The sequence below is a fragment of the Bufo bufo genome, chromosome 5 (genome assembly GCF_905171765.1).
Source record: "Bufo bufo chromosome 5, aBufBuf1.1, whole genome shotgun sequence".
NCBI classification, from domain to species: Eukaryota; Metazoa; Chordata; class Amphibia; order Anura; family Bufonidae; genus Bufo; species Bufo bufo.
Genome location: NC_053393.1, coordinates 497627866 through 497916223, shown reverse-complemented (window position 1 = coordinate 497916223; position 288358 = coordinate 497627866). Strand labels below are relative to the sequence as shown.

At 44.1% G+C, this 288358-nt stretch overlaps 3 protein-coding genes across 3 annotated transcripts; all 3 read right to left on the bottom strand.

The window, feature by feature from the left end:
* Nucleotides 1-29184: 29184 nt before the first annotated feature.
* On the bottom strand, nucleotides 29185-37155 carry GJD4 (gap junction protein delta 4). The gene is made up of 2 exons (XM_040431894.1): nucleotides 37092-37155; nucleotides 29185-30230 (listed from the first exon to the last, which is right to left on the bottom strand). Exons 1-2 carry the CDS (start codon nucleotides 37153-37155, stop codon nucleotides 29185-29187), a joined length of 1110 nt encoding a protein of 369 aa, XP_040287828.1.
* A 37913-nt stretch (nucleotides 37156-75068) lies between these two features.
* LOC121002763 lies at nucleotides 75069-80362 on the bottom strand. The gene is made up of 2 exons (XM_040434297.1): nucleotides 78355-80362; nucleotides 75069-75247 (listed from the first exon to the last, which is right to left on the bottom strand). Exon 1 carries the CDS (start codon nucleotides 79584-79586, stop codon nucleotides 78384-78386), a length of 1203 nt encoding a protein of 400 aa, XP_040290231.1. The 5' UTR covers nucleotides 79587-80362; the 3' UTR covers nucleotides 75069-75247; nucleotides 78355-78383.
* Nucleotides 80363-131815: 51453 nt separating this feature from the next.
* CCNY (cyclin Y) lies at nucleotides 131816-280923 on the bottom strand. Its single transcript, XM_040434296.1, has 10 exons — nucleotides 280668-280923; nucleotides 172017-172091; nucleotides 171293-171327; nucleotides 157212-157312; nucleotides 152487-152522; nucleotides 145406-145463; nucleotides 144702-144821; nucleotides 140335-140501; nucleotides 135793-135955; nucleotides 131816-133798 (listed from the first exon to the last, which is right to left on the bottom strand). The coding sequence occupies exons 1-10, from the start codon at nucleotides 280819-280821 to the stop codon at nucleotides 133682-133684; spliced, it is 1026 nt and encodes a 341-aa protein (XP_040290230.1). The 5' UTR covers nucleotides 280822-280923; the 3' UTR covers nucleotides 131816-133681.
* Nucleotides 280924-288358: the final 7435 nt, after the last annotated feature.

Here is a 288358-nt window from a genome sequence, read left to right as displayed (position 1 = left end):
ACAGATCCCCCCATAACAGTGCGGCATCCACAGATCCCCCATAACAGTGCGTCATCCACAGATCCCCCCCCATAACAGTGCGGCATCCACAGATCCCCCCATAACAGTGCGGCATCCACAGATCCCCCCATAACAGTGCAGCATCCACAGACCACCATTAGTTCAAAACCTACCAAAAGCACACCTTTTGGTTCAAAATATATTTTTCCTATTTTCCTCCTCAAAAACCCAGGTGTGTCTTATAAAGCAAAAAATACGGTATATCACTGAGTGGTGGTCATTGGGCTGGGCTCCAGTCCAACTGGTGAGCATCCTCTATTCTATTGTTAATTATTTTGAATTTCAAAATATGAAATTCGCTAATCCCTAGTTATAACCATGTTATAAAGGAAAACAATGACGGAATCCATAACGGTGATGTGAACCCGCCCTAAGGTGTATGGCCATCTTTTGAGTAGGAGTTAATCTGCAGGGGAAGGGAGCTGACAGCTATCAGTTCACATCACATTCAGGGTGTAACAATTACCTAGTGCGGGGGTTGGAAACCTTTTTTGTACGAAGTGGCGGAAAAAAAATCTAAGCTGAAGAGCTCAGTGTGCCATGCCATACAAGTCATATAACACATGTGACATAAACCAGGTATTTACCAGCAGCATCCCAAAATTCTCAACAACACTGCCTGACTTGACAATCTTAACCCCTTCCCTTCTTTAAAGATGGCGCCCGCTCCTGAGCTATACAGCAGACACCCGTTCATGTCCGCAATCAGCGATAATGCTGGTCGCAGACATTTAACACTTTAGATGCCGTGGTGAATCCTGAGCGTGTGCAAACCTGGAAGCTTGAGCTTCCGGGTATGCTCCAGCTTCTTCCGGCCGCGATCGGAGGAGCCGAAGCTTGTATGCATCAGCCCCTGTCATCGAAAATGACAGGAGGCTGCTGCATAGTGTTTCCTATGGAGTCTGTAGCAGTGCTCCATAGGAAACTAGTACATTTCTCATAGACTCCAATGCTAATGCAAGGATGCCAATTAGAGATGAGCGAATTTCATGTTATGAAATTTGTTCACGCTTTGTTTGGTGGTAAAAGCAGAATTGCGTTCTGGATTCCGTTACCACCTATCATAATGCAATTCTATGACGGAATGCATAACAGCATGCCTTTAGAGGCATTCCGTTATTCATTCCGTCATAATAGAAGTCTATGGCCTGCATAACGGATCCGTCCCGTTTCTGCTATGCAGGTGAGGACTCCACTGCATAACGAAGACCGGACGGATCTGTTTTGCAGCCCATAGACTTCTATTATGATGGAATGAATAACGGAATGTCTCTAAAGGCATGCCGTTATGCATTTCATTATAGAATTGCATTATGATACGTGGTAACGGAATCCAGAACGCAATTCTTCTTTTACCACCAAACGAAGCGTGAACAAATTTCAAAATATGAAATCCGCTCATCTCTAATGCTAATGATTGCTTGTTATAGTTCCCTATGGGAACTATAAAAAAGTGTAAAAAAAAAAAAAAGTTTTTCATTTTTTTTTTTAAATATAAACATTCAAATCACCCCCTTTCTTCAAAATAAAAATAAAAAAAAGGTAAAAGAATTTAAAAAATAAACATAATGTGTATTGTAATGGCGAAATGGTATCATGAAAACACCCATACTATAAAAGTATAAAAATATCTTCAAAATTGCTGAGTCGCCATTTTTGGATGCTTTATTTCCCACAAAAAATTTAATAAAAAGTGATCAAAAGTCGTACACACCCCAGAATGGTATCAATGAAAAGTACAGCTCGCCCTGCAAAAAGTGGATGCTCACACAGCTTTGCACACATAACTACAAAAATGATATAGGGGTCAGAATATGGCGACAAAAAAATTGAACAGATTTTTTCCAAGGTTTTTATTATTCTATCAGTATCAAAACACAAGAAAAATTATACATATAAGGTATTGCCAGATTTCTACTGACCTGAAGAATCAAAGTAACTGGTCAGTTTCATCGCACATCGAACATCATAAATAAAACAACCTGTAAAACTGGGGCGGAATAGCTTTTTTTTCCAATTCTACCCTATTTATTTCCTGCTTCCCACTACATCACATGCAGTATTAAATTGGGACATTGGAAAGTACAACTTGTCCCGCAAAAAACAAGCCCTCATACAGCTATATGAATGAAAAAATAAAAAAGTTATGGCTCTAGGAAGGCAGAGAGCGCAAAAGCAAAATGCAAAAACAAAAAAAACTCCTGGGTAGAAAAGTTTAAAGAAACATAGAATGTGTCTGTGTCGGCAGATAAGAACCATTTGGCCCATCTAGTCTGCCCAATATACTGAATACTATGGATAGCCCCCGGCCCTATCTTATATGAAGGATGGCCTTATACCTATCCCATGCATGCTTAAACTCCTTCACTGTATTTGCAGCTACCACTTCTGCAGGAAGGCTATTACATGCATCCACTACTCTTTCAGTAAAGTAATACTTCCTTATATTACTTTTAAACCTTTGCCCCTCTAATTTAAAACTATGACCTCTTGTAGCAGTTTTTCTTCTTTTAAATATTCTTTCCTCTTTTACTTTGTTGATTCCCTTTTTAGAAAAATTGCCTTCTGGCAAATATATGGACAAAGCATGTCACTGCTCATCTGAATCTGCCTAAGGGACCAATATATGGGGAACCCCCCACCAACCATACACTTACTGACAGTGGGGGAGAGAAACCCTCACTCATTTTAACCGACTGAGGGCTGCCCTCCCTGACCACTGTCTGCCATACACTGACACCCCGTATACTGGTCACCCCCACAATAATAGTAATAAGTGCTCACCCCCATGCAGCAATCACATCCAGATCCCCTCCCCCCCACACACAGAGTAATCACATTTATACTCACTATCCCCACCACACACCCAAAAGTAGTCAGAGTGCTTATTCCCCATCCCCCCAGCAATCATTTTCAGGCTCATCACTCCCCTCGATTCCCCCCAAAATAGTCAGGAAGCTGGTTTCCCAGCATAACCAGCCCCTAATCCCCCCCAGCAATCACGTTCAGGCTCAATATCACTGAAAAGTCTTGGCGTCATTTGGTGACATCTGGCGTGTCGGCAGAATGCAATCTGCTTGCCACCTCTGGCACACGTGCCACAGGTTGCCGACCCCTGACCTAATGCATACATATATATATGTATATATAAATATACACTTGCATATGTCATCCATTGCGGTATACATTTTCTGCTCCATTATAGGATATTTTTGAGCTTTAGAGCACCGTGTGTATGGCCAACCTTAGTTCCAATGCATTGTGTCACTGGGGTTCTGCTAAACATCCAACATGAGCAATATCTGTATACCGTTTCTATGCTGTTCACATGAACTTCCTCTGGATTCTCATTTCTACCCATATTCCAAAATAAACAAAAAAAATGAAAAAGAAAGAAAAATACATGTGATACATACAGTGTAGTATAGTGTAATATAAAATATACAGTATATATATATATATATATAGTCGAAATATGAGTGTGTTAATTCCAATCAAGCATATTACTAAAAGTGTAACTTGAACGAATGGGGGGAACTTTTCTTGGATCCATAATTGGCCACAATGTAAAATCTGAAAGGCCCTTTATCTAATTAGGAGTGTGTCAATCAACCCCTCAGCCTTTCATCCCGCAGCACATGTATATTCAGCAGTTTTCTATTTTGTTTTATGATGTCAGTTCCCAATTTACCAGGGGGCCGAGATACACACAAGACACACACGTGAACGGGGTGTAAATCAGCACATCAAACACATTCTCTGCTATAAAAGAAGAGGGAGAGACGTTCTCATTAATGGCATTAGCTGAATGGACGTTAGAAGGATGTGAGGTCTGGATCACACTGCGCAGGGAGGAATAGTGCAGGCGCAGTGGTGAGGCTTGGGGTTGAAGAACTCTGATCCAAAGTTCAGTATACAGGTGTATCCCAATAAATTAAAATATCATCAGAAAGTTAATCTACAGTATTTCAGTACTTCCAGATCCGTTCCGGTCCGGATCTCAGAAAATTAGAATATTGTGAAAAAGTTAAATATTTTAGACACATGGTGTCTCACTCAGATGATCAACACGAAACACCTGCAAAAGCTTCCTAAACCTGTAAAGGGTCCCTCAGTCTGGTTCAGTAGGCTACACAATCATGGAGAAGACTGCTGACGAAGACACCCTCCACAAGGAACATAAGCCACAAAAGTCAAAGAAGCTGACTGTTCACAGAGTGCTAAATCCATGCATATTAATGGAGAGTTGAGTGGAAGGAAAAAATGTGGTAGAAAAAGGTGCAACAAGGATAACTGCAACCTTCAAAGGATTGCAAGAAAAGTCCATTCTAGAATTTGGAGGAGATTAACAAGGAATGAACTGTGGCTGGAGTAAGTGCTTCAAGAGCCACCACACACAGACATATCCAGGACATGGGTGTAGCTGGCCAGCTAAGACCTGTCCTAGGTTGCTAGTATAGCTTATATGTGTATACAGCTAAACCTGCCAAAAGCCTTAATACAGTTTCTATGTTTATGTGTTAAAGACAAAAGCAGAGTTATTTACTGTGACATCATGTTTTGGATGTCATATTACTGTTATATTTTGTGTTCACAGAAGCAGAAAAAGATAATATGCCTTTAAGATTCATTTTGTAATGTAAGGTAAACTCAGTGACACAGCAGAAACAACAGAAAGCACAGTGTTAATCTGTTGTTACTGGGCAGAAGTCTAGACCAATCACAGCCAACTTCTCATATAGCAAGAGTTTTCACCAATCACAGACAGCCTGTCTGGGAATTCCCCCAGTTCCTGCTGCTAGAAATATTATCCACCAGAGACAGGAGCTGAAGAGACATTCACTCGACTGAGAGCTGAGTTTTATGGGAACAAGAGGCCAATATAGGTATTTAAAACAAGTTATATAATGTTCATATTGTTAGTATTGTGTTTAGAACTGTATACTGAACTAGATATATATGTGTTTACTTACAGTTCCACCAATTGCAAATTTGCAACCATACAATTGCAAATACAAATTGCAAGCATACAAACTGCAAACTGCTCATACCAGATCATAAGCAATTGCATACTGCAAATTGCAAACCAAGTTGAGCAAGCAGAACTATTAGTTATACCTCAGATATACCTCTCAGAGAGATCATAAAGTGCTTAAATAACTTAAAGTGAGAGTACAGATACTTAAAAGAGAAATATACCCACCATTTTGTGTTGAATGACAAGATTAAACAGTTGAACCACCATCTTAATCATACTGCCATTTTGTGATATCTTTTCGTGTTATGTACACAGACTATCTGCTGTGGAGGTGGCAGTGTTATATGAAGAAAAGTTGAAGTTAATAAAGAAGTTATTGCAAGCATTTGGTGTGCTCTTTAAACCTACTGTTTCCATAGAACGGCGCTAGAGGAATTACAGAGTAATAGACAGTCTGGTTAGACTAAAAGTCAGAGAAACCAATATTCTTCTAATGCCACAGTGCAAAAGGCACTTCAAAGTGCTGCTCCTGCCACAATGGGCTACAACTGTCTCATTCCTTGTGTCAAGCCACTCATGACCCAGAGACAATGTCTGAAGCATCTTACCTGGGCTAAGGAGAAAAAGGACTGGACTGTGGCTCAGTGGTCCAAAGCCCTGTTTTTAAGATGTAAGTAAAGTTTGCATTTCATTTTGAAATCAAGTTCCCAGAGTCTGGAGGAAGAGTGGAGTAGTGCACAATCTAGTTTGCTTGAGGTCCAGTGTGAAGTTTCCACAGTCAGTGATGGTTTGGGGAGCCATGCCATTTGCTGGTGTTGGTCCACAGTGTTATATCAAGTCCAAAGTCAGCCCAGCCGTCTACTAGGAAATTTTACAGCGCTTCATGCTTCCCTCTGCTGACAAGCTTTATAGAGATGCTGATTTCATTTTCCAGCAAGCCCACACTGCCAAAAGTACTAATACCTGGTTTAATCAGTATCACTGTGCTTGATTGGCCAGCAAACTCGCCTGACCTAAACTCAATAGAGAATCAAGAGGAAGATGAGAGACATCAGACCCAACAATACAGACGAGCTGAAGGCCGCTATCAAAGCAACCTAAGCTTCCATAACACCTCAGCAGTGCCACAGGCTGATCGCCTCCATGCCACGCTGCATTGATTCAGTAATTCATGCAAAAATAGCCCTGACCAAGTATTGAGTGCATATACTGTACGTACTTTATAGTAGGCTGAAATTTCTCTATTAAAAAATAATTTTTTTTAATGGTCTTATATAATATTCTAATTTTCTGAGATACTGATTTTTGGGTTTTCGTTAGCTGTAAGCCATAATCATCAACATTAAAAGAAATAAAAGCATGAAATAGACCATTCTGTGTGTAATGAATCTTTAGAATATGTGAGTTTCAGTTTTGGAATTGAATTACTGAAATTAATTAACTTTCCAATGATATTCTAATTTATTGAGATGCACCTTTATATACAGGTAGATGGGGCCAGGTACAACTGCAGTCCTTCCCCCTTACACCTGCACCACTGGATTCACCATTAAGCTTCATCACAATTGCCAACCAGAATTTTTATTTTCTCTGGACAACTTATCCTAAAATCATGGACAGCCAACATTCTTTTACGGACAAATTGGAAAACCATAATGAATGATAAAGATTATAACTAATACATGTCTATAGCTCAATATTCTGGTAGGAACTGATTACCAGTATTTACTGTGAGCTGTAAAATGATGATAAATATAAAATAATGTCGCACTCGAATGGGGTGGGGATCCAAATAGAGGTGCTCCCACTAACAGACAACACCCGATCTGAAAAAGTGAGATAAATAAAAATGGAAGTGGGGCACTCTCTTAAGTAAAGGGATCTTTATTACACAATGTATACAATAAAATGACAATGTAAAATAGGTTTAGGGTACAATAATATAATAGCAGCAAATAAAAGAAAAGTAGCAGCCCTGCGAAGTGTTAAAATATATTAAATCACAATCGACATAAATATGGATCCCAATTAATACAATAAAAATATTATAAATATATTCAGATTTCCAGATAATATTCGATAAATATTCGGTATAGATTATAATCAAAATAAATTATCATAAAATCTTAGCTTGCACTGATAGTCATTTAGCATATTGTATCAAAATATTAGGGGAATAAATAGTTAAATGGAAAAAGGTTCCTGACTAAGACCAGTCTCTTGTGTACCTCAATCGATAATTGAGCAGAGTCTTTCCTATTATAGATAGTTTATAAATGGTAAGTCAGTAAGCCTGCAACATTTTATCGATACACGTATGTGTGATATCCAGGTTCCAAGCGGTGTGGCTTTCAATAGTTCAAGTAATAGCGTAATAGCTATTGAAGCATACAGCGGCGTCCCGCTGTGTTTGAGAGAAAAGCGATCGCTTGTGTGGAATCTATGCAACCTTACCCGGAGGTCTTTAGACTGGACGGTGAGTCCTCGACTCGGTACGGTCAGCTTGTGAGGTCCCGGTCTCAAGGGCTGTTACTTCGGATTTGAATTGTAGCGCCAATCAGGTTGTGTTATTCCACGTGGTCTTTGGCGTCTCCGATAACGTGGTTAGTTGGCTTTTACGATTCCTTCTTCTTGTAACAATGTCCAGACCTTACCGGAGTTGCAATGTCCTTACTGTCCTTAGGGGGGATTCACACCAGACGCGTTTCGGGGATTTAGAGCATTGACCCCTTCCTCAGTGGTCAATGCTCTGAGGAACCACTGAGGAAGGGGTCAATGCTCTAAATCCCCGAAACGCGTCTGGTGTGAATACCCCCTAAGGACAGTAAGGACATTGCAACTCTGGTAAGGTCTGGACATTGTTACAAGAAGAAGGAATCGTAAAAGTCGTATCATTGGTGGCGCAGTGCGCCCGCCCCTCTTTCCCCATTGGTGGCAGCAGCACAGGGGAAGGGAGAGACTGCTTCCTTTTCTCCCTGTGCTGCTGAGGGAACATGAGCGCGCTGACAGCAGCGCGCTCATGTTCAGAGATACTAGACTGCGCAGAAGCGTACCCCAGTATCGCAAAAATGGAAATCCCGGTATCGTATCGATTGGGTATTGAAATTTCGATACCCACAACAACCCTAATTTGTGTCCGTTATGTATGGACCCATACTTTCATTGTTTTTGTTATTCTGCTGCTATGGAAAAGCAGAAATCATTACGCAAATGTGAACGAAATTTATGAAACCCAGAGGGAGATTTATCAAACTGGTGTAAAGTATAACTGACAACCAATCAGATTCCTCCTTTCATTTTCCAAAGGAGCACTGGTCAACTAAGTGTAACACCCCAGAGTTGTGTTACTACACTCCTCTACCCTGCTACTATCTTCTAAGCGCCTCTTATAATGTCATCTGATATCATTTACATTATATCCTCCAACAAAATGTACATATAAAACTATGTTAAATGTAATGGTTCATGTAATTATCCTGGTTACCAGCGGGTGGCAGCATCATTGGCAGAGATAGTCTTAATGTTATGGCACTTCAGAGTGGAACATTCCTGTTCTATTCTATCCTATCTATTCTATCCTTCTGAAGAGAGGTGGGCGAGTCCTTCTTCCTGCAGCAAGGTTTTGAATGGTACACCCTCCTTAGGGAAGAAAGTAGGGGCACGTCTCCACAAGAGACGTGGCCATTAGTGTTGATCACGAATATTAGAATTGCAAATTTTTATCTCGAATATCGGCACTTCGAGAATTTGCTAATATTTTGAATATAGTGATATATATTCGTAATTTCGAATATTCGAGATTTTTTTAAAATCAGTACACATGATCCCTCCCTGCTTCTAGCTTGTGGGCCAATGAGAAGGCTGCAATATCTTTAACTTTAGGAGTAGTGTTGATTGTGAATTTTCATAATGCAAATTTTTTAATTGCCGATTTCCGCAATCAAGAAAATAATGACTGGAGATAACGAATTCTCGAATTTGCAAATATATGGCTAATATTTTCCCAAATATTCGCGAAATATCACGAATTCGAATATTGCCCCTGCCGCTTATCACTAGTGGCCATATACCCAGTCTGAGCACCTTCAGCTCTGCTGGATGAAGAGAGCAGAAGCTACAGACAAACTCCAGAGTTCCAGGAAGAAAGCATCCCCTGAGAACCCATCTGTGAGATAAGTCCAGAGTCCTAGGAGAAGCCTATTCCTCCTCATCTAGTCTGTCCCCACACAGCAGAAGTTACAGATAAGTGCAGAAGCTAACCCTGCCACAGTTACAGAGATACCAAGCAGACGTTTATCTTACAAGCTCCACATTTAAAGCAGAAGTACTCATTCCTGCCAATCATTGCCAAAACCTGCTGGGACCAAGAGACCAAAGCTGTATACTGTTTGGATGCAAGTTATTTCAAGTAAAGCAACGTTTGAACTTCATCTAAAGGTTTGGACATCATTTATTTTGCAAAATTCCTCTATTACTCCTACTATCACTACACTTAAATTTATTGCAAATGAGCCAGGAGGGAGGACGTACCCAGGTAGGAGACACCATTGACACAATTATCACCACCCTGCAGAGACATTAAAGGCCATCACACCACTCTGGCATTCCTAATCTGGGACGTGCGTTAGAACACCTTGGAAGGGCCCTGGGATAGTACCCTGCGCACGCTAAAATTGGCGTCATGACAAATACAGAATATTATCCACCCGTACCTGGCCACAGCATAAGCCAGTTCTACTTTACACCAGTTTTGATAAATCTCCACCCAAGTGTATTTCAGGTCTGAATGAAGCTGGAAACCAGTTATTTCTACAGACTCATATTGATCTAGCCCATAGACTATTTAACTGCAGTTCAGGATGCATAGAAATCTAGGTGACAACCCAGTGTTGCAGTTTTATTGGTAGCCATGTTGGTTGTCATTGAGTTTGTCACTTGATACCTCCTTTTCAAACTATTTTCATAGACATGTAGCTGATTAAAACGCTGTTTTTCTTTTGTTGCTCCAAGGCTCCATTCCTGAGTTATGATACTTTTTCTTAATATGCAAATTAGGCCTTTGGTGTAATGAAGGTGTCATCATTGCTCTTGTTGCACTGAAGCTCCGCTCCTTTCTGTGGCCAGCCCCTCCCTGGCTGCTTTGATTGAGAGGGCCAGGCAGTGGCAAAGTAGCAAGGAAGGGACTAACCACAGAAAAGACTGGAGCATGGGTGCAACAAGAGCAATCATAACGCCCTCATTGCACCAAAGGCCTAATTTGCATATTAAGAAAATGTATCATAACTCAGGAACGGAGCCTCTGATCACCAAAACAAAAATAGCGTTTTATCAGGTGAACTACAGCTACGTGTCTATGCTAACAGCTGGATAGGGAGGTCGCCGGTGACAGGTTCCCTTTAAATACAAAGAAATGGCCTAACAGAGTCTTGTAACACTGCATAGTGGCCAACTATCGAGAATTTACAGGGACTGCCCTTGATTTTAAGAGACAGTCCTGGCAAATTCGGGCTGTCCTTGGCCAAAAATGGTTGGGGCCAGCAATAACCTCATCCATAAGTGGGCATTTCCGGGCAGCCGAGTTTCTGATGTCCGAATTTTACCAACCTAAGTGTTGGTAAGTATGCACTGGGGCCCTGGGTTTGAATCTGACCATGGCAACATTTGCATGTAGTTGCATGAGGTCTGGCCTACCAGATACTCAGAGGATCATCTGATGTGCCCAGGCTCTAATACCATAATGGGCCCCAAAGTATCCAGGAGGAAAAATAAAAAATTCTTTAGTTCAAAACCTTTTAAACGTCATTGAAGACCTAGAGGTTGGGCCTCAAGAATAATTTACTTTGGTGGGGCCCAGGCAACCCTGTCCGACACTGATTTCTATTGGCTTACTAAGAAATTGGTTCTTATGGTTAGAAGAAGTAAATTGCTTATGAGCAGCTGAATGGAGGAGGGGGTGGAAGGGCCTGTGCCTCCGGTGCAGCGGTAGGGGGAGAGAGGCGACACCATTATGGCTTGCATATTAGATACGGGGCTATGCTAGCAAAATAAGTAATTGTCCCAAGGAAGGAAAGCCTAACTACGACTCTGTTATGCTGTTACTGAGGACAAGGAATCAGGTTTGTCAGAGGCCGTGCAAGCAACACTTATTGTAGCAGCGTATGTTTGATCATGTTACCAGTAAAGAGCAGGAAGCCCCAGGATCCATATGTTGTGTTTTGACACTCTAGACACGACTGTCCTTTTACATTTGTAAACTGTACACTTCTATTGTACTCCTGCTCTGTCAGATATCACCGCTGCTGACACACTCTGGCTCAGATTAATATATAGAAACTTGCACTACACAAGCTATTTATATATATATACTCTCACAAAAGTTAGTATACCCTCACATTTTTGTAAATATTTTATGATATCTTTTCATGGGACAACACTGAAGATCTGACACTTTGATACAATGTAAAGTAGTCAGTGTACGGCTTGTGTAAATTTGGTGCGCCCTCAAAATAACTCAGCAGACAGCCATTAATGTCTAAACTGCTGGCAACAAAAGTGAGTACACCCCTAAGTGCCCAATTAGCCATTTTCCCTCCCCGGTGTTATGTGACTCGTTAGTGTTACAAGGTCTCAGGTGTGAATGGGGAGCAGGTGTGTTAAATTCCAGTGGCAACCTGTGAACCTCTAGTGAACTCCATTCCATGAGTTAAGGAAGTGCTGGAAAATAATGGTGGCCACACAAAATATTGACACTTTGCGCACAATTTGGGCATTTTCACTTAGGGGTGTACTCTTTTGTTGACTGCGGTTTAGCCACTTGCCATCTGGGCCATTTGCCCCCTTCCTGACCAGGCCAAATTTAGCAAAACTGACATATCTCACTTTATGTGGTAATAACTTTGGAACGCCTTTATTTATCCAAGTCATTCAGAGATTGTTTTCTCGTGACACATTGTACTTCATGATAGTCATAAATTTGAGTCAAAATATTTCACCTTTATTTATGAAAAAATCCCAAATTTACCCAAAAATTTGAAAAATTCGCAATTTTCTAAATTTCAATTTCTCTGCTTTTAAAACAGAAAGTGATACCTCATAAAATATATATTATTTAACATTCCCCATATGTCTACTTTATGTTGGCATCATTTTGGAAATGTCATTTTATTTTTTTAGGACGTTAGAAGGCTTAGAAGTTTAGAAGCAATTCTTCAAATTTTTAAGAAAATTGCCAAAACCCACTTTTTAAGGACCAGTTCAGGTCTGAAGTCACTTTGTGGGGCCTACATAGTGGATACCCCCATAAATGACCCCATTGTAGAAACTACACCCCTCAAGGTATTCAAAACCGATTTTACAAACTTTGTTAACCCTTTAGGCGTTCCACAAGAATTAAAGGAAAATGGAGATCAAATTTTTAAATTTCACTTTTTTGGCAGATTTTCCATTTTAATCAATTTTTTTCTTTAACACATCGATGGTTAACAGCCAAACAAAACTCAATATTTATTACCGAGATTCTGCGGTTTACAGAAACACCCCACATGTGGTCATAAAGTGCTGTATGGGCCCACGGCAGGGCGCAGAAGAAAAGGAACTCCACATGGTTTTTAGATGCCATGTCCCATTTGAAGCCCCCTGATGCACCCTTACAGTAGAAACTCCCAAGAAGTGACCCCATTTTGGAAACTAGGGGATAAGGTGCCAGTTTTATTAGTACTATTTTTGGGTACATATGATTTTTTGATCATTCATTATAACACTTTATGGGGCAAGGTGACCAAAAAATTGGTTGTTTTAGCACAGTTTCTATTTATTTATTTTTACAGCGTTCACCTGAGGGGTTCAGTCAAGTGACATTTTTATAGAGCAGATTGTTATGGACGTGGTAATACCCAATATGTATACTTTTTCTCATTTATTAAAGTTTTACACAATAATAGCATTTTTTAAACAAAAAAATTATGTTTTAATGTGTCCATGTTCTGAGAGCTATAGTTTTTTTATTTTTTGAGAGATTTTCTTATGTAGGGGCTCATTTTTTGCGGGATGAGGTGACGGTTTTATTGGTACTATTTTGTGGGACATACGCGTTTTTGATCACTTAGTGTTGCACCTTTTGTGATGCAAGGTGACAAAAATTGCTTGTTTTGACACCGTTTTTTTTAAAAAAAATTTACGGTGTTCACCCGAGGGGTTAGGTCATGTGATATTTTTATAGAGCTGGTTTTTACGGACGCGGAAATACCTAATATGTTTACTTTTTTTTATTTGTTTCACTTTAACACAATAATAGCATTTTTGAAACCAAAAAAATGATGTTTTAGTGTCTCCATGTTCTAAGAGCTATAGTTTTTTTATTTTTTGAGAGATTTTCTTATGTAGGGGCTCATTTTTTGCGGGATGAGGTGTCGGTTCTATTGGTACTATTTTGTGGGACATATGCGTTTTTGATCACTTGGTGTTGCACCTTTTGTGATGCAAGGTGACAAAAATTGCTTGTTTTGACACAGTTTTTTTTTTTTTTTTTTTTACGGTGTTCACCCGAGGGGTTAGGTCATGTGATATTTTTATAGAGCTGGTTTTTACGGACACGGCAATACCTAATATGTATACTTTTTTTTATTTTTTCTATTTTTAACTTTTTTTTTTCATTCCTTACTTGGGGACTTTTTTCTTTTACATGTGAAACTTTTTTTTATTTTTTTATTTTCAACCTTTTATTTTTATTTTTTTTATTTTACACTTTTCGTCCCCCATAAGGTCATACAAGACCTCTGGGGGACATTTGCTTCACTTTTCTTTTTTTTTTTTTCACTGTTGATTTCTCCTGTAACTGGGGCTGGCATAGTAGCCCCAGTTACAGGACAAATGCACCCCTAGAGAGGCTGTACAGCAGCAATCCAGCGCTGTACAGCCTCAGAGCAGGGCTGATCGAGGTCTCTGAAAGACCTCACACAGCCCCTGCACTCTCCGGTCACAGCGGTCACATGACCGCCGGGCCGGAACAGGAAGCGCACAGCGCTTCCTGCTCTGCAGACACAGCGCTCGGTGAGCGCTGTGTCTGCAGCGATCGTGAAGGCAGGGACACCTGGGCACTGTCCCTGCCTTGTCTTAGGGTTGCCCTGCTGTCACTGACAGCGGGCAACCTGATCAGCAGCTGCACGATTAGCGTGCAGCTGCACTTTCTGAAAAGACATTCTGGAACGTCCGTTCAGAAATAGACGTCCACCCATAGGACGTTTATATCCTATGGGCGGACGTAAAGCGGTTAGGGCTCTTTCACACCTGCGTTATTGTCTTCCGGCATAAAGTTCCGTCGTCGGGGCTCTATGCCGGAAGAATCCTGATCAGGATTATCCTAATGCATTCTGAATGGAGAGAAATCCGTTCAGGATGCATCAGGATGTCTTCAGTTCCGGTACGGAACGTTTGTTGGCCGGAGAAAATACTGCAGCATGCTGCGCTTTTTGCTCCGGCCAAAAATCCGGAACACTTGCCGCAAGGCCGGATCCAGAATTAATGCCCATTGGAAGGCATTGATCCGGATCCGGCCTTAAGCTAAACGTCGTTTCGGCGCATTGCCGGAGCCGACATTTAGCTTTTTCAGAGTGGTTACCATGGCTGCCGGGACGCTAAAGTCCTGACAGCCATGGTAAGTGTAGTGGGGAGCGGGGGAGCAGTGTACTTACCGTCCGTGCGGCTCCCCGGGCGCTCCAGAGTGACGTCAGGGCGCCCCAAGCGCATGGATCACGTGATCGCATGGATCACGTCATCCATGCGCATAAGGGGGCTCTGACGTCATTCTGGAGCGCTCCGGGAGCCGCACGGACTAAGTATACCGCTCCCCACTACTACTATGGCAACCAGGACTTTAATAGCGTCCTGGGTGCCATAGTAACACTGAAAGCATTTGGAAGACGGCTCCGTCTTCAAATGCTTTCAGTACACTTGCGTTTTTCCGGATCCGGCAGGCACCTCCGGCAACGGAAGTGCATGCCGGATCCCAACAACGCAAGTGTGAAAGAGGCCTTAGACATTAATAACTGTGTGTTGAGTTCTTTTGACACCAAATTTACACTGTTATACAAGCCGTACACTGACTACTTTACATTGTAGCAAAGTGTCAGATCTTCAGTGTTGTCCCATGAAAAGATATAATAAAATATTTACTAAAATGTGAGGGGTGTACTCACTTTTGTGAAATACTGTATATATATATTTATATATATACAGTCCTGATCAAAAGTTTAAGACCACTTGAAAAATGGCAAAAAATCATATTTAGCATGGCTGGATCTTAACAAGGTTCCAAGTAGAGCTTCGTCATGCAACAAGAAGAAATGGGAGTGAGACAAAACATTTTTTGAGCATTCAATTTAATGAAAACAACGAATAAACTGAAACAGGCTGTTTTTCAGCTGATCAAAAGTTTAGGACCACACCTCCAAAAAAACTAAACCCCCCCAAAACAGAAATACAATTTCCAAACATGAACTTAGTAATGAGTAGCTCCGCCGTTATTGTTTATCACTTCAAAAATTCATTTCGGCATGCTTGATGCAAGCGTTTCCGTGAGGTGAGTGGGAACATTTCTCCAAGTGGTGAAGACGGCCGCACGAAGGCCATCTACTGTCTGGAACTGTTGTCCATTTTTGTAAACTTCCCTTGCCATCCATCCCCAAAGGTTCTCAATTGGATTTAGATCAGGGGAACATGCAGGATGGGCCAAAAGAGTGATGTTATTCTCCTGGAAGAAATTCCAAATGACTGTCTTACTGCGTCCCACCTCAGCAGCGATGGCGCGCTGTGAGAGACCCTGCTTATGCAGTTCAACAACCCGACCACGTTCAAAAAGGGAGAGTTTTTTTGCCTTTACCATCACAACGAGTGACTACCTGACAGAGAATGACAATGAATCCACATCTTTGCACAGATTTGGCCTTTTAAAGGCATGTGGTCCTAAAATTTGGATCAGCTGAAAAACAGCCTGTTTCAGTTTAATCGTTATTTTCAATTAATTGAATGCTCAAAAAATGTTTTGTCTCACTCTCATTCCTTCTTGTTGCATGTTGAAGCTATACTTGGAACCTTGTTAAGAACCAACAATGTAAAATATGATTTTTTTGCCATTTTTCAAGTGGTCTTAAACTTTTGATCAGGACTGTATATACACTGTATGTATACTTTATTAAGTACTGTATTTTTCACCCCATAAGATGCATTCCCCCCCCAAAAGTGGGGGGAAAATGCCCCTGCGTCTTATGGGGCGAATACTAATGAGCGCTTCCATTATGGAATCGCTCATTAGAACCGGAGAACCAGAAACCGGTGAAGGCTCTGTACTCACCGCTTCCTGGTCCTCGGCTGTCGGCTGTGCACTGGCTGCGCACAGCGTGAGGGCGCTCTATAACCTCAATCTCTGTGCGCGCCGGTTCACAGTACTGCCGGCGGCATGATGAAGAGGATCGCGCTGGAAGAGAGGAGTGGTGGTGTCCGGGAGCAGGAGAGGTAAGTGCTTTTTTATTTTATTCAACATGAGGCTGATGAGGGCTAATATACCATTGCTGGGGGCAGGTGAGAGGCAATGGGGGCTGATATAAGGCTGCTGGGGGCTGGTGAGAGGCAATGGGGGTTGATATAAGGCTGCTGGGGGCTGGTGAGAGGCGTATGGGGGGCTGATATGAGGCATATGGGGGCTGATGAGAGGCATGGGGCTCTTATCTGAGGTCTGATTTGGGGTCTGATCTGAGGTCTTAACATTAGGGGTTTTATTGGGGCTGTCAGCTGAGCTCTGATTAACATTGGGGGTCTGATTGGTGGTCTGACCAGAGGTGTAATGAAAATTTATTTTTTTTCTTATTGTCTTCCTCTAAAACCTAGGTGCGTCTTATCGGCCGGTGCATCTTATAGGGTGAAAAATACGGTATATACAGGTGGATCTCAATAAATTAGAATATCAAAAAATTAATTTAATAATTCCACACAGTGATCTATTTCAAGTGTTTATTTCTTTTAAAGTTGATGATTATGGCTTACAGCTAATGAAAACCCAAAAGTCAGTATGTCAAAAAATTTGAATATTATATAAGACCAATTAAAATAATGATTTTAACCCTTTCATGACCAAGGGTCATTGATGCCCCAGTGTCCAGGTCAAAATTAACAAATCTGACATATGTCACTTTATGTGGTAATAGCTTTGGAACACTTTTACTTATCCACGCCATTCTGAGATTGTTTTGTCGTGACACATTGTACTTCATGATAGTCATATATTTGAGTCAATATATTTCACCTTTATTTATGAAAAAATCCCAAATTTACCAAAAATGTTGAAAAATTCACAATTTTCAAAATTTCAATTTCTCTGCTTCTAAAACAGAAAATGATACCTAATAAAATATTTATTAGTTAACATTCCCCATATGTCTACTTTATGTTGGCCTCATTTTAGAAATGTCATTTTATTTTTTTAGGACGTTAGAAGGCTTGGAAGTTTAGAAGCAATTCTTACAATTTTTAAGAAAATTTCCAAAACCCACTTTTTAAGGACCAGTTCAGGTCTGAAGTCCCTTTGTGGGGCTTACATAGTGGAAACCCCCATAAATGACCCCATTATAGAAACTACACCCCTCAAGTTACTCAAAACTGATTTTACAAACTTTGTTAACCCTTTAGGCGTTCCACAAGAATTAAAGGAAAATGGAGATGAAATTTAAAAATTTCACTTTTTTGGCAGATTTTCCATTTTATATATTTTTTTTCTTTAACACATTGAGGGTTAACAGCCAAACAAAACTCAATATTTATTACCCTGATTCCGCGGTTTACAGAAACACCCCACATGTGGTCGTAAACTGCTGTACGGGCACACGGCAGGGCGCAGAAGGAAAGGAATGCCGTACGGTTTTTGGAAGGTAGATTGTGCTGGATTGGTTTTCTGAACGCCATATGTTTTTTATTTTTCTGCCGATCGTCTTGTGCAGGGGCTCGTTTTTTGCAGAAAGTGTTGAGGTTTTTATTGGTACCATTTTTGGGTACATAGGATTTTTTGATCATTCATTATTACACTTTATGGGGCAAGGTGACCCAAAAATTGGCTGTTTTGGAACAGTTTTCATTTCTTTATTTTTACAGCGTTCATCTGAGGAGTTAGGTCATGTGATAGTTTTATAGAGAAGATCGTTACGGACGTGGCAATACCTAATATGTATACTTTTTCTTATTTATTTAAGTTTTACACAATAATAGCATTTCTGAAACCCAAAAAATTATGTTTTAGTGTCTCTATAGTCTGAGAGCCATAGCTTTTTTATTTTTTGAGCGATTGTCTTAAATAGGGTATAATTTTTTTGCGGGACGAGGTGACGGTTTGATTGGTACTATTTTGGGGGTCATAAGCCTTTTTGATTGCTTGCTGTTGCATTTTTTGTGATGTAAGGTGACAAAAATAGCTTTTTTGGCACTGTTTTTTTTATTTTATTTTTATGGTGTTTATCGGACGGGGTCCATCATGTGATATATTTTTAGAGACGGTCGTTACGGACGCGGTGACACCTAATATGTGTATTTTATTTTATTTTTTTATTTTTTTATAGGAAAAGGCAATGTCTTTTTTTATTTACATTTTTATTTATTTATTGATTTTATTTTTACTTTTATTATTTTCACTTTTTTATCCGTTCCCTCTTGGATCTTGAAGATCCAGTGGGGCTGATAGTTGTACTATACTTTGCAATGCTCTTGCATTGCAAAGTATAATACTTCCAGATTGCCTGTAGGTGGCAGCACTGGACGCCTTTGCCATGGCAACCATCGGGTGCTGCAGTCACAGCGCTGCAGTCCCTCTGTTAACCCCATGGATGCCGCAACCGCAGCATCTATGGGGTTACAGGAGAGTGTCAGCATAGAGCTGACACTCTCTGCTGATGGCGGCGGCTCAGGAATGGAGCCGCCGCCATCACACACAGAATGGGGAATCGGGGGCAGCGCTGGAAGGGATGGGGGGTACGGGTACAGACTACAATGGGGCAGCCGCAGGAGGGGCGGCTAGAAAATTAATGCAGGGGGCGGATCGCATGCCAGGAAGGAGATAGATGAGCAGGAAGGAGATCGGCACAGATCGGCGGGGCACAGATCGGGGGGGGGGAGGCACAGAGGGGCACCATGTGCTTAGAGCGGCACAGATCGGGGGGGGTGGGCATGAGGAACACTATCGGCTTTCAGGCTCTGATCTGCAGAGCACAGATCAGCGCCTGAAACGGGCATTTTAACACTGCCGCGATCCGATTGGTTAGTCTGCACAGACTAACCAATCGGATCGATTGCCGGCAAGGGGCCACTCTGATTGGCCCCTTGCTGGCATTACTAGACTGTATGCTGTCCGTGACAGCAGCAGGACAGGGGCAGAAGCTTTAATCCAAGCGCTTTGCAGCGCTTGGATTAAAGAGCTGGCTTGACGTCTATACACGTGATAGCTGCACGGGGTATGTGCAGCTATCACGTATATATACAGATTGCGGTCATGAAGAGGTTAATAAAGAAATGTTGGCCTACTGAAATGTACAGGTAAAACTCGAAAAATTAGAATATCGTGCAAAAGTTCATTTATTTCAGTAATGCAAATTAAAAGGAATTGCATTAATGCAGCTTAAAATTAGAATTTTGTGAAAAGGTTCAATATTCTAGGCTCAAAGTATCACACTCTGGTAAGCTAATTAATCCATACCCCCTGAGCAAAGGGGACCTCAAAATTGTAAGTTAAATGGGGTGGCTCACTGCTGGTTGCGGATGGTACGGTGCTACAAACTAAAATTGAGGACACCCTGCCTCAATCACTAGAATAGGTAAATAGAATGTGGTGTAAGCGAGCACTAACACTATGGCATTAATTTAATATATTTATTTTTTATAGATATAGCCTCCAATATCTCATAAATTGCAATAACACATATAAAATACAATAGCACATAAAATATAATACCATAAAAAAATTCCTAAAAATTGGTCGACCCTGAGTATACAAAAGACCACAATATGAGTAGATGACAATAGCAGCAATAGATGTTTCAATAGCAACGTACGATTATAACCTCAGTTCCTTCAAATGGTGATCTATGAACTAGTGGCATAAAAATAGTGCTAGGAGTGCAATCAATTATATAGGAATTCCCTCTTTTAAACTTGTTTAACCAAAACTTTGTGCAGTAAGTGACTTTGTGTCCAAAAAAAAATGTCCTGTAGTGAAATTAACACTTCAAAAATATATAATAGTGTTTCAAAAAAGAGAAAAAAATTGGTGTCAAGGCGAGACACCTGATAGTTAACTGCACGTTGATAAATGCTGAAATATTTGTATTTCCTTCTATGTAATATAAGCGGCAACTGCTAACAGACATAGAAGGAAATACAAATATTTCAGCATTTATCAACGTGCAGTTAACTATCAGGTGTCTCACCTTGACACCAATTTTTTTCTCTTTTTTGAAACACTATTATATATTTTTGAAGTGTTAATTTCACTGCAGGACATTTTTTTTGGACACAAAGTCACTTACTGCACAAAGTTTTGTGACTTTGGGGTTTCATAAGCGGTAAGCCATAATCATCCAAATTATAACAAATACCGTATTTTTCGCCCTATAAGACGCACTCCCCCCCCCCCCCCAAAAGTGTGGGAAAAATAGCAGTGCGTCTTATGGGGCGAATGCTGCATTTTGCCGAACTGTCAATGATACGGCGCGCCACGATGCCGCGCGGCGGGTGTATCAGCTGAGAGGGAGGAGGGGCTGGGGGCCGGCATCTCTTTTTATAAAGACAGCGGGGCCCGTGCAGTGACTCCTCCCGGCCTGCCTCCTCCCTCCTCTCTGCTACCGAGCGCTTGTTGTAAGTAATACAGGCGCTGATTACTATTAACAATGCCACAATTATAGATAAGATTACGGTATATACAGTGAGCGGGGCCCGTGTAGTAGAATACAGTCACTGCACGGGCCACGCTGTCATTATAAAAAGAGATGCGACCCCCACCCCCTGTATTGGGGGTCATTCACACTACAGGGACACTGTTATGGAGGTGATCTGTGGATGACACATATATGTGTCATCCACAGATCCCCCCCATAACAGTGTCATCCACAGATCCCCATAACAGTGTCATCCAGAGACCCCAATAAGAGCCATCCAGAGATCCCCATAACAGTGTCACCCACAGATCCCCCATAACAGTGTCACCCACAGATCCCCATAACAGTGTCACCCACAGATCCCCATAACAGTGTCACCCACAGATCCCCCATAACAGTGTCACCCACAGATCCCCCATAACAGTGTCACCCACAGATCACCCATAACAGTGTCACCCACAGATCCCCCATAACAGTGTCACCCACAGATCCCCCATAACAGTGTCACCCACAGATCCCCCATAACAGTGTCACCCACAGATTCCCCATAACAGTGTCACCCACAGACCACCATTAGTTCAAAACCCACCAAAAGCACACCTTTTTGTTCAAAAATTTTTTTTTCTTATTTTCGTCCTCAAAAACCTAGGTGCGTCTTATGGGTAGGTGCATCTTATAGGGCGAAAAATACGGTAAAGGCTTGAAATATCTCGCTTTGCATGTAATGAGTCTATCTCATATGTTAGTTTCACCTATTAAGTTGCATTACTGAAATAAATTAACTTTGCATTCAAATTTTTCAAGTTTCACATGTATGTCTAGTATATGCACTCAATACTTGGTTAGGGCTCCTTTTGCATGAATTACTATGGCGTGGCATGGAGGCAATCATCCTGTGGCACTGCTGAGGTGTCTCACCTTGACACCAATTTTTTTCTCTTTTTTGAAACACTATTATATATTTTTGAAGTGTTAATTTCACTGCAGGACATTTTTTTTGGACACAAAGTCACTTACTGCACAAAGTTTTGTGACTTTGGGGTTTCATAAGCGGTAAGCCATAATCATCCAAATTATAACAAATACCGTATTTTTCGCCCTATAAGACGCACTCCCCCCCCCCCCCAAAAGTGTGGGAAAAATAGCAGTGCGTCTTATGGGGCGAATGCTGCATTTTGCCGAACTGTCAATGATACGGCGCGCCACGATGCCGCGCGGCGGGTGTATCAGCTGAGAGGGAGGAGGGGCTGGGGGCCGGCATCTCTTTTTATAAAGACAGCGGGGCCCGTGCAGTGACTCCTCCCGGCCTGCCTCCTCCCTCCTCTCTGCTACCGAGCGCTTGTTGTAAGTAATACAGGCGCTGATTACTATTAACAATGCCACAATTATAGATAAGATTACGGTATATACAGTGAGCGGGGCCCGTGTAGTAGAATACAGTCACTGCACGGGCCACGCTGTCATTATAAAAAGAGATGCGACCCCCACCCCCTGTATTGGGGGTCATTCACACTACAGGGACACTGTTATGGAGGTGATCTGTGGATGACACATATATGTGTCATCCACAGATCCCCCCCATAACAGTGTCATCCACAGATCCCCATAACAGTGTCATCCAGAGACCCCAATAAGAGCCATCCAGAGATCCCCATAACAGTGTCACCCACAGATCCCCCATAACAGTGTCACCCACAGATCCCCCATAACAGTGTCACCCACAGATCCCCATAACAGTGTCACCCACAGATCCCCCATAACAGTGTCACCCACAGATCCCCCATAACAGTGTCACCCACAGATCACCCATAACAGTGTCACCCACAGATCCCCCATAACAGTGTCACCCACAGATCCCCCATAACAGTGTCACCCACAGATCCCCCATAACAGTGTCACCCACAGATTCCCCATAACAGTGTCACCCACAGACCACCATTAGTTCAAAACCCACCAAAAGCACACCTTTTTGTTCAAAATTTTTTTTTTCTTATTTTCGTCCTCAAAAACCTAGGTGCGTCTTATGGGTAGGTGCATCTTATAGGGCGAAAAATACGGTAAAGGCTTGAAATATCTCGCTTTGCATGTAATGAGTCTATCTCATATGTTAGTTTCACCTATTAAGTTGCATTACTGAAATAAATTAACTTTGCATTCAAATTTTTCAAGTTTCACATGTATGTCTAGTATATGCACTCAATACTTGGTTAGGGCTCCTTTTGCATGAATTACTATGGCGTGGCATGGAGGCAATCATCCTGTGGCACTGCTGAGGTGTTATAGAAGCTCAGGTTCCTTTGATAGCTGCCTTTAGCTCGTCTGCATTGTTGGGTCTGGTGTCTCGTCATCTTCCTCTTGACAATACCCTACAGATTCGCTATGGGGTTTAGGTCCAGCGAGTTTGCTGGCCAATCAAGCACAGTAATACCATAGTTATTAAACCAGGTATTGGTACTTTTGGCAGTGTGGGCAGGTGCCAAAAATATGAAATCAGCATCTCCATAAAGCTTGTCAGCAAAGGGAAGCATGAAGTGCTGTAAAATGTCCTGATAGACGGCTGCACTGACTTTAAATTTGATATAACACAGTGGACCAACACCAGCAGATGACATGGCTCCCCAAACCATCACCGACTGTGGAAACTTCACACTGGAACTCAGTCCATTCCTTTTTCTCCTTAGCCCAGGTAAGATGCTTCTGACGTTGTCTCTGGGTCATGATTGGCTTGACACAAGGAATGTGACAGTTGTAGCCCATGTCCCGGATACATCTGTGTGTGGTGGCTCTTGAAGCACTGACTCCAGCCGCAGTCCAGTCCTTGTGAATGGCCTTTTCTTGCAATCCTTTCAAGGTTCCAGTTATCCCTGTTGCTTGTGCACCTTTTTCTACCACATCTTTCCCTTCCACTCAACTTTCCATTAATTTGCTTGGATATAACACTCTGTGAACAGCCAGCTTCTTTGACTTTTGTGGCTTATGTTTCTTGTGGAGGGTGTCAATGACTGTCAAGTCAGAAGTCTTCCTCATGATTGTGTAGCCTACTGAACCAGCATGAGGGACCATTTACAGGCTTAGGAACCTTTGAAGGGGTTTTGTGTTGATTAGCTGATTAAAATGTGACGCCATGAGTCCACAACATTGAAATTTTTCACTAGTTTTTCAATATTTAAATTTTCAAACTTTTTATTTTTGTTACATTTTATTACATCGTTGCTACAGTTTGTCTTTTTGGTCTAGTGGGGGTCTCTGTGTAATGTGCAGGAGGTCAGGCATCCATATAATATGGTGTTAGTCCTTCCTCTGTTGCACTCAGCAGGGTCTCGTCCGTTACCATTGGGCGAATTGAGCATTTCAGGCAGCGATCTGTATTGAGCTTTACACGCTGCTCTGTTTGATGATCTTGTTTCTATGGTGATGGCGGTCATGTGTCTTTTTTGATCACATGATCTCTCACTTCACTTACCAGTCTTTGTTGTTCGTGGCGTTTCCATGGAGTGAGGATCATGTGACCTATTATGGATCACATGATCGCTCTCTCCACTTTTGGTTTCCTGACATGCGCAGTCGCTTTACCGGGACGCCAAGCCACATCTGTGATTCCATGCTGGGCAGGTACAGTTCCGATTTCCTTTCACCAATCCAAGTATGTTTTTAATTAACACAGATAATTCGTAACATTTGTATGTCATTTATTAATTATAAAGCACTATAGCTTATTAATGATTATAGGCACATTTTATGGATTTATATTGCACACATGATCCATGTATTGATTGTTTACATTATTGTTTATATTTGACTATGAATTTCATCATTTTTGATAGAATATTTTGGACATATTTGCACAATGATTGTTAATTATCCTATTTATTTAATTATTCATGTTAATGGTATTTATATTCGCATTTTGCACCATTGTATTGTCATTGCATGAAAAAGGTTCAGTAGAGAGGACCGAAATGTCGCATCTGGTGTAATAAACACACTATTAATTTTTGGAAGTGCCATGGAATTTCTTATTTTTATATTGATCTGGATGTTGTATCGCTTCCGTAGCCACTGGCACTCCGTTTTCTGCCGTCTGCAGTGCTGCCCAGCATATTGATTTTTGTATAGATAGATAGATAGATAGTAGCACCAAATTCAGACTCTCACAGACAGGAGATTTTCTTTCTTCCATGGCAAATAGTAAGTGATGCTTTACATTACACATGTACTTATAAGTTAGTGATAATACTCCAGTGATACGCCTGGTGGTCTAGAGTGGTTTAGTCGTTAAAACCTATTATATATGTTGGTCTACAATGAATGGGTTAATAATGATACCGATTATTCATGGTGAGTGAAGGCAGTTATGGGTTAATTTCTAATATCTGGAGGTCTATTGTAGTTTAGATGATCTAGGATGGTGAATGGGTTAATAGTGATTCAACTCTGATTTCAAGATAAATCAGCTTAGAAAATCATTCAGCGGAGGTGAGAGAAGGGATGGTGAACCGGCTGCTAAACGCGTTCTCTGATAGATTTATCACAGAACAGCTTTCTGCAGCTCCTATGAATGTGAAACCTAGAAGCTGCAGAAGCCAAACCAGTACAAAATTGTTAGCCCAAAATACATGCAAATTAGTAATAAAAAAAAAAGGTGCTCTTAAGTTATCCATAGCCTTTAAGCTATGATACCAAAATAATAAAAAAACAGAGAAATAATTATAGACAGACACAGAAACCCTATAATATATAATACTTTTATTATGGCCCACAACACAGACTAAGCTAGTAATTAAGTACACATATTAAAGGGGTTGTCCCATTACAACACAGGACAAGGGATGTGTATGAGTGGCAGGGGTCTGATCGCTGGGGCCAAAAATGCTGCCTATTTTCCCTCATTTGAATGAAGCCCCTGAGACACATGGCTGGCTGATCCATTTAGCTCTATAAAGGTGCTGGATATAAAGTCAAGCATCTCTGGCAGTCCCATAGAGCTGAATGGAGTTGTGGACAGACATGCTTTCCACTGCTCCATTCAAATGGGGGAACATGGCCCCAATTATTTTAACTGATGAGATCCCCAACAGTCGGACCCCCACCAATCAGACACTTATCTCCTATCCTGTGAATAGATGATTAGTTGTTATAATGGAATAACCCTATTAAGTAGTCTATGAACTATGAAATAATGAAAGTCACTTCCTTCAAATGCTCAATAAAATTTCTTCTCCCACAAAGATAACAAGCTGCGATTCCATTCTCTGCTGCAAAATCTTTACGATAAAATATTTTTTTAAAAAAATCAACTATGCATAAAAAATTACCGTATACTGTTCAGATAAATCCAACATAGACAAAACCATAACCAGCTCTAGGTGTATGTGGGTCCTTGGATGTGAAGAGTCACAGTGAGACCCTTATGGGGCGTGGGGCGTGTATTTAGATTTTTTCCTATAGGCTTCTCTATAAAATTAGGATTTCAATAACAGCAAAAAATGTTTAAAGAGGGTGTCCAGGCTTTTGATATTGATGGCTCAAGATGGACCCCGGGCAACCTGATATTGATGGCCTGACATCTCGCATCCAGCCAATCAGTTGTTTTGCTATAGCTGTGGCCAGGAGTGGACTGGCCATAGACCCTACAGGAACATTTCTCTGTAGGCCAATACCCAGGGGGGTGTCCAAGCCCTCCTCACTGCTACTGGCTGGGCACATAATGCTCTCAGGGATAGCTAACGCTGGGAGCATCAGGTACTTATATACCTGGCCGGTGGCTACAGATGCCCTCCTGAATTCAATTTTATGGCTGTAATGTATGGCTATGGCTCGAAGTATATAAACCTTGTAACCGGGCGTGGGAACCCTTGGCTCCCAGCATTGCTGTTTAATCTCATAGGCCACTATACGATGCAGTCTAAAGATGGTGCAGGGACACAGGCATCTCAGGCTGCAGGCTGGAATGGTACTTGGTACGGGACTTGGGTAATTTATTTTTTTCTTTCCCTGGCCAGTTGGGGAGCAAAATACTGGGGCATTATAGGGGTCATTACTAGGGGAGGTCCAAGCAGTATGTTTTAGGTAAGAGAACAATTAGAGGAGGAGAGAACATGGCAGCTATTGATAGCCACCACAGGAGAACAGTTTCTGGGGTAGTACAGTATATTGTGCTGCTCTGTGGTATTTGGTTCTGGCTTGGGGGGAATTTTGTGCTGCAAATGGTATCCCTACTTGTGTTGGTCCTGCCATCTGTCACTCTGGACCGCCTATAGCATGGAACTACTTTTAGTTTTTTTCCAAGGCCACTTTAAATTCTCAGTCTTCCCCTGGCTCTGGTACTGGAAGAAGAAAGTGCACAGTTCTGTCCATTGTGCAGGGGATGGAGCTGGTAACTGCATTCACTTTATTAGCAGCAGCGCTGCAATAACCAGCTCCATCTACTGCACCATGAAGACAGTTGTGTAGTTATGTGTTCATATATGCTCACACGAACCAGTACTGGCCAATCCAAGACCAGGGCTGGACAAATGGTTTGGGCTACCATATGAACAGTGTGCACTAGATAGTCTGAGAATCAGCACAGCCATCTTAGATGACAGATGAGCCCGGGTATTTGTGGATCTGCAATTAAAAAGATGAAAAGGAGACTATTTGTTCTCCAGTGAATTTTTTTCTGCAACCGGAGGGTTCCTTTAAGCAAAAGCAGCCTTTTTTTTCTAAGCATAGACATCGCCTTGCAATAAACAGAGGCGTCCTCCCAGGTCAAAGGGATTGTCTGGGTTCAGAACTGAACCCGGACATATCCCCTTTTTACCCCAGGCAGTCCCCCTGATATGAGCATCGGAGCATCTGTTTATATTTTTTACACTGCTCGGCAGAGGCTTCTGCCTAGCAGTGTTGCCGATGATGTTACCAGCACTAACGGGCGGGCTTTAGCGCTGCCCTGATCTGTTTTACACGCCACTGGATCTAATGTTTTTCATAGTTTTTATTGTGCGATTCAACGCAGGGCAAGGGAGAGCATCGGCGCATGAAAAGCTCCGATACTCATATCAGAGGGGCTGCCTGGGTGAAAAAGGAGATATGTCCGGGTTCAGCTCTGAACCCGGACAAACCCTTTAAAGAGGACCTTTCACTAGAATAAAAAATGTAAACTAAGCATACAGACATGGAGAGCGGCGCCCAGGGATCTCCCTGCACTTACTATTATCCCTGGGCGCCGCTCCGTTCTCCCAATATAGGCTCCGGTATCTTCATATGTTCGGCTCCACCCAGTTGAGCCTGCCGGCGTCTCTTTCTCCCATGCTGTAGCGCTCGCCAATCGCAGCGCTCGGCTCATAGCCTGAGAGGTTTTTTTTTCTCTCAGGCTATGAGCTGAGCGCTGCGATTGGCCAGCGCTACAGCATGGGAGAAGGAGACGCCGGCAGGCTCAACTGGGTGGAGCCTAACATATGAAGATACCGGAGGCTATACCGGGAGAACGGAGCGGCGCCCAGGGATAATAGTAAGTGCAGGGAGATCCCTGGGCGCCGCTTTCCATGTCTGTATGCTTAGTTTAGATTTTTTATTCTAGTGAAAGGTCCTCTTTAACTAAGATTTGTGTGTTGGCCGACTATGCAGGCCGTAAAAACATAATTAACAATGGTGCAGGTGGCAGTGGACCCCTCCTCCACTTCCTGCAGTGGGCTCTCGCATTTGACTGACCTTGATAGGTACTGATGGCCCTTAACATTGCAATAAGGCAACATGGATATATTGGTTTCCGTGCACCTGCTCCTCTAGAAATTATATAGTTGTTTTGTTTAGGGGTGAGAAATGAAACATATAAAAATGCACCAAAATGGCATAGTGTGAACAAGGCCTAAAAGATAAATACTAGAAAACTGACTGTATTTTGGACTCAAAGACCGGCTCCCTGCCAGAACAGCCTCCGGAGATGTCTGGATCCGTCATTGCCGGAGGCTGCCTAAAGGCCAGCCGACCCCGTTAACTATAACTGAACAGCGGTTTTAGTCCAGCCGATTCTCAGCATATTTGCCAGGTTGCAGCCGGATAGTTAATGGGGCCGGCGGGCATTCAGGCAGCTTCCGGCAACGCCCTGCTTGAACAGCCTACCGGAGATGTCTAGAGCTAATGTGAAACTAGTTATTATCTAATACTGTAAGTGAGATAAAACTCAGCTGCAGATCAAAGTAGAGAATTTACAATGAGCAACAGCAAATAATCCTATTTCTCATATTATATATGGATACATTAGACCCACTCTGATTTTTTGTTTTTTGATCCAGAGTTTTTGTCCATTTGTGATCCATCCGCCAGACTGTGATTACTGCAATTTACTTTCTTAGCCCTTGCTTGCCTTTGGGTGAGCAGATGATGTTCATTTCCAAATGTATTGCTTCCAGTTGATACCACGTTCACTTGCCAGGAGCAGGTCTTATTACTGTTTGCATTCATATTAGACTTTCCCACGTCTTGACGAGAGCTTTCAGTCTGAAATGAAGCGGTTTCCCCTTCTAATGAAGGCAAGGAATGGGAGTCACCTTTGACTTGTTCGCATGCTTTTTCAAGGTTGTGGGAAGGGCAGTTGGGGTAGATGACCATCTGGTCTGAAGTCACAGCTAGCTTTGTGTGTGGAGGAGTTTCTGAACAGCAACCACCTTTTAGAGAATCGTTTTCGAGGAGCAGTAGCTGCTTTTTAATTTTCTCTGAATAGCTTCTTCTATGAAAGATACAAATCAGATCAACAAAACTCAAAATCAGAGAAACAATGCCAGTACCCCAAATGAAAATCATCATAAGGGACTTTTCAGTTGGTCTTGAGATATAGCAATCAACATTATTGGTGCATGGTTCCTGAGAACAGCTGAATCTACTTGGAACTAAGATGCCAAAAAGAAAGTATTGACCAACGCCAAACCCAAGTTCCAATAAAATTTTTAACACTATGTGGACAAGATAAGCTTGTGAGAAATCAAGTATTTCCATTTGTAAACCCACTCCATGATAGGTGGAAGAGTTACTTTTTCGACAGTTGTCATTTGATGTTGCCATATATGTCATCACCTTATGGAAGACATGGACGCTGAATAAAGCATAGGGTAAGAAGACCGTGACAGTCTGAATAAGCCAATATCTCATGTTGGACATGGGAGAGAAAATATCATAGCAGACATTGGAACAACCGGGCTGTAATGTGTTGCAGATGAATCGCTCTTGTTCATCTTGGTAGAGTGGGTATCCAGCAAGAACAACCATCACCATCCTTAGAAGGATCATCAGTGTTAACCAGATTTTGCCTAAAACACAAAAAAATCTGACAATGTCATTTAAATTTCTTGTGCTAAATGCTAAAGATAGGTCACCTGAAAAACTGCTGGGACAGCACAGGCAACATGAAATGGTACAGCAGAAGTGCAAAGACAACCCCTTTATTTCAGGATTTCCCACCTGATGCTCTTTAGGCCCTTGAAGTCATCGTCAACAGCTGCCTCTCTCAGTGTGCCATGGTTGCATTACATTTTGCTTTACTGGAAATTTTTATCTCTTGACTAGAGTTGAGCGAAATTCTCTAAAATTCGATTTGGCTGCTTCATCGAATTTTACAAAAAAATCCACTTCATGATGAATAAGTTCGTCATGAAGCTGTCACTGTAGGGAGTGGAGGGAAAATCCCCCCCGAACACTGATAGGATGCGGGAGTAGAAACTAGGCCTGGATGCCGGGATAAGGGAGCAGGTCACCTCCTATTGCAACCCTGAACCTAGTCCTGACTCCTATTCGTATGTGCGGATCCAGATGGTAGGAGGGCTCATACACAGGAACCTCGGACCCTGAGTCGTCCTAATGATCCCTGAAATTAAGCTCAGGAACTAGAGATGACCTGTTCCTCCACAACATGGACGAACAGGAGTCTCCACAGGCCTAGCAGCAAAGATAGGTAAAGAGAGTGAACAGCAACTGGATCGGGAGGTAAGAACTCAGTGATACAACAACACACCGAAACAACAAGCACTTACCTGCCGCAGCAACAGGGTGGAACACCAACAGCAATAGCTACCTGGACCCCATGCGGACAGGATGCATGGCGGCACCAGGCAGAGCTGCTCACTGACTTGTAGTTCCCCCTCCGGGGAACCCAGAAACTCTCTCACCGAAGGCACAGACAGACACGGGAAATGTCTAGAAACCATGCTGGACTACAAACACCAAACAGACCAGACATGGAACACCCAACTAGACATAACAACACACCCTGAACATAAACCACTCTAAACAAAACAACAAATGAGGATGGGTAAAGAACATAGAAACAAGGGGAAGAAATAGAAGAGTCATTGATGTCTAACTAGGTGGCCCTCATACAGGACAGATGGAATATTATTATTTATTATTAAAGCGCCATTCATTCCATAGCGCTGTACATATGAAAAGGGGTATACATACATAATACAGACAACTGCACTAAGCATAAACAAGACGAGTTACAAACTGGTACAGAAGGAGAGAGGGCCCTGCCCGTGAGGGCTTACAATCTACATGGTATGGGATAAGGACACAGTAGGTGAGGGTGAAGCTGGTCATGGCGGTATACAGGTAAACTCGAAAAATTTGAATATTGTGCAAAGTTCATTTATTTCAGTAATGCAACATTAAAGGTGAAACTAATATATGAGATAGACTCATTACATGCAAAGCGAGATATTTCAAGCCTTTATTTGTTATAATTTTGATGATTATGGCTTACAGCTTATGAAACCCCAAAGTCACAATTTTGAGGTACCCTTTGCTCAGGGGGTATGGATTAATTAGCTGACTAGAGTGTGACACTTTGAACCTAGAATATTGAACCTTTTCACAAAATTAAAATTTTAAGCTGCATTAATGCAATTCCTTTTAATTTGCATAACTGAAATAAATGGACTTTTGCACGATATTCTAATTTTTCAAGTTTCACCTGTAGAGGCAGCAGGGTCACTGATTGTAGACTTGTCTGAAGAGGTGGGTTTTTAGGTTTCTTTTGAAGGATTCCACCGTCGGTGAGAGTCTGATATGCTGGGGTAGATATGTTGGGATAAATAGGTCCGTTGGGGGGGTTGAGCAAGATGGGGGAAAGATGATGAATTCTGTTTTATCCATGTTAAGCTTTAGAAAGTGAGAGGAGGGAGGATATGCAAGATAGGCATTGTGGGATTCTGGATAGTAAGTTGGTGATGTCTGGACCAGAGAGGTAGATTTGTGCGTTATCAGCATAATAGTGATACTGAAAGCCATGGGACTCTTTGAGATATCCCAGGCCAAAAGTGTAAATAGAGAAGAGCAGGGGGTCCTAGGACAGAGCCTTGCGGGACACCAACAGAGAGGGAATGAGACAAGGAGGTGGTGTGAGAGTGGGAAACGCTAAACGTCCGGTCTGTGAGGTATGATGTGGGCCAGGTCAGTGATGCCAAGAGATGAGAGAGTTTGCAACAGAAGGAAGTGGTCGACAGTGTCAAAGGCAGAGAACAGGTCAAGGAGAAGGAGGAAGCGTAATGTTTTTTTGGTTTTGGCTGTTATTAGGTCATTGGTGACTTTGGTAAGGGCAGTCTCAGTCGAGTGGTGGGGTCGGAAACCAGATTGTAGGGGGTCAAAGAGGGAGCAGGAGGAGAGGTGAGAGGACAGTTCCAAATGGACATGTTGTTCAAGTAGCTTTGAGGCATAAGGAAGAAGTGATATGGGGCGATAACTGGACAAAGAAGATGGGTCAAGTGAAGACTTTTTTGAGGATGGTGTAATATAGCATGTTTAAAAGCAGAGGGGAAGACACCAGAGATTAGTGATAGGTTGAAGAGATGAGTTAGGGTGGGATAAACACTGTGGTGAGGTTAGGGATGGGGTGAGATGGATTGGGTCAAGTGCACAGGTGGTGAGATGTGATCTGGAGAGTAGAGTGGAGAGTTTTTCTTCTGTAATGGTGGAGCAGCGGGTTTCAGGAGAACAGGACTGAGCAGTTGTGTAGAGGGTCTGTGGGGACTGTGCACTGAAGCTTTCTCTGATGTTGATTATCTTTTGTTTAAAGTATGCGGCAAAGTCCTCGGCCGAGGTGACAGGAGAGGGTGGGGGCGCTGGGGGACGGAGAGAAGAAGGGAGTTAAAGGTGTTAAAAGTTGTTTAGGGCTGTGGGCCAGTGAAGATATGAGAGATGAGAAGTAGGCCTGTTTTGCATCAGCAAGTGAGGATTTGAATATGAGGAGGGATTGCTTGTATGCGGTTTATTGATCTTTAGAATGGGATTTCTTCCATCGCCGCCTCAGCAGCCCCTGGAAGCTTGTCTGAGTTTTTGTGGTCAGGTTTGTGTGCCAGGGTTGTCTGTTGATTTTTGGGGTTTTGTTGTATGTGAGGGGGCAACAGTGTCCAGAGCTGTACTTATTGTGTACAGATAGGCGCAAAGCTCCATCACCAACCAAGGCAGGAATACCACTGATCTCACGCTCACAGCACCAGAATAAGTAAAGCCCATGAGGCCACACCGGGGAACACACCAGGATCCACACCTTAACCCCACACACACCAGACTGGGAAGGAACAAAGATAAAGGGAGCAGTGCACAAACATGCATAACACGTTGCCCCTGGCAACTGCATGCACGGCAGACGTTGTCACGGCACAAACCACAACAACCGAGGACACCGCCGTGACAGAAGCGCATTTCTTTGTAAGTAGTGGGTGCAAAGATAGGGAGCAGCAATTGTGCCGCTCCCGGTCATTGTACCCCTCTGATGCCGCGTTCATACATGATCGTGACATCTGATATATAGCCATTGATCGGCCCCATACAGTGGAGGTGATTTCTTCATGTAAATGCAACTCTCACATCCTCTGACTAGCAATCAATTATCAGGAAGGAACAGTTCCTTCCCAATCATTGCCTGCGCAATTAGTGCATGTAACTGTACCATAACATATGGCAGCAGAACCAAAAAAAAACAGGGTTTGTTTGAAGTCTGTAACAATGGAAACCGAATCCTATGATCAAATCGACCAAGGACAACATCTGCGAGGAGTTTGTATGTTCTCCCGTATTTGTGTGGGTTCTCGGTTTCCTCCCCAGACTCTAAAGACTTACTGATAGGGACCTTAGATTGTGAGCCCCATTGGGAACAGCGTGATGCTAATGTCTGTAAAGTGCTATGGAAATATTTCAGCGCTATATAAGTGCATCAAATAAATAAATCCTAAATAAATCTATATAGGGGCTGTATAAAAAGTGGACTTTTTAGAACCAAGACTATTAGCTTCATCATTTGTTTTTGATGGATTGGGCAATAAAAAAATTGATTTAAAAAATAAACATAGATTTTCCCTCATAATAGCAGATATAGATGAGACAGACCTCCACATAGAGTGGGATGCAAGTATGCCAGAGCAGTCATACTAAAATCAGTAGTTTAAAGGGAACCTCTCAAATTGTACACACACCATGTTATAGAGCAGGAGGAGCAGAGGAGCTGAGCAGATTGATATATGGTTTTGAAGGGAAACATTTGGTCAAACTTGTAATTTATTCATTTAAAACCTTGCCCTTTCTATGCTTAGGGTGTAGGAGTCCAGTACGTGGTCTTACTCAGTGATTGACAGCTATATTTATAACCATGCTCATGTAAATGACTTAAAGGTGTTATCCTACAAACCAAGCTGCAAACAAAAATCTCTAGGTCTTAATATAAATCATATTTCTTATGCTAAGGATGCCAAAATGCAGATCAAAAACAAATTCCTCATTTTCAGACAAGTAAATCACTCCTCCTCTAGCCATTTCTGTCCTGTGGGCAACCAACAGCACCGCACAAGGTGACTCTTCTTCAGTTCTTCTTACAGGAGTGCATTAGGATCATTATAGCATTGAAGTTACAGTGACGGTCTGTGGCTGCCAGTGTCTTGCTCACCTGTCCCAGGTTTCTGCTTTCCAGTGGAGTGGACCTTCCTCCTCCTCTCCCCTTCCCACAGCACTTGCTCTGTCCCTTCACACAGGCTGGGTCCTGCATGCCAGCTTGGTCACTCTTCCTGTGCTCGTAAGGTGTATGCTCTTGCTCCCTTTAGCTCTTAAAGGAGCAGCTGGCGTGCACCCTAATATGGTCCAGCCTATGTCTAGCTACCTTGTGTACTTAAGGCACCTTTCCATGTTGGAGGGTGCCTGAGCAATAGGTTCCATAGCTTGCTAAGTTCTTTTGAAGGTGTGTTGTCTCTGTTTTCAACCTCTGCCTGTTTCCTGATTCTGGCCCTACGTTGCTGGGCCTGGGCTGTGCCTGACCTCTTTATTGACCCTCCTCTGCCTGCCCTGACCTCAGACCACTTACGTTTAAGCATGTACTCTATCCTGACCTCAGTCTGTCCCGGTCTGTCCCTACAGTTTTTCCTGACCCCTCGGTGCTCCACCCTGGTGTCTGTGACCCCAGTGGGTCAGTTGTCAATCCAACAGAGACTACCTGAGGAGGAAACAGCCTGGTGGTTCCCCTGCAGTGAAGTCCAGATACCTGTACAGGGGTTAAAGGGTGAATACCAAGGGGCTGCCAGGATAATTTCCAAAGTCAAATCTGTTGGTAGACATAGTGGTTCTATACCCACTGCCGTAACAGCCACCTATAGAAGCTGGAGCTTTGTTATGCTGTCAGAGTTCCAGATGACAGATGCCAACATCGCCAAAGGAGGATCTTCCCTACTTGTAAAGGAGAAGAATGAAACAGCTCTTTTCCTTGACAAGCAGAGAAGAACCATAGCATGAAAGGCCTGCATCTAAGCATGCATGTCCACCGCCAATAAATGAAGAAGGTGGATGTACATATCTTGTTAAAGCAGAAACAGTAGAGGGCATTATCTCTGACACCAACATAAGTTCTTTTAGCCCCAAAAAAGGTGCTTTTTTTAAAATCATTGTATAATGCTAACCTACTTATTTTTAAAAGTTTTTTTTAGTTTGTAGCAATACTTTTCTTAGTATAATCCGTTTAATAGGATGGAATCGAGATGGGCCCATAGACTTTCTATTGAATCAGTCTCCCTTACACTGCAACGAGGAGAGAGAACAATATACAAGCACTTCTCTATCCTGTGGTGATCAATGGGAGTCTGCCTGATCGCACGTCCCTGTGACGTCCACCATCCATTTGGATATCTTCTCTATCAACTTTCGATGTTCTTTTCTGAGCCTACCATGTTGATCACGGTTATCGGCGAATCAGGGTTCCACACCGGAGAGGGAGCGTGAAAAAGAGAGACCACATCCAAGGGAAGATTACTTTTTTCAAATTTAAAATTAGAGAGCGAAAATATGGAACAAAGTATTAAAGCGTAAAAGTGGGACAAATTTTATTCCCTGTCAACTATGTAGAGCAGGGGTTTCTATCCGGCAAAATTTGAAAAATGTCACCTGACAATGTAACAGACGATTTTTTTAAATGTATGTTACTGTCACCTATGTAGAGGTGCCCCAGTGACGTCCACCATCCATTTCGATATCTTCTCTATCAACTTTCAAAAGTTTTATGAAAACTCAAGGTTATAAATACTAGTATGCAATTTATTTCACAGCACATAGATTATATTGTATATTACTAATTTACAGAATATTCTAAATATTGCAAATAAAGATTCTAAAAGGATTTCTAGCAAGCAAGGTAGATGTGTGATATGCAAAATATATGTAAAAATATATCTAATTTCAGAATCCTGTAATTTTATTTACGCAACAAGTTTTAGCATAATTAATATTAGGAATTTGATCATACATGTAGGAATGGTAACAGTAGTAACCACTATCAACAGTGAATATTGAAATATTATAGTTTTTAAAAAACACTATAAAAACAATAATCATTATAGATAGATATATAGATAGATAGATACATTACATAGGTAATCTAATAATTACCCATAGGTAGATTTACAACAAATGTTATGTTTTTCTAATAATATTGAATTTCATAAAAATTTTAGTTTGAATTTGAATTTGTTTTTGTAAAATATGACTTGAAATATTCAATATAAATGGTTTAAACTATGTTTTACTAGAGACAAGTAATTATTCGTCAGTATTACGCCTGTTATTATTTAGTGACATCAAAGGCATCTGTTCAAATTCTTAGATTGATATTCATAACTTGCATTTTTTTTTTAAATACTCACCAATTACAGTAACATTGTAGTTGAATGTAATGATCAAATATCCCATTGAGTCAAAATATTCCATTGTTGATCAGGCTCCCCCACCTTCTACCGATGAATCAAAATTATTCTAAAGTATTGTTAATGTATAAAAAGTTTTTGGGAAAAAAAACGTGCTTTCAGACTCCAAGACAGGCAGACATCACTTGAGCAGCTTCTGTCCTTGCTCCTCTTACCTCTGTGGTCAGTCTAGTCTGACAAATGCTGCAGGACAAAAGACAACCAGAGTCATCCCAGTCATTGTGGCTATTCTTACCACCCAAGAGCATTCCAGTATGTGAAAATTGCTGAAATATTTGTCGGAAAAAGAGATCACAACATGGAATGACACACGTCTATAAATTCCCATGGGATACATATCAGACACTGTTGAAAGAGTCTTACTCTTTATGACAGTCACACTTCCCATTATTTGTGCTTATGTATATGGCAATTTTTGAATTTAACCACTTAAAATCGCCAGACACTGTGAAAATATAGCTTATATTTTGCAATAGTCAGATGTCATTCAAGTGATGTATTTAGTTTTTAGTTTTTTTTTGCAATTTGTATAGAACACTGGCTATTTTTTTAATTATTACTGTTAAAGTATGCAAACATAATAAATGAAAATTCTGTTTTACCAATGTTTCTACTTTTTATTTTGAATATATAAGGATATGGTCACATGATGCAGTATTATCATGTCTTTTTTTTAGACTGTACTGTGTGAATAAACACCAAAGCATTGCTGCAGTACTGTATATGATAAGATGTAGCTATTTTATAACCTCTAGGAATTTCCTTATTTGTTAAACATTATTAATATATGACTATTTTATTTATGCTTTTACTTTTTTATGTTTTACTGGTTTTTATACTTCTATTTTTGTTACCATATTTATTAACACTTTAACTTTTTTTTTTTTTACTAAATATATATACACACAATACAGTACAGTTTTCCCTGTGACAGGAGCTGCTTTAGCTGCACCAGTCATAGGAGAAAAGTGTCCCAGTAAAGTGAGATTTCTCATACGCTCTGTTCACATTTGCATTGGAGGCTCTCTTTGGAGCTTATATTGAAAATTCTGTCCGATTTTACAGGAATAATAGTGCTACATGTGCAGCAACCCGGAGAGGAGGCAAGGGCAATGGGAGTGGTAATTGTGCCCCTGAAGTATTCACAGTTCACGGTGGCAATGAAGGGCGCATCCTTTCTTCCTTCGGGGCACACCCTGATATTGGGGCTCCTGCCTAAAGATAGTTAGGTTGCCCTTGCAGGTGAACAGTTGGCAGGGTGCAAGGGAGGAGGGCAGATACAGTGGTCAGAGGACGGTAACAAGGCCCATTGGCTGTAATGAATAAAATCTTTCTTTACTGGACCAATGATAGGAGTAGTAGTAGTACAAAGAGAAGCAGAAGGTAAAAATCCAGAGCATATCACAGTGTGTCTTTCTCCCAATAGCAGTGTATAGCAGCATCAATGATTAAGGCAGTAGTACTCCCTGTCTCATTCTGTCTAAAGGATACTTTGCAGTCTCTCCAAAAATAAACACAGGCACTAAGGGGCACATTTATTAAGCTCTGCGTTTTAGACGCCGGTCTTAATAAACACCCTGCACTGGCGGTGGATCCGCCAAAGTTAATTTCAGTCCGCAATGCACGGGCACGTACCGTGGGCTAGCTGCATGCGGATCACGGACCCATTCACTTGAATGGGTCCGTTATCCGTCCGTTCCGCAAAGATAGAGCAAGCTGTATCTTTTTGCTGTGCGGAGGCACGGAACGGAACCCCAGGAAGCACTCCGTAGTGCTTCCGTGGGGTTCCGTTCCGCACTGCATCTCCGGATTTGCAGACCCATTCAAGTGAATGGGTCCGCATCCGTGATGCGGAATGCACACAGCCGTTGCCTCATGCGTTGCGGGCCACAATACGGCAACGGTCGTGTGAACGAGCCCTAAGATTGATTGCAGTCATCTGAAATGATCCTTACTCTAGTGCAGAGCACCAAAATAGTGTATAAACCCATGGTGTCCTATTGCTGTGTATGTTGATGCCATCGGGTATTATCACGATTACAATTATATATATATATGTATACATTTTTCTGTCTAGAAGAGTGTTATGCTCTGTATAAAAAAGCAGCAGAGCGCAATATTTTCATCTATAGTCTCCTGACATTTTTAGCTGTGGTTACATTCTACTAATAGACAAGAATGCACTTCCATCCTTTCTTGCTGTTTAACACCATGCACCTGTTTTAGACATTTTAAACCTAATCTGCAAAGAATGTGTCACATTTACTTAGCTTCATCAGGACTAAGCGTCAGTTCACATTCCTGAAGTATCAGGATCCTGCAAGAATTATATATAAAAACAAGCAAAAATAATATAGAAATGCATGTGAGAGAAATAGACACAACATACATCTGGTTGAGCTTGCTCTAATCAGATGGGCTTAACACTGGAGCAGATTTGTGCATGTGACGTAAACTGAACGGAAAAAATTGGTTGTACATGTTTTACATGTAGAGTTAATCACAGATGTCATCCTAGGTGAAATCCATGGTGAAAATCTATGACATAAATTGACATGCTGTGGGTAGAAAGTCCACTGTGGTTGTCAATTTCCGACTGCATTCTTTCCCACAGCGTGTGGAAGAGGTTAGGTAAAGGAAACCTGTCACATAGAACTTGGTGTCTGAGCTTAAGGGCTCATGCCCACGGACATAACGGCTCCGTGCCTGTGCTGCAGTCCGCAATTCATGGGCACTGGCCGTATGCACTCCTGGTGCAGCCTTGACTTGAATGGGTCCGCAATCTGCAAAATATGACGTGTGTTATCTTTTGCGAGGCGGAGGCACGGACCCAAAATCCCAATCCATGGCTCGATACCGCTAAAAAATAGGAGATGTCTTATCTTCAGTGTGCATGAGCCCTAAGGCCGCACATTATAGAATGGGAAGAGCTGAGCAGATTGATGTATACATTTTTGGGAAATGATTTGGGATAACCTGTTTTTAATTCATTTAAATTCCTGCTCATTCTGGGCTTTAAGTCAAGGAGGAGGTCCTATCAGTTAATAACAGCTATGTCTGTATACACAGTCATAGAGGGAAGGCTGTCAATCACTGATAGGACCTCTTCCTAATAGAGAGAAGGTTGTCAATTACTGATAGAACCTCCTCCTCATAGAGGGAAGGCTGTCAAGCACTGATAGGACCTTAGCCTTATAGAGGGAAGGCTGTCAATCAATGATAGGACCTCCGCCTCATAGAGGGAAGGCTGACAATCACTGATAGGATCTCCTCCTCATAGAGGGAAGGCTGTCACTCACTGATAGGACCTCCTCCTCATAGAGGGAAGGCTGTCAAGCACTGATAGGACCTTAGCCTTATAGAGGGAAGGCTGTCAATCAATGATAGGACCTCCTCCTCATAGAGGGAAGGATGACAATCACTGATAGGATCTCCTCCTCATAGAGGGAAGGCTGTCACTCACTGATAGGAACTCCTCCTCATAGAGGGAAGGCTGTCAATCACTGATAGGACCTCCTCATAGAGAGAAGGCTGTCAATCACTGATAGGACCACCTCCTCATAGAGGGAAGGCTGTCAATCACTGATAGGACCTCTTCATAGAGAGAAGGCTGTCAATCACTGATAGGACCACCTCCTCATAGAGGGAAGGCTGTCAATCACTGATAGGACCTCCTCCTCATAGAGAGAAGGCTGTCAATCACTGATAGGACCACCTCCTCATAGAGGGAAGGCTGTCAATCACTGATAGGACCTCCTCCTCATAGAGGGAAGGCTGTCAATCACTGATAGGACCTCCTCATAGAGGGAAGGCTGTCAATCACTGATAGAACCGTCTCCTCATAGAGGGAAGACTGTCAATCACTGATAGGACCTCCTCCTAATAGAGGGAAGGCTGTCACTCACTGATAGGACCTCCTCCTCATAGAGGGAAGGCTGTCAATCACTGATAGAACCGTCTCCTTATAGAGGGAAGGCAGTCAGTCACTGATAGGATCTCCTCCTCGTAGACTAAAGGCTGTCAGTCACTGATAGGACCTCCTCCTCATATAGGGAAGGCTGTCAATCACTGATAGGACCTCCTCCTGTCACTGCCGGCCCTGTGAAAGATCTGGGGAGATCAGCTAGACTTTCTGCATGTGAGTTGTTGTGGGCGGGATCCCACCTCTCCACAGGTTTGGCTCGTTTGCTGGTTAGAGGCTCTATTTCAGTCTGCCTCTGACTTCTCACTATGCGGGTGATATTTCCTTCTGGAGTTCCTGCTGGTTGTTTGTGGATCCCTTGTGCCTTACTATTCCCAAGCTAAGTTCCACATTTGCTCTGTGTTGTTTGTGTCAATTAGTAATGTAAAAATCAGAGGTTTGAGCAGCTCTCACCTGCCAGGGATTCCACTGGTATAGCACGGACCAGCTCCTTCACCCGAAATAGGAGAAATATAAGTATGAAGAAAATAAATTGGTTGGTCCAGCTTGTATTCGTGGTAATCCAAAGGCTTTATTCAATATTCAATAAAATCCAGGTACAGGAATGCAGGTCTACATGTTTCGGGCACAATACAATCTTAGCCCTTACTCATGCTTTTGTGTCAATTAGGTCTCAGGGAGACGATGGCCCCTTCACTGTGGAAGGTACCGGCAGTCTCATTCCCCGTTCCCTAATCTAGGGTTTGCTACAGTATTAGCAGGGTCTAGGAACGAGTGTATGTGTTTGTCCACCATCAGGGCTTGCACATACTGTCAGAAGTCAGGGAGAGACTCAGGGATTGCTAGGAGGTAATCATTTCTCCCTCACTAGCTTCTAGGCCTAGAATGTTATCCTATGCTGTCTGTTTATCTGGTGTACCTGTTATCCACATTACCCCGTGACATTATCAACCACCAACACAGTCATTATTTTCCTTGCTGTGTGCAGATATGGATACTGTTGATGCACTGGTGGTTCGCATGCAGGGATTATCTTTGGAGGTAGCTGACCTCTGTGAATCTGTTGCTCAGTTTCAGAATTCTCTGGCGTCTGGTTCAGTCAGTGGGAACCAGGTTAGCCTTGAACCTAAAGTTGCCCTCCCAGATAGGTTTTCTGGAGGGAGTGATAATTTTGTTCGGTTCAGAGAATCTTGCAAACTGTATTTTCGTCTGCGTCCGTTCTCTTCGGGGAACGAAAATCAAAGAGTGGGGATTATTATGTCTCTGCTAAAAGGTGATGCTCAGTCATGGGCTTTTTCTCTACCGATCGGCTCTCAATCCCTCCGATCGGTGGATGAATTTTTCAGTGCCCTGGGCCTGATTTATGATGATCCAGATCGGGTTTCTTTGGCTGAATCTAAGCTGCGTAGTTTGAGTCAGGGAGAACGTTCTGCAGAGTCATACTGCTCTGAATTTAGGAGATGGGCGACTGATTCGGAGTGGAATAACCCAGCACTCCGCAGTCAATTCTGTCAAGGGTTGTCTGTTAGACTAAAAGATGCCCTGGCATTCCACGAAAACCCTGATTCGTGGGGAGCCGGTTATGTCCCTGGCCGTTCGGATTCATAGACGCCTGAGAGAGAGGTGCAAGGGTTCCCTCACTCAGGATGCGTTATCATATGGAGAGACTGCCTCTTCTGTCCCTAGGGGTTCAGAGACATGAGAGTTTGTGTCAGGTGATGAACCTATGCAATTGGGACAGATCTCTTCTTGCCCTGATAATAGAAAACTAAGGCCCTGAGAAGACTTTGTTTCTTTTGTGGTAAAGAAGGACATTTTGTTAACCACTTCACATCTGACCATTTGCCCCTTTCCTGACCCTTTAGGTCAGGCATCCTCAAACTGCGGCCCTCCAGCTGTTGCAAAACTACAACTCCCAGCATGCCCGAACAGCCTACAGGTATCAGCCTACAGCAGGGCATTGTGGGAGTTGTAGTTTTACAACAGCTGGAGGGCTGCAGTTTGAGGATGCCTGCTTTAGGTGTTCCACAAGAATTAAAGGAAAATGGAGATCAAATTTTTAAATTTAAATTTTTGGGCAGATTTTCCATTTTAATCAATTTTTTTCTTTAACACATCGAGGGTTAACAGCCAAACAAAACTCAATATTTATTACCCTGATTCTGCGGTTTACAGTAACACCGCACATGTGGTCGTAAACTGATGTAAGGGCGCACGGCAGGGCACAGAAGAAAAGGAGCGCCATATGGTTTTTGGAAGGCAGATTTTGCTGAACTGGTTTCAGATGCCATGTCCCATTTGAATCCCCCTGATGCACCCTTACAGTAGAAACTCTCAAAAAGTGACCCCATTTTGGAAACTAGGGGATAAGGTGCCAGTTTTATTGGTACTATTTTGGGGTACATATGATTTTTAATAGCGCTATATTATGTTTTTTGTGAGGCAAGGTAACCAAAAAATGGCTGTCTTGGCACTCTTTTTATATTTTACAACATTCATCTGTAAGGGTAGATCATGCGCTATTTTGTATAGAGCAGGTTGTTACGGACTCAATGATATTAAATATGTCTACTTTCTTTGTTTGTTTGTTTCAGTTTTACATAATAAAGCATTTTTGAAAAAATTTATGTTTTTGTGTCTCCATTTTCTGAACGCCATATTTTTTTATTTTTCTGCCAGTCGTCTTGTGCAGGGGCTCATTTGTTGCAGGAAGAGTTGACGTTTTTATTGGTACTATTTTTGGGTAGAGATGGCCCGAACTATCCGACGGCGAACAGTTCCCGGCGAACATAGCTTGTTCGCGTTCGCCTCTGCCGGGCGAACACATGCGATGTTCGGTCCGCCCCCTATACATCATCATTGAGCAAACTTTGACCCTGTACCTCACAGTCAGCAGACACATTCCAGCCAATCAGCAGCATACCCTCCCTCCCAGACCCTCCCACCTCCTGCACAGCATCCATTTTAGATTCATTCTGAAGCTGCAGTCTTAGTGAGAGGAGGGAGACTGTAACTGCTGCTGATTTAATTGGGAAATCGATAGCTAGGCTAGTGAATTCAGTGTCCACTCCAGTCCTGAAAGACTCATCTGATCTCTGCTGTAAGGACAGCGTCCTGACAGCACCCCAAAAAGCCCTTTTTAGGGCTGCAACATTAGTCTGCTTTTTTTTTTTCCTTTATATACATATTGCAGTTGCCTGGCCTGCCTGTGTGTGAGGAGCTGCAGGCCCACAGACTGTAGTGTGCCCACTGCCAGTGCTCACCCCTGTCATTCCGTGTGGCACAGGACTTTGCTTAAAAAAAGGCACTTAATTTTTACACTTTAATCTAAGGTTAGTTGCCTGCCAGTGTGTGTCAGGCTGACTTCCACTGACTGTAGTGTGCCCACTGCCAGTGCCCACCACTCATACCGGCTGGCACAGGACTTTGCATAAAAAAGGCATTTAATTTTTACACTTTAGTGTAATTTCAGCTGCTTGCCTGCTGCTAGTGTGTGTCAGGCCGACTTCAACTGACTGTAGTGTGCCCACTGCCAGTGCCCACCCCTGTCATCCCGTGTGGCACAGGACTTTGCTTAAAAAAAAGGCACTTCATTTTTACACTTTAATCTAAGGTTAGTTGCCTGCCAGTGTGTGTCAGGCCGACTTCAACTGACTGTAGTGTGCCCACTGCCAGTGCCCACCCCTGTCATCCCGAGTGGCACAGGACTTTGCTTAAAAAATAGGCACTTAATTTTTACACTTTAATCTAAGGTTAGTTGCCTGCCAGTGTGTGTCAGGCTGACTTCCACTGACTGTAGTGTGCCCACTGCCAGTGCCCACCACTCATACCGGCTGGCACAGGACTTTGCTTAAAAAAAAGGCACTTCATTTTTACACTTTAATCTAAGGTTAGTTGCCTGCCAGTGTGTGTCAGGCCGACTTCAACTGACTGTAGTGTGCCCACTGCCAGTGCCCACCCCTGTCATCCCGAGTGGCACAGGACTTTGCTTAAAAAATAGGCACTTAATTTTTACACTTTAATCTAAGGTTAGTTGCCTGCCAGTGTGTGTCAGGCTGACTTCCACAGACTGTAGTGTGCCCACTGCCAGTGCCCACCACTCATACCGGCTGGCACAGGACTTTGCTTAAAAAAGGCATTTAATTTTTACACTTTAATGTAATTTCAGCTGCTTGCCTGCTGCTAGTGTGTGTCAGGCAGACTTCAACTGACTGTAGTGTGCCCACTGCCAGTGCCCACCCCTGTCATACCGAGTGGCACAGGACTTTGCTTAAAAAATAGGCACTTAATTTTTACACTTTAATCTAAGGTTAGTTGCCTGCCAGTGTGTGTCAGGCTGACTTCCACTGACTGTAGTGTGCCCACTGCCAGTGCCCACCACTCATACCGGCTGGCACAGGACTTTGCTTAAAAAAAAGGCACTTCATTTTTACACTTTAATCTAAGGTTAGTTGCCTGCCAGTGTGTGTCAGGCCGACTTCAACTGACTGTAGTGTGCCCACTGCCAGTGCCCACCCCTGTCATCCCGAGTGGCACAGGACTTTGCTTAAAAAATAGGCACTTAATTTTTACACTTTAATCTAAGGTTAGTTGCCTGCCAGTGTGTGTCAGGCTGACTTCCACTGACTGTAGTGTGCCCACTGCCAGTGCCCACCACTCATACCGGCTGGCACAGGACTTTGCTTAAAAAAGGCATTTAATTTTTACACTTTAATGTAATTTCAGCTGCTTGCCTGCTGCTAGTGTGTGTCAGGCCGACTTCAACTGACTGTAGTGTGCCCACTGCCAGTGCCCACCCCTGTCATACCGAGTGGCACAGGACTTTGCTTAAAAAATAGGCACTTAATTTTTACACTTTAATCTAAGGTTAGTTGCCTGCCAGTGTGTGTCAGGCTGACTTCCACTGACTGTAGTGTGCCCACTGCCAGTGCCCACCACTCATACCGGCTGGCACAGGACTTTGCTTAAAAAAGGCATTTAATTTTTACACTTTAATGTAATTTCAGCTGCTTGCCTGCTGCTAGTGTGTGTCAGGCCGACTTCAACTGACTGTAGTGTGCCCACTGCCAGTGCCCACCCCTGTCATCCCGAGTGGCACAGGACTTTGCTTAAAAAATAGGCACTTAATTTTTACACTTTAATCTAAGGTTAGTTGCCTGCCAGTGTGTGTCAGGCTGACTTCCACTGACTGTAGTGTGCCCACTGCCAGTGCCCACCACTCATACCGGCTGGCACAGGACTTTGCTTAAAAAAGGCATTTAATTTTTACACTTTAATGTAATTTCAGCTGCTTGCCTGCTGCTAGTGTGTGTCAGGCCGACTTCAACTGACTGTAGTGTGCCCACTGCCAGTGCCCACCCCTGTCATACCGAGTGGCACAGGACTTTGCTTAAAAAATAGGCACTTAATTTTTACACTTTAATCTAAGGTTAGTTGCCTGCCAGTGTGTGTCAGGCTGACTTCCACTGACTGTAGTGTGCCCACTGCCAGTGCCCACCACTCATACCGGCTGGCACAGGACTTTGCTTAAAAAAGGCATTTAATTTTTACACTTTAATGTAATTTCAGCTGCTTGCCTGCTGCTAGTGTGTGTCAGGCCGACTTCAACTGACTGTAGTGTGCCCACTGCCAGTGCCCACCCCTGTCATACCGAGTGGCACAGGACTTTGCTTAAAAAATAGGCACTTAATTTTTACACTTTAATCTAAGGTTAGTTGCCTGCCAGTGTGTGTCAGGCTGACTTCCACTGACTGTAGTGTGCCCACTGCCAGTGCCCACCACTCATACCGGCTGGCACAGGACTTTGCATAAAAAAGGCATTTAATTTTTACACTTTAGTGTAATTTCAGCTGCTTGCCTGCTGCTAGTGTGTGTCAGGCCGACTTCAACTGACTGTAGTGTGCCCACTGCCAGTGCCAACCACTGATACCGGGTGGCACAGTAGCTTGCCGATAAATAAGGCATTTAATTTTTAGACAGTAGTCTAAATTCAGTTGCTTGCCTGCTGCCAGTGTGTGTCAGGCCCGCTTCCACTGACTGTAGTGTGCCCACTGCCAGTGCCAACCACTGATACCGGGTGGCACAGTAGCTTGCCGATAAATAAGGCATTTAATTTTTAGACAGTAGTCTAAATTCAGTTGCTTGCCTGCTGCCAGTGTGTGTCAGGCCCTCTTCCACTGACTGTAGTGTGCCCACTGCCAGTGCCAACCACTCATACCGGGTGGCACAGTAGCTTGCCGATAAATAAGGCATTTAATTTTTACACTTTAGTGTAATTTCAGTTGCTTGCCTGCTGCCAGTGTGTGTCAGGCCCGCTTCTACTGACTGTAGTGTGCCCACTGCCAGTGCCAACCACTGATACCATCTCCCCGTTCGAAAAATCTATTCAATAAATGGCACCCAGATTGGGGACGTTAGAGGGATTAAACTGATGAGAATAGTACTACAGAAAATACCACTCATATCGGGTGTGACAGTAAATTGCACGGCGCAGACGCAGTCACCGTGGATAAAAACAAAGGGGAGGGAGCCAGCGTTTTTTTAACCATCTCCCCGTTCGAAAAATCAATTCAATTGACCTTTCGGGGACCCTTGGTGTTGTACGTGGCTGGGTGGAGGAAGAAACCTTCAATGACATCACCGGGACGTGGCTAGCTTGGTATCCAACCTTGTGCAAATGGGGAGTTTGCGGTTGTGCAAATGAACTGTTTGCGGTGCATTAAAAGGGGAGTTTGGTCTGTCAATGTCTGTGATGCGGGCGTAACCCTTACACTACCTGATCGATACAACATCATACCTGATCGTATACACACACTGGATGTTTTAAAGCACGTTATTCCAAACAATTTAGGAATGTTAGTTGATTTATGCCCTTTATGGATTAAAACCCGACTCTGCGTCCACTACGTAATTTTCCATGGGAGTTTTGCCATAGATCCCCCTCCGGCATGCCACAGTCCAGGTGTTAGACCCCTTGAAACAACTTTCTCATCACTATTGTGGCCAGAAAGAGTCCCTGTGGGTTTTAAAATTCGCCTGTCTATTGAAGTCTATGGCGGTTCGCCCGGTTCGCCAGTTCGCGAACATTTGCGGAAGTTCTCGTTCGCTGTTCGCGAACTGAAAATTTTATGTTCGCGACATCACTATTTTTGGGTACATATGATTTTTTGATGATTCATTATAACACTTTATGGGGCAAGCAGGCACACTCATAAATGGGATTAATAATGGTAGTTTTATTTAAAATACTAGTTTAAAAATAAGGTAGGGATTTTTATAGCATAGGTGAGTGAGTGGGGGAATCTGGACACTTGTGATAGGTGCCAGATAAGGGCTGGCTGGTACCAGTTTTTTAGGATGGATCCGTGTGGGAAAATTAGTGGTGTCTAGTCCGTTAGGATAAATAGTATATAGAGTGGGGGAAAAAAGGTGATAAAAAAAGGTGATAAAAAATGTTAGGACATAGAAATAAGGAATAAAAATCTGTGAAAAATAATAATATACTTTTCCAGGATGAAAAAAGTTGTGAAAGTCAATAAGATGTACTACTGGTGCTATTGACCATGTGTTGGATCTTTTTTGGTGGGCTTCTATGGATATATTATCCTATCCCAGCAGTTGGTGATCAGTCTATGTCCCTTTATAAATAGATAGATGTATAGGTTGCGATAAAAAGAAGTTGTCAAGTCTTGTAAAATATAATCATACACAGTATGGTCCCTTGTCGGACTTTAGCTTATATAAGGTAGCGCTAAAAGAAAAAATGGATGAAAAAAGCACGATCCTGTATAGTATACAACTTATGCTTATGGAGGAAAGAAACAACAACCTGTGGGGGAATTGGTGTTCTGGACCTCGGTACGGCGTCCCGTACTGTCTTGGGTTCAGAGATCACTTACCCACCACGCGGTGATGTCTTCCGTCGGTGTTCCAACCAGATGTTGCTTGCAGCTCTGTTCTCCGGCTGTCGGCGTCCCACGTGGTATCCAAGCGCGCGCGTCTGTTGTTAGGTGTGCACGTGATCTAGTGTTGGTCACGTGATCGGGATCTGCCGGGCCCGTTTGAGAGTGAAAATGATGTTAGGGGAGCGCTTCTACTTCCAGGTCCCTCTTTGTATGTTGCTATTGCTTTATTGGCAATAATCCTCCGTACTCCTTAAACGTGTTTCGGGACTTCACTTGGTCTCTTCATCAGTAAGTGGAGGACTTGCGGCGTCTGCCTGGAATTTATAGGCTGACCCATTATGAGTTAATCAATCAATTTAGGGTGCAGCCCATCATTTGGGGTTGATTAGAAAGTGGGTTGGTCTTTGGCTGATTGAAGCAAATGTTTCATTATAGAACGTCAAAATCTGACAATGTGGAACCAGGAGTAAGATCCAGTGAGGAAAAATACAATTGGTGTTGGGGGTAGAACTTGGAAATGGAGATTAAATATGAATAAAATGTTAAGGGGTGAAGTTTGAAATTGGGGACAGACTGTGGACAGTCTTGGGGTGTGATTGTATAGAGTGTGTGGTTGAATATAGAGACTGGATGGAGATGTAGCTTGTATATATCTATGGAGTGGATGGACTGAGAGATTTGGTCTATTATGAATGTATGTATGTATCTATGTTTCTGTATACACATATGTATAGCGAATGGTGATGTGTCTGGGTGGGTCCATGAGTCTCGACTTTCATCTATACACCGTAAAACTCTTATTAAATTGGGGATGATGGGCATTGTGTTTGTTAGACTTCCAGGGTCTTGTAAATGTCCCATTTCTTTTGTGGGCCACAATACATAATTAATTGGTGATGTTTAGACATTCTATATATTATCCTTATTTTGGGGCTTGGTGTTGTGGATTTTGTTTCATGTAATGTGGGGTCTGGTGTTGATGGACTAGGATGTAACTATCTCATATTAGAAAGGAGGTATGGACTCACAGATGGCCCCACGTCCGTGTGGCATTACTGATTACCAACACTGGTCCGTAGAATAATAGAACCAGCGTTGATTGGGCAGTGACCAACAGCCTGTGGGGCAAATCGTGATGTCAAATTTAGGTAGTGGGGAACCTGTGTAGGGGTGGCTGGTATGTCTATAGGGTCCACTTAGTGAGATAGTAGAGAATCTGTATGAAGTGGCTGGTGTATCTGTAGAGTCATGGTGTATTGTGTAGAGTATGGTATGTGGAGGATCCAGTGATGGGTATTGTGATGTATCACACTGTGGAGTATCGAAGAATTGGAAAGGCTAGCAGCCCTGGGTCTGTGTGGGTTCGGTCGAATGTTAGTGTTAATCCTGGTCTGTAGAGTAGAGGATCCAGCGATAATTAGGCAATGGCTACCAGAGTGTAAGGCCTGGCTGGAATATGAAATTAATGTTGCTATACCTTATGTAATGGTTATTTTAGATGGTCTTATGTGGGGGACTGGTGGTGTATGTTGTTCTTATATGTTGTACCCGTGGACAATGATTGTGACTATTAATTCCCAATCTGATAATGGGGTGGTTGGGGGTATCTAGGTGACTCTGGTCGTCCATATTGCTATAGTGTGTACATGTGGTCGGCCAGGCCGAGTGTGATGTTTCAGAGGAAGCCGAAGATCTCCATCTCGGCGTTTAATCCGTTTGGTACAATTGAGTCAAATTCAAAAATTATTCTGGATTCTAGTCTAGACATTCTATGGATATGATTGCCGCCCCTCCAATCTTTTGTTACCTTTTCTAATGCTGTATATTTTAGTCCTGTGGGGTCTTTGTTGTGTGCAAGTTTGAAATGGTTTGATAATGTGTGTGTTTCAAGTCCCTTTTTTATATTTGAAATGTGTTCGGATATCCTTTTTTTCAGAGTTCTTTTTGTACGGCCTGTGTAAATCTTTTGGCATGGACATTCCAGGGCATATATAACATTGGTTGAACTACACGTTATAAATTCTTTAATCTCCTGTTTGTGTGAATTTCTCTTAGATATGACGTGTGTGGTTTTTTTAGTGAATGATGTTGTCCGGCAGTTGTTGCATTTCCCACACCTATAGAAGCCTGTCAGGTCCATCCATTTTTGAATTGTTGGGTTTTTCTTTGAAGTCTGTTTAATAGAAGGGACTACTTTCAGGCCTAGATTTGGGGCTTTCGTAAATGTTATTTGTGGGGTAGTTGGGATGGTGGGTCCTATGGTTTTGTCTTGTTTGATGTGGTGCCAGTGGTTGTTAATGATTTGTTTTATTTTCTTGTATTGTGAGTTGTATGGAAGGATGATTCTAAAGGAGGTGTCTTTTTGTGGGGTTTTTTCATTGTTTTTGGTGAAGAAATCTTGTCTGTCCATATGTCGAACTTGATTTAGTGATGGGTCGATGAGTGGGGTTGGGTAGTTTTTGTCTATGAATTGTTTTCTCACTTTTTATGCTTCTTCTTCAAATTGTATGTCTAGTGTGCAGTTTCTTTTTACTCTCCGGAATTGTCCTTGTGGTATGTTGGTCAGCCAGGAAGGTAAGTGGCAACTGTCGAATTGTATGAAACTATTTTTGGCTGTTGGTTTTTGATATGTTGTGCAGATAAATTTGTCTTTGTCTATGGATATTTGTAGATCTAGAAATTCTATTTTAGATGTGCTGACGATGGGTGTGAATTTTAGGTTGTATTCATTAGAATTTATCTGTTTCAAGAAGGAGTGCAATTGTTGTTTACTACCTCGCCACACAAACAGAATGTCGTCTATGTAGCGTTGCCCTAGGACCAGGTCCGCCCCCAGTCTCGGCGCGACGGTTTCTTGTTCCCACTGCACCATAAATAGGTTGGCGTAGCTGGGGGCGAACCTGGTACCCATGGCAGTGCCCTGGACTTGCAGGTAAAAGTCTGAGTTCCAGTTGAAGTAGTTATGGTTTAGTATGAAGTGGATCCCTTCTGTTATGAAGTCAATCCGTTCTATGGGGAGTTTGTCTTCCTGGGTCAATTGTTTGTGTATGGCATCTATACCTTGTGAGTGATTGATGCTTGTGTATAGGGACTGTACGTCTAAGGTACCGATATACCAGTGAGGGTCGAATTTTTAATTTTCTATTGGATTGATTATTTGGGTTGTGTCTTTGACATAGGAATTGATGTTTTTAACTCTTGGCTGTAATAATGTATCGATGTATTGGGATAGGTTGCTGGTGAGTGATCCAATTCCTGATATGATGGGTCGGCCTGGTGGGTTTTCCTTGTCTTTGTGGATTTTAGGTAGACAGTATAGTACTGGTATTCTTTTTTGTGTGTTTAGAATGTATTTGTATTCTGTCTCAGACAAGATTTTTTTATCTAGGCCTTTATTACAAAATTGGGTTAGTTCTGAATGATATTGTTCTGTGGGGTCACTTTTTAATTTTTTGTATGTGTTGGTGTCTGACAGTTGTTTCTTACACTCTAGGTTGTATTTAGTGGTGTCCTGAATTACTATTGCCCCTCCCTTGTCTGCTGGATGTATTGTTATATCTTTCTCTCTTTGTAGCTGTTTTATGGCTTCGTTTTCTTTCTTAGACAAATTATTTTTGGTTTTTGATTGTTCTTTCAGTTTGCGTATGTCTTTTTCCACGCATTGTTTAAATGCTGCTAATTCTTTTCCTATTTCCTGTCTTTGATATTTTTTCAAATGATTTTTTAATGTTGTGTGTTCGTATGTGTCGTTGTTCACGATTTCTTTCGTTACGGGATTTTTGATGTAGTATTTTTTAAGGCATAGTTTGCGGAAAAATTTTTCCACGCCTATATATGTGTCGAATTTGTTTAGTCGATTGGTGGCCGCAAATTTTAATCCTTTATTCAGCAAATTCTGTTGGGTTATATTGAGGGTGGCTTGGCTTATGTTGATAATCGTATCTTCAGTATTGAGTGGATTCATCTGTTGTGTTTTGTTCTTGTTTCTCCCTCCTCTACGTATCTTTGTCTTTCTCCGTATTTTCTCATTTGTTGTGTCTGGTAGTTGTCCCTCATCGGTTGTCCCTGATAATTGTCTCTTGTTTGGTGTTGTGTTCTTTGGTTGGTGTGGTTTGTACTGATAGTATGGCCTGTATCCTTGGTTTTGTGGTTGTTGTCTGTGTCTTAGGTTGTATTTGTGGCTCTGTGGTGTAGCCTGTAGTGGGGAGTGTAGTGGAGAGTGTGATGATCTGTGTCGCGTGTGTGGTTTGTGGTGTGGAGGGGTTTTGTCTAAAAAATTGTTGTGTTCTTCCAGTATTTCGAATCTATTGTTGGTCCGTATGGAGAATTTGGTTTGTTTTTTAGAGGAGGTGTCTGGAGTGTTTACCTCTCTATCTCTATGGTGATCTGGGTCTCTGTCTATATGACTGTTTGTCTGTTTCTCCTTATAGTCCCTTTTTTGGGAAGGATATATGTTGTTTTTAAGTTTCCTGATTTTTTTTCTCCATAATGTCTTGTTCTATTCTGTCAAGGTTTTTACACAGTCTCTGCTGCCAAATGTTATAATCATCATTTTTGGGGAGATTTTCTATTTTGATTTTAATTTTGTCAATTTGTGTGGTGACTCTTTCAAGTATTATAGATCTTCTTTTTAGAATTAGGCGTATAAGCAATATTGATTGTTCATATAATAATGTGTTCCATTCTTTATTGAATTCTGTATCCCATAAGTCTTGGGCAGGGGTTTTTATCAATTGTAACCCCTTTGGGACTTTTTTGTGTTCAATATATTGTTTTAATGATTTGATCTCCCAACGTTGTTTTAGTTGTTTAATTAATAGGGTCTCTGCTTCTTTAAATAGGTCTGCCATGTTGGTTTCTTGTGGTTCTATATTGATGTTCTCAAATGTAAATGCTTCTACTCTTATGCGTTTGTTTTCAACATGATCCCAAATATCCATTTTCTTGGGCAGTGAGCTAGTCGCCTTCTTGGTGATTGGGATATTTGAAAAGAGAGAGAGCGATAAGGCGGCTCAACTGTTCAATAGAATGGCTGAGGTGCTGAACTGCTGGTTTGACTCACCCAGTCAAAGAAAGAGAGTTTAAAATAAGGAGATAGCAGGCACACTCATAAATGGGATTAATAATGGTAGTTTTATTTAAAATACTAGTTTAAAAATAAGGTAGGGATTTTTATAGCATAGGTGAGTGAGTGGGGGAATCTGGACACTTGTGGTGGGTGCCAGATAAGGGGTGGCTGGTACCAGTTTTTTAGGATGGATCCGTGTGGGAAAATTAGTGGTGTCTAGTCCGTTAGGATAAATGGTATATAGAGTGGTGGAAAAAAGGTGATAAAAAATGTTAGGACATAGAAATAAGGAATAAAAATCTGTGAAAAATAATAATATACTTTTCCAGGATGAAAAAAGTTGTAAAAGTCAATAAGATGTACTACTGGTGCTATTGACCATGTGTTGGATCTTTTTTGGTGGGCTTCTATGGATATATTATCCTATCCCAGCAGTTGGTGATCAGTCTATGTCCCTTTATAAATAGATAGATGTATAGGTTGCGATAAAAAGAAGTTGTCAAGTCTTGTAAAATATAATCATACACAGTATGGTCCCTTGTGGGACTTTAGCTTATATAAGGTAGCGCTAAAAGAAAAAATGGATGAAAAAAGCACGATCCTGTATAGTATACAATGTGAAGCTTATGCTTATGGAGGAAAGAAACAACAACCTGTGGGGGAATTGGTGTTCTGGACCTCGGTACGGCGTCCCGTACTGTCTTGGGTTCAGAGATCACTTACCCACCACGCGGTGATGTCTTCCGTCGGTGTTCCAACCAGATGTTGCTTGCAGCTCTGTTCTCCGGCTGTCGGCGTCCCACGTGGTATCCAAGCGCGCGCGTCTGTTGTTAGGTGTGCACGTGATCTAGTGTTGGTCACGTGATCGGGATCTGCCGGGCCCGTTTGAGAGTGAAAATGATGTTAGGGGAGCGCTTCTACTTCCAGGTCCCTCTTTGTATGTTGCTATTGCTCTATTGGCAATAATCCTGGTTTGACTGCTGGTGAGTCAAACCAGCAGTTCAGCACCTCAGCCATTCTATTGAACAGTTGAGCCGCCTTATCTCTCTCACTTTATGGGGCAAGGTGACCAAAAAATTGGTTGTCTTAGCACAGTTTTTATTTATTTATTTTTACAGCGTTCACCTAAGGGGTTAGGTAATGTGACATTTTTATAGAGCAGATCGTTACGGACGTGGCGATACCTAATATGTTTACTTTTTTTATTTATTTCATTTTAACACAGTAATAGCATTTTTTAAACAAAAAAATTATGTTTTAATGTGTCCATGTTCTGAGAGCTATGTTTTGTTTTTTTTGCGATTTTCTTATGTGGGGGCTAATTTTTTGCGGGATGAGGTGACGGTTTTATTGGTACCATTTTGTGGGACATACGTTTTTTTGATCACTTGGTGTTGCACTTTTTGTGATGTACGATAACAAAAATTGCTTTTTTTTTAAAGACAGTTTTTATTTTATTTTTTATGGAGTTTATCTGACACGGTGGATAAGGTGATATATTTATAGAGTCAACCGTCACGGACGCGGCAATACCAAATATGTCTATTTTATTTTATTTTTTTCTATTTTTACATTTTTTTTTAAATTTCTTACTTGGGGAATTTTTTTTTTACATGTTAAACATTCTTTTTTATTTTAACAGTTTTTTTTTTAGTTTTTTATTTTACACTTTGCGTCCCCCATAAGGTCATACAAGACCTCTGGGGGACATTTAACTTCACTTTTTTTTTCCACTATTGATTTCTCCTGTAACTGAGGCTGACATAGTAGCCCCAGTTACAGGGGAAATACACCCCCCAGAGAGGCTGTACAGCACTATACTGTGGTTGTACAGCCTCAGTGCAGGGCTGATCGAGGTCTGTGAAAGACCCGACAGCTCCTGCACTCTTCTGACCCCGTATAGCGCTTCCTGATCTGTATACACAGAGCTTGGTGAGCGCTGTGTACACAGCGATCTAGAAGGCAGGGACACCTGGGAACTGTCCCTGCCTTCTCTCAGGGTTGCCCTGCTTTCACTGATAGCGGGCAACCCCCTCTGCAGCTGCACGATTAGCGTGCAGCTGCGATCTCTGAATAGACGTTCAGAGATAGAGATCCACCTCCCGGACGTTTATAGTCAACGTGCGGATGGGAGGTGGTTAATGTATGTCCTTATATTAAACCTCAGGGTGAAAAAGGGGTTGTAACTAAGGGGTTTAGCTCTCTTACTTTTGGCAGTGTGGGTGGAGAACCAGAGAAGGTATTTTTGTTGTTTGCCTGTAGTACCCGATTTCTCCTGCCTGCCATGGTGGCACTAGACTCAGAAAATATTGATTTGGAAGAATTTATTGACAGTGGGGCAGGGGTGAACCTTGTGGATTATCAGTTCGTTCAGAATCATGGTTTTAAAACTAGCACATTAAGCAAGGTGATATCTGTGTTTGCTATTGATTCCGCCCCCCTATCACAAAGTATCTGACTCATATGGTGCACAATATTCATTTGAGGGTGGGCGATTCCCATTTTGAGTCCATTTCTTGTTTTGTTCTGAAGGGTCTGCCTGCTTCCCTAGTGCTGGGTTTACCATGGTTGACCAGACGTAATCCTACCATAGATTGGCAAACAAGACAGATCAGTAATTGGAGTGATTTCTGTATTGACAACTGTCTTGGCGCGTCACTTTCTGGTGTATACACTAAGGTGTTACCCCCCTTTCTTTCTGATTTTGCTGACGTATTCTCTGAGGGTGGAGATCAGGTGTCCAGTCAACCTGATTCCCGGAGCTAAATTGCCAAAGTCTCGGCTATATAATTTTTCTCAACCAGAAAGAGTAGCTATGCGAGAGTATATTGCCGAGAATTTGACAAAAGGACATACAAGACCTTCATAGTTACTGGTGGCCGCAGGCTTCTTTTTCGTAAAAAAAATAAATAAATAAATAGGACCCTTAGACCATGTTTAGACTTTCATGAGCTCAATCTTATCACTGTCCGTGATCCATTCCCTTGATTCCGGACTTGTTTGATCAGATTGTCGGAGCCAAGGTGTTCTCCAAGTTGGATTTAAGAGGGGCTTATAATCTGATAAGAATCAGGGAAAGGGACAAATGGAAGACGGCATTTAATACACCTGAGGGTCACTTCGAGAACTTGGTAATGCCTTTTAGGTTGACAAATGCTCCGGCGGTCTTTCAGCACTTTATTAATGACATTTTTCATCACTTGGTGGGGAGGTTTGTTGTTATAAACCTCGATGACATACTAATTTACTCGCCCGGTACGGAGACTCATCAGGATCATTTAAGACAAGTATTATTGATCCTCCGGGAGAATAAGTTATATGCCAAGTTGGAAAAATGTGTGTTTTCAGTCCAGGAGCTGCAGTTCCTGGGTTACCTGCTTTCTTTCTCAGGTTTTTATATGGATCCAGAAAAGGTCCGTGCGGTATTGGACTGGGATCAACCTGAGAATCAGAAAGCGCTGATGCGGCTTTTGGGGTTTACCAATTACTACAGAAAATGTATCCTGAATTATTTTACTGTTGTTAAACCTTTGACCGAGAAAGGTGTTGATTTCTCAGTCTGGTCTGATGAGACATTGCATGCCTTTTCTACTATAAAGAAGTGTTTCGCTGCCGCTCCCATTCTGGTGCAACCCGAAGTGTCTCAACCTTTCATTGTGGAGGTAGATGCATACGAAGTGGGAGTCAGAGCAGTTTTGTTGCAGGGTCCCTCTCCTGGCAAATGGCACCCTTGTGCTTTCTTTTCTATAAAACTCTCTTCTGCTGAAAGAAATTATGATGTTGGTAATAGGGAGTTTGCTGGCCATTAAATTGGCTTTTGAAGAGTGGCACCATTGGTTGGAAGGAGCGATCCATCCCATTACTGTAATTACTTATCATAAGAATCTGGCTTACCTGCAATCGGCAAAGCGTCTTAATCCAAGGCAGGCCAGATGGTCATTGTTTTTACCAGATTTAATTTTGTGGTCACTTATCGCCCTGGGGTCAAAAACGTCAAGGCGGATGCTTTGTCGCGTAGCTTCCCAGGGGGGGGGGGATTCGGAGGATCCTGCTCCGATTTTGGCTGATGGGGTGGTGGTGTCAGCTCTGCATCCTGAACTTGAGGCTGAGGGGGTGGATGCTCAAGGTGAGGCACCTGATTCCTGTCCCCCAGGGAGGTTATTTGTTCCTTCTGGGAGTAGATCCACGGTGGATCTTATTTCCCGATTTCCCGGAGATTCTGGTGGCCAGGGTTACATAAAAGTGTGGAGGGCTATGTGGCAGCTTGTGAGACCTGTGCACGTGCCAAGGTGACTCATACTTGGCCTTCATGATCTTTTTTTCCTTTGTCCATCCCTTCCCGTCCTTGAACGCATTTGTCCATGGACTTCATCACTGATCTTCCTAGTTCTTCTGGGAAGATGGTGATTTTGGTGGTGGTGGATCGTTTCAGTAATTCCCTCTGATGTGGTGTCGGATAGGGGGACGCAATTTGTTTCCAGGTTCTGGAGGGCATTCTGTTCTGGTCTGGGAGTTCAGTTGTCCTTCTATTCGGCTTTCCATCCAGATTCGAACGGACAAACTGAACGCACTAACCAGAACCTGGAGACTTATTTGAGGTGTTTTGTCTCAGAGAATCAGGAGGAGTGGTCTTCATTTTTGTCTTTGGCCGAGTTTGCTTTAAATAACCATAGACACGAGTCCACTGACAATTTTTTGGTGCATATGGGTTTCACCCTCAGTTTGGTACTTTTTCGGGGACTGAGTCCTCTGGTATACCTGAACAGGAAAGATTCTCTTCCTCATTGTCATCTATCTGGCGGAAGATTCAAACCAATTTGAAAAAAATGGGCGAAAGATATAAACGTATTGCTGACAAGAAACCTATGTCTGGTCCGGACCTGTGTGTGGGTGATTTGGTGTGGTTGTCCACTAAGAACATTAGGTTGAAGATACCATCCTGGATTTATTGGTCCTTACAAAGTCTCTGCCATTGCTAAGCCTGTTGCATTTGTAGTGTCCCACTAGGTAAAGGTGGGCACTACACAAGGGTCAATTGAGCCATGTTGTTCTCCACCTCCTGTGGAACAGTGGCATTGTATTTTACATTATATTTTAATGTATATTGCTATGTTTTATGTGCATTTTCCCTGCTTTATCTGTGTATCAGGCCTGTTAGGGTGCAGTTCCTCCTCCTAGACAGTAGAGGGAGCTAGGGAACCCCTAATATATATATTCAGGTCCTGTTCAGGGAAAGGTGTAGAGAGTCAGTTCAGAGTGGGCACTTTAGCCAGACAGAATCTGAAGGCCAGGTTCTGACATGCAGCTAGACAGTCCAGGCTTCTAGTTGCCCCACCAGGAGAGGGCGTCACGGCCTATGGTGTGCGCTATGACACTGTTGCTACACTTGCAGTTGCCCGCGGCAACGTGTTGCTGTGTGCGCATTTGGTGGCAGTGTCTTGGCCTTCTGGGTGATTGCTGTGACATGGTTGCCACGCATGTTGTTGCCTGCGGCAACGTGTAGCTTTCCTATGCTTGTGTGCGCACTTCCCCTTTAAGTGGCTTCCTCCCCTTGTCTGGTGTTGGAAGGGTTAACTCCCTTCCTAGTGTTTTAACACTGGGTTTATGTGGGTGTGGGTGTTGCTGCTTGGGCTATTTAGCCTCTGCTGGATGCCTGAAGCTGGGGGGTGCTCCAGCTATGGTGTATGCTGGAGTTATCCTCCTGGTCTTCATATGCCATCTGTCCAGTGAGGGCCACCCTTGTGGTCATAGAAGATAGATGTTTTTATGGTGTCTCACGTTTATTGCAGCTATGAGTGTCCTGGGTCCCTGTGTGGTTCGTGGTGTGTGCTGTGTCCTTTAATGTTGGCATGGACACTAGCACTTGTGCATGGGTTCCAGTCAGTGTGTCTGTGGCAGGTAAGTGTGTCACTGGTTTCACTTACCTGCCATCTCCATATGCTGTATGTGTTCCCCTCTCCTTGCAGCTTGGCCAGTGGAGACTCCTGTTCGTTCGTGTTGTGGAGGAACAGGTCGTCTTACCCTGCTCCTAGTCCAGGGATTTCCTGAGGGTTAGTAGGGCCCTGAGGTTCCGGAGTATGAGCCCTCCTACCATCTGGGTTGGCTCATACGGTTAGGAGTCAGGGTCAGAATTAGGGACGCATTAGGAGGTGACCTGCTCCCTGATCCCAGCATCCTGGCCTAGCAGCTACCCGTTATCCCTTTGATACCGCACGGTGGGGGGTTTCCCCCACTCTCCGCCGTGACAGAGGGTTTTGCCTCCTGAGAGGAGATAAGTTCCCATAACAGAGCAGAGCCAGTATTCCAGCCAGAGAAGAGAGCTGGAGGTCAGAAGGAATTAATTGAAAGCAAGGACATATACCTGAGGAAGTTTCCCTAACCAAGGATAAAGCCAACAATAGGGCATACGGGCCTTGGGATAAAGACAGACAGGATTTCTGAGGAAAAGTGCAGCCTGATCTGTAAGTGTGTTAACCCTCTGAGTATCTTGCAAGAACATTGTGCCTGCCATTTGTATAAGCCTGCTTGTGACTGCTGCTGACATATGGAACTGAACAAAAGACTGTAAATAGTTGATTGTTTCCAGTAAAAGGAAGTTTTGGTTCACCACAACATCGTGTTCCGTCAATTATTCCTATTATAAATAGGTGTGCCAGCGTTACCGGCACTGGCTTCACAAACTTAAAGGGATCTTGCCACCGGCACCTTAAACCTGCAACATCCAGGGCACCTCACCTACCGCCTGGCCTGGTCCCTATATACAGAGAGTGCCCCAGAGGACTTCTGTGCCAGCCTCTCCATCACTGCTGTATGCCTGCCCAGGGTCTTTCTATAAACTGTGAGTAACCAAGAGCAACCGTCGTTTGCCTATTAACCGTGACCCCATCGCAATACCCTGCAGGGCTGCGTACTGCACATTTCATCTCGAACTTCCGCAGACTTGGAAGATCCATAACGTGTTCCACAGGTCGTTGTTGAAAAACCATGTCGAACCTGCTGAACCATCTATCTCTCTTGCCTCCTCTTCCTGTCTTGGTGGATGGTAATCTGGAGTTTTAAATCTCCAGAATAATTAACTCACGTGTAGTGTTGAGCGAACTTCTGTTTTAAGTTCGGCATCTAAAGTTCGGCTTCCAGTTAGCGGAGAATCCAGATATGGATTCCGAATTCCGTTGTGGTCCGTGGTAGCGGAATCAATAATGGCCGATTATTGATTCCGCTACCACGGACCACAACGGAATTCGGAATCCATATCAGGATTCTCCGCTAACCGGAAGCCGAACTTTAGACGCCGAACTTAAAACAGAAGTTCGCTCAACACTACTCATGTGTTCTTCGGGGGTCCCCTCAGTACCTCGTACATTGGAAGGGTTACGGTCCAGAGGAAAGAACGTGGGTTCCAGTGACTGATGTCAGTGCCAGTCACCTTCTTGAGGCCTTTCACAGGGCCCAACTGGATAAGGTCGGGCCTGGGTGCCCGGAGGTCACCCGTAGAAGGGGGGGGGGTACTGTCACTGCCAGCCCTGTGATAGATCTGAGGAGATCAGATAGACTCACATGCTGTAAGTCTAAGGTTTTAGGTGTTTCCTTTCAGTTTGTTGTTGTGGGCGGGATCCAACCTCTCCACGGATTCGGCTCGTTTGCTGGTTATAGGCTTTATTTCAGTCTGCCTCTGACTTCTCACCATGCGGTTGATATTCCCTTCTGGAGTTCCTGCTGGTTGTTTGTGGATCCCTTGTGCCTCACTCTTTCCAAGCTAAGTTCCACTTTTTCTCTGTGTTGTTTGTGTCAGTCTAGGTCTCAGGGAGACGATGGCCCCTTCACTGTGGAAGGTACCGGCAGTCTCATTCCCCGTTCCCTAATCTAGGGTTTGCTACAGTAATAGCAGGGTCTAGGTACGAGTGTATGTGTTTGTCCACCATCAGAGCTTGCACATACTGTCAAGAGTCAGGGAGAGACTCAGGGATTGCTAGGAGGTAACCATCTCTCCCTCACTAGCTTCTAGGCCTAGACGGTTATCCTATGCTGTCTATCTTTCTGGTGTACCTGCTATCCACATTACCCCGTGACACCTAGAGGGAAGGCTATCAATCACCGATAGGACCTCATCCTCATAGAGTGAAGGCTGTCAATCACTGATAGGACTGCCTCCTCAGAGGGAAGGCTGTCAATCACTGATAGGATGGCCTCCTCAGAGGGAAGGCTGTCAATCACTGATAGGACCTCCTCCTCATAGAGGGAAGGCTGTCAATCACTGATAGGACTGCCTCCTCAGAGGGAAGGCTGTCAATCACTGATAGGACTGCCTCCTCATAGAGGGAAGGCTGTCAATCACTGATAGGACCGCCTCCTCATAGAGGGAAGGCTGTCAATCACTGATAGGACCTCCTCCTCATAGAGGGAAGGCTGTCAATCACTGATAGGACCTCCTCCTCATAGGGAAAGCTGTCAATCACTTATAGGACCTCTTCCTCATAGAGCGAAGGCTGTCAATCACTGATAGGACCTCCTCCTCATAGAGGGAAGGCTGTGAATCACTGATAGGATCTCCTCCTCATAGATGGAAGGCTGTCAATCACTGATCGGACTATGACTTTACAGTGTTTATTATTAGGGATTAGCGAATCGACTTTGGACGAAACATCCGAAGTCGATTCGCATAAAACTTCGTTTCAATACTGTACGGAGTGAGCGCTCCGTACAGTATTAGAATGTATTGGCTCCGATGAGCCGAAGTTATTGCTTCACGAAGTCTCGTGAGACTTTGCGCAATAACTTCATAAATTAATTTGTACTGTAAAAAACCCTTTCCTGAACTCGGCTTCAGTTCCATCTTGGAACCGAACCCGAGTTTGGGAAATGTTTTTTTACAGTATAAATCAATTTCTGAAGTTATTATGCGAAGACTCGCAAGACTGCGCGAAGCAATAGCTTCGAATCATCGAAGCCAATACAGTATTGAAATGAAGTTTTCTGCGAATCGACTTCGGATGTTTCATCCGAAGTCGATTCGCTCATCCCTATTTATTATCCATGTACTGTAACATCACTGTGTATTTCGTCGGTGCACTCTCACTGTTATTTCACTTTGATCATTATCCATATGTTATTATATCATTATATTTATTGATCACTGTGTAGAGATATTACTGGGTTCATCATCTGTGTACTATGATGTCACTGTTTATTCTCCCTGTATTATGACATCACTGTGTTCATTATCCCTATGGTGTTATTACCCAAGTTCTGTGGCATCACTGTTTATTATCTCTGTACTATGACATGCCTGTGTTTATTATCTGTTTTGTGACACCACTGTGCTTGCTATCCCTGTACTGTGACTTCACCAGATTTATTATCCCTATGGTGTTATTACCCAGGTTCTGTGACATCACTGTTTAGTATCCCTGTTCTGTGACATCACTGTGCTTATTGTCCTGTGGTGAGATATCATTGTGTGAATTACCATTGTTCTATGACACAAGTGTAATGGTGGATTTATACCACACAATTGTCCGGCAGAATTTCAGGAACGAACATTACTACAAACGTTCCTGATAATCCGTGCTTGTAAATGTGCTGCAGACCACCCGATGTATAATAAAAACACTTGTTTATCAGATTAAATGATCTTTCATGCACTAAATTAAGGTTACTTTCACACTAGCATTTTTGCTGGTTCCAACAGGGTTCAGCAAAAACGCTTCCGTTACTGATAATACAACCATCTGCATCCGTTATAAACGGATCTGGTTGTATAATCGTTAATCTCTTAGGGACATATGACATACCGGTACATCATGATGTCCTGGTACTTAAGGACACATGACGTATTGGTTCGCCATGTGTATTTACGATCACCGCCGCGATGCGGGCAGTGATCGGAACAGAGTGCCTGCTGAAAACATTCAGTAAGCACTCTGTCACAATGCTGAGGGGGTCCTGTGACGCAAAAACATAGAACATGTCCTATTATTGTCCGCATTACGGACAAGGATAGTACTGTTCATTTGGGGGCCAAATGATCCGTTCCGCAAACTACGGAATGCACATGGATGTCATCTGTATTTTTTGCGGATCCGTTTTTTTGCAGACCGTAAAATACATACGGTCGTGTGCATGAGTCCTAAGGCTGAGGCTACACAGCAATCTTGGCCAAGGACTGCACTGCAACCAATGAACTGAATGAGCTTGCAGTTCTGCAGTGTTTTTCTTTTGATTTTGGAGTCGAAGTCCCGGCAGCTTGCAAATCGCACTAGAACCCCATTCAGTTCAATGGCTGCAGTGCTACACAGTGATCCTTGATCGTGCAAAGGGTGATAGGCATAAGATTGCCGTGTAGCCCCAACCTTAGGGTGTATGAGCCCTGAGAGTTAGGCCTCATTGCGGCCCGCATACGGCAGGTCCGCAATACACGGGCACTGGCCCGTGTGCAATCCGCATCACGGATTCACTTGAATGGGTCCGCAATCACGAAGATGCGGAACAGAAGCACGCATTGGAACCCCACGGAAGCGCAACGGACTGCTTCAGTGGTATTTCTGTCTGCTTCCTCACCGCAAAAAAATAGAACTTGTTTGATTTTTTGGCGGTGCGGACAGATAACGGACCCATTCAAGTTGAATGGGTCTCTATGTGTCCCGGCTGCTGCACAGACATTACTCGTGCACGGAACGGATGCACAACGTTTGTTTGCAAGAGGCCTTATGCAGACATTTTACTGCTGCGCTGATTTCTCATAATTGTGAACAATTTAGTAGCAGCACTGCAGCAGCGAGAGGTGCCAGCAATGACACACGTTCTATTTATGTCCCTGCCGTGTAACTGGTTCTTGCCTCTCCTACCTGTTTATCTGTGATTGGCATGCACATCTCTCCTTTTGTGTTAGCCATCAGTGGCTGCTATGTCCCTGCCCTGCCGTACTACGTTCACATTGTCCCTGGCCCAGCTCACCCCTCATTCTTCCATTCCCTTTTCAGATTCTCCTGAGGCATATAAACATGACATCCAGACAGGTCTATAACCAGAAACTAAATCCCTTTGATCGTTGTACCGCTTCCCGTGCTAATTTTGACACCATGATCAGCATTCGGTACGCTTGCGGAGGCGGAGAGTCCTCCCTTCATGCACTCATACGGGCAGCATTTGTGAACGACTACTTTGCAGTATAAAAAAAGGAACAGAATAAAAGTGACAATTCATTATAAACCCAATAGACATGAGAATGGGGAAAATAACACAGGAGAACATAAATAAACATAATAAAATGAACATAATGTAACAAACAAAGTAACAAAATAATCTATATAGAAGACTTTCTCCAGTGAGGCAGAAGAGCTCCGTCCTACCACTGATGATGGTGCCAGTTTTGGTGTCAAGCTTGCTTATGTACCTTTTAATGGATATATATTTATATCATAGATTTATCTTTGTATTGCTCTAGAGCAGGGATCAGCTACCTCCGGCACTCCCGCTGTTCTGGAACTACATTTCCCAGAATGCTTCCTTGACTTCTATGGGAGTTGCAAGAACAGCTGAGCAAGTGTACATGCTGGGAGTTGTAGTTTCAAAGCAGCAGGAGTGCCAGAAGTTGCTGACCCCTGCTCTAGTGCATCTAAACATAAAAACAAGCCTTGAAAACCTTTTATATGTTGATATATACAGCAGTTATGCAGATCTGGTTAGAGCCCGAGTGCTGGTGCTGAGCTCGGGGATATTTAATATAATAGTGTTTGCACTTGCACTAGGGCATTCCATTATAGGTTCCGTTGATAACGGAACATAACGACAGGACTTTGTTTTCCGTCCTGCATAATGGAAACCAGACGGATCCGTTCTGCTTGCCTATAGACTTCTATTATGACGGATCAAAACGGAATGCCTTTTAAAGGCTGCCGTTTGGCATTCCGTCTGGGAATTCCGTTATAAACAGAACCTATAACGGAATGCCCTAACCCAAGTGCGAACGCGCCCTAAATCTTGTCTGGCGGTGTGTAGGACACGTCATGTAGAATTTCTCTAGCTCCTTACAATAAAATACTGCAAGGAAATGTTCGAAAAGTGGGTCAGACTATGCTGCCTGTTTAAGGGGAATCTCTCACGAGTGAGTGCAGTCCGGAAAAAAATGCTCTATATGACGGCTGCATTTATTGGACCGATGGCAGCGCTAAACTCTATTGGTGCCAATGTGCATCACTTTTTAGACAGATTCTAGGCGCAGACACATAAGTACCATAAATCCGGGTCAATTTATTTTTGACTGCATTTCTGTGGATGGCAAAGGATTGACATCATTATCTGATTGTATTCCCTAGATTACATGTAGAACCATTACTTATTTTCGCCTCGCTTCTATTTGAACAGCAGGGTTTTATGGATCTAAGTTGTGAAATTCCTTGGGGCTCAGAACTGGGATATTATTAACTTATAGGGAACACACTTGTTCAGGAGTTAAGCAGGAGGCAGACGTTGGGCCCCGGACAGGAATCGTGTCCCACAGACTATTGATTTATTAACGTCATTTAGGCAAATCCAAGTGCACAGAGGCCATACTATACAGTTAAGTTAGCGTAGATAGTTTCTAGGGTGCGAATAGATACACTGTGGATTTTCCGCAGCAGAGTTGCATGCAGAAAATTCGTAGAATATTGGTAGCAGCAAAGTATATAAAACTTTAAAAAAATCTCATCCACACACTGCAAAACATCTCCACAACTGAATCTGGATGTAACTTTAAAAGGTTGTGTACACCTTAAGAGGCAATTTAAAAAAAAAATATTGCATGTTTGTCATTTTTGGCTAAAAATATTTTTTTTCAATTGGCCTTTATTAAAAATATTGAGTTGTTCTTTCCTACATATGTGTAGGAAACGGACGGAGCAGCTACCGGGCCTCATCTGAAAGAGCGATCTGGGACTAATCACAGGAGTGGGGATTGCACGGGAAGAGGAGGTTGGTGGTGGGGGGCCCCATGCAGATTTTGCTGCTGTGGAATTCTAGTAGATGCAATGTGAATCATGAGCGTAGCTTTAGGGGACAAAGGGGAGGCAGCTGCTACGGGCCCAGAACTCAGAAGTGGACCGCCCAGGAGGACAGAGATTTTATTGTTGAGCACACCCTCAACAGTATTATATAATGATATTATATACAGTGACAGTATATACTGTAACATGACATACAGTATATATGTGTAGGAAACGGACGGAGCAGCTACCGGGCCTCATCTGAGAGAGCGATCTGGACTAATCACAGGAGTGGGGATTGCATGGGAAGAGGAGGTTGGTGGTGGGGGGCCCCATTCAAAAATGTGTCACTTTTAGTTACGCCACCGATGTGAATCTTCTACAAACGAAAATCTGCAGAGTATACTTCCCATCTGGAGATACACCTACAATTCTACATTACAGTGCTAACGGCCACTACATGTACATTCATGTGGTGTCTCTATACAGCACACTATTCTATTAAGTTATTATTTTAAGTTATTAATTCAGTTTATTTTAGGATATTAATTTATTAATTATATTATTCCGATATAGCAACCGCTATGGTTGCTATATCGGAATAATATAATTAATAAATTAATGGCTATGGGGCCCTACGCCACTGGGGGCCCGTCCGACCGCATTCCGTTTTTTTATTTTTTATTAACACACACAGAAACTACACAAAAGGCAGCCAGGAGGTGGCGTAACTACCGGGGAAGCAGCTGCTTCGGGGTCCGACAGTTTATTTTCAAGTTAGTTAAATATCGATTTCTTAATGTTCAGGGCCCCTTCACAGCAGCGGTCTTAATGTTCAGGCCCCCTCGCTAATGTGATCTAAGCTTACTGTATTCTAAAGTCTCCTGATGTGTCTGGGATTCGAACCCACAATCTTCAATGTATCAGTGTATCAGAGGCAAAGCATTTAACCTCACAGCCATAAAGGAGGCATTGCAACTGATTGAAAATATATGAGACTTCTACTGTTATAGCTGGCTAAGTGTACATCTATACACATGACAGCTGCCCCAACACACCCAGCACTGCTATATCTCTATATGACAGCTGTCCCAGCACACTCAGCTCTGCTATATGTCTATATATGAGCAGCTGTCATGTGTATAGATGTACACTTAGCCAGCTATAACAGTAGAAGTCCCTTTTTTTTTTTTTTTTTTTTTTTTTTCAGACAGCAGCAAGGCATCTCTTATGGTCTTGTGGTTAGATGCTTTGCCTCTGATACAGAAGGTCGTGGGTTCGAATCCCACCAGAAACCTTTTCTGAAATACAAGCACTGACTCCATATATGGACATACAGGGCGGGACACAGGAAGAGGCTGCATCGCATCGCTGACATGGAGGTAAGTAGAAGTGTTTATTTTATTTTTTTTAATACCCGACTGTTACTGCCATGGGGGTAGCGGAGGGGCACTTGATACTGGCACCTGGGGGGGGGGGGGGGGAAGAGGCACCTGATACTATGGATGGCACTGTTTAGGGGAGGGGGATCTGTGGATGGCACTATTTAGGGGAGGGGGATCTGTGGATGGCACTATTTAGGGGAGGGGGATCTGTGGATGCCACTATTTAGGGGAGGGGGATCTGTGGATGGCACTATTTAGGGAAGGGGGATCTGTGGATGGCACTATTTAGGGGAGGGGGATCTGTGGATGGCACTGTTTAGGGGAGAGGGATCTGTGGATGGCACTATTTAGGGGAGGGGGATCTGTGGATGGCACTATTTAAGGGAGAGGGATCTGTGGATGGCACTATTTAGGGGAGGGGGATCTGTGGATGGCACTATTTAGGGGAGGGGGATCTGTGGATGGCACTATTTAGGGGAGGGGGATCTGTGGATGGCACTATTTAGGGGAGGGGGATCTGTGGATGGCACTATTTAGGGGAGGGGGATCTGTGGATGGCACTATTTAGGGGAGGGGGATCTGTGGATGGCACTATTTAGGGGAGGGGGATCTGTGGATGGCACTATTTAGGGGAGGGGGATCTGTGGATGGCACTATTTAGGGAAGGGGGATCTGTGGATGGCACTATTTAGGGGAGGGGGATCTGTGGATGGCACTGTTTAGGGGAGAGGGATCTGTGGATGGCACTATTTAGGGGAGGGGGATCTGTGGATGGCACTATTTAAGGGAGGGGGATCTGTGGATGGCACTATTTAGGGGAGAGGGATCTGTGGATGGCACTATTTAGGGGAGGGGGATCTGTGGATGGCACTATTTAGGGGAGGGGGATCTGTGGATGGCACTATTTAGGGGAGGGGGATCTGTGGATGGCACTATTTAGGGGAGGGGGATCTGTTGATGGCACTACACTGCGTGCAGAATTATTAGGCAAATGAGTATTTTGACCACATCATCCTCTTTATGCATGTTGTCTTACTCCAAGCTGTATAGGCTCGAAAGCCTACTACCAATTAAGCATATTAGGTGATGTGCATCTCTGTAATGAGAAGGGGTGTGGTCTAATGACATCAACACCCTATATTAGGTGTGCATAATTATTAGGCAACTTCCTTTCCTTTGGCAAAATGGGTCAAAAGAAGGACTTGACAGGCTCAGAAAAGTCAAAAATAGTGAGATATCTTGCAGAGGGATGCAGCACTCTTAAAATTGCAAAGCTTCTGAAGCGTGATCATCGAACAATCAAGCGTTTCATTCAAAATAGTCAACAGGGTCACAAGAAGCGTGTGGAAAAACCAAGGCGCAAAATAACTGCCCATGAACTGAGAAAGGCAAGCGTGCAGCTGCCAAGATGCCACTTGCCACCAGTTTGGCCATATTTCAGAGCTACAACATCACTGGAGTGCCCAAAAGCACAAGGTGTGCAATACTCAGAGACATGGCCAAGGTAAGAAAGGCTGAAAGACGACCACCACTGAACAAGACACACAAGCTGAAACGTCAAGACTGGGCCAAGAAATATCTCAAGACTGATTTTTCTAAGGTTTTATGGACTGATGAAATGAGAGTGAGTCTTGATGGGCCAGATGGATGGGCCCGTGGCTGGATTGGTAAAGGGCAGAGAGCTCCAGCCCGACTCAGACGCCAGCAAGGTGGAGGTGGAGTACTGGTTTGGGCTGGTATCATCAAAGATGAGCTTGTGGGGCCTTTTCGGGTTGAGAATGGAGTCAAGCTCAACTCCCAGTCCTACTGCCAGTTTCTGGAAGACACCTTCTTCAAGCAGTGGTACAGGAAGAAGTCTGCATCCTTCAAGAAAAACATGATTTTCATGCAGGACAATGCTCCATCACACGTGTCCAAGTACTCCACAGCGTGGCTGGCAAAAAAGGGTATAAAAGAAGAAAATCTAATGACACGGCCTCCTTGTTCACCTGATCTGAACCCCATTGAGAACCTGTGGTCCATCATCAAATGTGAGATTTACAAGGAGGGAAAACAGTACACCTCTCTGAACAGTGTCTGGGAGGCTGTGGTTGCTGCTGCACGTAATGTTGATGGTGAACAGATCAAAACACTGACAGAATCCATGGATGGCAGGCTTTTGAGTGTCCTTGCAAAGAAAGGTGGCTATATTGGTCACTGATTTGTTTTTGTTTTGTTTTTGAATGTCAGAAATGTATATTTGTGAATGTTGAGATGTTATATTGGTTTCACTGGTAAAAATAAATAATTGAAATGGGTATATATTTGTTTTTTGTTAAGTTGCCTAATAATTATGCACAGTAATAGTCACCTGCACACACAGATATCCCCCTAAAATATCTAAAACTAGAAACAAACTAAAAACTACTTCCAAAAATATTCAGCTTTGATATTAATGAGTTTTTTGGGTTCATTGAGAACATGGTTGTTGTTCAATAATAAAATTAATCCTCAAAAATACAACTTGCCTAATAATTCTGCACTCCCTGTATTTAGGGGAGGGGGATCTGTGGATGGCACTATTTAGGGGAGGGGGATCTGTTGATGGCACTATTTAGGGGAGGGGGATCTGTGGATGGCACTGTTTAGGGGAGGGGGATCTGTGGATGGCACAGGGGGGGGGGCCCATAATTTTTTTTTGCTATGGGGCCCATGCATTTCTAGCTACGCCCCTGGATAGAGTTATCCCTCCTTACAAGCATTGCTTATAGGAGAGAATGAGGGAGATTTATCAAAACTGGTGTAAAGAAGAAATGACTTAGTTGCCCATAGCAACCAATCAGATTCCACCTTTCATTTTCCTAGAGAGCTGAGAAAAATGAAAGGTAGAATCTGATTGGTTGCTATGGGCAACTAAGCCAGTTTTCCTTTAAACCAGTTTCCCCCAATATCTCTGTAGCATAGTATCTGATGGCACAGTTTTTCTGTATGAAATTGGAGGCATGCAAGGATAAACTGGTGCCCATAGATATTCTGTGGGTGCCATAGTACGCCTCTGTATGACTCGGAACCTGCACGCTGCAAACACCCCTGTGCATGAGACCTAAAGGCTGTATCACACTGGCCAATGGTCAGCCAAATAATCATTCACTGACCTGTTACATCCGCGCTTGGCAGCTGAAGGCATCTGTGTTGGTCCCATGTTCATATGTGCCCGCATTGCTGAGAAAAATGATGTTGTCATATATGCAAATGAGCCTCTAGGAGCAACGGGGGCGTTACATTGCAGAGAGAACTGAGCCCGTTGCTCCTAGAGGCTCATTTGCATATATTATAATAAAAAAAATTCCCAGCAATGCAGACACATATGAACATGGGACCAACACAGATGCCTTCAACTGGCAAGTGCACATGTAACAGGTCAGCCAGTGTCATAGGTACAAATCTGCTGATAGATGCCCTTTAACCACTCGCCATCACGGTAACGCCGATAGGCGTCCGGACGGCAGCGCTCTCAGGTCTCAGTGACGCCTATTGGCGTCATCTCGTGAGACCTGAGGTTTCCTGTGAACGCGCGCTCACAGGATTGCGCAGTATTCAAGTTTAACTACAGCCTGCCAGCGCTGATCATTGGCTGGCAGGCTGAAGATTTTTAAAAGAACCAAATAGGTATATCAGACGCTATTTTGTAAATAGCGTCTGATATACCTGCTACCTGCTCCTCTGGTGGTCCCTTTTGCTTGGATCGACCACCAGAGGACACAGGCAGCTCTGTAAGTAGCACTAAGCACAACACACACATTGCACCACCCCTGTCACTTATTAACCCCTTATTATCCCATGATCACCCCATATAGACTCCCTGATCACCCCCCTGTAAGGGTCCCTTATCACCGCCAGTTACTTAGCTACTTGTTAGGTAGTTAGCGCCCAGCCCACCGCACCGCAGTCACTGATTAGTCGCTGATTAGGAGAGAGGCTTTATCGGAGAATATAACTTTGCCCCAGTCCTCAGCAGTCCATTCACCATACTTTTTGCAGAAGATCAATCTGTCCCTGTTGTTTTTTTTTTTGAGAGAAGTGGCTTCTTTGCTGCCCTTCTTGACACCAGGCCATCTTCCAAAAGTTTTCGCCTCACTGTGCGTGCAGATGCGCTCACACCTGCATGCTGCCATTTCTGAGCAAGCTCTGCACTGGTGGCACTCCGATCCCGCAGCTGAATCCTCTTTAGGAGACGATCCTGGCGCTTGCTGGACTTTCTTGGACGCCCTGAAGCCTTCTTAACAAGAATTGAACCTCTTTCCTTGAAGTTCTTGATGATTCTATAAATTGTTGATTGAGGCGCAATCTTAGTAGCCACAATATCCTTGCCTGTGAAGCCATTTTTATGCAATGCAATGATGGCTGCACGCGTTTCTTTGCAGGTCACCATGGTTAACAATGGAAGAACAATAATTTCAAGCATCACCCTCCTTTTAACATGTCAAGTCTGCCATTTTAACCCAATCAGCCTGACCTAATGATCTCCAGCCTTGTGCTCGTCAACATTCTCACCTGAGTTAACAAGACGATTACTGAAATGATCTCAGCAGGTCCTTTAATGACAGCAATAAAATGCACTGGAAAGTTTTTTTGGGGATTAAGTTAATTTTCATGGCAAAGAAGGACTATGCAATTCATCTGATCACTCTAAATAACATTCTGGAGTATATGCAAATTGCTATTATAAAAACTTAAGCAGCAACTTTTCCAATTTCCAATATTTATGTAATTCTCAAAACTTTTGGCCACGACTGTATATCAGTACATTAGGGTCACCTTAGGCTCTACAAAAAACGCAGTGTTCGCCCGATCAGGCCTGATCTTGTGCCCACACTTGCGTTCAGTCTGCCCCACCGCAGTGATAGAATTTATTTTTTTCTGATCACTGCAAAAACACAGTAGAATCGCTGCGGGCGCTATAAAGATCACTTTTGAGCTTTTTGGATCTTTATTAGCGATCGCAGCTTTACTTCGCAAGCACTCCTTTTTACTAGGCAGGTGTGCTCTTTTTCCTGGGTAGTCTCAGAGGAATACCCCCTAAATTTAGTTAGCCCAAAATTTCAAAAAAGGGGCATTTTTACGCATTTGAATTCCAAACTACTTCTCACGCCTTAGGCCCCCTAAAATGCCAGGGCAGTATAAATACCCCACAAGTGACCCCATTTTGGAAAGAAGACACCCCAAGGTATTCCGGGAGGGGCATGGCGAGTTCAAAATGGGGTCACTTGTGGGGTATTTATACTGGCCTTGCATTTTAGGGGCCCTAAAGCGTGAGAAGTAGTTTGGAATCCAAATGCGTAAAAATGCCCTGTGAAATCCTAAAGGTACTCATTGGAATTTGGGCCCCTTTGTGCACCTAGGCTGCAAAAAAGTGTAACACATGTGGTATCGCCGTACTCAGAAGAAGTAGGGCAATGTGTTTTGGGGTGTACTTTTACATATACCCATACTGTGTGAGAAATATCTCTGTAAATGACAACTTTTTAAATTTTTATACAAAGTTGTCAATTTACAGAGATATTTCTCTCACCCAGCATGGGTATATGTAAAAATACACCCCAAAACACATTGCCCTACTTCTTCTGAGTACAGCGATACCACATGTGTGACACTTTTGCAGCCTAGGTGCGTAAAGGGGCCAAAAGTCCAATGAGTACCTTTAAGCTTTACAGGGTTGCTCACAATTTAGCCCCGCCCAAAATGCCAGAACAGTAAACACACCCCACAAATGACCCCATTTCGGAAAGTACACACCCCAAGGTATTCACTGAGGGGCATAGTGAGTCCGTGGGAGATTACATTTTTTTTTGCCAGAAGTTAGCAGAAATGGAAACTTTATTATTATTATTTTTTCCTCAGAAAGTGTCATTTTCCGCTAACTTGTGAAAAAAATTAAATCATACATGAACTCACCATGCCCCTCCACGAATACTTTGGGGTGTCTTCTTTCTAAAATGGGGTCATTTGGGGGGTATTTATACTATCCTGGCATTCTAGCACCTCAAGAAACATGACAGGTGCTCAGAAAGTCAGAGCTGCTTCAAAATGCGGAAATTCACATTTTTTTTACCATAGTTTGTAAACGCTATAACTTTTGCGCAAACCAATAAATATACACTTATTGGATTTTTTTTTATCAAAGACATGTAGCACAATAAATTCTGACACAAACTTGTATAGAAATGTAATTATATTTGAACAATTTTACCAGAAAAAGTTAAAAATAAACTTTTTTTGAGAAAATTGCATGTTTTTAAATTAATATCAGAAAAATGAAAAATCTCAGCAGCAATCAAATACCACCAAAAGAAAGCTGTATTTGTAAGAAGAAAAGGAGGTAAAATTCATTTGGGTGCCAAGTTGCATGACCGAGCAATAAACCGTTAAAGTTGTGAAGTGCCGATTTGTAAAAAAGGGCCTCGTCACTAGGGGGGTATAAACCTGTGGTCCTAAAGTGGTTGCAAATTTCATGATTTTCCTATTTTATGACGTAAAGTCATGATTTTATTAAAGACACGGAGGCGAGTATTGCATCAACTCTCTTTACTGATCTACCATAGCAGCAAAGAAAAAAAACTGATATTACATAGAGAAAAAACCATGGTAACCAACTCCTCCCCACTATCCCAGTATATATAGGCTCAGTCCTCTGGGATCCTCCTCTTTCTTTGCGAAGACCACCGGAACGAACGTAACTCCCAACCGCCAACTGTGACCTGGAACCGGAACTCCTGACAGCTGAGATCTTCAACGGAAGATGGTAACTTGAACTAACGACCAGGCAAAACTCCCCTGGAACCTTGAGCACGATCTGCACCACGAAAGCCGCTCAACCTGCGAACAAAAAAAAGGGGGACCAAATAACATGTGATCAAAAAACACAATTCCTGCAATTCACAAAGAATGCAAACCAATGAGCAAATGAATAAATCTTATAAGAAAAATGTGCAAAAGACCCCCATATAAAAACCCCAGCAGCGGGAGGGAAAGAAAAAGGGGGGGCAATACTCGCCTCCATGTCTTTAAAAAAATCATGACTTTACGTCATAAAATAGGAAAATCGTGAAATTTTATGACAAGACACGGAGGCTCCTATTGCAAGTTTAAAGCTGAGAAACCACCGACGCAAAAGCATGAGATGGTGGCCTGAAATAGAACTCACGAAAAGTGGACACCCTAGACCAGTCAGCTAACTTCATGACATCCTCCAGGCGAGCACCAGACGGTCATAGAGGTAGCTGCCGCACCGCGGACTGAATGTGCAGTGAAGATACTCGTATCAATAGCTGCCAGGGAAAGGATCCACTTCACCCAGCGTGAAAGTCACGCTGGTGACTGGAGCGAAAGGTCTGCGAAAAGAGATGAACAGATGAGGGAACTGTACCGAACGAAAGGCGGAGGTGCGGGACTCGTATTCTTGTAGGCAAGCAACTGGGCACAGCTGAAGGGAAAGAGGGAAAGCAGGATACGCCACCGAACGGATATTGGTCTTGGTCCGTCTGGAGATATTAAACTGGACACCCTCCGGTGTAAACGACCTGGCATCATGATCCAGGGCGCGCACGACTGAGACCCTTTTACAGGAAATCAAACAAAGCAAAGTGACCAGCTTAGCAGACAATTGGCGTAGGGATAACAGTGAGTTCAACGGCCAGTCCGAGAAGAATCTCAAAACCACCGAAACGTCCCAAGTGGTGGAAAACCGTGGTCTGGGAGGCCGGGAAAGGCGAGACCCCTTGAGCAAGCGCCGGACCAGGGGATGTTGTCCCGCAGGACAGCCCTCGAAACCCTTATGTCTGGACGAGATCGCTGACCTATACACATTTATGGTGCGATAAGCCTTACCCTCGTCATACAAAGAAGACAAAAAGGAAAGAATTGCACCTACAGGTGCCTGAAAGGGATCCAAATCGCGTGAGCCGCACCAGCGAGACCAAGAGTCCCAGGCGGATCTATAAGCCCGTCTTGTGCCTGGACCCCACGCGCTTCAGAGTAAGAACGTAGTTGTGTCCGAAACTCCTGAGACGTCCCAGGAACTCCCGAGACCCTGCAAGCGAGGAGACGTAACGAACCTGTCTGAAGAAGGGGGTGAGATTCCCCCAGGGGCCCCTGGAGGAGAGACAGGTGATCCGGAAGGAGGAGGGGATAATCGACCAGCAGATCCAGTAACTGCGGGAACCAGGGCTGGGCATTCCAAAAAGGGATGATCAGGATTAGTTCCGCCATATGACGCTGAACCTGCAAGAGTACCCGTGGAATGAGGGAGAAAGGCGGGAACGCATACAACAGAGCATCCCCCCAGTGCTGGAGAAAAGCGTCTACTGCTTCCGCCAACGGGTCCGGCCGCCAGCTGAAAAACCTTGGCAGCTGGGTGTTCAGGCGGATCGCAAACAGGTCTATAGAGGGGGAACCCCAGAGAGATGATAAAGCAAGGAAAACCTGCTCGTCTAGCTTCTAGTCGCTGGAATCTTACATAGAACGTGAGTTCCAGTCCGCCATGGTATTGTGCAGGCCAGGAAGATGTTCCACCACTACCATGATGCCTCGGGCTAGGCAAAACTCCCAAAAATCCTTTGCAAGGTGAGTAAGGACTGAAGAGCGTGTTCCCCCCCATGCCGTTGACGTATCGGACCGCGGATACATTGTCCATCCGCAATCTGATACAAGACCTGATGGTGCTATTGGCGAAACTGCGAATCGCAAATGACCCTGCCAGCAATTCTAAGCCATTGATATGGAGGCGTGTCTCCTCCGGGGACCAAGGTCCCCCCGTGGACACCCCGTCGCAGTGTGCACCCCAACCGTGCAAACTGGCGTCTGACTCGATAAGGTCTGGCTGAGGACCAAAAATCGCCTTGCCGTTCCATACCGTGAGGTTCTGGATCCACCATTGTAGCTCGTCCCGTGTCTCTTTGTCCAGAACAATGGTGTCGGCATAGGAGGACCCCGCCCGAAGGTGAGCAATCTTCAGGCGTTGTAAAGCCCGATAGTGAAGAGGGGCCGGGAAGAAAGCCTGAATGGAAGCTGCTAGGAGTCCGATAATCCGAGCTAGATGGCGAAGGGAGAGATGAGGACGTACTAAGGTATGCCGCAGCTCTTTGCAGATAGCGTGAATCTTGGTCAAAGGAAGGTGGAGGGTCTGGGAGACGGAGTCCAACCTGAATCCTAGAAACTCTATCAAAGTGGAGGGGCTGAGGCAGGATTTCTCCTGGTTGATAATGAAACCCAGGCTTGAGATAAGGTTGGTGGACATGCGAAGGTGATGTAACAGGAGCTGAGGGGTCTGTGCCATAATGAGGATATCGTCCAAGTATATAATCATGCGGACCCCCCTGCTGCGTAGCCATGCAACCACTGGCTTCATTAACTTGGTGAAGCACCAAGGGGCGGAGGAGAGACCGAACGGCAGGCAGGTGAAACGCCAGATCTGGCAGTTCCAATAGAAACGGAGAAGGTCTCTGGAAGCTAGGGCTACGGGGACTGTCAGGTAAGCGTCCTTGAGATCTAGCTTGACCATCCAATCCCCAGGGATGAGCATATCTCTTAGTAGATGGATGCCCTCCATCTTGAAATGACGGTATTGTACTAGGGAATTGAGAGCTCTCAAGTTGATCACCGGGCGCCTCTGGCCACCATTCTTTTGTACCAAAAACATAGTGCTGATGACCCCCCTCGGAATGCGTGGGAGCACGTTCTATTGCACCTTTCTGGAACAGCTCCAGAAGTTCTGAGTGAAGCTGGTGTTGGGAAGAAGTGGGATGTGGTGGAGGTGGGGCAGGGAGTAGTCCCGGGTGGGCGACTAGGTCTATTACAAAACCCTTGACGGTGTTTAGAATCCATGGGTCGGAAGAGATCTCTGACCAGACATGGAAAAAATACTGGAGTCTGCCCCCGACACACTCTACTAAAGAATGAGGAGGAGAAAACCGGGCTGGAATTACCCATTGGTCGTCTGGAGCTGGGGCTACCCCTAAAGCCTCTGGATCGGCCGGGAGCGCCTCTCGAAGGAAAAAAGGAGGGCTGGTGTCTGATCCTGTAGGGACGATCTGTATGTGTAGGAGCCTCTTCCCGTACCTCGGGAATGGGAGTAGGAACGGCCGGACAGTCGGCCCCTGGAACTGCCGGCCCTATTAGAGAAACGGTTATTGAAAACCCTCTTCATTGAGGACTGCGCTTTGTCTAGCGCTGTAAAGGCGCCCACATATCTGCCTAGCTCCTTAATGAAAGGTTCACCGAAGAGCAGGCCCTGGGCCTCTTTGCCCGCCTCAGACAGTGCCAGGTTGGACAATTTTGGCTCCACCTTCATTAGAATCGCCTTGCGCCTTTCTATGGCTAGGGAGGTGTTAACATTTCCCGTAATGCAGATGGCTCTTTGAATCCATCCACCCAGCTCTACAGGGTCAACCAGCTTGCCCTCAGCTTTAGCGGTCTCTGCCAAGTCGAATATTTTCGCCAATGGACCAGTGATGTCCAACAGTTTATCTTGTACCGCCTTTAGAGCCGAATCTAGCCCTTTCTTAGGATTGAAACCTGTCTTGGCTAGAAATTGGACCATCTTTGGATCGACAGAGGGCGTTTCACAAATCTTATGGGGTATAATGGGACGAGGACATTCAGCGCGTAATTTGTTGCGCGACTCTCTGGAGAGGGGAGTGCGTATTTTGGCCTCTAAGTATTGGGCCACCAGAGTGGCGGGCAGCCATTCCGCGGAACGAGGGTGGTGGAGTTCGTCCGGGTTAAACAGAGGCTCCCCCAACGAATCTATCAACAGGTCATCTGGCTGTCTCTCTGAAGGGGTGGGTGTGGGTCTAGTGGCTAAGGGAATCTGTCCCGACCCAGAAGGATCAAGCGCCACATCTGCCAATTCATCCACTGAGTCGCCCAAGGACTCTTCATGTGCCTCCTCTATAGACTCTCCCTCAGAGTCATTCACGGGCTCAGGCAACATCCTGGCCGTCTTCCACGCACGCGATTTTTCCGCCTGGCGTGGGCAGGCTCTTTTACGCGGTATATCCACGTGCTCAAGTGATGGAGCTAAGCCATCTGTCAAGTTTGTTCTGGAGGTAGGTGGCAGTGTACTCTGCGCTAAAGCCGGTGCTTGATATGAGGGACCTGGGAGAGCGCCAAGCGCCTGGGAGATGGACTGGGAAATAGCAGGAGTCATGGAACCCATAGCCGATATGATGGCATTGGAGATGGACTGCTGCAGCAGAGTGGCATGGTCCTCAGGAGGTGGAATAACTACTACTCTGTAACAACAGGAGTAGGATTGTCCTGAGTAGGGACCGCAGGAGTGCTAGTAACAGACATCTTGAGAAGAGGAGGAGGGAGTATATCACCCCACACCACCAAAACACAGAGTGCTGAATCTGAGGAAGGAAAAGAAAAAAAAACACAAAGTAAGGGGAGGGAGCCCTAGTAATCTGCTCTAAAAACGCCAAGGTAGGAGGAAGAAAAACTCACCGGAAAGCAGAAATGGACGAACAGGCGCAGATGCAGCCGAGCGCAGGGACAGGCAGTGTGAACGGAGGTGCCCGGCAGAAATGGCGGCGAGAATCCCGCGAGATGACGGGGGAGGAGCCGACAAAGCGCGCGAACACACGCGATGTCAGCGAAGTTGTAGGAGGGAAACTAAGATGGCGCCTGAATTCCCGCCTATCGCGAGATCTCGGGCGGAATACAGAAAGGATGGCGTGAGATACCTGAGACAGTACAGGATAACGTACAAGATAGGGGTGAAAAACCCGGTAAAGGGGGGAGAGCGGGACACCTCTAAGAAGGCAAAAAATAAATGAGGGTAAAGAAAAAACTGAAAAAAGAGAAGGATAAACCAGGGGTGGACAAAAAAAACCCAGCCCAAACTGAGTCTAGGAGCCTACACCAAACACAGCAAATAAACTGTCCCAAAAAGGGGCAAGTAAAAAGAAACTGACACAGTACCAAGATACAATAAAAGCGTAACAAAGGAGAAAGTACTTATCTGCCATGGTAGCAGCAAAGAAAGAGGAGGGTCCCAGAGGACTGAGCCTATATATACTGGGATAGTGGGGAGGAGTTGGTTATCATGGTTTTTTCTCTATGTAATATCAGTTTTTTTCTTTGCTGCTATGGTAGATCAGTAAAGAGAGTTGATGCAATACTCGCCTCCGTGTCTTGTCATAAAATCAATGTTTGCCAGCAGCACATCGTGCTGCGTAATCTACCAGGGATTGGATCGCTGCATGTAATAGCAGCAGTCTCCTCCACTACGAGCAGACGATTGCCGGAATGGAACGCTTCCTTCCCGACAATCGCCTGCAAAGTCTTTTCAAGGGAACCTGTCATCAACTTTATGCTGACCGTTCTGAGGGCAGCATAAAGTAGTGACAGATGCTCTGATGTCAGCGGTGTGTCACTCATCAGCTAAAAGTAAGTGGTTGCTGAGAACCAGCATCATAATCATTGCAGCTCAGGCCTTGAAAAGAGTGAAATCTACCAGAGAAGAGTCATGGTTAGGGCTCATGCACACGAACGTGACGTTTTTTGCGGTCCGCAAATTGCGGATCCGCAAAAAACGGATGCGGCCTGTGTGCCTTCCGCAATTTGCGGAACGGAACAGGAGGCCCATTATAGAGATGCCTATTCTTGTAAGACAAGAATAGGACATGTCTCATAATTTTTGCAGGGTCACGGAACGGAACAACGGATGCGGACAGCACACAGCGTGCTGTCCGCATCTTTTGCGGACCCATTGAAATTAATGGTTCCGAATACAGACCGTATACGGAATCAAAATACGGTCTGTATACGGAATGCAAAATACTGTAGTGTGCATGAGCCCTTATTCATAAGTTCCTGCACTCTCACCCATCTGCTGCTGATTGGCAGTTGTCTCCTAGATACCCTGTTTCCCCGAAAATAAGACAGTGTCTTATATTAATTTTTGCTCCAAAAGATGCGCTAGGTCTTATTTTCAGGGGATGTCTTATTTTTCCATGAAGAAAAATACGGTACACATTTATTGTTGAAAAAAAAAAAGGAAATCAGGGTGGGGAGGGGGATCACTTAAAATGGCACAGGGTGATCAGAGAGGGGATCAAAATGACACAGGGGTATCAGGGTGGGGAGGGGGATCACTTAAAATGACACAGGGGGATCAGAAGGGGGAATCAAAATGGTACAGGAGAATCAGAGGGGGGGGATTACTATAGCATTTTAGTACCCCCTTCTGATCCTCCTGTGTCATTTTGATTCCCCCTTCTGATCCCCCTGCGTCATTTTAAATGATCCCCCTCCCCACCCTGAGTCATTTTAATTACCGTTTTTAGTCTCCCCCCCCCCCATCTTCACCAGACATCCCCCACCTTCCATCAGATATTCCCCCCCCCCCCCCCCCCTGTCACCCCGTCCCCTGTGTGTCCGTGCCAGCCAAGTTGTGAGACTCCATCAGGGCCGAGTGAGCAGCGGGCGGAAGAAGGCGGCAGCTTGTCCTGGCGGCGGCTGCGGCCAATCAGTGAGCTCCTTACATTCTGGGGTGGCTTGCTTTATAATCGGGGAGGCATTATGTCCGGCCGATGCTTTATAATCGGGGAGTCATTATGTTCGGCGGATGCTTTATAATCGGGGAGGCATTACGGTATGTTCGGCCGATGCTTTATAATCGGGGAGGCCTTATTTTCGGGGGGATGCCTTATATTACAGCGATAGGCAAAACTAGAGGTAGGTCTTATTTTCGGGGGATCTCTTATTTTCGGGGAAACACGGTAGAAACGTTTTCTATTGTGCCATATTGTGTCAGTGAAAACGGATCCGTCCCCATTGACTTACAAGCAGCGTTTTGGTGTCCATCTCCAGAGCGGAATGGAGGCGGAACGGAGGCAAACTGAGGCATTCTGAACGGATCCTTTTCCTTTCAGAATGCATTGGGGCAAAACTGATCCGTTTTGGACCGCTTGTGAGAGCCCTGAACGGATCTCACAAACGGAAACCAAAACGCCAGTGTGAAAGTAGCCTTACATATAAATGACAGAGCGCTGAAATCAACTCACCTGTCTCTACTTTATGCTGCCGTTAGTATGGGCAGCATAAAGTTGATGACAGGTTCCCTGTAATGTAAGGCTACTTTCACACTTGCGGCAGGACGGATCGCATGTCCGACTTTTTAGTCCAGCGGCTTTTTGCCGTGCACCGCCAGAGCTCCGCCCCCATTATAGTCAATGTGGACGGAGCGGCGGCACGGCGAAATAGCGGAAGGACGGATCCGACATGGTGAACAGCCTGTTGGATCCGTCCTGCCGCAAGTGTGAAAGTAGCCTTATACAGCCCTAACTCTGCACATAGACAGGGAGACTTACAAGGGGAATAATTGGCATCAACGTGTAGGGTCACATCATTGCAAACTTCTACGTCTGAGTGATCATCAAAAGTGCTCATAATGAGTGAGCTGGCAAAGCACTATCATCTGCCAGACAACATCTGACCAGGCTGCGGTGCCATACCAGGCAAAATGTGTTCATACTGACACTTTACAACATTTTATCCGATTCTTCTTGGCTGCTCATATTCCATATCTACCCGGAAAGCAGAGATAAAAGGACATCACTTAAATAACGCACTTAAGTCATCTAGCGCCTCAAGAGCTAAACATAAGCAGTAACGTAAAACTTACTGTTGACAACATCATTTTGCGAGTGCCATAATACAGAGCAATCCCAGTGCTGTACTCAGTCCAGGATACTAATATATGTCAAATAGCGCCTAAAAAAATCCAAAATGTAACTCTTCAAAGTGAAGTCTTATTTACATTAGGCAGGATTATCTATGGATACCCAGAAACCATCAAAAAGTAGATACAGTCAGGTCCATAAATATTGGGACATCGACACAATTCTAACATTTTTGGCTCTATACGCCACCACAAAGGATTTGAAATGAAACGAACAAAATGTGCTTTAAAGGGAACCTGTCACCGGGATTTTGTGTATAGAGCTGAGGACATGGGTTGCTAGATGGCCGCTAGCACATCTGCAATACCCAGTCCCCATAGCTCGGTGTGCTTTTATTGTGTAAAAAAAACTATTTGATATATATGCAAATTAACCTGAGATGAGTCGGGGACAGGACTTATCTCAGGTTAATTTGCATATGTCTCAAATTGGTTTTTTTACACAATAAAAGCACACAGAGCTATGGGGACTGGGTATTGCGGATGTGCTAGCGGCCATCTAGCAACCCATGTCCTCAGCTCTATACACAAAATTCCGGTGACAGGTTCTCTTTACCTGCAGACTGTCAGCTTTAATTTGAGGGCATTTACATCCAAATCAGGTGAACAGTGCAGGAATTACAAACAGTTTGCAAATCTGCCTCCCACTTGTTACGGGACCAAAAGTAATGGGACAATTGGCTTCTCAGCTGTTCCATGGCCAGGTGTGTGCTATTCCCTCATTATCCCAATTACAATGAGCAGATAAAAGGTCCAGAGTTCATTTCCAGTGTGCTATTTGCATTTGGAATCTGTTGCTGTCAACTTTCAAGATGAGATCCAAAGAGCTGTCACTATCAGTGAAGCAAGCCATCATTAGGCTGAAAAAACAAAACAAACCCATCAGAGAGATATCAAAAACATTAGGCGTGGCCAAAACAACTGTTTGGAACATTCTTAAAAAGAAGGAACGCACCGCTGAGCTCAGCAACACCAAAAACAGGAGACCAGATTAGAGTTTGCCAAACGACATCTAAAAAAGCCTTCACAGTTCTGGAACAACATACTATGGACAGCTGAGACCAAGAACAACTTGTACCAGAGTGATGGGAAGAGAAGAGTATGGAGAAGGAAAGGAACTGCTCCTGATCCCAAGCATACCACCTCATCAGTGAAGCATGGTGGTGGTAGTGTCATGGCGTGGGCATGTATGGCTGCCAATGGAACTGGTTATCTTGTATTTATTGATGACGTGACTGTTGACAAAAGCAGCAGGATGAATTCTGAAGTGTTTCGGGCCATATTATCTGCTCATATTCAGCCAAATGCTTCAGAACTCATTGGACGGCGCTTCACAGTGCAGATGGACAATGACCCAAAGCATACTGCAAAAGCAACCAAAGTGTTTTTTAAGGGAAAGAAGAGGAATGTTATGCAATGGCCAAGTCAATCACCTGACCTGAATCCGATTGAGCATGAATTTCACTTGCTGAAGACCAAACTGAAGGGAAAATGCCCCAAGACCAAGCAGGAACTGAAGACAGTTGCAGCAGAGGCCTGGCAGAGCAGCACCAGGGATGAAACCCAGCGTCTGGTGAGGTCTATGCGTTCCAGACTTCAGGCTATAATTGACTGCAAAGGATTTGCAACCAAGTATTAAAAAGTTAATGTTTGATTTATGATTATTATTCTGTCCCATTACTTTTGGTCCCTTAACAAGTGGGAGGCACATATTCAAACTGTTGTAATTCCTACACCGTTCACCTGATTTGGATGTAAATACCCTCAAATTAAAGCTGACAGTCTGCAGTTAAAGCACATCTTGTTCGTTTCATTTCAAATGGTGTATAGAGCCAAAAATGATAGCATTGTGTCGATGTCCCAATATTTATGGACCTGACTGTATAAGAGGTTATCCAACCCCTAATGCGCCCCAAAATGCCGGACCCCTCATTCTGGTTATACTTAGCCCGCTCCCTTGTACCCGTGCCGCTCCTGATCTCCGCATGGGTCTTCTGTATTTCCCCTTCGCGCGGATCAAAACATCCAGTGATGGGGAGAAGCATCCAGTAGCAGGCCACGCCCGGAATGAGCCTCCCTAGTGCCACCCACAATGCTCCTCCCCGTCGCGGCCTGCTATTAGCTGATCGACCCGTCGTCGGATGTTTTGATCCGCACGATGGGGAGATGCAGCAGCGGCCATGCGGGCATCAGAAGCGACCCCTTTAACCCCCAGAGGACCCTTGCCGTACATGTACGGTGCTGGTGGACGTACATGTACGGCGGGGTGATCGGGCGAGTACAGGAGCTGTGCCCGCCCGATCAGCGGCACGTACCCGGCAGTCACTGACAGCTGGGCCACTGCTGCATACGCTGGCATTGGTGAAAACACAGATGCCGGCGTATTAATCCCTTGTATGCCACGGTCAAACCTGACCGCGGCATGCAGAGGGTTTGCGGAGGGTACGGGTGCCCTCCGCATCTCCATCTGGTCCCCGCGCTGCAGTGGCGGGGACCCGATGGCAGAGAAGGCAAGCCCGATGCCTTCCATAAGCATCGAGGGTTGCCTTCTATGAAAGCCTGTGAGATCCAGCCGTTAGGCTGCGTCTCACAGGCAGGCTGTCAGCATAAAAGCTGACATGCAATGCATTACAATACAGGATGTATTGTAATGCATTGCAGAGAGGATCAGACCCCAGAAGTTAAAGTCCCAGAGTGGGACAAAAAAAAAAAGTAAAAAAGTGTTTTTAATAATAAAAAAAAATTAAGTAAAAAAAAAAATTACCAAAATAGAACAGAAAATTGTAAAAAAAAAAAAAAAAGAAAACCGGACATATTGGGTATTGCCTTGTCCGTAACGACTAGCTCTATTAAATTATCACATGATCCACCCCCTCACCTGAACACCGTAGAAAAAATAAAATAACAACTGTGCTAAAACAATCATTTTTTTGTCACCTTACATCACAAAAAGTGCAACACCAAGCGATCAAAAAGGCGTATGCCCCCAAAATAGTACCAGTCACCTCATCCTGCAAAAAATGAGCCCCTATATAAAACAATCCTACCTAAGACAATCGCCCAAAAAATAAAAACTATGGCTCTCAGAATATGGAGACACTAAAACAGGATTTTTTTTGTTTCAAGTGGCGATACCTAATATGTATACTTTTTTATTTATTTAAGTTTTACGCAATAAAGCGTAAAACTTAAATAAATAAAAAAGTATACATATTAGGTATCGCCACTTCCATAACGACCTGCTGTATAAAAATATTACATGATCTAACCCCTCAGATGAACACCGTAAAAAAAAATACAAACTGTGTAAAAAAGCCATTTTTTGTCACCTTACATCACAAAGTGTAATGCTAAGCGATCAAAAAGTCATATGCACCCCAAAATCATACCAGTCATCTCATCCTGCAAAAAATGAGACCCTACCTAAGACAATCGCCCAAAAAAAAAATCTATGGCTTTCAGAATATGGAGACACAAAAAAAAAATTTTTTTTTCAAAAATGCTTTATTATATAAAGCTGAAATAAACAACCCAAAAAAGTAGTCATATTTGGTATTGTCGCATGTGTAACAACTTTCTCAATAAAAAATAGCACATTATCTAACCGGTCAGATGAACATTGTAAAAAACTAAAAATAAAAACGGTGCCAAAACAGCTACACTGCGTGCAGAATTATTAGGCAAATGAGTATTTTGACCACATCATCCTCTTTATGCATGTTGTCTTACTCCAGGCTGTATAGGCTTGAAAGCCTACTACCAATTAAGCATATTAGGTGATGTGCATCTCTGTAATGAGAAGGGGTGTGGTCTAATGATATCAACACCCTCTATTAGGTGTGCATAATTATTAGGCAACTTCCTTTCCTTTGGCAAAATGGGTCAAAAGAAGGACTTGACAGGCTCAGAAAAGTCAAAAATAGTGAGATATCTTGCAGAGGGATGCAGCACTCTTAAAAGTGCAAAGCTTCTGAAGCGTGATCATCGAACAATCAAGCGTTTCATTCAAAATAGTCAACAGGGTCGCAAGAAGCGTGTGGAAAAACCAAGGCGCAAAATAACTGCCCATGAACTGAGAAAAGTTAAGCGTGCAGCTGCCAAGATGCCACTTGCCACCAGTTTGGCCATATTTCAGAGCTGCAACATCACTGGAGTGCCCAAAAGCACAAGGTGTGCAATACTCAGACATGGCCAAGGTAAGAAAGGCTAAAAGACGACCACCACTGAACAAGACACACAAGCTGAAACGTCAAGACTGGGCCAAGAAATATCTCAAGACTGATTTTTCTAAGGTTTTATGGACTGATGAAATGAGAGTGAGTCTTGATGGGCCAGTGGCTGGATTGGTAAAGGGCAGAGAGCTCCAGTCCGACTCAGACGCCAGCAAGGTGGAGGTGGAGTACTGGTTTGGGCTGGTATCATCAAAGATGAGCTTGTGGGGCCTTTTCGGGTTGAGGATGGAGTCAAGCTCAACTCCCAGTCCTACTGCCAGTTTCTGGAAGACACCTTCTTCAAGCAGTGGTACAGGAAGAAGTCTGCATCCTTCAAGAAAAACATGATTTTCATGCAGGACAATGCTCCATCACACGCGTCCAAGTACTCCACAGCGTGGATGGCAAGAAAGGGTATAAAAGAAGAAAATCCAATGACATGGCCTCCTTGTTCACCTGATCTGAACCCCATTGAGAACCTGTGGTCCATCATCAAATGTGAGATTTACAAGGAGGGAAAACAGTACACCTCTCTGAACAGTGTCTGGGAGGCTGTGGTTGCTGCTGCACGCAATGTTGATGGTGAACAGATCAAAACACTGACAGAATCCATGGATGGCAGGCTTTTGAGTGTCCTTGCAAAGAAAGGTGGCTATATTGGTCACTGATTTGTTTTTGTTTTATTTTTGAATGTCAGAAATGTATATTTGTGAATGTTGAGATGTTATATTGGTTTCACTGGTAAAAATAAATAATTGAAATGGGTATATATTTGTTTTTTGTTAAGTTGCCTAATAATTATGCACAGTAATAGTCACCTGCACACACAGATATCCCCCTAAAATAGCTAAAACTAATAACAAACTAAAAACTACTTCCAAAAATATTCAGCTTTGATATTAATGAGTTTTTTGGGTTCATTGAGAACATGGTTGTTGTTCAATAATAAAATTAATCCTCAAAAATACAACTTGCCTAATAATTCTGCACTCCCTGTATTTTCTGTTACCTTGCCTCACAAAAAGTGTAATATACAGCAACCAAAAATCATATGTACCCTCAAAAAGTACCAACAAAACTGCCACCTTATGCCGTAGTTTCCAAAGCGTGGTCACTTTTTTGGAGTTTCTACTCTAGGGGTGCATCAGGGGGTGTGACATGGCAACTTTAAATTATCCCAGTGAAATCTGCCCTCCAAAAACCACATGGTGCTCCTTTCCTTCTGCACCCTGCTGTGCGCCCGTACAGCAGTTTTACGATCACAAATGGGGTGTTTCTGTAAACTACAGATTCAGGGTAATAAATATTAGGTTTTGTTTGGCTGTTAACCCTTGCTTTTGTTAGCGGAAAAAAATTGATTAAAATGGAAAATCTACCAAAAAAGTGAACTTTTGAAATTTCATCTACATTTTCCTTTAATTCTTGTGGAACACCTAAAGGGTTAACAAAGTTTGTAATTCAGCTTTGACTACCTTGAGGGGTGTCGTTTACAAAATGGGGTAACTTTTTTGGTGGTTTCTATTATGTAAGCCCCACAAAGTGACTTCAGACCTGAACTGGTCCTTAAAAAGTGGGTTTTGGAAATTTTCTGAAAATTTCAAGATTTGCCTCTAAACTTCTAAGCCTTCTAACGTCCTAAAAAATAAAAATGCATTCACAAAATGATCCAAACATAAAATAGACATATGGGAAACGTAAAGTAATAACTATTATATGAGGTATCACTATCTGTTTTAAAAGCAGAGAAATTGAAATTTGGAAAGCGAATTCTTCAATTTTTTTTGTAAATCTGGTATTTTTTTTTATAAAAATGAAAAATATTGACTGAAATTTACCACCATCATGAAGTACAATGTGTCACGAGAAAACAGTTTCAGAATGGCTTGGATAAGTAAAAGCTTTCCAAAGTTATTACCACATAAAGTGACACCACAATTCTAAAAAAATGGCCTGGTCCTAAGGTGAAAAATGGCAGGCTCCTGAAGGGGTTAATATCAATTCACGGATCTTCTTATGTGTCCTGTGAGTACAACTTGACAGTTAATTTAAGGGGATTTCTGGGAGTTCAATATTGATGTCATATCCAATCAGTGGGGGTCTGACACCTGGGACCTCCGCCGATCAGCTGTTTGAAGAGGCGACGGCACTCCGGTGAGCGAGGTGGCCTCCTCACAGCATACCAAACACAATGCCGTACATTGTATAGCGACTATGCTTGGGATTGCATTCCAAGTCCATTCACTTGAATGATACTGAGCTGCAAATAGGCCATGTGACTAATAAGCTTGACGTCATGGGCCTAAGAATTGCTTATTGGTGGGGGGGTTTGGGAGTTGGACCCCCACCAATCAGATATTCATGACCTGAGCTGAGGATGGGCTGTCAATATCGATCTCCTGGAAAACCCCTTTAATGTTCTCTATGGAGTCTAGCCTATAGTGGCCATATGCATTAGATCAGGGCTGGCCAACCTGCGGCTCTCCAGCTGTTGCAAAACTACAACTCCCAGCATGCCTAGACTGCTTACAGCTATCAGCCTACAGCAGGGCATGGTGGGAATTGTAGTTTTACAACAGCTGGAGAGCCGCAGGTTGGCCAGCCCTGCATTGGATGAATGCCAGCAGTTCTCCTACCTGTTAGTTTGATATTGGGGTAGTTGCTGGGCAACTGCCTGTCACCTGAGCCATCAATGAGGTCACATGACGGCTAATGGAAGTCACTGACTCATTTAAAGAGACCTACTTGATTGGTTGGCACTCCTGATTTATATAAGAACAACCAATCGCAGCACAGCGCTCATTTTTCAAGAGCAGACTATGAAATGAAAGCTGGTCTGTGATTGGTTGTTATGTGCATAATAAATGCCACTTGCTGAAGTGACAAAACCCATTTAAGTCATTGCAGTCTAAGGGAGGCAAAATCAGATGATCCCATGTTAAAGTCAAAGTTTAATATAAGTTAAAGATATTAAAAAAAAAACTATAAGGCTAAATGCACACGATCAGGATTGCGAGCGGATTTGCGTGCGAAAATCCGCACTGTAGGTCATGTACATTTTATTCTATGAGAATTTGAAATTCTCAGTGCACACGATGCAGATTTTTTCCGCGCTGATTTTGACCTGCGGTGCGGATTTTAAAATCCGCAGCATGTCAATTTATTTTATTTTTCCCGACTGGATTTTCTTCATTCACTTAGTAAAATCCGCATGCGGAAAATCTGCACGCAAATCCGCACGGATTGACCGCACAGATTTGCCTGCTAACACCTGTGGATTTCAGTGCGGATGCTCCGCACATGAATCCTGAACGTGTGCATGTACCCTAAAGATATAAAAAATACACCCCCAATCCCCATGTTAAAAATAAAACATCATTAGCATCGCCACATCCCCAAAAAAATTGTCTCAACTATTAAAATATAAATGTACTTCTCCCATTCAGTGAATGACATAACTAAAAATCTAAATGGTGATTTGCCTTTTTTTTTTTGTCGCTTCACCTCCCTAACAAAATTGAATAAAAAAATGATCCAAAGTCTTAGGCTACTTTCACACTCACGTTTTGTGCGGATGCGTCATGGACGGATCTGTTCAGATAATACAACCGTCTGCATCCGTTCAGAACGGATCCGTTTATATTATCTTTAACATAGCCAAGAGGGATCTGTCTTGAACACCATTCAAAGTCAATGGAGGACTGAATCGTTTTCTATTGTGCCGGATTGTGTCAGTGAAAACGGATCCGTCCCCATTGACTTGCATTGTGTGTCAGGACGGATCCGTTTGGCTCAGTTTCATCAGACGGACAGCAAAACGCTGCAAGCAGCCTCCGGAGCGGAATGGAGACTGAACGGATGCATTCTGAGCGGATCCTTTTCCATTCAGAATGCATTAGAATGCAAACTGATCCGTTTTGGACCGCTGGGGAGAGCCCTGGACGGATCTCACAAACGGAAAGCCAAAACGCGAGTGTGAAAGTAGACTTAGAAATGCGAAATGGTATCGATAAAAACCACAGATTGCCCTGCAAAAAATAGGCCCCCACACAGCTCTATAGATAAACATGAAAAAATTATATTTGTCAAAATTCATTTTGTCAACGTTTTTTATTTTTTTTAAATATTAAAACGTAAGAAAAACTAAATAGCCCTACTGACCCGGAGAATGACGTTAACGGGTCAGTTTTGCTGCATAAGGAATGCCTTAAAAATTAAACCCAGAAAACTATGGCAGAATTGCAGGGTTTTAGTTTGGAATTTTTTGTCCAGCTTCATCATGTGCAATATTAAATGGTGTTATGAGAAAGTACAGTGTGGTCCATGAAAAAGTAGCCCGCCTCCAATATCACCATATCAAACTGCCTAATAGTAAATCTTAGTTGTCCATAGAAACCAATCACAGCTCAGCTTTCAGTTGTTAAAGGCCTCTGAAAAAAATGAAAGCTGAGCTCTGATTGGTTGCTATGGACAACTAAGATTTACTATTAGGCAGTTTGATATGGTGATATTGGAGGCGGGCTACTTTTTCATGGGCCACACTGTATAAGCTTCATACGGCTGTGTGAATGGGAAAAAAAAAAAAAAAGTTATAAATCTAGGAATAATGGAAGTAAGAAAAATTTTAAAAAAAGGAAAAGGCTGCGGGTTTAATAGCCCGTACACATGACAGCAAACTCAGCTGAGCTTGTCAGTTTTGGCTGAAAAACCAGACGTTGAGGCCTCATGCACACGACCGTTGTGTGCACCCGCGGCCGTTGTTCCGTTTTCCGTTTTTTTTTGCGGACCCATTGACTTTTAATGGATCCGTGGAAAAATCGGAAAATGCACCGTTTGGCTTCCGCGTCCGTGATCCGTTTTTCCAGTCCGTGAAAAAAATAAGACCTGTCCTATTTTTTTCACGGACAACGGTTCACGGACCCATTCAAGTCAATGGGTCCGTGAAAAATCACGGATGCACACAAGATAGTCATCCGCGTCCGTGATCCATGTCCGTTTTTCCTATCATTTTCAATGCAAACTCGACTTTTTTTCACTTTTTATGTCCGTGGATCCTCCAAAAATCAAGGAAGACCCACGGAAGAAAAAACGGTCACGGATCACGGAACAATGGAAAAAAAATGGTCGTGTGCATGAGGCCTGAAGAAAAGGACTGAAGAAGTCCCTATGAGAGGAGCCTGTTTGAATGGCAGCTATTTAAGATCTATGGCCACCTTTACTTTTTGGTGGAGTTGGATTTTTTTCTTGACCCTGGCTGTCATACGGTTCCCCCAAGAACACTTGTAGGAGGTTATTATACTGCTGGACTCACTTGGGAAGATTTATCACACTGGTGTGAAGTAGAACTGGCTTAGTTGCCCATAGTAACCAATCAGATTCCACCTTTAATTTTTCACAGCTCCTTTGGAAAATTAAAGGTGGTATCTGATTGGTTGCTATGGGCAACTAGGCCAGTTCTACTTCACACCAGTTTTGATGAATCTCCCCCACTGCTCTTACACAGGACATTACACCATGGAGTGTCATCTGTGTGATAAATTCAGCTCGCTAGTTGTAAGGGTTAACAGAGTGATTTGGCCCACCTAACGAATAAGGTCTTGGACCCCTTAGGACTCATCCATGATGGTGCACAAGGTTAGAGCCATAAGACAACACACTGTATTACCTCTTTTGCTATCTTTAGTGAAATAACTACATGAATGGTGAAATGCATCCGTTATCCAGTTATATTGTGCTAAAAGTCGTTTATTCTATTTTAACACAAGTGTGAACATGCCTAATGCCAAGAGCTCATGCACACCACTGCTGGGGCAAAACCCAGGGCCGGCTCCAGGTTCATGTGGGCCCTTGGGCGATAAAGTCTCAGTGGGCCCCCTTACACAGTGATAACTCTCTGAGTACAGATAATATTGTAGATATCACCTGCAGTCCTATGTAACAGCACAGATAACACAGTTGCAGCGTACTCAAGTTAGGTTTAGAAATGTTCCTGGGTGTTGTAGTGCAATAGACACTAACCTGAGACGGCTGATTCTCTGCAAGGGCAGGTGATGATAAGTAATGTTCGTGACGCCAGTGCCAATTAAACGGTGGCACGCCGTTTGCTGATAGCAGGAATAACTGAGGAACCACGTGATGTTAAAACAGAATTCAAACTTTAGTAGTCATCATATAGGGACATTGACGGAAGCGCAGTTCCTTTGAAGACAGTTGATTTTCAATACAACTGATGCAGGCAATATATATATATATATAGCAAGGTGACTTTAGAGTGTTAAACACAGGACTTGCAGTACAGGCAGCTTGCACTCTATTCCTGACTGATCCTGGAACATAGAAACTCTTCTCCAAGGTCCAATGCCCTAGCTCTGGCGTATATCCTTGGTTTTATCTCTATCAAGTACCTCCTCTGTTGTCTTGAGTACCTCTTGCTTTTCTTGACTTGCCTCTGTCTCTCTCTCAGTTTCCTCAGGCTCTAGAAACTTCTGAACTCCCTCAGTGTCCTCAGGCTGATTAGCTGTGGTGTTCCTGCTTCTGCATATATAAATTCAGGAGGGGAACCTTTTCCTTGGATCTGGAACCCGGTTACAGGGACTGCATTACCCTCTCCTGGTCCACAGGCTTCAGGCCTGGACTTGACTCTGACATAGCCTAATCTCTGGTTAGACTAGACTACAGACTTCAGACTCCAACTACAACTAACTTTCCTTTCCCTGACTGGGCCTTATATAAACTAGGGCTCCCTAGCTCCCTCTAGTGACTAAGAGCTGGAATGACACCCCTAGCAGGCCTGTACATGCACATTTTACAGCAACAGGGACATACATAGCATTACATTACATTACATTTTATAAAGATGACTTATACCAACTTCCCTATAAATAAGGGGGACGACAGCACACAAGTGACCCTTCTGTAGTGACGGGCATTACAGTCCCCGTACACTACATACCCCACTGCTTTAAGCTGAGTACGGCCTCGTACTCCATCAGGGCCCGCCCAACTGGAATTTCTACCTGAAACAGAAAAAGAGACATGCAGGCATACATATATGTAATTCATCTGCATTTACATTCATATCAGGTCCAATTGGCAAAGGTGAAGGGTGGTGACAAGGGGCGTCGTTCTCTTCTCTCAGGATAGTGAATGGAACTGGGGCGCTGACCTGGCACAGCGTGACATTAATACCAGGATAGTCCATATGTGCAAATTGTCCTTAATAGAACAGCAAGAAACGGTAAAACAGTATAAAAGTTCTTGGAGGCTCAAAGAACAAATATGAGTCCGTACCCAGGTTACTTTCCTATAAATTACAGAGGCTCTCATGCGGTGGAGTCCATCTCTGGGCACATTTCCTTTAAAAAAGAGTAAGAATCTCAGAGGCTCAGGTTCTTTTGAGTCTATCTCCGGGCACGGTTCCTTAGTATCAAGTTGCACAATATAAAACAAGTGCTGTAATACCCCTGATCAACCTGAAAAGGGGGTTAAGGGTAAAAAAGGTGCAACAAAGGAACAGGCACAACTTGGCGTGGGATAGCAAAACCAGGCAGGAGGTCCTGGAAACAAACTTGGCTTCGTTGACTTTAATACTTCAGTGGTTAACACCTACCACTGAGCCGTGGATAAACTGGCAGCAGCAACAAACGACCAGGAAACATAGGACTCCTGTCCTGGAAGGGTTAAGCTTTCAACATCATCTTTTCTTAGCAAAATAAATCAAAGGCCTAGCAGGCTGATTCACAGTGGCATGTCATAATCACCTGGCTCTGCTGGCAAATACGGCCTGTAGTAGTCCTCTACAGGGGGATGTGCCCACATCACAGTGTTAGGGGGCAGCTGCAAAGTGAAGGGACCCCTAATAGGTATTGGCCCCATAGGCCCAGGGGCAAACACTCTTGTGGACCGTACCGGTCCCGGCACAATGATTGTGGGTTGTGCTGCATTGGGTACCGCCGCCGCAAGCGGTCCGGTGGGCTCTGTGCAGCAATTCACAGGAATAGTGGATCTTCTTTGGGGCCTGGACGGAGCAGCGTTAGCAGACGGTGGTTTACGGGTGGTGACAGGCACCCTTACCTCGTCTCCTTTAGGCGGCGTCTGGATCCTGGCGGTGGCAATCTTGCGCAGCTCCCGCAACTTCTCCTCCAGCCAGACGATCTGGTCACCGATGCTTTCCGTGTCTGAATCGCTGTCCTCTGCTGGCGCCGCCGGCGCAGGTACAGTACACGATGCGTCGGACGCGGCCGCTGCAGGCTCCGGTGGCGCATCTGGTCTCAGACCTTTACGGATATTCTCCAGGGTAACGCAGAGTCCTTTTAAATTTTCCAGGTCTTGGATGGTCTTCTCCCGACGAGGCAGCTCGGGGGAAGGATAGGGGCTCACCCATTTTTCCAACACGGTTGGCTGCCAGAAGACGTTAGGCCCAATGAAGGAGCTCCGCTCCTGGAAGGCGTGGTGGGCCTGTTCTGGAGAGCGTTCAGGTTCCCGCTCGCAGCCAGGGTAGTCTTCTTCTGCCTCCCAGTCCTCAGGTTCTCGCTTGGGAGGGGTCACAGCAGTCGCATATGGGCCTCTCAGGCTCTCGGCAGGGGTGAACTCCACCTCCTCTCCCTCGCGGAGGCTATGTTGGTACGAAGGGAGGTAGTCTCTCTTAACAGATCTCCTGTTGACGTATAAGTCTCTGCCAGTTAGGTAGTCTTGTATGAACCCGTAGCCACGGGTTTTGTCAAAGGACACCACCAACCCCTTTCTCCTTTCCAGGTGGGGTTGGGTACTGGTGTGTCGTTCATGGATAGTCTTGGTCAGTTCCTCATAATATATTTTAGTCTTTGTATTCCGCTTGATAGCGGCCTCCCGGATCTCTGCCATTAGTGAGGACCACTTGAAAGAGGGCTGAAAGAAGTCTCTCCAAGAGCCATAGCAGGGCTCTGGTTCTTTCTCCCGTGGCGGGCAGGCGGGTTTCTCCGGTCCCGGAGAGTAGGCCGGTGGAGCCTCCTCAGGCTCTACACCAACATCATCCATTTTCGGTATTTCAGGCGCGGACGTGGCAGCAAAGCAGTGCTCACTCTCCAACATGCTCGATCCTTCTCTGGAGAGCGACAGGGTGGTGCCAATAAGATCAGCCAGATCCTCCCATTGCACTGGGAGGCCGCCCCCCAGGTATTCCAGTATGGGGAAGGCGGAGTCCATGCTGGCAGACATGCAAATGTCCAGATAAGCAGTGGCGCCTGACCTTGAACCTTTTCCCGCTTTTTCATCAAAAAGGCGCCAACTTTTCCCGCATTTTCGGGATGAAGATGACGCAGCAGTAAATTCAGCAAGCCCAGCGGCCATCTTTAGCAAAATCCGCTGTCTATTCACTGACCGCAAGCAGGATGATAAAAAGTCCATAAAACCACACTCCGGTGTGGCGATTTCTTTCCTCTTGATAGCGCAACACTGCACAGCGCTTTTTGGAGGTTTTAGGCACACTTTGGGTATGTTTTTCAGTCCACAAAGTCCACTTTAATAAAACAGGCAATTTGTCACTTTGGTCACAGGGCAACTGTATAAGGCACAAAGTTCACGCTTCTTGCACTATAAAGCGTGCGTATCCTGTTCGTGACGCCAAAAGAGAGGTGCAGCGTACTCAAGTTAGGTTTAGAAATGTTCCTGGGTGTTGTAGTGCAATAGACACTAACCTGAGACGGCTGACTCTCTGCAAGGGCAGGTGATGATGAGAAATGTTCGTGACGCCAGTACCAATTAAAACGGTGGCACGCCGTTTGCTGATAGCAGGAATAACTGAGGAACCACGTGATGTTAAAACAGATTTCAAACTTTAGTAGTCATCATTTAGGGACATTGACGGAAGCGCAGTTCCTTTGAAGACAGTTGATTTTCAATACAGTTGATGCAGGCAATATATATATATATATATATAGCAAGGTGACTTTAGAGTGTTAAACACAGGACTTGCAGTACAGGCAGCTTGCACTCTATTCCTGACTGATCCTGGAACATAGAAACTCTTCTCCAAGGTCCAATGCCCTAGCTCTGGCGTATATCCTTGGTTTTATCTCTATCAAGTACCTCCTCTGTTGTCTTGAGTACCTCTTGCTTTTCTTGACTTGCCTCTGTCTCTCTCTCAGTTTCCTCAGGCTCTAGAAACTTCTGAACTCCCTCAGTGTCCTCAGGCTGATTAGCTGTGGTGTTCCTGCTTCTGCATATATAAATTCAGGAGGGGAACCTTTTCCTTGGATCTGGAACCCGGTTACAGGGACTGCATTACCCTCTCCTGGTCCACAGGCTTCAGGCCTGGACTTGACTCTGACATAGCCTAATCTCTGGTTAGACTAGACTACAGACTTCAGACTCCAACTACAACTAACTTTCCTTTCCCTGACTGGGCCTTATATAAACTAGGGCTCCCTAGCTCCCTCTAGTGACTAAGAGCTGGAATGACACCCCTAGCAGGCCTGTACATGCACATTTTACAGCAACAGGGACATACATAGCATTACATTACATTACATTTTATAAAGATGACTTATACCAACTTCCCTATAAATAAGGGGGACGACAGCACACAAGTGACCCTTCTGTAGTGACGGGCATTACAGTCCCCGTACACTACACAGTCATGGCTATCTGAGTACAGAAAAGGCAGTAGTGTTACCTGTAGTCCTATGTAAAACCACAGATAACACTAGTGTAGATTATGTGGTAGTGTTACCTACGTCCTTAGTGTGCCTCCCTATGTCTCTCCCAGGGACTCCATGCTGGCAGCGCTGCCTCCTCCTTTTCTTCTTGCCCCGCACAGAACGTCCTGATGCAGCTGCGTCAAGAGAAAGGAACACTGTGGGCATGGTGATGGTGACAGACACACACACAGGGAGAGAGACACACACACACACACACACACACACTGAGGGAGAGAGACAGGCACACAGAGGGAGAGAGACGCGCACACAGAGGGAGAGACACACGCACACTGAGGGAGAGACACACGCACACTGAGGGAGAGACACACGCACACTGAGGGAGAGACACGCACACTGAGGGAGAGACACACGCACACTGAGGGAGAGACACACGCACACTGAGGGAGAGACACACGCACACTGAGGGAGAGACACACGCACACTGAGGGAGAGACACACACACACTGAGGGAGAGACACACGCACACAGGGACAGGCACGCACACAGGGACAGGCACGCACACAGGGACAGGCACGCACACAGGGACAGGCACGCACACAGGGACAGGCACGCACACAGGGACAGACACGCACACAGGGACAGACACAGACACGCACACAGGGACAGACAGACACGCACACAGGGACAGACACACACACACACAGGGACAGACACACACACACAGGGACAGACACACACACACACACACACACAGGGACAGATGGACAGACACAGGGACGGACGGACACAGGGACGGACGGACACACAGACATACATATGGACAGACACCTGTGCAATCGTCAACCAACTTCTATCTAATGTGTGGCCACCAGGGACAGACACGCACACAGGGACAGACACGCACACAGGGACAGACACGCACACAGGGACAGACACAGACACGCACACAGGGACAGACACAGACACGCACACAGGGACAGACACACACACACAGGGACGGACGGACACAGGGACGGACACACAGACATACATATGGACAGACACCTGTGCAATCGTCAACCAACTTCTATCTAATGTGTGGCCACCTTTAGGGGACATTAAAAGGGAATTCCACCTTTAGTTATGCTCCAACCTTTTGTTGACTTCTAATAGGACTCCCACTGATTCCCAGTACTGAGGGGACATTGACTGGGGTTTAAAAGGGAATTATCAACATGTACCAGAAGGTGGTCTAAACTGTAACCCATTAGGCACTGGCTAGACTGTGGGATGGAGTCTAAGCAATGCCTTAGGCCTCATGCACACTGCCGTTATGCATCCGTTCCGTGCATTGGAGACTGCAATTTGTGGTCCCCAATGCACGGGCAATATCAGTGTGGCGGCCGGGACGGATCGGGACCCATTCAACTTCAATGGGTCCGTGATCCGTCCGCACCGCAAAAAATAGAACGCAGAGGCACGGCCAGAAACACCAAGGAAGCATTCCATAGTGCTTCCGTGGGGTTCCGATCCATGCTTTTATTCCGCATCTCTGCGATTGCGGACCCACACCGGCCATGTGCATGAGGCCGCCTTAAAACATAAACTCCTATAAGAAAATAATAATCAATAATACACTTTATTGGCAAAAATTAATAAGAGGAAAATCTCCTCTTATACATTTTTGCCAATAAATTGTATAATTGATTTCATGCGTTCTGGTTCTTATAGGAGTTTATTGTATTTTACAGGCATGTGTGCTTATTGAGCTGAGCAAGTTGCAATACATGGTAATTGTCCTCTATTGGCTTGGCTTGCTCCTTTATTTTGGTGTTTTACACATATAGCCCCACATTACTGTGTAGACTGTAGTTCACCTGACCTGAATTCTAATAGAACAACTCCATACTGCTGCTCCAGCCTCCAGGTTTCCTCTTGGGCTCCGCTCGGCTATCGGCTATGATGTCCTGAATCTTCTTCTGCAGGCTGCAGCTGCGCCTGCTGATCAGCTCCGCCCCCTGTGTCCTCCGAGACGAGTCCTGGCTGTAAGGCTGAGAGTCTGTGCGCTGCCTGTTGTGCCCAACTGTATTCAGGCGCGTACGGGCACAGAAGCTCAGCCTGGAGAGACCACGAGAGGGCAGCAAGCAGCAGCGCTGCACAAGTCAGTATGTAAAAAATTTTAAAGGAGCCGCGCAGCGGAAACGAGTGGGCCCCCTAACTTACAGTGGGCCCCGGGTATGCCGGGTTCTGACACCAGCCCTAGCAAAACCCCCTACTTCTTTGATTGTCGGGGTCCCAATTGATGTGGATGTATGAGTGCTCGGAGAACTGACACAGGCACCAGTAGCACCTGAATCAGGTTCTCTGCTTTATTACACACAAGCATACATCTTTATAACACTACAGATGAACATAGACAAGGCAGGCACATCGCCAAGGGGGTGGAAATCGAAACTAGTGATTTGATTAGTTATTCTTATTAGGCAATACTTCCGCACCCTACTAACAGAATTTTTAATAGTTAAAAACTTTTACAGCATTTTATCTTAACCACCTTCCGTCCGCCCATAGACTAAAAACGTCCGGGAGGTGGTTCTATATCTCTGAATGGACGTTCCTGAATGACAGCAGGGCAACCCTTAGAGAAGGCAGGCACTGTGTACACAGTGCAGGAAGCGCTATGGGCTTCCTGTTCCGGCCCGGCGGTCATGTGATCGCCGGGGCCGGGAGAGTGCAGGAGCTGTGAGGTCTTTCACAGACCTCGATCAGCCCTGCACTGAGGCTGTACAGCCTCTCTGGGGGGTGTATTTCTCCTGTAACTGGGGCTACTATTTCAGCCCCAATTACAGGAGAAATCAACAGTGAAAAAAAAAAAGTAAAGTTAAATGTCCCCCAGAGGTCTTGTATGACCTTATGGGGGACGAAAAGTGTAAAAAAAAAAAAAAAAAAAAAAAAGGTTTAAAAAAATTTCCCAAGTAAAGAATTAAAAAAAATAATTTAAAAATAGAAAAAATTAAATAAAATAGACATATTGGGTATTACCGCGTCCGTGACGGTCGCCTCTATAAATATATTACATGATCGACCCAGTCCAATAAACACCATAAAAAATTGTGTCAAGAAAAGCCATTTTTGTCACCTTACATCACAAAAAGTGCAACACCAAGTGATCAAAAAGGCATATGTCCCACAAAATGGTACCAATAAAACCGTCACCTCATCCCGCAAAAAATTTGCCCGTACATAAGAAAATCTCCTAAAAAAAAAATAAAAAATATAGCTCTCAGAACATGGAGACACTAAAACATCATTTTTTTTTGTTTCAAAAATGTTATTATTGTGTTAAAGTGAAATAAATAAAAAAAAAAGTATACATATTAGGTATCACCGCATCCGTAACAACCAGCTCTATAAAAATATCACATGACCTAACCTCTCGGGTGAACACCGTAAAAAAAAAATATATAAAAACTGTCAAAAAAAGCCATTTTTGTCACCTTACATCACAAAAAGTGCAACACCAAGTGATCAAAAAATAAATAAAACAGTCACCTCATCCCGGAAAAAATGAGCCCTACATAAGAAAATCGCTCAAAAAATAAAAAAAAACTATAGCTCTCAGAACATGGACACATTAAAACAATTTTTTTGTTTCAAAAATGCTATTATTGTGTAAAACTTAAATAAATAGGAAAAAGTATACATATTAGGTATCGCCACATCCGCAACGATCTTCTCTATAAAAATGTCACTTGACTGAACCCCTCAGGTGAACGCTGTAAAAATAAATAAATACTGTGCTAAAACAACCAATTTTTTGGTCACCTTGCCCCATAAAGTGTTATAATGAATGATCAAAAAATCATATGTACCCAAAAATAGTACCAATAAAACTGGCACCTTATCCCCTAGTTTTCAAAATGGGGTCACTTCTTGGGAGTTTCTACTGTAAGGGTGCATCAGGGGGGCTTCAAATGGGACATGGCATCTAAAAACCATGTGGATCTCCTTTTCTTCTGCGCCCTGCCGTGTGCCCATACAGCAGTTTATGACCACATGTGGGGTGTTTCTGTAAACCGCAGAATCTGGGTAATAAATATTGAGTTTTGTTTTGCTGTTAACCATCGATGTGTTAAAGAAAAAATTGGATTAAAATGGAAAATCTGCCAAAAAAGGGAAATTTAAAAATTTAATCTCCATTTTCCTTTAATTCTTGTGGAACTCCTAAAGGGTTAACAACGTTTGTAAAATTGGTTTTAAGTAACTTGAGGGGTGTAGTTTCTACAATGGGGTCATTTATGGGGGTATCCACTATGTAGGCCATAGCTGGGTATGGTAGACAAATTTTGTCCTTGTTTCTCCAGATTCCATGTTTATCAAGTTTGGCCCCTTATTTTGCCCAAAGTTCTTTTTCCTCAGGAGGCGCTTGTTTAAGCATTCTTTGAAATGTACTTACTGAAATGTCCTCAGGTCTCAAGGCTGGCGTCAGCATTTAGTGGCTGGAGTGCAGCTTGTTTGGCTGCCTTGTCTGCTCAATCATTGCCTTTTGCTCCCACCGTGGTACATCTTGTATGAGCCTTTACCTTAATAATAGCGACCTCTTTTGGTAATAACAGAGAGTTCATAAGTTCAAGTACAGAGTCTTTATTTTTCATTGGCTGGCCTGCTGATGTTAGAAAGTCTCTAGCCTGCTATATGGGTCCATAGTAATGTGCAATACCAAAAGCATACCTTAAGTCCGTGTAGATGTTCACCTTCTTCCTCTTGGCCAATTTACACGCCTCAGTGAGTGCCTTCAGCTCCGCCTCTTGCGCTGACATTTAAGGTGGCAGTGGTTCAGCTATCCCTACCTCATGCTGTATGACCACTGCATATCCAGTGTGGAACTGGCCGTCCTCTCGCATGAACCTGCTTACATCTACAAAATACTCAAAATCAGGGTTATCAAGGGGGTTCTCATGTACATGATTAAATCCTCACGTTTCTTGTTGCATTAATTGTACACAGTCATGGGGATCATATTCCATCATGCCATTTCAGAGGCTGCCTGTACCTTATATGCCCCCTTCCCTCATTTCTGAATCTGTGATTGCTAACAAAGTAGCAGGATTCAGAGTAGTACATCTTTTGAAAGAAATGTTAGCGGCATGAGAGGTGCACCCTGGAGTCTGAGTTGCCTAGCCATAGAAATATGCTTAGGTTGAACCTGTGTTAATATGCCCTGTATGTCATGAGGTGTTTGTACAATCACCGGGTAGTCTAACACAATTTCAGAAGCTTTTTCTATCGTTGCTTGCACTGCCGCAACTGCCCTGACACAGATCTAATCCAGCTGAAAAGTTCACCACTGGCCGTCACCATGTTTTTGAGTCAGTACAGCCGTGCTGTGACCTTGCATTTCTAAACACAACAGGTCATATTTTGGAATGCCCAAGGCCGGGGCCGAGGTTATACACAGTTTTAATGTGTGAAAATTATTCACTGCTTCTTCTGTGAGGTGAAAGCAGTCAGATGACAGACAATCATAAAGTGGCTGCATTAACATGGAGGCATGCCTGATCCAGGGGCGACAGTATAACACCAGCCCCAAACCACCCTTTGGCTTTGTGCTCCTTTGGGCACTTGTATCCTTTCAACAGCCTCCTTTCTTTCTGTGGTAAGATGGCGATCTCCGTGGGAGAGACAGTCTCCCAAAAATACAACTTTATTTGTACAAAACTGCACCTTCTGTTTTGGAGGCCTTACATCCGTTCTGATGCAAAAAGACCAGGAAGGATATAGTTGCCTCGGAGCAAGTCTCATGGTCTTCAGCACACAGGAGAAAATCATCCACGTATTGTAACAAGACCACTGAGCCTGGCGGTACCCAGGTTGTAAGGACAGATTGCAGAGCCTGTGTATATATGGTCGGGGAGTTTTGTGCACCTTGAGGTAAGACGGTCCAGGTATACTGGTTACCCTTAAATGTAAAGGCAAACAGATACTGACCGTTTAGGTGCAGTGGGACACTAAAGAAGTATTCAGGGCCGGCGCTTCCATTAAGGCAAGGGGGGCAATTGCCCCCAGACCCCCGAGTCCTTAGGGGCCCCACCGCGCCGGCCCGCAACTAACTATATTTTCGTGGGGGCAGCGGCGGACAGTCACACGGAGATGAGCGCTTCCATTGTGGAAGCGCTCATCTCCATAGTCATCTGTATCGCCGTCCTCAGGACAGCGATACATATGGCTGTGCAGCAGGGCAGGGGAGGGAGAGGTGTGTCCCTTCCCCTTCCTCTGATAGGCTACCGGCCTAGTGCCTGCAGCCTATCAGAGGCTGGTGCAGGCGGCGCGATGACGTCATCGCGCCGCCTAAACCGTACAGCGCGGGACACAGGCCGGAAGAGGCCTGCATCGCATTGCTGACATGGAGGTAAATAGTTTTTTGTGTGTAAAAATTGTGTACAATACTGGTGGCTACTGGCACATGATGGGGGGCTCTGGCTACTGGCACATGTTGATGGGGGGGGCTCAGGCTACTGGCACATGATGGGGGGCCTATGGCTACTGGAACATGATAGGGGGGGCTCTGGCTACTGGCACATGATAGGCGGGGCTCTGGCTACTGACACATTATATAGGGGGGCTCTGGCTACTGACATGATATAGGGGGGCTCTGGCTACTGGCACATGATGGGGGCCTCTGGCTACTGGCACATGATGGGGGGGCCTCTGGCTACTGGCACATGATAGGGGGGGGTCCTCTGGCTACTGGCACATGATATGGGGGCTCTTGTTACTGACATGATGGTGGGGGGGCTCTTATTACTGGAACATGATTGGGGGGAATCTATGAGGGCACATTTTACTGGCACATTATTGGGGGACATCTATGGTGGCACTTATTACTGGCACTTATTACTGGCACATTATTGGTGGGCACTATAGGGGCATCTAATGAGGCCACAAAGAATGTTTTTTTATATGGGGGCTCTGTATAGGGGCATTTTATACTGGGACACATTATGGTGGGTACTATGGGGAAGGGGGGAGAGGAGTACTATGGGGTCATCTACGGGGGCACTGAGAAGGGGTATTTTATACTTACAAATTATGGGGGACACTGAGGGCATCTACTGGAGCACTATATATGGGTGATTTTATTTTACTGGTACATTATGGGGGGCACTAGGAGGGAGGGGGGAGAGGAGCACTCTGGGGGCACTATATAGGGGTATTTTATACTGGCACATTATGGGGGCACTATGGGGACATTAGCTCAACTGGGGGCATTACAAGGGGGTATTTTTTGCACTGTCACATTATAAGGAGAATAATTTCTACTGGGGAAGGGGGATTATGGTGGGCTTTATTACTCCCCTATGGTATAAGTCCCCTAGTAGCAGCACCAGCCTCTCCCTGCTCTGCTATCCCTCTTCCCATTCTCCAAATCCTTATTAAGAAATCTTTCTCATTAGGACAAAACACAACATCAGCTCCACTGAGCCCCCCAGCCAAAGTGTTGAAGTGGTGTCCGAGATCCCCAAGGGTCAAGCCAAGTAACTAAGTTTTCATATGAAATATATGTTTATGTTATACACATATAGCATACACCGTGCCTCACAATATACAGTTTCTTCTGTAAAAGTCATCAAGTGTCATGGGGGGGGGGGGCCTTATTGTTTTTCGCCCCAGGGCCCCATTTCACCTAGAACCAGCCCTGGAAGGATTTGCCAAATCTATTACTGTAAAACACGTAGCAGTGGATGGAACTTGTGACAACAAGGTATGAGGATTCGGCACTATTGGAGTATGTAATACTGTAACTTTGTTGACTTCTCTAAGATCGTGAACCATCCTGTATCTGACAGGCTGTCCCTTAACTGGTTTCGTCTTTATTGGGAACAACGGGGTATTAGTGGGAGATACTGTTTTTATCAATACACCGGCCTGGAGGAAAGCATCAATTTGACTGGCCACTGATCTCTCCTGGGCATGACTGAGGGGGTACTGCTTTACTTGAGGGGGCCGACATCCTAACACAGGGAATCTTCCAATGTCTGTTTTAGATGTTGCCCACAAATCCTTTGGTATCACCTCAAGAACAGCCTGTTTTACAAGAGTTCATTCTGACGGTTCAGTCTCAGGCAGAGCCAGTGTCGCTATTAAGGGACATAGTACTTCTTCTGTCGTCCCAAAATCTATACGGGTAGTGCCATCAGGGTCAAAGTGCATGTGGGCTCCCAGTGCTTGCAAAACATCAGTCCCTAAAAGAGGTTCTGGCAGGCTTTCTTCAACTAACAATTGGGTAACAACTGTATTGTCTTTTATCTTTAGTTTAACTAGCTTAGATTTACAAACAAAAACTGTTTCTCCTGTAAATCCCGCAGCTGATACATGCAAAGGGGTTAACTGATGTGGCCGCAAGAAACTCTGGTCTGTTACTGTTTTGGCTGCCCCGGTGTCAACCAGAAATGGTACTGCCTTTCTGTTGCCTATGGATACGGGTACATGAAGTTAAGGGCCCTTTTCTTCAGTTTTTACGAGCAGTACCTGCACGGAGTTGCCAATTTCCTAGCAGGGGGTGAAAATGGCAGTGGAGGTCTGTTTATCTCCACGGTCAGTATCATTGGGCGCTTCCCGTTGCCGGCGCCAGGTTTCCCACAGTTATAACCTCTGAAATCTCTACGGGGTCTTTGTTCCTGTTCCTGATTGATATATTTGACTGTAGCCCCTGAATTCTTTTTCATGTCCAGTTCTAAACCATTTGCAACAGCAATTAATTGCAATAGCGGAGTAACCCACCATTCAGGTTTACAAGCTTTTAACTTGGCTTGCAGAGCAGGTTCTCAAGCCTTCGATAAATGCTGATGTCAACAATTTCTCACCCCATGTCAGTCCAAATGGTCCGCAGTTCAGCTGCATACGTCTCTACTGTCTCTTGAGGTCCCTGAACTACGTCTTTTAGACTTCTGGAACTATCATCTACTTTTCCCCTTGCCCATTCCTTGAAATCTCTGACAAACTCTGCTCCTGGTGGTAGAGTCTTCTCCCAGTTCTCTAGAGACAGATTGTCAAAAGCTCTCCTCCTATGTTCAGTCAGGAAAGGGTCCACAACCTGATACTGTAATTCCTCTAGTTTCAGCAACATCAAATACTTCAGGTCAGCCCAGGTGGCTCTGTATGTCGCCTGAATCTGTTGTGACATCCTGTCAGTGGGCATTGGTCTCATCAGGGGGTCTGGGAGTCTAGTCAACACTCGTAATTGGTCTTTAGGGTGATATTCTGTCACAGTAACGTAATCATACTGTCCTGATGGTCCTGGTGTTTCGGGAGCCATACGGGCGGATGGGTCCGTGTAGGATTGTAGTCTTAGCAATACAGGATAAATGTCTGCCTGTTTCTGGGGTCGACGTGCCCCAAAAACCCTACAAGTGTCAATCCAGTCTGGATTCTGATTTCCACAGACGTTATACGTCCATCCCTCTGGTCCACTCCTGGACTCTCTAGTAGGGGCACTGGCCAGGGGGTATGGAGGTGGCGCATCTCCAGTTTTCTCACATTTCTGTTTCTGAGTATACAACAATCTACCTCGTAGAACTTCTCCTCTCCATCCCTCAGTTTTAACCTCACAAGCTACCTTTATCCATCTATCAACTACTTCTTCAAATCCATGATCCTTTATCCAACCACAATGAGTCCTTCTGAATCTTTCCTAGACTTCTAGGTTAGGCTACTTTCACACTTGCACGTTTTTTTTGCGGATCCGTCATGGATCTGCAAAAACGGTTCCGTTACAATAATACAACTGCATGCATCTGTCATGAATGGATCTGGTTGTATTCTCTTTAAAGGATAACTGTCACACTTAGACCCTAATTTCAATTTTCATATATGTAGTTACTAATAACATGATATTCCAGAATCAGTTACTATTAGACTGACTTACCCCATATTTAATAAGATTCAGCCCTTAGCAACCAGTCTGCATAAAACTGCAATTTCACTATTCAGTTAAGATGGCCGCCACTGCCCTCACCCTGAGGCTAATCCCACCTGCCCTCACTAGCCAGTAACAATTGCCCCCCAAAAGTGTCAGTAACCAGAGCCCTCCCCCCTAAAGGGTTAATCTGCTGCAGCACAAAGGGGTCCTCTTACCACATGTTGCTTTCATTTATACACTGAGCAGATGGCAGATCTCCCTTCCCTGGTATGCACTGATTTAACTCTGCCTTCTCCAGCTCTGCTGAGTGAGGGAGCGTCTGCCAAGCGCAGGGACAGGGAGAAGTGCACACAGCCAGGGCACTGTTATCAGCTGCTGGGGAGGACCTGGCTTTAATCATTTACTTACAGTCCCTGGCTGTCAGTAATCTGACCTTGAACGGAGCCTGCTTCTACGTCCTCCGTCCTTCAACAGATAGACGGAGGACCATGCCTAGCAACCCTATTTTAAGCACAGGTAAAAGTAGGCAGTACAGGGGACAAAAATGTGGAATTAAGGGGTAATTGAATACACAGTGAAAAGTTGAAATAGGGTCACTAAGGAGATATTAATAACCACAATCCAATACTCCAAAAAAATTATAATACGACAGTTACACTTTTAAATAGTCAAGACGTCTTGAACACCATTGAAAGTCAATGGGGGATGGATCAGTTTTCTATTGTGCCAGATTGTGTCAGAGGAAACGGATCCGTCCCCATTGACTTACATTGTCTGCAGGACCGATACGTTTGGCTCCGCTTTGTCAGGCAGCGTTTTGGTGTCGGCCTCCGGAGCGGAATGGTGACTGAATGGAGCGAAACTGATGCATTCTGAGCGTTAGGGCAAAACTGATTAGTTTTGGACCGCTTGTGAGATCCCAAGACGGATCTTACAAACGGAAAGCCAAAATGCGAGTGTGAAAGTAGCCTTAAGATTCCCATACTTCATCCCTGCCTTCTCCAACGCTCTGTCCACATTCTTCAGACCCTCTTTACCCCACTTTCCTCCACTAATGTTTTGGCTGTCTTTTAACTTTCGGGTATACTGAAATTATTCCCCATTGCTCTTCAACTATAGAAAGTAAGAAAATGCAGACGCCTATTTCCTAAGAGCGTCCTCACTATATTCACCTAGTGTACTCTGTTTCTGAGATTTATTATACAAATGTCTACAAACCAGACATCGGAGGACTTTGATTTCCCTTTCTAAAATGTTCTGCAATTTTCCAAACACAGTAAAGAACAAACAAGACGTATAGCGTGACTCCTAAAGTCAGACCAAAAACATCACAATCAAAGTTACTAATCATCAGAAACTAAACCCAACCATCATAGGTATTTTCAACTTTCAAGGTTCTTTATCAATATGGATTCGACTGTAAAAGGACTACGTTCCTTCAACAATCCCTCGAACCAGACAACTGGTCAGGGAGGCACAGATATAATGTAAGATAAAGTCTCTTACCTTTCATCGCTGTCTTCTATATCTGTCCGTCCCGGTCCGGACTATCCAAGTTGTCGGAAGATTGATAAAGGGCCTTTAGTCGAGCCCCGCGTTGGGTGCCAAGTTTTGTTGGGGCAAAACCCCCTACTTCTATGATTGTCGGGGTCCTAATTGATGTGGATGTACGAGCTCTCTGAGAACTGACACAGACACCAGTAGCACCTGAATCAGGTTCTCTGCTTTATTACACACAAGCATACATCTTTAGAACACTACAGATAAACAGACAAGGCAGGCACACCGCCAAGGGGATGGAAATCAAAACTAGTGATTTCATTAGTTAGTTATTCATATAAGGCAACACTTCCGCACCATACTAACAGAATTTTTAATGGTTTAATACTTCTACAGCATCTTATCTTAAGGTTAGCATTCTTTAGCAGCACATCCCGAAACACAGAAAGAACATAACTTTCTTCCACATCAAACTCTGATATGGGAGCGGCTACCTTGGCCTTGTAGCTAGAACATTTGGTCTATACACAGAAAATATCACGTTCTCACAGCTGGCTGAGTAATTTTCAACATATGCACAAGATGGAGGAAATACTTATACAAAATGGATTCTCATCCCTCACAACCACCATTGTTTTTTTTCTGCATTTTTTGCGGGTCAGATGCGGGCCCATTTACTTTAATGGGGCTGTCCTTATCTGTATGTCCATTCTGTGGCCCCGCAAAAAATAGAATAAGTCCTATTTGTCCCTTTTGCAGACAAGGGCAGGCAATGTTACAATGGATCTGCAAAAAAAGTATTTAAACACGGACGTCACCCGTTTTTTTTTGCGGAATCCATTTTTTATGGACCGCAAAATACATACGGTCCAGTGCATGACCCCTAAAAGTGCACATGGTCCATTCACAGTCCAATGTTTCAGCTTGTTCCAGTGACTGGGTAAGAGGACTTTACAGGTGGGAAGAGAACACTTCTAAATGTGGGGACATGTCGGAAAATCTCTGTAGGCTGCTTCGCCGAATTTCACACAGAAATTCGCTTTGTGACAAATTACTTCGTCACGAAGCGCATTTCTTTGTAAGTAGCAGGCGCAATGACAGGGAACGGCGATTGCGCCGCCCACATCATTAAACCCCTCAGATGCTGCGTTCATCGCTGATTGTGGTATCGGAGATTAAAAATGAGGGCTTTCAGGGGTTAATCCGTTTAAAAAAATAATAATAATACTCACCTCCATTTGAGCTCGAAGAGGCCGCCATGGCCATCCTGATTGAAGATCCTGCATGAAATCTGGTGCGATGTGTGAGGACATCATCATGCTGTCACAGATTAAGGGAAAACACCAAATACACACCACAACGAATAGACAACAACCTAAGCCTCAAAAGCTAAGGAAGAGGGATGGTGACCTCCTAGTAATCCCTTGGCCTTTTCCTAACTCCTGCCAGTATGAGCAGATCCTGATGGTCGAAATACTCCTACACCGGATACCTAAAGCCCTGCTAAAACCGACAAGTCCTAGGATAGGTAGCAGGGGATGAGACAGTTGGTTCCTTCCAGAATGAAGGAACCTGCGACTCCCTGAGGCCTAGAAACAACACACACCAGATAATAAGAAACAGCGAAGGCAACAGATGAATACTTAGCTTAGATATGTATGGAGAAGCAGGAGATCCAAGACAAACCAGCACTAGCAACTCCAAGCAGAAATTATCAACCGCATGGTCAGCAGGGGCGGATTAAGTGCATGATAGGCCCGGGGCTGTCTAATCAACTTGGGCGCCCCCCCCCCCCTTTTTTGTATGAAGAGGATGCAGTGCTTCGTGAGCGCCACAGTCTCTTCTTAGGCCATATGACATCTTCAGACAAAAAAAAAAAAAACCAAATTGGGTCCTAAACTGAAAAATTTGGTCGCCAAATTTAAAATACATATAATTATAATAAAAAAGACATGGAGGAGAATACAGCACCACATACCTCTTACATCCAGTGATATCTCCTGTCATGTAGACCTTCTCTTTCCTCTTCTCCTCCATTTGACCCAGACCACCATGGCAAATTCTTTCAGCCGCATCTCGTCTCTACAGTTTGTAGCACAGACACGTTAGATTTCTCAATTCCTCCTCATCCTGGTGTCCCCACAGTGTCATCCTGCTGCCACTCCCAATACTGTGCCCGTTGTGCCCCCCAATGTCCAAGGAACTATACTGCTGAAAAAATAGTGACCCTAATAGACATAATTGGAGTCATTTATCAAACTGGTATAAAGTAGAACTGGATTTCCAAAAGAGCTGTCAAATATGAAAGGTGGAATCTGATTGGTTGCTATGGGCAACTAAGCCAGTTCTACACCAGTTTGATAAATTACCCCAAATGTCCCTATAGTGTCCACAGCAATTATAATGTCCCCTAGAGACCCCCAGTAATAATAACACCCTATATTGTGCTCCAGGTAATATTCTCTGTATAGTGTCCCCAAAAATAATAGAATTGCCCCTACAGTGCCTTCCCAATAGCAACACCCCCATATAGTAATTTCCACCACACTGCCCCCGCATAGTAATTCCCCCATTGTAATTTGCCCCCACACACCCCCAAACTGCCCCCATATAGTAGTTTGCACCCACACAGTAATTTGCCCCACACTGCCCCTACATAGTAATTTCCCCCACATAGTAATTTGCCCCCACATAGTAATGTGCCCCCACACTGCCCCATATAGTAATTTGCCCCCACATAGTAGTCCGGCTCCCATAATAATTTGCCCCCACATAGTAGTCCTCCCATAAAAATTTAGCCCCACACAGCCCCACATTCCCCCTCCCATGTACTCGAGGTCCCTTCCCTAATATGTCCTCCTCTGTGTCTCGTCCCCCACATGTCCCCCAAGGTAGGCACATGAAATAAAAAAATTAAAATTGGAAAAAAAAATGAAAAGCTAAATACTTACCGTCCAGGGCCAGGCACTTGATCGCAGACGAAGGCGGGATGAGGCAGGCACACGTCAATGTGCTGTGTCCCGGCACAGGCGCGTGATGATGTCATCACGCACGCCTGCGCCGGGATTTCGCTACCGCATAGGCCTCAGGCCTACTAGGCCTGAAGCCTATGGCGGTGATAGGCGACGGGACAGGGAGCTATGCGCAGGGCCGGACTGGGGATAAAAACCAGCCCTGGAAAAAGTTGCATACCAGCCCCACAGCATTGTGTCCTTATTTACTTGTTTATAATAGGAGAAAGCATTCATTTTAAAACACGTGTGTAAACACGAATATGAATTTTGCCCCACAATAGCTCTTTTGTAGAACCCCCATTGTTTATATTATCACAGTAGACCAGCTTTTCCCAAACAGGATGCGATAACGATATGCTATGCGATATTTTAAGGGAATTGTGGTAGAGGTCTATTTGCAGTGTTATGGGGGATCTGTGGATGGTGCTGTTATGGGGGAATCTGTGGATGACACTGTTATCGAGGGGATCTGTGGATGACACTGTTATGGAGGGGATCTGTGGATGGCACTGTTATGGAGGGGATCTATGGATGACACTGTTATGGAGGGGATCTATGGATGACACTGTTATGGAGGGGATCTGTGGATGGCACTGTTATGGAGGGGATCTATGGATGGCACTGTTATGGAGGGGATCTATGGATGGCACTGTTATCGAGGGGATCTGTGGATGACACTGTTATGGAGGGGATCTGTGGATGACACTGTTATGGAGGGCATCTGTGGATGGCACTGTTATGGGGGACCTATGGATGATGCACTGTTATAGGGGATGTGTGCTATGACACATAGGGCCATGAGGGGGGCCTGCATAAGATGCTATATGTGTGAATGACACACATATAGCATCTTATGCTGGCCCCTCTCATGGCCCTATGTGTCACAGCATTACTTTATTAATGTCCCCTCATGTGTCCTAAACCACACACATAACTGTCTTTGTATGCAAAGTCTTTCTTTACTGCTGAAACAATCGCTCTCCTACTGATAAAATCACCAGCCTCTGTACTCAGCCTCCTACCTGACACACAGCCCTGAACAGCCGGATGACAGCTCTGCACAAGCAACAGCTAGAAGGCTAAAGGACCTTCCGTGATGTCATGTCCATGTGATCAGTCACATGTGTGGGAGGAGTCAGGCTCCGGGCAATGTCTGTGCTGGAGCCTGCTGTTGGGGGCGGGGCCGGGGGATGGGCTCCTCTCTCTGTCAGTCACTCTATGTAATATACTGCACCAGCCAAGGAGCCTCCTCGCTGCCGGCACGGCAGGCAGTATGTGGGCGTTCGGGTCGGCGCTGGGCCCGGGGCTGCCGACCCGAACGTCCCTATTGTAATCCGCCACTGATGGTCAGCAGTGTGAGGCGGATCTAAATAGAGCCTCATCACTGATAACGAGCGGCACCTGAGGAGAGGTGAGATCCTGCCAAACAACAGCATATATAGAGGAAAACAGAGAGACCTGTCAGATAGCCTCACGTGCAGCAAGTCTATCCGATCTTCTCACCTCTCTCACAGGAGGGACCATGACAGTACCAACCCTTCTACGGGTGGCCTCCGGACACCCAGGACCGACTATCAGGATGTGTCCTATGAAAGGCCCTCATAAGGCAACTGGCATTCACGTCGGTCACAGGAATCCACATTCTTTCCTCTGGACCTTAACCCTTCACTATCCTGGCAATCTGAAACTCAAGATTACCATCCACCATGACAGAAGGTGGTGGCAGGGAGTACGATTCAGCAGGTTTAACATATCTTTTCAGCAATTACTTGTGAAACACGATATGAATCTTTAAAGCCTGCGGAAGCTCAAGACGAAAAGCAACCGGATTAATAATGGCAGAAATCTTGTATGGCCCAATAAACCTTGACCCCAACTTCCAAGAGGGTACCTTTAACTTAATGTTTCTTGGGGACAGTCACACAGAATCACCCACTCTCAGGTCCAGACCACTCACACATCTCTTGTCAGCCATACGTTTATACTTTTTGCCCATTTTATCTAAATTGTTTTGAATCTTCTGCCAAATAGATGACAACGAAGAAGAGAATCTTTCCTCTTCAGGTATACCAGACGTCTCAGTACCAGAAAATGTGCCAAAGTGTGGATGGAACCCATATGCATAAAAAAATAGCGACTTATCAGTGGACTCCTGTCTACGGTTATTTATGGCAAACTCGGCCAACGACAAAAATGAAGACCACTCCTCTTGATTCTCAGAGACAAAACATCTCAAATAAGTCTCCAGATTCTTGTTAGCGCGCTCAGTCTGCCTGTTCGACTGAGGATGAAAGGCCGAATTGGACCCCCAGACAAGTACAGAATGCCTTCCAGTATCTGGAAACAAATTGAGTCCCTCTATCAGACACCACATCAGAGGGAATGCCGTGTAGTTTGACAATGTTATCGACAAACACTTGAGCGAGAGTTTTAGCATTAGGTAAACCTGATAATGGTATAAAGTGCGCCATCTTTCTGAAGCGGTCAACAACCACCAGAATCACAGTTTTCCCAGAAGAATTAGGCAAATCTGTGATAAAGTCCATGGACAAATACGTCCAGGGTTGGGATGGGATAGACAAGGAAAGTAGAGATCCTGAAGGCCGAGTATGAGCCATCTTAGCATGCGCACAAGTCTCACAAGCTGCCACATAGCCCTCAACACATTTACGTAACCCTGGCCACCAGAATCTTCGAGAAATTAGATCCATAGTGGATCTGCTCCCAGGGTGTTCCGTAAGAACAGTATCTTGATGTTCCTTAAACACCTTGTGTCGTAGTTCCGAAGGGACAAACAACTTCCCTGGAGGACTGAATCGGGTGTCTCTCCCTGGGCCACCAACACCTCGGCCTCAAGTTCAGGATAAAGGGCGGATACAACCACCCCATCAACCAATATTGGAGCAGGATCCTCCGAATCACCCCCCGGGAAAGCTACGCGACAAGGCATCCGCCTTGATGTTTTTAATCCCAGGACGATAAGTGACAATGAAATTAAATCTAGTAAAAAACAACAACCATCTGTCCTGCCTTGGGTTCTGATGTTTAGCCGACTGCAGGTAGGCCAGATTTTTGTGATCAGTAATTACAGTGACGGGATAAAATCGCTCCTTCCAACCAATGACGCCACTCTTCAAAAAGCCAATTTAATGGCCAACAACTCTATTACTTACATCATCATTTCTTTCGGCAGAAGAGAGTTTTTGAGAGAAAAAAGCACAAGGGCACCATTTGCTAGGAGAAGAACCCTGTGACAAGACTGCTCCAACCTCCAAAACCCTACCTCTGATGCGTCAACTTCCACAATAAATGGTTGTGATTTGTGACACATCTGATTGCACCAGAAAAGAAGCAGACGCAAAACATTCCTTTATTGCTGAAAAAGCATGCAATGCTTCTTCAGACCAGACTGAGAAATCCGCACCTTTCTTAGTCATATCAGTTATGGTTTAACAACAGTTGAGCAATTCAAGATAAATTTACGGTAGTAGTTGGTGAACCCCAAAAATCGCATGAGTGCCTTCAGATCTTCAGGTCGATCCCAGTCCAACACAGCACAGACTTTTTCCGGATCCATACGAAAACCGGGAGAGGAGAGTAGGTACCCCAGGAACTGCACTTCAGGGACGGCAAATACACATTTCTCCATTTTGGCATACAATTTATTCTCTCTTAGGATCTGTAAGACCTGTCTCACGTGATCCTTATGCGTTTCCATATCAGGGGAATAGATTAAAATATCATCCAGATAAACCACCACAAACCTGCCCACCAGATGATGAAAGATGTCATTGATGAAGTGTTGAAAAACCGCAGGAGCATTGGACAAACCAAAAGGCACGACCAGATTCTCGAAATGACCCTCAGGAGTATTAAAGTCCATTTTACATTTGTCCCCTTCCTTGACTCTTACCAGATTATATGCCCCCCTCAAATCCAATTTAGAGAAAACCTTGGCGCCGACAATCTGATTGAATAAATATGGGATCAAAGGAAGGGGATAGGGATCACGGATAGTAATGCGATTAAGCTCACGGAAGTCCAAACATGGCCTAAGAGTTCCATCCTTTTTTTTTAACAAAGAAGAACCCAGCCGCCATTGGTTATTTGGATGGTCTAATATGACCTTTAGCCAAATTCTCGGTGATACTCTGGCATGGCTACTCTTCCGGGTTCAGAAAGATTATACAAATCGAGACTTTGGCAATCTAGCTCCGGGAATAAGGTTGACGGGGCAATAATAGTCCTGATGAGAAGGCAACCACCCTTCTCCACCCAGAATACATCAGAAAAATCCGAAAGGAAAAGAGGTAACATTTTAGTAGTTACAACAGAAAGCGACGTGGTAAGACAGTTGTCAAGGCAGAAATCACTCCAATCGAGAATCTGTCTCGCTTGCCAATCGATAGTAGGGTTATGTTTGGTAAACCTAACACCAGAGAAGCAGGCAAACCCTCCAGCACAAAACATGAAATGGATTCAATATGAGAATCTCCCACCTTTAGGCGAATGTCCTGCACCATTTGAGACAGACACTTTTGAGAGAGAGGGGCGAAATCAATCGCAAACATTGAAATATTTTTGTCCAATGTGTTTGTTGTCAAACCATGCATACGGACAAACTGGCCATCCACTAGGTTAACCCCTGCCCCACTGTCAAATACTTCCATTTCCACAGTTTTTGAATCTAGTGCCACCTTGGCAGGCAGGAGAAATCGGGTACTACCGGTAAAAGACAAAAGTACATTCTCAACTTCCCCATCCATACTACCAAGAGTGAGAAGAGGACTTTTTTTCCCTTTTCACCTTGATGTTTAACATAAGGACATACGTTAACAAAATGTCCTCCTTGACCACAGAAAAAGCAAAGTCTTTTCTTAACCCTAAAGTTTTTATCACCTGGTCCAGGTGTGACCTGGCCCAATTGCATTGGTTCATCACCAGAGCAAGAGCTCGAGTGTCTCTTTACCCAGAGTGTCAGAATAGACCGCTTCCCTGTATGATAATACGTCCCGAGCGGGAGGAACTTTAGATCTCTCCCTCAGGCATCTATCAATACGCACCGCCAGAGACATGGCCGCCTCCAATGACTCTGGATTTGCGTGAAATGCCAAGGCGTCCTTCAGGTTCTCAGACAGTCCTTGACAAAATTGACTACGGAGAGCTGGGTCATTCCACCCTGTATCAGTTGCCCACCTCCTAAATTCAGAGCAGTAGGACTCAGCTGAACTCTCTCCCTGCCGCAAGCAACGCAACTTAGATTCAGCCAGGGAAACCCGATCTGGGTCATCGTAGATAAGTCCCAGAGCTCTGAAAAATTCATCTACCGACCGGAGGGATTGTGAACCAGTCGGCAAAGAGAAAGCCCAAGACTGAGCGTCACCTTTCAGCAACAAAATAATAATCCCCACTCTCTGACCCTCGTCCCCAGAAGAGCTAGGACGCAGTCTGAAATATAATTTGCACAATTCTCTGAACCAAACAAAGTTGTCACTTCCCCCGGAAAACCTATCCGGGAGAGCAACCTTCGGTTCAGGGCAGGCCTGGTTCCCGCTGCCCGAACCCACCGCCTGTGGTCTCTGAAACTGTGCAACGGCTGAGTGGAGGTCAGCCACCTCCAAAGACAGCCCCTGCATACGATCGACCAGTGCAGAAACAGTATCCATAGCTGCACTGATAAAACAAAGGATAACGGTTTAGGCGGTTGATAATGTCACAGGTTAAGGCAAAACACCAAATACACACCACAACGAATAGACAACAATCTAGGCCTCAAAAACTAAGAAAGAGGGATGTTGACCTCCTAGCAATCCCTAGGCCTTTCCCTAACTCCTGCCAGTATGAGCAGATCCTGATGGTGGAAATACTCATACACTGTATACCTGAAGCCCTGCTAAAACCGACAAGTCCTAGGATAGGTAGCAGGGGATGAGACAGCTGGTTCCTTCCAGAATGAAGGAACCTGCGTCTCCCTGAGGCCTAGAAACAACACACACCAGATAATAAGAAACAGCGGAGGCAACAAGTACTTAGCTTAGAGATGTACGGAGGAGCAGGAGATCCAAGACAAACCAGCACTAGCAACTCCAAGCAAAAACTATCAACCGCATGGTCAGCAGTGTGGGGCGGATCTAAATAGAGCCTCATCACTGATAACGAGCGGCACCTGATGAGAGGCGAGATCCTGCCAAACAACATACATACATAGGAGGAAAACAAAGAGACCTGTCAGATAGCCTCACGTGCAGCAAATCTATCCGATCTTCTCACCTCTCTCACAGGAGGGACCGTGACACATGCTGGCCGGTGTGGTGACGTCACACATGACTGCGCACAAGATTTTGCGCAGGATCTTCTATCAAGATGGCTATGCGCTCAAAAGGATGAGGTATTTACCACCATTACCAGGGGAAATTGATTAGTTACCACAAAGCACGAGGAGATTCGGCTTCGAAGCGAATTGAATTTTCCCTGAAATTCTGATCAAAGTCCACTTTGGATACTTTTATTTGCTCAACCCTAGTTATTAGACAAAAAAAGAATCTGCCAACCTGAGTGCAACCTAGAAGGTCAAAGAACAGAAGAGGTTGGTGAGATGATTGACCATCCATGTCTGACCTTCTAGTTTTTTTTGGTTTAAGGCTCCATTCACACGTCCGCAAATGAGTCCGCATCCGTTCTGCAATTTTGCGGAACGGGTGCTGACCCATTCATTTTCTATGGGGACGGAATGGATGCGGACAGCACACAGTGTGCTGTCAGCATCCGCATTCGTGGAGCGCGGCCCCGATCTTCAGGTCCGCAGCTCCGAAAAAGATAGAACATGTCCTATTCTTGTCCGCAGCTTGCGGACAAGAATAGGCATTTCTATAGGGGTGCGGGGCGGGTGTGTTGCGGATCCGCAACACACCACGGACATGTGAATGGAGCCTTATGGTTCTTACACAACCAGATCCTATAAACCTCTCCAAACAGCAGTTTTCGGGAACTCAGTCGCATGAAGGTCAGGGTTTGTAATGTTATATAGACACAGACTTCAAATAGATGTAATGTTTTAAGTCATAGAAGCATAAAATGTCATCTTGTAAGCCCCTGCATGCTCCTTGGGATATACTTGAAATAGATCAAGTGTCTATGTACACATCAAGGCTCCTTCCCTCAGATCACTTTACATGCCTTCAACAAATGTTTTTCAAGACTGAAATTTTTGCTTTGGAAAGGCCAAAAGTTAAAGGCAATTTACAAATTAATATGAGTCAAAGAAAGATAGTTATGGGAAGAATTAGATAAAAATATCATGAGTGACACACTGCCTCCTGTACAGAGACGTCAGCCTTACAGTAGACACTAAACGCATTTTGGATCCTAATGCAAAATGTTTAGAGGCACAAATATTTATATAGAGGCTCTTACCGCAAATACAAAGTACATCAGAGGGGAGATACTGTGCCTCCCTTACTAAAGCTGGTCATCAGCACAGATTCCAACGTGAGCAATACTCAGGACGAGTAGCAATAATTGGTGTTAATAGCAGCCATTACAGCCAATATGATACTATGATGTCATGGAGGCTTCATAATAATATATAATGAGATATAAGCACCATTGGGAAGGGTACCCCCCCTGCACCAACCCCAATCGAGCAGCTACTGCTCTACTGGACATCATTTTCATGTAATTCTCCATTGCTCCTGTAGGGGCCGCTGCAGGAAAAATGTCTGGTCGAGGCTCTCTAGGAAATAAAGACCTTTGGACCCGCAGCAATCACGCTGCTGCAATTTTAATGCAACCGTAGAGACAATTACGCCACCTGAAAGTTGAGCAAAACAGCCAATTAGTCAGCGGAAACTTTTTTTATAATTTGCAGTAAATATCTGCAACTATGCTACAATGCATGTGAATGGGGTATCACAAAACCCCATACCAACTTTGCAGGGGAAAAAAATGTGTCAAATGCACAGATTGCCCTATTAAGCCCCAATCACACGACCGTATTTCTGGTCCGCATCCGATACGCATTTTTTGCAGCCCTGTTTATTTCAATAGGGCTGCAAAAAACATGGACAGCATACTGTGTGCTGTCTGCATCCGTATGTCCATTCCGCAGTCCTGCAAAAAATATAGAACGTCTTGCAGCATGATCAGCCCCATTAAACCAGGCATACAGCTTGCTGATAAAAACAATACCCCAATTAGGATTATCCGTTGCCCCATTGCTGAGAAAACAGCATTTTTACTCATATGCAAATGACCATACTGGATCATCAAGGTGCGCCAGTTTGTTAAACGCTTTCAGCTTTAGTTCCTCCACTCTTTCCCTGGATTGACAGGACCAGATATCTCATCTAGCCCTATCTTCTAGAGCCTGTGTCGTGTCTTCCGGTCTCTGTGCATAAAGGGGTTCTCTGGGAATTAAGAAAATTCTTAAATAGTACTTTATTATCAATATATTCCCAAACACCTCTCATTAGTTATAATGGCTTTTTGCCTGGGGAGCAATGATTAGGAGAAACAAAATGGCGGCTGCCCTATTAGTACACACAAAACCTGTCCTAATCACACAGGAGGACAAGTTACTTCACAACACTGAGGTAAAGAGCTGCCTCATCCTCCTCTCTACTTGTCAGGGATTATGATCCTGAATACAGATGATTAGATCTTTAGCTGAATCTCTGTTGGAATTCAGTTTATGAGCAGATGAGGCTAATGAGCAGCAGCTCTTGTATGCAGTCTCCATTACCACAGCCCCACATTACCACAGTCTGTCCTGTCCATCCTCTCTGTACTTCATGTCTCCTCATGAACTCCATTCCCACAAAGATTCAGCTACACTGAGCAAAAATATAAACGCAACACTTTCGGTTTTGCTCCCACTTTGCATGAGCTGAACTCACAGATCTGAAACATTTACTACATACACAAAAGACCCATTACTCTCAAATATTGTCCACAAATCTGTCTAAATCTGTGTTAGTGAACACCTCCCCTTTGCTGAGATAATCCATCCCACCTCACAGGTGTGGCATATCAAGGTGCGGATTAGACAGCATGAATATTGCACAGGTGTGCCTTAGACTTCCCACAATAAAAGACCACTCTGAAATGTGCAGTTTGATCACACAGCACAATGCAACAGATGTCGCAATGTTTGAGGGAGCGTGCAATTGGCATGCTGACTGCAGGAATGTCTACCAGGGCTGTTGCCCATGCAATGAATGTTTATTTCTCTACCATAAGCCGCCTCCAAAAGGCGTTTCAGAGAATTTGGCAGTACATCCAACCGGCCTCACAACCGCAGACCACAAGTAACCACACCAGCCCAGGACCTCAACATCCAGCATGTTCACCTCCATGATCGTCTGAGACTAGCCACCCGGACAGATGCAGCAACAATCTGTTTGCATAACCAAAGAATTTCTGCACAAACTGTCAGAAACCGTCTCGGGGAAGCTCATCTGCATGCTCGTCCTCCTCATCAGGGTCTCGGCCTGACTGCAGTTTGTTGAGTGGGCAAATGCTCACATTCGATGGCGTCTGGCACGTTGGAGAGGCGTTCTGTTCACGGATGAGTCCCGTTTTTTACTGTTCAGGGCAGATGGCAGACAGCGTGTGTGGCGTTGTGTGGGTGAGCGGTTTGCTGATGTCAACGTTGTGGATAGAGTGGCCCATGGTGGCGGTGGGTTATGGTATGGGCAGGCGTATGTTATGGACATCAAACAAAGGTGCATTTTATTGATGCATTTTGAATGCACAGATACCGTGACGAGATCCTGAGGCCCATTGTTGTGCCAATCATCCACGACCATCACCTCATGTTGCAGCATGATAATGCACGGCCCCATATTGCAAGGATCTGTACACAATTCCTGGAAGCTGAAAACATCCCAGTTCTTGCATGGTCAGCATACTCACCGGACATGTCACCCATTGAGCATGTTTGGGATGCTCTGGATCGGCGTATACGACAGAGTGTTCCAGTTCCTGCCAATATTCTGTAACTTTGCACAGCTATTGAAGAGAAGTGGACCAAAATACCACAGGACACAATCAACAACCTTAACTCTATGCGACGGAGATGTTTTGCACTGCGTGAGGCAAATGGTGGCCACACTGCACATTTCAGAGTATCCATTTATTGTGGGAAGTCTAAGGCACACCTGTGCAATATTCATGCTGTCTAATCAGCACCTTGATATGCCACACCTGTGAGGTGAGATGGATTATCTCGGCAAAGGAGAAGTGCTCACTAACACAGATTTAGGAACAATATTTGAGAGTAATGGGTCTTGTGTATGTAGAAAATGTTTCAGATCTTTGAGTTCAGCTCATGCAAAATGGAAGCAAAACCGAAAGTGTTGCGTTTATATTTTTGCTCAGTGTAAATATCATATTAAACTGTATTTAGGATAATAATCTCTGACAAGCAGAGCAGAGAGGAGGATTAGGCAGCTTTTTACCTCAGTGTTGTGAAGTAACTTGTCCTCCTGTGTGATTAGGATAGGTTTTGTGTGTACTAATAGGACAGCGGCCATTTTGTTTCTCCTAATCATTGCTACCCAGACAAAACGAGCTATTATAACTAATGAAAGGTATTTGGGAATATATTTATAATAAAGTAATATTTACGTATTTTCATTTTCTTAATACCCAGAGAACCCCTTTAATAAACTGGTGCTGCTCTCCAAGCAGCACAGATTCCAACTGAGCAATGGTCAAGACCGGGAGACATGGCACAGGCGCAAGATGACAGGTCTTGGCGCTTTCTCAGTTGGAATCTGCAGTGCTTGGAGCGTAGCAGGAGATCCACTGACCAAGCCCTGAGAATAGCAGACATTGTGCAGGTGTGAGATGAAAGGTCTTGGCTAAGGGGTTGTACGAGTGGTAATCAGTGGGGATTCGACTCCCAGAACCCCCGCTGATCGGCTTTTTGAAAAGGCCGCTATGCTCAGTGAGCACCACGGCCTCTTCCTAGATGAGTGTTGTCACATTTATCAGTCAGATGGCCTGTGTGCAGATCAGCCCCATTCAAGTGGATGGGGTTATGTTGCAGTGCCACACACGGCCACTATCCAGTGGACTGTGCTTGGTAAGCTACAAGGATGCCGCAGCACTCGCTGGAACACCAATTGGCAGAGCTACCAGGAGTCAGAGCGCCACCAATCACATACTGACGACCTATCCAGAGTCATCAATACTAAACACTCAGCCGACTCCTTCAACCAGTTCCTTTAAGAAGATAATACACTTTTCCAGCCCTGGGGGATATGTGTAAACATGAAGAATATAACCACGCCATACTTTTCTTACAAATCCAGCTTTATTAACATTGTATGGAACTTGCAAACAATTGACAGTCACTAAGTGTAATTCAAAGTTACTGTACTTTTATTTGGCAAAATCAGAACAAGTATAAAACAAAAGCAGCGATAACCTTTTTCATTACAAGATTTAAAAAATAATGAAAAACTAAAAAAAAAACCCACACAGCAAACCTTAATTTCATGTTTAGTGCAAGAGACATATGAAAAGGTCATCCAGGAATAAACTGCGAACATAAGGAAAAGGAGAGAGATGTGTATACAGAGGTAGCATCCACTGCAAAGAAGGCTTTTACGTGTGGAGCAAAATGTAAAGAAGGAATAAAAAGCTTCTTCATCTTGCCCCAATTATTTTCTACCCTGGGATTTTTTTTAAATTGGTATATATATTTTAGGATGTATTATATTTCACTGCAGCTAGGATTAAAGGGATATTGTAGCTAATGTTGAATCCATATGGACCACCTCAGTAGGTTTAAAACGTGAACTGTGTGAAATCTATGTTAGATATCTTGTGCTCCTGAATACAGGAAAGACTTGATATCTTGCCTGAACAGGTTTGGGATCATGTTACTTAAGGCAAGCAGCATAGAGTGGATGCCTTAAAGGGGATGTCTCATGAACCATGCTCAATATGTCCGATTAGAATATGTGGACTTCATAGGAGGAGGTCAAAACCCCCTTTATGAGCTGCTCACTTTCTGGCAAAAATCCAAACATCTGAATGGCCACCATGTAATAGTGAGCAGCACCCACAACAAGATTAACTTTTTACCAGGGGTGCTGGTATCTCTTATGAGACAACCCATTTACAGATCCACTAAACACAAACTTTATTCGTCAGAAACAATATTACATATAACTTTTTTAGTAATTTCTTGCTATAAAGAGTCTAGAACAGGCTAGCTAAAACAGTCATTGACTCCACTTACGCAATCAGTTCAGGATTCAGGTCAATTAGATATACAACCGAATGACCCATTTTTCCCACAGAAAGTGATCATGATTATTAGAACTTTAAAAAGGCCTCCTTGGCACACATTAATAGCAGCCACCTTGTGGATCACAACTGTATTCATCCAACTTATTACTCATTGGCGACTTAGGCAGCTATTCTCTAATACTTTCTAGTTACCACAAATGCTACACCCGAAATCTGAAGCACGTTAGCAGCCCCATCACCTCTAAATTCAAAATCGCCTTCATTTTCTGACCTCTATGTTCATTTATGGTATGGAAAAGTTGGACCATACCATTGTTACATTATTGAATTCATATACATTTCATGGAGGGAACAGCCGTCTCTGTTACAGCCGCTCCGTTTGTCCATTTTATGGCTAGTAAATAGGAAAGCTATAATGGAAAAGCTTCTTGGCATCGAGCTAACATTTAAAAAAAACAAAAAGCAAAAGAGCTTTTCTTCTAGAAACAGTGCCATGCTGTGGGCCATGTCCCATAGACCGAGAACAGTCTATGCATCAACCCCATTTCATTCAAACAGGGGGCTTGATACCTCCCATTCTCATGATCGGACCCCCAGTGATCATATATTTATCACTTATCCTTTGGATAGATGATAAATGTTGTTCAAGGGTCAACCCCTTCAATGGTCACCTCTGTTTCCATGATTAGCTATAGGCAAGGAACCATAAAAAAGAAAAAGAAAAAATAAGATTGTGTTTTTTAAAGAAATCTGAAATTGGTCCCTGATTAAGTGCGAGTATACACAAACATGCTTCAATTACAATGACAGTATCAAATATGACGATTACCTCTTTCTTGTCCACCTACAAAGCACACAATTCTAAAGTGACCCATGTCTTACATTCTCTTTTTCCAACATTTCATCTTCATTTCTTACAAAAACATTTAACTTTATACATTTTAATTTATAGAAAAATGTTTAGGAAAGGTTTTCCCAGAATTGGAAGCACGTGCACAAGAGATACAAAGAGTTAAAGGAGAAGCTAAAATGATATATTTAAAAAGCATCTGTCAAAATGGCTGCTCATGAATACTAGGAGTTCCACCCCTTTTATCAGCTTCATCTCTATCCTGTAGTCATAATCCTCTCCGAAAAATATCTACGCGCTCCAACTCATAGACTTGTTCAGATAGGTCGGAAGAAGACTAAAGAATTTGCCAAATTCAAAAAAAACAAAAACACATTTAAATAAAAACTCCCAAAAGAATATTGAAAACCTGTGAATGGTAGTAGCTATACAATGTAGCATTAATGACTTTAGATTAGGAGTCCAGAAGGCATTCCTACTCAGTAGTCCATGAGTACAAAGAGAAGGATGTCATTCACTGTTGCTCCACCCACTGGACTCATAAGCTCAGAGAGCGGAATTTAAAAAGAACCTGTCACCATGAGAATGCAAAATAATCTGCATGCAGCACGTTATAGAGCAGAAGGAGCTGAGCAGATTGATAACTAGTTTGGTAGGAAAAGATTCTGTACAAGTTGTATTTTATTAATTTAAATTCCTTTTCATTCTGAGCTTTGAAGTCAGGGAGGAGGTCCTATCAGTGATTGACAGCCTTCCATCTATGAGGAGGAGGTCCTATCAGTGATTGACAGCCTTCTCTCTATGAGGAGGTCCTATCAGTGACTGACAGCCTTCCCTCTATGAGGAGGAGGTCCTATCAGTGATTGACAGCCTTCCCTCTATGTGGAGGAGGTCCTATCAGTGAGTGACAGCCTTCCCTCTATGAGGAGGAGGTCCTATCAGTGATTGACAGCCTTCCCTCTATGAGGAGGAGGTCCTATCAGTGATTGACAGCCTTCCATCTATGAGGAGGAGGTCCTATCAGTGATTGACAGCCTTCTCTCTATGAGGAGGTCCTATCAGTGATTGACAGCCTTCTCTCTATGAGGAGGTCCTATCAGTGACTGACAGCTCTCTGTATACAAAGTCAGAGGGAGTCAGTCACTGATAGGACCTCCTCCTCATAGAGGGAAGGCTGTCAGTCACTGATAGGACCTCCTCCTCATAGAGGGAAGGCTGTCAATCACTGATAGGACCTCCTCCTCATAGAGGGGAGGCTGTCAATCACTGATAGGACCGCCTCCCTGACACACGCTCGTGTGAAAGGGGCCTTAGACAGGCCCATGATCAGAGCAATTACTGAGAAAGAGCTTTCCTAGCAATGTTCCTTCCAGATAATTGCCCTGTACAAAAGGTGCCACCAATTACCCTTTCGGGTAAAAGCATCTCTGGCACTGTGCTCTAAAAATTCATTTCTGGGCAGCAAATCATACCGTCTTAACCGCAGTTTGTGGTCCAGAAACAATGATTCTCCATGGGACAAGTGATCGCAGCAGGCGATTGCTTCACGTAAATGCAGCTCTCACCGCCTCTGACGAGCAGGCAACTATGTAGCATGCTGTGTAGGCCTGTTTAAAGGGGTTGTCTGGAAATACCTAATTTTTTACTTATGCCCGCAGCCTGCCTCTACTATAGACAGAATCATACTTACCTGCTCCCCACCGCTCTAGTCCGATCCGCAGCTTGTTTACTTCCTCCAAGGCACGGTCACCTGCTCCGCTGCAGCCAACCACTGACGTGACTCTTGTGGACCAGAAGATGGACACACGGAAGCTAGTGTGAAGGACTGGAGCGGCGGGAGCAGGTCAGCATGATTCTTTCCATAGTGGAGGCAGGCCTGGGGCATCAGCTAAAAGTTAGGTATTCCCGGACAACCCCTTTAAGGATAGGCTACCAATTTTAAAGAATTGGATCACCCTTTTAAGTGGCATAAATAATTTATCCTTACTGGCCCAATCCTATAACCTTTGCAGTGTATAAATACCGTCAATAGCGAAAAGTGGTAGCTGGATTTCTTTTTTTTACCTGCAATATATATAGTATATACATGTACAAACAGATTTATGCTGTGTTAAAGGTAAACATATACATTTTTGAAATATTGCTTGCAAATTGGAACCTAGTTGCCTTGCCAAGGCATTAACTCATTACAATACACAGAATACATGTATTCAAAAATAGGAATTTTACTTGTGTTGAAAAACATACAGCAATGGCTATTAAGTTTACCATGACCTCTTATGTCTTTACGGAAAAAAAAAATTATAGAACAGGAGCCAAAAAAGGCAAAAAAAAATTAAAATAAAAAGAATAATAATAATAATAATAATAATAATATTTCACTGAATTTTCCAAGTGCAGGCAAAAAGGAATGCACTAAATTTTGCACACGCTCTCCCGCTCACACAGACACACACATAGAACGTCCACAATATAAATAGTATACGTGTATATATACACTTCTAACCTCAGGAATGATCCACAACTTCCCAATGCACTTTTGGTTCAGCACTATGATATGAAGAATTGACTGAAAATGACTATGTATGCCGTATTTGTGTTGTGCCCCCTCTAGAGGCAAAAAACGGTATCACAGGAGTGCCCCACGACTATGAAAATGAAGGCTTCAGAAAGACTTCACATTTTATATTATTCATCCATTTTTGTTTTGTAGGTTTTCAAATCCTTATACAATTAGCAAAACCCATGCTAAATAAAATGATAAATAACGGGGATATGTAGCCACTATAGAGCTGGCCATTAAAGAGGAGCTGTCCCTTCTCCTGACAGGTCTGTGTTCATAACCACTTGCATTCCCCATGTAATACCAATTCTGCAGCATCTATTCTTACGACCCTGTCGTGGTGTTCTTTTATTATTCCTTCTAGCAGCGTATGAATGAATCGGTAGCAGTTTGCAATAGGGGGCCAGATGGGTGTTACCGATTGGGCGTGTCCCTGCACAGTCGGACACTTGCCAATCAGTGCTGCCAGTATCAGACTGTGCAGGGACACGCCCCCAACTGGTAACATCCATATAGCTCATTTATTGCAAACTGCGAGGAATTCATTCAGAAACATCTAGCAGGAATAATAGAAGAATGGTATATCAGTCAAAAGAATAGATGCTCCAGAATTGCTATTACATGCAGAATGCAAGTGGCTACTAAAACAGACATGTCAGGAGAGGTGACAGGTCTTCTGCAAGCAAGTGTTGAATTTCCCTCCAGCTCCACCTATGAGGAAATTAATGGGAATCTGTCAGCAGATTTGTACCCATGACACTAGCTGACCTGTTACATGTGCAGCTGAAGGCATCCGTGTCGGTCCCATATTCATATGTGCCCACATTACTGAGAAAAATTATGTTTTAATATATGCAAATGAGCCTCTAGGAGCAACGAGGGCGTTGCTGTTACACCGAGAGGCTCTACTCTCTCTGCAACTGCTGCACCCTCTGCACTTTGACAGGTTCATGTGTGATGTCTAGTGCTGTCAATCTAAGTGCAGAGGTGGCAGCAGTTGCAGAGAGAGCAGAAGCTCTAGGTATAAGGGCTCATTCAGATGGCCGTATGCTGTCCGCTAAAATGCGGATCCGTTTTTTTTGCGGATTCGATGCTGTCCCATTCACTTCTATGGGGCCCTTTTCTTCCATTGCACGGCTCAGCAAAAAAATTAAACATGTCCTATAATTGTCAGTGAAAATCAGGACATGGCCCTATTGACGTCTATGGATCAGCAAAAAAAAGGAATCGCATTTTTGCGGACAGCATACGGCCGTCTGAATGTGCCCTAATGGTAACGCCCCCGTTGCTCCTAGAGGCTCATTTGCATATATTAAAAAAAATTCTCAGCAATGCGGACACATATGAACATGGGACCAACACAGACGCCTTCAGCCGCCAAGTGCACATGTAACAGGTCAGCCAGTGTCATAGGTACAAAACTGCTGACAGATGCCATTTAAGCATTACTGAGTTCCAATTGAAATGAAAGCGCTATCCGTGTAATGCACGGAGTTGCTGAGTCCTCAATCGAGAAATGAGGGTACAGAATGGGGCACGTTACCCGATTAACTCAGGGTAGTGTGGTGTTGTTTTTTTTAAACCAGCCCCCCCCTTGGTAACAGTTCTATATCATTTTATAACATATACTTTCCTAGATGTAACATTTCTAGGTGGTGGAAAGTGAGAAACAATAAACGCATGGAAATTAACTTGTAGATTCATACGCTGAGTAAAAGCTCAGCCGCAGGGGCTCAGTGGTATCAGGCGCCCACTGTCAGCGGTATCGGGCGCCCACTGTCAGCGGTATCGGGCGCCCACTGTCAGCGGTATCGGGCGCCCACTGTCAGCAAAGCATATCAGACTGCTCTCTTCCATATGGCTGAAAAGGTAGGAAATGCTGAGCCGTGCAAGGGCAGCTTCACTAAGAGGGGATGCTCACTTTTGAACACCATCTTACAGTTTATTTATAGATCTAATCTGCATAAAAATGGAGTAATTTTGTAATTCCATTGCATCACTTAGGCCACTTTAACATCTGCATTTTTGCTGGATCCGGCAGGGCTCAGCAAAAACGCTTCCGTCATGATAATACAACTGTCTGCATCAATTCTGAACGGATCCGATTGTATTATCTCAAATAGCCAAGACGGCTCAGTCTCTAAAACCATTGTAAGTCAATGGGGGGGGGGACGGATCTTTTTTCTTTTGTGTCAGAGAAAACGGATCCGTCACCATTGACTAACGTTGCGAGTCATGACGGATCCGTTTTGCTCCGCATTCCAGGACGCACTGAAAAATGCTGCTTCCAGCACTTTTGTGTGCGTCATGGGAATACAATGAAATGGAATGCATTTTGGTCCACTCCGTGTGCTGTCCGCATCCTTTGCTCCATTCCGTGGCCCCGCAAAAAAAATATAGCATGTCCTTTTCTTGTCAGTTTTGCAAATTGCGGAAAGCACACAGGCGGATTCCGTTTTTTGCGGATCTGCGGACCGCAAAAAACGGAACGGTCATGTGCATGAGGCCTTAGGCCTAGTTCACACTTCAGTGTTTGGTTTGTTTGATCAGCGATTTCCGGGAGTGGAGGCTACACAGAGAAAAGGTATAATGGAAAGATTTGTACCGGTTTTGTGTTTTTGACCCGCAACTGGTTTTGGCTCACAACCACTGATTAAAATCACTGACCAAACACTGAAGAGAATGACATGTAAACTGTACAATGGTGTTCAAAGGTGGAGATTTGCTTTAGGTCACTTTGCATTCATTATATGTAGATTTAAAGGGATTGTCTGGGACTTAAATGTTGATGACCTATCCTCAGCATAGGTCATAAATATCTGATCACTGGGGGTCCGACTTGGCACATGTGACGATTAGCTGTTGGGGCTATAGCGAGGATGCAGCTTCTTCCTCGGTCTGTGATGTCACGTCCATCGGTTACATCACCTTTCTGCAGCTCCGTCCCATTCAAGTGAACGGGATTGAGTTGCAATACAAAACACGGCCACTATGCAATGTATGGCGCTGTGGTTGGTGTACAATGTAGAGGCTGCATAGCTAGTCTGAGCCCTGCAGCCCCTTCAGTCAGCTGATTGGCGGACATCTCCAATGATCTGATATTGATGACCTATTTGAGGACATGCAATTCCTGGAAAATCCCTTTAAACTGTGGAATGTTGTACATATATTGTGCAAAAGTGGAATTTTCCTTTAAAAAGTGCCCATAGTACAAGTAAAGGTCAATTCCACCAGGAATTAAGAAATCTGTCCAGCTTGGTAGACCGTTCGTCTCTAGAACAAAATGTGGTGAAAACGTGTCGGGCAGCTCCCTGAATTACCACCCCGTTGTTCTAAAACGAACCTGGTCCTCGTTGCCCTGTGATACGGAGAAGATAATTGTATAGCTAAGGCTACTTCACACTGGCGTTTCTGGGTCTGTTTGTGACATCCGTTTCAAGGATCTCCCAAGTGGCCCAAAACGGATCAGTTCAGCCCCAATGCATTCAGAATGGATAAGGATCCGTTCAGAATGCATCAATTTGGCTACGTTTGGTCTCCGTTGCGTTTTTTAGGCGGTCACTAAAACGCAGCTTGCAGCGTTTTGGTGTCCGCCTGACGATGCAGAGCCAAACGGATCCGTCCTGACTTACAATGTAAGTCAATGGGGACGGATCCGTTTTTCACTGACACAATATGGTGCAATTGAAAACGGATCCGTCCCCCATTGACTTTCAATCTAAGTCAGGACGGATCCGTTTTGACTTAGACTATTCTTTAAATAAATAATGCAAACGGATCCGTTATGAACGGATACAAGCGTTTGCATTATCGGTGCGGATCCGTCTGTGAAGATACAAGACGGATCCGCACCGAACGCCAGTGTGAAAGTAGCCCAAGCAGATTTTACATGCAGGATCCTAGAAAAGCAGGATGACGAGCAGGGGCGGATCTGCCCATATGCATGGTAGGCCTGCGCCTATAGGTGTCTCTGGGGAAAGTTTCCATATGAATACATGGATCCATGTGCATTCATATATACATTAATGATATTCATATACTAATTGGATGCTCACAGAGGATGGCGTTCTACATGCAGGCAAAGGTCTAAGGGCCCATGGACTCCTGAGATGTAAACCTGGTTCTGGTGACAACTTGAAAGGGGTTGTCCAGGAGCAGATTATCTAATCGGTGTGGGCGTCTATACCCGCAACCCCTGCCAATCAGCTGTTTGAAGAGGTGCCACAGCTTACCAAGCACAGCGCCATCCATTGTATAGTGGCCATGCTTGGTACTGCAGCTTGAATGGTACCGAGATGCACCAAGGCCACGTGATCGATGAACGTGACATCACCGGCCTAGGAAGAGGTGGTGGCGCTTTCTGGAGCACTATTTAAACAGCTGATCAGCAGGGGTGACAGGAGTCAGACCCCCACCAGTCAGATATAGGTCATCAATATTCTACTCCTGGAAAACCCCTTTAAGCCACTAAACCACCCATGGTACCAGCCCCATCCTACTCTACTTGCATGTTTTCCACTGCAGATACGGTAACCCCTCAAATAGTTGGTAGCACTGTAGGTATGATTCTCTCTGACCAATCAATAGTCAGCAGTGTGGTCACATGACCTTTATGGTTCAGGCTTGGCTCTCTTGAAACCTCCTTGGATGTGCAAGTGAAGTAATCCGGCAGTGCACCGGCCCGACAGAACAGGAGGATCTGTTATTGCTCTGAAGAGTCGACTACAAAAGGCTCCTTACGCGTTTCGGGCTACAGTATACCTGAAACGCGTAAGCAACGTTTTTGGTTTACTCTTCGAATCACTAAAAGGCCCTGTTTTATTGAGCCGATGCAATGCAGGACTACTGTACTTGGATGTTCGTTGAGCCATAGCTGTTTCCGTGGCATGCTCGGCTCCAGGGAAAACGGACAAACCGCGAGTCCACTGAAGCTGATGTTGGGCACATATGTGATAAAAGTGTGACTCCTTGGATGTGGTGCCAGGACTATCTGCAACTTTATACTAGTGGAAAAAACTGAAAGAAAAGGGTAGAGTCAGGTAACGTTGTGCTGGTTCCAAGCAGTTCTAAGTGACAACCCGTTAACTGTGCCCCAGTCTTCCCGATGTATTTACGCCGTCACATTTGATCATCTTGACCATCACTCCATACACCTGCCCTTAGCTTCTGTCTGATAGAACGTGGTGAGAAAAAAACCTGAATATTTGGGTAAAAACGCTGATTTTCTTGATAAATTCACAGAAAGAAAATGCCAGTTTCTGGATTTTTCCAGCATTTGATTCGCAAACATTTTTTTTGTCCCTGTTATTTGTGGCCCGTTTTTTTTTTTTTTTTTTTTTTTTTTCATATTTTCTTTCAAGTTCCATTAATTTAAGAATCGTAGTCCAAATAATTTGCAAGAAGGTTGAAGCTATGAAATGGCTTAAATGTCTCCGGAAAGTGACGGATGTGTCCCATCTTTGTGACAGGGAGGCACTGTAAGGGAGGCTTGTCGACTCTTCAGAGTAAAAAATAAAATAATAACAATAATAATAATAATAATAATATAATACTGTCTTATTTCCCAAGACAAAAGACGACAATATCTGGACAAAACAGTACATGAGACAGTGGAGCCTGGACTGAAGCCACTGTTAGGATAAAATGGCGGGCGACCATCGTACGACAGTTAGGTTATCAGTACTTGCAGAACGTCTCTTGGCCTGTTTTCGGAAGTCCTTGTACTTATCCTCACACAAGCGGTAAATAGCCTAAAGGATAGAAGGAAAACAACAAAAACATCTGTGTATCAGTACATTTAAGATAAAAAGGACCCATCTGCTCCCCTGGCATGTCTGATTCTGTAAATAATTGGATTCGCCATGATTGCTGAAGCATCTTCTTAGAAAGCTGCATTGTGCCGTTCCTCTGTTACTCCTCCCGGAAATGTATGAGCCAGTGAGCCACCCCTAAGAAAAGATGCTCCAGCATTGTTATTTGAAACCTGGACTCTGATTGAAAATTTTAAATTTTTGGTCCCCCTTTTCAGGTTAAAATCTGTAATTATGTAGGTTTATATATAAATATCAGCTACATAAAACATTAATCATTTTGCTAAGTACATTAGGATCAGTTAAATAAAAGGGGTTTTCTGGGTATTTAATAGTGATGACCTATCCTTAGGATAGGCTATCAATATTAGATCGGCGGGGGTCCGACACCACAGATCATCTTACTGAGAACAGCGCCATCCATTCAATAGCAGCTGTGCTTGGTATTGCAGCTCAGCCCCATTCACTTGGAAGGGACTGCGCTGCGCCCAAGCTATTTGAGTGAACATGACGTCACTGGCCTAGGAAGAGGCTGCAACACTCAACAGAGTGCTGCAGCCTCTTCCAACAGATGATCTGCGGGGTGTCGGGAGCCAGACCCCACCCCATCGGATATTGATGACTGAGGATAGGCCATCAATATCAAAATCTCAGACAACCCCTTTAAATAGGATGGCACAGCAGACTATGCATTTTCAAAACAAAAAAAAAACATTAGTTTCAGAAAAATTCCATCATAATAATCTAAACATGAAGGAATTGTCCCAGAATGACTATATTCTATACACAGGATAGGTGTCAGATTGGTGGGGGTCCCAAAAATAGGGATCCAGTGTCACCCGTTTGAATAAATCGGCAGTTGATCATTGGAAGTGCCGCCCGTTCAAAGTCTGTAGGACGGCCCACTGCTCTATGGGGGGTCACACACATGACACTGATAGTTTGTTTGGCTCCTGCAAGTCTGTAAAGCATCAAAAATGAAGTATATACAAATGAGGAATCGCAAGTGCCCAGGCCCCCGGCGTCCTTGCTGGAAGTGCCCAGGCCCCCGGCGTCCTTGCTGGAAGAGCCCAGGCCCCCGGCGTCCTTGCTGGAAGTGCCCAGGCCCCCGGCGTCCTTGCTGGAAGTGCCCAGGCCCCCGGCGTCCTTGCTGGAAGTGCCCAGGCCCCCGGCGTCCTTGCTGGAAGTGCCCAGGCCCCCGGCGTCCTTGCTGGAAGTGCCCAGGCCCCCGGCGTCCTTGCTTGAAGTGCCCAGGCCCCCGGCGTCCTTGCTGGAAGTGCCCAGGCCCCCGGCGTCCTTGCTGGACGTGCCCAGGCCCCCGGCGTCCTTGCTGGACGTGCCCAGGCCCCCGGCGTCCTTGCTGGACGTGCCCAGGCCCCCGGCGTCCTTGCTGGACGTGCCCAGGCCCCCGGCGTCCTTGCTGGACGTGCCCAGGCCCCCGGCGTCCTTGCTGGACGTGCCCAGGCCCCCGGCGTCCTTGCTGGAAGTGCCCAGGCCCCCGGCGTCCTTGCTGGAAGTGCCCAGGCCCCCGGCGTCCTTGCTGGAAGTGCCCAGGCCCCCGGCGTCCTTGCTGGAAGTGCCCAGGCCCCCGGCGTTACTTGTAGCGAACGCAGGATTTCGGACACAGAAGAGTTACATCAGAGGGATACAAGGCTGGCAGCAGGATAAACAGGGGAGGAGTTAGCCACAAGTAATGCCGGGGGCCTGGGCACTTCCCGCGAAGACGCTGCCCCTGGGCACCTACAATTCCTCATTTGCATATACTTCAAACTTCATTTTTAATGCTTTAGACTTGCAGAAGCCAAAAAAAGGTAAGTACCAGTGTCATGTATGTCACCCCCACAGAGCAGTATGAGCAGTTTAAAACGTGTCAAGTTGGTTGCAGACTTCCTTTAAAAAAAATTAAAAAACAGAAGAAAATCCAGTGATTTTACCTCCAGTTTACAAGCACGGTCCCGGCTGAGGGGTTCCAGAGGAAAGCTGAGGTTGTTCCCTTCTGCCAGTGAGCGCAGGTCAAAATAATACTTGGCATAGACACTGGATGGAACGTTAATGTTGAACTGCAGCAGCTCCAGAAACTGACGCTCCAGCTCATTCCTAAAAATAAGGAGGGAGCATAGAAAAATACAGCAGTCTAAATTAAAGAGTTTCTTCTGTTTAGAAAAACGACTGTCCCTACAGTTTTGGGGAATTGTGAGTTTATACAGTGTTCTCCCCCTTTCAGGATCTTCACTTCAGCCATAGTGGACAGCGATTACAGAGCGCGTCTCTTGCTTTGTAGGACTTGTCTTGTCCTGCATTGATTTAAACTGACACGGTGTAATGCTTACTTTCTCCTGTGGAGGCGCTGCAGAGAAACTGAATACGGTGCACCCTCAGGATACAATATTTTCAGCATACAGTGGTCTTTTCTGACCCATCGTAAGACTCAACCTACAATGTCTCAGACTCAGATCCAACCCATCAAGGCCACTTCTCTGGTGACATAGCTGGATTAGTTACTAGTTAGCAGCTATTCCTGACTGTTATATGTACGGACTTGTTGTATCTGTATTAGTTATCTGCTTATTTTTCTTAAATCTTCATTTTCTCTGATCTTGAATGACATTTTGGGTCTTTGGAACCAATTACTCAACTTACAATGGTTTCAACATACAATGGTCGTCCTGGAACCGAATATTGTATACTTGAGGGACCACTGTACTTAGGCCAATTCCACATAGTAAGGCCTAGTCCACACTTCAGTGACTTGATGAGTGATTTCTAGTGATGAGCGGCAGGTCCCATATTCGTATTCGAGATTATTTTTGCGATTGCGATAAATATAAAAATCGCGTAATGCGAAGTTGCTCAAAAAAGAATATATAGCAGTAAATATAGTGCTATATATTAGTTTTAAGAATATTCGTCATATTTTAAAACAAAAATATATTGCAATATAGCGAATATTCGTAAAATACACATATAGACTGCAATTTAGCGAATACAGAGCTATAGTATTTTTTTTATTTCTCTTCTGAACTTCAGATTTGGAAATAATTTACACTATTAAAAAATATATATTAAAACTGCAGTCTATATGTGTATTTTACAAATATTCGCTATATTGCAATATATTCTTGTTTTAGAATATGATGAATATTCTAAAAAAACGAAGTTATACCAATCTAGCGAATATATTCGTTATTTAGAATATTTTCATTTTTTTTTTCATATGAAAACATGATTTCTTCCTGCTTAAGTTGCTTGTGGGCCAATGACACAAGAAAGAAGCAGGGAGGAATCATGTTTTCAGATGTTAAAAAAATTACGAATATTCGATATAGAGAAATATATAGCACTATATTCGAAATATTAGAGAATTAAAGAAATTGCGATATTTGCTAATAGCAAATATCGCAACTTCGCAAATATTTCGCTATTCGAATATTCGCGCTCAACACTAGAGATTTCCATCAGCAATGGTGAGCTAAAACCAGGTGCGGGTCAGGTGGAACTCTTTTCATTATACCCGTCTGTAGGCTCCACTTCTGGATTTGGCTCACAATCACTGACCAAACAGTGAAGTGTGAACTAGGCCCTAGCGTTTGATCAGCGATTTCAATCAGTGATGAGGAGTCAAAACCAAGTGCAGGTCAAAAACACAGAACAGGTTTATCTCTGTGTAGCCTCCACTATTGGTTTTGACTCAAACACCGACCAGTGAAAGCGGCCTTGCTCTGAGGTGTCCTCACAGATTACAGCTGACCGCTAGCGATTCTAGCAGGGGAACACTTTGTGATCAGCTTGGGGTCCTCTCAGACGTTTAGAGAACAGCCTGACAGATGTCTCTGTACAGGGGAAACTCAAAAAATTTGAATATTGTGCAAAGTTCATTTATTTCAGTAATGCAACTTAAAAGGTGAAACTAACATATGAGATAGACTGATTACATGCAAAGCGAGATATTTCAAGCCTTTATTTGTTATAATTTGGATGATTATGGCTTATAGCTTATGAAACCCCAAAGTCACAATTTTTAGATCCTCTTTGCTCAGGGGGTATGGATTAAATATCTGACTAGAGTGTGACACTTTGAGCCTAGAATACTGAACATTTTCACAAAATTCCAATTTTGAAATAAATGAACTTTTGCCCGATATTCAAATTTTTCTAATTTCACCTGTATTCCAGAATTGCTGAAAGGTTGAATGTCCCCGTCCGGCCCCATTAACTTAAACGCGTCAAATATGCTGAAAATCGTCCAGAAGAAAACCGCTGCGCGCATCACCACAGCCACCTACCACGCCAGTCAGAGTGCTCAGATCCCATTCCATCGGCCACCTCGATCAGAGCTGGTGTAAACGCTAATGTTTAGTCCAAAGTGCCCCCAATACCCTATTATCATTCAATGACTTGGGAAAGGGGTCCTGGAAGCCAGAAACGCGTTGTCTGTTTGAAGGAATTTCATCAATAAAGTACTTACCTTTTCCTGATGGTCGTGTCCTGCGCCCGCTAGTGAACTGTATAGGTTGGGACCTAACAAGTCCACCTCCTCACAATATCTTTTGTTCATACTCACTAGAACAGGGAGCTCCCCCTCCCCCAGCCGCTACTATAAGGACTTTTAATGGAGCTACAGTCAAACATGAGCCCTGCCGCTCCATTCAAACTCTATGGTGCTGACAAAAACAGCCATGTAAGGCTTCATGCACACAAACGTTGTTTATTTCCGTGTCCGTTCCTTTTTTTATGCGGATAAGATACGGACCCATTCATTTCAATGGGTCCGGAAAAAATGCGGACAGCACACTGTGTGATGTCCACATCCGTATGTCCGTTCCGTAGCGCCGCAAAAAAAATAGAACATGTCCTATTCTTGTCCATTTTAGGCATTGTTACAATGGATCCACAAAAAAACAGATGGCATATGGATGTCATCCGTTTTTGTTTTTTTGCGGATCCGCAATTTACGGACCGCAAAACACATACGGTCGTGTGCATGTAGCCTAAGGTGCATGTTCAACCGTAGCTCTCACAGGGACGGATCCGGTAGACTTGATAAAACATAAGCTCTATTGCAGTATTCAAGACGGCTCCGATGATGTGCGGTTTTTAATGCAAATACTGCAATAAAGCTGATGTTTTAACAAGTTCGCTGGATCCGTCCCTGTAAAAGCTGCTGTTGTTTTGCGCTTGGACTGGCAGAGGATCCATGATGGGACTTGGGTGCTGGATTTTACCTGTCTTCACTTCAACCATAGCTCCACTGCGGTGGTTCAACTGGGAGGAGCGAAGGACTGAGGTCCCCTGTTCTAGCGATCATGGAGGTCCCAGCGGTGTTTGATTTACACCTATCCAGTGAATAGATTTAAGCTGTGTGACCGGAATAACACTTTATATTTAAGGGGTTTTCTGAGACTTAAATACTGAAGACCTATCCATCAGTATCTGATCGGTGGGGGGCTGATGCCCATGGCCCCCGCCAATCATCTGCATGAGAAGGCACCAGCGCTCGCATTACTGCCACAGTCTTCTTGCAGCTTTTCCTAGGCCAAGTGACGACACGTTTATCGGTCACGTGGCCTAAGCGCAAGTGAAAGGGGCTGAGCTGCAATACCAAGCTCGGCCACTATACAATGTATGGCGCTGTCCTTGGTGAGCACGTAGAAGGCTGTGGCGCTCCCAGGAGCACTGGTGGCTTCTCAAACAGCTGATAGGCCTTCACTAATCAGATACTGATGACCTATCCAGAGGATAAATTTGGAAAACCCCTTTTTATTTAGTATAGTACACTGCACTACAGTAGAATCCAGCTTTTTTCAAAACTTTTTGGAAAAGTTCATTCCTACCCAAGGGCGTATTTACCTTACTGAAATATCACCAGATAAACAGAAGTATAAAGCACAGGGACCTAGCGTTCAAAAATGTAATGGAAGAGATCCAGGCAGAACTCCATAGATCCTATTTACAAAGAGGTATCTCACAAAGAAAAATTATCATCTCGCTAGCGTCACCTTTTGAAAGTGGCTCCTCAACTTTTTAACTAAGCCTTGGTAGTAAGACAACGGAATATAGCCAAATATCCATCCGTAGACAGCTGTTTCGGGGTGCTTGTCCCTCATCAGTACGGAGTTGGATTGGGTGCAATGCTTTCGGTGCGGCTTCTTTTGTAGATACCTCTTTGCCTATTGTTTTTCCCATGGAGCACTGCCAATAAGTCTCCATACCATGAAGCACTTCCATGAGTCTCCAGGGCTGGTCTGTTTTAGGAGATTCAGTACCTGCCTAGTCTAGATCTATTTATCCGTACAATTGGCATTGGCTCTTTATTTGGAGAGCGGCCTGGCTCTCTTCTACCATGTTGGTGATGGACAAGGGAACTAGTGTTTATAGACGCGCACCATTTACCTTTTAACCAGTAATGCTCATTTTCCCTTCACTGTCCAAAAATGAGACATGAGGAACATATGTTGGAGTGAAGGAATGTAACTCACATGTCTTCCACCGTGATATCTTTCAGGATCTGACAGTAGTCCACATTCCACACGGCCTGGTCATCCCAAACCTTGGAGGCAAGTAATATCGCTCCTAGTACTATCCTTTTCCAGTTTGCCGGACAAATGTCTATTTCCGCATAAGTTAACAGTCTTTCTAGATAAACCTGCAAATAAAACATAAGTTTAGAGGCTCAGACATACTTGCGTACTAATGTCTATACATTACATAGATGCTCATCGATATCGGTGCCGAGTAATGCTCCACTTATTCTGCAGTGCTACTAGAGTGCAAAAATAATTGTATTCTCAGGATCATCTTTTCTTTGAATGTCGTTCCCCCTGTTATTCCTCCTAGATATTTACACAAAGTGACAAATGGGTTTTATAATTCCCCTTGTCAAAAGGTTGTGACCCTACAGAGTCTAGCAAGAAAGTACTGACTGGACGGGGTATAAGTGTGTAGAGATATACACCAAACAGGAAACAGGAAACCCTAACTTGTCAATCTATTCATACATTTGCAGGAGGAATAACAGGGGAACGGTATAATGCAATGTTCTAACAAAAGATGCTCTGCTTCACTTCTGCCGCTCCCATTGAGACTGACAGGGCCAGACATCCTCACTGCTCCAATATGTTGGCCTGAAATCTCACACATGCCCTGGTCGCCCCCGCTCTGAGATTTTCACTGTACATGCGCTGATGGTACTGCAGCCAGTGCACACGCGAGATTTCAGGGACAGGCATGAGAGCAGTGAGGATCCCTGGCTCTGTCAATCTCATTGGGAGGGGCAGTGGAAACAGAGGGGAGGAGGTGAAGTGGTGCTCCGAGAGGCTAGGCCAGCCCCTCATTGCTCCGAGACCCTCATTTACATATAACTAAAAGTAAGAATTTCCCTGCATCAGTAATACCGATTGAGAAAAAAAAAGGGCTCATTTTAGTCACCATGACCGACCCTATCAGACAGTATGCCTGATTTAATAGGGTTGATGATGGTGACAGATTCTCTTTAAATCTTTAGCATTGTAGTGTAGTTTTGCAGTGTTTTCTATAGTAGTCATTCATTAGGGAAAACGTCAAAGTCCTTCCTATTAAATCATTTTCTGCTAGCCAGACACGGTGTTGCCTTTTGCAGATGGCACCGCCAGATCTCCATATTCCTGTGGAAATCTGTTCAGATTACTTTCTATGAGTAAGAAGGGCTGGTGCAGGGGTGGACTGGGAACTTAAAGTGACCCTGGGGGGAAAAAAAAACAACTAAAATTGGCCCCGTGTTGCAGTTGGGTTCAAATTGACAGAAGGCGAGGCAGCACAAGTAGGCAGGGAAAATTCAAGTAGGCGGGGCCTGCAATACTGTAGTGCAGCACAAAATACCACCCCAGCAGAACCAGATACCACAATGCATCACAAAATACCACCCCAGAGGAACCAAATACCACGATGCAGCACAATATACTACCTATATTAATGCTGAGAGCATCAGATCTTTATGTACCTAGCTGGCGGCCAAGAGGTGAGCTTAAGTGGCCCTCTGGGCGTCTGCCCACCGGGAAATTCCCCTGTAAGCTCTAAGACCGGTCAGCCCATGGTCCGGTGGCATTCTCCTTGCCTCCAGCTTGTGCGCCTACTGTACTGGAAAATAACCATTCATGGTCCTGATGACCCATGGTAGTACTATCAGCACAGCTAAAAAACATGCTATGGCTGGTGTCACACATTTCAGGCTTTGGCCACAAAAAAACTGTGTGTGACCCCAGCCTAATAAACTGGTTTTGAAGTGTTGGAGAAGGAGTTCCTAGAACTGCTTCCATGGAAGACATAGATTAGTAATGTAGTAGAATGGAAGGAGGGGGGAGGGCAGGTGAACCCCTATCTTCTAGCCTCTTTACAAGCCAGTCTGCATGAAATACAGGACGCCATCACTTGGCAAAATATTCCTATTGACTACAGATGATTTCTAGCTGTTCTGCACTGGTACACTATTTAATACTCTGTGTCTCCATAGGCATGCTTGTGAAAATATTTGCGCTCCTTATCTACCATATGCCGAGCCACGATATGACTGACAGAAGCTTATTAAATCTTCTTGATTCCCCTCTCCAACATCTGAAATAAAAGCTCCGATAACCACTAATTAAATGACATATTCAAGCCAGAGACAACGCTGGACATAATCTAATTCCCCGTGGCTTTCTAAGAATACCATCTTCTGCAGGACACAGCCAGAGATGCATCCTATCCCAGCCATCCCTGTCTGCATAGCCATTTCTCCAGACCCCACCAACCGTACGTTCATATCCAGCTGGGCAGAGCATGCATGTGTTCTCAATAGGGAGGAAGGAATAAGCTGCTGTCAGACACCTCTGGAGGTATACGCAGAAAAGGCAGGACTGCAAAAGTTGCACATCCATAGAAATATTCATTTTTTATTACAAAGCTCACCTCCTGCATACAGATAACCCACGGCATGGTCCATGTGAACGCTGCCAAGGCGTAAGCAGAATCCACAATTTATAAATCAACCAGACCACGATAAAGCAACATAAAATGAGCCCAAATTACAGAAAAATCACCCAAAAGAAGATTAAATACACAATGTGACATGCAATAAGCCAACAAAAATGCACAGTGAATGAATAGAGTGAGATGGTCCAGGGGCGTATACTGCGTGCAGGCCTCACGTGAGGGGGCATGCACGGGGCAAATAACGGTGTAAGCCCCTGTCCGCTGATCCATCTCACTTTATTCATTCACTGTGTATTTCTGATATATATTGCACGTCATGTTGGCCCAGATTTATTGTGTCCACCCTTAGAATCTGCCTAAAGCTAGCGTAACTTGGTGCAACTAGGGATCTACATTTTCTGACTCAGGGGGCAGGGCTTAGTAGGAAGGGGTGTGGCTGTGGGGAAAGGGGCGTGGCTTAAGATGCAATATTTCACACCAAAATTCTTCCCTAAAATTTTATCAACTAATAGTTGGTATAGAGTTGGACAAAAATGTCTAGAAATGCACCAAATTTATCATCCAGACTAAACACCCGGTAATAAATCTGGTCCAGATCTAGACATCCTGTCAAAGGTTACTCCAGCTATAGCAGTGTTTCTCAGACTACGGTACTCGTACCCCAGGGGTATGCACCGCAAGATGAAGGGGTATGCAAGACAACCCTAGCATCCAGAAATATTTCAGACTAGCTTATAGGGCACTGACGTAGGGCTGTTCCACATATAAAATAAAATTATATATATATATATATATATATATATATATATATATATATATTTATATTTATTTATTATGAGATAGTGACAGATCTCACAGAGGTGACTGGCAAGGAAGGGGTGGATAGTGCGGTCCAAACCCCTATTCCACCAGGTGCACAATCAGTCTGGGGATAACAACACAGCCCCAGACTGTCAGTCAGTGAGATCCTGGAAAGGTGATGTTGCACAGCCTGGGGGCTGGAGGACTTGGGGAGCACAGAGCGACGCCTGGGAATGGGTCGCACGGTCCTAGTCGGGCGGACTAGAGAGCCCAGCTTCCCCAAGGGACTAGGGGCTGGAGGACTACAAGGTGGAAAAAGCCGCATCTACTTCACCTGTGTGAACGGGGCTTAGAGGTGAGTCAGAGAATACCTCTGTTTAGTCCGGGCCCAGCCGGGCAGGTATTTATTTTTGTTTTGGTGTACGTGGGAACCTCACCCTACCCAGTGGTGTGTAACTGGGCTGTCCTGTATGTGAAGAATTTCAAAATAAATGCAATGTTTGACCCCTAATCCTGCGGTGGATGAAGATCATTGTGTGAATGACCCCCAGATAAGAGCTAATCCCTACAATATATGTATATAAAAATGAAAAGATGGCAGCAGCGGGAAAATAAACAAGAAAAGAGAAGAAAGAAGGAGGAAAGAAAATGAGAAAAAAAGAAAAGAAAAAAAAAAAAGATACATGTAGAAAAATGGCAGCAACGGGAAAATAAAGAAAGAAAAGAGAAAAACGGGTGCACAGCCCAAATGGGAAAAAGCTTACCCAGTATGAAGAGACTAAAAAGTGGGCAGCACTCCAAAGTAATGGTGAAATATACAAAACTTTATTCACCCATGTGACAAGGCAACGTTTCAGCTCAATGTGGGCCTTTCTCAAGCCAGAGAGGCTTGTCACATGGGTGAATAAAGTTTTGTATATTTCACCATTACTTTGGAGTGTTGCCCATTTTTTGGTCTCTCTCTCTCTCTCTATATATATATATATATATATATATATATATATATATATATATATATATATATATATATATATAATTTTTTATTTAAATCCATTATAGAAAATACTAAAACGTCACGGGCTGACATCACACTTACCAAAGTTACTATGGCACATTCAGCTGTCAGCTGGGCAGCACTGAAGAGCGTCCGAACAAATCGATATATGTGTTTCTGTTCTGGGTCATGCTTCTCATAATCAGACGGTACTTCTGATTTCTGCAATGGTAAAGTCCATTTTACATATGACCAAACACTTGGGCATGGGACATAACGGTGCGGATTAACCCAATACGCCATGACACCCCCTCAAATGTTCAAAGAAACTGAAAAAAAACCTAGCCTAGTTTGGGCCTCAACTTCCACCATCACCTACCATAAAACCAAAATCACACGTCAGTCCATGTTGCTCAGTAGGGCTTTCCTTCTCCATCATCTGCTGCTCCTTCTGCCTCCACAGTAAGAAGGTGACTCAGGATGTAAACAGAAGGTGCAGACCGATGAAGAAGTGATGGCAGCTTGAGACAGTCCAGTTTCAGAGATATGGCTTGAGGTCTTACAGTGCCCCAAGACTTAGGAGCCCGATCACCCACCGTACACCACTGAATGAAGTCTATTCTATGAGCTTATGAAGACCACCTCCTTATCCAGACCAGATTTCCCGTGACAGATACTCAGTCCCACCATACATTATACACACTGGTCATCTTTTTCGAGAAGATGGGTGGTCGTCCTATAAGAGGTTCCACAGATACCTGAACATAAAAGTGATCAAGCAAAAAAAAAAAAAAATAACTACTTACAGAAAGAGGGTGAAGTTTTTCATCAAAAATGTCCAACAGCAATCTTCCATCTCCATCTCTAGGGAAAGAACAAACTTTTATTCTACAGCACTTCCTAATAAAATCCAAGATCTTGATTAATCTTCTTTTCCTCTTCTAGGAAAATGTTAAAACATTCTATTAAACATTATCAATATTTATTACCTATCCCAGTGATCTTCAATCTGTGGCTCTCCTGAACTACAACTCTCAGCATGCCCTGATAGCTGCAGGCTGTCTGAGACTGATGGAGATTGTAGCTGGAGAGCTGAAGAGCCACAGGTTGGAGATCACTGGGATAGGTGATAAATATCAACAATGGAAACCCCTTTAAGAATTTTTTGGAATAGAGTTTTTTGGGGAACAAATGACATTTCCCACAAAATGGAACAGAGGTTAAAGGGGATGTCCAGCTTAGGAGCCAACAACCTCAATGGTTCTTATGTGGCCACATTAAAAAAATCTGTCCACGGTCCCACTATGTACTGTTCAAGCAGATGTGACTGCTGAGCTCAGCCTGACATTAGCCGCATCCCTCACGGGACCGTCAGGTCATGCATTTATATTTTTTTTAAATGGGGTGCACATTCAGCTCCTAGGCTGGACAACCCCTTTTAAAAGGAATCTGTCACCAGCGACCTCCCTATCCAGCTGTTTGCATAGACACATAGCTGTGGTTCACCTGATTAAAACGTTTTTCTTTTGTTGATCTGAGGCTCTATTCCCAGGTTAGGATTCTTTTTTCTTAATATGCAAATTAGGCTTTTGGTGCAATGAGGGCATCACCATTGCTCTTGTTGCATCCAAGTTCCCATCCTTTCTGTGACAAACCTCTCCCTCACTGCTCTACCACTGCCTGGCCCTGCCAATCAAAGCAGCGAGGGAGGAGCTGGCCACATAAAGCAGTGGATCTTGTGTGCAACAAGAGCAATAGTGACGCCCTCATTGCACCAAAGGCCTATTTTGCATAACTCAGGAACGGGGCCTCAGATCAACAAAGGAAAAACAGTGTTTTAATCAGGTGAACCACAGCTACCTGTCTATGCTACAGTTGGATAGGGAGGTCGCTGGTGACAGATTTTCTTTAAGCCTAAAGTCTACTGGACAGACGGATGGACGAGAAGGGTGCATGCTTTACCACCGCTCCATTCATACTCCTCCTCCATTTTAGTGATGGGTGGTATGCCCAGTGCCTGGGCCCCCAGAGATCAGACATCTAGCTATACAATTATAGGTACGGTCGGTTTTGCTCTTAAAAAATAAAAAAAGTAAAAGAAAACAGCCAAATGGTACTGAAAGTAAAAAAAAAGTGAAAAGACACTAAAAAGTAGTCCCATGTTGTAGGCGGGTCCAAAGTGAAAGAAGGTGGGAAAACACAAGTAGACAGGGACAACAGAAGTAGGTAAGGCCAGCAATACGACAGTGCGGCACAAAAAATGCCGCCCCCGCTGCAGAATTCAACTGTATCACATCCTGAGGACTTGACTTCAAGAGGACAACTACAGTTGCAGCCAGATGCATAAGTACCTGATGCTACTAGCAATTATGAACGGGGTTTTCCAAATTCAAAAAAGTCCCCCCCTTTAATGATAAGAGCATAAGATTGTTATGTACCTGGCTGGTGGCATAAGGAGGGCATGGGCGACCTTGCATGGGCATCAGCCCACCGGGAAGTTTCCCTGCAGGGTCGATGGCCAGTCCGGCCCAGAGTTCAGGAACCTAAGAAAGCTGGATTAACTGTAACGGCGACATGGATTGTTCTGCTATATACCTCCTGTACACTAGTATACATAGCCAATTAGTCGTTCTCTCGTAGGTTCAGACTCCTATTCTGCATGTTCATAATGGATACCTATATTTTACGTCACTGTGCGCTACCATTACTTGCTATTTATATAGCGGGAACATATTCTGCAGCGCTCTACTGAAAATGAACTTACAACAGTCCCCGTGGGGCTCATAACCAGGGTTCCCCGTCTCACATACACACTATGGATAATTACACAGAAAGCCAATTAACCTAGAAAGCTAATGAAAGTATGTGGGAGCAAGCCGGGGTGTGGAGGAAACTTTAATGAAGTGCATATAATAGGAGAGCTTTTTATTAATATACGTATACCAAAACTGAACCAAGAATCTTGATACTGACTGCATGTTACATGTCACGTCTCCAACAATACAGAGCACAAAGCACCGGATCACACTCTGCCACAATGCCTACTACTGACCAGCAGAGGGCGCATAGAGCATAGAATGTGACATCTGAGAAGAAAAGTGTTTGTCAAATCCAGGACGTCTGCCCCAAAAGTCCACGGCTTCGATTTTCTGTGGACATCAGCTGGAAAAATTTGCTGGCTACGGTCCTTCAATTCACTTTTGTTCCTAGCACTTTATTTTTTTTCAGCCATGATGCCAAGCTGGTCGTCAGCCTGGATTTCCAATCACATTAAATATGGAACAAACCTCAAAATATGCAGAAGTGCTTGAACGAAGATGCTGACTGACAAGCCGGAATAGATTTACATGATCTGGGATTTAAATGGCTCGATTTGCATCTATTAACATAAATTATGATCGCCGCGTGTCGGATCGCTCGGCTTTGTGGACACATTTACCAGGTTATCACTTTTTTGGACTAGAATCCGAGATAAGAGCAGGAGTTGGCAACTGAAGGGTGCGCCAAACATCAGGCTATGTAAATGTGGACAAATGTCAACCTCAAGATTACCCAGATTATTTTACTTCCCAAGGAGAACCAGAGGCATCACATGGATCAGAAGAAAGTCCAACCTACTGGAACCGTTATCTTAAAGGGAACCTGTCATCAGAACTGACCTATAGAGCTAATTACGTGTTCCTACTGTTCATCCTCCCTCCATTCAAAACTGGCTTAGAGGACACTCAAAAGTATTGTCCTCATGTCAAAAATCTACTTTGAAAATGTACCCTACGTCGTCACATGGGAACGCTGCGCAGGATGAGGCGAGTCACGAGTCATCCCCTTGATGGAGATGTGAATATCATTCTTCCGAAGTCAAGATGGCCCCCATTTCCTAGAAGGACCCTCTTCCCGGATGACGTATGCTGTACTGACGTTAATGTGACGCCATTACAATATGGCGCTGGTACCTAGCTGTTTACATAGCTCACATACCAAAAGGTTGTAAAATCGTGCACAATGCGCAGAAGCCAAGTGTTATCTCTTTCTTTGCTTATGTATTCTAGCCAATGGAACAATTCCACGAGCCTCAGGGGTGATGAACATATATACGGCTTAAACCTCCTGTAATATAGAAGAACTACGTTGACCCTGCCTGGTGTCAGTGTTGTTTCATCCATCCTAGGATTAAGCTACTAATTTGGAGCAGCAGAGCAAACGTCTTTGGCTCTGATTGAGAGCACTTTCCCAGCCATCTCGCTCTCACAGACTGTCCCTTGCCTTCCTGACGTTAGAGCCCGGCTGAGCGAAATCTCGAGCGCTGCCGTGATCCAGGCATGTGCAGTGAGCGGAGAGGTGTAATGCTCGGCTTCAGGCACTCACTACAATCAGTTAGCATCGTTCCCTGTGCATGCGCAGGGAGTGCTTGAAGCCAAGGTGTATACACCTCCACTCACTGCATGTCTGAATCGCGTCAGCACAAGGTGGTGTTCTGCGCCGGCCTCGACATTTCGCTCGGCCGGGCGCTGGCGTCAGGAAGACAAGGGGCAGTCTAGGACTCGCCTCATCCAGTGCAGTGCCCCAATGACTCCATGAGCTATCTGAAGATGGTGTCAGGTCCACTTTTGAGAGTAAACAAGGCCAGCGTAGGAATGATGGAAGGATAAACGCTCGCTGCAGTAATCAGGCACGGCCACTTCACAGTGGATGGAGCTCTAGAGATCTGGAGCCAAAGTCTGTGAAAAAAGCTGCTCTAGATGGGTGCTGGTACGCCGGGCTGCGTGAACAAATGGATGAGGAGAGTCAAAAAATGTTTTAACCCCTCCAGCCCTATTGTACTATGCATTCTGTATTAAGAATGCTGTTATTTTCCCTTATAACCATGTTATAAGGGAAAATAATAATGATCGCGTCCCCATCTCGATCATCTAGCAACCTTGCATGAAAATCACACTGCATCCGCACTTGCTTGCGGATGCTTGCGATTTTCATGCAGCCCCATTCACGTCTATGGGGCCTGCGTTGCGTGAAAAACGCACAATATAGAACATGCTGCAATTTTTCCCGCAACGCACAAGTGATGCGTGAAAATCACCGCTCATGTGCACAGCCCCATAGAAATGAATGGGTCCGGATTTATTGCGGGTGCAATGCGTTCACCTCACGCATTGCACCTACGCGGAAATCTCGCCTGTGTGAAAGAAGCCTAAAAGATTTCTCCCCTCCCAGGTTAGTGCCATGAGCTAATTAGACAAAATGCCTGGAGAACCCCTTTAATATTTACCACAGACTACTATGTGACACCTGGAGGTGGCGTTTTTGCCTAAAAAACTGCAAAAAAGCCTGCCACTTTCAGACGAGCGTACTGAGATCCGTCAGTATTCTGGCTCAGGATCCTGATGATATACCATCAGGATTGCTTCAGGATTTACACGCGTATTTCTTCCTTCCTTCATTTTTCATGCACGGCACAGACTGTAATGCGGGTACTTGGAAACAAATCCGCACTAAACTCGAACATGCTGCGTATTTCAAATACTAACGGAAATTCTATGTCCATGTGAACAGCTCTATTCATTAACATTAGCACCAAATTCCGGAACATAAAATCCGGACTATATATGCATTGCAAATATGCTTGTCTGAAAGAGGCCTTAAGCAGAATTTTTCGAAGCATTTATGAGTCTTTTTGGACATAAAGTGTGATTTAACCCTTGCAGTTTAACAATTTTATTATAGTAAAGTATGTACCGCACCCCGCGCCCCCCCCCCCCCCCCCAACATCACTTCCTCTGTAGAGCATTTTGAGGAACATACACTGGTACAAAAAGCACCATAAAAAAATAAAAACAATGCATACTGACATGTGGTATTTTAAAGCTACCAAAAAAAAAAAAAAAATCACCTATGGGAGAAAAACAAGGGCAATGAAACCAAAGGCATGCTGCGATAAAATAAAAATAAATTATGTTGACCCAAAAAAAATAATAATAATTGCCTGCATTTTCCACAGACTTCCATGCGATTTCTGGAGCCAGTGTTTTTGCTTACATAAAAAAACACCAGCAAATCGAACACACCAAAAACCAAACTCCTCAAAAACAACAGAAAAAAAATAGCTATTTGTGTGACGCCAGCCTTAAATCCAAAAAACAATGAAATGGATATTGCTCAATGGTCTGACACCTTCAGGAAACGATCTGCAACAATTTGGCTAACATTTAACATTTTTAAAAACATCCTAAATCCCATCCCAGTGACGGAAATCGAGGGATCCTGATTATCGGAGAAGGTCTGCATTGTAATTCAGCTCTGACATATGTGCTACTATGTGACTAGTAAAGCCTAGCTAATTGGAATTTAATATGCAAGTAAAACCATCAGTATCACTTTGAGGAAGTTCTGGCGTAATGTACAATAAGAGAATAAATGGTGTAACACATTCCTGACAGCCTGCCAAACCGATACCCACTTCAGGAGATGTTTCGACACAAATTAAACCCGACAGCTTTTACAGAGATTTATCTCACTGTCAGCCTGACATTCCTAATGTGTCCGTCTCTTTATTTTCCAGGCCGAGCATGGGATTACAGAGATGGGGTTCTGAAAAGTGAAGAGTAAAATCTGCCGCATTCAGAACCGATTGAATTAATCTCAAAATACGTTTCGTTGTCCTGCATTTATAGGCAGCGCACCATCTCAATAACAATACGAAGTATTTTGTCCCATATAGTCATCTCTATGACATGTGTCACGGCAATCAGTCTGGCTTCATATGCATTTCCTTTGTAACATCCAGGTAAGCTGGGAGTCATACTGAGAAACACTTGGTCTTAGTGTTTATCTCAAAGAAATATAATATCTCCATTGGAATAAAACATCCTGGGGACAATTCCGTACACATCTGAACACACCAGATTAAACATAACTCATAATATGTTCCATCAGAGCTTGGATTAAGGCCTCATGCACACGACCGCTGTGTGCATCCGTGGCCGTTGTTCCCTTTTCCGTGATTTTCTGCGGACCCATTGACTTTCTGCGGACAACGGTTCACGGACCCATTCAAGTCAATAGGTCAGTGAAAAAACACGGATGCACACAATATTGGCATCCGCGTCCATGATCCGTGGCCGTTGGCAACTTTCACACAGACGGATCGCAGATGGCCAGTACGGTCTCACATCTCCCCCCCACCTTGTTAAAATCACGTTCCCCCATCATTGGTGGCAGTGGAGAGTTCCGATCGGAGTCCCAGTTTAATCGCTGGGGCTCCGATCGGTAACCATGGTAACCAGGACGCTACTGCAGTCCTGGTTGCCATGGTTACTTAGCAATTTTTAGAAGCATTATACTTACCTGCGAGCTGCGATGTCTGTGACCGGCCGGGCGCTCCTCCTACTGGTAAGTGACAGGTCTGTGCTATAGGCAATGCGCCGCACAGACCTTTCACTTACCAGTGGTGGGACCCGCACCTATCAGACAATGGGGGTATGCGGGGGGTAGCGATATGCCCCCATTGGCTCAGATGAGAAAACCCTTTAACATGACTTAGGTGCATAAAGAGTTTACTAAACTAGGATAAAAGATATAAACACAAACATATCCAAAGATAGAGTAAGTGCTGTACAGTCAGAGAGAGAATAGGACACAAAGAAAGGTGATGGTAAGAAAACATCTCAGCTCTGAAGACCTCACCAGGGTAAGTGTTTTCTAGTGCACAGTTACCTCATACTGGAGAAATGTGGCCAGGTATCGGACATCTCTAAACATTTACATATGTTCAGAATTAAAGGGGAAGGACCCATTAAAACCTTGTTTGACAGTGGTCAGTTTAGACACTTTCAGTCTCTATATTAGTTACATGGCTATTTTACTGTGACTTGCAGAAAATGTTCAACTTACCTGTTTTTTATGTGGTAATATATTGCCAGTGCTACGCTGTAAAAAAGAAGAATAGATTTAATACACATTGTAATAATCACTGGATAATTTGATTTAAAATGTTTTTTTTTTGGGTTGTTTAAGGGTTTTTCCGAGATTACCATGTTCTTTAAATGATATGCTCATGTAGTTGCTTACCTCACATAAATCTTCCCCATACTATTATCTTTTCTACTTGGACTCTCCTGAACCGTTACTGTGGTATGGTCCCATCCTGTATGTGCTGCATCCAACCAAACCCATCATGCACTTTCCTCTTTCTGCCGCAGCTCCAGCACCGCCCCCTAACAACGCCAGCTAGTTACATAGACACTCCCCTATCACTGCCCCTAACCACGCCCAGCTAGTTCATAGCTCCTCCCACCCTCTAGTTACATAGACACCCCCCTATCACTGCTAACACCACTCAGCTAGTTTATAGCTCCTCCCACCAGCTAGTTACATAGACACTCCCCTATCACTGCCCCTAACCACGCCCAGCTAGTTCATAGCACCTCCCACCCGCTAGTTACATAGACACTCCCCTATCACTGTCCCTAACACTCAGCTAGTATATAGCTCCTCCCACTCAGCTATTTACAGACACTCCCCTATCACTGCCCCTAACCACGCCCAGCTAGTTCATAGCTCCTCCCACTCAGCTAGTTCCATAGACACTCCCCTATCACTGCCCTGTCCAAGGACATAACATCACAGGAAATAAGAAAGGGCTGCATGGACATGGTCATGTGACCACAGCCCAGATCTGAAGATAGGAGCAATAAAAGGTAAAAGAAATAAAGCTACCATCATAAATTATTTTAAAGGGTGTTTATGCATACTGGAAAACCCCTTTAAAAAGGAGTAGTCTAGAAATACAGAATTAGAAACACATGCTTTCTTTCTTCCAAAAACAGTGCCACATGTGTCCATGGGTTATGTCTGGTATTACAGATCAGCTTCACTGAAGTGAAAAAGGCTAAACTGCAATACCTTAGCACAGCCTGTAGACAAGGGGTGGCACTGTTTTTAGAAGAAAGTAGCCATGTTTTCATAGCTGCACTTTACATAAAATAAAATAAAAATTAAGCTTCTTAGCAAAAATCCTACAGTTCTGTGTCTGCAGCTCCTATACAGATCTATGCATCTCCATGGTTACAGACTACGAACAAACCTGGGTGGTCCTGCAGTCATACTGCTTTCCTTTGGGCCCTTATTTCTTGTTAATCTACTGAAATGAAGTGATGGACTGTTTACTAAAACTATTTTTTATTATATTATCTTTATTGTGTATAATCTTCATGATTCGGATCAAAATATGAAGAAAAAAAAGCCACAACTAATAATTTGATCATGCAGACTTTTTTCTAAGCAATGAAATGTGACTTGCAAAATGCTATTTATATCTAGAAAATACACTCAATGTCTTTCCACAGGAAACCCAAAGTGTCATATGAGCAAAAAGTTATTGTTTTTTCAGTCTTTAGAAAGACTTTAGCGTCGTGTAACTATTATTACTATTCTGAAATGTGGCTATTGTGGCAGGCGTCATCCATGGACTTCAAGCCTCTGCCTTTAATGGCTTGTAATGGCAGAAAAAAGGTAAATGATACAAAAAAATTGTATTAACTAAAAACTGAGCTAAATCCAATATGGTTACTAAGAAAAACAAACAAGACCACCCCCCCCCGCGCCCCCCCCCCCCCGCACCCCCCCCCCCCCCCCTTCCCAAATTAGTGGAAGCTTTTTTTTTTAGGGGGACAATGAAAGCAATAGGCTGTCCACCCTGCACCTCTCCCTTAGCCCTTATGCACACGGCCATTGCTAAGCAGTTCTGTGCATTGGTGACCATAATTTGCGGTTCCCAATGCACGGGCAACATCCGTGCAGATTCCGCCAACGGATCCAGACCCATTCAACTTGAATGGGTCCGTGATCTGTCTGCACAGTCAAAAAATAGAACATGTTCTATTTTTTTTGCAGTGCAGAGGCACAGCGAGTAATCTTTCCACACCATTCCACACCGCACCTTTCAGATTGTGGACCAATTTAAGTGAATGGAGTGAGCACACAGCCGGTTCCCGCATATTGCGGACCCACTATTTGCAGCCCGCGATACGGGCAACGGCCGTGTGCACAAGGCCTTACACATATATTTTAGCACCAGGATGAAAAGCTGTTCATGCAGATCCCGGATTTCAAATGAAAGTTGTGACGTACTGCACTTACAATGATGGACATGGTATTATTCGAAAGCTGAGATTTTGTGCTGAAATATGATATCAAACTATAGCGCTAATATTCTACCATTACATACACCCTTGGCAGTGACAACCCCTTTTACACCTTCTTCATTGAGGCAATTTTGTGTCATATTAAAATTTAATCAGAGAAATAATATAAACAAAGCGTCTCTGTGTCCCAGGAGATCAGCCATGTCCCTCCTCCTACTCAAAGTCCTGTGTCTGGCTGTACAAAATGTTAAAAAAAAGGGTCCAAAGACTTTCCAAACGCATCGTACTTACTATTAAATATCACAGAACAGTATCTGGTATCCATGTAATCATAATAACCCTTACAACATAGTGAACACTTTCTTTATGGTGATCAGTAAACAGCGTAAATAAAAATGGCGCATGTTTTTTTCCCCCTTGATTTAACCCATAATATTATATAGAAATAAAAATTTTACATGTGTGAATGGCAAAGTGGCCTCATGCCAAAAAATAAGGGTTTTATGGCTATGAATGTGAGAAGGGAGAATGGGGAGAGAGGTGACACATGGTTTGCCCGTGTGTGGAAATTCCCGATGGCAGCCCTGCACTTACACATACGCTTATGCATGTGTTTTCAATGGATAGAGGGTAATAATCTAGTGCCAGAATCCTCTGGGGGCAGCTCATTTCCCCTGAGATCACAATCATCAGGCATGTTGAAATTTAACAGCTCAATCCCCCCTGACATCTTCTATCGCAGGGGTTCAGCAACCTTCGGCACTCCAGCTGCTGTGAAACTACAACTCCCAGCATGCACACTTGCTCAGCTGTTCTTGTAACTCTTATAGAAGTGAATGGGAGTGCCGGAGGTTGCTGATATTTATAAATGGTTGACTTTGTTAGTAGTCTGTGATCTTGGAGACACATGGACCAACATAGAAGCTGCTGAAAAAAACCCCCAAAAAAACACAAGGTAAAATATCTTAAATCAACAGCATTTGCACAGATGCTTCAGTTTTATTTTAGAAGCATTGCAGTAAAATAAAAATTTAAAAAAGAAGTGGACATGTCCTTTGGGCTACATGCACACGACCGTATGTATTTTGCGGTCCGTAAATTGCAGATTCATATGCCATCCGTTTTGCTTTTTTGCGGATCCATTGTAACAATGCCTAAAACGGACAAGAATAGGACATGTTCTATTTTTTTTTGCGAGGCTACGGAACGGACATACAGATACGGACAGCACAAGGTCCGCATGCTATCCGCAAAAAAAAACAAAAAACGGAATGGACACTAAAACAAAGTTCGTGTGGATGTAGCCTTACATATGTTTTGCTGCAATAGGTGATAAATACATTCAAAAAAGTTCAAGAGGTTACGAGATGGAATATTGTTAGTTTACTTTAGTCAAATCCAATAAAGAGATTCTTATTCTAAGGCCCCTTTCACACAGTCACGTCCGTTTTGCAGACCGCAAACTGCCGATCGTGCTGCAGACTCATTGAGATCAATGGGTCCGCAATCCTCAAGATGTGGCCAAAGATGGGACATGTCCTATCTTTTGCTGCTGCGCCACTGCATGGACCTGGAAACACACGGAAGCCCATGAAGGATCCCCACAGCGGTGTCCGTGTTTTGCTGATCCGCAGTTTGCTTTCTGCAGAACGGACACGGACGTGTGAATGGGACATAATGAAAGGTTTTCTTCTACAGCAAGGAAGTCCCAATTTTTAGCAGGACCCTTCAGGACCTGACTGCTGTTACTGGAAGGCCTCATACTAGACGGAACATTACATAATTTACAAGAAATGACATAGACCGATCAGCCACAACATTAAAAACTCTGAAAAGTAAAGAGAATAACAATGATTATACCAGAGGCACCTGCTACCAAGGTTGGATATTTTAGGCAGCAACTGAACATTTCGTTCTTGACGCTCATGTGTTGGAATCAGAAAAAAATGGGAATAAGAGGAAAGATCTGAGAAACTTGGACAAAGGCAACATTATGAAGGTTATAAAACCAGTGTAGTTGCTTAGTACCTACCAAAGTTGTCCATGTAAAGACAACCAGTTTTGCTTTGGCCAATTTTTTTCTGGGAAATATTGGGTCCCATCATTCATGCGGACGTTGCTTTGACAAGTACCACCTACCTAAACACGGTTGCACTTCAAGTACATACATTCACTGGTATTCCCTAATGGCAATGGCCTCTTTCGGCAGGAGAATGCCCCGGCCACACAGCAAAAATTGTTCAATGTGATTGAGCATCTGAGGGATGTGCTTCAAAAAAGTCCGCTCTATGGAGGCCCCACCTCGAAACTTATAACGTCAGATACCATAAGCCAATGTCAGGGATCTTGTGGAGTCTATACCTCAATGAATCAGAGGCGTTGGCGAGAGAGGTCCTACACAACATTGGACAGGTGGTTTTAAGGTTTTGGCTGATCAGTGACCAAACAATACATTGAAGGGGTGTCCACTGACCATTTAATGGTATACTTGAGGTTAGGTTGGCTGACTGTGCTGTCATCAAGGAAAATTGTAGAGCAAGAGCTGTACTTTCTCCTCATTTGCCCTGGTGGATGCTGTGGGAAGAAAAAAAATCAATACAAGCCCAATGAGATCATAAAATGTCACTAAACATGTACCACAAAGCATTGTACAATTAAACACATTTACAGTGTAGATACCCAAACAGCGCTAAAAGTTTCATTCAAAGTACCAAAGGAGTTTCCCTATAATATGTCTTTCACATCAGCGGCCTATGTCCGTCACTGCTCCGCTACTATCATTTTACTATCACCACTACTCCTCTCCGTGTGCACATACATGGCTGCTTGTAATTGTTAATCAGCTTCTGTTATAATTGTTGGGCTGCCCCCATTCTCCTTGCCTGAGCAATCAGGTTCCTTGCTTGCTAAGTTCCTTGCAAAGGTGTGCTGTTTTCTGGCGACTGCCCATGTACCGACCTGTGCCTGTTGTACCCATCTGCTGCCAGCCCTGAACTTCAGACCCGTTTCACTAAAATTGCACAAACTCTACCTGTCCTGACCTCCGCCTGCTTTGCCTGTTTCTTTGCTGCCTTGCACTGGTGTCCTTCATTCCCATGGGTCAATTGTCAAACACACTGGGATTACTCCAGAAGGTAGCGATCTGGTGGTTCCCTGCAGCAAAGTCCAAATCCTTGTGTAGAGGTTAAAGGGTGAATACCTGGGAGCTGCAAGGATGCCATTAGGTTTAGCCTAAAGTCAAGCCAGTTGGTTGACACACCCACTGCCGTAACAATGTCTTTACATGTGTGTCATGTTGATTGCCTTAACCTCTTCCTGCAATGGACATATGCAGTCCTTAACCACCTCAGCCCCCAGTGCTTAAACACCCTGAAAGACCAGGCCACTTTTTACACTTCTGACCTACACTACTTTCACCATTTATTGCTCGGTCATGCAACTTACCACCCAAATGAATTTTACCTCCTTTTCTTCTCACTAATAGAGCTTTCATTTGGTGGTATTTCATTGCTGCTGACATTTTTACTTTTTTTGTTATTAATCGAAATTTAACGATTTTTTTGCAAAAAAATGACATTTTTCACTTTCAGTTGTAAAATTTTGCAAAAAAAAACGACATCCATATAGAAATTTTGCTCTAAATTTATAGTTCTACATGTCTTTGATAAAAAAAAAAATGTTTGGGTAGAAAAAAAATGGTTTGGGTAAAAGTTATAGCGTTTACAAACTATGGTACAAAAATGTGAATTTCCGCTTTTTGCAGCAGCTCTGACTTTCTGAGCACCTGTCATGTTTCCTGAGGTTCTACAATGCCCAGACAGTACAAACACCCCACAAATGACCCCATTTCTGAAAGTACACACCCTAAGGTATTCGCTGATGGGCATAGTGAGTTCATAGAACTTTTTATTTTTTGTCACAAGTTAGCGGAAAATGATGATTTTTTTTTTTTTTTTTTTTTTTCTTACAAAGTCTCATATTCCACTAACTTGTGACAAAAAATAAAAAGTTCTATGAACTCACTATGCCCATCAGCGAATACCTTGGGGTCTCTTCTTTCCAAAATGGGGTCACTTGTGGGGTAGTTATACTGCCCTGGCATTCTAGGGGCCCAAATGTGTGGTAAGGAGTTTGAAATCAAATTCAGTAAAAAATGACAAGTGAAATCCGAAAGGTGCTCTTTGGAATATGGGCCCCTTTGCCCACCTAGGCTGCAAAAAAGTGTCACACATCTGGTATCCCCGTACTCAGGAGAAGTTGAGGAATGTGTTTTGGGGTGTCTTTTTACATATACCCATGCTGGGTGAGATAAATATCTTGGTCAAATGACAACTTTGTATAAAAAAATGGGAAAAGTTGTCTTTTGCCAAGATATTTCTCTCACCCAGCATGGGTATATATAAAATGACACCCCAGAACACATTCCCCACCTTCTCCTGAGTACGGAGATACCAGATGTGTGACACTTTTTTGCAGCCTAGGTGGGCAAAGGGGCCCACATTCCAAAGAGCACCTTTCGGATTTCACAGGTCATTTTTTACTGAATTTGATTTCAAACTCCTTACCACACATTTGGGCCCCTAGAATGCCAGGGCAGTATAACTACCCCACAAGTGACCCCATTTTGGAAAGAAGACACCCCAAGGTATTCCGTGAGGGGCATGGCGAGTTCCTAGAATTTTTTATTTTTTGTCACAAGTTAGTGGAAAATGATTATTTTTTTTTTTTTTTTTTTTTTTCATACAAAGTCTCATATTCCACTAACTTGTGACAAAAAATAAAAACTTCCATGAACTCACTATGCCCATCAGCGAATACCTTGGGGTCTCTTCTTTCCAAAATGGGGTCACTTGTGGGGTAGTTATACTGCCCTGGCATTCTAGGGGCCCAAATGTGTGGTAAGGAGTTTGAAATCAAATTCTGTAAAAATTGACCTGTGAAATCCGAAAGGTGCTCTTTGGCATATGGGCCCCTTTGCCCACCTAGGCTGCAAAAAAGTGTCACACATCTGGTATCTCTGTATTCAGGAGAAGTTGAGGAATGTGTTTTGGGGTGTCTTTTTACATATACCCATGCTGGGTGAGATAAATATCTTGGTCAAATGCCAACTTTGTATAAAAAAATGGGAAAAGTTGTCGTTTGCCAAGATATTTCTCTCACCCAGCATGGGTATATATAAAATGACACCCCAAAACACATTCCCCACCTTCTCCTGAGTACGGAGATACCAGATGTGTGACACTTTTTTGCAGCCTAGGTGGGCAAAGGGGCCCATATTCCAAAGAGCACCTTTCGGATTTCACTTGTCATTTTTTACAGAATTTGATTTCAAACTCCTTACCACACATTTGGGCCCCTAGAATGCCAGGGCAGTATAACTACCCCACAAGTGACCCCATTTTGGAAAGAAGAGACCCCAAGGTATTCGCTGATGGGCATAGTGAGTTCATGGAAGTTTTTATTTTTTGTCACAAGTTAGTGGAATATGAGACTTTGTATAAAAAAAAAAAAAAAAAAAAAAATCAGCATTTTCCACTAACTTGTGACAAAAAATAAAAAATTCTAGGAACTCGCCATGCCCCTCACGGAATACCTTGGGGTGTCTTCTTTCCAAAATGGGGTCACTTGTGTGGTAGTTATACTGCCCTGGCATTTTCCAGGGGCCCTAATGTGTGTTAGGTAGGTAAATGACCTGTGAAATCCTAAAGGTGCTCTTTGGAATATGGGCCCCTTTGCCCACCTAGGCTGCAAAAAAGTGTCACACATGTGGTATCGCCGTATTCAGGAGAAGTTGGGGAATGTGTTTTGGGGTGTCATTTTACATATACCCTTGCTGGGTGAGAGAAATATCTTGGCAAAAGACAACTTTTCCCATTTTTTTATACAAAGTTGGCATTTGACCAAGATATTTCTCTCACCCAGCATGGGTATATGTAAAATGACACCCCAAAACACATTCCCCAACTTCTCCTGAGTACGGCGATACCACATGTGTGACACTTTTTTGCAGCCTAGATGCGCAAAGGGGCCCACATTCATTTTATGAGGGCATTTTTAGACATTTGGATACCAGACTTCTTCTCACGCTTTGGGGCCCCTAGAATGCCAGGGCAGTATAAATACCCCACATGTGACCCCATTTTGGAAAGAAGACACCCCAAGGTATTCAATGAGGGGCATGGCGAGTTCATAGAAATTTTTTTTTTTTGGCACAAGTTAGCGGAAATTGATATTTTTTATTTTTTTCTCACAAAGTCTCCCGTTCCGCTAACTTGGGACAAAAATTTCAATCTTTCATGGACTCAATATGCCCCTCACGGAATACCTGGGGGTGTCTTCTTTCCGAAATGGGGTCACATGTGGCGTATTTATACTGCCCTGGCATTCTAGGGGCCCTAAAGCGTGAGAAGAAGTCTGGAATATACATGTCTAAAAAATTTTACGCATTTGGATTCCGTGAGGGGTATGGTGAGTTCATGTGAGATTTTATTTTTTGACACAAGTTAGTGGAATATGAGACTTTGTAAGAAAAATAAATAAAAATTCCGCTAACTTGGGCCAAAAAAATGTCTGAATGGAGCCTTACAGAGGGGTGATCAATGACAGGGGGGTGATCAATGACAGGGGGGGGTGATCAATGACAGGGGGTTGATCAATGACAGGGGGGTGATCAATGACAGGGGGGGGTGATCAATGACAGGGGGTTGATCAATGACAGGGGGGTGATCAGGGAGTCTATATGGGGTGATAACCACAGTCATTGATCATGCCCCTGTAAGGCTTCATTCAGACGTCCGTATGCGTTTTGCGGATCCGATCCATCTATCAGTGCATCCGTAAAAATCATGCGGACATCTGAATGGAGCTTTACAGGGGGGTAATCAATGACAGGGGGGTGATCAGGGAGTCTATATGGGGTGATCACCACAGTCATTGATCATGCCCCTGTAAGGCTTCATTCAGACGTCCGGATGCGTTTTGCGGATCCGATCCATCTATCAGTGGATCCGTAAAAATCATGCGGACGTCTGAATGGAGCTTTACAGGGGGGTGATCAATGACAGGGGTGTAATCAATGACAGGGGGGTGATCAGGGAGTCTATATGGGGTGATCACCACAGTCATTGATCACGCCCCTGTAAGGCTTCATTCAGACGTCCGGATGCGTTTTGCGGATCCGATCCATCTATCAGTGCATCCGTAAAAATCATGCGGACATCTGAATGGAGCTTTACAGGGGGGTGATCAATGACAGGGGGGTGATCAGGGAGTCTATATGGGGTGATCACCACAGTCATTGATCACGCCCCTGTAAGGCTTCATTCAGACGTCCGGATGCGTTTTGCGGATCCGATCCATCTATCAGTGCATCCGTAAAAATCATGCGGACATCTGAATGGAGCTTTACAGGGGGGTGATCAATGACAGGGGTGTAATCAATGACAGGGGGGTGATCAGGGAGTCTATATGGGGTGATCACCACAGTCATTGATCACGCCCCTGTAAGGCTTCATTCAGACGTCCGGATGCGTTTTGCGGATCCGATCCATCTATCAGTGCATCCGTAAAAATCATGCGGACATCTGAATGGAGCTTTACAGGGGGGTGATCAGGGAGTCTATATGGGGTGATAACCACAGTCATTGATCATGCCCCTGTAAGGCTTCATTCAGACGTCCGGATGCATTTTGCGGATCCGATCCATCTATCAGTGCATCCGTAAAAATCATGCGGACATCTGAATGGAGCTTTACAGGGGGGTAATCAATGACAGGGGGGTGATCAGGGAGTCTATATGGGGTGATCACCACAGTCATTGATCACGCCCCTGTAAGGCTTCATTCAGACGTCCGGATGCGTTTTGCGGATCCGATCCATCTATCAGTGCATCCGTAAAAATCATGCGGACATCTGAATGGAGCTTTACAGGGGGGTGATCAATGACAGGGGTGTAATCAATGACAGGGGGGTGATCAGGGAGTCTATATGGGGTGATCACCACAGTCATTGATCATGCCCCTGTAAGGCTTCATTCAGACGTCCGGATGCGTTTTGCGGATCCGATCCATCTATCAGTGCATCCGTAAAAATCATGCGGACATCTGAATGGAGCTTTACAGGGGGGTGATCAATGACAGGGGGGTGATCAGGGAGTCTATATGGGGTGATAACCACAGTCATTGATCATGCCCCTGTAAGGCTTCATTCAGACGTCCGGATGCATTTTGCGGATCCGATCCATCTATCAGTGCATGCGTAAAAATCATGCGGACATCTGAATGGAGCTTTACAGGGGGGTAATCAATGACAGGGGGGTAATCAATGACAGGGGGGTGATCAGGGAGTCTATATGGGGTGATCACCACAGTCATTGATCACGCCCCTGTAAGGCTTCATTCAGACGCCCGTATGCGTTTTGCAGATCCGATCCATCCATCAGTGGATCCGTAAAAATCATGCGGACATCTGAATGGAGCTTTACAGGGGGTTGATCAATGACAGGGGTGTAATCAATGACAGGGGGGTGATCAGGGAGTCTATATGGGGTGATCAGGGGCTAATAAGGGGTTAATAAGTGACGGGGGGGGGGGTGTAGTGTAGTGTAGTGGTGCTTGGTGGGACTTTACTGAGCTACCTGTGTCCTCTGGTGGTCGATCCAAACAAAGGGGACCACCAGAGGACCAGGTAGCAGGTATATTAGACGCTGTTATCAAAACAGCGTCTAATATACCTGTTAGGGGTTAAAAAAAACACATCTCCAGCCTGCCAGCGAACGATCGCCGCTGGCAGGCTGGAGATCAACTCTCTTACCTTCCGTTCCTGTGAGCGCGCGCGCCTGTGTGCGCGCGTTCACAGGAAATCTCGCGTCTCGCGAGAGGACGCACCGGCGCGTCCACCCAGAAGAGCAGGGCCGCCGCAAAGACGCAATCCTGCGTACGGCGGTCCTGAGGTGGTTATAGGCCACCTGTCAGCAGATTTGTACCTATGAAACCGACTGACCTGTTACATGTGCGCTTGGCAGCTGAAGGCATCTGTGTTAGTGAGAAAATTGATGAGAAAAATTAAGTTTTAATATATGCAAATGAGCCACTGGGAGCAACGGGGGTGTTGCCATTACACCTAGAGACTCTGCTCTCTCTGCAACTGCAGCAACGTATGCACTTTGATTCACAGAGCCAGGTGTGATCCCATTTACACTGCTTTGGTGCCCTCAAAGTGGAGAGGATGTGACAGTTGCAGAGAGAGCAGAGCCTCTAGATGTAGTGGTAATGCCCCCGCTGCTCCAAGAGGCTAATTTGCATATAGTAAAACATCATTTTTCTCAGCGATGTGGGCACATATGAACATGGGACCGACGCAGATGACTTCAGCTGCCAAGTGCACATATAACAGGTCAGCCAGTGTCATAGGTACAAATCTGCTGACAGATGCCCTTTTCAACATGGCGCCCGTCCGTGGGCTTTTGGGTCCGCAAGACCACACTAAAAAAAGAAAAGACATGTGCTATTCTTTGCTGCATTTTGCAGACTCATTGAGGTCAATGGGCCCGAACTGCAATGCTGGGTGCACACAATCGGTGGCAAAACGGACACGTCGTTTGAATGGACTTATACCTAGCCCTGATCTCAGCCGGGAAGTAGATCCAATTGTATTCAGGGAATGATCTGCGAGCTACACTCTAGCAAACTACTAGACAGCTTCGTGCAGTTGCTACTACTGTGCTTAGCTCACAGAGCATTGTCTAGACCAGGGATGCTCAGCCTGTGGCCCTACAGCTGTTGTAAAACTACAACCCCCACGATGCCCTTCTGTAGGATAATAGCTGTAGGCTGTCAGGAAATGATAGGAGTTGTAGTTTCGCAACATCTGGAGGGCCGCAGGTTAAGCATGCCTGGACGGACTACGATGTACATTAGAAAACTGGAGAACTTTTCATTTATACTGGATTTTAAAAGGGATATGCCATAAATGCCCACCAAGGGGCCATGCTGAGTGCAGCCAGGAATGGCGAGGTGTACGGACCTTCACAAATAACTCATCCCTACAGGGTATTAATCCTAGCTGCAGTCAAGCATGTACATTCGTTAGGCTTTAGAGGGGTTGTCTGCCTCTTTTCTCCAGAAATTACACACCAGACACTGCCCATGGACAAGGATGGTGGCATTTCTAGAAAAAACTGACATTTCTCTTCTTACTCATCTTGGACAACCCCTTTAAGAGGATACGTATAACTAACAGCAGCTGTCATGGTGCTCGAATATTCCTTCACAACTTGCCTTAAAGGGAACCCGTCATCTGGATTTGGGGTATAGAGCTCAGGACATGGGTTGCTAGATGGCCGCTAGCACATCCGCAATACCCAGTCCCCATAGCTCTGTGTGCTTTTATTGTGTAAAAAAAACCGATTTGATACATATGCAAATTAACCTGAGATGAGTCCTGTACGTGAGATGAGTCAGGGACAGGACTCATCTCAGGTTAATTTGCATATGTTTAAAATCATTTTTTTTCCCCACAATAAAAGCACACAGAGCTATGGGGACTGGGTATTGCGGATGTGCTAGCGGCCATCTAGCAACCCATGTCCTCAGCTCTATACACAAAATCCCGGTGACAGGTTCCCTTTAAGCTCCTATCCTATTAATTTTACAAAGAAATCTCCTCGTAGGCTTAAAAGTCTGACTTCTGAACTTATTACCAGCAATGCCGTATATTTTTAGCACAGGCGGCAGGGGTTAATAAGAGTCCTTGCAGTCCTTCAGCTCAGTGCATTCCGTAATGGAGTAAGTGCCCTCCGCATTTGACCTTCATTTAAGTGGCAGCCATTCATCCCCTTTCCCGGGAAAAGCTGAACGTATTGATTGGGATGACTGCAGATTTGCTACACAAAGGTTAGGAAGATGGAGACGTCACGGTGTGCTTACAAACGGGGGGAATAGGTTGTATGCACTTTTTAATGTGGGAAAAAGAAAGTCATGTCAATATATTAAAGGGGTATTCTGTCCTCCCAATAGTGATGGCCTAACCTGTGCGCAGGTTAAAACAAAAAACCACAACCTCTACAAAGAGTTGATCATCGGGGGTGGCAGACTTGGACCTCCACCAATCTGAAATTACCTCCACTGATCCCGTGGATAGGCCATGAATACTCTCAAGCCGGAATAACCCTTTAAAGGGTGTTGCTTCTTCTATTTTCCATTTCACTACCTATATGTAAAAATAATCCTGAAATCTTGCAGGAGCCCAATATCACACTGACACTTCCTGTTCTGTAGAGATCACTTCTCAGTAGTCATCACATTATTATGACAGGCAGGATTACATATAGATATATCCATGGTAATAGTCACAGCTCCCCGCCTCCTTGCATAATGACCCCTACACAAAGGTCACAGAGCATGCCCAAAATAATTTCCTTTAGAAGGCAATAAGTCATCTCAAGTCTACAGTTTCCAATGTCCATGCGCCTGCTGATTTTGTATTGTACATTTTTTAAAGCAGCACTCGAAATGAATATTTTTATAATTGCATGTAATTAAAAATTTTGTATATCCACTGAGTTATTCAATAAAATGTTTCTGTATAGCGCCACCTGCTGTTTGTTCCTTTCCTTATTTCGCCATCCACCTCACTGAGCTGGTCACACGCACTCAGTTTAAATTTTCAACTGTGAGCAGCCATTTTTTCCATTAGAAACTGTGCTGCAGCAGAAAGGACACCCCCCTGAGTCATCAGCCTGAAATAAATCTACCAGAACAATAGGAACAATGAATGGGGAGATCTCTGGACCCATGTGAGGTACAGGGCTGGTTCTAGCTGTGTTAGAAAGAGGCTGTCATGTACTATACGATGTCCGATTTTCATTTTCTACATCAATCATGGCATAACCCCCTTTAACTGTTGTTCACAGAGCAAAGGAGAAGCTCGGGCAACATGGCTGACCCGGTAATCATGGACAAAAAATGAAATAAAATAGAAAATCTTGAATCGGACAGTAAAAACAGATGCAGGGGTGGGCATTCTGCAGCACTCCAGCTGTTGTGGAACTACAACTCCCAGCATGCAAACTTGCTCATCCCTTTTTTAGAACTCTCAAATAAATGGAGCATTCTGGGAATTGTAGTTTCACAACAGCTGGAGTACCGCAGGATGCCCACCCCTGGATTAGACTATGCATCACAGTCTGGTTTTATTTACTACAAAAATTAAAATCTAGGTGCCACATTCCTTTAAAGGGCATCTGTCAGCAGATTTGTCCCTATGACACCGGCTGACCTGTTACATGTGCACTTGGCAGCTGAAGACATCTGTGTTGGTCTCATGTTCAGGTGTGTCCGCATGGCTGAGAAAAATGTATGAATATATGCAAATGAGCCTCTAGGAGCAATGGGGGCGTTGACGTTACACCTAGAGGCTCTACTCTCTCTACAACTGCTGTGCCCAATGCACTTTGATTGACAGGGCTAGGTGTGATGTTTAGACTGCCTGGTCCTGTCAATCAAAGTGCAGGGGGTGCGGCAGTTGCAGAGGGAGCAGAGTCTCTAGGTGTAATGACAACGCCCCCGTTGCTCCTAGAGGCTCATTTGCATATAATAAAACATCATTTTTCTCAGCAATGCGAGCACATATGAACATGGGACCAACACAGATGACTTCAGCTGCCAAGCGCACATGTAACAGGTCAGCCGGTGTCATAGGGACAAATCTACTGACAGATGCCATTTAAAAGAGACCAAAACAAGTAATTAAAGGGGAAATCAACCTACAACTCTTGGTCTGAACTGCTAAATTTTTATGCAAAAGTAATGAGGCTGAGTTCACACTTCAGTTATCTGGTCAGTTATTTCCATCAGTTAGGGCTCATGCACACGACCGTATGCCCTCTGAGACATGCGGTCCGTGAGCGGGCCATATGTCCTGGAGCGGCATACATTGTGCGCACAGCATCATAGGTTACTAGCCCAGTGGGGCTATTGTCCCGCACTCCCGATGTACGCCGCTCCAGGACATCTGGCTCGCTCACGGACCGTATGTCTCGGAGGGCATGAGGTTGTGTGCATGAGCCCTAACTGATGGAAATAACTGACCAGATAACTGAAGTGTGAACGCCGCCTAATTTATTGTCCACTGGACAAAAAAGCCACAACGTTATTTATGGGTTTGTCAATTACACATGAGGTTACACATTCACAGGCTCTCTCCACTGCCGCTCATCCTCAGCCAGAGCTCCATTCTGTTCAATTAGTGCAGAAAATATCTCAGACGGGGTTTTAAAAAGATATTATTAATCTCTACAAGAAGCGCAGAGCAATTAGAGATCTCCAGGACTCCACAGAACACAATGCTACTGCATTTCTGCCGTCTCCTAGGTTTCTTCTGCAGTGCGTCTACCCGTGATCCTGTTCTGATGTTGTGGGTTTTTTGTCCAGTGGACAATAAATTAGGCCGAGTTCACACTTCGGTTATTTCTGTCGGTTATTGTGAGCTAAAACCAGGTGCGGGTCAAAAACACAGAACAGGTGCAAATCAAATGATTGCATCTGATCTCTGTGTAGGCCTCACTACTGGGCTCACAATAAGGGCTCATGCACACAACCTCATGCCCTCTGAGACATGCGGTCCGTGAGCGGGCCATATGTCCTGGAGCGGCCTACATCGCGCGCACGGGAGCGCACAGCATCATAGGTTACTATGATGCTGTGCGCATTGGGCCGCCTACGGGACTATTGTCCTGCACTCATATGATATTATGAGTGCGGAACAATAGCCCCGCCGGCAGCCCGATGCGCACAGCATCATAGTAACCTGTGATGCTGTGCGCTCCCGTGTGCACCATGTATGCCGCTCCAGGACATATGGCCCGCATGTCTCAGAGGGCATACGGTCGTGTGCATGAGCCCTAACTGATGGAAATAACTGACCATATAACTGAAGTGTGAACTCGGCCTCATACTGTTGCATAAAAATTTTGCAGTTCAGACCAAGGGTTGTAGGTTGCTTTCCTCTTTAATTACTTGTTTTGGTCTCTTTTAAAGGGCATCTATCAGCAGTTTTGTCCCTATGACACTGGCTGACCTGTTACATGAGCACTTGGCAGCTGAAGGCATCTGTGTTGGTCCCATGTTCATATGTGTCCGCATTGCTGAGAAAACTGATGTTTTATTATATGCAAATGAGTCTCTAGGAGCAACGAGGGCGTTGACGTTACACCTAAAGGCTCTGCTCCATGTGCAACTGCCGCATCCTCTGCACTTTGATTGACAGGACCAGGCAGTCTAAACATCACACCTAGCCCTGTCAATTAAAGTGGAAAGTGTTCGGCAGTTGTAGAGAGCAGAGCCTCTAGGTGTAACGGCAACGCCCCCATTGCTCCTAGAGGCTCATTTGCATATATTAATACATTTTTTTCATGAACATGAGACCAACACAGATGCCTTCAGCTGCCAAGTGCACATATAACAGGTCAGCCGGTGTCATAGGGACAAATCTACTGACAGATGCCCTTTAAAGGAATGTGGCACCTAGATTTTTTATTTTTTTGTAGTAAATAAAACCAGACTGTGATGCATAGTCTAATCCAGGGGTGGGCATCCTGCGGTACTCCAGCTGTTGTGAAACTACAATTCCCAGAATGCTCCATTTATTTATGAGAGTTCTGAGAAGGGATGAGCTAGTATGCATGCTGGGAGTTGTAGTTCCACAACAGCTGGAGTGCCGCAGATTACCCACCCCTGCATCTGTTTTTACTGTCAGATTCAAGATTTTCTAATTTATTTTATTTCATTTTTTTGTCCATGATTACGGGGTCAGCCATGTTGCCCGAGCTTCTCCTTTGCTCTGTGAACAACAGTTAAAGGGGGTTATGCCATGATTGATGTATTCTATGTGATCTATTCTACATTTACAATGAAGTATACCTCGGGTTTAAATAAATATTAAGGGTTCACTGATGGAGACCCTCACTAAATGGATCCGAAAAATGTAGATGGATGCCAAAGATGTATGCTCAGCCAAGTAAATGTACCCCATCCTAGCGACTAATGTAGTCCCAACACTGGACCTCCAACTATATAAGAATCTGACATCTCAGGATAGGTGGGGCTCTGAGGACTTCTTGCAGTCCTATTAAAGGGGCTGCTTACCTGTGGGGACCTTTTCTACAGACCATCCAGCATGTCCAGGCCCGTGGTGGTAATTGTACTTACCAAAGACCCGTGGTGGTATTCATACTTACCTAATTGCCGCCACTTGGTTCCAGCTCTATCGCTGCCCCACCAGCTCTGCAGGTCCTTGGTCTCCCCGCACCAACATCCATTTTGACACAGGTCACGTGGTAGTATCTGATGTATGGGTGGCAGGTGACCACATTAAAATGGATTTTGACGTGGAGAGACCCAGAATCTGCAAAGCCAGTGGGGCAGCAAAGGAACCAGAACCTAGCTGCGGAGATCGGGAAAGTAGGATTACCACCGCAGGTTCGGCCAGACTGAGGAAGGTGGGACGGGGGGTAAAGGTTTGTAGAAAAGATCCCCTTTAAATTACCCCCAAGTTTACAAAAGTGGTGAAAAGGCATAACAATATTATTTACACTGGACTGTAAAAAGTGAGAGCTAATAGAATAGTCATCGTGGTGGCTATTACTGGGGCCCCGGGGTTGAATCTGAACAAGTATGTTCTCTCAGTGTTAGTGTAGGTTTTCTTTAAAGTGTAACGGTCATTTATTTTAATTTTTTTTGTAATGTATAGTGGCAGTGATACTGACCATTTTTGTAATATACTGTAATTACTGAAATCGTACATTTCTATTAGAAAAATAGCTCTAAAGTGACCCATTTTGAGCCTCTGTCTTCTGTTTACATAACAGCGGAGACTTGCTAACACTGACTGTTATGTAAACAGAAGAGGAGCGTTGCTAAGGTTTAAAATGGGTCACTTTAGAGCCATTTTTCTAATAGAAATTTACAATTTCAGTAATTAAAGTAGATTACAAAAATGGTCAGTATCACTGCCCCTATACATTACAAAATTAAAAAAAATAATGACAGTTCCACTTTAAAACATACTGATAGATTAATGGGCTATGAAGCAGACCCTATAATCTGGAAATTTGATTGTGAGCCCCAGGATTGACAGTATCTCTGTACAGTGCTGTGGAATATAATGACACTGTATAAACCTCAGGAAATAACTGCTATATCCTTAATCGATGTAGAAGGATCCCAACTCTCCCATGAATATGCACTTTTTGCCTGTCTAAAAGCATGTCGGTAATGGGGAAATAAGCAGCTGTCACGTCCCCTTTGGCTCTCCTTATCTTGTGGAAACAACAGGACATCCAGCCGTCCATGTGTTCCAAGTTAGCAGATGGTAGATACCATGAAAAGCAATGGGGTCTAATGTCTGTAAAGAGCTGAAATATAAACTACAGGGGTTAGTACCAAGATACAAAAGTACATGCAAAGCAGAATCTTTGCCATGAGACAGCAAAAAAGAAAAAAATATATATATTGTTCATCCTTATGTTACTTGTATTCATATTTTTTTTTTACTCACATGGTTTATGTAAAGGCTCTTCCGCTTTTCTCTCACTGTAAAAACAGAAATAAGAAATTTCGGTGAATTATCACTGAACTGCACAGTATAATAACCAAGGCTATAAACAGGCCGGGATCGCAGCCATAACCACATCTGGAGGTTCCATCCCATATCCTGTCAATATGAAGAAACCTATGGCGGACTATGACCACATTACAAGCCGATTGGGTCCATCAGCCGCTAGCGTTGTCCACCGTGCTGCAGATGTGGCGCTACGCTGTGGTTTCTATTTATGATGGAAAGTACTACACCAATGTGAACAGCTTAAAAGGTCACCGGTCAGCTCCCTACACTGCTCTCGCCGAGACAGTCCGGCTGATTTCAGCAGTCTGTCACTCCTGTGCCCCCCCTGGCACTTGATGATGAGTGACAGCTTTCTTTCCTATGCAAAAACTGTCAATCGTCATCTGGAGTAGGGAGCAGCATGCAGCACCCGACTCATCTCTCTCGCAGCACTGGTGCAAGCTGCAGGCTTTAGCAGGGCTGTACTCTAAAAGTACTGAAAGCCGCTGAACTCAGAGGGCCTTTCACTACATTATGCTGCCCTCAGTAAGAGAGCAGTGTACGGGAGCCGATTTCCCTTTTACCTGCAAGGCATTGCAGTAATTTGGTATTGTGGCTGGGCAAGTGAATCCTTGCACCCCACAAACTCATCCCAAAGACCACTTACAAAGTTACATACCATCTGTTTGGGATTTGCTGAGAAATATTGTGCTTGCCCGTGGATGATCCGAGGGGTTAAACTCCATGTTCATATCTAGGAAAAAGAAGAGAGACATGTTGGGTTATTGCATACGCTTGTGGCAGCAACAGCTGTAAACACTGTTTATCCTAGCAGACGAGCAATTTACAGGAGAACATACAATTTGCCATCCGCAGACGAAAGCCATTTATAAAAACCACAAGAAATTGTTTCTGCATAATAAAGCAATTTATGAAGTGAACATGCGAGGAAAAAATGAACAGCGAGAAGAAGAAATCGCGCCTTAGATGCTGATTACAAAGGAAAATTATCTGTTCCAAAGTGATTTTCATTTTGATTGCACAATAGAAAATTTCTTTACAGAACCCTGTAAACTTACAGGCAAACATAAACCCAGCTATTAAAGGCTATGGACACCTTTTTGAGGCAATTCGGGTTTTTATGGCCTTCTACTCATTTTGGGCTAAAAATCTATTTTTTTTCATATGGTCTTTATAAAAAATTTCTATAACTGTTTTTCCCGTGTGAATCCATCAGGAGGGAACTGCTCTGATGGCTCGATCTGCAGCCCTTACAATAAGCGCTGATTTAAACTAAATTCTGATCAAACTGATAAAAGTTTAGCTATAATGAGTGTATATGAGAGGTTAGGAAAGTACAGATAAAATACATTTTTATTAAATACAAATTGAAATTAAAAAAATTAAAAAATAAGTTGCCTTTGGCCCACTTTATCTGACTTTTATGTCCAAAAAAGTGGAACAGGTGCTTAAAATATCATATCATTCTGAACACCATATTTCTCAATGTATTTACACCAGAAAATTGGCAAAAATACATTGATAAATCTCCTGCTTCGCTTCTATTACAAAGCTGTCTGTCTGCAGCCACCACTAGGGGGAGCTCATTGAATAGGAATTAATACAGCTACCATGGAAACTGTAATAATTTCTTTCCATTGAGCTCCACCTAGTGGCAGTGGCTTTAAAATGCAATGTTGTCATGGGGTGAAAAGAAGAGTACACTACACTACTAAATCAGAATCCTAACAAAGCTAGAGCCAGCCCTGTACCTCACAGGAATCTAGAGATTCCCCCATTCATTGCTCCAATTGTTCTGGATTTATTTGATGGGGTCAGTTTAGGGGCGTGTGTCCTTTCTGCTGCCGCTGGTGGCACTTCGTCTCAGTGAGCAGGACAGAAAAATTAGAAAAAGACCAACCAGCAGGTGATGCTATGCAGATAGATTTTATTGAATAACTCAGTGGCTATAATATATATATATATATACATGCAATTCCAAAAGTATTGAGAACCAGGTGCTGGTTTGAAGAATGTGGAATATTTTTGGTGGGACAACCCCTTTAATTATCATTCTTCAATAAAGATAGTCGTGGCCAATTTTCTCTCTGCTAAGCCTGGTATCCACATGTCTCATTTAGGGTTGAGCAGGACGTCATTAGTGGTGGCTTTCAGGTATGGTGATTTATAATCTCATGAATGATTCCACTGAAAATCTTATCAAGAAAATTAAGAAAGTGCTTTTCAGCCAAGTCGAGGCGATGAGAGATTTTTTGGATACAAACCATGTTTTTTTTTTTGCTTCCAGTTGACTAGGTTTCCATTTACAGGTTACACATGATGGATTTGTGTCTTTTTTTAGGCAAGCGGTGTAATTCCATTAACATGGATGTATTTTCTCACAGGATCTGATGACCCCGGCCTTTTAACCATGCTATTCCTGCAGAATAAACATTCACAACCCCTTTCCTCTCCCGCTAAGAGAAAGAAACCTCTCTTATCGACGTTAACATGCCTGACAATTAGTGGTGACATAACTGCAAAGCTATTCTAGCACAATGCGCGATAGGAATCTAAGAAAGGCAATAAATCCCAATAATTACACACATGCCATCCAAATATTTAATCACTGCAAGAAGGAGACCTTGAAATATTTTACTTCTTTTAATCAGTGAATCTGCTCTTTGCGCTACAGGAAGCAGAGGTCTTATCGGACTCACACTGGCTCAGCAACAACATAAAAATATCAATACCTAGGAGAGTATAGTGACGCAACGGTAGGAATTTTATACACCAGACTTTAAGAAATGTGCTTGATTAAGATGCAGCAATTTTATTAACAGGCACAAGGGAAAAATCTGAAAAATGGTCTATAGTTTAAATCAAGTTTTTTATGTTAACATATTTTTAAAGAATTTTTGGAGATGTTATGTTCAATTTTCCATGTCATTATCTATATTTCAAACATATCCTAAAATCCTGCAGTTTTTGCACTGGCCACTGAGCCCAATCATAGGCACCACTTATTGGTCTGTACAGATCATTTTTAAGCAGTCATCTCATTATCACAGACATGATTACAATGATAGATTATATATCCACACATGATCCACCATTCACAATAGGTGATATCACAACTTATCTACTCCCTCCTGACTTCTCACATAACGCGCCTTAGAAAAAATCTCCCATAGAGTCCTCTCTGTAAACAGCAGCTCAGACAAGATGGCCACCCCCATTAATTATGTTCAGGAAACAGAATTAAACATCTGCAAATCAGAAAAATGGACATGTGTCACTATCTGGAGGTTCAAGCACCAGAAATCTAGTAAGAGTAAATCTGTGCCGAATGAAGATGTCCAACCCTTCAGATGCCCCAGTCTACTGAGCAGACAGTTCTTTGTGGTAGCCTCGGATCCTTCTGATCGTACTGGCACACAGAATGAAGTGAACATATATTTTTACCACACATGGAACACCATAAAGACAAAACACTAGCGTTATGGAGTCCGTTATGGCTTTCCGTTATAACAGGGTTATAACGGAACATAACCGAATCCATAGGATGGAATGCAAAATGGACACCTATAAGAGGCATTCCGTTTTGCTCCGTCCTAATAGAAGTCTATGGGAAAACATAACGGATCCGGCTGGGTCCCGTTATGCAAGATGGAAAACAAAGTCCTGTCGACAGGACTTTGGGAACCAGACGGATTAGTTTTGATTCCCATAGACTTCTATTAGGACGGAGAGCAAACGTGATGCCTCTTAAAGGCGTCCATTTTGCATTCCGACACAATGCAAGTCTATGGGCAGCAAAACGGATCCGCCCTTCCGTCTTATGGATTCCGTTATAACCCTGTTACAATGGAAAGCCATAACAGACTCCATAACGCTAGTGTGAACCCACCCTTATCTTGCAAAAAAATAAAATAAAAAAAGCAGTCATACATCTATTTGAATGGAAAAATAAAAACGTTATAGCTCTGGGAAAGCAGGGAGTTAGAAAACAAAACAAAATGAAAAATCGCTCGGTAATGAAGTGATTAAATTCCAAAATGTTCTAAGTATATAATATTCTCGTTACAGTTCACATTATGATCCAGAACTTTACCGTTTGTCTCTTTCTCCTCTGGGCAGAATCCCCCGTTTCTCAGTGAGATCAATGACAAATTACACCGATACCTAGGAGAAGCGACGCCAGTCACCGCACTTGCACAGGACACTGTTGCTAGGCAACGACCCACTACCAAGGGAAATTTTTTAATGTATTTTGAAGGATCATGTTCAAATAGAGTGCAAAGTATATGCCCTAAAACAGTGGCATGCAAAAGTTTTGGCACCCCTGGTCAAAATTACCGTTACTGTCAAGAGTTAAGCAAGTTAAAGATGAAATGATCTCCAAATGGCATAAGGTTATGAGATAACACACTTTTCAACATTTTAAGCAATATCCGTGTATTATTTTGGCTTTGTATAGTTTTAGAGTGAAAAAAGGAAAGGAGAACCTTGAAAAAGTATGGGAACCCGAGGAGATTTGAGCGTTCATAACTTTGACAGAGGTATCATTGGGAAAGGCCAGGTGATAGCTTAATTAATACCCAGACTCCTCTAACCTTGTTCCATGGGTTCTTCTAAGCAGCTATCTGTGGCTAGACCTCAGAAGAGCAGTGCATGCAAGACAGCCCAGGAAGACTGGAAGACTTTTGCAAGGAAGAATGGACGAAGATCCCTAAAAAATAGACTTGAAAGACTCTTGGCTGGCTACAAAAGCATTTACAAGCTGCCAAAAGAAGGTACTACTCAGCAGTGATGGTCAGTTCGCAGTGTTTGCCAGCGAACACATGCAGTCTGCCATCTTTAGTAAGGTAGACTCACCCGTCCGGCGATGCACAGGCAAGCCCTTACCTGTGCCGGGAGCCGGTCTGAAATCAAATGCAGTCACCGGGAGCAGGCAGTTCCAAGAACAGCCCGATGAAGGCCCCCGGCGGCTATTCTCGGAACTGCCTGCTCCCGGTGACTGCATTGGATTTCAGACAGACACCCGGCACAGGCACAGGTAAGGGCTTACCTGTGCATCGCCGGACGGGTGAGTCTACCTTACTAAAGATGGCAGCCCGCAGGTGTTCGCTGGCGAACACTGCGAACTGACCATCACTGCTACTCACTACTAACCATGCAGGGGGCCCTCTTCCTTTTTTAGACAACGAAAAAATAGATTTTGCTTGAAATACAAAGGGAATGTGTCATCTTTAACTTTATGCCTTTGGCAGATCATTTCATCTTAAACTTGCGATTTTGACCAGAGGTGCCTCAACTTTTGCATGGCACTGTATGTCCTTCATTGGGAAGGTCCTCTGACGGGAAGCTGATGGTGAAGGGTCTGTTGGCTGAGACCCTCTCATCAGCTGATAGTAGAAGAGTATCTAGTAGGCAAATGTGGAGGTCCTGAAAGGCATACGGCAATCTGGTTAACCCCTTCAAAGGGGATGTGTCACAAAAGATATTCAGCACTTTTCAAACAAGCCCCCGGATCCGAATGCTTTTGTAATTGCATGCAATTAAAAATTTTGTATAGCCGGTGAGCTATTCAATAAAAATTATCGGCATGGCGCCACATGCGGTTTGTACTTTACCTTATTTTTTGTCCGTCTCACTGAGACGGTCAAACATGCTCAGTTTAAATCTTCAACCTCCACCAGCCCTATGTTCGGTTAGAAGCTGTGTCAGTTAAGGCTAGGTCTACACAACGACATTTGTCGCGCGACATTTTGTTGCGCTAATGTCGCGCGACAATTTCTATAATGGTAGTCTATGGTGTCGCACTGCAACATGCGACTGCGAGACGCAACAGTCGCAGAAAATCCATTCGAGATGGATTTTTCTGCGACTGTTGCGTCGCAGTCGCAGCATGTCGCATGTTGCAGTGCGACACCATAGACTACCATTATAAAAATTGTCGCACGACATTGGTGCGACAAATGTTGTGCCTTGTCGCGCGACAAATGTCGTCGTGTAGACCTAGCCTAAAGGCAGAGAGCTGCAGCGGAAAGGACACGCCCATGAGCTGCTAGGCTGAAGATAATCTAGCAAAGCATTTGACTCAGTGAATGTGGAGATCTCTGGACCCATTCAAGGTAGAGGGCTGGTTCTAGCTTTGTTAGAATGGTATTGTCATGTACTATACGATGTCTGGTTTTCATTTTTTACATCAGTCATGGTATAACCCTTTAAGCAAAAATCATAAAAGTACAGCCTTGCTTCTCTTATTATATAGTTTAGATGCCCAATTTCAGTCTCTTTCTGCTCTATTTTTTATGCTGAGGCTTTAAAGTGCTGATAAACACATTCATTGGTGCAAGATAATTATGCAGCCAGCTAAAAAAAAACTAAGAAGAAAATGTGAAAAAAAAATATCCACTCAACATCTTCAGAAACACAAAAGAAATAGAACAAAATAGAAAACGTGTATTTACTAGAACCTAAAGGAAAGGCAAATACAGTAATTGCCACCTTTAGCAGAGAACAAGACTGTAGAGGAAATCAAAAAAACTAGTCCCTTTCACCGGAGGAAACGGGGCACATTTATTACAGCCGTCAGCCAGTTTTTCATCCTACAAAAGTTGAAGATTTTTGCACATGAGTTATTTTGCACAAAACTTTGGACATTTCAAGTTTTTCTACTACTCTTTTAAAGAAGCAGGTGAGAAATAACGTAAGGTGGCAACACATTCACCAGAAAGCTGGAGTATATTCTAAATGAAATCCGTGCCAGCCCATTGCACAACTTTTTTTATTTTTGCACTTTCCGGTGTTTTCTCAACATTTATTGAGCAGATCATTTCTGTAATTAGGTAGAGCACTGCCTGGCCAATATGCTGGAGAATGCGCCTACACCATCAATTTACATTCCCCCGAAGTTTGAGGTAGCCTGAAATGCACATCCGGTTTCATCAGATAGATGCTCATGCTGCTGCTCTGTCCGTCACCCATGCTTTACACTGCAGCTGTACCTGTTCAGAAGGGTTGGTATGCAGCCTCATCATAAGCCCATTCAGAAAGCAGTGAATCAATCCACTGGAGCAAGGACAAAATGAAAAATAAGATGATGATCAAATAACTGCCATAGTACCAAAATGAGCTTTAGAAAGGAGGAGGTCCTGGACATCCACATTAAAGGGACACCACCATCAATATTTTTGTCATCACATTAACAGCCTGTGTGAATATTTTATGTAATTTTTTAATTAAAAATAATGAGTGGATTTTTTTTTGTATACAATTTTTGAAGTCACTCCATGTATTCTACTTCCTGTCCTGGTTCTTTAACTTCCTCTTTGGCTTGAACTTTTACATGGCAGACAGACTCGCTCGACTGTCTCAGTCAGACCATCACTACGACCAGAGGATGATGGGGGATGAGTGACTAAATTACAGCCTCACACATTACGCTGATAAGTGCAATGCTCTTCTTTGAGCTTCTTTATCTAGAAAAATGGAGCTGTCATAATGTTATCCTAATTCTACCATAATACTAACATCTTCTCCTCGGAGCAACAGTAAATTAACAATTGGCAACCTGTTGATCTAGGAGTTTTCTCTCTCTGTGTTGACTGCTATGGAAGGACAATATTTTCTATTTAATTTTCAATAATATAGTACTGCTGAAATGAAAATGAAAAAACAGCCAAAAACATTAAATGGTTATTTAAATTTTTTTTTTTTTTTATGTTAGAGACAGAAAAACATTTTTGATCTGAAATGGCCTGAGTGCTGAGACCCCCACCGAAAATTCAGCGACCCTTTAAAAATTGTTTGCTGTGAATATTGAATTAAAATAGTAGCTCTTTCCTAAGGTAGAGTCCCTTAAAAGGGTAAGACACGTCCTAAACATTCCTCGGTGTGACTAATGCCATATTATCTGTGTGGTCTCACTCCAAGAAACGAATCCCATTTTACAGGACGATTTTAGGGGGAGATAAGTCGTTATAAACATTGTCACAGAGAATTTACTGCTCTGCAAACATTTACATTGGAAAGTCCAAACTGGGTTTAGGATAAAAGTTTTGCAAATGCCAACAAGTCCTACAATAGGACAGGTGATAAATCTGCTATTAGTGTTAAAGACCCTTTACCTAGACCAACACCGCAGGCAATTATCAGGAATAAACAGTTCATTTCTGATAACTGCCTGTTAGGCCTGTATTACACCAACAGATTTCATGACCCATTTCTGTCCAATCAGACCAATAGTTGGTGTGTATAACAAAAGATCTGTGTGTGTAATTGGCCATCTGACCAATGATTGGTCAGAAATCTGTTGCTGTAATTTCAGGAGGTGAGAGCTGCATTTACATGCAGCACCCATCTCTGCTGTATGGGGATGAGCGATCGCTGGTCACCATACACATGGATTGTTTCTGGGCAGCTGATCGCTGTTTGCACAGGGCAATCTGCTGCCCACGGGGGTGTCGCTCATTCATCGGGTGCTCAGCGGCACCTTTCCACAGGGTAATTAGCAGGAAGGTGCTGTCTTATTCCTTCCTGATAATGCCCTGCTCATTGGCAGATGCGAAGCGGCCTTTACTGTCATGTATTAGTAACGAGAATGAATGGTTAGATACATTGCGAGCAGTTTTCACACCACATTGTTTTCTCCGATTAACGTTTTAATGACTGCTGATAAAATCAATGACTTAAAAGGGTTGTCTCACCTCAGACATTGGGGGCAGATCGCTATCTTTACAACGGAGCTCTAATAGTGAAGGAGGGTGCGCCTTGCATTCACGTCCGCCCTCCATACATACTGATGGGAGCGCTGAAAATAGTCAAGCGCTGAGTCGGCAATTTCCATCAGCCCAAAAGAAGTGAATAGAGCGGTGGCCATGCTTGAGCGTTGCGCTTCTCATTCATTTCCATGGGACTGCTGAAAATAGCCAAGCGTGCCACTCGGCTATTTTTCTGTGCTCTCATAAATGGAGGGCGGCCGCGCATGCGCAGTGCATCCTCCTTCACTTTGTGGGCTCCGTTCTAAAAACAGGTGCGGATCCTGTACCTATCAGACATTGGGGGCATATCCTATTCCAATGACTGAGGCGAGACAACCCCTTTAACGAGGAGATGTCATCTCTCCTGACACGTCTGCATTAAAAAATTAAAAAACAACTTGCATTCCCCATGAAATAACAATTCAGATATATTTTTTTGACTTCTGCACTGTGCTGTCCTCCGTAATTTCTTCTGGAAAAGTACGAAGAAATCAACTGGGCGTTAACCATGTTCCTTGTCAAAAGTTTGAAACTGTTTGACACTGCCAGAACTGCCATTAGATGCGGTCAGAATGCACAGAGGCGTGCCCCTTTCACAGGGGAATGATAAAACCAATGTATTCATACAATTCTAGGAGAAATCACATGCTCCAGAATTGTTATTTCATGGAAAATGCAAGGATATACTGAAACAAAAATGTAAGGAGAATTCTCTTTAGAAGAGACCGGGCACTGGACAGGTTTATGTATATTAGTGCACAGCTGCAGTCTAGCCTTCCCTAGAAAATGCCCTCATGAGGGGCCATTCATCAGACCAGGAGAAATTAACTAATGATTACCAACCTGTAGGCATGCGTGTCCTTTTCCAGGAGGCATGTCCTTTCTACTACAATTCTCTTGCTGTAAGGGTTTGGCTACACGGCAATCCTGGTTGCGCAATTCTGGGTTTGCGGTGGTGGCACACATGCAAGAAGCGCTGCGACCTCAATCATTTCTACATTCGCACCGCTAGACTGCAATCCTTGTCACGTGACCAAGATAGCCGTGCAGCCGAACCCTGTCACGGCTTCTAACAGTAGACGGGGTTGGCGGCAGTTGAATGTTACGGCAAGTGGGGATAAGAAGCACACCAAGTAAACAAACAGGTAAACAGACTAGGCCCCAAAGCTAGGGAGGAGGGAATGGTAAACTAACAATCCCTGAGCCTCTCCCTGACTGCTGACAGTATGAGCAAGTCCTGATGGTGAACAAACTCATATGCTGGAACCTAAGCCCTACTGACATTGTAGCAAACCCTAACTTAGGGAGAGCGAATAAGAGAGTCGGTACCTTCCACAGTGAAGGGACTAGCGTCTTTCTGAGACCTAGGAGCAACATACGCACAAAGGAGAAAACAGGACTTCGCTTGAGATAAGCAGGAAGAGAGGATCCACAAAAAAACAGTATAGAACTCCAGAAGGAAAATATCAACGGCAAAGTCAGCAGTAAGAGGCGGACTTAAATAGAGCCTCTTAAACAGCTAACGAGCAAAACCTGTGGAGAGGTGGGATCCTGCCCACAACAACAAACAGAAAGAAAACACAGAAAGACCTGTCAGATAGACTTACAGCATGTGAGTCTATCCGATCTTCTCAGATCTCTTACAGGGCAGGCATTGACAGTATCCCCTCTTCTACAGGTGACCTCCGGGCACCCAGGACCGACCTTATCCGGGTGTGCCATGTGAAAAGCCTTCAGAAGGCAACTAGCACTGACATCAGTTGCCGGAACCCACATCTTTTCTTCTGGACCATAACCCTTCCAATGTACGAGGTACTGAAGGGAACCACGAAGAATACGCAAGTTAATTATTCTGGAGGTCTGAAACTCCAGATTACCATCTACCAATACAGGAGGAGGTGGCAAGGGAGACGGTTCAGCAGGTTCCACATAGTTTTTCAACAAACACCTGTGAAACACATTATGGATCTTCCAAGCCTGCGGAAGTTCGAGACAAAACGCAACCGGATTATTAATGGCAGAGATCTTGTAAGGACCAATAAATCTTGGGCCCAACTTCCAAGAGGCTACATTCAATTTAATGTTCTTAGTGGACAACCACACCAAATCACCCACACACAAGTCCGGACCAGTCATACGTCTCTTGTCAGCCTTACGTTTATATCTTTCGCCCATTTTTTTTTCAAATTGATTTGAATCTTCTGCCAGATAGATGACAATGAGGAAGATAATCTTTCCTCTTCAGGTATACCAGAGGACTTAGTCCCATAAAAGGTACCAAACTGAGGATGAAACCCATATGCACCCAAAAATGGTGACTTATCAGCCAAAGACAAAAATGAAGACCACTCTTCCTGATTCTCGGAGACAGAACACCTCAAAAAAGTTTCCAGATTCTGGTTAGTGCGCTCAGTTTGTCTGTTCGACTAAGGGTGGAAAGCTGAAGAGAAGGACAACTGAACTCCCAGACGAGTACAGAATGCCCTCCAGAACCTGGAAACAAATTGCATCCCCCTATCAGACACCAAATCAGAGGGAATGCTGTGTAATTTCACGATGCTATCAATAAGCAGGCAGTTCCGATAACAGCCTTCATCTGGCTGTTCTCGGAACTGCCTGCTCCCGGTGACCACATGTGTTTCAGAGCAGATCGCGGCGCAGGCACAGGTAAGGACTTACCTCTGCATCGCCGGGCTTGGGAATAAAGATGGCAGATCGCATGTGTTCGTCGGCGAACACTGCGAACTGGCCATCACTAGTGATATGATTTAGCTCCTGGAAGTCAAAACACGGTCCAAGGGCCCCATCTTTTTTTTTTTTTAAACAAAAAAGAAGCTGGCAGCCACCGGTGACTTAGATGGTCTAATATTTCCGTTTGCCAAACTCTCGGCAATATACTCTCGCATAGCTACTCTTTCGGGTTGGGAAAGATTACACAACCGAGATTTTGGCAATTTAGCTCCAAGAATAAGGTTAACCGGACAATCATACTCTCGGTGAGGGTGTAACTCCTGATCTCCACCCTCAGAGAATACGTCAGAAAAATCAGAAAGAAACCGGGATAACACCTTAGTGGATACCACAGAAAGTGACGCGCCGAGACAGTTGTCTATACAGAAATCACTTCAATTACTGAACTGTCTTGCTTGCCAATCTATGGTAGGATTATGCCTGGTCAACCATGGTAAACCTAGCAAACCCTTCAGTACAAAACTAGAAATGGACTCAACATGAGAATCACCCACCCTCAAATGAATATCATGCACCATATGAGTCAGACACTGAGAGAGAGAGGGGCGGAATCGATAGCAAACACAGATATCCCCTTGTTTAATGTGCTTGTTTTAAAACAATGACTCTGAATGAACTGATAGTCCACAAGGTTAACCCCTGCCCCACTGTCAAATACTTCCAATTCAATATTTTCGGAGTCACCATGGCAGGCAGGAGAAATAGAGTACTACCGGTAAAAGACAAAAAATACCTTCTCCAACTCCCCACCCACACTGCAAAGAGTAAGAGAACTAGACCCATTAGTTACAACTTTTTTTTTTTTTCACCTTGGGGTTTAATATAAGGACATACGTTAATAAAATGTCCTTCTTTACCACAGAACAAACAAAGTCTTCTCTGACCCCTGAAGTTCCTATTACCAGGGCATGAAGAGACCTGTCCCATTTGGAAAAGCTCATCACCAGACACAAGCTCGAGTGGAGTGTCTCTGTACCCCGCGGAACAGAAGAGGCTGTCTCCCCATATGGTAGTGCATCCCGAGTGAGGGGAACCTTGCACCTCTCTCTCTCAGGAGTCTATCAATCCGTACGGCCAGGAACATAGCCGCTTCCAAAGAATCAGGGTTTTTGTGGAATGCCAGGGCGTCTTTTAGTCTCTCAGACAGCCCTTGACAGAATTGACTACGGAGTGCTGGGTAGTTCCACTCCGAATCAGTCGCCCATCTCCTAAATTCAGAGCAATATGACTCTGCAGAACGTTCTCTCTGACTCAAGCTATGCAGCTTAGATTCGGCCAGAGAAACCCGGTCTGGGTCATCATAAATAAGACCCAGGGCTCTGAAAAATTCATCCACCGATCGGAGGGATTGGGAACTGATCGGTAAAGAAAAGGCCCAGGACTGAGAATCACCTTTCAGCAGAGAAATAATAATCCCCACTCTTTGATTTTCGTCCCCAGAGGAGAGTGGACGCAGTCGTAAATACAGTATACAAGATTCTCTGAAACGAACAAAATTATCACTCTGGGAGGGCAACTTTAGGTTCAAGGCTGCCCTGGTTCCCACTGACAGAAGCAGACACCTGAGAATTCTTAAACTGTGCAACTGAATTACAGATGTCAGCTACCTCCAAAGATAATCCCTGCATGCGATCCACCAGTCCATTAACAGTATCCATATCTGCACAAAGCAAGGAAAATAATGACGGTAGGGGTGGTTGATAATGTCACGGCAAGTGGGGATAAGAGGAACACCAAGTAAACAAACAACAGGTAAACAGACTAGACCCCAAAGCTAGGGAGGAGGGAATGGTAAACTCCTAACAATCACTGAGCCTCTCCCTGACTGCTGACAGTATGAGCAAATCCTGATGGTGAACAAACTCATATGCTGGAACCTAAGCCCTGCTGACACTGTAGCAAACCCTAACTTAGGGAGCGGGGAATGAGACAGCTGGTACCTTCCACAGTGAAGGGACCAGCGTCTTCCTGAGACCTAGAAGCAACATACGCACAAAGGAGAAAACAGGACTTAGCTTGAGACAAGCGGAAAGAGAGGATCCACAAACAACCAGGATAGAACTGCAGAAGGAAAATATCAACCGCAAAGTCAGCAGTAAGGAGGCGGACTTAAATAGAGCCTCTTAAACAGCTAACGAGCAAAACCTGTGGAAAGGTGGGATCCTGTCCACAACAAACAGAAAGGAAACACAGAAAGACCTGTCAGATAGACTCATGTGCTGCAAGTCTATCCGATCTTCTCAAATCTCTCACAGGGCAGGCAGTGACATTGAAGGATGGAACCAAGCATGTGCGACCACCTCAGCAAGGTAGACAGAGAGATGAAGAAAAGAACAGCAGCTACATTTTACGGAATAATGCAGTGGCTATCCCAAAAATTGAATTACATGCAAATATAAAACTATTCAGATCCAGGTGCTCATTTGAAAAATGTTCAATATTTTTCATGGGACAGTACTTTTTAAAGATTTTATTTTATTTTTGCGTTAAAATAAAAAAAATATCCATTTAGACAGAAATCCCTCTTAGAGATTAAGGGGTGATCAAATAAGTAAAAATGTGATTTTTATTTTTTATTAGTATTGTAGGATGCATGCATTTAGGGTATATGGACAATTTTGAGATCATTTTTTGGGGGGTACATTAAAAATCTTCAATTCTCACACACTGCAAGCTATTCAGTCCTGTTCAACGTGAAATCCGCCAGACAAGCTCGCTGAAAGGTCATTCTGCAGCCCCTCTCTCTGCTTTTCTGAATACAAATATAAGCAGACATAGTTACAACTAAATAAAATAAACTTGCCGTATTCTTCACCCCATAAGACGCTTTTTTCCCCAAAAGTGGGGGGAAAATGTCCCTGCGTCTTATGGGGTGAATACTAATGAGTGCTTCCATTGTGGAAGCGCTCATTAGTACCGGAGGACCGGGAAGCAGTGAAGGCTCTGTACTCCCCACTTTCTGGTTTTCGGCTGTCACAGCACAGCCGAAGGCAGGAAGGGCAGGAGGAGCACTGGGGGTGAGGAGCTGCGGAGGTAAGTGTTTATTGTATGTGCTCTGTGGCATGGGGGCTGATATGAGACAATGGGGGCAGATGAGAGGCATATGGGGGCTGAAGAGAGGCATGGGACTCTTATCTAAGGTCTGATTGGGGGTCATTCACACTGGGGTCTGAGCGGAGGTCTAATGAAAAATATTTATTTCTTATTGTCCTCCTCTAAAACCTAGATGCGTCTTTTGGGCCAGTGCGTTTTACAGGCCAAAAACACGGTAACTCCAATGGACTGTCAGCTTTATGAGCGTTCAGGAGAATAGAGAAAGAAGAATGAGTCAGAGAGCTTGTCTGCTGGAGCTCACACTGAACAGGACTGGGCAGCCTGCAATGTACGAGAATATATGCAGGCTGCAAAAGAAATGGATAAAACAATTTTAATAAAAAAATTCAGCCCAAAATATATACATTTCAGTTAAAAAATTTCTCAAAAGGTGTCTAGAGCCTTTTGGTCTGTAAAAATGTCAACGGATAGCAACGAATTTAGAGAAACTGAACATGGTATGATAAGTATTGTGCATCTTGTAAGGCATTTTAGACACATTCCTCTTCTTTAGGCCTCTTTCACACGAACGTGTGCGCTCCGTGGCTCCGTTCCGTGGGCATTCCGCATCACGGATGCGGACCCATTCGCTTGAATGGGTCCGCAAATCCGGAGATGCGGAATGGAAGCACGGAACGGAACCTTACGGAACCACTACGGAGTGCTTCCGTGGGGTTTTGTCCTGTACTTCCATTCTGCAAAAAGATAGAACATGTCCTATTTTTTGTGCGGAATGGGCGGATCCGCTGCCTAACGGTTGGTGTTAATGCATTGCGGCCCGCAATTTGCGGGCCGCAGCACAGCCACGGGGCGCACACAGGCCTTTGGGCTCATACACACGGCCGTTGGGCGTTTTGTGGTCTGCAAATTGCAGATCTGCAAAACACAGATACCGGCCGTCTGGATTCTGCATTTTGCGGAACGGAAGGGCCTCTAATAGAACAGTCCTATCCTTGTCTGTAATGCGGACAATAATAGGACATGTTCTATTTTTTGGCGGAACGGCCATGTAATGGACATACGGGCACAGAATGCATACGGAGTAATTTCCGTTTTTTTGGGGCGGCCCCACTGAAGTGAAGGGTTCCTCTTACGGGCCAGAAGAGAACGGACATGGAGCCCTTATACTACACCAGGGGTAGGCAACCTCCGGCACTCCAGCTGTTGTGAAACTACAACTCCCATCATGCATACTTGCTCTGCTCTTCTAAGAACCCTCATAGAAATTAATGGAGCATGCTGGGAATTGTAGTTTCACAACAGCTGGAGTGCCAAAAGGTTGCGGATCCCTGTACTACACCATCAAATGGCGTACATATGTACAACTATATGCGTCGATGAATAAAACATACAAACACAAATTTAGTGTTTGCCACCGACTACTATTTATTGGTGCCTGCATGACTCCATCTCCTCCGCTCTGTGGCCGTTCTTTCCACTGTCGGCGGTGCCCTAGCCGTGGCGGCTGACACAGCTTAGTGCATCACACCGTAAAATCCATCTGTATGTGGTTTGTGAGATGAATAATTCAGCACGTATTCCACCGCTCTCATCCCTTTCATCTATTTACCAGACTGGACAGCGAGCTTCATTGTTTGACTGTTCAGGTTTGATATCTGTCCAAACATATTGTTTGCTGTTGTGTGAGCCGCCTGCAGATGAAAAAGATTACGCCACTTGTTTATAATGCCCGAACCCTGCCCCTACAACGTGGCTGCTAGGAACATAACAAACCCCTCCGCCAGGACTATGTGGTCATCTATTTACTCCATGCGCTCTAGAGACATGAGTATCTACTGAAGACTTCTCCTACTGAGGCGCAATACCACATAACCCAATATGTGCCATGGTGCAAGGTGATGCCATCTACCATCATACATCAGAATTTTTTTGTAAAATATTGAGCACTTTATGGTCAGTGAGTAACGATCATCATGACTATTGTCAGAAAAGATCATGTATGGGGCAAACTATATTCAATGAATTGGGATGTGGAAGGAAAGTGCGCCAAATTTTTCACTGGTCCTAAGGTTCTTGTAAAGCACGACACAAACATACCCAACAACAGTGTAGCCTACTCTACACGAAACCCCCTCCTCCTAAAGAGCACTTGTGATTAGCTCTGTAGGAATGGTGGATACTTGGACCTTGCAATGTCCTGTTGACCCAGAAGCCATCTGACTGCCGAAAAGCAATCGAAACAAGACGGCAAAAACACAAGTGCCAAAAGAAGCCTCGGGACCATGATGAAAACTTCAACCGTGTCAGATTGTTGGTCTGAAACTTTCTTTCCCACTGAGGTTTCAACAATTTCACCATGAATTATTAGAGACCTGATGCCACTGTGGAGGTCGGGTTTTAGAGGTGGGGGCACTGTGGTCATCGCTGTGAGATCTCATAGAAAATAAAATATTACAGATCTATGCCGTACAGTTCCTTGAAGGCAAAGACTGCATGTGTTATTCCAGCTTTAGAGGAGCATGGATGGATATAAGAATGTACGTACCAGTGTGCAGCCGCCATTCAATAGTGATACGTTTTTAAATATCCCTTCTCATTGTCATTGTGAGTTGTCACTGAGGAGGGGGAAGAGTTTTCTGAAGTTACACAGGCCACGACCCTTCCGCCTTCCAAAGGCAGCATGTGGTGCGGGTGTTCCTCCGTGGAGGAGGAGGATGATCACAATTAGGGGCTGTTCACATCTCGTTTTTGCTGTACATCAAGCAGATACATTTGTAAACATAAAAAAATTTATAGAAACGTATGACTTGATGTACCCATAGACTAGTACATGCTTTTGACACGGTCGCGGTTTACGTTTCGGTAAAAAAAATAATTCCAGGACAGAATAGCGTAGCATACCACATTTTTCTATCCGGCAAAACAAAACAAAAAAATTTATTGCAGTGAATGGAAACGGAATAAAATACGGTATGTTTCTATTCATTAAACTTAACCGTTTTTATCCAGATATTTCCTACTTTCTTTGATACACTTCAAATCTGTCTTTAAAAAAGACAGGTTTCACAAACACATACGTTTTTGTTAAAACTAACGTATCGAAAAGTATACGTTAAAAAAGATAGATAACCACAAAATTGCATACAGTTGTGTACTTTTTTTTTAACTGTACATCTAAACGTATCATCAGCTTGATGTCCAGCAAAAACGAGATGTTAACAGGCCCTTACATGGAGAGGTCCTGCAAGCAAAGGATGATCACTATTAGGGCTCATTCACACAAACTTTTTTTCTGTCCCTGTCATTTCCTTGTTTTTTTTGCCAGTCCGTATGCGGAACCATACATTTCAATGGAACCGCAAAAAAAATGGAAATGACTCCATGTGCATTCCGTGTCTGTATGTCTGCTCCGCAAATAAAATAGAACATGTGGTCGCGGGAAGCAAAATGTAAAGTGAGAGCGGTTTACGTATCTGCAGTCAAGGTTTTACATGACGGATATTTTGCCTGCGACGTGGATGGAAATACTGAAGGATCTGCAGCCATAATATAGGACTGATCTTGGTGGCCCTAAATGTGCATTTGGGCAGAAATATACGATGTGATTTGTTCGTACACAAGTGCGTTTTTAGCAATTAAAATTAATTTCCTTTTGTCTCATTCTGACATCATTTGTACTGTTATGGCATCTTCATGTGTTAAAGGGGTCGTCCACTTTATTTATATATTTTTTTTTAAATTACCCACAAGCCAGTGGGACTGTGAAGGGAAATATACCTACCTGTCTGCGCCGATAGGTTCCAGCTCCATGGGTCCAGGGCAGTCTTCCTAAATTTACAAACTCACATGCATCATTCAGCCAATGAATGTCTTGACCAGTAACATGTCCCCAAGCGATTAGGCTGAGTTCACACGGGCGAGTATTCAGCGCGGGTGCAATGCGGGAGGTGAACGCATTGCACCCGCACTGAATCTGGACCCATTCATTTCTATGGGGCTGTGCACATGAGCTGTGATTTTCACGCATCACTTGTGCGCTGCGTGAAAAATCGCAGCATGCTCTATATTGTGCGTTTTCCACGCGACGCAGGCCCTATAGAAGTCAATGGGGCTGCGTGAAAATCGCAAGCAAGTGCGGATGCGGTGCGATTTTCACGCACGGTTGCTAGGAGATGATCGGGATGGAGACCCGATCATTATTATTTTCCCTTATAAACATGGTTATAAAGGGAAAATAATAGCATTCTGAATACAGAATGCATAGTACAATAGCGCTGGAGGGGTTAAAAAAAAAAAAAAATAATAATAATTTAACCTCACTTTAATCCACTTGCTCGCGCAGCCGGCATCTCTTCTGTCTTCATCTTAGCTGTGTGCAGGAAAATGACCTGTGGTGCCGTCACTCCGGTCATCACATGATCCATCACCATGGTAAAAAAAAATCATGTGACGGACCATGTGATGACTGGAGTGATGTCACCACAGGTCCTTTTCCCGCACACAGCTAAGATGAAGACAGAAGAGAAGCCGGGCTATTATGGGGGCAAATACCTCCATAATAAAAAAGGTACAAACAGCATTTGCAGGGTATTATCTTTCCTTATAGAGAGCATCTTAATCGACGTGAGGAGACTTATAGGCCATACTTGCGATGGTCAATATTGCTTCCATTACTGGCTGGATTAATTTTTCCATAGCATTATACACTGCTTGTTTCCATGGTTACGGCCACCCTGCAATCCATCAGCAGTGGTCGTGCTTGCACATTATAGAAATCAGCACCAGCCTATGTGAGCTCCCAAGATTCCAGCCACCAGCCACGGTGTGCAAGGACGGCCACCGCTGATGGATTGCAGGGCGGTCGTAACCATGGAAACGACCAATGTATAATGTGATGGAATAATTAATCCAACCAGTAAAGGAAGCAATATGGACAATCGCAATACGTTAGTAAGTGCCTTGTATTAACTTTCTTTGCATGATAAATAGCACTTGCTGATGTGACACAACCCCTTTAAGAAATGGTTAGAAAGGATCCAAAAGTCTGGACAAGACTTGATAAGTTAGCACAGCGGGTCTACGATGGTAAGAAAAGCGACCTCTTCCAAATTGATTCACAGCACTTTGAGGAGAATTGTTACACATGTCAAATTGTCTGAAAAAAAAAAAAATTCTTGAGAAGGGAAGCAACCCATATTATCTTCAAGAAGAAACCAAAACCTCCCACAGAAGCACCAGTTAAAAGGGGTTGTCCCATTAAAAATATTCTAAATTTTTAAACCAGCACCTGGATCTGAATACTTTTGTAATTGCATGGAATTAAAAATTTAGTTCCACTGAGCTATTCAATTAAATCTGTCTGTATAGCGCCACCTGCTGTTAGGTCTTTTTCTTATTTCTCTGTCCACCTCACTGAAGTGGTTGCATATGCCGAATTCCATCCTTCAACTGCAGCAGCAGTAGAAAGGACACGCCCCCTGAGAAAAGACACGCCCCCTGAGCTGCCAGGCTTGAAATAAAATCTAGCAGAGTAGTTGGAACAATGAATGGGGAGATCTCTGGATCCATGTGAGGTACAGGGCTGGTTTCTAGGTTTGTTAGGAAGAGATTGTCTTTACTATACAACGTCTGAATTTCATTTTTTTACATTAATCATGGGATAACCCCTTTTAAGGGATATCCCAGTCTCAGACAATGGAGACATATCGCTAGGATATGCCTCCATTGTCTGATAGGTGTGGGTCCGATAGGTGGGACCCACACCTATCAGACAATCCTAGCAATATGCCCCCATTTTCTGAGATGGGAAACCCCTTTTAAGAAGGCATGGCGAGACCCTTCACCTATAAAGGAGCTTGATCCAGCTGAGAGAGAGTGGAGCATATCCATTATTTATGTATCAGGCGCTCACTGGTGAACCTCATTCAGCTATGCTCCACACCACATTGTGGAAATCGTCAGCCCAGCATTGTCTCTAGCGGATCATATGTCGAGGACACATTCCAGTTCTACTAATATTTTGCACCAGTGCTGCCAACAGTTATGGTATGATCCATTGGTATGGTATGGTCCATACACACAGATATATTACAGCTCCTTCCAAATTCCTAATTGAATGGACTACCATGACAGCTCCCACAGCAGTCTACGGGGTCATACTGTACCTCTGTATGGATTTCAGGATTTTTTTTTTTCTTTTTGGCCAGATTCTGTATGAATCCAGCAAAAAAAATAAAAAATCCTGGCATGTTTCATCTGATGCTGTATTACAAAGCTATTCTCCACTAGACACATTGCTCCGAGGGGAGTATACTGCCGTAATACAGGGCCAAACAGAGGCACCATGTGGAGCCACACATAGTGCATGCAGCCCAAAAGTTTTGACAGCCCTTCAAAAAATTGGAAGAACATCGGTTAGCGGTATCAACATAGAAACATATCATCTGGGAGTTATTGGCAAGGATCGAGAACGTGGCGTTCCTGTATAAATGAATACTTGTAATAAACAATCAGAATATTTTATTAATATTTCAAGTTTTGCTTTATTTCGCAAGTTATGCAAGCGGCCGATCATATGACAGAGTGGTGGCGGTGGTCAGGTCATCACAATGAAAGGCTGTTCTCTCAGTGTACTCACTGCAGTGAAACAAGAAGTCCCTGTTTCTGAGACACAAGAGTTTAAAAAAAAAATATATATATATATATATATATATATCAGTCTGCAGGCTATCCGTTTGTTTTCTTTGAATCCAGTCAGCTGATGGCTCATGTAGAGCTCTCATCTCTGACCTCAAACATTCATTATAGCTCAAATCTTATCAAACTGATAAGAATATGGCTTAAAGGGGTTTTCCAGGTTTTTAATATTGACGACTTATCCTCAGGATAGGCCATCATTATCAGATCAGCAGGGGTCCGACACCAGGCACCCCCGCCGATCAGCTGTATGAAGAAAAGGCTTGCGCCGTGCCATCTCCAGGCCTTCCTTCCTGCTCACTGTCGATATAGCATATGGCGAATGTATGCTGCAAACACAGTGTGAAAGTAGCCTAAGGCTGGAATCGCAAGTGCAGCTTTTGAGTCAAACACAGAAGTGGATATGAAAGAGAGAGGACGTACAAGTCTTTCCTTTAGGGGGCATTCACACGCCCGTATCAGTTTTCTGGTCTGCAAAACACGGATACCGCGTGTGCGCATTCCGCATTAGTTCCTACCTTTGTTAGAAATGCCTATTCTTGTCCGCAAAACGGACAAAATAGGGCATGTTCTATTTTTTTATGGGGAATGGACATACAGATGTGGACAGCCATCCATATCTTTTGCGGCCCCATTGAAAAAAGAATGGATCCGGATCCGTTCCTATTTTGCAGACATGTGAAGGGACCCTTACACTCAGCGGAAATGGAGTTTAGGGGCAACTTGGTACAAAGCACCGCGCTCATGAGAGCTTCCCCCTCTGCAGTGGTTTCAGATTGGATGCTAATGCCATGTCGTCTTAGGATGGCACAGAGCTCTGCAGGGTCAGGTTGGCACAGTATGAGGCTATGTAGTCTTAGGATGGCACAGAGAGCTCTGCAGGGTCAGGTTGGCACAGTATAAGGCTATGTAGTCTTAGGATGGCACAGAGAGCTCTGCAGGGTCAGGTTGGCACAGTATAAGGCTATGTAGTCTTAGGATGGCACAGAGCTCTGCAGGGTCAGGTTGGCACAGTATGAGGCTATGCAGGCTTAGGGTGGCACAGAGAGCTCTGCAGGGTCTGGGTGGTAGGCTTAGGATAGCACAGTGATAATGTACTGTATGTAGTGCACATAGTGGGCTGTATGCACATAAGGTACTGTTATACTATTATAGTGTACATAGTGTGATAATGTACTGTATATACTGTTAGTGTACATAGTGATACAGTATACGGTATATAGTGCGATAGTGTCCTGGACTATAGTGTACGGTATATAGTAGTGATGCTTTCCCTTGGCCACTACTGTCTGTGTGTGAACCCGACCCTACCCCTCGTGCAGCCTCCTGTTCCATGGTGCTTGCAGGATTAACACTGGCAATGAGAGGAGGGGTAGCTGTAAGTCAGCCATGCTGCAACATCTCTGTATCAGCCAGGAGGCTCGTGCTGGGCCCCGCACCGGGTACACAGGTACATCATGAGCGCTTCAGACTCCTCATTCTAAAAGAAAAACAAGGCGCTCAGATCTGGGATCCCCGCTAAATTTTACTACACAGCAAGGCCACTTACCCCGCCAGTGACGATCGTGCGCCCCCTTCCTCACTTCAGAGCGGCGTGCCATAAGCACGATATAGTCCAAGCCCAGAAGAACAGGGACTTACTGTATATAAACGTCATCAGAGTAATTCACTTTAGATTTTTCTGCTCCACACGGAAATAATAAAACCTTACATGTACAGTTGGTTATTTTTTCTGCATATACCGGTAAATTCTGTATAAAATGTCTGCAGATATTCTACACAGTACTTTATTGTGATGCATGATATTTTCCTATATTCACATCCAAAGCCAAACCCTAAACGTTCCTGCTTTCTTTTATCAGAGAAGCGGGTAGCAGCTCAGTCAGAGCCAAGCCATTATTAAAAAGGGGTTATCCCATCACTAATGTACACAATGAAAACCAGACAACATATAATACATGACAATCTGTAACACAGCCAGACCCAGCCCTGTACCTCACATGGAGCCAGAGATCTCCACATTCATTGCTCTGCTAGATTAATGTCAAGCTGGGAGCTCAAGGGGAGTGTCTTTTCGGCTAGGGCTAAGGGGGCGTGTATCAGCTCTCCCTATCACAGCCCAAGAGGCGTGTCCATGCTCTCCCTATCACAGCGCAAGAGGCGTGTCCATGCTCTCCCTATCACAGCTCAGGGGTTGTGTCCATGCTCTCCCTATCACAGCTCAGGGGTTGTGTCCATGCTCTCCCTATCACAGCTCAGGGGTTGTGTCCATGCTCTCCCTATCACAGCTCAGGAGACAATGGAAGGATGAAACTGAGCATGTGCGGCCATGTAAGTGAGCAGGACAAAAAAAATATAAAAAAAAATAAGAAAAAAGAACAAACAGCAGCTATACAGATACATTTTTTTGGATAACTTATTAACTATGCAAAAATTTAATTACATGCAATTACAAATCTATTCAGATCCAGGAGATGGTTTGAAAACTATAGAATATTTTTCATGGACAACCTCTTTAATAAAGGCTGATCTTAGACCAAATTGCACAAAAAAAAATTATGCTTCTGGGTTAGTCACAACCAAGACCGAACACATCAGGCTAATAATTATGGGTAAACTATATTTATTAGAACAGTACTCCTGTCTCTACCCCCTAACCACGCTTAAGGTGCAGAGAATCCAGTCACACATTCTAAGTAGCAACCAGCAATTTTTTTTCATTTTGGGAGTAGGTACTCCCAAGAGGAATGATCAAAAGCTAACCATTCGTTCTCGATTCCCGCCGGCTTATTCAACTGCATTTCCATTCAGCAATCATTCACTCTGTATAGGGATGAATGATCACTACTGTGATCATTCATCCCCATAAAGATACCGCATAAACGAAGGATCACTTGACAAATGAGTTTTGCCAAGTTATTTCATGCTTAAAGCACTGTAGATTTCATGTGAGAAATTTCGTAATCTGTAGACGTAAACATTTCGGTTTGAAACATCAGGCATTAGCGGCGCTATTCTGAGATATCTGAAATACGATCTGAACATGAAGTATCCTAGGAAGAAGGAGCAGACTGTTCCACATAATAAGCGGCATCTCAGCCTCTGATAAAGCGACTCACTGGAGGACAGGAAAAACTATCCTGCCAGGATAAACCATGACAAATCCATAATAAAGCAAAAGTCGCTGACTGACATACGAGGCTTCCACCAGGGACCGTGGTGAATCAGCAGCAATCACGCAGACTAACACGGGATGACTAAGGTACTAATTACTGTAGTGCCAGGCGCATTTTTTATTAAGCATGTAACAAAAAGGAAGAAAAGTAGGTCACTGCCGATAGCAAGGATGACCCCAATAGCAGTTCTTTAAAAAAAAAAAAAAAGGTTAGAGTACATGAATGGCGGCTCTTCTCTCCAATCATGGTAACATCTGGAAGGTAAGAAAGTGGTTGTGCAGCCTGTTTATACCGATTATCTATCCTCAGGATAGGTCATTAATATCTGATCGGCGCGGGTCCAACACCCGACACCCCGCCAATCAGATGTCTGAAGAGGAGGCGGTGCTCCATGCGAGTGCCGCTCCCTCTTTATTACATTACAAGTTGTCTCCTCTTCAAGTAAATGGAGTGAGTACTTGCAATTACACTGCACTTCTGAGATGACGGGTAGTGTAATGAAGAGGAAGTAGCACTGGCATGGAGCGCTGCCTCCTAGTCACACAGCTGATCGGCAGGGGTGTCGGACCCCCGACTATCAGATATTGATTACCTATTCGGAGGATAAATGATCAATATAAACAGGCTGCACAACCCCTTTAAGGTCATTTAAGTGGGATGTCTGGGATATTATAAGCGCGGGCTAAATGGGCAGCACGGTGGCTCAGTGGTTAGCACTGGTGCCTTGCAGCGCTGGGGTCCTAGGTTCAAATCCGACCAAGGACAACATCTGCATGGAGTTTGTATGTTCTCCCCGAGTTTGTGTGGGTTTCCTCCAGGTTCTCCGGTTTCCTTCCACACTCCAAAGACATACTGATAGGGAAGTTAGATTGTCAGCCCTATTGGGGACAGGTTGATGCTAATGTCTGTAAAGCGCTATATTAATGCTTAAAACACAATACTTGCCTTCAATACTCTGGCTGTCCAATATGACAAAGATGCTGGATACAAGTGGTGAACAAAAAAGTCACTATGCCACCATGCAGTGTGTACATCATGCAGGGCAAATTTGGTCCGTTGTGTTTTTTTTATTTCAATTGTCGCATGACTTATGGTTTATTCACTGTCAAATGATTGTATTGTGTGCAGTTTTGTTTGTATTGAAGTCCGTCCCTGCTAGCTCCCTGTAGCCTGGCTTTTCCTACTGCCTCGCAGCCATTTGATGTTGCACTATGGAACTGTTCCTATCTGTTTAAGACCTCATGCACACGATCGTATATGTATTTTGGTGATCCGCAAAATACAGATACCGTCCGTGTTGTATCAGCATTTTTTGAGGACTCATCGACTAATGGGTCTGTGGTCCGCATTTTGCAACCAAGTATAGAACATGTTCTATATTTTTGCGGAAATATGTCCTCAAAAATGTGGAACACGGTCACGGGGTCCATTAAAAAAAAAAAAAAGGACAGCACCTGTATTTTGTGTATCTGATGTTGGCCGGCTTACCCAAGCAAAAAAAATTATAATTTTCACCTACAGTTGTGTATAATTACATGGGTTCAGCCTGGAAATAACCACCTTCATACAGGTCTTTCGATGGAGATGAAGCTGGCCGACAGATGATCAAGGAGTAAGTAGCACCAGTCAACACAGACAACCATACTGTCTCATGAGCCTCACACCTGCTTCCTAGTTATTCAGTCAGACAGGGTTGTGCTGGCCCACCAGAGGAACCTCCAGTGGGCTCAAGCTCTGATAATAATGGACCCCTAATAAAACAGGGCCCTTAAATGGGTTGTCTCATCTCAGACAATGGGTTCATATTGCTAGCATATGCCCCATTTATCTGATAGGTGCGGGGAGTAGCACCTATATCAAGAACAGAGCCCTAAAAGGGGTGGAGGGTACACTGCGCACGCGCAGCTGCCCTCCATTTATTTTCTATGGGGCTGCCGAAAATAACTGAGCACTGGCTCGGCCATTACCATCAGGCCCGTAGAAGTTAATTGGAGCGGTGGCCAGTCATGCGTGGTGCGCTCCCATTCACTTCTGTAGGGAGAGCACTTGGCGGTAGCTGGACTGGAGAATTCCAGACACCACTTTGCGGGGCCCCGTTCCCGATATAGGTGCAGGTCCCAGCGGTGGAACCCGCACTTATTAGACAATGGGGGCATATCCTAGCGACATGCACCCATTGTCTGAGATGATACTTTAAAGGTCTTATATATACACAGAGGGAGGACCCTCAGAATAATTTCCACTGGTGGGCCCAATGAACTTCAGTCCGACGCTGGGAGTCAGAAATTTCTCAGCAGCAGGAGCGGAGAGAGTCGATTTTGGGGTTGTAGGTTGATAATAAGGAACGTATGTAGTGGGACATATACACATCTCACGTTAGAGTAGGTTTGTCATGCTGATATATAGGATTCGCTCCTGTCAGACGACACATGTTTACATTATTTACAAAGAGGATCCGAAAACGCCCTTTCCTGTCATTCTTGTCTGGTCAGAGTCAGGAAGGCTGTTCTATAACTTGTAGTACCAATGAAGCTACATCCACCCGGTAAAGGAAATGTACAATTTTACAATACTATTTTAATTAGGTCAAGTCATTTTTGGTGGTATGAAAAAATAAAATTGTTGTTGTGGTAATTTATATTATTTTTTTTAAATACAGAGAAAAATAAAATCAGTCAACAATCCAAAAAACTAATGGTGGGACACGTGCCAATTACTAAAGCCCTCAAGAATGTTAATCAGGTTTTTCTGGACTGTCTAGAGAACGCCATAAGATTTGATGAGTAATGTAAAGTGTCCTTCTAGTTATAGACTCTGATGAGCTACTGAAATTCTCAATGTTGGGGATCAAGGTACTACGAGACACATACAGAAGAAGTTGAGATGGGCCAGAATCTTTCATCTAAAGGTCCTTCTCTACCTCTTCTGAGAGAAGACCAAGGGTTATGTCCCTCTGCAGGATGCCTTAGTCCCTTTGTGCTAGATGTTAAGGGTCTCCCAAACCAGTCCACCTTATGATAACTTGTTATGTCTCATCGGACTCAACCAATAAATTCCCAATGGATTTGGAAATTTAAGGCACTGTACATGATTGTAAAAACAGTGCCGCATCTATCCACAGGTGGTAGTGATAGCTAAGCACTATTTACATTAGTGGAGCTGAGTTGCAATACCAGACACATGTTTTAGGAAGAAAGCAGCCATGTTTTTCTATAAATGTACAATCCCTTTAAAAAAAAGGGCCTGTATCGTTACCTGGAAGATCTGTTTTAGCAACTACCTGCATTCCCAATGTAATAATTCTGGAGCATCTATTCTTATGACTTATGATAATCCACTGCTTTATTATTCCTGCTTGAAGTTATGAATTAATTACTAACCATTTGCAGTGATGGTCCAGATAGGCGTTACCAGTTGGGGGTGGGGTGTCCTTGTACAGCCCGCCACTCTGCCAGCAGTGTGCAAACACACCCCCAACTGGTAAAACCCAGCTGGACCTTCATTGCAAACTGCTAGCACTCATTTAGAACTTCTTGCAGGAATAATAATGTAATGGCACATCATAGAGTCCCAGAGAGATTATCACATGGGGAACGCAAGTAGTTCCTGAAACAGACATGTCAGAACGGTTTACAAGTCCTCCAAGCTGTGGTTGCACCGGGTCCCTGTTAGACAGCTGGAGTCCGTCCCATAGCACTGCTCCTGTCAAACAGAAGGGTGCAACCCAATATTTTGCCAATTGCAAAAGCACCTATGAAGACTGTACATGATCATAGCACGGAGAGAATCAGCAACTTTATTTAACTGGGGCCGATTAGCAGCAGCTAGACATTAGGTCTAAATTGTGCCATGACAGATGTGTCTACAAGTGAGATCTGAATCATTGAAAGACTTTTTACATCTGTTTTGTGGTTCAGTAGGAACTGAACTCTAAGGTCCACTTGTCAGTAAGATTTATGAAGTAAGTCTTTCACCGCCGTGCAATTAAGGAAAAAAATAAAATAAAAATCTCCTGTATGAAGTCATTCCCCCCAGATTCCTCCAGACTCCAGGTGAGCTGGGTCGGCTGTCCACTCACAGGGTCTAATGGCGACTCTTCGTACATGGCCTCTCGCATTGCTGATTGCGCTCACGGTGTGTGGACTTATAAGCTCTCGCCACGGAGCATATTCTCGCTGAGAGCATATCGGGAATAAAGGGGCTTTCCAGGACTCTAATATTGATGACCTTCTTAGGACGGGTCATCAATATCAGATCACAGGATTCCGAATTCCAGCGCCCCCGATGATCTGCTATCTTCTGGAGCTTCTGTGTCCCAGGACAGGGCATCGGAGCTCCACAGCACACCGGTACCAGTAATATGTTCCTCATTGCCAACCATTGCTGAGTGGAGGAAGGGAAGCGACAACGGTGTCGAGCATATTTCTGGTTCAGTGGTTGTCACTTTTCAAGCCCATGCTCAGACACTAGGCAGACACAACTACCGTATAAAGAACACAAATGATCTCAGTACAACAGCCTAGAGAATATCCCGATCTGAATTTAACTATCCCTAGGTTGTACATGATATTATTTCTACCCCTGAAATACGAACCCCGCCTCTTCCCCATCGCAGATGACGTGTAATTCAGCAGAATACGGCTCCGGCTCTCATTTATCCGGGTTAATAACATTGAACGAGGAAATCTTATGCAGCCTTTAGACCAATTAACAACCATTTTTAAAGTTGATCTCTCCAAATGCAAATCTCGCCGAGATGCAAATTATAGAAAAAAAAATGTAGAGGGGGGAAAAAATTAAAATAATCAGCAGTTTTTGCAATTTCATTGATTCTTGCCAGGATAATGATATATTGTAAAAATAGTTCAGAGCTGTGTGAGAAGCAGCTGCTGGAGAAGACGTACAGCTGCCATTCTTCTGAACCAGCAGAGCTGATGCTTCACCTCCTGTTGGATTGCAAGATGCCCAGTGCTTTTGGGCAGAGCAGATCAAGCACCTCTAGCAGTAGTTTTTGGTGGTGGCTTACTTCCCCTTCCCTAATAAGAACACATGCATGATTGGCCTGGCCAAAAAAAACAAAAAAACTGAAAAGCTTTTTGACTTTGAAGGATTTTCAACAATCAAGTTATCATCCGCAGACCGACTGCAAGGACAGAGGAGGTGGAAGTGCAAGGCTACATAATGCTGCAGACGAAGGAGAGGAAAATTGCAACTAAAACCTTTAACTCGTTATTTCTCAACAAAATGTTCATCACACTGTGACTTACACCCTCTAAATGGCCTAAAATAGGACATACAAGGACAATGTCACCCGAGAGCTCAACCTCCCAAGTATTACTTACATCCATTTATACAGTAGGTGAGTCTGACATTCCTGATAAAGATTTACCTCCGGGCAGAAAGAAAAGAATGGAGAAGGTCTAATTCTTACATGGCGATCCTTAAATGCTAGGTACATCTTTGAGTGCAATTTTTTTTATTATTGCATTGTACTCATTTTGAGGTAAAAATCTTTTCTTCATTTTGATCTTTATAAAAATTGAGCCCCTTTCTCTGTACAGTCTTGAGATGCTCTAGTAGCAGTATCTGTATTTTTACTGTGTCCCGTCAGGCAGCTCAGCTGATCCTTATCTCTGCTCCCTGACCTCTTAAACACTCATAGTTCAATTCTTATCTTACTGATAAGAGTGTGGCTTAAATAGTAATTTAGAGATAAAGTTTATTTGATGACAGGCACAAAGAGAAAGTAGAAAGTACAATTCATACAGCTAGACACTTAACCCTTTGTGAGAGAAAAGCTGAATATCTAATATATAAAGCTGAGCGTATGTATGTATGTATGTATGTATGTATGTATGTATGTATGTATGTATGTACGTACGTCCGTCCACTAAAGGAATCTGCACCATCGCATTTACAATCACGAAATTTGGCACACAGGTACATCAGGTTTCCGGGAAGGATTTAGATCAGGTCTCAGCTCTCTAGAACATAACGTTCCTGAGATATTCCTAAAAAAGTCAAAATATGGCACATCACATGACCTACATTAGCCAATAGAAGCCTGCAGGTCTTTCTCCTCATATCCCAACTGCCATACACACGGTCACATGTCCCTTATCAGCCAATAGAACGTTGCAGGCCCTCAGTCTCCACATACAAACAGTTTTACACCATAACAACCTAGACATTTTTCTCCACTGCTGTAGGTCAGCTTTAAAGGGGCAGGGCGCTGTGGATGACACTGTTAAGGGAGGGGAGTGCTGTGGAGGTCACAGTTAAGGGGGCAGGTAGGGTGGCCATTTAGGCCACCCTCAAAAGACAGATTAAAAACCCCGCCCCCAGGTCCGGCTAAGCCGCCCCCCACACCCGATTCGGTTAGGCCAAGCCCTTCCCACTCCACTCCAAAAATCAACTTCTGTCAGCTGCAGGGGTGGGAGGGTGACTTTCTCCCTGCAGCCCACGCTCAGACAGCACAGTGCAGTTGAGAGTGAGCTGTTCAAAAAGGACATCCCTTTGTCCGTCCAAGCCGTGCACCGGACAAAGGACAGGGAGTCTGAAAGCTGAACTGTCCGGCCTAAAACCGGACCTCTGGCCACCCTAGGGGCAGGCTGCTGTGGAGGTCAGAGTTAAGGGGACGGTCTGCTATGGATGTCAGTGTTAAGGGGCATATTGCTGTAGAGGCCACTGTTAAGGGGGCGCGGTGTTGTGGAAATCACTGTTAAGGAGATGGGGTACTGTGGAGGTCACTAATAAAAGGGTAGGCCCCTGTGGAGGTCACTGTTAAGGGGGCGGGCACTGTGGAGGTCTCTGCTAAGGGGGCAGGGAACAGAGGAGGTCACAGTAAGGCTGCGTTCACACGGGCGAGATTTCCGCGCGGGTGCAATGCGGTAGGTGAACGCATTGCACCCGCACTGAATCTGGACCCATTCATTTCTATGGGGCTGTTCAGATGAGCGATGATTTTCACGCATCACTTATGCGTTGCGTGAAAATCGCAGCATGCTCTATATTCTGCGTTTTTCACGCAACGCAGGCCCCATAGAAGTGAATGGGGTTGCGTGAAAATCGCAAGCATCCGCAAGCAAGTGCGGATGCGGTGCGATTTTCACGCATGGTTGCTAGGTGACAGTCTATAAACTGTATTACTTTCCCTTATAACATGGTTATAAGGGAAAATAATAGCATTCTGAATACAGAATGCATAGTACAATAGGGCTGTAGGGGTTTAAAAAAATAAACTCATTAACTCACCTTCTCCTCTTGATCTCGAAGTTCCCGGTCTCTTCTTTACTTGAGTTGTGGGCTAAAGGACCTTTGAGTTGAGTTTACTGATGAGTTGTGGGCTAAAAGACCTTTGGTGACGTCAGATCACATGCTCCAATCACATGGTACATCACCGTGGTGATGTACCATGTGATTGGAGCATGTGATCTGACGTCACCAAAGGTCCTTTAGCCCACAACTCATCAGTAAACTCAACTCAAAGGTCCTTTAGCCCACAACTCAAGTAAAGAAGAGACCGGGAACTTCGAGATCAAGAGGAGAAGGTGAGTTAATGAGTTTATTTTTTTAAACCCCTCCAGCTCTATTGTACTATGCATTCTGTATTCAGAATGCTATTATTTTCCCTTATAACCATGTTATAAGGGAAAGTAATACAATCTACACTACAACTAACCCAAACCTGAACTTCTGTGAAGAAGTTCGGGTCTGGGTACCAGTGTCGGTTTTTTATCACGCGCGTGCAAAAAACATTGCACCCGCGCGATAAAAACTGAACATCGGAACGCAATTGCAGTCAAAACTGACTGCAATTGCATTCCTACTCGCGCGGTTTTGCCGCAACACACCGGGACGCATCCGGACCTAATCCGGACACGCTCGTGTGAACCCAGCCTTAAGGGGACAGTCCGCTGTGGAGGTCAGTGTTAAGGGGCAGGGTGCTGTAGAGGTCACATTTTAAAAGGGAACGGAGCTCTGTGGAGGTCACTGTTAAGGGGGCAGGTTATTGTGGAAACCACTGTTAAAGGAGACAGGGTACTGTGGAGGTCACTAATAAAGGGGCGGCCGCTGTGGAGATCACTGTTAAAGGAGCAGGCACTGTGGAGGCTATTAAAAGGGGCAGCGGGGTACTGTGAGGTCACTGTTAAGGGAGCTGGGTACTGTGGCAGTCATTGTTAAAGGGGAAGTCGATGTGGAGGTCTCTGTTAAGGGGGCCAGGAATGGTGGAGGTCAGTTAAGGGGACTGATAACCGATGGTCAGTGTTAAGGGGCGAGTGCTGTAGAGGTCCCCGTTAAGGGGGCAGACCCCTGTGGAGGTCACTGTCAAAGGGGTGGGGTGCTGTGGAACTCACAGTTAAAAGGGGCATGCTGCTGTGAAGGTCCCAGTAAAACTGACCTGTTACATTCATTCTGCAAGCCAGTATGAGAACAGCAATACCACATTTATAGTTTTTCTTGTGTTTTTATACTCAACTCCTACAACTTTTTTATATTTTTGTATACAGGGCAGTGTGGGGCTCATTTTTTACAGGCGATCTATAGTTTTGTAGTGTGTATGACTTTTTGATCACTTTTTATTTAAATTTTTTGGGAAGTGAAGCGAAAAAGGAAGTGAAGTAGAAAAAACAGCGAATCGGCCATTTAGATTTTTAAATATCATAAGGCGAATAGTAATGAGAGTTTCCTTTATCAAAGTGCTCATTAGTGCAGCAAGACCGGGGATCGGTGAATGCAGCGCTTCCTGTATGGGCCCTGTACTCGCTGTTTGACCTGCGCTCAACCTGAGGGTGTCAACGCTCTGTGACCTTACAGTGTGTGACGTCGGGTCACAGTGCGGCAGGAAGAGCACTGGATCTCTGGAGTGGCGGCGGCCAGAATAAGAGGTGAGTTGATTTATCCTCATCTAATCTGAGGTCTGATTAACATTTGGGGGGGGGGGGGGGGACATCTGATCTGACATCCGTTTGGGGGTCTGATTCACGGTCTGGTGACTTTATTTCCTCCTCTAAAACCTAGGTGCATGTCATAGGCAGGTGCATCTTATAGGGCAACCCAGTAGTCTGGATTGGTACAGGTTACCATATCCAGCATAGCCAGATACCACTTATAAGGCATCATGCATGCATGGCCCTGTCAAAGTAGAGAGGACACTGCAGTTGCAGAGAGAGCTGAGCCTCTAGGTGTAATGACAACGCCCCCGTTGCTCCTAGAGACTCAATTGCATATATTGAAACATCATTTTTCTCAGTAATGCAGACACATATGTACATGGGACCAACACAGATGCCTTCAGCTGCCAAGTGCCCATGTAACAGGTCAGCCAGCTTCACGGGTACAAATCTGACAGATGCCCTTTAAAACCCGTCAGATCCCCCTTGACTGTAATAGGATCAGACAGCTTTCTGGTTATGCTGCATATGGTAACTCCCTATAGTCCATTCCTCTGCCGGAACAGACTACTTGATTACTTTTAGCGCAGATGTGAACCTACCCTTATCTTCAGCAAATTCATCATGTCTTTTGTCTATCTGAGAACTGAGTAAATTTCAGCTCCCAAAAAACAAACAGAACCTCTTGATATGTGCCAGAAGGAATAAACAGACGAGGTCACGCGGGAGCCAATACACTGGGCCTGCGAGTCACCCACAGATTTTACACGTGTCTATGAAGCCTATAAAAACACAGCGATACAGAAGCAGGAAAGCTTTCAATTAATGTGCCCTGTAGTTTGCTAATCGCTGCGCTGTTCTCCATTATGCCGCGCCGGCTTGCGCGCACCTCAGGAGGAATAATAAAACACTTATTTTGTGACTGATTGTCGGGGAAGCCAGGGAACATGGAGTTACGTCTCCAAGTAATTTGGACTGATGGTGGATAAGGAAATACTAAGCTCACCCAGGTATCTGATTGATTTCTACTAATTGTTCCAGGCTCCCTGCAATAACGCAAGTGTATTCCAATCTATCTGCGCACTTCGCTTTAATTGTCTTCTCATCAGTCTTCCAGCACTTGAGACTCAACAAGGCTGTAAACAAAAAAGAAAAGGGATTAGGGGCTTTCACAGAGTCAGCGTTTGGTCAGTGATTTCCATCAGTTATTGTGAGCCAAAACCAGGAGTGGAGGCTCCAGACATAAGGGATAGGGCAGACATGCTCAACCTGCGGCCCTCCTGCTGTTGCAAAACTACAACTCCCAGCATGCTCGAACAGGATACAGCTATCAGCCTACATCAGGTCATTGTGGGAGTTGTAGTTCTATAACAGATGAAGGGCCGCAGGTTGCGCATGCCTGGGATAAGGGAAAGATCTGCACCTGTTTTATGTTTAGAGCCGCACCTGGTTTTGGCTTAAAAATCACTGATCAAACAGTGAAGGCCCTATTACACAGGAAGATTATTGTTAAGATGATCGCTAACGGTTAGCAATCATCTGGCAATGTAATACTGCCACCGATTACCCGATGTTAGCCCAGCGGTCCGTGCCTACGCTGCTGCCCCTACTCGCGGGCGCCCTAATTCCCTCCTGCTTCAGTGCTGACAAGCGTGGGCAGCAGGTAGCTTAACTGTTGTATCGCACACGCTCGTTCATCGGGATCTTTTAAAGAGCTAAAAAAATAATCTGGTTTGCTGGCGGCAGATTGCAAACAATGAGACAGTATATGGACAAGCGATGCATTAGCGATCGCTCGTCCCTATACTGAGGAGGAGATCACTGCATGTAATTGCAGCGCTCTCCTCCCCTAGTGAGCAGGCGATTGATAGGAAGGTACGCTTCCCTCCTGACAATCGTCTGCTCTGCCTGCCTGTGTAATAGGGCCCTGACTGTGTGAAAGCAGTCTTAGACCTCATGCAGATTACTTCCGTTTCGGCCCGCATCCGAGCCGCATTTTTTGTGGATCAGATGCGGACCCATTTATTTTAATGTAGCCGTAAAAGATGGAGACAGCAGACTGTGTGCTGTTGCATCCATAGGTTGGCCATGCAGGAAAAACAAAAAAACAACGAACATGTCCTATTCTTGTCCGAATAGGAATTTGAAACATACTGCGGGACCTGCGGAAGGGAAAATGTGGGATGCACATGGCCAATATCCATGTTTTGCAGGCAGCAAAAACAGATACGGCCATGTGCATGAGGCCTTATCCTGTGCAATTCCCCCACAGCTCCTCCAAGTACCCAACCAGTGCATAAATAAATCGTGAGATTTTCCATTTCTTCCTATGATCAGCAAATTATACCCAAGACTTAGATGACCTACCTGCCACACATAACGGGCTGCACCAGAGAAGAAATACCCTCACGCTGTGAACCTAGCCCATTATATAGCCTCCAACAACCCATTAGGATTCGAGCTGACATTTTTCTAGAGAAGGCCAGAATGTAAAATCCGTCAAATGCTTGGTCGTTATGGCTAGCACCATTCTTATGTGTAAAAGAAAGGGAGAAAAAGAGAGACAGGAGGCCGCGCCTCGTGTGTGTGGCTGTATATATGGTCTTATTACACTTTTTACAAGAAGCGCTTACCGTATGTAGTTGTGTGAAGCCACAACAACTGCGAAAGACTTGTGCTGGTATTTTCCCGTCCAGCATGCGGGGTCCTGTACTGCTGCCCAAGGATCCCTTTTTCTCTGCCCCCGAAGCGGCACGAAAAATTAGTAAAGAGATAAAAATAGTGTTTTTTGGGGACCCTTGTTCTGCGGCGCTGAAATCAGGAGGCAAGTTCTTATAGAATATTTTTAAAAACTAAGGTAGCTTGTTTATTCTTTTGTCAACGCGTTTCAAGGGCACACAGCCCTCTTCGTCAGGACAATAAAAACATATGCTTTTATTGTCCTGACGAAGAGGGCTGTGTGCCCTTGAAACGCGTTGACAAAAGAATAAACAAGCTACCTTAGTTTTTAAAAATATTCTATAAGAACTTGCCTCCTGATTTCAGCGCCGCAGAACAAGGGTCCCCAAAAAACACTATTTTTATCTCTACACCATTCTTATGTGTGCCATGTGCCCATACCTACCTTCTCTGCACATTCATCATACCTCACATTTTTTGAAAAGCCCAAGGAGGGACATCAGCGGCACAAGTAGCACACCGTGACCATTTTTTTTGCACTAAGCCACCCCTCACATGCTGCCCATCTATACATGCCTAATCCTGCCCAGTCCCCTTTGTGCCCCCACACATGGCAAGCATACCCCCCTTAGTGTGTCGGTGTAAGAATGTCCCCTTTCGTGGCCCTGACACTGTATGATGCCTCCCTTCACTAGTGCCAATCACATAATAGAATGTCTCCTAAGTTTCACCCCACTGTATGAGGCACCCATAAGTGTCCCCATACACAGTGACGCCCCTTTAGTTTGAACTATCACCTATCGCATATGATGAGCCATGCAGAACAGGTCTGCGCTGTCTGTGCCCAAGAGCAGCAGGTGTGATGATGTCACCGTATCAAGCCTGCCCACGCTGAACCACCGGCACCAGCTGAATAGTGGCGCATGGCTCCCTGATTCACCATTGTGTTCAACTGTATGTGCGTCATGTGGATGCAGCAGCCATCCCGGGACGAAGTGACACAGGCTCAAATTTTGGACTATCTTGCTGGATTCGGCACGGTTCAGAGGCATCCATTCACTGTGTACGGTACAAGAAGGAAGAATCGGCACTACCACGGAATTCAATAACATGGAGGTGTAAATATACCTGTACCCAGCCTTCACTTACTGCTTGCTGTTGTGTACCATGGGTGAATAAAGCCTTTTTCGCATTATTGAATTCCGCTGGAGAGCCGTTTCGTACTTCTGGATTTGGCTCAGGATTGTCAAGAGTCGACCCCGATAGCAGCCCAGCATCCGCTTTAGGAGAAAGTACCCACTCTTCACAGTGCTGCCCTAACCTTATGCTGTTTAATAGGGCTTTCCTACCTTAAAACATTTATGGTATATCCCCACAATATGCTATAAATGTCCGGTAGAGGTGGCTGGTTTCGGAACTCTAGCAGGTGACATACGGGTTGAAGGGATATCCTGTGGATATGCCATAAATGTCCATGTTAAAGTGAATACAACTGACTGATATTACCAGACACATCCCACTGATGAGACTGCTTATGTTTCTAGGAAGAAAAGAAAAAAGCAGTGCCCCATCCCTGACCCTGGACAACCCCTTTAAATATTTGAAAAAATGTGAATTTATAAAAATAAAAAAAATAAAAAAATTGTAAGAACTATTTTTTAGGGAGAATGGCGCCCTCCTCACCTTACCGTAGCCTAGAGATCCCCCTTTGCTGCCTGTAGGCCCTCTGCAAATGTTCAAAAACCAAAGTAAAAAACACGAGGGAGGGGGGTGCAGCTGGAGAATAAACGGAAGAGAAACATCTAAACTGTACAGTCGTGTTAAAGGTTTGACTAGGTCTTCATGAGCTTTCAGTCTATGAATGTAAAACTAAAAAGATTCCCAGTCAACAAAAGCAAGCAGACATATTAAATGGAGACAGTTCCCTAAAATTTTATTATATTTTCATTACATAGTTAAGCATTCGAATCATAAAAAACCTACAATTCAAGAATATTAAAACTTGGCCTTACAATGTTCTATTTTTTTCATATCAATAAAATATATTTTCTATGGATTGTTCTTTATAGTCTCATTCTGTAGGGAAAGGCAGCAGGAGTCCTGCTAATGAGGTCTGAGAGCGGTCCGAGGGATTTAATCTACGTTTATAAAGTTAAACCTTTGAAGGTAATGCCGCTCTTTTGCTGAAAGGAAAATCTTAAATCTGGATGAATTTCGCCTTTTAAAAACTTTCAGAACAGAACACAGGGCTGGCAGAGGAAAAGTGAGATCATACGCTGTGCTGATGTATTCATACGCCTGTACGAGGCAACGGGGGACATATTGAACCAAAAATATTCAGCACACACTAATTGGTGCCGTACATTGTACTTCCCAAACGGCTTAAAGACAATTAGCGTGATATACTTCAAACAACAATAGAATGTATAGCTCCATATCCAGTCACTATAAAAAATACAATACGGTAATATCATATGTTGTACTGAGCATTGTTCAGCCCAAGGACTGTATTTGTGTAGCTGCACAGGGGTTCTATAGGCAAGGGGTCCCAACATCATCAAATATAAAAAAAATAAAAAAAGAGAAACCTTTCCTATTGTCTGCTAGACGCATGCAATGTAACAAAAACATTAGAAAGGTGACATCAGCACAACAGAACACAGCGTAGAAATAAAGAAACGCTACTGTCGCATCAACACAATAGAACGTAGCCTAGAAATAAAATAACACTAAGGCTCCAAGGAAGTGTGCTGTCAGCATCTGCATTTGCGGAGTGCGGCCCTGATCTTCGGGTCCGCAGCTCCGCAAAAGATAGAACATGTCCTATTCTTGTCCGCAGCTTGCGGACAAGAATAGGCATTTCTATAGGGGTGCCGGGCAGGTGTGTTGCGGATCCGCAACACACCACGGACGTGTGAATGGAGCCTAATAACAGCCTTGGAATAAAATAATATTATTGTGACACCATTATTATCATTACAAAATCACCACAATAGAATGAAAAAAATAAATAAAAACCAGCCTAACCATAGGACCAATACTATTGTGACATCACACTAGTGGCCAGCCTAAAATTAAATGCAAACACTATTGTGACATCATCCCTACAGAACACAATCTAAGTCTATAAACATGATTGGGACACTGTCAAAATAGGACACGGCCTAGAAATACTATGCCGACATCAAATCGTCATCAAAGAAGAAAACCTAGGAATAAAGGCAACATCATCATGACATCAGAATACCTGCACAACAGAGCGGCTAAAGAATGACATCGGCTACTATGACATCATTCTGAATAAAAAACAGACATTATTGTAATACCACAACAGAACACATCATTGAGATGTTTCTACACCTTGATTGGAGTCCAAAAGGGATGAGCGAATAGACTTCGGATGAAACATGAAACCATGTCACGAACTCTGGTTCAGTTCCAAGTGGTACCTTGGAACCGAACCAGAGTTCGTGAAATGTTTTTTTACAGTATAAATCAATTTCTGAAGTTATTATGCGAAGTCTCGCGAGACTTTGCAAAGTAATAACGTCGGCACATCGGCGCCAATACATTCTAATACTGTACGGAGCGCTCGCTCCGTACAGTATTGAAACAAAGTTTCATCCCTAGAGTCTAACTGTGATAAATTCATTTGATTAGACATGATTTGGAAAGACACATCACTGTCTATATAAGGCCTCACAGCTAACAATACATATCAGAGCAAAAGCTATGAGGAGCCCAGACAGGACCATCTACTGAAGGGTACAAAGACTTTCTGCTGCACTGAAAGTTTTCAAGAGGACAGTAGTTTCAATCATTTTAAATAGAACAAGTTTGGAACAGCCAGGACTCTTCCTAGAGTTGGCCACCCCACCAAACTACTATAAATAGGGCGGAGAACAGTCTTGGTAAGAGGCGAGAAGAACCCAATCATCATTCTGGCTGAGCTCCAAAGATACTGTGTGCAGACGGGAAAAACCTCCAGAAGGTCAACCATCACTGCAGCACTCCACCAATCTGGGTTTCATGGCAGAGTGGCCAAAAAGAAGCTCCTACACAGTAAGGGGGCATGCACGGGCAACAACCGTGCAGCAGGCCGGACCAATTCAACTTGAATGGGTCCGTGGTGTGTCCGCAAAAAAAAAAGTTCAGGTCTGAAGTCACTTAGTGAGGCTTACATAATAGAAACCACCCAAAAATTACCCCGTTCTAGAAACTACCCCCCTCAAGGTATTCAAAACTGATTTTACAAACTTTGTTAACCCTTTAGGTGTTCCACAAGAATTAATGGAAAATAGAGATACAATTTCAAAATTTCACTTTTTTGGCAGATTTTCCATTTTAATATTTTTTTTCCCCAGTTACAAAGCAAGGGTTAACAGCCAAACAAAACAAATATTTATGGCTCTGATTCAGTAGTTTACAGAAACACCCCATATGTGTAACGCACCTAGTTGATCAGTTAGGATCTCAACTGCGGAAGCAATGGACATGCACTATTATCCCACTGCCCTTGTTCTTGGCTGTGGGATTCGCGGTTACTCAGTATGTACCCCAGGCGTCTCTCTCAGTCTTGGGCGGAGAGTTTGGGGTAACAAAATCATTTACCGCTATCCATCTATTTAGTATTACTGCTGGAGAGGAAGGTCTCCCAGTATTACAGGAGTCACAAGTTAGTATAAGCTTGTGCACAGTTTAGAGTTAGTATCTAGTATGCAATAGGTTCAGGGTTAGTATATAGCATGTCCTCAGTTTAGTATATTGTATGCCATAGGTTCAGAGCATGTCCACAGTTTAGTATATAGTATGCAGTAGGTTCAGAGTTAGTATAGCATGTTCACAGTTTAGTATATAGTATGCAGTAGGTTCAGAGTTAGTATAGCATGTCCACAGTTTAGTATATAGTATGCAGTAGGTTCAGAGCATGTCCACAGTTTAGTATATAGTATGCAGTAGGTTCAGAGAATGTCCACAGTTTAGTATATAGTATGCAGTAGGTACAGAGCATGTCCACAGTTTAGTATATAGTATGCAGTAGGTACAGAGCATGTCCACAGTTTAGTATATAGTATGCAGTAGGTTCAGAGTTAGTATAGCATGTCCACAGTTTAGTATATAGTATGCAGTAGGTTCAGAGCATGTCCACAGTTTAGTATATAGTATGCAGTAGGTACAGAGCATGTCCACAGTTTAGTATATAGTATGCAGTAGGTTCAGAGTTGGTTTGGGAGTATCGTCTCACACCAGTCAGGAACCACCCCACTCAGAGTTCCAGGACATTAATCAGAGCAGTTAACAGGCATATACTTGCGGTTAGTTGGTCCTGGCTAGGAAGCCAGCAGTGGGGAAGCCAGTGGCAAGAAGGTAGACAGTCCTTCACGCTGTTGTTAGGGATCCAGGTCTGGATACGTGGACAGAGTCCTCAGATGCAGTGGAGCTAGCAGGGTGCGCACTCCATTAGTGGAACACCCTGCTTAGCACCTGTCTTCTATTTAAGGGCCGGACGGTAAGTGGGCGGAGTCACAGGAGGGCCCAGCAGCCACTGCGTTCCACGCTGGAGCGCAAGCCAGCGTATCATCGCAGACGGCCGGTGCATTCCACGCTGGAGCGCAAGTCAGCGTATCGTCACAGGGAGCCGCTGTGATCCAGGCTGTACTGTTACAATATGGTGCAGAAGGAAAGGAATGCCATATGGTTTTTGGAAGGCAGATTTTGCTGGACTGTTTTTTTTTTGACACCATGTCCCATTTGAAGCCCCCCTGATGCACCCCTAGAGTAGAAACTCCAAAAAAAGGGACCCCATTTTAGAAACTGTGGAATAAGGTGGCAGTTTTGTTGGTACTATTTTAGGGTACATATGATTTTTGGTTGCTCTATATTACACTTTTTGTGAGATAAGGTAACAAGAAATAGCTGTTTTGGCACAGTTTTTATTTTTTGTTATTTATAACATTCATCTGAGAGGTTAGATCATGTGGTATTTTTATAGACCAGGTTGTCACGGACGCGGCCATACCTAATATGTATACTTTTTTTTTATTTATTCATTCATTCAAGTTTTACACAATGATTTCATTTTTGAAACAAAAAAAAATAAAAATAATCATGTTTTAGTGTTTCCATATTCTGAGAGCCATAGTTTTTTCAGTTTTTGGGCGATTATCTTGGGTAGGGTATGATTTTTGCGGGATGAGATGACGGTTTGATTGGCACTATTTTGGGGTGCATATGACTTTTTGATTGCTTGCTATTAGACTTTTTGTGATGTAAGGTAACAAAAAATGGTTTATTTAGCAGTTTTTATTTTTTATGGTGTTCATCTGAGGGGTTAGATCATGTGATAGGTTTATAGAGCCGGTCGATACGGACGCGGCAATACCTAATATGTAAACTTTTTTTTCCCCCCTATTTTTTGCCAATTTTATTTTTTTTGGAGGGAAAACTGATTTTTAAAACTTTTTTTTTCACTTTATTTTTTTGTCCCACTTTGGGACTTCAACTTTTGGGGGTCTAATCCTTAACAATGCATTCCAATACTTCTGTATTGGAATGCATTGGCTGTATGAGTAATACAGTGTGTATTACTCATACAGCTTCTGGCCTGTGAGATCCAGGGGGCTGGATCTCACAGGCTCGTCACCGGCGATGCCTCACGAAGGCATCGCGCTCCCTTCCATGCCATCGGGTCCCCCCTACATCCCAACGGGGACCCGATGGCACCGCCGCACCGTAAAAAGCTGCAAACCGCAGGTCTGAATTAACCTGCGGTTTGCGGCGATCGCCCCCCCGTGCATTTAGTCAAGGTCAATGATTTGAGCAGGAACCTTGTTCCAATCACCGCCCGCCGGTGATCAAAAATACATAGGACGTACCGGCACGTCCTGTGTCCTAAACAGGTTAAGTGCCTTGCTAACAGAAGGTGGCATGTGGCACAATATTAAAGAACCAAAAAGGCCTCCCAAAAACGCTGCTGGGGCAAATGCTTAGGGTGGGAGAGAGCAGAGCACTTTGTAGCGAAAATGTATTGTGCGTTAAATATAAAGACAAAAGAGATGTACTTCTGTTAACCACAACATCAGCACCCTTGTACCTGTTAGAGGTACTGACACTGAAACCCCTAAACCAGTGTGCATTCAAGAATATAATAAATTTATGGGTGGGGTAGACCTGTCAGACCAGGTACTCAAACCCTACAGTGCCATGCGAAAATCCAGGATATGGTATAAAAAAAAACTTGCGGTGCACCTTACACAGGTTGCATTATATAATGCATTTGTACTTTACAGAAATGCAGGCCAGAGTTTCTCCCACTGCAAAAAAGAGCAAAAATGGTACAAGAAAGGAAACCAGCTATCAATGTGAAACAGGTCTATCAAAACCTGGCCTTTGTATGAAAAGATGCTTCAAAATTTACAATACTACTTTTGATGTATAATTTTATACTTTTACTTTCATGAAACCTTTTTTTATCCGTTCCTGTTGCCCAGTGAGGGCACAAGGGGGTGGGGGAGAGCTGAAGGCACTGGGGTATAGTGAAGCTGATGGTACCGGGGGGAACTGATGCACTTGGGCTGATCACACAGGGGGATCTGATGAGTTTTTATAAAGTAAACCAGTCTATTAATTCAATTTTTCTTATTAGAGTACTCGATTAATCGTAAAAAATAAATCTACAGAATACTCGATTTCTAAAATAATAGTTTACAGCAGCCCTAGCTGCGGCCCCATTCATAAACTGTACAGTGCCTAATCTGTACGTCGCTGAGAAGTCAGCGGTGTACAGAGAAGTGAGTTTTAAGCGCACAAGGAAAGGTGTGCTTTAGAGATGAAAAAGTGGAATAAAAATACATTAATAAAGTATATTACAAGAGCGGTTATTATCCAGAATCCCACAAAGCCTATCTTCCATATCCTCCTTCTCCTCTCGCTTTCTAAAACTTAACATGGATAAAACAGAATTCATCATCTTTCCCTCATCTTGCTCAACCCCTCCCCCCCCCCCCCCCAACAGACCTATTTATCACAATCAATGGCTGCACACTCTCCCAAGTCAACCAACCTACATCTCTGAGCTACTTTCCCCATACATCCCCACGCGTAATCTCCGATCCTCACAAGCCCACCTTCTCTCCTCTTATCGCCTCCAGGATTTCTCCCGTACATCCCCCACATTCTGGAACTCACTACCCCAACATATCAGACTCTCACCTACAGTGGAATCCTTCAAAAGAAACCTGAAAACCCACCTCTTCAGACAAGCCTACAACCAGTGACCCTGCTGCCTCTATACCGCCATGACCAGCTTCACCCGCACCTACTGTGTCCTTCTCCCATACCTCGTAGATTGTAAGCCCTCACGGGCAGGGCCCTCTCTCCTTCTCTACCAGTTTGTAACTCGTCTTGGTCATGCTTAGTGCAATTGTCTGTACTATGTAAGTATACCTCTTCTCATATGTACAGCGCTGTGGAATGAATGGAGCTTTTATAATAAATAATTAGGGCATTAGGGACATTCACAAAAATCACACTCTTTAACAGAGCAAAGTACAGAGATGGCAGCTCCCCTGGCCAGCTCAATCGTTTTTTGTCCTGCTGAAACCCACCACTCATGCCAGAAGCTGGCCAGATCCCATTATAGTCAAAGGGGTCTGGTGGTGAACACCAGTATTTGGCTATGCTGGACACGGTGAAGTCTGGTAGGCTGTTTTTCTGCCAGATTCAAAAAAAATCATATGTGAAACCAGCCTAAAATGCCATAACTACCACTTTGCACAGATAAAAGTAGCTACACCGAGGACCTGTCCTCTGTAGATAGATGAAGCTCCAGCTCCCAAATCAATACAATCTCTCCTACTAAGGGTCTGTTATTACCAGATAAATCTAAATCCCCTCCTGTCCGTCACCGGCCACAATTTATTCTTCCATGTGCCTTTCTTTAAACCCTGACTCGTATCAGATGACAAGTCAAATGCTCTTTAATGCCCGCTAATTTATAGACCCCTTTCAAGCCCTAAATCTCCCATAAAACGACACCTAACTATCCCCTTGATACACTGAAGTGTGAATAAAATGTTTCAGGGACTGAGGGCCGAGAGCAATGTTGTTACAATGATTAAAACCTCCAAACCAACAAGCTTTTAAAATCCCATCGTTCTTCCCAGCCAGCTGCTTCTGGGGACAGCACGTCCTGAACAAACATGTCACATGCTGCAGATTGCTAGTCCGGGGAACTCGGTGGATGGAGATAAAAGCGGCAAAAAGCACTCGCCCAGCACTTGGTGCAATACAGATGATAGATTTGCATTTGGGAAAGAGAAGTTTGTACCCATCTACTGCCCTCGTCGCTATATACACTGCCCTTTGTATACAGCACTTGTTGTCAAACTGCCAGAACAGCAATAGATAACTTTACATGTGGTAGAACTCCACCATCTGCCACCTTCAACCCATACCATTACCAGGGCACTCCACTTATCATTATGGAACTGTCAAAGAGAAGCAAAGATTTTTGCTGCCCTTGGGACTGGCGCAATTTGACTGTGGCCCTCGGACCAAGAAACATTATGTAATGTCCACTCCTGTTCTAGAAGCACATCTAGGAGACAACTCGGTTAAATATATAGAGTCTAGACGCGTCATGGTGGTATGTACAGCACCACTGAAATGCAGTGACGCTACATTTTAGGGTCTGTATCATGTGGATTGGTCTTATGCTCATCTTAGACCAGTTTCAAGCTACATAAGGGGGGATTTATCAAACTGGTGTAAAGTAGAACTGGCTTAGTTGCCCTTAGCAACCAATCAGATTTCACCTTTCATTTCCCAAAGGAGCTTTGAAAAATGAAAGGTGGAATCCGATTGGTTGCTATGGGCAACTAAGCCAGTTCTACTTTACACCAGTTTGATAAATCTCCCCCAATGTGTTTTCTAGCTATCAGAGAGCAGTGAGCACTCACATCATAGTTTCCCAGTTAGAGTTAAAGGGGTTGTCTCATCTCAGACAATGGGGGCCTAGTGCTAGGATATGTCCCCATTGTCCGATAGGTGCAAAACCCACCTACAGCAACAACGGAGTGGGGAAGGTGGTGGCTGGAGGTCTCCAGGTCCAGCCCCCACCAAGTGCTCTCCCTTTACTGGTGAATGGGAGAGCACCTCGCTTGCGTGGCCACCGTTCCTGTTCATTACTATGGGGCCCGACGAAATTAGCCGAGCGCGGCTATTTTCGGCTGCCCCATAGAAATAAATGGAGGGTGGTTGCGCATGCGCGGTGCACCCTCCACCACTTTCAGGGGTTTGTTCTCAGTGTAGGTGCGGATCCCAGAGGTGGCGACTATTTTTAAGCTTAGTGGCCAGGGCGAACTCTGCAGAATTGTAATTTTTTTATTTTTATTAAATATACGTACAGATAGTAGCATGGAGAATTAAAAATAAGCTCCAAGTTATTGCTGATCGTTTGTGACCATTTTTGTGGGACTTCACTTATTTATCAATATTTCGTGTCATTTTTCTAAATTATAGAAAAGTGGCCGAAAATAACGGTAGAGCTGACCTGGATATTTTTTAAATTTTTTAACCCACTTTACAAGGCTGGATGACCCATGGAGAGTTAAAACCTTATGTCTAGGTTCCTGAAAAAGACAGTTTTTGAATAATAAATGAAATAATAAAATGATGATTAGTTCAGTCTTAAACTTGACTTGGAGCGGAGACTAGAGTTGTGCATGCAGGACTTTTGTCTCCGCTTCAAAAATCCTCTTCTGAGCGGAAACCTAATGGACCCCATTATAGTCTATGGGGCCAGTGGGCTCCGTTCGGCGCCGAATCCATCCTTTCAGTTTTCCTGCCCCGTTTGAATGGAATGGCTGAACGGTGATGTGAACGAAGCCTTAGACTGTTAGTTCATGTAGATAAAGCCAAGACAGAACAGATGCGCGCGCGCGGCAAGCATTGGACAAAATACACTTTATCACTTACCGGTTTAGTTCATCATATGTATACGTAGAACATGAACACCTATAATTGCTAAATGATCCAGCAGTAAACACGTATAGAGAAGTCTGCTGTAGTGTGGGAGTAAGATGTACACATCTCTGATGAGTCAACCATGGAAGCACCACGGCACAGATATATAAACTGAAATAATCCATTGCTACCATACATCAATATAGAATTCGATGGGGAGCAGAGGGGTCTCTTGCATGGGTAACTCCACAACTGTCTGTCACCTCTATTATTACGGAGAAACTGAATATCTCAGTTTCCAGATTTATTAATACATTCATTACACAGTCAAAGACAAAAAAAAAATAATTGCAGCAACAGAGGGGAGGCACAAGGCAGAGAGGATGCGAGTGGTGGTTATGCCCCCTAAGAGAGGTAGTACCGTAGCTCAGAGTTCAATCCCTGGAACTGTACAGTGAATGGAGGATGCACCTTTTTTCCCCTCAGTGCACACTCTGAACCTTCCTGGGTCTCCTGCCTGGTGGTAGTTGGGGTGCCCTTAATTTATATTGATAACCTATCCTCTGGATAGATCATCAATATCAGATCGGTGGGGGGTCCAACACCCGGGATCCCCGCCGATCAGCTGTTAGAAGAGGTAATCTCTCTGTAAGCTCCGCAACCTCTTCCTAGGCCACAGGACGTCACGTTCATCGGTCACATGGCCTAGTTGCAGCTCAGCTCCATTGAAGTGAAAGGGGCTTGGCTGTGATACCAAGACCAGCCGCTATACAATGTACGGTGTGTTTGTTAAGCTGCCGGTGAGCGTGGAGGGTCCCTAAAACAGCTGATTGGTGGGAGACCCCTGCCCATGTGATAATGGTGACCAATCCCGAGGATAGGTCAACATTGTACCTGGATAACCCCTTTAATGTTAGGTGTTTGGCAGGGTGCAAGGCAAGATGGCAGAAGCAGTGGGCCAACAGACTTATAGTGGAGTCAATACCAGGCCTAGTATAGTTGAAACAGAAAACAGTCTATGGATGATGAGAGTTGCAGTACAAACCGCAACAGGCAAAGTCCAGACGTATACAACAGTGCAGTCTTCTTCCAGTATCTGTGTATAGGCAGCAGTGATGGCAAAAGTAGTCCAAAGCACTCTAAACACTTAAAAGAACATCCAAAATGATCATAGGTGTGCAAAACTCTCACAATCAGTACCGCAGTTCCCGATGCAGATCATCAGACAGGCAGCCAGTCCCTTATACAGGTGTGGCGGGTGCTCTTAGCAATGCCCTCTCCACAGCAGCAAAGGTCTTGTGCCATAAACAAGCATACCTTTGTTAGCACACACAGTCTTATGATCCTAGACAGTCTGTGGATAGCTGGGTATCCCTTTCCCTCAGGGCTAGACTCCTGGCACAATTGTTGTTCTCTGGCAGATACACCCTGCACAAGAATGACATCTATTTTGTGGAGAAAAACCCTTTTTTTTTTTTTTTTTTTTTTAACTTTAGCTTCATTCAGGCTCACAGGCAGAGCCAGACAGACTTGGCTGATGCAGTCCAACTGCACAGCTCCTCCATCAGAGAGAATAGGGCCAGCCTCCCTCTGCTGAGTTAGGGCACATCATAAACTAAATAATGCTATCTATACAGCTCGTGGGATTACATACAAAGCATAACACAAGGCATTAGGTTTCAGCAGTAACTAACAACACAGTCTGAAAAAAAGCTTACATTCGATGTATCCTACATAATGGGAGCATTCAGAAGAATATCATCTACATTCGTGGCCAAATGTTTTGAGAATTACATAAATATTGGAAAGTTGCTGCTTAAGTTTTTATAATAGCAATTTGCATATACTCCAGAATGTTATGAAGAGTGATCAGATGAATTGCATAGTCCTTCTTTGCCATGAAAATTAACTTAATCCCAAAAAAAACTTTCCACTGCATTTCATTGCTGTCATTAAAGGACCTGCTGAGATCATTTCAGTAATCGTCTTGTTAACTCAGGTGAGAATGTTGACGAGCACAAGGCTGGAGATCATTATGTCAGGCTGATTGGGTTAAAATGGCAGACTTGACATGTTAAAAGGAGGGTGATGCTTGAAATTATTGTTCTTCCATTGTTAACCATGGTGACCTGCAAAGAAACGCGTGCAGCCATCATTGGGTTGCATAAAAATGGCTTCACAGGCAAGGATATTGTGGCTACTAAGATTGCACCTCAATCAACAATTTATAGGATCATAAAGAACTTCAAGGAAAGAGGTTCAATTCTTGTTAAGAAGGCTTCAGTGCGTCCAAGAAAGTCTAGCAAGCGCCAGGATAGTCTCCTAAAGAGGATTCAGCTGCGGGATCGGAGTGCCACCAGTGCAGAGCTTGCTCAGGAATGGCAGCAGGCAGGTGTGAGCGCATCTGCACGCACAGTGAGGCGAAGACTTTTGGAAAATGGCCTGGTGTCAAGAAAGGCAGCAAAGAAGCCACTTCTCTCCAAAAAAAAACATCAGGGACAGACTGATTTTCTGCAGAAAGTTTGGTGAATGGACTGCTGAGGACTGGGGCAAAGTCATATTCTCCGATGAAGCCTCTTTCCAATTGTTTGGGGCATCTGGAAAAAGGCTTGTCCGGAGAAGAAAAGGTGAGCGCTACCATCAGTCCTGTGTCATGCCAACAGTAAAGCATCCTGAGACCATTCATGTGTGGGGTTGCTTCTCATCAAAGGGAGTGGGCTCACTCACAATTTTGCCCAAAAACACAGTCATGAATAAAGAACGGTACCAAAACACCCTCCAACAGCAACTTCTTCCAACAATCCAACAACAGTTTGGTGAAGAACAATGCATTTTCCAGCACGATGGAGCACCGTGCCAGAAGGCAAAAGTGATAACTAAGTGGCTCGGGGACAAAAACGTTGACATTTTGGGTCCATGGCCTGGAAACTCCCCAGATCTTAATCCCATTGAGAACTTGTGGTCAATCCTCAAGAGGCGGGTGGACAAACAAAAACCCACTAATTCTGACAAACTCCAAGAAGTGATTATGAAAGAATGGGTTGCCATCAGTCAGGAATTGGCCCAGAAGTTGATTGAGAGCATGCCCAGTCGAATTGCAGAGGTCCTGAAAAAGAAGGGCCAACACTGCAAATACTGACTCTGCATAAATGTCATGTAATTGTCGATAAGGCCTCTTTCACACTTGCGTTGTTGGGATCCGGCATGCACTTCAGTTGCCGGAGGTGCCTGCCGGATCCGGAAAAACGCAAGTGTACTGAAAGCATTTGAAGACGGAACCGTCTTCCAAATGCTTTCAGTGTTACTATGGCACCCAGGACGCTATTAAAGTCCTGGTTGCCATAGTAGGAGCGGGGAGCGGTATACTTACAGTCCGTGCGGCTCCCGGGGCGCTCCAGAATGACGTCAGAGCGCCCCATGCGCATGGATGACGTGATCCATGCGATCACGTGATCCATGCGCTTGGGGCGCCCTGACGTCACTCTGGAGCGCCCGGGGAGCCGCACGGACGGTAAGTACACTGCTCCCCCGCTCCCCGCTACACTTACCATGGCTGTCAGGACTTTAGCGTCCCGGCAGCCATAGTAACCACTCTGAAAAAGCTAAATGTCGGCTCCGGCAATGCGCCGAAACAACGTTTAGCTTAAGGCCGGATCCGGATCAATGCCTTCCAATGGGCATTAATTCCGGATCCGGCCTTGCGGCAAGTGTTCCGGATTTTTGGCCGGAGCAAAAAGCGCAGCATGCTGCGGTATTTTCTCCGGCCAACAAACGTTCCGTACCGGAACTGAAGACATCCTGATGCATCCTGAACGGATTACTCTCCATTCAGAATGCATTAGGATAATCCTGATCAGGATTCTTCCGGCATAGAGCCCCGACGATGGAACTCTATGCCGGAAGACAATAACGCAGGTGTGAAAGAGCCCTAAAAGCCTTTGAAACGTATGAAGTGCATGTAATTATATTTCACTACATCACAGAAACAACTGAAACAAAGACCTAAAAGCAGTTTAGCAGCAAACTTTGTGAAAACTTAGGGCTCTTTCACACCTGCGTTCTTTTCTTCCGGCATAGAGTTCCGTCGTCGGGTCTCTACGCCGGAAGAATCCTGATCAGTTTTATCCTAATGCATTCTGAATGGAGAGAAATCCGTTCAGGATGTCTTCAGTTCCGGAACGGAACGTTTTTTGGCCGGAGAAAATACCGCAGCATGCTGCGCTTTTTGCTCCGGCCAAAAATCCTGAACACTTGCCGCAAGGCCGGATCCGGAATTAATGCCCATTGAAAGGCATTGATCCGGACTTAAGCTAAACGTCGTTTCGGCGCATTGCCGGACCCGACATTTAGCTTTTTTAGAGTGGTTACCATGGCTGCCGGGACGCTAAAGTCCTGGTTGCCATGGTAAAGTGTAGTGGGGAGCGGGGGAGCAGTGTACTTACCGTCCGTGCGGCTCCCGGGCGCTCCAGAGTGACGTCAGGGCGCCCCAAGCGCTTGGATCACGTAATCACATGGATCAAGTCATCCATGCGCATGGGGCGCTCTGACGTCATTCTGGAGCGCCCCGGGAGCCGCACGGACTAAGTATACCGCTCCCCACTACTACTATGGCAACCAGGACTTTAATAGCGTCCTGGGTGCCATAGTAACACTAAAAGCATTTTGAAGACGGCTCCGTCTTCAAATGCTTTCAGTACACTTGCGTTTTTCCGGATCCCAACGGAAGTGCACGCCGGATCCCAACAACGCAAGTGTGAAAGAGGCCTAATATCTGTGTCATTCTCAAAACTTTTGGCCACGACTGTACATGAAGCAATCACCAATAAGCAGTCGCTAAGTAGCGTCAATGTTCCTTTTGTAGTAGGAGGACCATCCATAGAATTCAAGACTACTTTGATGTGCATGTATTTGAAGAGTAGGTGGCCATTGGCAGAGCGGGGGTTGTACATAGGCTGGTACCAGGAAATACAGGTACGAGAAGAGCTGAGATTTGGGTAAACCTTGGTTTCCATATTCGGGTTCTTTAATGCATTCCTGGTTCTGGCTTCAAAAACTATCAAATATTCCTTGTTATGGACAGAGGCCGTGGGATAGACAGGTCATCAATCGTAAAAAAGCGGACAACCCCTTTAAGCTGGCTTGTCTGAATCTGGCCTATTCCTTGGAGAACCAAAGTATCGGGTGAAAATATTCAGTATGCCCGGGGGGCATAGTCGGGGGAAAGGGTCAAAAGCTCCACATACACGCTAGACTGTTAGCTGAACCCTCCGCTCTCGGCCGGTCCTGCTTACAACGCACTGATGTGTATGGGGACTGACTATACCCCATATTTTTGAGCGGTGCTGGCTCGTGAAATCACGCTTGGCTTTTCCCACACATACGGTCTGTAGACAAATGTTCCATTTCTCCAGCTGCTTTTCATTTATGACAATCACAAATGACTTGCTGTGGAATAAAGGCGGCATACAGATCACTGCAATTTACCCATCCCCTAATTACAGAATAGCGTCATTATGGAAAATTAATCACTTAATTATTAATTATATCAAAAGAGAACGGTTCCTCCCTTCTGCTTCTCATTAGAATTTTCCAGTATTCCGGAGGAAAGCTCAAAGTGATATTAGGGAAGCAGTGACCAGCCGCGCGCAGGCTATTAATGATCAGTAGAAATGTGGCGCTTCCTATACACGATGCCATCTGTCAGCAGATGTAGCCCCCCCCCGTCACAGTGCGCCAGGCCTAACCCCCAGAGTTATCATTTAATCAAGCAGAACAAATCAATAGGAATTCGGCGCTACTGCAAGGGCCACGCTAATTAACAGAACGCATGGCTTTTCTGAACAATTACAGCCATCTGTCAAAATCCATCCCTAATCCATTAGAAATTGCTGAATGTCTTAATGTAGCATATCAGATCGTCCGTTACAAGAGGATTAGGAAAAGGTGGCCAAAGGAGGGGACGGAATATTACCCTGTAGTTATCGTACTATATGCATTATTTAGAGAAAGTCATGAAGCCATAGACTTAGAGAGGCGCTGCCACCTCTCCTGACATGTCCATTTACAGGGGTATTCCCGTCTCAGACAATGGGGGCATATCGCTAGGATATGCCCCCATTGACTGATAGGTGGGGGTCTCACATGTACACCGAGAACGGAGAAGGTGGTGGCCGGAGGTCCGGCCACCACCAAGCGCTCCCGGTAGTAATCAATAGTAGTGCACCGCGCTTGCACGGTCACCCTTCCCATTCATTTCTATGGGGTCAACGGAAATAGCCAAGCCAGCACTCAGCTATTTTCAGCGGCCCCATAGAAATGAATGGAGGGCGGCTGCGCATGCGCCCTCCATAACTTTCAGGGCTCCGTTCTCAGTGAAGGTGCGGTTCCCAAAGATAGGCCTTCACCTATCAGACAATCTGGGAATATCCTAGCAATATGCTCCAATTGTCTGAGATGGGAAAACCCCTTTAAGTGACTACATGCATTCCCCATGTCAGCATCTATTTTCTATGTTGTGCCATTCCTTAATTATTCCTAGTAGAAGTTTATTAATGAATTGCTAGCATTGTGCTATGAAGGTCCAGCTGGGTGTTACCAGCTGGGGGAAGGGGGGTGTCACTGCACAGTCTGACATTGGCAGCACTGATTGGATAATGTCAGACTGTGCAGGGACACACCCCCAACAAATAGCACCCATCTGGACCTTCACTGCAGACTGCTGAAAATTCATAACTTCTAGCAGGTATAATAAAGGAAAGGCACAACAGTCAGAAGAACAGATGCTCTGGAATTTTTATTACAAGGGGAATTTAACCACCTCAGCCCCCAGTGCTTAAACACCCTGAAAGACCAGGCCACTTTTTACACTTCTGACCTACACTACTTTCACCGTTTATTGCTCGGTCATGCAACTTACCACCCAAATGAATTTTACCTCCTTTTCTTCTCACTAATAGAGCTTTCATTTGGTGGTATTTCATTGCTGCTGACATTTTTACTTTTTTTGTTATTAATCGAAATTTAACGATTTTTTTGCAAAAAAATGACATTTTTCACTTTCAGTTGTAAAATTTTGCAAAAAAAAACGACATCCATATAGAAATTTTGCTCTAAATTTATAGTTCTACATGTCTTTGATAAAAAAAAAATGTTTGGGTAGAAAAAAAATGGTTTGGGTAAAAGTTATAGCGTTTACAAACTATGGTACAAAAATGTGAATTTCCGCTTTTTGAAGCAGCTCTGACTTTCTGAGCACCTGTCATGTTTCCTGAGGTTCTACAATGGCCAGACAGTACAAACACCCCACAAATGACCCCATTTCGGAAAGTACACACCCTAAGGTATTCGCTGATGGGCATAGTGAGTTCATAGAACTTTTTATTTTTTGTCACAAGTTAGCGGAAAATGATGATTTTTTTTTTTTTTTTTTTTTTTCTTACAAAGTCTCATATTCCACTAACTTGTGACAAAAAATAAAAAGTTCTATGAACTCACTATGCCCATCAGCGAATACCTTGGGGTCTCTTCTTTCCAAAATGGGGTCACTTGTGGGGTAGTTATACTGCCCTGGCATTCTAGGGGCCCAAATGTGTGGTAAGGAGTTTGAAATCAAATTCAGTGAAAAATGACCTGTGAAATCCGAAAGGTGCTCTTTGGAATATGGGCCCCTTTGCCCACCTAGGCTGCAAAAAAGTGTCACACATCTGGTATCCCCGTACTCAGGAGAAGTTGAGGAATGTGTTTTGGGGTGTCATTTTACATATACCCATGCTGGGTGAGATAAATATCTTGGTCAAATGACAACTTTGTATAAAAAAATGGGAAAAGTTGTCTTTTGCCAAGATATTTCTCTCACCAGCATGGGTATATATAAAATGACACCCCAAAACACATTCCCCACCTTCTCCTGAGTACGGAGATACCAGATGTGTGACACTTTTTTGCAGCCTAGGTGGGCAAAGGGGCCCATATTCCAAAGAGCACCTTTCGGATTTCACTCGTCATTTTTTACTGAATTTGATTTCAAACTCCTTACCACACATTTGGGCCCCTAGAATGCCAGGGCAGTATAACTACCCCACAAGTGACCCCATTTTGGAAAGAAGACACCCCAAGGTATTCCGTGAGGGGCATGGCGAGTTCCTAGAATTTTTTATTTTTTGTCACAAGTTAGTGGAAAATGATGATTTTTTTTTTTTTTTTTTTTTTCATACAAAGTCTCATATTCCACTAACTTGTGACAAAAAATAAAAACTTCCATGAACTCACTATGCCCATCAGCGAATACCTTGGGGTCTCTTCTTTCCAAAATGGGGTCACTTGTGGGGTAGTTATACTGCCCTGGCATTCTAGGGGCCCAAATGTGTGGTAAGGAGTTTGAAATCAAATTCAGTGAAAAATGACCTGTGAAATCCGAAAGGTGCTCTTTGGAATATGGGCCCCTTTGCCCACCTAGGCTGCAAAAAAGTGTCACACATCTGGTATCCCCGTACTCAGGAGAAGTTGAGGAATGTGTTTTGGGGTGTCATTTTACATATACCCATGCTGGGTGAGATAAATATCTTGGTCAAATGACAACTTTGTATAAAAAAATGGGAAAAGTTGTCTTTTGCCAAGATATTTCTCTCACCCAGCATGGGTATATATAAAATGACACCCCAAAACACATTCCCCACCTTCTCCTGAGTACGGAGATACCAGATGTGTGACACTTTTTTGCAGCCTAGGTGGGCAAAGGGGCCCATATTCCAAAGAGCACCTTTCGGATTTCACTCGTCATTTTTTACAGAATTTGATTTCAAACTCCTTACCACACATTTGGGCCCCTAGAATGCCAGGGCAGTATAACTACCCCACAAGTGACCCCATTTTGGAAAGAAGAGACCCCAAGGTATTCGCTGATGGGCATAGTGAGTTCATGGAATTTTTTTTTTTTTGTCACAAGTTAGTGGAATAGGAGACTTTGTATGAAAAAAAAAAAAAAAAAAAAAAAAATCATCATTTTCCACTAACTTGTGACAAAAAATAAAAAATTCTAGGAACTTGCCATGCCCCTCACGGAATACCTTGGGGTGTCTTCTTTCCAAAATGGGGTCACTTGTGGGGTAGTTATACTGCCCTGGCATTTTCCAGGGGCCCTAATGTCTGGTAAGTAGGTAAATGACCTGTGAAATCTGAAAGGTGCTCTTTGGAATGTGGGCCCCTTTGCCCACCTAGGCTGCAAAAAAGTGTCACACATCTGGTATCTCCGTACTCAGGAGAAGGTGGGGAATGTGTTTTGGGGTGTCATTTTACATATACCCATGCTGGGTGAGAGAAATATCTTGGCAAAAGACAACTTTTCCCATTTTTTTTATACAAAGTTGGCATTTGACCAAGATATTTATCTCACCCAGCATGTGTATATGTAAAATGACACCCCAAAACATATTCCCCAACTTCTGCTGAATACGGAGATACCATATGTGTGACACTTTTTTGCAGCCTAGGTGGGCAAAGGGGCCCAAATTCCTTTTAGGAGGGCATTTTTAGACATTTGGATACCAGACTTCTTCTCACGCTTTGGGGCCCCTAAAATGCCAGGGCAGTATAAATACCCCACATGTGACCCCATTTTGGAAAGAAGACACCCCAAGGTATTCAATGAGGGGCATGGCGAGTTCATTGAAAAAAAAAAATTTTGGCACAAGTTAGCGGAAATTGATTTTTTGGATTTTGTTCTCACAAAGTCTCCCTTTCCGCTAACTTGGGACAAAAATTTCAATCTTTCATGGACTCAATATGCCCCTCAGCGAATACCTTGGGGTGTCTTCTTTCCAAAATGGTGTTATTTGTGGGGTGTTTGTACTGCCCTGGCATTTGAGGGTCTCCGCAATCATTACATGTATGCCCAGCATTAGGAGTTTCTGCTATTCTCCTTATATTGAGCATACAGGTAATGAGATTTTTTTTTTCCGTTCAGCCGCTGGGCTGAAAGAAAAAAATGAACAGCACAGATTTCTTCATTCGCATCGATCAATGTGGATGAAAAAATCTCTGCCAAAAAAAGAAAAAGGAGGGGAAAGGCGTCTGCCAGGACATAGGAGCTCCGCCCAACATCCATGCCCACTTAGCTCGTATGCCCTGGCAAACCCGATTTCTCCATTCACATCAATCGATGTGGATGAATAAATCATTGCCGGGATTTTTTTTTTTATATATACAAAGTGTTTGCCAAAGTATATGAACACCGCCACCTCCTCAGCTCATATGCCTCGGCAAACGTATCTTTTACTGCAGAGGAGAAATCTCGTCTTGCAGCGCCGCATACACCGACTTGCGTGTAATCTGACAGCAGCGCAATGCTTCTGTCCGAATGCACATCAGTGCTGCAGCTAGTCGATCGGTTGGTCCACCTGGAAGGTAAAAAAAAAAAAAAAAAAGAGAAAAAACCAGGCCGCAACACAATAATTTTATTAACTTTGGAAGAGAACATAGAAACTTTAACTTTTTGAACTGAACATTAACCTTTTTGCTTACTGGTGTTTTTTTTTTTTTTGTTTTTTTTTTACCTTTATAGAACAAACCTCTCCTTCCCCATGGGTCAATGTGCAAAGCGCAAATCGCCCAAAGATGTGGCGAAGTACGTTATGCACTTTGTCCCATGTGAAAGGAGACGTTTGCAGCAGCTGTGAGTGAATGGGCCCTAATAGCCCTGTGTGCCTGTCCTGGTGAGATGTGATCCCTATGCTAGGTGTACCTGTGTGTGGTACTTCCGGAAACACTCTCCTAAGCATAGGGCAGGGTGGTCAGGGCAGTCAGGACAGAAATAGCGGGTGTCACGCCTTATTCCACTCCTGCTACAGACACGACATCTTTTTCGGGGTGACGGTTGGATTGAGGTACCAGCAACGACATTGGGGAAATGTCGCTCGTGTAGACGGCTAACTACACTGGTGGATGGGGCCACGGAACCTTCTGGATACAGGAGGTTCTCGATGATCTCTTCCTGGAATTTGAGGAAGGATCGTGTTCTCCCAGCCTTACTGTAGAGAACAAAACTATTATACAGCGCCAATTGAATCAAATATACAGACACCTTCTTATACCAGCGTCTGGTTCTGCGGGAAACTAAATACGGAGACAACATCTGGTCATTGAAGTCCACCCCTCCCATGAGCAAATTATAGTCGTGGACTGAGAGGGGCTTTTCAATGACACGGGTTGCTCGCTCAATTTGGATTGTCGTGTCTGCGTGAATGGAGGAGAGCATGTAAACGTCACGCTTGTCTCTCCATTTCACCGCGAGCAGTTCTTCATTACACAAGGCAGCCCTCTCCCCCCTTGCAAGACGGGTGGTAACAAGCCGTTGGGGGAAGCCCCGGCGACTAGGTCGCACGGTGCCACAGGCGCAAATCCGTTCTAGAAACAAATGCCTAAAGAGGGCCACACTTGTGTAGAAATTGTCCACATAAAGATGGTACCCCTTGCCGAATAAGGGTGACACCAAGTCCCAGACTGTCTTCCCACTGCTCCCCAGGTAGTCAGGGCAACCGACCGGCTCCAGGGTCTGATCTTTTCCCTCATAGACACGAAATTTGTGGGTATAGCCTGTGGCCCTTTCACAGAGCTTATACAATTTGACCCCATACCGGGCACGCTTGCTTGGGATGTATTGTTTGAAGCCAAGGCGCCCGGTAAAATGTATTAGGGACTCGTCTATGCAGATGTTTTGCTCGGGGGTATACAAATCTGCAAATTTCTGGTTGAAATGGTCTATGAGGGGCCGAATTTTGTGGAGCCGGTCAAAAGCTGGGTGGCCTCTGGGACGGGAGGTGGTGTTGTCGCTAAAATGCAGAAAACGGAGGATGGTCTCAAATCGTGTCCTGGACATAGCAGCAGAGAACATGGGCATGTGATGAATTGGGTTCGTGGACCAATATGACCGCAATTCATGCTTTTTAGTTAGACCCATGTTGAGGAGAAGGCCCAGAAAAATTTTAATTTCGGAAACTTGGACTGGTTTCCACCGGAAAGGCTGGGCATAAAAGCTTCCCGGGTTTGCGGTTATAAATTGTGTGGCATACCGGTTTGTCTCTGCCACGACTAAGTCCAAGAGCTCCGCAGTCAAGAACAGCTCAAAAAATCCCAGGGCCGAACCGATTTGAGCCGTCTCAACCCGAACTCCAGACTGGGCGGTGAAAGGGGGAACTACAGGTGCGGCTGAAGTTGGTGACTGCCAATCAGGGTTTGCCAGCACCTCAGGGACTCTAGGGGCTCTACGGGCCTGTCTGTGCGGTGGCTGCGACGGGGTAACTACTGCACGTGCCACCGTACCAGCTTCAACTGCCCTTCTGGTGCTCGCTACTTCACCATGTTGTACGGCAGTGCTGGTACTAGGTCCAGGAAGGGCTGCGCTGCTGGTGTATGCCTCACCACGTGATCCGGCAGCGACAGCCCCACTCTGCTGCTCTTGAAGCGGATCCTGCGTAACCTGTGGTCTAGCGACACGGGGCCGGGTACGCCTGGTGCTATCAGGGACCTCAGCCTCCTCGTCCGAACTTTGGGTCAGAGAGCCACTGCTTTCCACAGGTTCATATTCTGACCCGCTAGATTCGTCAGATGAGGGTTCCCACTCCTCATCCGACTGGGTCAGAATCCTGTAGGCCTCTTCAGAAGAATACCCCCTGTTTGACATTTTGGACTACTAAATTTAGGGGTATTCCCTGAGACTACCCAAGAAAAAAAGCAAACCTGTCTTACAAAGGGGAGGCTAGCGAAGTACCGGAGGCCGCTGCGGTTGATAAAAAATATCAAAACTGATTTTTTTATCGCCGCAGTGCGTGTACAGTGAATGTGCAGTGATCAAAAAACAAAAAATTTTTTGTCACTGCGGCGGGGCGGGCGTGGGTGAACGCACGTGTGGGCGACCGATCAGGCCTGATCGGGCAAACACTGCGTTTTGGGTGGAGGGCGAGCTAAGGTGACACTAATACAAGTATAGATCTGACAGTGATCAGTTTTGATCACTTACAGATACTATAAAAGTACAAATGCTGATTAGCGATACGCTAATCAGCGAATAAAAGTGACTGCGGTGCAGTGGGCTGGGCGCTAACTGACGCTAACTACCTAACCAAGGGGCCTAAACTATCCCTAAAACCTAACAGCCAATACTAGTGGAAAAAAAAAAGTGACAGTTTACACTGATCACTTTTTTTCCTTTCACTAGTGATTGACAGGGGCGATCAAAGGGGTGATCAAAGGGTTAATTGGGGTGCAGGGGGGTGATCTGGGGCTAAGGTGTAGTGTTTGGTGTACTCACAGTTCAGTCTGCTCCTGTGCTGGATCCAACCGACGAAAAGGACCAGCACAGGAGCAGACAAGCCATATAACAGATCATATTTACTAATATGATCTGTTATATGGCTTGTGATTGGATTTTTTGAAAATCGCCAGCCTGCCAGCCAATGATCGTTGCTGGCAGGCTGGTGACGAAATTGTTCTTTAACTTTTGCCGGCCCGCGATGCGCATGCGCGGGCCGGCAATACCCGAAATCTCGCGTCTCGCGAGATGACGCACGGATGCGTCCAGGAGGAATGAATCAACCACCTTCCGGACGCATCCGTGCGTTAGGCGGTCGGGAGGTGGTTAAAGATGACCTTTCACCATAATAAAACCTCTAAACTGAATATACAGACGTGTAGAGCGGCGCCCAGGGATCCCCCTGCACTTACTGTTATCCCCGGGCGCCGCTCAGTTCTCCCGGTATAGCCTCCGGTATCTTCATAGTTAGGCTCCACCCAGGGGAACCTGACGCCGTCTCTTTCTCCTATGCTGTAGCGCTGGCCAATCGCAGCGCTCAGCTCATAGCCTGAGAGGTTTTTTTCTCTCTCAGGCTATGAGCTGAGCGCTGCGATTGGCCAGCGCTACAGCATGGGAGAAAGACACCGGCAGGATCCCCTGGGTGGAGCATAACTATGAAGATACCGGAGGCTATAACCGGAGAACGGAGCTGCGCCCGGGGATAACAGTAAGTGCAGGGGGATCCCTGGGTGCCGCTCTACACGTCTGTATAGTTAGTTTAGAGGTTTTATTATGGTGAAAGGTCCTCTTTAAGTAGTTATAAAACAGACCTGTCAGGAGAGGTGACAAGTCATCTTTAACTGATTACAAAGTACTTACAGGGTTCAGACAGTCCCAGTTGAATGATCGCACGTGTTCACACATGGCAGATTGGTTGCAGAAATATCTGTGACAGCTCCATACATCCTAAATGGGATCCGTACATGGGGGCGGACTGGCCACAGACCCTACAGGGAAATTTCCCAGTTGGCTCTACCAGGTACATAAAGGTCTGATGCTCTCAGCATTATTATGGTAGGCGGTATGTTGTCCTGGAAAAACGTGGATCGATCCGACATACAAATAAAAACGAAGGCTTGTATGTCCGAAACGCTGGTTTTAATATTTTTCTACTATGTTCTGAGTCAATAAAGTAATTCATTTTTATCTGAGTTATAGGAGCAAAACAACGAAAACATATGTGTCGATTCAGCCAAACAGATGGCACGGACCATAAGGGGATCCATTCAGTTTCAGTCGGGGAGAACACTTTTCTAGAGAAGGAAGACTTCCTGCATGAAGACTTTTCTCTCCACTGTTTTTGATTTCATCTGGGACAGCGACCACAAACTGAGCTTCCAACGCAGATGTGAACATGCCCTTAGGGTGAGGCTTACATAAGCCACTCATTTTAGCCCCGGACAGCTAGAATTTGCTGCGACTGCCTCTAAAAATTAGGAACAGTTCCTGTAAATTTGGGACTGTTGGCAACTATGGGGATCTCCATATAAGCCACACGCTTATCTCTGGACAAACAGTCCTGCCAAAAAATTATCTGCTAATCCTCAGCAACAAAATCCCCGTGTGTTTGCAGGCATGCTGGAGCAAACGTAAATCCTCATCACACCCTCAAAGTCAGCGTCGCGTTAATGGAGTTTTGTAAAACCCCATTAAGTAGCATTGAGTTGTAAATTGGCCAAATATCTGCCAAATCCCAGCTCCATCAAAGGCATCTCACCTAGCCAACCAGAACCCTTCATTTTTTTTATAGCCAAAGTCCACGAAGTGTATTTGGATCCAAATTTCAGGATAAATTTGATTCGCGGAAAAGCCGAAATTCCTGGTGCTTCGCGGTAGTGAATTGATTTAACCTGAAATAGACCAAAAAAAAATAATAATAATAATAGTTCTTACCTGATCCATTTGCTCACGACAGGCCGAAATCCCGCGTGGCGACGTATGACGTCAACAAGCGGGCCAGCATGACGATTTCATGCCATGCCGGCAATCAAGATGGCAGCGGGAGATCCGTCTCGAGCAAATAGATCTGGTAAGTATTATTATTATTTATTATACACTTTGTAATTTATATCAGATACCACGATCATGCATACACAGCATTTCATGGGGTACAATGACGGGGGTGCAATCGCCGCTCCCAATCATTGCACCCACTACTTACAAAGAAATGTGCTTCGGGATGAAGTAATTTGTCACAAAGCTGCTCCATTCAAAAAAGGGGGATTCAGGGCTCCTACGTTCTCAGGACTGTGGGGGTTCCCAGTGGTTGGAAAATCTACGGCCTATCCAATGAATAATTTTTGTGAGATATCTCCTTTAATGACCCCAAAATCTAGAGAAACATTTTATATGAAAGTCAGGAACTGAAGACATCATTTAGGAATCCTTCCCACCGCCGCTCCACAACATCTTTCCCAGTGATCTGCCATTATGTTCATCTCTCACTTCATAAGCTTCACCAATATTCTGCAGAGAAAAGGCAGCAATGGGGAACCCGATTTCCTCTACGTGTTCTCCCAAATTGCTCTGGCTGTACTAGGTTTTGGCCAATAGGGCTCAAATAGGGAGCTTCTATACATATAATTCCCTAGCATAAATAAGTTAAGGGTTTTTCCATACTCCTGATATTGATGACCTAACCTTAGGATAGGTCATTAATATCCAATCAACAAAGGCCCGACACCCAGCACCTTCCCCGATCAACTGTATCCTGCAGCTTCTGGTGCTAGAACTAGCTCTTGAAAAGAACAAGAAGCACAGCGCCATTCTAAGTGTAGTGGCCATGCTGGGTTATTGCAGCTCAGCTCCCACTGAAGTGAATAGGGGTGTAGATGCAGTAACCCAGTACGGCCACTACACTTTGAACGGCACTGTGCTTCCTGTTCCATTCAAAGTGATCGATGAGGATGAGGGGTGTCGGGCCAGTAGATTGGATATTAATGACCTATCCTGAGGAGAAGTCATCAATATCAGGAACTTGAAAAAGCCCTTTAAGGTGTACGGCAGGTGACCTATTGCTGTAAAGTAACGCCTATTCCTGTACATAAAAACGTACTGATCTCATCTCATCATAAATACTGTAAGATGAAAGTGTGATTTAAGTTTTCTTTAATATAAAAATAAGCTAAAAAAAATAAAAAATAAAATAAGTTCCAATATACCATCTGCCAGATGGCACGTATTTATTATTTTAGCAGATGAGGTGATGAGATGGAGGCAGATTTTCCTGCCTGAAAATGCAAATCATTATCAGTTTGAGCAAAGATCAGAATCGTGTCTGCGCAATGTTCCAAGAAACACGCCGCGAACCACGACGAGGGAAGAGGGCATGTGTAAATACAGTGAGGAACAGAAGTATCTGAACACACTGCTATTTTGCAAGTTCTCCCACTTAGAAATCATGGAGGGGTCTGAAATTCACATTGTAGGTGCATTCCCACTCTGACACAGAATAAATAAAAATATATATAAAAAATTCAGGAAATCACATTGTACGATTAAGAATTTGTCTTGCACTGCTGAACATAAGTATTTGAACACCTGAGAAAAAGCAAGAATTCTGGCTCTCAAAGACCTGTTACTGTGCCTTTAAAAAGTCCACCTCTACTCCACTCATTAATCTAACTTAGTAGCACCTGTCTGATCTCTTTAACCCCTTAAGGACTCTGCCCTATTTCACCTTCTGGACTTGGCCATTTTTTGCAAATCTGACCAGTGTCACTTTAAGTGGTGATAACTTTAAAACGCTTGGACTTATCCAGGCCGTTCTGAGATTGTTTTTTCGTCACATATTGTACTTCATGACACTGGTAAAATGAAGTCAAAAAATTTTTTATTTATAAAAAAATACCAAATTTACCAAAAATTTGTAAAAAAAAATTGCAAATTTCCAAGTTTCAATTTCTCTACTTCTATAATACATAGTAATACCTCCAAAAATAGTTATTACTTTACATTCCCCATATGTCTACTTAATGTTTGGATCATTTTGGGAAGGATATTATAGTTTACAAGGCTTTTACAAGTCTTAGAAGTTTAGAAGCAAATCTTGAAATTTTTCAGAAATTTTCAAAAACCCAATTTTTAGGGACCAGTTCAGGTCTGAAGTCACTTTTTGCGAGGCTTACATAATAGAAACCACCCAAAAATGACCCCATTCTATAAACTACACCCCTCAAGGTATTCAAAACTGATTTTACAAACTTTGTTAACCCTTCAGGTGTGCCACAAGAATTAATGGAAAATAGAGATACAATTTCAAAATTTCACATTTTTGGCAGATTTTCAATTTTAATAATTTTTTTCCAGTTACAAAGCAAGGGTTAACAGCCAAACAAAACAATATTTATGGCTCTGATTCTGTAGTTTACAGAAACACCCCATATGTGGTCATAAACCGCTGTACGGGCACACGGCAGGGCGCAGAAGGAAAGGAATACCATACGGTTTTTGGAAGGCAGGTTTAGCTGGACTGTTTTTTTTTTTTTACACCATGTCCCATTTGAAGCCCCCTGATGCACCCCTAGAGTAGAAACTCCCAAAAAGTTGCCCCATTTTAGAAACTACGGGATAGGGTGGCAGTATTGTTGGTACTAGTTTAGGGTACATATGATTTTTGGTTGCTCTATATTACACTTTTTGTGAGGCAAGGTAACAATAGCCGTTTTGGCACCATTTTTATTTTTTGTTATTTACAACATTTGTCTGACAGGTTAGATCATGTGATATTTTTATAGACCAGGTTGTCACGGACGCTGCGATACCTAATATGTATACTTTTTTTTATTTATGTAAGTTTTACACAATGATTTCATTTTTGAAGCAAAAATAAATAAATCATGTTTTAGTGTTTCCATAATCTGAGCGCCATAATTTTTTCAGTTTTTGGGCGATCTTAGGTAGGGTCTCATTTTTTGCAAGATGAGATGACGGTTTGATTGGCACTATTTTGGGGTGCATATGACTTTTTGATCGCTTGCTGTTACACTTTTTGTGATGTAAGGTGACAAAAAATGGTTTATTTAGCAGAGTTTTTATTTTAAATTTTTTACGGTGTTCATCTCATGGGTTAGGTCATGTGATATTTTTTAGAGCCGGTCGATACGGACGCGGCGATACCCAATATGTATACTTTTTTTTTATTATTTATGCAAGTTTTACACAATAACAGCTTTTTTAAAACAAAAAAATTATGTTTTAGTGTCTCCATATTCTGAGCCATAGTTTTTTTTATTTTTTAGGCGATTGTCTCAGGTAGGAGCTCATTTTTTGCGGGATGAGGCGACTGTTAGATTGGTACTATTTTGGTGGGCAAACGCCTTTTTGATCGCTTGCTGTTGTACTTTTTGTGATGTAAGGTGACAAAAAAATGGTTTATTTAGCACAGTTTATTTTTTACGGTGTTCATCTGAGGGGTTAGGTAATGCGATATGTTTATAGAACCGGTCGATATGGACACGGCGATACCTAATATGTAGACTTTTTTTTTCTCTCTTGAACTTTTGGGGGTCTAATCCCCTTTACAATGCATTCCAATACTTCTGTATTGGAATGCATTGGCTGTATGAGTAATACTGTGTGTATTACTCATACAGCTTCCGGTCTGTGAGATCCAGGGGGAGATCCTCACTGTATAGGATTGGAGATATCACATCAGCAGGCCTCATCACGTAGTGTCCCATGCGTAAGCAATTCCACAGTATAATACATTGAGATCAAAAATAACACTTGGACAAACATAATACCCTGTCAACTGATGGAGAAAAGTTCAGAGAAAAAAAAAAGAATTCAACACATTGAAAATAAATAAATAAATAAATGTTCACACTTCCCTATCACTGCATTGACATGCCCATGATACAGCTACCGTCATAAATGATCATTTCATCCAGGAGGAGACTGGCGTAGAAAATAAAAAAAGTAATGGGGATGGCGGCCCTTTACGCCCTCCTTTTGTGGAAAAGTGTCAAAACTGCACGAGAAATGGCATTTGCACAAAAAAATAAAAAATTCTGAGTGCCGTTGAAAAAGCAGCAAACGTGCAGTTTGCAACTTTTTCATGCCAATAAAAGTGGCATATCTTTATGTTAAATCTGCATGCTGGTGTATTTCCAGAAATAGCAGCCACATGGTAGTAAATGGAAGCACTGTGCATCTTTTAACCTTTCCTGATTTTACAATTTTTTCAGTTTCAATAGTATTACATGCGTTTCACATACAGTTTTGTGGTCGTGGCATGGCTACCTGCTACACCAATAACCTATGTTTAACTATACCCCAAAAAAACTATGAAAAATGAGAGATGGGCAGGCTGAATCAAAAAGAAAGGAGTGCCAGACTAATGGTCCAAAAAGAACAAATATACAACGTGCAAAGACACAAAGTAGAACCATAAAAACATATGCACCTCCAGAAATAATCCAAAATGTCTCCACAATCTGGAAGGTGCGGAACCCCACGGAAACTACTACCGTTTTTTCTGTCTGTTCTAACATGTTACATTTTTTTGCCATGTGGACAGATCACGGACCCATTCAAATTAAATGGACCTGCAGATGCCAACCCATTCACTTGAATGAGTCCGCAATCCGGAAGATACAATGCAGAAGATACAATACATTTCGGCCCATGACTCCGCACCGCCAAAAAATTTAACTTGTTCTAATTTTTTTTTTTTTTGCGGTGTGGACGGATCACGGGCCCAATCAAGTCTGCATCCATCTAAAAATCGGTCTGCATCTGTCTGCCCCAGACACACAGACGGTGCCCGTGCATTGGGGACCGCAATGCAACAAACTGGCGGCACATGTTTGTGTGCATGAGCCCTAAGGCCCATATCAAATCATGTTTTTGGAAAGAAGAAAGAGATCCTGTCACAAAGGACACCAGAAATGTTCCCCATTGTTCCTGATAGCCTTCTGCCGACCAAAAAGAACTGACATGTAGGAGAGCGGATCTCCCGATTGTGATGTGAACGGGGCCTTGGATGCACAGTTTTAGGATCACACGTGCACCGTTACCTAGGGTATGGAAATCCAAAATTATGGGATGATGTTTTTATAGGTCTGGAAATCCATGAATTCAACCCAATATGGACGTCTGTATACGCCAAGTATAAAATAAGCAGAATGTGATTTAGGTTAGGTCGACAACAAAAACAGGAGGGTCTTTTATATGAACCCCCCCTCCCCATGTATTATAATGACATATACCGTACATCAAATAGAAATCTTTACATTCTCCTGGCCATTACCAGCTACTGCTTGTAATACAACATTGATTTGTTTTCTTTTATTACCTGATATGACATGACGAGCGGCCGGCTATAAACGTCCTCCATTCACAAAAGACTCATTGAGTAGAATTCACCCTGGTCCCATGACAAGTCACAAAAAAATGGTTTTGATTGTGTCACGAAGGTCGGCATGAGAACCGAAGCGGATGTTCTCAATATGACACAAGGCCATTTATTTAGCGGATAATCACTTGAAAGGTGATTTTTCAAAGCTGTGAGGTTCTAAAGATAACCGAAGAACGAAGCGAGAAAATACAAAGATGGTTCTCAAATATTTTTTTATATAATAAAATTACCCAGCAGAAAGGACAAGCTTTAAGGGGTCACTAAAGGGGTGGTCTTAAAGGGGATGTCCTGCCATTTATATTGAGGACTTAAGGGTACTTTCACACTAGCGTTTTTTCTTTTCCGGTATTGAGTTCCGTCCTAGTGGCTCAATACCGGAAAAAACTAATCAGTTTTATCCTAATGCCTTCTGAATGAAGAGCAATCTGTTCAGGATGCCAAAAGTCCTCCAAAGACATACCGATAGGGACCTTAGATTCTGTGCCCCATTGGGGACAGTGTGATGCTAATGTATGTAAAGCGCAGCGGAATATAGTAACGCTATATAAGTGCATAAAATAAATAAAAGCCTGAACACTTACCGGAATGCCGGACAGACGGATCCGGTATTTCAATGCATTTGTCAGACGGATCTTCATCCAGATCAGTCTGACAAATGCCATCCGTTTGCGTTCGGATTGCTGGATCCGGCGGGCATTTCCGGCAACATAACTGCCTGTTGGAATCCTCTGCCGCAAGTGTGAAAGTCCCCTTAAGACAACTTCTTTCTCATACAGACCCATTAGAACTTACAGTGGTCACAGGAGGTCATCTGCTTGGGATCCATCAAAGCTGAGAGGACCTGCTCTGTAGGATCCTGGGTGGCCCAATGGGTGCTCCATAAGCCTAGGTTCACTCAGTTGTTTTTTTTTAGAAGACCATTTTGGCACGGATTCTGCACGAAAAAAAGCACGCAGAACTTCCGTAACGATTTCAATAAGGACTCTACATGTTAAACCATACGACACTGTTTTTTCCCCCTTAACATTTTAGAAACCACACTGCAGAAAACAGAAGTGTCCTGTCAATTCTTGACGTGGATTCCGAACAGAATCCCCATCCAGAATTCAACTGGCCAGGAATGAAAATCCAAACCAAAACCGATCCCCCAAAACCGCGGTAAAAAACACGCAAAGAAAAAAAACCTGATGCGGATTCCTCATCAGGTTTTTTTCCCCTCACCCAAAATACTCCGTCTGAACCTAGCCTTACATTCCAACAGTTAGTGACCCTCAATTATAACAGCTGATAGTTTAGGGTTCAAACACTGGGCTCCCTCCCAATCAGCTCAGAAGTCACAGTGAGAATTGAGAAAGAAGCAACAGATACGGAGATGGAACAAGACGGCACATCTGTCCTGTTGGTCATTGGGCGCCCATACCCTTAGGCCCCCTGTACACAAACGTAGGTGTCCCGTTGCCGTATTGCGGACCGCATATGCGGATCCGCAATACACGGGCACCGTTCCGTGTGCATTCCGCATCACTGATGCGGACCCATTGACTTGAATGGGTCCGCAAATCCGAAGATGCGGAATGGGACCGCACGGACGCACTACAGAGTGCTTCTGTGGTGTTCCGTCACGCAAGAAGATAGAACAAGTGCTATCTTTTTGCGGAACGGACAGATTGTGTGAATGGGGTCGAAATCCGCATGCGGCTGGCCCACGGGCAGGAGGCCTTAAGATGGTGGGCGGCTTAACCAGCAGCTTTCACTTCCAATTACTCCTCATATACTGCTTGCCATTTAATCCTAACTTCTAGCAGTAATAATTAAGGAACTGTACAACACAGAGCCATAAGAATGGACGCTGCAGAACCGCTCTGTCATTGAGAATGTAAGAAGTTACTAAGACATGTCGGGAGAGGTTACAGGTCCTCAAGAGTTAACTATACATCTTAATACAAAAGATCAACCAGGACGCCATCCCAACACACAAAGAACAACTCAATTCTCTGCCGTCTGATCACGAGACATAATCCAAGGCTTGTTTTCACGGCCGATAGCTTCAATGTACAGACTGGCTGTTTTCTGGATAAACATTTGTACAAAGTGCACTTAACCCAATTATTTTACAAAAGATTGAAAATGAAAATAAAAACATGAAGCAAATAGTCAGTACAAAGTCTAGCAGTATAAGCAGACTGTGTATACCACGGCCATATTACTGGGCCTTCAATGGTTCAAAAATAATAAATAATAGAATAAAGCACTAAGTCTATGGCAGAACACAGCGAGCCACAGGGGCTTCATTTAGTGGCACAAGGTTCCAATATCAATCCATAAGGCTACTTTCACACTAGCGGCAGGACGGATCCGACAGGCGGTTGACCCTGCCGCCGTTCCGCCCTTATTGACTATAATGGGGACAGGGGGGGCAGAGCCGCCGGACTAAAAGTACTGCATGTCCGACTTTAGTCCGGCGGCCTCTCTGCGCCGGAGCTCTGCCCCCGTCCCCATTATAGTCAATGGCAGGCACGGCGAAATAGTGGCAGGCTGGATCCGTCCTGCCGCTAGTGTGAAAGTACCCTAGGGACTCTGTGGGATACAATGGAGTGTGGCAGAGCTCACCTGAATCACCAATGGAAGCCCGGAAAAAACGCCAGGAACCAGGCGTGGACGAAGGCAACAGAAGAAAGCAATCCAGCTTCCAAGATGGCAGTAGTAATACGTGATTAATCTTTACTTCATGGGTGCAGAATAAAATCCAACATGTACATCTACGCGTTTCGGATCGTCAGGTTCTGTTTCTTACTTATGACCAAGGACCATGAGTAAGGATCAGAACCTGACGATCCGAAACGCGTAGATGTACATGTTGGATTTTATTCTGCACCCATGAAGTAAAGATTAATCACGTATTACTACTGCCATCTTGGAAGCTGGATTACTTTCTTCTGTTGCCTAGGGACTCTGTGTGCCAGCAATACCATGTGAATGGGCCCTAATGCACTACATTCAACCAGATGAGAAAATTTAGTTCCGAATTTTTCTCTCCCAAAAGTGGTGAAAAATGTCAGTGTGTCTTATGGGTTGAATACTAACTACTGCCTCCCTTACGGAAGCATTCATTAGTACAGCAGGATCGGGTGGCGGTAAACACAGCACTCCCTGTGCTGGCTCTGTACTCACCGCTCCCTGACCTTCGTCTGCCGACGCTGCATGCTGTGCTGTGACCTGCACTCTGACACCACTCTCTGCGTCATCGGGTCACAGCACGAGGATCTCCCTGGTAGCAAAGGCACCCGGAGCAGGAGAGGCAATTTCATATTTTTGCATTATGAGGACTGAGAATCACTGGGGGGTGGTAAGGGGGGTCTGATCTGAGGCCTGAGAATCAGTGGAGCCTGATTGGGGGTCTCATCAACACTGGGAGTCTTATCTGAGGTCTGAGAATCACTGGGGGTCTTATTTTCCTCCTCTAAGACCTATCTGCATCTTGTAGGGTGAAAAATACAGTACATTTTTAAATTCCAAGTGATACACATTCATAGCACCAAGATTACTTTTAAGTTCATACAAACAATCTGCTTGTGTAAATGGTTGGAGGGTCCCCAGAAAGCACTGAGCTCCCCCTAGTGGTGGCTGCAGGCAGACAGCTTTAAAATATTCGGTGTAAAGGGAAGCAGGAGATTTATCAGTGCATCCGGTTGTCTGCTGTAAATACATTGAGAAACATGCTGCTCAGAATGAGCGTCACAATTTAGGACACAGGAGTTGGATAAAGTGGGTGCGGATGAAAGCGACTTTCTTGCATTTTTTTCCAAAATTATTATTTTTTAAATCATCATATATCTGGGGAAATTGCTCTTTGCGTTCTGCACTGGCTGGGATTGTTTGACACAAGCGGATGGAGAAGGGGGGGCATAAGGTATACTAGGGCCCTATGAGATCTATTTATATCCCAGGTGCCATTTTCCCCATTAGTACAGTATAAGGTTTCTAGGACATCTGAAAGATGACTGATTAAATAATGGAACCAGCAAACATTTCGATGCCCAGTTGCACAATTGCCAGACTCCCCCAAACTAGTGAAGCTGAAAGCAGCGTTGCAGTTACACCTGGAGGCTTCGCTTTCTCTGCAGCTTCCTCGCCCTCTATACTTTGATTGACACGGCCAGGTGTGATGAGGTTTTCACTGCCTGCCCCGTGAATCAAAGTGTAGAGGACGCTGCAGTTGCAGACAGCAGAGCCTCTAGGTGTAATGACAACGCCCTCGTTGCTCCTAGAGGCTCATTTGCATATATTAAAACATTATTTTTCTCAGCAGTGCGGACACATATTAACATGGGACCCACACAGATGTCTTCAGCTGCCAAGTGCACATGTAACAGGTCAGACAGTGTCATAGGGACAAATCTACTGACCGATGCCTTTTAGGCCTCTTGCACACAAACATTGTGCATCCGTTCTGTGCATTGGGGACCGCAATTTGGGTGCAAGAGGGCGCACTTGCTGTGCGGAGGCACGGACAGAAACACCACTGAAGCACTTTGTTGTGCTTCCGATCCGTGCTTCCATTCCGCATCTTCGTGATTGCGGACCCATTCAAGTGAATGGCTCCGCATCCGTGATGCCGAGTGCACATGGGCCGCTGCCCGTGTATTGCGGACCCGCCATTCGTGTGCAAGAGGACTTAACCAGTTAATTACAGGGCCATTTAACACCTTCCTGAACTGACTCATTTTCCGTTTTTTTTTTAGCACATGCGTCTTGGAAAACAGTTTAATTTTTTCCCCGTTCAGTTATGACAATTTTTTTTGCCTTTTTTCGGTGAGTCATGGGGATTTATTTTAATGTCTTTTTTTATTTTAATATATATTTTTTTTTTTTATAAACAGAAACATGGGAAAAAAGGGTGCAGGGGGAATAGCCAGTTTCAATTTTTTATTTTTTGTTAAACAAAATAAAATAAAAAATATAAATTGTTGTACAATGTGCTATTCCTTAAAAGTTATTTTGATATATGGTATGTAATGTTTATGGTGGCCAGGGGCAGGGCTAGAAGATGAGGAAGTTTTTTTTTATTATTATTATTACTCTTTTTATTTTGTCTTCATTATTTTTTATCTTACACCTTGTGCCCTCCATAAGGTCATTCAAGACCTTTGGAGGACATTGAACATTACCAATTTGTTTAATTTATTGCTCATTTCTCCTGTAACTGAAGCGGACATATTAGCCCCAGTTACACAGGGAATTCAGCCCCCAGAGAGGTCGTACAATCTCACTGCAGAGCTGATCTGGGTCTGATGAGACCCAGCAGCTCACACAGACTCCCGACCCCTAGCGATACTGATCTCTATACGCAACGACTGAGTGTTGTGTATGGAGCGATAGGAAGGCAGTGGTGGTAAAAAAACAAAACAAAAAACATGACAGGCTCCCCTGCTCGCTCAGCTGCCCAATTAGCATCCGTGAAGAGGAATGTGCCGACCACCTGGACGTATATAGTCAACAGGCAGTCTGCAATTCGATTAAGTTTTGTCTGCAGTTTTATACACCAGTCCCAGTTTGTTTGCTTCTCAGTTAATGGTTAACACTGCCCAGGCAAGAACTCATCAAGTTTATTCCAGCTTCGGCCTGTCATGCATATTATACTGAAGGGAAACTTTAAATGTAGCAGTAAAAAGGAGCTAATAGGATGCTTTCTAAAAAGCACTTTCCTCTGATGGTGCAGCCACGCATTTAGGTTCTTTGATGAACAATGTATGGCTGTCTTGAGTAAAAATGGCGGCAATCACCCAACAAACGGGCAAACGCTCATTTGACGCATGATCTGATGCGATCTATATGCGGCAATTGCAATTATTGTTTGTCGGCGGCACATCTCCCCACGTAAACAAAGAATATTCAGCCAACAAATGAAAACTGTTTGTATACTTAAAGTGAACATCCCGTTATAAAATAACTTTTCAGAAATGAATAGCACAGGTGACTATAAGAAACTTTGTAATAGAAGCATTTTTCTTTAAGCAGATATATCAAGCTGCTTTGCTCTTTCTGGCTTTTAACATTGACGTCTATGGAGAAAGGAGGGGGAAGGAGAAAGCTGCTGGATGAGAGACACTCAAGCTGCACTTTCTTAGCTCTGCACTTAGCACTTTTGACTCTACTATATCTTATAAGATAAGGCTCTAGCACTGCTCAGAGTGAGGCAATAAATCACTATCTGGCGGAAGCCTCCTCCTCTCTCCATAGACTTTCGTATGGGAGGCTGGAGACAATAATTAAAAAGGAGGTTGAGCGAAGGGAAAGATGATGAAAGCAGCCTGAGAAACCCAGAAGGCCAGAGCCCTTGGAGCACCAGCTTGTTTACACCCCTTCAGGTATGAAAATGCCATTTAAACCAGGGCTGGACAAATTTCCTTGGAATCTAGAAGCCAGCTAAAAAAGTTAGGAGCCGTTTTTCTTTTTTTTTTTACCTTATAAAGCCTTATTTTCAGCAACAAAAAAAAAACACCACCTCTTAAATTAACATATAAAGAAGTCTAGAACCAAATAACATGGGCATTAACAAGATATACAGCGGCAGTGTACTGTACCGCACACATATACAGCGGCAGTGTACAGTACCACACACATATACAGCGGCAGTGTACAGTACCACACACATATACAGTGGCAGTGTACTGTACCGCACACATATACAGCGGCAGTGTACAGTACCACACACATATACAGCGGCAGTGTACAGTACCACACACATATACAGTGGCAGTGTACAGTACCACACACATATACAGCGGCAGTGTACAGTACCACACACATATACAGCGGCAGTGTACTGTACCGCACACATATACAGCGGCAGTGTACAGTACCACACACATATACAGCGGCAGTGTACAGTACCACACACATATACAGCGGCAGTGTACTGTACCGCACACATATACAGCGGCAGTGTACAGAGTAGAGTTGTTGTGATACCAAATTTTTGGATTCGATTTTGATACCATAAAAAAAAGTATTGCGATACTCTATACCATGCGAAAAAAATAAACAAAAAAAGCCACGTGCATTCAGCATTTTTTTTAAAAGTGGCGAATCGTGCAGTTTTATTTTTTTCTGTTCCGGTGTTCACCGCATACATTTTTTTTATATTTTGATAGTTTGGACTTTTCTGACGTGGCGATATGTGATATATTTATTAATTGTTTATATATGAAAGGGGGTGATTTATTCTTATATATTGGTTGTTTTTTTTTTCACTTTTTATTTAATAACTATTTCCCCCCTTAGGGGCCAGAACCTGGGATCTTTTCATCCCTTGTCCTATTCACCCTGATAGAGCTCTATCAGGGTGAATAGGACTTCACATTCTCCCTGCTGCCCTGTGCTTTGTGCACAGGGCAGCAGGGAGCCAACTATGGCAGCCAGGACTTCACTAGCATCCTGGCTCCCATGGTAACTGATCGGAGCCCCAGGCTTACACTGCTGGGGCTCCGATCAGAAGCTGCCACTGCCACCAATGAAGAGGAGCCGAGGGGACCCTGTGGCCACTGCCACAAAGGGGAGGGGACCCTGTGGCCACTGCCACAAAGGGGAGGGGACCCTGTGGCCACTGCCACAAAGGGGAGGGGACCCTGTGGCCACTGCCACAAAGGGGAGGGGACCCTGTGGCCACTGCCACAAAGGGGAGGGGACCCTGTGGCCACTGCCACGAATGATTTTAATACTGGGGGGTTGAGAGGAGTGGGCGCACTGTGCCACCAATAATGATTAATACAGGAGGCGGGTACTGGCAGCACATCAGCGGCAGTTAGGTGCGGAACCTGAGGGGTTAATTGCCGCTGATCGCAGCTACCTGTCAGAGGGGGGGGGGGGCTATGTGATTCTGCTGTCGGCACCTGCATCCGGTATTATTATTATTATTATTATTATTATTATGTGTTAAAGACGTGGGTCCAGAATTTAAGTATTAGGCTACACAGAGCTGCACCCAGAGATGTCCCAGCACTTACTATTATCCCTGGGCTCCGCTCCGTTCGCCCGCAGTGCCCCATTACTGTCTCCTCTCCTGCTCCACATGCTAATTACTATCGGAGCAATGGGGAGGAGACATCAGCTTCTCTAGTGGGCGTTCCTTCTCCCTGCGCTGTGCTGCGATTGGACAGCGCTACAACCAGGGAGAAGGAACGCCCACTAGAGAAGCTGATGTCTCTAGTCACGAGCAGTATCCAGTGAGCGGATCGGGGTAACTCCTTCCCTGCCAGACTGTCCGAGAAGTCCACGTAGAGGCGGCGGAGTGCCGGGAGCACCCCGGATTACTGGAGGGCAGCCATGTGAGGGCAAATACCCAGGCGCCAGGACAAAATTCCTGATCGCCATGGCGACCTGGGATTTGTCGAGCCCCGATTTAAACAATAGGTTGTTTTCTGATGACCCATTCCCTTTAATTGGCAGAATTATACCGGTGTTAAAGGGCCCTAAGAAAGTGGGATAACCGCTCTTGAAACTGATAAAAAAAAAACTGCCATATTGGTTGCTTCCCAGCATTCGCTTACAGAAATAATGGCTGCAGTATACAATCGTCCCCATCAGAAAAGTGCTATAATTTGTGAATATAATATTGCAGAGAGAATATTTCTATGATTCAGAAGTAAAAAGTAGTTATATAACAACATCCTTGAATTTCAAGAAGCAGCACACAATTCCCCATTCTCGCGTGCACGTCATCGGGATATCCACACCTCGGCGTCCCCCTCGTGCGATATTCTCACTCTTTGTTGCATTAATTTCTATTAAGCCGTGTAAAGATCGAGCAAGACAATGCACCCTGCTCCGGGACGATGACTGTACTGCATAGCGAAGCAAATCACATTACATCACTGCTGCCCAACTGGACGCCATCCAAAGCCTTTCCACGACCTTCAGCTTCATGGTTTGATTGTATGACATCATCGTTCTGTAGAGGAATCCAGCCGGCAAGCAGAGATTTGTGAGTGCAGAGCAGCACGGTGACATGAATCAGTGCCAAAACCGTTATAAAAAGGTCATTTTGCTACAATCAGCACAATTTTCTTACGAGAATACCAATTAAATTAAATAAAATAGGATACTGCCCAGATTTAACATTTGGTCCAAGGGGGTCTGACCTCCAACATTCAAACAGTGATCGTATTTTCTAAACATAGCCCATTAGGTATGTTTTTTTGTTTTTGCCACCTTTTTTGACATGAATACAAAAAAAAACTGTTTTACTGTTCCTTTTTATTCCTCCTAGACAACTGTGCAAAAACTGACAACTGGGTATTTATTACCTGTTGAGGGTGTTCCCCCTATATTGTCTGTCATTGTCCACGCAGTACTGCCTATGTCAGACTATGTAGGGACACACCCCTTTGACAAGGGAATGGTAATACCCTGGTGTCAATTTATTGATATATTTCTAGAAGGAAGAATAGAGGAACAGCACAAAGTATAGTTCTAGGACAGTACGCCCCAGCATTGCTATGTGAGGTGTTAAAAAAAAAAAAAAAAAAAGCCAGGAGTAGAAAGAAAACTTGTCACTATGAAGTACAACTTGTAGATGGGCTACTATAGAGCAGGAGGAGCTGAGCAAATTAAGATATAATTTTGTGGGAAAAGATTCAGCATAACTTAAAAGGCTATGTACACCTTTAGGGGCAATTTTTTTATGATTGTATTTTACTCATTTTGGGCTAAAAAACATTTTTTCAATTATTCAGCCGTTCTGTCACAAAGGGTTAATTGTTTGTCTAATTGTTAATTGTGTGGATACCACTTTTTACTTTCACTTTATGCCGGTCATCTAATTACCTTCTCTCCAAATTAGAAAAAAGGTCATAAACACTTATTTAAGCCACATTCTTATCAGTAAGATAAGAACTGAGCTATAATGATTGTTTATAAAGTCAGAGATCAGGAGCCGTCAGCTGAGCTGCCTGATGGAACAGCGTAAAAATACAGACCCTCTTACTAAAGATTCTCAAGGCTGTACAGAGAAAGGGGTTCAACATTTTTAATAAAGACCAATTGAAAAAATGATTTTTAGCTCAAAATGACTACAATGCAAATAACAAATTGTCCCCAAAGGTGTCCATAGCCTTTAATAACTTAATTCATATGTAAATGTTTTTTTTTTTTTTTGCTTAGTTGCCCAAGTGGGTGGCCTTATCAGTGACTGACAGCCTTCCTTTTAGGCTGGGTTCAGACCTGAGCGTTTTACAGCGCGTTCCTACGCGCTGTAAAACGCTCAACAGGCAAGAACCAATGTTTCCCTATGGGAAGGGTTCTCACCTGAGCGTTTTACAGCGCGTACGATCGCGCTGTAAAACGCCCGACGCTCAAAAAAGTTCTTGAGCTTCTTTGGGGCGTCTTGTCGCGCGTTCCCGTACATACTTAGCGGGAACGCGCGACAATAGGCGTTCGCTTGTTCTGGAGCCGCGTATGTCAGATGCCCGTAGAATCGCGCATACAGAGCGCGACATCCCGAACGCTCAGGTCTGAACCCAGCCTTAAAAGGGTATAAACAGACAGGGGAGGAAGAAAGACCTTTCTGAAGATATAAAGCGCGAAATAATTCAAGGTCTTGCAAAAGGCATGAAAACAATTGACATTTTATGAAACCTGAAGAGAGATCATCGAACTGTGAAGAGATACGCGAGTGATTCACGGCGCAGGCGAATACGATCTGATAACAGCTTATTAAGGAGAGTTTCTGTCACACAAATTAATCTTATTAAAAGGGCAGCTGACGAGCAGCAAACAGGTATATGAAGCCGCTAGCGCTGGAATGGCCAACCTGAGGCTCTGCAGCTGTTGCAAAACTACAACTCCCAGCATGCCCACACTGCCTACAGCCATCAGACTACAGCAGGGCATGGTGGGAGTTGTAGTCTTGCAACAGCTGGAGAGCCTCAGGTTGGCCATCCCTGCGCTAGGGTCTCCGGAGGGCCACGAACCTCTCGAAGCAGGATCCTCCACAAGCTGCAGTGGAGTATGAGCCGGTAGTTCAGTCACACAGAGGAGCGTTCACAGTGTGCTCAGAAATCCAAAAGATTCATTTTCAAAAAGTTATATTTGCAGAGACATGCCTTTCTACACTGGGTGGTCCTAATGGATGGAGATCTGCACGGCTGGAGAACGAGCACCCTGTTCCTACAAGACTGACCTCAGCGAGGTGGTGGAGTGATGATATGGGCCGGAATATTGGAAAGTGAGAAGCGAGGTCCCTGAGGGTTTCCAAATGAACGATATGTGGAACACTCCGATGATGATGCAAGTACACGGCAATAGACCCACAATCAGAGCAGGGATGGCCAACCTGCAGCCCTCCAGCTGTTGTAAAACTACAACTTCCACCATGCCCTGCTATAGGCTGAATACTGCAGGCAGTGTGGGCATGCTGGGAGTTGTAGTTTTGCAACAGCTGGCGAGCCGTCGGGTTCAATTTCTGAGATAGAAAACGACTATCACAAATTACCAAGTTTAGGGAGCAAAGCGCTCAACTGTTCAAAACTTCATTTAGATGCTGTACGGACACTCGTCTCCGTACAGCATTCAAATGTATGGGCTTCGTGGAGGGGAAATTCGTTATGTCCGAAGTCTCGCAGGACTTCGGTGAATAACTTCGGACTTCGATTATTCAACTTGAAAACCATTTTAAAACTGGGACCGGAAAAATGTTTTGTTACAGAAGTACCAGCCGGTACCGAAACAGACTACTGATCCCAGTTTTAAAATTTCACCTCCCGAAGCCCATACATATAAATTCTGTACGGAGACGATTCTCCATACAGCATTTAAACGAAGTTTTGAACGAAGTGACTTTGGATCTACGATCCCAAGTGCGTTTCGCTCAACATGAACCATGATAGTCAATTTGGGTCATGGGAGTCACGGTCGGCCCGGGAGATGCGGTCAACACACTTACTGTGTGCCGGTAACATTATGTTATGGTCCATTGACAAGTCCGTAAGTGTTCTGCGGATCCGCAAAACACGGACACTGGCAATGTGCATTCCACAAATTGCGGACCGCACATCGCCGGCACTAATAGAAAATGTCTAATCTTGTCCGCAAGAAAAGGACATGTTCTATTTTTTTTTTTTTGCGGAAACAGAAGCACGGATCCGCAAATGCGGATGCGGACAGCACATTCCGGCCTATTGAAAAGGAGAGGGTCTGCACCCGTTCCGCAATTTTGCGGACCCATTTTGCAGACGTGTGAATGGACCCTTAGTGCACTACCATTTATGCACATACCTAAGGCTACATGCACACGAACAAAAAAAAAAAAAAACAGCTGTTAAAAACAGGTTTTTTATGGCCATTTTCAACCATTTGTGCATCCATTTTCTGCCCGTCTTTAATGGCCGTTTTAAATCTGTTTATCATGGCCTTTAAAAATTGATGAATTTCATAGGCTTTTTTTTTTATAAAATCCCAACCCCCTGCAGTGCCCCCGTTATCTTTAATGTCCCCAATAGTGGCCCCAGCAGTAATAATGCCCCTATAGTGGCACATAATGTCCCCCACAGTAATATATATCTCACTCACCTCATCCATTTGCACACGGAGAGGCAGTCGCTCCTTTCTTGATTCTGAAGGACCTGCGCCAAGCGTGATCACATGGTGACTTCATCACGCTGAATACAGGTCCTTCACAAACAAAAGAGCGACTGCCTCTTCGTCTGCAAGTGGATGAGGGGAGTGATTTTTTTTTTTAACCCCTAAAAGGCCATATTAAATTAGTGTACTCGTTTTTAACGGCCATTAGACGTTTGCACTCTTGTCTAAACGGCTGTTAAAAACAGTCCCATGGATTTCAATAGGACCTGTCTGGCCGAGAAAAAAAACTAATAAAAAAATAAATAAATAGGACATGACCAATTTTTCGACAGACGCTATTCAGTTTTTCACCTGATGAAGGGGGGAGCTAATCCCCGAAACGCATTGTGTATCTGCTAAATATTTCAAGCTACAATCCACTGGAACTTAGGTTGGTTACTTGCCTCGTGGGATAATCCTCTGCCTTGGCTAAAAAGAAAACGGCTACGTGAGTAGCTCCATAGACGGCCGTAAAAAAATAAAATGAATGAATGAAATAAAAAATTTAAAAAAACACACCGTCACAGTCACAGGGCCGTTTTCACTGTTGTGTGCATGTAGCCTAAAATGTTCTTCGAACTCACTCCAAATTGAAGCTTTTTTATAAGTAGTGTAAAAAAGGCAAAACTCACATAAACCAATAAAAAAATAAAATATTATAATATATATATTTAAGCCAAAACAAAAAAAAAAAAACATCCGAATGGAGACATGGTAATTACTGCTGTAAGTGTTGTAGTGCAGACAAATAGGAATGTGGAGCAACTGTCGACAATGGCGGTGGTTGTCATGGAAAAATATGGATGAAGAAAATCAAGGAAATTCAAATTCCCCATCTGCTCACCTAGATCTGTATGCAAAGATATCATCAACACAAAAAGAACATTTGCTGCACGATTGCACAAGGTCGTATTCTGCAGATATTTTATTTTCGGATGCCCACGCGTTGCCTTCTTCTCAGATATCCACACTAGTTATACCAACGCCCCACATGGGACTTTCACGGACGTATAAAATCGTAATTAAAAAAACAATCTACACAAATGCGGAGGCCTGAAGTCAACACCGTGGTGTTCAACAGAAAAATACATTATTTTCAGTTCTCGACATTAGATTCGGAGACCTAAACGAGGTTTACAGCAGATGTTTGCCTTCATACGCATCTCCAAGGAAACAGTCAGCATCTCAAAAGTTGATGTCCACCTTAAATGGAATTCTATACACAGGTGAGTGACTCTGTAAACTCATGTCTCGGGGGGGAAGGACTGGTTCTCCTTGCAGAGATCTATCTGGATTTACAAGCAGTGACCCCTGGGAAAAGATTATGCAAATTAGCTCTCTTCCAGGAGGAAGATAACGGCCTCTCCAGTGCCACCTATAGGTAGCTACCCTGTAGATGGACAAATGACTAGGACAATCAACCAAACCGCAGATCCCCTGTCACATTGCAAGGCTCTTCAATGGGTTGGAGACTGATTTACACAGAGTTTTCTTCTAATGGGCGAGAGCCAATATCGCTTTGTATTGATCCCGAGTTACAGAAGATATTAGAGGGGTTTTCTGCAAATTCTAAACTGACGACCTACCCTCCGGATAGGTCATCAGTATGTGATCTGTTGGGGGTCCAACGCCCAGTGCCCCCGCCGATCAGCTGTTTGAAGAGACTGTGGTGCTCTGCTTCCTTGTAACAGCACCGTCCATTGTATAGTGGCTGTGGTTGGTACTGCAGCTCAGCTCCATTCACTTGAATGGTTAGGGGCGGACTGGGAACTTAAATGGGCCCTGGAAAAATAATAAGTGGCCCCATGTTTTAGGCGGGTCCAAATTGGCGGAAGGCAGGGCAACACAAATAAGCAGGGTCCTCAATACCATAGCTCAAAATACCGTCCCAGCAGAACCAAATACCACAGGGCAGCACAATATAATGCCCAAAAAGCTGTCCCTCTGTGGTGACAATTAATAGCTGCCATTTTTGGTCCTCTTTTTCCAGTCGTCTTTGATTAAAATATTGAGCAGGGGGCTTAGAAGGTGAGAAGCGGCCACAGCAGTTGAATTCAGGGGAACAAGTGCGGCCGCTGGCCGGGTACACGAGTACCTCATTCTTACAGCTTTCATTACCACTGAGCTCATTATGTACCCAGCCAGGGGCAGAGAGCAGGGTTTGGGTAACCCCCCCGGGGAATCTGTCCACCGGGAAATTACCCTGTAGAGTCTATGACCAATCCGCCCCTATGAACAGGACTGAGCTGCACCTAAGCAACGTGACATCACTGGCCTAGGAAGAGGCCTCCGAAACAGCGGATTGGCATCGCAACTCCACCAATAATATACCGATGACCTATTCGGAGGTTAGGTTATCAGTATAAAACACTCAGATACCCCCTATAAATCCCACAGCTACATTTACAATTCTATAGGCCGCAGAGCAGAACTCGGGCAGCTCTTCTTGCTGGCTCAACGGATTTACAGAACTAGATCGGCCGAGCTGCATTAAAAAAAGGCTCCAAAAGATGCAGCAGAAGACTGGAGTCCACGGTTTTTAGGGGTTAATTCACAAATGGTGGGGCAGATCTACTAATCCAGTCTACAATGTAGACCGGACAGTCTAACAATCGGATGATACATTTGGTAATTGCCAGACATTTTTGTCTAAATTTACAGGGCTCCAGATGGCAACCAAAATGGTCGCCAATGCGACTTAGAATTTACAAATGGCGACAAGACTTTTTAGTCTTGTCGCCATTTGCAACTAGACCCGCTGCCGCAGCTCTGCTCAATACAGCGGCGGGGCACAGGAGATGATCGTTCTCTGCAGCGCAGTGGAGGAGTCTCTCCGTCCCCCCTGTGCTGCCGCCGCCTCCGCCAATAAGAGGAGATGAGAGGAGGAGGGGAGGGGCTGTGGCCACCGCGCCACCAATGAAGATAACTGACCTGTAATACAAATACAGGAGGCGGGTGCTGGAATCAAATAGCCGACACCAGACCTCTATGACAGGGAGCTGCGATCAGCTGCAGTTGAGTTAACCCTTCAGGTGCGGTACCTGAGGGGTTAACTGTCGCTGATCGCAGCTCCCTGTCACAAAGGTCGGGTGTCGGCTATTTGATTCAAGCACCCGCCTCCTGTATTTGTATAAGAAACGTTGGCGGCACAGTGCGCCCCCCCCCCCCCCCCCCCCCCAGTATAAGAAACATTGGTGGCGCAGTGGGAAGTGCCAATGAGGGTTAAAAAAATAAAAAAAAATTAACTCCCCTCCTCCAGTTGATCGCACAGCTGCCGGTCTCCTGTTCTTTCTTCAGGACCTGTGGTGACATCACTGAGCTCATCACATGGTCCATTACCATGGTGATGGATCATGTGATGTATCATGTGATGAGCACAGTGATGTCACCACAGGTCCTTTGACAGGTCCTGAAGAAAGAACAGGGGACGATCAATTGGAGGAGGTGAGTTAATTATTTTTTTATGTTTTAACCCTCATTGGCACTGCCCACTGCGCCACCAATGTTTACTATATTGAGGGGGGGCGCACTGCGCCACCAATGTTTATTATACTGGAGTGTTGGGGGGGCGCATTACGCCACCAATGTTTATTATATTGACCTTCTACTATGCATTCTGTATTCAGAATGCTATTATTTTCCCTTATAACCATGTTATAAGGGAAAATAATACAGTGAATAGACTGTCTCCTAGCAACCATGCGTGAAAATCACACCGCATCCGCACTTGCTTGCGATTTTCACGCAGCCCCATTAACTTCTATGGGACCTGCGTTGCGTGAAAAACGCACAACATAGAGCATGCTGCGATTTTCACGCAACGCACAAGTGATGTGTGAAAATCACCGCTCATGTGCACAGCCCCATAGAAATGAATGGGTCCGGATTCAGTGCGGGTGCATTCCGGTATTCTGAATGCCAGATCTGGCACTAATACATTCCTATGGGGAAAAATGCCAGAGACGGCATTCAGGCAAGTCTTCAGTTTTTTTCGCCGGCGATAAAACCGTAGCATGCTGCGGTTTTATCATTTGCCTGATCAGTCAAAATGACTGAACTGAAGACGTCCTGATGCATCCTGAACGGATTTCTCTCCATTCAGAATGCATGGGGATATGCCTGATCAGTTCTTTTCCGGTATAGAGCCCCTAGGATGGAACTCTATGCCGGAAAAGAAGAACGCTAGTGTGAAAGTATCCTAAAATATTAAGTTTAAATCCCCCCTTTCCCAATTTTACATATAAAATATATAAACAATAAATAAATAAATAAATTACATAGCGCTGTCCAAACTATTAAATTATAAAAAAATATCTCCTATGCGGTGAGCATTCGCCATTTTTTAGTCACCTTGTCACCCCAAAAAAAATAGCATAGGACTGTTCTATTATGGGCCGAATGTTTCATAAAATGCGAAATCCACGCAGCTTTTTTTTTTTTGCGCGGTATTGAGTATCGCAATACTTTTTTATGGTGACGAAAGCGAATCCAAATTTTGGTTTCAAAGCAACCCTACGCCGATCTGATCGGCGTAGCGTTGTCACGATACCAAAATTTTGATTCGCTTTCGATTTGGCGACTAAATTTTTCAGTTCAGGAGCCAATGGCTACTAGGTATTTTTTTTAGTCTGGAGCACTGATTTACATCACTTATGCGTTTGCCATCAAGTCACGTCCCCTTGGCCAAGCTAGGTCCAGTGGACTTTTCTTTTTGTTGCATGTGCATCATAAGCCTAAAGGTCTAAAATCAGATGGACCAAAATGCACATGCGCTGTATAGATAGAGGGTGGACATCAGAATCCGCTCTGCCTATGGACGCAAGGATCACCAGTCTCAACGTAGTCCGAGATATGCCCGACAGCAAACATTACAAAAATAGTGCAAGTTAAAGTTATTGATCTTTTAGTAGATTATCCTCAAATACAAACCGTAAGATAATGTTTTGAGGCCTCATGCACATAACGGTAACATGCCTCCTTACAAGGTCTGAGTAAGGCTAGGTGCACAGTCGCGCTTAGGATCCGGCAGGCTGTTCTGGCAGGGAACAGCCTGCCGGATCCCTCTGCATTCCGGCATTGCCCGAAGCTTAAAGTCCCCGTCTGGCCCTATTAACTATAATGGGTATCAGCTGAGATCCGGCTGCAGCTCGGCAAATATGCAGACAATCGGACGGGGACATTCAATCTTCCGGCAATGCCAGATTGTAGAGAGATCCAGTAGGCTGTTCCTAGAGTGTGCAACTGGTCTTGCATGAAGCTGAAATATAGCACCCATAGATGTACATGGGGTATCAATGCATTTCTATGAGCTTCTCATTTCATACAAAGGATTTCCTCCTGGATTTGTATGAAATGCACAAGAATTACTTGTGAATTACATGTATTACATATAATGAAAAAAAACTTACAGAACCAATGACCGTCGCACGTGCACAGTCAGGTTAGGTATACACAACAATAGGACATATACTGCTGGGTCGAGTGCTGCTTGGAAACACGTCACTGCTGAGGCCAATCATTGACTTCAGCAGTGCACATGAGTCTGTTCATGCCAAGGGTTTACATGTGGGTACCAGAAGTGCAGAGAGGGCAGTCCAGGACCCATGGAGCCAGAATAAAGCAGTGGGGTATATATATATATATATATATATAATTATACTTCCCTTCACAGATCCTGCTGGATGTCAGGGTAAATGGGGGGGGGGGGGGTATTTAAAAAAAAAAAAAAAAAAAAACGTGGATAAGTGATAACATTTTGTTTGCAGTCACCACTAGGGGGCGCTCCCAGCATGTAGATGAATACAGCTCCTACTGAGAGACAAGGAGAGCTAATAAATCCAAACACAGTGAGCTCCCCCTAGTGTTGGCCATAGGCAGCCAGAATTTTATCCCATGTCTGTTGGAAGGAAAAATAGAAGAAGATTCTGAAGGTCCACGCGGATCTTTTCAGTTGCAGAAGAACAAAAATAATGTAGGCCCGCTGACATCAGTGGGATCCACATACAAATAACTAGTATGAATTATGTGCTCATATAAAAAAGGTCAATTTCAGAGGCAAACATAGATCTCAGAGGGCCCCATAGAAAAGCAGCATGGATCCCACCTGCCCCACCAAGTTTCCCAGTACAGGTCAAATATTCTCAGGAAACACAACACAAGGCACACAAACATGGTGCTCATCCTGCACAGCATATTTCTCAATGTATGTCCATCATACAACTGACATAAATGCACCGATAAATCTCCTGCTACCTTTGACACAGTATATAATAAATCTGGCTGCCTGCATCCACCACTAGAGGGAGCTCAGTGCATAACATTTCATACAGCTGCCTTGAAATGCAATGGAAAGTGAAAATAGTCTCACAGAGCACCCCCTAGTGGCAGCCGCCAATAAATGAAGTGAATCTATAATTGAAAAACGGGAGATCGCCCACGTCCTCTCCCTGCAACAGGAGCTCCACCAGCAGCAGAGGGCTGTGCACAGGAGATGCCCTCGCAATCTGACACATTTGGAGTGTTTTTGCAAAGAAGAGTGGGCAAATCTTGCCAAGTCAAAATGTGCCATGCTGATAGACTCATACCCAAAAAGACTGAGTGCTGTAATAAAATCAAAAGGTGCTTCAACAAAGTATTAGTTTAAGGGTGTGCACACTTATGCAACCATATTATTTTATTTTATAACATTAAGAGGTTAACATTTGATACAAGGAGTGTATTTCATAATTCTGTAATTGACTGGAAGCAGAAGAAAAGACCCATTATGATCGCCGATAATCCAGCTGCAGCAAAAGAATCGTCCATAGAGAAAAAAAAAAAAAAACGCAATGAGGGAACAGAAGCAATCATTCTTTAATATGACCCAATTTTACTATGGAAGAAAGGATAATAAAGATATTAAAATCCAGCGCATTGTCTTTGACGTCATCCATTCTTCCAAAAAATACATGAAAAACAATGACACAGAAAGCCCTATGCGTGCAGCTATATTAAGCAGAGGTCTATGGGACCATACACTGTTCACATGCCTCCAAATTCATCTGTTGGATCCATACGGGATCGGTGTCTTCTTCTATCAGATGAGGTGATACAGAGGACACCTTCATCGTCCTCCTGAAATGACATCTATAGATCTTTATGAAGGCACACCGCCTACAGCTTCTTAGTAGGGGACCAGATTAGGCCTCACGCACACCGAGGACACTGTATCTGGAACCCGTTACCACATGGATCCCAAATACTCCACAAATGCATTTCAATGGGGCCCATGTACAGCACATCACCACGGTGGCAAACGCTTGAGGAGTCTGCATATAAAAGAAAAGCCATCTCATCAGAACTTGTTCTTCCCTAGAAGAGTCGAAATCAAAAACGTCATCAGTGACGAAGAACGGAGCGAGCACAATATGGGTCAGTTCGGTTCTCCATATTGAGGACCAAAATGCAGATTCCAGGAGGTGAACCCTTTGGTTCAGCATAAATGCCAACAGTCCTAAATTAGCATGGACTGTCGCTAATTTTCAGAGACAGACTCCACAAATTTGGGCTGTCCCAAGCTGAAAATGGGTGTGGTTATGGAAACACCTCCCATAAGCAGGCAGTCCCAGGGCAGGGCTTACATGCTCCAAAATGAGGCATGTCTGCAGAACGACAGACTGGATTTAACGGCTTACTTTTACGCATCTGTTCACTTTATCAGTTTGGCCAGTGTACGCCATTATCGGGACGGCCATGTCCCATCAAATGCAGACACTGATTATGAGAGACATGCCTTTTGTTCCCCCAGAATATGAACTTTGTTTGATACGCTAATGAGGCACTAAGTGCCCCGCTGGGCGTCTACCTTCCTTCTAAGTACCCAAGCCTGCCTCGTCGATCTCAGCTCCTCACCCTTGCTCTCTGAAGCACTTCCACCACCACAAATCACAGTTTCCCTCTGCCGAATCTCGAGCAATCACTGACCACCTCCTAGACCTGTGTTGGCTAACCTCCGGCACCCCCGCTGCAGTAAAACTACGACTCCCAAGATGTACACTTGCTTGGCTGTTCTCAGAACTCCAAAGAAATGAATGGAGGATGCTGGGAGTCGTAGTTTCACCACAGCTGGAGTGCATTACAATAGAGGGAATCGGCTTCACACTATGCACTGCCGATATGGCAACAGGACGTGCTGTTGCAGTGAGCGCGCTATGGGTGGGGGGGTCTTCTCTCTCCTCATTCTAGTGATCGGTGGGGGTCTCGGCACTCATAACTCCACCATTCAAAACCTTAGATATATCGTTAAGTTTTTTCAGCTCAGTTCAATGACACTTTAAAGGGGTTTGCCCATCTGGGACATTGATGGCATATGACTAGGATATGCCATCGGTGCCAGATAGGTGCTAATCTCACCTCTGGGACCCGCACCTAGCTAGAGAACAGGGCTCTGGAAATTAAAGAGTAGATCGCGCATGCGCAGCATGCTCTCCGTTTATCACTATTGGAGTTCTGAAAATAGCTGAGTGAGCTGTGCGTGCTTGGCTATATTTTAAAGTCCCATAGAGAGGAATGGAGACCACAGCGCGGCCTGCTCTCCATTCACCACTATGGGAGTGCCTGAAAAAACTAAGTCAGCACTCCGCCATTTCCAGAACTCCCACAGCAGCGAACAGAGGGAGGCTGCGCACTTGTGGACCCTTTAAAAAGGTTTTTATTCATTTAAACACATTTCATACAACCAGGCACGACCTGGGATTACAACTCCATCAAATACGTTTAAGTATCCAAAAGCAGAAACAAAAATCATGTTATACAGTAAAACCGTTGTAAGGCTGCAATATACACAGGCAATTCCACGTACTTCTTTAATGGGGGGGGGGGGGGGGGGGGTAGTGGCGTTTTTACGTTAACACATGTGAACTGCGTTTTTTTTTTTGGCTTTAACAAGTTTAAGACTGGGCCGTTTACCCCTCTTCCTGACCAGGCTCATTTTCAGTTTTTTCTTTGCATATGCATCTCTGACATCCATAACCTTTTTTCTATGTAAATAATTTTTGCACCTTTCCTTTTTATTTAACTTTTTTTTTTTAAATATAAATCAGAAAAATGTTGGGGGGGGTGGGAGAGTAGCCGGTTTCTCAAATTTTTCTTATTAGCACATCATGCAACTAGAAAGTGATTATATATTATGCACACACCGTATTTTTCGCTTTATAAGACGCACGAAGGTGGGGGGGGGGGGGGAAAAATTGACGTGCGTCTTATAAAAGCAAATACTAGTGAGCGCTATGGAAGCGCTCACTAGTATGAATTAGGTGTTGGGAGTTAGGAGCTAAGCGCCGCAAGCGCTTGTAGTACTCACCCTCCCCGGTCTTCCTTGCTGGGGCCAGCGCTCTATTGTCCTGACCGCGTACATTGTCAGGACGCAGTGCGCGCACTATGACCTGATGCTGCACGCAGTAAGGCGACAGCAGCGCAGGCCGGGAAGACAGGGGAGCGCAACTTCTACCAGGGGGTGAAGAGGAGCCACGGCGCAGGATAGGTAAGAGGAAGTTTTTATTTTAATCTGAGGTCTGATGGGGGTCTAACATAAAGGGGGTCAAATGTGATGTCCTGATATTTATGGGGGTCTGATATAAAGTCAGATGAAAAAAAATTTTTTCTTATTTTCCTCCTCTTAAACCTGGGGTGCGGCTTATAAAGTGAAAAATACGGTATATATAATTTATTATTATTATGCCGCCATTTGTTCCACGCCGCTGTACATGACATATGGTTTGATTAGTACCATTTTGGGGTACATAAGACTTTTTGATCACTTGGTATTACACTTTTTGTGAGGCAAGGTGAAAAAAAAAAAAAAAAAAAAAGCATTCACCTGAGGGGGTATCTCATGTGATATTTTTATAGCGCAGGTAGTTACGGACTCGGAGATAACAAAAATAAAAATTATATATTAGGTAAGCTTTTTTTTAACAGAATAAAATCTTGTTTTTGTGTTGCCATTTTCTGAGAGTCCTATTTTTTGGGCAATTGTCTTAGGTAGGAGCTCATTTTTTGTGGGATGAGATGACGGTTTGATTGGTGACATTTTTGGATAGCTTGGCGTTACACTTTTTGTGAGACAAGGTGACCAGAAATGGCACTTTTTTTTTTGTTTTTTTTCTCCTTACGGTGTTCACCTGGCGGGGTGGATTATGTGATATTTTTATAGAGCCAGTCGATATGGATGTAGCGATAACCAATATGTCTACTTTTCTCTATTGACTTTTTTTCCCCCCCTTATTACGGCGCTGGTATCCTAAATGTTAAAAAAAAAAAAAAAAAAAATGAAAATTCAGATAAACACCTGCGTGTCCTGCATTTCCAATTTCAGATAACAACTGGAGCTGGCATTTTTATGGCATAAAACTCAGTCGATAAATACAGTGTGAATTCAGCCTAAAATTGGTTTAGGAGTAAAATAAAAACCGGTTTCATACAGCAGTCTGTGCAGAGAATATAAATTAAGATCTAGCACCCATTGCGGATTCGCAGTAAAGTTTTACGTCCACCCACAAATTCTTCTCTTTCTGGTTTTTCCTGATACCTTCTGAACAAAGGAAGTCTGAGCAGAAAAAGATCTGTTCCTTTTTGGAGCATTTCTCAGCCTATTCTAAGTGAAGGTGGCCTTGAATTTACCAATAATCGAGACGACCCTGTGCACTTCTCAAAGCTGCACCACCCTCGCCTTGTTTCTGACACAGTCCTTATCTGAGAATAATCAGCTGTAAATTTCCCAGGCAAAGCAAACCTTCAATCATGGCGAGGTCTACAAATCACGACTGTCTACTGGAAAACTGTTCCAGGCAGAGCAGTCTCCACACATCAGGGAGGTTACAAAACGTAAAGAACAAGAAAAACCTCCTGATCAGGTGTAGACCACAATTTCTATAGTAAAAATTTTTTTTTTAAAAGTGATCAGTTTTGCTGGGACACTCGGGGCAGGATCCAGCATTAATGCATTTCAATGGGAAAAAATGCCGGTTCCGGGAAGTGTTCTGTAATTTTGGACAGAGATAAAACCGCAGCATGTAAAATATAAGAAACAGAACTGGATCGCACATCCTCAATACTATGCTTTTATCTAATAACTGCTTCTCAGCGCAATTTATCGTATACCGACCCCTATGCTGCATGCTGTACATGAGGCATTAGTATACAATTTGATCAAAAAGCATAGGCCCACTCACCGCAACAAGATTGCCTCTTTGAATGGGACCCTATTCTAAATTTGGCGCAGCTCTGCACGGCGACCAGCAATGCCACATCACCGCCCCAGCAGGACCCAGTAGCCAAACAGCGGCCCCGCTGTCTGGCAAAGCCACCCTGGCACTGGGCCCCACCAACCCACCAGGACAGCACCAAAGCAACAATGGCCGCCGTGCAGTACTGCACCATGTGAACAGGTGTGGAACTCACCTTTATCACATACTCTCAGGAACTCCAACTGAGAGGTAGAAATTTATACCATTTCAAATACAGTACAGACCTAAAGTTTGGACACACCTTCTCATTCAAAGAGTTTTCTTTATTTCCATGACTGGGAATTGTAGATTCACACTGAAGGCATCAAAACTATGAATTAACACATGTGGAATTATATTCATAACAAACAAGTGTGAAACAACTGAAAATATGTTATATTCTAGGTTCTTCAAAGTAGCCACCTTTTGCTTTGATTACTGCTTTGCACACTCTTGGCATTCTCTTGATGAGCTTTAAGAGGTAGTCCCCTGAAATGGTTTTCACTTCACAGGTGTGCCCTGTCAGGTTTAATAAGTGAGATTTCTTGCCTTATAAATGGGGTTGGGACCATCAGTGGCATTGAGGAGAAGTCAAGTGGATTCAAAGCTGATAGTCCTACTGAATAGACTGTTAGAATTTGTATTATGGCAAGAAAAAAGCAGCTAAGTAAAGAAAAACGAGTGGCCATCATTACTTTAAGAAATGAAGGTCAGTCAGTCAGCCGAAAAATTGGGAAAACTTTGAAAGTAAGGGCTATTTGACCATGAAGGAGAGTGATGGGGTGCTGCGCCAGATGACCTGGCCTCCACAGTCACCGGACCTGAACCCAATCGAGATGGTTTGGGGTGAGCTGGACCGCAGAGTGAAGGCAAAAGGGCCAACAAGTCCTAAGCATCTCTGGGAACTCCTTCAAGACTGTTGGAAGACCATTTCAGGGGACTACCTCTTGAAGCTCATCAAGAGAATGCCAAGAGTGTGCAAAGCAGTAATCAAAGCAAAAGGTGGCTACTTTGAAGAAACTAGAATATGACATATTTTCAGTTGTTTCACACTTGTTTGTTATGTATATAATTCCACATGTGTTAATTCATAGTTTTGATGCCTTCATAGTCATGAAAATAAAGAAAACTCTTTGAATGAGAAGGTGTGTCCAAACTTTTGGTCTGTACTGTATATGGGCGGAGGTTATATAGTTGTCGAAGGATGGTATCCTATATGGTTATTAGGGGTTAATATCATAACACAATTTAATATATATGAGCAGTGATTATATAATTACTGTGGAAATATGAAAAGGTAGGTATGGGGGAAAAAAAAATATGTAATTTGCTTGCTTATGAATAGTAATGTGAACGAGTGAAATGCTAATACTACTCGGTGGGGTGGTTTTAGAGACTGTGTATTTTATGTTGTTGTTTTAGGATTCGGACCAGGAAGAGGGTTTTTTTCCTGGACATATAAAGATGCAATGTAGTTGTTATGAAATTGGTATTTGGATTAAATTAGCTGCTGTGGTTTAGAGGTTAATTTCAAAGGCCTCATTTAGACCATATGGGTGCAATGTGTTCTATTTGTGTATCCAGTACATTTCTCGGCGCTTGATGCACTGTATGTTTTTTTCTTTGGTGAGCTGGTATCTGTTCTATGGGTGCGATTTTGAACCCGGAGATAAGTCCCCCGTGCATGTTGGCCTCATGCCTGGAAACTCTGTGCTTTTGAAACTTTTTTTTTTTTACATTGGATCTCTGCTTATTAAATCTGTTCCTGAGTGTTTGTGTGGTCCTACCCACGTACTGTAAGCCGCACGGGCACTCCAAGAGTGGCGATTGTGACAGCAGAGGTGGGTTAATGGATGAAACCGTTCATGTGATGATGTTTGACATCACACTTCTGCTCTACAGGGGACTGGAAGAAGCACCAACAGGTCCCTTAGCGCTGGGACAGAGGACCAGAGACTAGGTAAGTGCCTTTCTACCTTTAGGCAGAACAGATTCAGGCACACAACTACAACTGCAAGTCGGACCGTCTTGTAAACAGTTTAATAAAGCCCAGAGTAACATATACACTCACCTAAAGAATTATTAGGAACACCATACTAATACGGTGTTGGACCCCCTTTTGCCTTCAGAACTGCCTTAATTCTACGTGGCATTGATTCAACAAGGTGCTGATAGCATTCTTTAGAAATGTTAGCCCATATTGATAGGATAGCATCTTGCAGTTGATGGAGATTTGAGGGATGCACTTCCAGGGAACGAAGCTCCCGTTCCACCACATCCCAAAGATGCTCTATTGGGTTGAGATCTGGTGACTGTGGGGGCCATTTTAGTACAGTGAACTCATTGTCATGTTCAAGAAACCAATTTGAAATGATTTGAGCTTTGTGACATGGTGCATTATCCTGCTGGAAGTAGCCATCAGAGGATGGATACATGTTCTCATTCTGTTTACGCCAAATTCGGACTCTACCATTTGAATGTCTCAACAGAAATCGAGACTCATCAGACCAGGCAACATTTTTCCAGCCTTCAACAGTCCAATTTTGGTGAGCTCGTGCAAATTGTAGCCTCTTTTTCCTATTTGTAGTGGAGATGAGTGGTACCCGGTGGGGTCTTCTGCTGTTGTAGCCCATCCGCCTCAAGGTTGTGCGTGTTGTGGCTTCACAAATGCTTTACTGCATACCTCGGTTGTAACGAGTGGTTATTTCAGTCAACGTTGCTCCTCTATCAGCTTGAATCAGTCGGCCCATTCTCCTCTGACCTCTAGCATCCGCAAGGCATTTTTGCCCACAGGACTGCCGCATACTGGATGTTTTCCCCTTTTCACACCATTCTTTGTAAACCCTAGAAATGGTTGTGCGTGAAAATCCCAGTTACTGAGCAGATTGTGAAATACTCAGACCGGCCCGTCTGGCACCAACAACCATGCCACGCTCAAAATTGCTTAAATCACCTTTCTTTCCCATTCTGACATTCAGTTTGGAGTTCAGGAGATTGTCTTGACCAGGAGCACACCCCTAAATGCATTGAAGCAACTGCCATATGATTGGTTGACTAGATAATTGCATTAATGAGAAATAGAACAGGTGTTCCTAATAATTCTTTAGGTGAGTGTATATTGACCCAACTTTGTAAATAGTTTTCATTAAGAAAATTCTACTGCTTTAAAGGGGTTCTGCAGTTTGTTTAAACTGATGATCTATCCTCTGGATAGATCATCAGCATCTGATCGGCGGGACCCCCATTCAAGTGAACAGAGCTTAGCCCCGCCCACGCTAGTTGATACTAGTCGTGACGTCACTGGGCCAGCGGTAAACAGCGAGAAGGCCGCAGCGCTGCTGGAGCGCCGCTGCCTTCTCAAACCGCTGATCGGAGGGGGTCCCGGGTGTCGGACCCCCGCCGATCAGATGATCTATCCAGAGGATAGATCATCAGTTAAAACAAAGTGCACAACCCCTTTAAGCATACAGATCTGTGCATCTCCATAGTATCACACAGCAAACAAAACCTGAGTAATCTCCTAATTCCCACTCACATACATTCAGTAGGTTGAAGATGGAAGGTGGTCTTCAGGATCAGGCCACAGAGGGTTTGTGTCAGGAATTCACTCAGGCAAGTCACTATTCAGGGCTGTGCTGGGAGGGTTTCCCTGGACGCTGGACCTCTCAGTGTGACTGGAAACAGAGCCAACCAGGTTTCTGACTCTGTGTTCAATCCCAGAGCCAGGCAGTGGATTTAACACTGCCGATTCTTATCGATCCTTGCCTGTGATTGCATTTTGTATCAGGGCTCTATACTGTGCGATTTGCTACTGACTTCTGTTTTGACGTACCCTGTGGCTGCTGTTTCTGCTTATATCTACTCTCCTGGTAACTGACCTTGGCTTGCTTCTGGTGTACTATCCTGGTTTTTGATTACTCTCCGGCGCATGCGCACTTTGCTCGACGATGCCATTACCTGTAGTCCGCATGGGCGCAGACTACAGTGCGTAGTGCGCACGCGCGGGATTTCAAACAGGCTCAGGGAGTACGTCAGCGCGCCGGCTCTTGAATATATTATATTAGAGGTGGAGCTGAACTCAGGAAGGCGGCGCTGGGCACCGGACTGAGGGGTGCGGCTGGGTAGCAAGTTAGGAAAGGACATCCCCTTGGGCACCTTATGGAAGTCATTAGCAAATCACTAAAAATCGATTTTATAAAGAAATAAATCAAGACTATTAGTTAATAAGGGCATCATTTAATACGGTTCAGGGAGACCTACAAGTAGCTATGTTTTACTGTAGGGGTAAAATGTGGTGACAGAATCCCTTTAATAAGGAGCAAGAATCTGCATTCAGTGTATATTTTGTCCATGTTGTGTGAACGAGGTCTAACTCTAAAGGTGCAAGGTATGGGATCGGTACAGCCGCCGTTTATAGGGGGAGAAGCAGGTGGATGGAGAGACATTGAGCTAAATGCTTCAGTGCCCTGTGGGTCCATGGAAAACAAATCATCAATATAAGTCAGCTCACAATGCCCAGCCTCCTAATTCAGCAGGACGGGGACACCATTATCTACCAATGAGAAGAATCTGATTATTCCAGCCCCGTGGCGTGTTCCTCAGCTGCCGCTCGGTACTTTGTCTTCTGTTGCTACAGATACAGCAAGACGCGCTCTGTAATCTCTGATGGACGCCGCCACATAATCAGCCGCGCCAGTCAAGGGTTTCTTTCACAGCCTACAAGCAATGACAAATGTACTCCAGCCTGAAACATAAAGGAGCGGACTACCGGCGAGAGGTAAATAAGAACAACGGCCCGATGATTTAACCGCCATCTGTACAACCCGGCAGGGTCCGTGAGCAGTGCACCTTCACTCTTATATGGGTCACTATACAGAGAATACTGGGATAGGTTCACTCCAACTGTGTAATACCGAATGTGACCGATGCATCCGGGAGAGAGGTGTTTGGGGCCCATTCACCCGACCGTGGTGCCCAAATTACGGACCCGGAATACACAGGCAGCGGCTGTGTGAAGTCAGTGTTGCAGATGCAGACCCACTGACCTGAATGGGTCCGCGATTCGCAAAATAAAGTGGATGGATCAAATACTTGCAATTATAGACAAGACGACACAGTGTAATGAAGCGGCGCTCACATGGGGCGTCGGCGCTACCTCCTCTTCAAACAGCTGATAGGCAGGGGTGCAGAGTGTCGGACCCCTCTTATCCTCTCCGGAGGATAGGTCATTAATATAAAACAAGCTCCACAACCCCTTTAACATTTCTTTATAGAGGAGAACAGAACATATAGACCAGGGATGCTCAACCTGTGGCAAAACTACAACTCCACTAATAGCTGTAGGCTCCCCGTGCATGCTGGGAGTTGTAGTTTTGCAACAGCTGAAGGGCCGCAGGTTGGGCATCCCCGATATAGATCTATTCTGAATTAAAGTATTAAAATGATAGCTAATGACATAAATAGTAACTGGAAAGTCCAACATGAAAGGTTTTGTAAACGGGACAGTTCCTATTTTCATATCATATTCGTACATTTTGATTTCAAGGGAAAGTGTTGTCAGAATATTGACCTGTACAGAGCACTTTCCACCAGTCATCCCATGATCACCACCGGCAGAATTAGAATGACAGATATAAGCTATATATAGATAACATAGGATCCACCTTTGACACTAGGTGATATCACAGCTTATCTACTCCCTCCTGACCTCTGCACAGGTCACAGAGCATGCCTAGAAAACTCTCCCATAGAAGTCAAGGAGTCCCCTTCTGTCCATTGTTGTCTATGGCCTATGGAGACTGCTGTAAAAGGATATCTTTAAATGCTGCTCAGGTAAGGCTACTTTCACACTAGCGGCAGGACGGATCCGACAGGCTGTTCACCCTGTCGGATCTGTCCTGCCGCTATTTCACTGTGCCGCCGGGACTGCCGCTCCGTCCCCATTGCCGCCGAACTAAAAAGTCGGACATGCAGTACTTTTAGTCCGGCGGCCTCTAGCCGCGCACTGCCGGAGCTCCTCCCCCGTCCCCATTATACTCAATGGGGACGGAGCGGCAGCACGGCGAAATAGCGGCAGGACGGATCCGACAAGGTGAACAGCCTGTCGGATCCATCCTGCAGCTAGTGTGAAAGTAGCCTAAGCTGGCAGCTAACATAATCATGTTCAAGAAAAAGAATGAAAAGCCATACAATCAGCAAATAAAAACAGATTAGAAGCAAAGGATATGTGTTGCTATGGTTTTAATTGGCAGATAAAAATATAGGTCACACATTCCCTTTAAAAGAGAGGGGGAGTCTTTTGTTCAGAGTGGAAAGAAAGAGCATCTCTCACTCTGGACCTGTCCTTCATTACAAAGACCGTGCATTATAATTACTTTGACCAGTGGTGGCGCTGCAGGGAAACTAAACACTTACTGCCAAGTTTCCTTACCATTGATCGCCGGGGATTAGAGAAAGAATATACTTTGTGAGCCGCTTATTGTCAAGGGACTATTCTAACAAGTAGAGAACTACTATAATGGATGCTGCATTGATCATTCTTCCACATTAATGGCTGGTTTTTAACACCACGCAATTGCACAGCCTCCCCAATGAATACGGCAAACCCACTAGCTAGCTAAAACCATTCGGTATTGTTCAAATATGTGAGAACAATATGGAGGTTTCATGTTCACTTTTTAGGGAGTAGGATTTGGTTACTGTATATTACTTGAGCACTAGAAAAGGTAGTAGTATTATGTAGGCTGTATATGGTAGCGCCATCTTGGCACTATATGGCTGCATTATGTGGGTTAAATGTATGGGAACTGCTGTTCAAAATAGGCAGTTGGGGGGGGGGGGGGGGGCACCTCCCTTGATTGTTGCCCGTGGCCTCCATTTTCTATAAAACTGTCCTTGTTCCTAAGCCATCTGCCTTAGGGCTCACGCACACTAACGTATATTCTTTCCGTATCCATTCCATTTTGGGTTTTTTTCAGACCGTATGCGGAACTATTCACTTCAATGGGTCAACAAATATAAAAAAAAAAATTAAAAAAAAACACGGATGTTACTCCGAGTGCATTCCATATGTCCGTATTTCGGTTCCGCAAAAAAATAGAACATGTCCTATTACAAAGATAGTACTGTTGTACGAAGGGACAGCTGTTCTGTTCCGCAAAATACTGAATGCACACGGATGTCATCCGTATTATTTGCGGACCGCAAAATATATACGGTCGTGTGCATGAGAAAGCTTCCTGGGATTACTATGTTTTTGAACAGATCGGCTCATGTAGTTTATAGCTCCTCCCACCAGCTAGTTACATAGACACTCCCCTATCACTAGCACTCCCATGGACATAACATCACAGGAAATAAGACAGCTGCATGGACATGGTCATGTGACCACAAGGCCAGTTTTTTTACTAGATAGTCCCCACCTATCCTAAACTGATAAGCCATCCTGACGACAGGTCACGAGTATGAAACACTCAGAAACCCCCTTTAAAAGTTATTATCCGGGATCAGAGCTGAACCCGGACATATCCCCATTTTCACCCAGGCAGCCCCCCTGACTTGAGCATCAGAGCAGTTCATGCTCTCCTTTGCCCTGCGCGATTTAGCGCAGGGCAAAGGCATTTTCTAGGAGTTCCGGTGACGTACCGGGGCTCTCCATGGGGCTGCCAGGAAGCCGGGTGAAGTCACCGGCACTGATGGGCGGGATTTAGCGCTTCCCTAGCCAGTTAAACGGCTAGGGCAGTGCTAAAGCCCGCCCATCAGAGCCGGTGACGTCACCAAACACACTGCCGGGCGGAAGCTAGATCGCGCAGGGCAAGGGAGCACATCGGAGCAAGAGATGCTCCGATGCTAGCCTCAGGGGGGCTGCCTGGGTGAAAATAATGGCATGTCCGAGTTCAGCTCTGAACCCGGACAACCCCTTTAATAAATGTGCCTCACAGAATCTCCATGCACTTGATATTATGTAATAATTTTGCATATCTGCTGTATTTTGAACGACTATATAAAAGTCATAAATGGAGAAATGAGCGTGTGATTGCACATTTTTTTTTGCAATTAGCTAGTTGGTTCTACCGACAAAAAATGTATATATACACACACAAAGTATTTCTAATGGCTATAAAAGATGGATGGCGCAGCTCTCTGCGGAGAGGTTACCATGGTTCACTTTTCAGCCCCCCCTACTGTCAGATGCTCAGCATGAATTCCCCGTATAAGCAGTAATTGGTAGGCTTAAAAAAAAAAAGAAAAATCCTCTGACGGAGAAATGTTTTTTTTTCTCCCTTTAAGAAATTGTCGTTTGAGTTACGTAAAAAAAAAAAAAAATTGTGTAATTATTAGAAAGCAGAAAAAAATAAAAAAATTATAATTAAATGAAGCTTTGTGTGCAGTTCAGGTTTATTATGTAATCCAGATCACCGCTGCCTCAAACAAAGGAGCTGAAACTCTCAACATGAAGCTCGATGAGAGGGCAAGAACTGTGACAACCATCACTGATTAAGGTTTGCCGATTCTTCATTTATGTCACAGAAGCTGACGGTTGTCCTAGATAAAACTAAAACAAAAACACTCTTTGATCAAGTGTCACCGGACTCGGGAAACCTACCCGTTAAAGAAAAGAAATGGATACTGGAAGCTTTGTTAGATCTTAGGCTTCAGAGGGACCCTTTATGATGGTCACAATTGAAGCACAACCATTGACCGCTTAACATGTTATTCCCGGGGACACCTGCAGAGGACGCTATGTACCCTACTGCAAGACGCAACCACATACAGGCGGCCATTATCACCCTGACTCACAGGGATGCCCACCAACACCCTGGTCTTCGAATCAAGGCCACTTAAAGGGATTTAAAATACTATCAATTTCGAATTTTGGACGACAGGCAAAAGGGATGGGGCTGATTTTATAGTTTTAAATCCAATAAAACCCTACCGCGAAACAAGTATGAGCCAAGTAAATAGAGGGGAAGATTTATAGATGAAAATGTACCTGAACTTTTGCTTGCTCAGCAAGTGGGTGTGGCTTAGTGTGAAAAAGGTGTGGCTTAGGAAAGTGGGTGTGACTTGTGAAGCAGGTTTAAGGTTCAAAATTTTGCCACAAATTAAGCCAACCAAAAGGTGGTATAAACATTCTAAGATGCATCAAGGTTATCATTTGGCATCAGCCACAGTAATAAATCTGGCGGATTCTTAGACTGTCCTAAGTGTACACTGCACAAGCCTAAGATTTTTGGAGACATTTCTATCCATGCCAGTAGATGTGCCTCATCCCCTTCTCTATGAAGCATTCAGAGGTTGGATATTGATACGTTTAGTCCAGGAGCGCTGAGCTAAAGATCCTCCACATAGTTCTCTGTTCTCCCTGGGAGATAAGAAGAGTCTTCGAGACTGCATGATCTGAGTCTGCACATTTATAGGAATATAAGCTATGTATGTTCTTAATGGAAACCTGTCCTGTTAGTGTCATGGTGTCTGAGCTGCAGGCACTATGTTATAGAGCAGAAGGAGCTGAGCAGATTGATATATAGGTTTATGGGAAAGGATTCAGAATAACCTGTAGTTTATACATTTATATTCCTGCGCTTTGACGTCAAGGAGGAGGTCCTATCAGTGATTGACAGCCTTCCCTCTATGAGGAGGCGGTCCTATCAGTGAGTGACAGCCTTCCCTCTATGAGGAGGAGGTCCTATCATTGATTGGCAGCCTTCCCTCTATGAGGAGGAGGTCCTATCAGTGATTGACAGCCTTCCCTCTATGAGGAGGAGGTCCTATCAGTGATTGACAGCCTTCCCTCTATGAGGAGCAGGTCCTATCAGTGATTGACAGTCTTCCCTCTATAAGGAGGAGGTCCTATCAGTGAGTGACAGCCTTCCCTCTATGAGGAGCAGGTCCTATCAGTGATTGACAGCCTTCCCTCTATGAGGAGGAGGTCCTATCAGTGATTGACAGCCTTCTCTCTATAAGGAGGAGGTCCTATCAGTGATTGGCAGCCTTCCCTCTATGAGGAGGAGGTCCTATCAGTGATTGACAGCCTTCCCTCTATGAGGAGGAGGTCCTATCAGTGATTGACAGCCTTCCCTCTATGAGGAGGAGGTCCTATCAGTGAGTGACAGCTCGCTGTATACATAGTCATAGAGGGAAGGCTGTCAATCACTGATAGGACCTCCTCCTCATAGAGGGAAGGCTGTCAATCACTGATAAGACCTCCTCCTCATAGAGGGAAGGCTGTCACTCACCGATTGAATATACTGGGGCTCTATAAAGAAATATTATATAATATCAATGTACGATTTTATGTTATAATCCCTATGTAATGGGGGTCGAGGCAATTTTGGAATAATGTTCTGATCATATTCAAGCCTGCCCTCGCTGACCTCCTAATGCTGATTCTGATCTGCACCTTACAGCCGATTCATCCCGGCTCGGTCTGAGCTGTTACCACTTATACAGGCAGCACATACCAGGTACATTAGTTCCCATGATTCCCAGCTTAAAGGGCTTCTGTCAGCCCACTAAACCGTTTTTTTTTTTTTTTTGCTTAATAATAACCCCTACACTGCGATTTATCCATACATAAGTAAAATAAGAATTTTGGTTCAGTAGAATTTGCTAAAACCCTATTTTTATAATATGTAAATTACCTTGCTACCAGCAAGTAGGGCGGCTACTTGCTGGTAGCAGCCGCATCCTCCGATGGTAATGACGCCCCCTCCGCTTGTTGATTGACAGGGCCAGCGGACGGGATCTTTCTCCGCTGGCCCTGCCTGTTTTCATTCAATATCTGGCGCCTGCGCCGCGGCCGTACCCATCTTCAATCGGCGCAGGCGCACTGAGAGGCGGCCACTCACTCGGCCGCTCCATTCTCAATGCGCCTGCGCCGATGACGTCACATCTACACCCGGCGCAGGCGCATTGAGGATGAAGCGGCCGAGTGAGTGGCCGCCTCTCAGTGCGCCTGCGCCGATTGAAGATGGGGACGGCCGCGGCGCAGGTGCCAGATATTGAATGAAAACAGGCAGGGCCAGCGGAGAAAGATCCCGTCCGCTGGCCCTGTCAATCAACAAGCGGAGGGGGCGTCATTACCATCGGAGGATGCGGCTGCTACCAGCAAGTAGCCTCCCTACTTGCTGGTAGCAAGGTAATTTACATATTATAAAAATAGGGTTTTAGCAAATTCTACTGAACCAAAATTCTTATTTTACTTATGTATGGATAAATCGCAGTGTAGGGGTTATTATTAAGCAAAAAAAAAAAAAAAACGGTTTAGTGGGCTGACAGAAGCCCTTTAAGGCCAGGTACAGTGAATGAATCCGCTGTGCTGCAACATGCTTTCATTCAATTACTAAAGTGGGCCATAGACGGGTAATGTGCCAACCAGCATTCCAATATTCATCCGTACAGAGATGCTGGCGGTTAAAGAGGTGCACACTACACAATCTGCAATGATAGGAGCGAAGAAACGGATAGAAAAGCCTGACGCTTTACTAAAATTGACTGCTCTTATGATCTAAAGCAGGGATGTGCAACCTGCGGCGCTCCAGCTGTTGCAAAACTACAACTCCCAGTATGCGCTAATAGATGTAGGCTGTCCAGGCATGCTGGGAGTTGTAGTTTTGCAACAGCTGGAGGGCGGCAGGTTGGGCCTCCCTGATCGAAAGCAAGGAAGACCAATGACTGTAAGGAAATATACAGAAGACCTTCGTGTTAAAGGGGTATTCCCATGAATGTCAGATGGAGCGGGTCCCATAAGTGGGACCAGCTCCTATCTCCAGAATGGGGCTTTGGCCAACCCCCAAACCAAAATGAATTACTGACGATAATGTGGACCATGGGCATCCCGTTCACTGAGCCTCAGGTCATGTGCCACTCGGGGAGACATTCCCGCTGAAGTCAGTGAATGGCTGCAGCGCTAAATGTGACGACAGGACGTCACACTTTCAGTCCCCTGGAAGGAGAGGGGACGGAACCCTCGGTGCTGGAACGAAGTTTCTTTCTAGAGAACACACATTCCTGACAGTTTTTTTTGTTTGTTTGTTTGTTTTTTTTGGGGGGGGTGAGAGGGGGCAGATGACACTTTTAAAAATTCCTTGAAGTTTTTATTTTTCAGTTTAAGTCCACTTTGACGGATTACAGGAATTTTAACCAATGCCAGATCGTAGCCGAGGTATGTGCAGTCACGGCTTCAATGTCATTCATGCGGGGGAGCGTTGATATTTTCTGTTACAAGACAAACAAAAGCTGAATGTTGTGAAAACACAGAAATAATGTTAAATATTTTGGTTTATAAACATAACCCGACGCTGCACCAATCAGATAATGCACTGGGAGTCCACAACCACAGCCCAGGCTCCATTTATTCCACTGTGTCAGCTCAACACCAGATCGGGGGGTTCTCCACTTTGGACACTCCCTACTTTTTAGAAGGGTCCTTTGACACAAACAGATCACAAGGTGTCCTCCTGCTGGAACCCTCAGCAATCAACTGTAGTCTGCAGAGAAACATGGCTGCAAGTGCTCAATTACACTGCAGCGCCCCCAGAGGAGAAAGCGAGCATTACACAGTTTTTAGTTTTTTTTAATTGACCATCTGTGTAATATCAGAGAGGCAGAGACATATTTTGGTGGAGGAATCTATGACCATGAATATTCTCTTAGGGCACTTTCACACTACAGTTGTTAGAATCCAGCAGGCAGTTTCGGCAACGTGTACAAACGGATTACTTTGTTTTCCGGTATTTAAATTTTTTCAAAGATCAAAAGCCCGGCGCATGCGCAGACCGGAAAACATCTTTATGGAAATTAATGCCGATACTGTGCTGGGATTTTGGCCGGAAAAAAATAAAGCGGCATGCTGGGGTATTTTGTCCGGTCAAATACCATATAAGGGACGGAACGGAAGACATCCTGATGCATACTTAACGGATTGCTTTCCATTCAGAATGCATTAGGACAAAACTGATGCGTTATTCTTTTCCGGTATTGAAATCCGGTAAAGGGTCTCAATACCGGAAAAAAACGCTAGTGCAGTTAATGGGTCTCTGCCTTGGCCCATACAGGGAGGCCCCGTGCGGGGGAACCCCTTATGTCCATGTACTCCAGTGGTGCATATTGACAGGACCTGCACTGATCAAAAAAACTCTAAAGAATTTGTGAATTTACTTGAATATAAAGGTGCCATGCGCACAAAACTGTATATTTATACACATTTTTTCCAGACCCATTCACTTGACTACGGTGGCAAAAAACGCGGACTGCCCACATCCATATGTCCGTTCCACAAAAAAAAAAAAAATAGAATGTCTTATTCTCGCCCATTTAGCGGACAAGAATAGGCATTATTAACATAGGGTAGGACATGTGGATAGCAAATGGCCCGTATCCATGTTTTGGGTATCCACGATTTGCAGACCACAAAACGGATACGGTCGTGTACATGGGGCCTGAGGATAATCGCGCATGTTGCGGATTATGAATGTTTTTTCCGTGCAGATTTTAATGTGGAGAAACTGCAGCCTGATACAGTACATGAAAAGTGAACAGGGTCAGAAACCTTTGGCACTTTGTTGTTAAACTACAGCTCCCAACATGCTCCATACACTTCTATGACAGTTCCTGGAACAGCAGGGAAGGCATGCATGCTGGGAGTTGTAATTTCACAACAGCTGTGGCTTAGACAAATCTCATGTACACTTTGCCTTTTCTTTCGGTGTGAAAACTGACCTGCCGTGCGGATTTTGAAATCTGTAGCATGTCAATTATTTGTGCGGATTTCACCCTTGAGATCTGCGGCAAAACTGCAGCAAATAAAATATGCGGTTTTCAGAGAAGAAGAAGCGCACAGAAATAAGCATGGAAATTCATGCAAGGCAGCCCACACCCATGTGCAGGTAGCCTAAGGCCCCTTTCAAACGAGCCAGTTCCATGCATCGGACTCGCAGCATGAGTATGCAGCAGCACCCGTCCTGACCTCCCAGCACTGACGGGGTCATATAGCATTATATTGATTTATGATGCTATGTAGCCCTTACAGTTCGGGAATGTATTGGATAACACTGACATAATACTGTCAGTGATATCCTATACATTCCAGAACTGTAAGGGCTACATAGCATCATAAATCAATCTAATGCTATGCGACCCTGTCAGTGCTGGGAGGTCAGGACGGGAGCTGCTGCATACTCATGCTGCGAGTCCGATGAGTAGAACTCACTCGTCTGAAAGGGGCCTCAAGGTCACTTCCAAGAAGTGTGTCCTGGACTTATCACAATTAGGCCATGCTTATACAATCAGTGGGTTTATGACTTTTGCACCAATTACATGCCTTTTTTTATTGTGGGGTTGTTTTTATTCTCAGCTACAACTTTTTTATTATTATTATTTAGAGCACAAACATTTAACTTTTGTCTTCAGTTGGCCTTTTCTCCGTCACAGCATGTTCTTAAAGGGGTTGTCCAGGATCTTACTATTGATGTTCTATCTTCAGGATAGGCCATCAATATCTGCCCTGTTTCGGTCCATTGTGTAGTAGAAGGAGCTGGTTATTGCAGTGCTTCTTCCCATTCACATCAACAGAAGCAGCGCTGAAATAACCAGCTCCTTCCACTGCAATGGTCAGCGCTGTACAGATCTGGCACTAGAGCTACAAGGTAACTGCTGATCGGTGGGGTGTCGGACCTGAGGACAGACCATCAATATCAACAATCTTGGAGAAAGTATAAGATTTCATGTAATGGACCGCGCAAATGTCATAGCTCACAATCACTAGTAGATTGTTAGAAATAAGGGAGGTGTTCTGTAACGAGCCATAGGACAGCAAGAGGACCTCCGCTGCCCGTCTCCATAACACTGATAGGATCTGCATCAAATATTATCTCAATGATGGAAAAACTTATCTTAAAGAGTCCCTGTACTTTCACACAAATTATTACATTTAATAGAGGATGGTGTAACTAGTAAATTTCTAAAACACTTCATTTAAAAAATCTGCCTGCATCCACCTGAAAAACAGCTGTAAAGTCATGGCCACTAGGGGTCTCACTTCCACCTAAGTTATAGTCCACTGCCTGTTGTCAGGCAAGATCCGTCCTTAGTAACAGAGACACAGAAGACGGCTGAGAGGAAGCGGGGGCCATGTCAGAGCTAACAGAGATCCTGAGCCTGATAAAAGAACTGCTTCTGGGAATTATAGGCGCCTCCTGTGCGATTTCCCTTCCCTTCTCTGTTTTTGATCACTAGAACTGACAACAAACATAGTGGAAAGATTCCACAGAAGGGAAAGGCATCTTGCTTCTGAGAGAAATGCATCTAGCAGTGCAGCTGAAACAGGGAATAATATGGTTGAAAGAGACATTAGGGAAACCTCAAAAAGGCCTGTTTCTAAACAGTTATGATTGTACAAAGAAGCACTGCTATTATGGAAACCTTTTTCCATGTCCAGTCACTTTCAACATGTCCCACTGTAATTAGACGAGAACCATGACAAACAAGAAACATCTCTAAACATTTCTGAGTCCACGTCAGCCCCAAAGATAAAAAGTCGACAAAGAATGACAGTATTTCTTAAAGGAGTTGTCTTACTTCAGTAAGTAGAGAAAGTTACTACAAGCCACTTACTAATGTATGGCGATTGTCCATGTTGCCTCCTTTGCTGGCTGGATTCATTTTTCTATCCCATTATTCACTCCCCGTTTCCATGGTTACGACCACCCTGCAAACCATCAGCGCTTGGCTGTGCTTGCACACTATAGGAAAAAGCGCCGGCCTATGCGCGCTCCCATGGTCCCAGCCACCAGAGAGGCTGACGCTTTTTCCTATAGTGTGCAAGCACGACCACCACCGATTGGTTGCAGGGTGGTCGTAACCATGGAAACAGGCAGGGAATAATGTTATGGAAAAATGAATCCAGCCAGCAAAGTAAGCAATATGGATAATCACAATACATTAGTAAGTGGCTTGTTTTAACTTTCTCTACGTGATAAATGCAACTTACTGAAGTGAGACAACCCCTTTAAGGCGGCTACAGATGCGAGTTCCGTCGCTCAGGCCATGGCTCTGCGGTTACGGCTTTAGGTTTGGCCCCTACAGTGACAAGTTTCTGATGCTTAAAAAGCTGTATATATGAAGCTGCTTCCATATTATTCTGCTGCCATTTATGATCACTAACCGTAATAAATAAAACCCATGAGTGGGTGTATTATATTTGGGCACAAGCCTTGATCCAGGCCCCTGTAGGTATGGAATGTATAAGGTAGGCCATACACAGGTCAATTTGCCCAAAACTACCCAACAAAAAATGAGAATAGGAAAAAAAAAAATATATAATAATCCATTTGTTGCAAATACCATTTATGTGAACTTCTGCATACACCTTCTTGTAGGGTGTAATCGTGCATCACACGGCCATCCTCCAACTGTTACAGTAACATCCACCTAAAGGATCACCATTAAAGGGGTTTCCAGGCTCCTGATATTGATGACCTATCAGTGACGGTTGACTCCCCGCACCCCCACCGATCAGCCATTCTGTGCAGCCTCCAATACTGGAACTAGCTAATGATTGGAACAGGAAGCACAGCGCCGTTCACACTGTAGTGGCCGATCTGGGTTACTGCAGCTCATCCTCCATAGAAGTGAATGGGAGCTGCAGTAACCCAGCTCGGCCACTACAGTGTGAACGGCGCTGTGCTTCCTGTTCCATTCATTAGCTAGTTCCATCACGCTGCAGGGAACGGCTGATCGGCGGGGGTGCGGGGTGTCATAGTCTCAACGATTGAATATTGATGACTTAGGCCCCATTCACTCAACCATATCAGATGCCGACCCATTCATTTTACTGCTGTCTGCGTCCGAATGTCCGTTTCGCGACCCCGGGGGAAACAAAATAAAATAAAAATTGTAATAGAACTGGTCCTATTCTTATCCATTTTGCGAACAAGAATGAGCATTGGTGTCATAGCGTGGGTCCTGTGGAAGGGGAGAACGCGGGATGCACGCAGCCGGTGTTCGTGTTTCGTAGATCCCCGCTTAACGGACACGGTCGTGTAAATGGACCCTTATAATCAGCATAAGGGCTCATGCACACCTACGTATTTTCTTTCCGTGTCTGTTCTTTTAATTTTTTTTGTGGACCGTATGCGAAACCATTCATTTCAATGGGTCCGCAAAAAAATGGAAGCCATTTCGTGTACATTCCGTATAGCAAAAAATAGAACATGTCCTATTACTGTCCGCATTACGGTCAAGGATAGGACTGTTCTATTAGGGGCCAGCTGTTCCGTTCCGCAAAGTACGGAACGCAGAGGACGTCATCTGTATTTTTTGCGGTCCGCAAAATACATATGGTTGTGTGCATGAGCCCTAAGGCGATCCGTATGTGTGTGTGTCCCACAATTTTCGTACCGTGCACAGTCACCGCTATGATAGAAAATGCCTATTCTGCGGACGAGGATAGGACGTGCGCTACCTTTTTCGTGGGGGCTGTGGAACAGAACTACGGATGCGGATCCTTTGCGGCCCCATTGAAATGAATGGGTCCGCACCCGTTCTGCAAGAACACGGAACAGATGCGCAGCCGTTCGTACGGTCGTGTGAATGAGCCCCAAGTCATCAATATCAGGAGCCTGGAAAACCCCTTAAAGGGCCAGGTGATGCCAGGGTGCTGTAAACCAATGCATCCCCTGATGGGTGACAGCAAGGAGGTTCTGCAGCAGCTGAGGGAAGCGGTGGGCGGCTTGTGCCCCTGCAGAGCATTGCACCTACCGTCTATGTTCTCCCGGTCGCTGATGTGCTGCAGGTTGCACCCGGTGTCCTCCCGGCTGATGTCGTGCTCCGGCCGGTAGGACTCCAGCCTGGAGTGGGCATTTCTCCGCAGCTTGGGGCTGGAGGACACGCAGCACGACGTGGTGTTCCCCATGCCGCCGGTCCCCTCCTCTCAGCAGATGAGGGCGATGATGGGGGTGATATCAGCCAGATGCGCCCCCGGAGTGTCAGAGGCAGCCGCCGCTAGCAGCAGGTCATCTCCAGGCGGGCGGGGGAGGGGGCGATCCCTCTACATCAGGCATCTCCCAGGCTGGCTCCTGATTAATCAGACCCCTATTAATGAGGCTGCTCGTCCCTGGTACACGGCGGCTCCTCCTCCATCTCCTCCCCGGCACCATTACCACACAGCCCGGGGCTGTCACTGCCAAAAGGTTCCGGTTCAAAGGGGAGGAAGACGGTGAGGGAAGCCCGGCCGCCGGTACCTCAGCAGCAGGTGACAAGGTCCAGACCGTAAGCCTCTGTTACAGGCACGGCCTGCAGGGGGCGCTGGCTGCTGTGTGGTAACCACAATCCCTGGAGACGGCTCCTATACTGGGGCTCTGTGATAAGGCTGTGTTCAGATTTATAACAGGGAAGAAGCCTCTCCATAAAGTCTAAATAACCACCTCACCACACAGGGCAAATGGTTACAGCCAGTGACGGCTTCTCGGACTGGAGGCATCTGTCCTTTTCTTCTGCATCCGGGCCCAGACCACCATGATGACTTCTCCCAGCCATTACCATCTCTGCACACAAACTCCTTCTGGTGTCCTACTGCCTACTTTATTATAAGGCCTCTTTCACACGGGCGTTGCGGGAAAAGGTGCAGGTACGTTGCGGGAACATGCGCGATTTTTCTGCGCGAGTGCAAAACATTGTAATGCGTTTTGCACTCGCGTGAGAAAAATCGCGCATGTTTGGTACCCAAACCCGAAGTTCTTCACAGAAGTTCGGGCTTGGGATCGGTGTTCTGTAGACTGTATAATTTTCCCTTATAACATGGTTATAAGGGAAAATAATCGCATTCTGAATACAGAATGCATAGTACAATAGCGCTGGAGGGGTTAAAAAAAAGGAACAGGACCTGTGGTGACGTCACTCCGGTCATCACATGGTCCATCACATGATCCATCACCATGGTAAAAGATCATGTGATGGATCATGTGATGACCGGAGTGACGTCATCAAAGGTCCTTTTCCTGCACACAGCTAAGAAAGAAGACAGAAGAGATGCCGGCTGCGCGACCAAGTGGATTAAGGTGAGTTAAAAAAATATTATTATTATTTTTAACCCCTTGTGGTAAGGTGAACAGAAAAGTGTATGGTAGAGTCCTGGAAGGGGTGTATATCCCACCCAGCTTCCTCAACTGGGTGCGGTAAATGAAATCCAGAAGGTTAATATGGTCTCAGCAATGTGTAGGTTGCTGAGACAGTTTTGTTAAGTTTATGGGCTGGATTTTTTTGGACTGGGAGAAGGTAGGATTGATAGAGGGACCTCCCCAGTCCACCCCATTCCGGGACAGGTTTTCCCCTAGCCTGAGTGATCCCCAGCTGAAGCCAGCTGGGATCGTCAAGGGGAAATAAAGCACAGTCCAGGCTGTCAGTCTGGGAGAGTGAGGCCTGGAGAAAGTCTGGGAAGATGGCTGCGCTGCTGGCTAGAGAAGCCGAATTCTCTGTGTGACCTGTGTTCAATAGGTGAGTTAGGATCTTCACTGTATTAGCCAGAGCCCAGACGGGCAGGTGTTTATTTTGGTTTGGTTTATGTTTTGTGGTGCTGGACCTTCACCTTACCCAGTGAATTATAACTGGGGTTGCCTGTATTGCCGGAGTGTGATAAATAAAGCAGCATTTGGACTTTAACCCTGTGGTCTGCAAGAGAATCTGTCATCGCCGCCCTGCCTGAGAGTGTAACCCCTTACACCCTCCAGCGCTATTGTACTATGCATTCTGTATTCAGAATGCTATTATTTTCCCTTATAACCATGTTATAAGGGAAAATAATAATGATCAGGTCTCCATCCCGATCGTCTCCTAGCAACCGTGCGTGAAAATCGCACCGCATCCACACTTGCTTGCCATTTGCACGCAACCCCATTCACTTCTATGGGGCCTGCATTACGTGAAAAACTAAATAGAGCATGCTGCGATTTTCACTCAACGCACAAGTGATGCGTGAAAATCACCGCTCATGCACAGCCCCATAGAAATGAATGGGTCGGGATTCAGTGCGGGTGCAATGCGTTCAACTCGCGCATCGCATCGCGGAATACTCGCCCGTGTGAAAGGGGCCTAAGGCTCTGGTTATATTTGCCATAATTATATCAGAGATCGCCTTTCTATAAGACAAGATTTATAACAGGGCAGCCTTTACAGCGGCCAAGCTCTCCGTATAGTAGTATACCTCAAAATAATGACGTCACCACACAGTGCAAAGGGTTACAGTACAGGTGACGGCTTCTCGGACTGGAGGCGTCTGCTTTTTCTTCCTCATCACAGGAAAAAACATGTGTAAGATTTTTGGTCTATAATGGTCTTGACCTTCTTAATTAATTTGAAATTACACAAAAAAGCGCCTAATCCCCACAAACATTAATAATAAAAATCAATAAATTGTCGCAAATTTGCATTATAAAAAGCATCAACACTGTGAGCATTCCTACTCGCTTCACTGAGGGGCTGTCAAACCGGCATGCATTTGACAGAACCCCCCGGCCAAGGTCACTTAAAGAAATCGTGCCAGATCTTGAATGGACATGCAGTGTAAAATTACGGTAATTCTTACTCACTTCACTGGGGGACTGTCAAACAGGTATGGTATTACAATACCTGAGACAGTATCCCCCGGCCAGGTTCGCTTATAATATATCAGAGTTCGAAGTCCGCACACATCCAGACCAGGCTCATCTTCATTCTCTTTATTCAATAAGGCTCAACGCGTTTCGGGGTGTACATAAAAAAACCCTTCCTCAGGAGCAAAAGATTAAACAATACATACATAAATCTTACCCGCTTTTTTATGCTCCCACGTCCCCACCGCATCTCACTCCCGCGCCTCGATTGTTTGAAAAAACAGGAAGTCGCGGAATTGCCGCGACTTCCGGTCTGTTGGAACGCATAGGGAGGTCTCGTATTGGCTGCTCATGGAACGCACAGCGACAGAAGCCGGAAGTTTTGTCCTGGCTGTGACTTCCGGTCCTGTGGAACGCACGACGGCTAGAGATGAAACGCATGCCGGCTGTAAAAGGGGCGTCATTTCCGCCTCAGTGCGCTCCATGAGTGAAACGCACTCATATGGAAAATGGCCAGAAGAGGGGCCCATATATATCGCCCCCCTCAGTAAAATCAAATTCCAAAATATTAGTATCTAGCACTATCAAGATTTAATATTAGTGCTTTTAGAACGATTATTGTTTTGTATTTTTTATATATTTTATATATATAATGTATGTCAGGGAGAGTCCTGCATTTAATGGCAGTACATATAACCCTGAATGGAGTGTGTATACATCTGCACACACCAAGACAGCACCCACATTAGGAGTACCGCATTGGCGCAGACACATGTACACAACCATCAGTAATTTGATAGGTGCAGATGACTAAAAATAGAGAGATGGTACGTGGGAGCACAAAAATGAGCAATGGTGAATATATTAAAATACAATACATAAAAAAGGTGGTATCTAATAATAATGAGATACATATGTTTAAAAATATACATGGAAAAAACATATATATATTTAAAAATACAGATATATAATTGGAAGGAAAATTCCAATTATGTCCAGTAAAATACATATGAATAAATATCGCTATATATATGCGCCTAACTCGATACATGTGACCCGGACGTCAAACTTTAGTATCTGAGGAAACAAATATGAATCTAGATCAAGTACCCATCGTTCCAATCGTGCCCAACATTAGAATGAAATCAAACTTCTACCCGCTGGACAGTAGAGGTCCGCACATTGAAACCTTTTATAATTTAGTAATTTCTGATTTCAGGGAAAGTTTTTCTAGATCCCCGTTTAAATATTGAGGCCAATAACCTAAATGAAAGTGAAATGAGAGCCCTAAAAACCCTCACTAACAATAGGGAGATTGTGTTGAAAAACGCGGACAAAGGAGGGGGTATTGTCATCATGAATTCCAGCTATTATAAGGAGGAAGCCTTGCGCATCCTCTCAGATAAAGAGTATTATGAGGCTTTACCATATGACCCTACCTCAGAATATAAAAAGATATTGGGATCATTAATAGAGGATGGATTCCGTGAAGGTATTTTAAAGAAAAAAGAGAGAAACTTTTTAAAGACTAACTATCCCTCCACGGCAAGATTTTATTTCTTGCCAAAAATCCACAAATCTTTAACAGAACCCCCGGGAGACCTATTATTTCGGGCATAGGATCATTGACTGCCAATCTCTCAGAGTATGTGGATGGTATTTTACAAAAATACGTTCTAAATCTAACATCCTATTTGAGAGATACTTCACATCTTCTTGAGATTTTAGAAACGTTAAAATGGGAGAAACACTTCCGATGGGCTACACTTGATGTATGCTCATTATACAGTAACATTCCATATGATCTCGGCACTACCGAAATAAAAAAAAGTTTTAGATTCAGATCCCCTAATGGCAATTACACAAACATCTTTCGTATTGAAATCTATAGAATTTATTCTTAAACATAATTATTTTTCTTTCCAAAATACAATATACCAACAAAGAAAAGGTACGGCAATGGGGACTAAATTCGTGCCAGCGTATGCAAATCTTTATATGGGGGTTTGTGAGAGAGAGAATGGGCTCCTGACACATCCCAATATTCGGTTTTATAGGCGTTATATCGATGATATCATCCTAATATGGGATGGTGGGGAGAACGAATTGATTGCTTATATTGACGAAATAAATACAAACAGGTGGAATTTTTAAAATTTACTGTAGAACATCACAATACGGAAGCCATATTTTTAGATCTACATATAAAAACTATTGATAATAAAATAACGACAAAAACCCATTTCAAAAAGATAGATACCAATAGTTATTTAGATTTTAAAAGTTGCCATCATCAGAGATGGAAAACGAACATACCATATGGACAGATGAAAAGGATCCGTAGGAATTGTAGTGATAATGATATTATGAAAGAACAGTTGGGTATCTTGAAAGAGATTTAAGGAAAAAGGTTACCCTAATAAATTAATATCAGAATCCGAAAATAGGATCCTAAGAGAGAGTCAAAAAGAGAGCCTCAAAAGTGCCCCAAAAAAGGAAACCCTACAAAAATATATCAACATAAATTTAATTACTGGTTATAACAGTAGACACACAGATATTAGAAAAATAATAAATAAACATTGGAAAATCCTATTAAAGGAACCAATTATGGAAAAAAACATCCCGCCAGTCCCGATTTTAACTTTTCGCAGAGCCAAAACGCTAAAAAACATGTCCAAAACTCTCTCAAAAAGTAGAATCATTGGTTCGGAAAGATCCGAAGAGCGAGTTATGCTCTTCGAAATGTGGTTAAAAAAAATGCAAATGTTGCGAGATAATATATTGTGGTAAGATATTTATCTTACCACCACCAAAAGAATCTATCCTCCTAAAACATGCAATGAATTGCAACACTACATATGTAATATACTTGCTGGAATGCCCTTGCAAGTTATTATATATAGGACTCACCATACAAACTTTGAGGGAACGTATGAACGAGCACCGTTCCAATATTAGACGGAAGATTGTTACACACAGTGTAGCCAAACATTTCTCGATATATCATGATGGGGACCCGAAAGGCCTAAAAGTCACCCCGCTAGAATGGATCCCAGGATCTTACCAAACATTATCCAGAAAATAAATGTTTTGGATTTATAAATTGAATACACTCACACCGTTCGGACTCAATGAGGCCTTAGAATATGTAAACTATTGATTTCCGAACTGTGTGAATAAATATCTCCATGGTTTCTTGTGTGCTCTTCGGTTCAAATACATGTATCGAGTTAGGCGCATATATATATATAGCGATATTTATTCATATGTATTTTACTGGACATAATTGGAATTTTCCTTCCAATTATATATCTGTATTTTTAAATATATATATATATATATATTTTTTCCATATATATATATATATATATATATATATATATATATATATATATATATATTTTTTACATGTATATTTTTAAACATATGTATCTCATTATTATTAGATACCACCTTTTTTATGTATTGTATTTTAATATATTCACCATTGCTCATTTTTGTTCTCCCACGTACTATCTCTCTATTTTTAGTCATCCGCACCTATCAAATTACTGATGGTTATTCATATAATATAGGAATATATTTGTGTACATGTGTCTGCGCCAATGCGGTACTCCTAATGTGGGTGCTGTCTTGGTGTGTGCATATGTATACACACTCCATTCAGGGTTATATGTACTGCCATTAAATGCAGGACTCTCCCTGACATACATTATATATATATATATATATATATATAATATATATATATATATATATATATATATATATATATAAAAAATACAAAACAATAATCGTTCTAAAAGCACTAATATTAAATCTTGATAGTGCTAGATACTAATATTTTGGAATTTGATTTTACTGAGGGGGGTGATATATATGGGCCCCTCTTCTGGCCATTTTCCATATGAGTGCGTTTCACTCATGGAGCGCACTGAGGCGGAAATGATGCCCCTTTTACAGCCGGCATGTGTTTCATCTCTAGCCGTCGTGCGTTCCACAGGACCGGAAGTCGCAGCCAGGACGAAACTTCCGGCTTCTGTCGCTGTGCGTTCCATGAGCAGCCAATACGAGACCTCCCTATGCGTTCCAACAGACCGGAAGTCGCGGCAATTCCGCGACTTCCTGTTTTTTCAAACAATCGAGGCGCGGGAGTGAGATGCGGTGGGGACGTGGGAGCATAAAAAAGCGAGTAAGATATATGTATGTATTGTTTAATCTTTTGCTCCTGAGGAAGGTTTTTTTTTATGTACACCCCGAAACGCGTTGAGCCTTATTGAATAAAGAGAATGAAGATGAGCCTGGTCTGGATGTGTGCTGACTTCGACCTCTGATATATTATTATAAGCGAACCTGGCCGGGGGATACTGTCTCAGGTATTGTAATACCATACCTGTTTGACAGTCCCCCAGTGAAGTGAGTAAGAATTAATTTTACACTGCATGTCCATTCAAGATCTGGCGTGATTTCTTTAAGTGACCTTGGCCGGGGGGTTCTGTCAAATGCATGCCGGTTTGACAGCCCCTCAGTGAAGGGAGTAGGAATGCTCACAGTGTTGATGCTTTTTATAATGCAAATTTGCGACATTTTGTTGATTTTTATTATTAATGTTTGTGGGGATTAGGCGCTTTTTTGTGTAATTTCAAATTAATTATGAAGGTCAAGACCATTATAGACCACAAATCTTACATGTGTTTTTTCCTGTGATGATCTAAGCGTTTAGCCTGGTGCTAAAGCTACTTTTTAGCAGCCTCCCCTATTGTGATTGTTTGTACTCTTTGTTTTTTCTTCCCAATAATTGAGCAATAGTTCCATCACCGTTGGCGCCTTGTGAGTGGTATACCTTTTGTCCAAAGGTTC

Bases quoted from the DNA above. Each gene is read 5' to 3' on its own strand.
- GJD4 (XM_040431894.1), bottom strand. From the start codon at position 37,155: ATGGAATATTTTGACTCAATGGGATATTTGATCATTACATTCAACTAC. The intron at 30,231-37,091 runs GTGAGTATTTAA...TTTGTGTTTTAG, and splicing joins CTACAATGTTACTGTAATTG to GCAAAATCTGGTTAACACTG.
- LOC121002763 (XM_040434297.1), bottom strand. From the start codon at position 79,586: ATGGGTTCCATGACTCCTGCTATTTCCCAGTCCATCTCCCAGGCGCTT.
- CCNY (XM_040434296.1), bottom strand. From the start codon at position 280,821: ATGGGGAACACCACGTCGTGCTGCGTGTCCTCCAGCCCCAAGCTGCGG. The intron at 172,092-280,667 runs GTAGGTGCAATG...TCTTTTTCCTAG, and splicing joins CGACCGGGAGAACATAGACG to ATATGAACATGGAGTTTAAC. The intron at 144,822-145,405 runs GTAAGTAGTTAT...TTACCATTGCAG, and splicing joins AAAAACTTCACCCTCTTTCT to AAATCAGAAGTACCGTCTGA.